The sequence below is a fragment of the Dicentrarchus labrax genome, unplaced genomic scaffold (genome assembly GCF_905237075.1).
Source record: "Dicentrarchus labrax unplaced genomic scaffold, dlabrax2021, whole genome shotgun sequence".
Lineage (NCBI taxonomy): Eukaryota > Metazoa > Chordata > Actinopteri > Moronidae > Dicentrarchus > Dicentrarchus labrax.
In genome coordinates this window covers 26219181-26507538 of record NW_026136702.1, presented here as the reverse complement: position 1 = coordinate 26507538, position 288358 = coordinate 26219181, and the positions used below count along the sequence as shown (strand labels likewise).

The 288358-nt window shown below is 39.2% G+C and overlaps 7 protein-coding genes and 1 long non-coding RNA gene across 21 annotated transcripts in view; 4 read left to right on the top strand and 4 right to left on the bottom strand.

Moving 5' to 3' along the window:
• slc18a2 (solute carrier family 18 member 2) overlaps positions 1 to 2671 on the bottom strand; it is a 31925-nt gene extending 29254 nt beyond the window's left edge. Inside the window, exons 1-2 of the mRNA XM_051423803.1 lie at positions 2567 to 2671; positions 2282 to 2459 (exon numbers count right to left, since the gene is read on the bottom strand). Of these exons, the coding sequence (XP_051279763.1) occupies positions 2282 to 2459; positions 2567 to 2656 (268 nt within the window). The 5' untranslated portion in view covers positions 2657 to 2671. The remainder of the gene's footprint in view (positions 1 to 2281; positions 2460 to 2566) is intronic.
• Positions 2672 to 11351: 8680 nt separating this feature from the next.
• Positions 11352 to 89577, bottom strand: pla2g4f.1 (phospholipase A2, group IVF, tandem duplicate 1). 11 transcript variants are annotated; one of them, XM_051422890.1, is made up of 25 exons: positions 89499 to 89577; positions 87079 to 87151; positions 84202 to 84338; positions 82774 to 82902; positions 81640 to 81674; positions 81504 to 81540; positions 80010 to 80082; positions 79677 to 79813; positions 79361 to 79492; positions 79126 to 79166; positions 78963 to 79005; positions 78591 to 78645; positions 77230 to 77354; positions 76905 to 77006; positions 75711 to 75745; positions 75218 to 75356; positions 74552 to 74688; positions 73690 to 73912; positions 73459 to 73576; positions 72887 to 73024; positions 72695 to 72802; positions 69471 to 69650; positions 68867 to 69039; positions 12704 to 12890; positions 11352 to 12120 (listed from the first exon to the last, which is right to left on the bottom strand). In XM_051422890.1, the coding sequence occupies exons 1-25, from the start codon at positions 89505 to 89507 to the stop codon at positions 11906 to 11908; spliced, it is 2781 nt and encodes a 926-aa protein (XP_051278850.1). In that variant the 5' UTR covers positions 89508 to 89577; the 3' UTR covers positions 11352 to 11905. The 11 variants fall into 11 exon arrangements, with proteins under 11 accessions (XP_051278850.1, XP_051278857.1, XP_051278865.1 ...); XM_051422897.1 differs by lacking the exons at positions 68867 to 69039; positions 69471 to 69650; positions 72695 to 72802; ... (1 more) ...; positions 73459 to 73576; positions 73690 to 73912 and adding exons at positions 12972 to 13144; positions 13308 to 13481; positions 14144 to 14251; ... (1 more) ...; positions 14751 to 14859; positions 14971 to 15190; XM_051422905.1 differs by lacking the exons at positions 68867 to 69039; positions 69471 to 69650; positions 72695 to 72802; ... (6 more) ...; positions 76905 to 77006; positions 77230 to 77354 and adding exons at positions 12972 to 13144; positions 13308 to 13481; positions 14144 to 14251; ... (6 more) ...; positions 18999 to 19100; positions 19823 to 19941.
• kcnk18 (potassium channel, subfamily K, member 18) lies at positions 40757 to 57640 on the bottom strand. Its single transcript, XM_051424090.1, has 3 exons — positions 57332 to 57640; positions 56995 to 57141; positions 40757 to 45367 (listed from the first exon to the last, which is right to left on the bottom strand). Exons 1-3 carry the CDS (start codon positions 57558 to 57560, stop codon positions 44544 to 44546), a joined length of 1200 nt encoding a protein of 399 aa, XP_051280050.1. The 5' UTR covers positions 57561 to 57640; the 3' UTR covers positions 40757 to 44543.
• A 15583-nt stretch (positions 89578 to 105160) lies between the features above and the next one.
• On the top strand, positions 105161 to 113020 carry vax1 (ventral anterior homeobox 1). Its single transcript, XM_051424333.1, has 4 exons — positions 105161 to 105734; positions 106275 to 106535; positions 108306 to 108493; positions 112478 to 113020. The coding sequence occupies exons 2-4, from the start codon at positions 106322 to 106324 to the stop codon at positions 113018 to 113020; spliced, it is 945 nt and encodes a 314-aa protein (XP_051280293.1). The 5' UTR covers positions 105161 to 105734; positions 106275 to 106321.
• Positions 113021 to 125969: 12949 nt separating this feature from the next.
• Positions 125970 to 170278, top strand: atp6v1ba (ATPase, H+ transporting, lysosomal, V1 subunit B, member a). The gene is made up of 14 exons (XM_051424005.1): positions 125970 to 126193; positions 149813 to 149868; positions 150150 to 150248; positions 150721 to 150814; positions 151467 to 151544; positions 151898 to 152037; positions 160248 to 160349; positions 161404 to 161501; positions 161720 to 161843; positions 164059 to 164209; positions 164709 to 164791; positions 166285 to 166389; positions 166918 to 167047; positions 169102 to 170278. Exons 1-14 carry the CDS (start codon positions 126085 to 126087, stop codon positions 169242 to 169244), a joined length of 1512 nt encoding a protein of 503 aa, XP_051279965.1. The 5' UTR covers positions 125970 to 126084; the 3' UTR covers positions 169245 to 170278.
• LOC127377110 (uncharacterized) lies at positions 126200 to 130530 on the top strand. Its single transcript, XR_007887621.1, has 2 exons — positions 126200 to 128653; positions 129430 to 130530. It is a non-coding gene; the product is annotated as an uncharacterized LOC127377110 (long non-coding RNA).
• A 1880-nt stretch (positions 170279 to 172158) lies between the features above and the next one.
• On the top strand, positions 172159 to 239729 carry shtn1 (shootin 1). 3 transcript variants are annotated; one of them, XM_051423955.1, is made up of 16 exons: positions 172159 to 172261; positions 174088 to 174140; positions 175601 to 175661; positions 196103 to 196197; positions 214319 to 214493; positions 221600 to 221697; positions 222788 to 222869; positions 223084 to 223178; positions 223296 to 223442; positions 225848 to 226001; positions 226292 to 226406; positions 227761 to 227843; positions 231248 to 231351; positions 233085 to 233135; positions 233548 to 233662; positions 235593 to 239729. In XM_051423955.1, the coding sequence occupies exons 1-16, from the start codon at positions 172207 to 172209 to the stop codon at positions 235622 to 235624; spliced, it is 1515 nt and encodes a 504-aa protein (XP_051279915.1). In that variant the 5' UTR covers positions 172159 to 172206; the 3' UTR covers positions 235625 to 239729. The 3 variants fall into 3 exon arrangements, with proteins under 3 accessions (XP_051279915.1, XP_051279925.1, XP_051279904.1); XM_051423944.1 differs by having other exon boundaries at positions 172160 to 172261; positions 233082 to 233135; XM_051423965.1 differs by lacking the exons at positions 231248 to 231351; positions 233085 to 233135; positions 233548 to 233662; positions 235593 to 239729 and adding an exon at positions 227961 to 231239.
• Positions 239730 to 240904: 1175 nt separating this feature from the next.
• Positions 240905 to 268513, bottom strand: eno4 (enolase 4). Of its 2 annotated transcripts, none has more exons than XM_051423771.1 (13): positions 268255 to 268513; positions 265145 to 265273; positions 257537 to 257691; positions 255298 to 255437; positions 252870 to 253039; positions 252653 to 252781; positions 252336 to 252404; positions 251608 to 251772; positions 251312 to 251437; positions 249234 to 249408; positions 248043 to 248098; positions 243032 to 243149; positions 240905 to 242472 (listed from the first exon to the last, which is right to left on the bottom strand). In XM_051423771.1, the coding sequence occupies exons 1-13, from the start codon at positions 268420 to 268422 to the stop codon at positions 242357 to 242359; spliced, it is 1716 nt and encodes a 571-aa protein (XP_051279731.1). In that variant the 5' UTR covers positions 268423 to 268513; the 3' UTR covers positions 240905 to 242356. The 2 variants fall into 2 exon arrangements, with proteins under 2 accessions (XP_051279731.1, XP_051279721.1); XM_051423761.1 differs by having other exon boundaries at positions 248043 to 248104; positions 268255 to 268512.
• Between the last annotated feature and the right edge of the window lie 19845 nt (positions 268514 to 288358).

Genomic DNA, 288358 nt, shown 5'->3' with positions numbered 1-288358 from the left:
TAATTATGGCCATATATTGCTCATGCCAAATAACTCATGTATACTGTAGGGCTCCATAATTAATCAAAATATTATAAAAATATGGTTAAGTGCAATATCCAAATTGCAGCAGCAATATGCAAATAACAAGAGCTGTACTGTTTTGATAAAGGTAAAATGTGCGAGAAACAGCATTATAATGGAGTACTGTAGTTCTGCAGAGATTCCCAGGTCAACATATCTTGTTCTCCAGATTGAAAAAAAAAAATCTAAATGAATCTCTTAAATCTGGAATTTCAAATCATCATGATTTGCACAGTTTTTTTGCGAAAATGAAATTTGGGAAGCAAAAATTATTCCCACTAATGATATCGCAATATCTGTAAATAATCACAATATTAGTTTTTACATATGCACAACGAGTATCCATAGATTGTCCAAATAATATAAATAATCACCAATTTTCACAAACCAATTTCATTTTCTGTCCACAGGCTATTTTCAGTGATTCAATTCAGTCATGTTTTAATAATTCTGCACTGAGGTCTGCTTCATATTAGTGGAGTGATCTGCTTTATTCTGCTTTCATTCAGGATCTTGTCTCAATAAAATTCTGGAAACAGATGAGACTGGTTCTGCCAGTCAGAAAGCAGTGCGGTGTGCGGAACGGAGACATGCGGTGAACGACGACATGTTATCTGGACTATGTGATCTAGCAAAGACCTGACAGCCAATATGACATTTTGTGACAGCCTGTAAGCAAACAACTGTAACCTGTTGATGCTGGTCTCAGTCATTAACTCTTCCTACACTGTAAAACTGAGCTAATTCTATTTTTTTACCTTAAAATTCCATTCATGTACCCATTACCAAAGTAATGACATTCTAAAATCTGATTTTATGTTTTAGGGTTTTTGAAAAATAATGTTTTCAAAAACAGAAATTATTGTAATGATCTGTTCTGGTCACCTTTTAGACTGTCGGAAGATTTGGAAATAAATGTATTGATTTATAATGCCACCTTTAAATATATTGTATATGTGCCATGGTAATGAGTTCATATATTCTTTTGAGGGGTTTTACAAGCAAATATTGATACATGTGATTGTTTGTGATATTTCTGCCGCCCTCTAGCCACCCCATAAATATTTCTCTAGATCTGCCCCTGAGGACATCCCTTTAGGAACCATTTACACCATGCAGACATGAATCTATTGAAATCTCCTAAATATATTGCAATCAGTTAATTTATCCACGACCTAATTACAAATTAAGGCAAACCTATAATTTATTTCCACCTGAAAATCTTTCAGAACCCAAATGAAAACCAAATTCCCAGCTCCAATAACATCTTCAATTGATATTTGATGGATTATCAAATTCCAGATTATATGTAAATTAGGAAGAAAGTCATGCATCCCTTAAAATCGACTTAATTTGTTAATTAATTCAATTCAATTTCAATTCAATTTGATTTGTATAGCGCCAATTCATAACAGAAGTTATCTCAGGACACATTTTCAAATAGAACAGGTCTAGACCGAACTCCTTATAACATTATTTACAGAGACCCAACAGATTTAATGTTTCAACCTTTTAGATGAAGGTGTTTGGTGTGTTTAACATGTATCACTTTGGAACTGATGATGATCAAAGATAGGCACCAAGTTTGCAGGGGTACAAGTTATTTTTAAAATGAAAATTAATCTAAATTAATGTGTTAAATCTGTCAGCATTAGACACCAAACTGGGGTGGCCAGGTGGCCGGGTGGCAGCCAACCCCTCTAGATCTACCCCTGCAAATTTGACTATTATATGTAATAATAGCCTGACGTTACCTTAAGTCTGCTGTTACTTTATAAACTGCATTGTAGTCACGTGGACACAATGTACTGAGGAGAGAGAGAGAGAGAGAGAGAGAGAGAGAGAGAGAGAGAGAGAGAGAGAGAGTACATTAGCATATTAAGGGATTTTTAATATGACCTCTCTGTGAGCGTCAGATGGAGGGATTAGCTGATCTCAAATCTGATTTTATAGTTTTCAGTCATTCTAACGGAGATCAGCGTTATTAGACCTGCGCTATATATTTTATAATATGGAGCACATCATTGTTCAATTGAATTGAATAATTGAATTGAATAAATAATTAGGCAATATATTACCCGTTTAAAGACGAGTTTTAGCTGCGCTCTAATCAAAGAACTGGGCATATTTGCGTATTTGGACTGACTTTGTGAACTGGACTACATGTTGCGAAGAAAAAAAACTTTGCAGAGATGTAAGAGGTGAGAAAAGCACCTACCGACTACAGTCAGCAACATGTTATCCAGGAGCAGAGCGACGAAAACAATGAAGAGAATCAGTTTCCTCGACTGTCTCTCCTCTCTGAGCCATTTCAACAAATTAAACTGCCGAAGCGCATCTAATCTCCCCATGTTGTTAGTCCCAAGAAGAGCAAGACAGCAGAAAACAGAGTCCTCCTGGAGAGAGACAAATGACAGTTGCGGTGTCAGTAACAAAAAAAATATACAAAGAGAGAGAAAAAGTGTTAAAAATAACTAACAAACTGAATGTGCACGAAGCTTACCTTGGGCGCACAGCAGCAGCAACAGCAGCAGTGCTGGGAGGAGGAGCAGGATGCTCTCCTTCTACTGACTGGATCCACTGCTGACGTCATTTAACCTTTATGTGTAGGTTCCTGTCAGACCTGCCTTCAAACACTCAAACCACAACTACTGGATGAGCGCACAATAATACAGCCTACACAATTGACCTGCAATAGTGCAAGTGGATAACAGACAGCTCACAAAACCACAAACTATATGGGCTTTAATGATGTAAAGTTTAATACTGACCGGATGCAACCCTGGGTGGAAAGTCAACTAATCTCTTTCCATAACCTGTGCTCAGTGGTATTGATTCATGATTTACCACCTGCCAAGCATTAACAAGATGGAGTGCTACAGGCAAATCTTCTTGTTTCTTAGCTGACTGACATAACCACAGATACCAACAAATCCTGCAGTAGGCTAATTATAAGAAACACCACAACAATAATGTGTTGATGAACTCAACTGAAAGCTTAAAACTGCGTCACTTTTATAAAAGTAACTTTTCCAAAAACTTCTATATCCTGACAGTAACACATGAGACAGATAATGTGAAAAACAGCAACATTTTTCTACTGCAGCTTTAATTTACTTCAGTGGCCTATAGGCTATAGGGTGACATGTTCATGGAATTACTAACATTAAGTGGTAAAAACTGCTGAATTAGATCCATACCAAATCAAAGTAAAGCCCTAAATGTTTAATTAAAGACTGCATTCATGTTTTTGGTTTTATTGCGGAAAAAAGTTAGTTACTTGACTTACCGCTGCCATTTAGTGACAACAATGAAAACGCAATTTTTGATGCATTGATACCTCGATACTTGATACTGAGGTTGATGAGAATGATGATTTAATCCATTGCTCTAATATTTCTAATCTTTTAAGCTATCTAAAGTTATATAAGTGGCCTCTGCATTTTAATTTTTTTTAAAAGTAATATTTTCAAACACTCATTTTATTTGCCTTTGGGTCTTTGATAGCTTGCATGGATAATTTCAAATTTAAATGAATTTGGTGTCAAAATTTGGCATTTTTGTCTAGTTATCTGTGCTTGCAAGCACAGGGTTTCTTGAATAACATATATATATTTTTTTTTTTATTTCACCCTGAATGCTTCCAAAATCCCAAAGGCAGATGTGAATTTGAGAGAGAGAGAGAGAGAGAGAGAGAGAGAGAGAGAGAGAGAGAGAGAGAGAGAGAGACCTATGGAATGCATTTTTCCTTCTCAACAGTGAAATACTGGCCTGTGTTGGAACCGCTTCAATCTGAAGGTACCTGTCATTGTTCACTCTCTCACTTCTTTGTGGTTTTACAACAGCACCATCTTGTGTTCTTGTAAGACTACTGCAACAGGGCTTGCATTGACCTGGTGCAAAACTCAACAGGCTCACATCATTATATAATCAGTCTCAATGATATTGGTGTTAGATGGCTAAAAAATGTTTGGCCCCCATTAATCCATCAAGGTGATTACCAACGGTCGTGTCAATCTCTCCACTGCTTTTAAGTTTGACAAGCAACTGTAGATAAAGCTATTTTTTTCTAACTTTGCACCATTGCCAGAATTAAGCCATTTCTCTCTTTCAAAGATCTTGAGAAAGTCATCTGCACCTTTAAATCCTCCCGCCTGGACTACTGCAACTCTCTGAACACTGGAATTAGTCAGTTATCATTGTCCTGCCAGCAGCTGGTCTAGAACGCTGCAGCAAGGCTCCTAACAGGTATTCGGAAGAAGGACCATATTACACCTGTTCTGGCCTCTGTCCACTGGCTGCCTGCACTGTTCAGAATTGATTTAAAGGTTCTCCTGTTTGTCTATAAATCCCTTCATGGGCTGGCCCCCAGCTATACTGTAGACCTTCTAACTCCTTATTCTATATCCATGTCCCTCCATTCAGCTGACTAAGGGACCGTGGCTCTCCTGCATTCCAAATACAAGCTCAGGGGTGACCACGCTTTTGCTGTTGCTGCCCCTAGACTGGCACATCAGATCTGCCACCTCCACTGACTTTTTTAAGTCTCAAAACATACTTTTATTCCCTAGTGTCTGAATCCTCATGTTGTGGATAAAAAATGGGTAGCGTGAGGATTCAAGCAACTTTGACCAGGGCCAAATTGTTAAGACTAGACTTAGTCAGAGCATCTCCAAAACTGCAGCTCTTGTGGGGTGTTCCCGGTCTGCAGTGGTCAGTACCTATCAAAAGTGTTCCAAGGAAGAAAAAGTGGTGAACTGGAGACAGGGTCATGGACGACCAGGGCTCATTGATGCATGTGGGGAGTGAAGGCTGACCCGTGTTGTTCCATCCAACAGATGAGCTACTGTAGCTTAAATTGCTGAAAAAGTGAATGCTGGTTCTGATAGAAAGGTGTCAGAACCCACAGTGCGTCTCAGTTTGTTGGTATGGGGCTGATCAGTGTATGTGCTGTGTTAATTTATTTTTGTATGTCTATAGTTCTTTTTAATTGTGTTTCTCTTAATTATGGTTTCGTCAACCTGTTCTGATAAAATTTGGACAGCTAAATAACAGAACTTGTTAAAATGTAGTAAAATGTTCCTATAAATGGGTAACATATTGAATAAAACATGGTAATGTAATCAGTTACATTGCATAACATTGTGTGAACTGAATTTATTTAAGAATATTTAACACCTTATTTTACAGTCCCTTGGAAACTAGATGGTAACAACATATAGTTATCCGGAAAGTACCAAAGGAACTGGCTAGTAAGTACAAAGTTATTGTTTAGTAAGTAGGCTACCATGAAATCTACCAGGAAACTATGGTATTGAAATCTAAGTAATATATCACAGAATGTTAGAGCTTTATGATCCAATAAAGTTTGTCTGAAATGTCAACACTTCTGCACATATTCACACACTCACTCTAAGTTTTTTTTCAATTTGTGAGATTTATTGGCATGGAAAGATATTAACCGTTATATTAAAAAAATAAATGTATGAATCTGAATTTGCTGCAACTTCCCTGTAACGCTCTAAAGTGGTTTCATCAGGTTGAAACTCTTTGGTCTGAACCGGGCTTTACTTGCTACACTTGCATTTTATTGAATGGGGGTAAGAATTTGAAGCCGGCCATGGGTGCATTGTTACATTATAAGGGTTGTGTAAAACAAATTGATTGCATCTACATGTTCTAAACTGGAGATCTGACAAGCTGATTTGCATGCTTCGCCATCAGCTTGCTTGAGTCGAGCTGAGAGAACCAGTTTACACTGCTGTAACTTTTCCCTGTAACGTTCTAATGTTTCATTGTGAATCGTTATTATGAGTCTGTAACACTCATAAGTGTCCCCAGTAAACAAGGCAAGTAGGAACTAAAATTACTCTTCACAAAAGGTAGTGTAGGTCTCTTAATTCAACAATCATCATATTATTTTGATTATGTTCCACCAGGAGAGTTTTCAAGGCCTCTTCTTTCCCTTTGACCTTTTTGACCCAGGAGGGGAGGTGAGACTGTGGCGCCGACAGTCTCCTGCACAGAGAGCCTGGTTCTTTTCAGATTCTCAGATGGTATCTCTAGGTGTCAATTTGTTTTATCCTCTTTAACAGAACACTGACTCCTCCACAGATCAGAACGACACCCTACACTCAGGTTTTGGGAAACGCTTGTTGTTCTACAAAAGATGGGTTAATAATTAAGTGCCTTTTTAGTTGTAAATCAGGATACATATCCCTGAAATGTGTTTACATCTATTTTGAACTGACATGTTCACGTCCAGAGAGAAACTTCTCTGAACTCCACATCTGGTCTCCTGTTACTCCTTTTCCCCTTTCCTTTAAGGTGATTTATGAGAGGTCCATGTACTAGCACTGACATTCCAATATAGATAGCAGGTCCAGCATTGGCAGTGATATAGATTTAGTTCTAATTTAATACTATTGTAAAATTTAATCTCCTCCTAATTAACAGATTGCCATCCAGCATGAGAAGGTCGCAAATGTAATGTTTGTCTGATGTTTCTGTCTTCAGATTGGACTAAGTTACAAAATCATGTGTAAATTGTCTGAATGTTTGATGGAGCCACAGTGCCACCTTTTGGTAAGATTCTGGCATAGCGTAAGGTATCTTCAAAACGGACTTTGTTTTATAATTGTGTAGTATTCCAAATAGTAAATGCCTGACACATATTTTATGGAGGACTAAAAGTGCCACAATTAAATAAATAAATACACCATTAAATAATAACTTAAATGTGTCATTCATTCATTAAAATTGGAATTAAATACATAAATGTGTTATTAAATATGTCATTAATTCAAATACCGATTAATTTTATGTAAAATACATATATGATTATTTCACTATTTACATTTACATTTCATGGTCCTTCCTTGCAGTGCTTCATGAATTACTTAAAACTGTCAAACTCACCCATCAAAAGTTGGTAGGCGGAACCTAACGCCTGATTGGTTACCCTGCACATCAAGCCAAGACAAATCAATTCCAGATAATGGATCGATGCAGAACTAGTGAACACATTCCAATACACTGGGTGGCGCTATTGGACTACTTCTTCTAAATCTGCAGTCACTCTGTGGTCAACATCTTGGTCAGAAAGTGCGAAAATAACTCCAAGAACTTCAATAAGTTCCTCTGGTTTACTCGCTACATGCTGTGGGTCAGCAGCTCCTGCTTCCACATCCTCTGCTAAGTCTAAAAAATAAAATAAAGTGTTTAACTTTGAAAAATAAAGTATAGCAGCAGATTGAGTTTCCCTTTTTCTTTGTTAACTGTTTCATATCTTGATTAACAGTCTCAACAAATTTTATAAATGACTATCAACACATCTTTACAATTGAACAGTTTCTCTTTCTTTCCCTTTTATATCTTTCTATACACTTTCTGTTGTTCAGTGAGAGAATTGAGCTCTAACCTCTCTCCCTCGTTGGGCAGTGAATGAATGGGTCAGGATCAGTGTTGGTCATCTTACTTTAAAAAAGTAATTAGTTATAGTTACAAATTACTTATCCCAAAAAGTAACTGAGTTAGTAACTCAGTTACTGAGTTAGTAACTCAGTTACCACATTGTAAAAGTAACTAGTTACTCAGCAAAGTAACTGTGATGTTATTTTTCATGGTCTATAATTACATTCTGTAACATCTTCTATAACGTTAAAGATGTTTATAATCACTGAATAAAGAATAAAAACACTATATACAGTATTTTAGAACATTTGGTTTTTATTTGAACTCAATAGATTGCAGCCGGCCATATGCATAGAAATAAAAATATATACAAAATAAATATTGAAAATTAAATTCACACGTTACATAAACATTCTTGCCTTTAACTTCAGCTACCTTTGAATTTCCCTAGCTTGTCGCCATTGTCTCTGTCTTGGCATCCACCCACCCAGCCAATCATCATCGCATTTGCAACGGTGTCATCATCACCACGCTGCCCTCTGCTGGCAGCTGATGTGTGGCTGTCAGAAAGCCTGACACCGCTGCACTTCATTCAACCACATTGTAGGAACGCAAGTAACACGCCACTTTACATTCTCAGTAACGGTAACGGCTTTGCAACGATGGGAAAAGTACTTCATTAGATTACTCCGTTAGTAACGCTGTTATACTTAAACACCGTTACTCCCAACACTGGTCAGGATACTGGTTGACTGATCATATTGGGATCTGAGACTGCTTATGTTCTGTGACCTTGTTCAGACTTGAGTGGGTATGTTTGATGAAAACTTTGTGTTTTGTCTCATAGTGGCGTTTCACACTGGCACTTTTAATCAGCGCCGCAGTCTCTGAACATGAGACACACTGGTTATGTGCTCCCAGTGGGAAGAATGAATGTGAATGAATCTGTCCATTAAAAGCTCAATTTTCTATCCACTTTTCTCTTCTTAGAGAGCGCCATAAATCTTCTGTTGTCTCTCACTCACTCATCTCTCCATTTCCTCTCCATGTATCTGTGACTTCTCTTTCTGTCTGTCTCTCCTCTCTCATCGCTCTCATCTCTGTATTCAGTCGCGCTGTTTAAACAGATTTTATTGGCTGAGCAGCATCACGTGGGATGGCTTAACTAGCATGCGATTGGTCTGTGAGCTTCCTGATCTGCTAAACAAATACCGTAAAGACTAAAAGAGCTGTGCTGGTTAAAATAGAAGCTCCCCATCAAAATGTAGAATCCTCAATAATGAATTGATTATAGGTCTGGGTCCGCATAGGACGGTGTCTGGGTCCAGACTCCCCTGTTAGCGACCTCTGCCCTAGAAAGTTCATGAAGATCTTCCTGGCACTCTACTTCAGACCAAAGCAATGGATCAGGCTAGATTTGCGTTAGCCCCACCCACTGAGTTTGATGGGTGAGTTTGACAGTTTTAAGTAATTCATGAAGCACTGCAACGCAGGAACATGAAATGTAAATGTAAATAGTGAAATAATGATATATGTATTTTACATAAAATGAATTGGTATTTGAATGAATTAATGACACATTTTTTTTAAACACATTTTATTGTTTTTAAGCAGAGATAATACATAACACAGAGACAAAACCCCCCACCCCGACCCATTAGACAGCACATGTTATACAAAAAAAAATATATATATATACATACACACACATACATGTACATACATCCATATACATGTATACGCATACAATACAAATACTAGTGATAATGACATATGATGAAAAAGTACAGTACTAGTTTGTCTCCAGTCCGCAGTATGTATTCATGAGTTGAGGGTAACCAGTCATCGGCAGCCTATCTGTGTCCCTCAATTTGAGGGAGGCGAGGGGAGGTCTTATTCCAATCAGAAAACTGTCTGCCCCTTAATATAAGATTTTTCAGATCTGCAGGTATATAATCTAGGAAGGGCGTCCATATTTTTAAAAATAACTCATCCTAACCCTTTACGACAGCTTGTAGCCTTTCATGAGGGAGGATATTAAAAACCTCCCTGTACCAAAGGGTGACACTAGGTGGAAAAACTTTGATCCAGTTTTTCAGTATACATTTTCAAGCAACTAGAAGGAGTTTTTCAAAGAGCTTACAATGTGATGCAGTGAGATGCAAGTCCCTAGATGGAAGGCCTAGGAGGAAGACCCCAGGGTCTTTCTCGATTTTTACTTTAAATATCCCACTGACTACTTTTGAAATAAGTGTCCAAAATCTGGAAATCAGTTTACATTCCCAAAAGTAATGGAAATATGTCCCCCTTCCTAAGTTGCATTTGTTACACAGAGGGGAAATGGAGTGGTCAATTTTGTTTAAAATAACAGGAGTAATATGCAGAATTAATGACACATTTAATATCACATTGATGTATTTAATTCCAATTTTAATTAATTAATGACACATTTAAGTAATTATTTAATGGTGTATTTATTTATTTAATTGTGGCACTTTCAGTCCTCCATAATATTTTTATAACAAGGATTAAGCTAGCACTATACGAAATATGTACAATCCATCAGTGTTGCTTTATATGCATGTTTAATTATTATGATTTAATGATTTTAATCAGTTCTACTTTTCCTTTGCATCATGTGATTTCGGTTATGTTATGTTAAAACATATGTATTATATGTTAAAAACTATGTATTAAGTCATGGTGGGTTCTGTGAATGGTGAATTATGATTTAGAAACTTTTAGAGACGATAGGAATAAATTAATAAAGTTACGAATATCAAAATATCGCTAAAGGAAGTGACGCGATTAGCCTTTCCGGATACGCCTTCAGACTCCGGTCACTCCTCCTCTTCTGATCTCTTCTAAACTTCGTTCTCTTCTTTTCTTCTTTCTAAGATCCACTCGTTATTTACTATTGTTCTTAATTTTAATTTCCGTACTTTACTTTACTTCGTTTTGCGACACGTGTTGAATTTTTCCTCAAGTATAACTTGCGGTGCAAAAGTACTTTTCTAACTACTTTTATTTTGAAAGCTCAAGACACAAACGAATTCTTCTCTTCTTTTATATTTTTGTAGTCTTATTGTCGCCTGATTCACAGAAAGTGAATTTAGTTAATTTAATTTAGTAATTCTTGGACTTAGTGACGACGGAGAATTCGCCAGGCCAGCGTTTCATCCTCCAGTTATTTTTAAACAAGAAGCTGAATGAGTTTACAGTCAAAGCTGAAGACCAACCACTCTAAGACATTCATCATCAGCCAGAAGGACGTCGCAGTAGTTGACTGCTCAAGAAAACATACAACGATTCCAGCCGAACAAAGACATTATTCTCCAGCGACTCTCTGCCTCCAACGCACTCAAGCGTAAAACTACGCGCTGGGCCTTTGAATTGAAGGGCCACTGGTACCAGGGACGAGACGCAACTTCCTTCGGCCTGTTGGATCAGTGATGCAAAGCCGCAGTTGAGCTAGGAGGAAAGCTAAAGGCCTGGAATCCTTCCAAGTTCCATCTACAAAGTAGGCTGACTCTCCGGCCGGATTCACACACATGAAAAAGAGCTGGTGTCTGTCTATAAGCTTTTTCGATTAGGGCCTCGTAGTCCTAAAACTTAATCTCGTAATATTCTAAACTTACTGCCGCATCGCAAAATCCACCATCGCTCCTGAATCACCTAATAGTAATAATTCATATATTGTCCACATATTCTGTTACTTGTTGTCATTTGTTTGCATTATCATTTCATACTATTTACTCTACATTAGTTTAGTTAATAAACATATATAACCGTATGTCCTTGTCAGTGCAGGTTTGATTTGATGCGGGGAAATCGATGAATCGTGTTAAAGAAATCACTACTCCAGAAATATGAGATTGAATATAGATTTTGAAATTTAATAAATTGATTTGAAATTGATTTGATTAGATCTGTGGAATAAATTCCTCCAGATTACTCCAGTAGCTAAACAACGGAGGTGGTGCCCCATTTATGAGTGTATTATTAATCTTCAGTGATTAATTACCTTTCTTATTGAATAGTAGTGTAACCCCTACAATAGCATGAATAACAACTTAAATGTTACACATATACATATATAATTAAATAATAAAGTGCTAGAAATTATACTAAAATAAGTATTATAACTAACTGTAAGTAACCCAAAAATGTTTGTGCATAGTAACTGCGGTTAGATAGTCTACTTCAAATCTAATTAAATCAGTGGCTAGAGTAAGTAGCCACCACTAACTCCTACACAAATGACTCACATTGAGCTGTACTCTCAGCATGATGCCTCAGTTTAATGGAGGTCTGGCAATCAACATTTTTATATGTTTTAAGGTAACTGAGGGCAACATGCTAAGGTACAAACTGAGCAGATATTTACTTATGCTGCTTATAAAAATGATAACTAGGAGAAATATTTCTTCTATTTATTTATCTTGGATGCCTTCCTCTGCAGGGACTTGTGGATGGCCTTGGTGATGCTCTCTTTGTTATTTAACACATTATAAGTGGTCAAGTCCACCAGAGCCTCATAATCCTCTTTTGTGTAGGTCATGTTCTTGGTGGTGTATGGAGAGCTGCTGGTGCTCACATCCACTTCCCCAGCTTTCATTTCTTCTGCAGTCTCACGCTTTACACCTGTATAGTCATAAGATAATGATACAGTTGGATTAACAATGCTGTACAAAACACAATACAATGGGTGGTTTACAATAGGTTCACACTTGCTTTCTACTAACCAAGCAAGTGACAGAAAACTAGTTAGTAGCATGAAGGCAATAGTCCAAATATAATATGAACAATGCAGATAGTAACGTTATTCTAAATCAAGGGTGAACCTATCGTGACATCACCCATTGGTTTGTGGGGACCCTTTTGAAGCCTTTACATAGAATGCAGGTTTAAGACACTTCCCTGTTGTCTTCACTTCACAGACCCAGAAGCTGTCTATTATATATACTGTCAATGGTCTAAATATGATATTTTCCAGCGTTCAGTCTAGTATATGTCACTTTTGGTCAATGCCATGGATTATATGCTCACTCACACCTTTGGACTATAGTGCACTGTGTAAGATATAGTGGGTGCAGTTACTGTTGAAATCTGAATAGAGAGGATAACCACTCATTCTAACTGGTTATTACACTATCCTTCATAGTGATAATTATTTACAACACTGCCAAAAAGAAACAAAGCCAGCATGCATTTCAAATGGCCTTACCAGGACTTTTGAAGTGTTTGTATGTGACATTGACGAGTGGGAAATGAACCACTATCGGGGCCTCGGGATTCTCCTCATCCTCGAAGATGTAGACCTCCTTCTGAGGCTCCTTTTCCAGACTGGCAAAATCTGCACTGGGAAAAGGGATGTCATGGTCTTTACAGTAGGCAGCTGTCTTCTTTATCACCTGTGATCATAGAGAGTAATATTAATAATGATGAAATACATTAATTTCTTTCCCAGATGAGCTCCTCCTCCTTCTGTTTACATTGAGGATGTGATCTGGGTCCCAAGAGTAACTCAGACATATGATGACATCTACATCTCTCTCTGGTCGCAGGACAGGCACACAGCCAATGTTGATGGCATGACCAGAATCAACCAGGCACAGAGTAGGGTCACTGGGTGTCAGCTGGTTTGGGAAGGCATCTGGATGTGCGGCTGGACAGAAAACAGAGAAGACAATTAATCATGAGCAGGGTGAGACACTTACAATGTGTTAGAATCCACAATCCCTGGTCTGCAGGAGCAGGAAAAGAAAATACTGCTGCCCAATTGCTTGTGCTTAAACAAAAGAGATGTGATAATAGATTTTAAGGCATACCTTTCCAAGCATTAAAATTGCTGTGTTTATTGTATTCCCTGTGCAGGAGGAGACCCCGCATAAAATTATACATTTCAGCAATGACTGGACGATCCTTGAAGAAATTAGTCAACATGCTTGCGATTGTTGGGTTTAAGATGCTTGTGTCCAGATTTGAAGGTTCAGAGTCAGCCTCTGCAAAACGAGCAAAACATCTTAGTGATAGCCTACACACACTGCATTAAGCATGTTCTGGTAAATATGGGAATGTTACTTCTTTAATGGACTGTAGTTGTAATTATTCAGTGTAAGAAAACAGATAAATAGAGATAGACAGGATAAACAGAACTAAGGTTCAGGATGCTGGGTGGGTGTTCCAATGGCAGAAGCGTGTCCAGGCATGGCCATGCCAGTTTTTCCATAGCCAAAATTTAGCCTAACTTTGGAGTGTTAGTAAGCCCCCTTTCCAACTTACTATCATGACACGGTTAGGTTAGGTATCACTGGATGCGTTAGGTCATCTACTTCGTATGATACCAGTATCTTCACTCTAGCTTTAAAACCAAGCCACCTGCAGCCTTTGAAAGACTGGGGTGGCCAATCAGATTTCAGGCCCCCTTTGTGGAAGCGCCCCTGCTTAGAAAGTGGAAGCTGAGTTGCTGAATTGGAAAATTATTTATACTGATTTCATAAATGAATATAATTTCAGTTTGACTTTAAAATACCGTTATACTGTGTACATACTGACACTTGCATTGAAGCCTGTCACACTAAAATTAAATGATTGTGCTGATTGTACTTCTATTTTATATTGTTTGAAGTCTGATTGTGCCGTAAGCAAATTAAAGTAACTCTACCTATGCTGTTGACATCTGGCTCCAGGACAGGGTTCCAAGGGGGTGGGTACCCCATAGCAATCTTCCACAGCTGGGACAGGTTAAAAGAAAAGACACTGCTCCATATTCCTGATAAAGTTGACAAATAGAACAAAACACTGGATTGGCTTAAAGTTTGTATATTAGTACTGTGCATTGCGTTGAAAAAAAATCAGCTGTCTTACCCATCAGATAAGGGATGCGGACTTCTGGGAGTTTCTTGACCATATGACCAAGGAAGAACTCACTCCCAAAGTCCTCAGTTCGGACAAAAGCCCCATACTTCTGGATGCCTACCTCATAGGGAGTAAACTCACACCACTCTGTCAACAAGAGTAATTATTAGTAAAACAAAATCAATCACTCCATGATCACAATTTCCATTTCTAGTATGCTGTTCTGGACTTTTTGGTTCTCTATGCCATATATCCACTAGTGCCCCTATCTCTCCATAGGCAAAGAATTTAATGATATTGTAGTTATAACTTAAGTGTATTCACTCAATTTCTGGTCGGTGTCATGTGCCCTAATGCCCTACTTCAGCAATAATAAGAAAGACATAACTCAAAACAAATGCCTCAATATTTACCAGCTTCAGATTCACAGCCATCCTTCATATTGACAGCAGTGTATATGGGTAATGGGTTTTGGCCTTCATTCACTGCTCCCTGCTGCCCAGACAGGGTACTGGTGACTTTCTGCAATTCCAACCACATATAATAAATGTTATTTGAACATTGATGTAGTCTTTTAAGCTTTTAAAGTAATATATCAATTAAAGTGATAACAGACAGTGTTCGGCTGCTTACTTTCCCAAAGACCAGATGCTCAAGGATTAGGCTTGCCATATCAAGAAGGGACACAATGTAACCCTTGTTTCCTCTCTCTGCCATTTCTTCACTGTAATACTGCAGTTTCTCAGGAGAGAAGACACTCAGGACGCTCTTCGTCATCTGGTCCTTTGCTGCTGAGATGATACTGTCTATGTCCTGTGACCATTTAGCTTCCTGATACAGAGTAGACATAGCCCTGTTCACATGGGAAATGAGAGTAGCATTTTAAAGGAGAAAAAATAATTTGATACAATATATATAATCAGGCAATAACAAGTTACATAGATGATATGCAAGATGCAAGCCAGTAAACTCTGATTTAAGGTTTCACAATTCTCATGATCTGTGAGTATTAATAAAAGGTAAAGTACACATTATAGCAAATGTATACATTACTACACTAACCAATACAAACATCATAAAGTTGGTAATCATGCTAAAGTCTGCTGGAATAGTACTGAATATGAAAGAAAAAGAAAAGAAAAGTTCAGTATTATATCGATTATTGATCAATAATTTGGAGGATTTGGGGGATTACTTTTATTTGACATCAATCCCACAGATGAGAAGGGTGATATTCTTGTTCTTGGCCCCAAAAACCTTAGAGACTCACTGTCTAAAGATATAGTTACTCTAGATGGCATTAACTTGGCCTCTAGCACCACTGTCAGGAATCTTGGAGTTATCTTTGATCAGGATTTGTCATTTAATTCCCACATAAAGCAGACCTCTAGGACTGCCTTCTTTCATTTACATAATATTACAAAAATTAGACACATTCTGTCACAGACAGATGCAGAAAAACTAATCCATGCATTTGTTACTTCAAGGCTGGATTACTGCAACTCTTTATTATCAGGTTGCCCCAATAAGTCCATTAAAACGCTCCAATTAATTTAGAACGCTGCAGCACGAGTACTGACAGGAACTAGAAAAAGAGATCACATCTCTCCTGTACTAGCTTCTCTGCATTGGCTCCCTGTAAAATTTAGAATAGAATTTAAAATCCTCCTCCTCACCTATAAAGCTCTTCATGGTCAGGCCCCTTCATATCTTAAAGAGCTCATAGTACCCTATTATCCCCTCTAGAACACTACGTTCTCTGAATGCAGGGCTACTTGTGGTTCCTATAGTCTCTAAAAGTAGAACAGGAGCCAGAGCCTTCAGTTACCAAGCTCCTCTCCTGTGGAACCAGCTTCCAGTTGTGGTTCGGGAGGCAGACACCCTCTCCGCATTCAAGAGTAGGCTTAAGACATTCCTCTTTGATAAAGCTTATAGTTAGGGCTGGATCAGGTGAGTCCTGAACCATCCCTTAGTTATGCTGCTATAGGCCTAGATTATTGGGGGATTTCCCATGGTGCACTGAGCTCCTCCCTTCCTCTCTCTTTCTGCACTCATTCATGTCCCATTAATGCATGTTACTAACTTCACTTCTTCCCCGGAGTTCTTGTGCTTTCTCGTCTCGCAGGTTCTTGTCGATCCTGGTGGAGCCTCCTGCCATGGTCCTGCTAGATTGCCATTGCCAATACTGTTGTTGCTGTGCACCTGTCTGTCTGTCTTTCTCTCGCTCTCTCTGTCTCTCTCTCTCTCTCTCTCTCTCTCTCACCCCAACTGATCGAGACAGACGACCACCCACCTAGAGCCGGAGGATCTGTCCTAGGTTTCTGCCTTTTAACGGGCAGTTTTTCCTTGCCCTTGTTGCCAAGTGCTTGCTCATGGTGGTACTGTTGGGTCTCTGTAATTAATGTTTTAAAGAGTTCGGTCTAGACCTGCTCTATTTGAAAAGTGTCCTGAGATAACTTTCAATTCAATTCAATTCAATTTTATTTGTATAGCGCCAATTCATAACAGAAGTTATCTCAGGACACTTTTCAAATAGAGCAGGTCTAGACCTGACATAACTTCTGTTATGAATTGGCGCTATACAAATAAAACTGAATTGAATTGAATTGAATTGATATCAGTGAAACTGTGAGCCCTTACTCTCAGCTTGTTCACTCACCATGTGGATCCAGAAACACCAGTGATGTAACTGGTAGCATCCAGGACCCCTATTTCCTGTAGGCCTCTCAGACTACCAAGCATGCCTGTCATTGCTCTGGCTCCTCCCCCTGAAGCCACTACTGCTATAGTTAGCACCTGGAAAGGGGATGCAGAGAATACGTATGGCAAGAATTTTTTTAAAAAGTACTTTATACTATACTCCTTGTGTTCTGGCTTGCAAAGTTCTCTTACAAAGGTTTTCCTTGCCACTGTCGCCATGTGCTTGCTCATGGTGGAAGAGACCGGCTCTATTTGAAAAGGGTCCTGAGATAACTTTTGCATGATTATGAGTTTGTATTATACAAATAAATTTGTATTGATTGGTCCGGTACCACTGTACCAGCAACAAGTGCATAGGTTGAAGCCCTGCAAGATGGATTCTTGCTTTATCTCGTGATTTTGTGATTTGAAATAGCAAGGATCCAGCATTTGCATCCCATGCCACAGAACAGTAACAACTACGGAATTTGTTGCGGGAAATGACAAAAATAGAATAATGAATTCATAATCTGAAAAGAGCCACACTGTACCTTGCTGGATTCAAGTAGAGGGCTGATGCCTAAAAGCTCCTGCAAAGCCTGTTCCACAACAATTTCCCTCTTTTTCAGATACTCTTTCTCTTGTGCTGGGAGGTCAAGGTTCAGGCGAACAGCGAAATGTTCCTCCTTGCTGTGGATTTGCAAGGTTGTTGGACATTCCATTGACTTATTCACTGTGGACAGACAAACCCAATCCCGGCCCTTACCCTAACCAGGACCTCAGAAATTATGTTTTGCCACATTTGGACTGGTCTTTGGTCCCATACACACTCACACATATATGTACACATAAATGGATACTCATATTGCCTTAATGCTAGTTATGTAGGAAGAATCTTACCATTCATGTGTTTCCAGGTCTAAATCCACTGTGTCCTGTAAAAAAAATGCAACATTACTATAAAACAGAACTCCTTTAAGTCACAGCCCTGCCATTGTTAATCCTTACTAAAAACCACCCATTTAACCTTGTTGAAATGCTGTGGATCACATGCCTATGGTCTCTACAGAGGCTGCCAGCCCTATTGTTCTACATTAAGTTTACCTCTGATAAATACAATAAAATTAAAGCCTTGTTAACATATGAATAAATTCTGTCCACAGAAAAGTGAGAGCTTTTGATCTGAAACAGATATAGGAGGTGTTCAAATAAATATATATATTTTTTCATGTCTGCAACAGACATCTACATCTACAGATGAAGACATTGAAACTGTACTGAAAGCTGGTTATTGGTATAATGTCGATATGACTATGAACAGATCATTTTCACTGTCTTATTTTGCTGGGAACCGCATGTGGCTCACGTAAAAAACCCTCTACTCTCTATTTAAGTGTCACCTGAGAAGCAGGGCTCACAAGGGCAGTGTGGCTAAATTCATTCTGCCCAAAGGCCAGTGACCTTTGACCAATCACAGCGCAGTAGCCACAGTACAGTGACTTTATTGTTGTTTTGAATGGCCAAGCTGGAAGGTGGTGTGAAAAGCTGACTGTCATAGAGGTCATAGAGAGGGGAAGATGTTACCTAAGTTGATGACAAGAAAAATGTACAGAGAGAAGTTCAAACTCTGGCTGCTTTCTCACCTCCACAATGTGACCAATGACGGCATTATGTTGGGTGTGAATGTCAGATTTCGTAAAGTTACAAATATGGTCAGTCCATGGCTGACCATATTAGGACCATGGAAAGGTGTGTGTTTATTCAAGTTCTGATGAAGTATACTGGCAGCTTAAGTGACCATGGAAGGTCAGTCAGTATGCTTCTTGGCTAAACATTTTCCTGTGACACGTGATCTACCTTCTCTTCTCTAGTGAAATTTTAACAGTCATTGAGAACTCGCTCAGGTGGTTCAAACAGAAATACCGCTGTAGTCGAGCTGTTTACGAGAATACCAGCAACGAGACTGCACATAGAGTTCTTACCTGATCAATAACAAGCGACACTTTGCCTGTGTATTTGGCTGGTAGTGGGTGGAGCTCAGTGGAAGCTTCCATTGGAGCAATGGAGGCAGCCGCATCAGAAGGCTGACAGACACAAGACATAAATTAATGTCATAATATGCATGCTATGGAGTGCTGCACAACTGACAAATAGCTGCATTCCATGTAGGGGAAGTCATGCTATTGTGCATGCTGATTCACCGTCATTGTTATGTTGTCACAGTCCACCTGTGTGTTTCTGGCCTTGACAAGTCAAAATGTCTTCCATACAATGATGAGGTCTATGAGTGTTTTTTGCTGGTTAAAATAAGGGTTTAGAGTAGAGCTGCAATGGATTCCTTAAAAATGCCAGTTATGGGCGCCCAGTTAACTCAGTTGGTAGAGCTGGCGTCCCATGTACCGAGGCTAAGTCCTTGCTGCAGCAGCCCAGGGTTTGAATCTGACCTGCGGCCCTTTGCTGCGTGTCATCCCCTCTCTCTCTTTGCCCCCCTTTCCTGTCTACCTTCAGCTGTCACTGGCAATACAAGCAAAATAAATACTTAAAAAAAGTTACTACAGTGACATTAAAGTATTTTGAACTTTACTACTTTTTCTCAACTTCAACTCCATCTCTTCTTTGATTGATTGTTCCTTCTCTCTTCCTTTCTTCTCTCAGTTCAAATAGGTTGCCTACTTTTTCCTGAGATTGACCCTTAATGGTATTTTTTTCAGTACAAAGATCTTAAGGTCAAAAGTATTCTTTCAAAGTGTTATATGTTACACAATGTACATTGTTAAACATGTAAAGGTAAGTAGTTAAAACTTACTGCCATTCCTAGTTCTGTTTCCAAGTCTCTGTTGATGTGAAAACGTAGTTTCTGGGTTGCATCAAATATTTGATTCTCCGGATAGGCACCCCTCAGTTTCAGCACCTTGTCCCTAATACCTGGAGAAAAACATGAAAATGCACAACAGAATAATGACATCTGTCATCTAATATCAGAAATGTAGCATCATAATTTGCCTCTGTTTTAAAAATGGTGAAATATTTCTGTCAGACAATAGTAATCTACATACAGTCACTGCTTAGTGGTCTGTCAACATTGATATCCAAAGTAGAGCATGGGGCAGCCTGGAAAAAATTGTTGAGAGGGGTTTGGGGGGGGGGGGGCGTAGTGGGAGGTTTTTTTTTTTGTTTTTTTTTCTTTTTTCCCCTTCTCCACTTTTTTTTTTTTTAAAAATTAAAAACAAAATTCTTAAAAAGTTTTTTTTTTGGGTGTTTTTGTTTGTTGGTTTGTGAATTTGGGTTAAAGGGGTTTTTGGGTGGGGGGGGGTGGGGAAGGGTATTTAAAGGTTTTTTTAATTTTTTTTAATTTTTTTTTTTTTTTTTTTTATTTTTTTTTTTTTTTTTTTTTTTTTTTTTTATAAAAAATAGTATAAAAAAAAAAAAAAAAAAAAAAAAAAAAAAAAAAAAAAAAAAAAAAAATAATTTTTTTTAAAAATTTTTCTAAAAAAAAAATTTTTAAAAAAATATTTTAAAAAGAAAAGAATTTTTTTGGTTGGGGGGGGGGGGGGGGAAAAAGGAAGGCCTCCCCCTTTTTATTAAAAGGGGGTGGGGAAAGAGGGGGGGGGTTTTTTTTATTGTTTTGGGGGGGGGTAAAAAAAAAAAATTGTTGTTGGTGGGGGGGGGGTTTTTTTTTTTTTTTTTTTTTTTTTTTTTTTTTTTTTTTTTGGGGGGTTGGTTGGGGGGGGGGGTTTTTTTTTTTTTTTTTTTTTCTTTAGCCGGGAAAGGGGTTTTTTTTTTTTGGGGGGGGGGGGGGGGGGTTTTGATTAATAGGTTTTTTTTTTTATTTAATTAAAAAAAAAAAAAATTTTTTTTTTTTTTTTGGGCCCAGGGGAGAAAAAATTTTTAAATTTTGCAATAGTCTTTAGCTGATAAAACAACAAGTGGAGGTTGGATGCGCGGGATGGGGTTTAGGGGCAGAAAGCAGTGAGCAATTTGGAAACGGCACGAGCGCAGTAAGGGGCAATAAAACCTTGAATGACACTAAGTTTTTTAAAAAAAGGGGGGTTTTTTTTTTTTATTTTTTATTTTTTTTTTCTTTTTTCTTACTTCCCCACCCTATGTAGTAGGTTGTTTTTTTTTTTTTCCTACCCCCAAAACACCTTACTCTAAAAGAGAGAAAGACATTTATTGGGCGGCTGGCAAAAAATAAAACAATGGTGCAGAGGCAGATGCTGGGGGCCTAAAACTAAGGGGGGGTACGAGTCCCCATTAGTCTTGGAAGGTTGTTTGCTTTAAAAAAAAAAATTTAAAAAAAAGAAACCTAAAGTTCTTTCTGGCTATTAATTCAGAAAAACTTATCCCTGCTCCTGATAAATTAACATTTATTTTAATTTTCTTTTTTTTGTTCCTTCCTGTCTTTAGCAGGTCATATTAAGCCAGGGCCTTACATTTGTTCCTAGTTAAAGTATTCTTTAGCAAGAAACTGAATTAGCAATATTTAAAGTGAATTAAAAACATCACAATATTTAGCCCCAAAATAATGCTCCAGATGCTGTGCATCGGTGTGTGAATGTGTATGAATACATTAGTTTCTGTTCGATGGACTTTGCCATCACTGAGTGAATGTGTGTGAAAGGGTGAATGTGGCACGTAGTGTAAAAGCGCTTTGAGTGGTCGGAAGAATAGAAAGGCGCTATACAAGTACAGGTCCATTTACCATTTACCATCATCATCATCATCATCATCATCATATAGTTGTTTCTACTATTGTTGTTCACCTTTGTCTCTGTCTCTGTCCTTCTCTCTTTACCCCCCTCCTCTCTCTCTCTAACCCCAACTGGTCGAGGCAGACGGCCACCCACCTAGAGGTGGGGTCTGTCCGAGGTTTCTGCCTCTTAAAAGGAAGTTTTTCCTTGCTGTAAATAATGTTATAAGGAGTACGATCTAGACTTGACAAACTTGTTTGGTGTGCTGCATCGTTTGTTCCCACATGGACAATTACTCGATTTATAGAGGACGGGAGTGACTGCAGCAGCCCTAGGAGCTTCTACAGGATACAGTGGCCAACATTGAAAAAGCAGATATTCCTGATTTTGGAATCCCCAAATATTACTGTGGTTGGGGGAAGAGGGGATGACCAGATGACGGCTGGCAGTCCGCGAGGCAGGAGAGTTCACAATCTGTTTACACTGTTGAGGTTGGTGAGGTTGTGAGGAGGCATGGTAAATGGCAATGGACCTGTCTGTCCAACCACTCAAAGCGCTTTTACACTACTGCTCTACACCCTTTCACACCCATTCATACAGTGATGGCAAAGTTAATCCAACAGAAACTAAGTCATTTATTCACATTCACACACCGATGCACAGCAATTTGGGAGTATCTTGCTCAAGTACACTTCGACATTGCAGTGCGAGGAGCCCGGGGATCGAACCAACAACCTTCTGATTATTGAACGACCTGCTCTACCTCTACCTCTGATCTACCTCCAGATCAGCATCTGGGAAACTCTGCCAGCTTGGGAAAACAAAGACATCCCGAGCATCTGAGCACTGCATCTTTTAGGATCTTGAAAAGGGAGGTGGAGGTTGCTGACCAGACCCTGAGATCCATTGTCAGCTTAGTAGTATTAGGCAGCTTTAATTGTAATGTAATTTATCATTATAATAGTACCCCACTGAACTCTCATCTAATCTGGTGCTTGGTTTAACACTGAATTTAATGTGATTATTGTGTGTCCTTGAGTTTTAGAGTTCTTGTTGATTCTCATCATATATTAACTCAAAAGGTAAATTAAGTAGATGTGATTCTAATCTGCCTGTAATTTCAGTCTTTCCAACTAATTTCATGACTACCTTGGTGGGGCACAGGCAGGTAGTCATGAATAGTAGTAACATTAGGTAACACTTTATAATGAGTACACACTATTAAGCATTTGTTAAGCATAAATAAATACTGAATTCATCATTTATAACGCATGAATACACATTAGTATGTAGTTTATAAACACAGTTAAAAATGTTTTATTCATCATTGATAAGCATTAGTATGTGTCTTTGTTTGGTAGCACACATTATGGTTGAAAGATAACGTTAGCTTGTCACTTGACACTAACGACTAACGTTACTAACGTTACCGACCCACCCGCGGTGGCTAAGCCGACCTGCCGCTGCTAGGCCCTCACCTTGCCCGGCTAGACGAGACTAGACTAGATCGGCTTAGCCACCGCGGGCGGGTCGGTAACGTTAGTAACGTTACTAACATTAGTAACGTTAGTAACGTGAGTCGGGGAGCAAGGGCAAACACCTGCAGCTGCTGACAAGCTAACGTTATCTTTCAACCATAATGTGTGCTACCAAACAAAGACACATACTCTCCACTAGAGCCGCTGACGGCCGCCGACTCCAATGTGCTTCTCCATGCTCCCCTTGGCTGCACTGTCAGAAACTTCTGAGAGTTAACGTAAATATGACGTAACATCCCGCTCTCAGCACGTCATCACGTTGATGACGTGCTGAGAGCGGGAGCTCAACGTACACGTCCCAAACAGATAAGATCACAACAATAGCATGTCTTCATAAACCACCCTTGTTCGTCTTCATACAATATGTTGGGAAGTTGCAGTAAATATCAATACAATATGTTCTATATCCCGTTGTGTTGTGTCTCTCCTTCGTCTGTTAAGATAACTGAACATTTTGTGAGTCTCGAGGCATTGTCAGCCTTTATATCTCATTTGTAAATGCTTAATAAGCCATAGATAGTGCTCACTTTAGATGAGCTCGTGCAAAATACTTAATTAACGAGTAGTAAGTGCTTTGTAACTGTGAATTCCTGCATAAATCACTGTTTATAGGCCATCATTAGAAAATGAATTTGTTGAGTTTTTATAGAACATCTGCTAACACAGTCACTAATCATTAATACATGTCTGAATAGTGGATGTGCAAGTGCATGCAGAAATGTACAGTACAATGAAGAGTAAAACATTTATAACTGTGATTATAAACCACATAGTAATGACTATTTACAGCAGAAACATGCTTTATAAATTATGAATTCAGTATTTACTAATCCATAACTAATGTGCTTATCAGTGATGAATAAAACATTTTTAACTGTGTTTATAAACTACATACTAATGTGTATTCATGCATTATAAATGATGAATTCAGTATTTATTCATGCTTAACTAATGCTTAATAGTGTGTACTCATTATAAAGTGTTACCGTAACGTTATAACATATTCAAACAAAAAACCATGCATGAAGAGAAGACGTTCACATGTTGCCCCTGATATTTACAAATAGTTACATTTAAGAGGTTGCTTGACAATCAACTTCAACCCAACTCTTAGTAGTCCACTAACCAGGAATCAGGACTTTTATTTTAGAGCACTGTACATGTTAAAGCTGAAACCTTACCACAAGGATGCCATTAGTGAAGTACTCATGAGTGGTTTCCTTACTGCAAAAACAAAGAAATCACCACTGAGACATTGTATTGGCAGAATAGAGGATCCAATTTCTGTAAATATGTTGAACAATGGCTAGTAAGTAACAGCAGGAATATACAAAACCCAGATCCTTATACCTCTGGAGTAGCTCCAACTCTACCACAAGTTCATCATGTGTCTATAATGAATTGAACAAGAGAAACAAAATGTCAGTTACTCGGTTAACAACAACAAGAAACATTCTTTTCAATTCTTTGATTATCAGTTATTTAAAAGCAAGATTAATTAGTGAGGTTTCACTGTTTGCTACTGCAATACTAAACTAAACTAAAACTTCATTACAAAAGCAGTTCTGATGAAGTATGGTTCTCTGTTGTATTGAGACAATCTCTCCCCTTATATTCCATAGAGTATGTATAGTGGTCTCCTGGTTACGGCAGCTGAGACTTCTTATACAGGCATATTGCTTGCAGGAATCATGAGCTAACATGTTTGGTAGGGCCTGTGCTGAGGGCAGACCTCGAAGGTCAGTGGTTGAGACAGTTGATATTGTTCAGTCGGAGCCTCTAGTGCCATCTAACCAAGGTGGTTAGACAGAGTGGATTAATTAACGATTGCCAACTAACGCACTTAAGTGTGCGATCACATTATAGCACAATAGTAACATTATAGTAATAGTAGTTATATAACATGGTATTGTGGTGTAAAATCCTGTGGCTCAAGAGGTAGCGCAGATTGTCCACTAATCAGATGATCCCCAGCTTCTCCCTTTGTATCGAAGTGTTCCTGGGTAAAATACTAAACCCCAATGCTGTGCCATGACTGTGTAAGTGATTAGTTAGTTTCTGATGACCAGTTTGCACCTTGCACCTACCATCAATAAATGATTGTGTATGAGTATGACATGTAGTGTAGTGTGATTGGTCAGAAGACTAGAAAGGCACTAATAAGTGCAGGCCATTTACCATTTACCATGTAACATTAGAACATGTGTGACCACGTTCCTGCTACGGATAAGGTGAAATAAGCACAGCCAATGAGCGCAGTTCAACTTGCAGTACCACAAGCCAACATGGCGAAAGCCATAATGCCGACCTCAAAGCTTCAAAACAGTACTCCACAAACCAATGGGTGATGTCATGATGGGTTCACACTTGATAACACACTAAGTTAGCTAATAGTGGAGCTCAGTTTAATGTTGCTTCGTTATACCTCTTCTCTGGCATTTCTGGAGGTTGTTAAGTGCCACCTCTGGCTGGGATTGGGACAATTTATTGAGGCAGTCATTTGAACACTGTTTGGACCAGATTTCAAGTAGCATTTTTAACCAATGGTTCCAGTGGCTCCTTGGGATTTTACCTCAGGATTTATGGGGAAGGACTTGGTCTCTTTCTTCCCTATATTGAGGCTACTGACGTCAAACAGAACAGTGCAAATCAGGTCATCATATGTCATGGAGTCCTCATCACACAGCTTGATCTCCAAAACATTCTGGGGAAACATGGGGAAGAACTCATTATTTTCTGGTTTAACTTGCACCATAATTGCCAACTCTCCTTAAAGGGAAGAAAATAATGGCTAAAATTATAAAGTAAGAAAACTAAGCTATACATATTAAAAGATGCTATACCAACTAAGCTATCCTGCTGATTTTCAATTTGCATTGTGTAACATCATGTTTTGTCTTTTTTTTCAGAACTGTGTCTAATAACACAAAAGCTTAATTATTCAAAATGTATAGGTTAATTGTCAGTCTCAGGCCATTTTTAAAACATTTTTTTTACAAGGTTTCAAATGTAAGATTTGCATTTTTCATAAGGACTTAAAGTAGTTTTTAGCACCCTTTATCAAATGTAGTCACATGGCATCAATGCTAATAGCATGAGGACACTTACCTAGTATCTTCAAGTGGTTTAACATAAAATAAATACTTACAATATGATCAAATGTATAGAACATAGAGTAGAACAGAGAATAGAATAAAGAGATTACTTCTTGTTGATCATGTGACTTGTGAAATTTCAATTATATATTTATATTCTAAGACCTTCCTCTTGCCACTGATTACCTGACAAGTATCTTTGTCCATTTGCCCCATTTGAAGCACAAAATCATTATGGCAAGAGAAGATAGATCCACATTTATGTGTGTTTGCATGCTAGAGTGAGAGCCAGGCATGGGGGCTCTAAAGGGACGAGTCTGATATGCTTTGGATCAAACAAACTGATTATAAATGGATTAAGACTTGTTGTTTTTGCTGTTATTTCCAAGCTAGCTTGCATTAGTTTCTTTGGATATGAATCATGAACAATGAATCCCCTGGATCTGATGGCTACATGATATAATTCTAAAAAACATTTTTGGCAACCATGTGTTTAATGAAAAAAAATCATCAGAATCTATACCTACCCACATGAATACAGTTTTTATTTCGGTTTTGTTAAAACCTGATAAAGACCCAACCCTTACCACCAGCTACAAACCTATAAGCCTGATTAATTGAGATAATTAGTAAAGCCCGACCCAACATTTCTTTGAATTTCCATGGGTGGCTGTGGCTTAGAGATAGAGTAGGTCATCCACTACTTTGAAGTGTGGAAGTATCCTTGGGCAAGATACTGAACTCCAAATTGTTCCGAAAGAGCATTAGTTTCTGTTCCTGGTAAGCAGTTGGCACAATGCATGTCACTGGCCCCTGCCATATGAATATATGTGAATGGGGAATATTGACCTGCAGTGGAAAGCACTTAAAAAAAGAAAAGCTAAGTGGTTGGAAAACTGTAAAATCACTATGTTGAATGCCATCCAATTACCATTGCCCTTACGAAATTTTGTTTGGATTTTTGGGGAGTCATTCATTTAGTGGACCATTACTCTACAACACCTCTCAACACTTCACACTGCAAAGACTTCCACTCGACAAAACATTTGTATTACAGATATACAGACAATACATTTTCACCACACAATTAGCTTATATGCAGATGACATATTGTTATACCTAACAAACCCCTCAATAGCTCTTCCAGAAGTATTTATGCATTCAGTTGAACCACAACTGAAATATGAACAATCCATACTGGTGACCTTAACAAATGCCTAAAACAATAAAAAAAAATCTGAGTTGGAAAGATAAAAATAACATATCAACATCCCAGTGGTATATTTAATCAGAGAGACAAATAGCATTAAAAAACAACCAAGAACATTAATTTCAGAGATGTTTTTTACCATTCATCAATACCACTTGCCTACCTACTTTTGTAACACAAACTAATAAACATGTATAAACACAGACATATTCCCACCCAGGTAACCAGTACCAATGAAATCAGTGCACCCACTCCTACATACTTCAACTGTGGAACTCAAGCCCTGCCAGGACCCCTGTAAACAGCTCTCATGCTTTTATCCTGGGGATGGCCCTCTCAGACACTCATGCGCACACTGGCTGACTTGCTTACACAAGCATTTTAACTTTAAACTATTTATTAAGTAATTTATTTATTTTTCTTTGTCCCCTTACCTGTACCTATTTAATATTAATTAATTAATTTATTTTTCTTTGTCCCCTTACCTGTACCTATTTATTATTAATTCCCGTCTTTCGTTTAAGTAATACATATATTGAATAGACTCACTTTCACTTGGGTGGGGACCCTGAAGGTAAAAGTTTCATTCCACTCTGGGTTTCTACTGTTGGACACAGTTTTTGTGCGGCAGATCCTTGCCGTCGCCGTGTGGAGAGTGAGAACAACATAGCAGTCAAATTCAGACCCTGTAATACAGAGATAGGACATGGATCACCTGCTCAGAATATATTATTTATTACAGACTTTCAGTATTTTATTAGCAGCAGATTGCAACCATTTGAATACACCTTGCTTTGGCCTCCCTTTCTAAGAGTGTAGGAGAAACTATGGTGACTGCAAACTTGTGTTGCTTACAGCATTGCAATATATCACATTATATTGACTCATAACCCCAGTATCACCCTACTATGTAGTGTCATTCACTTCTAAAAAGTTTTATAATATCAGGTGAACATTATTAAAACGTATAAATATAATTAATGCAAAGCACAAATGCTTTCTCAAAGATCATACAAAGGAAGAGTTATACATACAGTAATTCTCAGAGAAAGACATCGTTGCCCTCAGTATGGTGACATTCAAGGTCCAGTAGGAGACTGCTTCCATCTGTTAAATGAGCCAAAACAAGAAATTGGTAAATAGACCTATACTTATATAGTGCCTTTCTAGTCTCCCGACAACTCAAAGCACTTTTACACCTTTTACTTTTTCGCCCTCACATTCACTCAGTGATGGCAAAGCCCATCAAAGAGAAACTAACGCATTCATACACATTCACATACACATTCATTCAGTATCATCTTGTGTGAATCAGGTTCAGAATCTTGCTCGAGGATACTTTGACATGTGGCGAAGTATCCTTGATACTTTGCTGTGTGAATCAGGTTCAATATCCTGCTCAAGGATACTTCGACATGTGGCGGGAGGAGCCAGGGATCGAACCAACACACCTTCCGATTAATGGGCGACCCGCTCTGCCTCTGAGCCACAGCCTACTGCCTTGTTACATCATAATTTTTGATACTAATCCAGCTGCAGGTCCTTCAAGAGTTATTTTTTAATTTTCTAAAAACATCACTGTCCACACTGACGTGAATAGGAAAACAGTTTGATAATAGATTCATGAAAATACTCCACTACAACTGCATTCAAAATGTTACTTCAATAAAAGTGTGGAAGTACAATAAGTTAAGTGTACTAGAAAAGTACTCATTATACAGTAGGATGCTTCAGTGTTTCTTTAGACATTATAAGTTTTATGTTAATCTACCATGTAACTAGTAATTGCAGCTGTCAAATAAATGTGTATTTATATTTTTCTCAGAAATATTCAACCCCCCTCACCTCAAAAGACATTATAGTGATGTGGATGAAAGATGATGACAATAAATGAGAAAAAACCTCATTGAACAACTTTTTTGTGGAGCATCCTTTAGTTTTTATTTTATTTTCTAACAAACGTTTTCAGTAAGTGATGACAAGCTTCTTACAACTCTCGTTTGGAATCTTTACCCATTCTTCACATGCAAAAGCCTTTAGCTCAATGATGTTTGATGGCTTCCATGCTGCAACTGCCTTCTTTAAATCCCACCAAAAATTTTCAATCGGATTTAAATCTGGTGACTGAGAAGGCCACTTCAGGACGTTCCAGGAACTTTTTCTCAACTTGCTGGAAAGTCGAATGATCACCAAGGTTTAATTTGTCAACAGAATGCATTAGTGATGCTGGTAGTCATCTCTTTTTCCTCCACCACGGGTCCCGCAGAGTAGCTTTTCCATTGAATTCCGCACATTGGGGTGGAATGATGAGGCACTTCAGAGTGCTCAGTGATCAGGTTAGAGATGAGTTGGCTGCTAAAGATGAGACCACTAGCCTAGACTCACTCATTTCCCTAGCCATAAGACTGGATAATCGCTTCCGTGAGAGGCGCAGGGAGAGGGCAACCAGACCCTTATCTCAGTCATCGCCTAGATTCTCCCTGTTGGCTTCTCCCAAATCCTGAAAAGGTCCAGGCAGTTGCAGAGTGGCCTAGACCAACTAACCTGAAACAACTACAACGGTTTCTTGGTTTTGCTAACTTTTATTGCCGTTCATCAGAGACTCCAGTCGGGTAGCTGTACCACTCACCCAGCTCACCTCACCTTCCTCCCCTTTCTCTTGGACCCCTGAAACTGAGGCTGCATTCACGGAGCTAAAGCACAGATTTACCTCATCCCCTATTCTGGTTCAGCCTAACCCTAATCGTCAGTTAATTTTGGAGGTGCATGCTTCCGACACTGGAGTTGGGGCGGTGTCCCAACGCTCTATTCCAGACCAAAAGCTGCATCCCTGTGCCTTCTTCTCTCGTCGTCTGACTCCAGCAGAGGGAAACTATGATGTTGGTAACAGGGAATTGTTGCCAGTTAAACTGGCCTTGGAGGAGTGGAGACACTGGCTAGAGGGAGCAGAACACCCTTTCATCGTTTTGACCGACCATAAGAAATTGGCCTAGATACAAATTGCTAAGGGGCTGAACTCTCGCCAGGCCCACTGGGCCCTGGTTTTTGGTCGGTTCAACTTTACTCTAACCTATCGTCCTGGTTCTAAAAATTCTAAACCTGATGCTCTCTCCCGACAGTTTCCCACAGGAGAGGTTCCCTCTAGGCCAGACACCATTCTTCCATCCTCCTCTGTGATTGCTGCAGTGACTTGGAAGGTGGAGTCCTGGAGGCCTAGCGTATACAACTTGACCCAGGTAACAGTCCACCTAATAGATGTTTTGTTCTGTTCTCAGGTGCTTCAGTGGGGGCACACTTTCAGGTTTGCCTGGCATCCTGGCATAGTCCGTACTCTGTCCCTCCTTAAGCAACATTTCTGGTGACCTACCAAGGAAACAGACACCAGAGCATACATCTCTGCCTGCACTGTGTGTGCCCGCGGAAAAGCCTCCCATCAGGCACCAGCTGGTCTGCTCCGTCCATTGCCCATACCAGGACATCCCTGGACCAATATAGTTCTGGACTTTGTCACAGGCTTGCCTCTCTCACAAGGTAACACAATAATCTTAACTATTGTGGATTGATTCTCCAAATCAGGACCTGGAGGCTACCCTCAATTGCATCACTGCTAACAACCCATCTTCATGGAGCACACAATTCACCTGGGTGGAATATTCCCATAACTCCCTCATCAGCGCAGCCACTGGTATGTCCCCTTTCAGTGTTCATTGGGCTATCAGCCCCCTCTGCTCTCTGTTCAGATAGATAGATAGATAGATAGATAGATAGATAGATAGATAGATACTTTATTGTCCTTAACAGAAAATGTATCACTGCAGTCTGTACATAGCTTTCAGACATACATAGATACATATGGATACCACAACATAACAACAAGAATAAACCCTTAATGCAGCACATTTAGCACATTCACCCCTCCCTGTCCTGTGCGTAAAACCCACCCACGGCGGTTACCGGGATGCCTTGTTTAGAGATGCTATGGAAGAAGGTACAAAACTCCTGCCATAGCGAGCACGTTTACAGGCCAGACTCCTGTATCTGCCGTTCAGGAGGAGGAGATTGCAGTTCCTTCTGTCAAGGCTCATATTTGTCGCTGTCAGAAGATCTGTAGAGATACCCGCTCAGCCCTGCTTCGCTCCGCAGACCGCAACCATCAAATCGCTAATCGTCACAGGACTCCTGCACCTGCCTACAAACCAGGTCAGAAGGTTTGGCTTTTCTCTCTAGACATCTCCTTAAAAACAGACTCTAGAAAACTCTCCTCGTTACATTGGCCCCTTTCAGATTGAAAGAATTATTAACCCCTCAGCTGTCAAACTCAAGCTTCCCCAGTCAATGAGAATACATCCCATGATTCATGTATCACAACTAAAACCTGTATCAGTCAGTTCTCTGCCTCTCTCTGTGGACTCCTCCCACTCTCCCTGTTTACCTGCTCACATGTCCGACTGCTCAGACCTGCCAGCCATCAACTCATCAGTCCTGCAGTATATAAACCCCGGTTCTTCATCCACTCTCTGCCAGATTGTTGTCTCTACAACACAAGTTTTTTCCCCATTCGTGCTGTGAAACTTAACCTTGTTTTTTCCTGTGCCTCAGGATCATCACCTTCACTTCAGCTACCTGCCTGCTCCTTCTTATCAGCCACGCTGCCTCCATCTTCAGTTCCACTCTGCCTTGATCTCAGCCATAATCCTCTCACCACTGCCAGCAGGAGCTTTACATCACCATTTCTTCAGCTGGTTCTCAATAAAGCCTGTCTTTGGAAATCATATCCAACCGAGTTTGTGTTCTGCTTGTGGGTTCCTCTGTTTATCATAACAGAAGTAGAATCTTGTTCTTTGAAAACACTTGAATTGATAAATCCTTAAAATCTTTGGGGGGTTGAACTATATCTGCAGTAACAAATGAATTTCCCCATTGTGGGATCAATAAAAGTCTATCTTATATTAAATAGATGTAAGATGTAAAGTCAGAATTAAGTGACACTGGAAGTCTCACCCCTTGGGACCCCTCTGAGCTCATGTTCGTCATCCTCCCTAAAAGAAAATAAATGTTAACTTTTTTAAAGGACCAGTGTGTAAGATTTAGTGGCATCTAGCAGTGAAGAAAAGAAACTAAAATGAAACAAACAAATGAAAAAAATCCAAAAGCCCCTGTCTAGAGTGAGTGTTTGGTTTCAAACACTAGATAGTGGCTTTTGGTTTAACATGGCAGAAGAAAAAACGGCTCATTCTAAGGTCATGAAAACACAACAATTCCTATATTCAGGTGATTGTACACTAATGAAGACTTACCTAAGAATATTATATTCCATTTCATTTTCTTCCAATCGATTGCCCTGCATCCGTATTGCTGCCTGTTGCTCTGAAAGCCCCACCACCACCCCAGCATCCACCTGTAGGCTCCGGCTTGGGGTTTAAGGTATTTGCTCATTAATCCCCAATATCTCTATGTAAACATATCTGTGGGGAATGATGAGGTCGGAGCCTGGACACCAAAATCTAAATATGCTATACTGCTTGTAACAAACATTTCAAACGTGAGTTGTCTGACTGAACTGTTTTTATTAATAAATGACTAGATTACTGTATAGTATTAGTGCAGTATAATTACATTAGTGATTAAAGATTACCTGCTTTCAGCATACTTCAAGTCAAGCTGAAATGAATCCAGTCTGACATTAATCCTTGCTCTTCACAGCTGTGTATTATCCAGCATTCGGTCCAGTCCAGTTTTTCTGCTTGTGTCCTTCTTTGTAAAGGCCTATGTATCCCAGTGTGTCAGCATGTCCAGACAGGTAGTGGAAAAAAGGCAGGTAGACACTCCCCCAAACAAACCTGCTCTGACAGATACGTTCTAACTGAAACTACTTAGGCTGTATTTCTCCCAGAGAACAGAGATTCTAGAGAAGATATAAAGTAATTTTTACCAACATACCTTTGACAGGACTAATAATACTAACCAATATAGTTAGTAATGGTCCTGTTCCATTTAGGCAATTTTGGCTATGCCACAGGATTAGGGTTAGGGCACACTACCAGAGCTCTGGAAGTGGAACACAGCTGTTATGATAATACTTAAACTACTTATTCTAAAAGGAACACAAATCTTCACTAACATGTAACTCCTTTATCAGTTATTTATTAAGCTGGGTAATTCTAGACCCAAAGGCAGGACTCGGACAAAAGGCTTCTCAACTTCCATATTGAAGGGTAGGATCAGGGTTTGGAGCTGTGCAGGCAGGTTGAGCTGGACCAACAACCAGGGAACGGAGTGAAGTGGTGCTGGGTGAGTCAGGCAACCAGAGATCACAGGTGAGCTGTGGACCTGAGACACAGGTAAAACTGAGGCCAGGCTGGATCCCAGAAATCACAAAAAGATAATAAGTCTTAAGTTAGCCTCTGTAGAATGTAGGCAAACTGAACGGTCTGGCAAAGAAGAGGAGCAGGTGTTTTATACTGCAGGAGCTCAAATAGAGGAGGAGTCACAGGTGTGCAGGTGATTATGCAACAGGAGTCACATGGAGAGATACACACAAAGAAACCGAGAGATGACAGAAAAAGGACCGACAAGAAACACAAGGGAGGGGACAACAATTGGAAAGAGTAGGAAGGAGGGAGAGGCTGGTACAAGGCAGCAAAACAACATATTTACTTTCTCCCAAACAGGCTCATGAAGGACGTGTGGAGACTGAGAAAAAACACAAGGATTATGTCATCAAAAATCATTATTATTGTTAACCAGGGGTCTCGAACTCAAAATGTCTTGGGGCCACTGCTTGTATTGTCATCTGATAGGAGGGCCACTTCAATGTTCAGGTTCTACAAGAAAGCTCAATATTCTGAAAATTATTGAATTGATATACTACTAATACTACTAATACTACTATTACTACTACTACTACTACTACTACTACTACTCATTACTAACATCTACATCTAAAGCCCTGAAACCTGCTGAAGCCAAACAAGACACATTTAAAAAATAAATGTGTTTTATGAAGGTGTAGTTTAAATTCATATGAAACAACTACAAAAATAATTTAAAAAATCTTGCAGATCGGACTATATTATATTTTTGACATCAGGTCGCAGGCTGGTTGGAAGGGGATGGGAGGCCAGAAAGTGCTTGGCGCCACCAGTTTGAAATCCCATATATGGCCAATATAAGGATTAAAATTTGTGTTTTATTCTAGCATTTACTCATTCATTTAGGAACTATATTTCTTTGTGCACCAACACTTCAAGTAGGAGTGTTTCGGTTACAGGTGACTTTCAAAACTCTTCCATTTAAAAAGCTGTGATGTTATATTCAATTCAATTGTATTTGTATAGTGCCAATTCATAACAAAAGTTATCTCAGGACACTATATCTCTTCTCTTTCTTTCATAAGGAAGGGAGAAAGGAAAGAACAAAATCACTCTTTCACATCATGAGCTGCTTCCACCAGGAAATGTTTTTTCCCTTCCTCGCTTTTTCCTTTCTTTCTTTTCCTTGTTGTTCTTTTGGTCCCTGTTATTCTCCCCATATTTACTTATCTCTGTATTTTTTTTGCTCTCTCCTTTGTCAATTAGTAATTATTTCTCCTTTTCTTCTTTTCCTCTTCTCTTTTCTATTTCTCGACTAATACACCACTTCGGCAACTCCCCCTTTTTGCTGCTCAACACTTACATACACTCACACCAACACACACACACACACACACACACACACACACACACACACACACACACACACACACACACACACACACACACACACAAACTCTTCATAGCAACAAGGCTCATAGCTTCTGATGTTGTTAGCTAAATGGGCTTGATGTGGCCAAGGACACTAGATGGCGGTAGTAAGGATTAACCTAACCCATTTCAACAAATTGTTTAAGCTTCGCCATTGGCTCACAATCTGCAGCAACCGACATCTGTTCTATTTTTTTGTTTTTTGTGAATTTGGCATAAGAACACACTCTGGGCCAATGAAAAGTAGCAGGCACAGGTCTGGAGAGGTGATCGCACTGACCAGAACAGTGAGGCATTTGTGAGCAATTTGTGGACATAAGATTTGGAGAAACAGAAAACAATGGAGATAGATGAAGCCCTTGCGTGGCTGTTTGTTGGAAGAAACGATTCTAATAACCTGTGTTCTACACAGGTTCAAAAGACAAAATTCTTGCTTTATCAGTATATTTGTTTAGAATTTGGATTTTATTTTATTTGTAAAGGTATCCCAACTTCCCCCCTAAAATTCTATATTGTTAAACACTGATTTCAGCTGTAATAAGTTGTTTTTATTGTCTTCACTGTTTTTGAATTATTTAATTTTTCCTGAACAAACTGTGAAAAAGAGAAAACAATAAACTGATGAAAAATCTGTCGATGTGGCAGTAACTGAGTGTTTACTCTCTCACTTCCTGATTATTTGACAGCAGCACCATCTTGTGCTTAGGTAATGCTACTACCACAGGGAGTCCACAAGAGCTAGGGAACATAATAACTGTAGCTGTAAAATGTAGTATAAATGTGCCTTCAAATAAACTTCAAGGCAAGGCAGACGGGGGCCAGGGTCTGCTCGAGGTTTCTGTCTCTTAAAGGGAAGTTTTTCCTTGCCGCTGTGGCCAAATGCTTGAACTGTTGGGTCTCTGTAAATATTTTTTTTTAATAATGAATTTTATAAGGAGTACAGTCTAGACCTACTTTTTTGAAAAATGTCTTGAAATAATGTTTGTTATGAATTGGCACTATACAAATAAAACTGGATTGAATTGAAGAGGAATTACACAGTGCAGTGTACTGTAAACTTTTTCCCTTTAGAGCCAAAACTGAAACATGGTGGGCTGCAAGACAAAAGCAAACACCCATTGTACTGGATAGTTAAGATGCTAAATGGATGCCAAGATCCCAAGTTCATTTAATAGACTGACTTCTTTTGCAAAGTGTCACTCTTCCCTAGGCTTGCATTATGAATAATAATAAGAAAACCTACATATTTAAACAGTTGTTTTTTATTTTACCTCAAAATAAATAAAACTGATTTATTTGAAACTATTAGCAGCATTTCAGGAGCAGAACCACACCTCAATTATGGCTCTTCCAGCATTCAAAATACCCTCCTACCCCTTAGTACTACTATACTTAAAGGTGGTGTCAGTCATTCTAGAGAAAGACCGAGTGAAATTCAGACACTTTTGCAACCCAAGGCATATATTTGATGACCTGGGAGCATGAACAGCACCTGTGTGGCTCACTCTTTACTGTGACTATAAATGTAAGGCATCAATAAACTCCAGAATGACTGACACAAGTGGCATCTAGCATTGTAATTGCAGATTGCTACCCCCTCACCTCACCTCTGGGAGACCTGCAAAGAAGAGGTTGCAGAACATTTGGTGGAAAGATTGACCCAATATCCACTACAAAGGATATAATAATAAACTTTTAAAGAATAAAACAACTTGTACATACCGTTATATGTTTCTTGCATCATAATTAATTTATTTATGTAAAAAAAAAATCAAAAGATTAAAACCTTTTTTCTTCTGGGTCCAGGATAAGATGAAACTAAAGGTGAATGGGGTGTAGGAGATTTGCGACGATTCTCACTGAAAATGACATCTGACAGCAGCAGAGAGGAGAACAGATTTAAAGTTTGTCAGCAATGATATGATTGACTGATTGAGATTGTCGCAAAAATGGAACGAATAAATGACCAAAGTCAGTTGATTAAAAAGAAAAGGGAGAAGAGAGAAAGAAATGAGTAGCATATAGACTTCATTACAGAGTCAGACCGTACTGACTATCTGACATGACATGTTATTGCAGAGAGTAAAATGTCTCCAAATCCACACATGGAGCGAAGCTTGCGAGCTAGTTCAGGCAGTCAACTCGAGTTGTGCGGTCTATTTAAACTGCACAATTTCAATGCTCTCCCTCTGCTTTGTCAATGCCGCTGTTGCCCTGCATCCGTATTGCTGCCTGCTGCTCTGTTAGCTATTGCTGCCTGCTGGGCTGTAAGCCCCACCACCACCTCAGCATCCACCTGTAGGCTCCGGCTAGGGGTTTAAGGTATTTGAAGAGAGAAGAGAAGAGAAGAGAGTCCTATCATAACTTTAGTCCCTCCCAAATTGATAATCTCGTTAATAGTGCTGCAGGCTCACTGCGAACAACATTAGATACTATTGCCCTTGTATACAAGACAATATTGGGTACCTGGTTAGCTCAGTCGGTAGAGCTGGCGACCCATGTCCAGAGTCGCTGCAGCAGCTCGGGTTCAAATCTGACCTGCGGCCCTTTGCTGAATACATCCCCTCTCTCTGCCCCCCTTTCCTGTCTATCTCTGGCAATGTAAAAAAAAAAAAGGAAAATATTAAAACATAAGAGACTAGCACCGTGGTACAACCACCAAACCCGCCAATTAAAGCAAAAAGAAATCTGAAAGGAAATGAGGCTCTTCAAAATTATTAGAATATTGCTCAATTTGGCAAGATAGTCTTAAAACCTATAGAAAGGCCCTCCATAATGTCAGAGGAGCCTATTATTCAGCACTAACAGGAGAAAATAAGAACAACCCCAGGTTCCTCTTCAGCACTGCTGCCAGGCTGACAGAGAGTCACAGCTCTATTGAGCCACTTATCCCCATAACCCTCAGTAGCAACGACTTTATGAGCTTCTTTTATGATAAAATGACAAAATTAATAACCAAATGCCCTCAACAGGTATCGCTGTCTCTCCAAGTTCAACATGGTTCTGTACTTGGACCAATGTTATTCACTTTATATATGCTTCCCTTCGGCAATATTACCAGGAATCACTCCATTAACTTTCACTGTTATGCAGATGATACCCAGTTATACCTGTTGATCAAACCCGATGAAAATCTAAGTTACAAACATGTCTTAAGGACATAAAAACCTGGATGAGCTGCAATTTTCTGATGCCAAACTTGGCCCCAAACACCTCCGAGACTCACTGTCTAAAGATGGTATTACCTTGGCCTCTAGCACCTCTGTCAGGAATCTTGGAGTTATCTTTGATCAGGACATGTCCTTTAATTCCCACATAAAGCAGACCTCCAGGACTGCCTTTTTTCATTCACGCAATACAGAAACAGATGGATGCAGGAAAACTAATCCATGCATTTGTTACTTCTAGGCTGGATTACTGCAATTCTTATCATCAGGTTTCCCCAATAAGTCCATTAAGATGCTCCAATTAATTCAGAACGCTGCAGCACGAGTACTGACAGGAACTACGAAAAGAGATCATATCTCTCCTGTATTAGCTTCTCTGCATTGGCTCCCTGTAAAATTCAGAATATAATTTAAAATCCTCCTCCTCACCTACAAATCTCTTCATGATCAGGACCCCTCACATCTTAAAGAGCTCATAGTACCCTATTACCCCTCTAGAACACTACGTTCTCTGAATGCTGGGCTACTTGTGGTTCCTATAGTCTCTAAAAGTAGAACAGGAGCCAGAGCCTTCAGTTACCAAGCTCCTCTCCTGTGGAACCAGTTTCCAGTTTTGGTTTGGGAGGCAGACACCCTCACCACATTCAAGAGTAGGCTTAAGACGTTCCTCTTTGATAAAGCTTATAGTTAGGGCTGGCTCAGGTGAGTCCTGAACCATCCCCTAGTTATGCTTCTATAGGCCTAGATTATCGGGGGATTTCCCATGATGCACCGAGCTCCTCTCTTCCTCTCACTCTCTTTCTGCACACATTCATGTCCCATTAATGCATGTTACTAACTTCACTTGTGTTCTTCTGCTTTCTCATCTCGCAGGTTCTCCTGGATCCTGGTGGAGCCTCCTGCCATGGTCCTGCTTGACTCCCATTGCTAATATCACTGATATTATTGTTATTATTATTAGTAATATTATTAATACTACAATTATTATTATTACTATAATCACTGCTCATTGTGCCCCATCGTTGTCATTGTCATCATCTTGACGGCTGTGGCTCAGAGGCAGAGCGGGTCGTTCCTTAATTGGAAGGTTGTGGGTTCGATCCCTGGCTCCTAGTGCCACATGTCGAAGTATCCTTGAGCAAGATACTGAACCCCAAATTGTGTTTCTGTTCAATGGGCTTTGCCATCACTGAGTGAAAGGGTGAATGTGGCACGTAGTGTAAAAGTGCTTTGAGTGGTCGGAAGACTAGAAAGGTGCTGTACAGGTCCATTTACTATTTATCATCTTCTTCATGTCCATCATCATCATCCCCATCAGTCAGCATTAGTGTAGTTGTTGCTACTGTTGTTGCTCTGCACCTTTGTCTCTGTCTCTGTCCTTCTGTTGTTACCTCTGTTCTCTCTCTCTCTCTCTCTCTCTCTCTCTCTCTCTCTCACCCCAACTGGTCGAGGCCACCCACCTAGAGCTGGGGTCTATCCGAGGTTCCTGCCTCTTAAAAGGAAGTTTTTCCTTGCCGCCGTTGCCAAATGCTTGCTCATGGTGGTACTGTTGGGTCTCTGTAAATAATGTTATAAGGAGTTCGGTCTAGACCTGCTCTATTTTGAAAAAGTGTCCTGAGATAACTTCTGTTATGAATTTGCGCTATACAAATGAAATTGAATTGAAATTGAAATAGCAAAATCAAAATATGCTATCATGTTGTAATAAACATTTCAAACATGAGTTGCCTGACTGAACTGTTTATATAGATCATATATAACTCTTGTGATAATTAATTCCAAATTATTGTTCTGCATCAGTAATAGTGCCTCCTACTACTAGTGGTCCAGTGTCTGTTACACCGTAAAACCTGACAACCCATCTTGATAAAAGTATGCATCCAAATAATTCCAATAAAGTGTAAAGATTTGATGTTTGATGTCACATAAAAACCTTGCTACCATTTTGATAATCTTTTCATTGTAAATTAAGTATATTAAGTATATTAAGCTGTGTGTAGGATTAAGTGTCATCTAGCAGTGTAGCTGAAGACTGCAGCCATTTCAATACAGCTCCGCCTTCCAAGGGTGTACAGGACAAACTACGGTGGCTATCTAACTCGTGAATAACACAAAAGACCCTATCTACTGTAGAAACATGGTGGTCCAACATGGCGGACTCTGTAGAAGGAACCACTTAGAATGAGCTGTTTCTATCTACAAAGGGCTCCCTTTGTAGATAGAAACAGCTCATTCTAAGTTAACAAATCAAGCATAATTATCAGGTGATTATACACTAATGAAAACATAACATACCGTATCTTTATGTATTTATATTTGGACATTTGTGGTCAGATTAGTGTCAAAAATTTAACATTATACAGTATATTTATAGGGTAACAACATGCACAGATTTTGACAAATGATTTGCACCACATCACATGCAGTCTCTTTTGTAGTAATGTGAAACACTAGAAATGCAAAAACACACATTGTGGCTCAGAGGTAGAGCGGGTCGTCCACTAATCGGAAGGTTGGCTGTCCGATCCCCGGCTCCTCTTGCTGCATGTCGAAGTGTCTTTGAGCAAGACACTGAACCCCAAATTGCTCCTGATGAAGTGCATCGGTGTATGAGTGTGTATGAATGATTATTTTCCATTCTGGTAAGCAGTTGGCACCTTGCATGGCAGCCACTGCCATCAGTGTATGAATGTGTGTGAATTGGGTGAGTGTGGCATATAGTGTACAGTGCATTTAGTGAGACTAGAAAGGCAATATATAAGTACAGTCCATTTATCATTTACCATTTACTCTACAGACACTAAAGTATCATAACCCCATCATTGACTCTGATGTTTCACAAGTAATTCTACATCATTCTTAATGTGGTAGGGATAAGGGATGTAGGGGATGTTCCATTTAAGGAAGGGATGTGCCTACCATATATGGCATTCTGAGGCAGTTCTGTATGTAATTAAGCCTGTATGTGCACAAGTAGATGGATGTAGAATAGGTGAGTTTTATTATTGTTCACTGCATAAAGTGAGAACAATTCCAACTTTGCATCATTGTACTATTGTCTTATTGTTTATAAATTCCATTTTTGTTTTTTTATATATCTATATTTATATCTGTAGTCTACATAGTAGTTAAATGATTATATTTACCTTTATTGCTTTATTGTCTTTGAGCTGTATGTCTATTTCTCTGTAGTACACTGAATCTGACTCTGTACTAGCAGAGTCAAGTTTCTTGTATGTGTGAACATATTTGGCCAATTGAGATGAAGATAAAGATTGTTCTATGCATGCTTTGATTAAATGGTAATGGCCGAACCAACAACCTTCCGATTAGGGGACAACCCGCTCTACCTCTGCACCACAGCTGCACCACATTAATATATTTAACCTGATACTGGTTACTTGTAGGAATTAATGCAGTAACTGGGAGCCAATCCAATCAGCTCCAATTTATACCAAAAATGTAAACTCTGAATAGCTAAAACTTCCACTGGAACATGCAGGCCCCAATCTATGAACAGGCACCATCAAGCGTTAATTATTTTAAATCTTAGCTTTTGTCAGTTTCCCAAAAATGTAGATTTCAATATCTATTATATTGTTACAAAGCCACCTGGTTGCTGGTTTCTGTTGAATGTAATTTTTTTCTACAGGAAAACATAAAATTGAACAGGTCAATTATTTTCCACACAGTCTTTCATGGGTTAGAAAAGTAATTTGTGTCCTACACAATAGTACACATGTATTCATTGTTTTCATTCTGTATTTTGGCCAAAGTGCTAGTCTGACTAGCAGTGGCTGTGTTTTGTTATCAGTGCCTGTTGGAATACTTTGTTTGTACTGTTTGTACATCCAAACGCTGTACATGCCTGTAGCATTTTTTTAAGCAGTGCCTTTTTTTTGGCATAGAGCTCATTAGATCCACCCCAGTAATTGAATTAATTCCTACGTGACCAGTATTAGGTTCAAATTCTAACATTTACAACAAAAATTTGCTGGCTGCACAACAAAATCAACAGTAACTCGCCTAATTCTGATTAGTAGCAGATCTTGTCCACCTAAACTGACCGCAGAGATGCACTAGAGACTAATGTCTGTATGTACATTTCTATCTATGTGCTGTACACCCAAAATGAAGCTTCAAAACTAAATGATGGTGTCATATTCTCAAAGTAAAATAGAAAGCTTTGGCACAGTGCTTCAACAGAAAACTGTCCTTCCCATTTCGTACACTTTCTTGGCATGTTTTGCCTTTATTGGATAGTGACAGTAAAGAGGCAAACTGGAAATAGTGTGGTATGAAAAGCAAGCTGGAAGCGAACCGGCAATGGTTGTGACCATGCAGGCACTCCACATACTTTTAACTCTTTAAAGTGCCAGTATCAGATGTAACATGACAGGTGTCAGTTGCTCCTGTTACTTTGGCTACTGAGTGGAAAAACTAGCAATGATGATATTTACTTTTGGAGTGTATTGTAGACCTATTGTAGTGGACTGCATTATTATCTGCAGGTGTTGCCATTTTTGTTAATTTATACTCTGAGGCAGTGGCAGATACAGGGGTGGCACAAATTCTTCATTTGTGGGCTCTTTTTTTCAAGCAAATATTGATATATGTGATTGTTTGCAATTAAATCTACTTATTTATTTCTGCCACACCTTAAAGTCTCCATGCCACCCCATGAGTATTTCTCAAGTCCACTCATGCTCCAAGGTTAAATTAGACAACACATCATCAGGGACCTATGTGCATATGAGCTACCAAGGTAGAAAAGATGGACGATGGACAGTCAAGTGCTGGCTGATCATTAATATTACATACTGAAAAATTTTACTTTTCGTTATGCTGAGTGTGTGGGCAGTTATGTTTATTTGACATCATGGTATTAAAGGATGAAACCTGGGGTTAATAACACATGTGTATCGAGTTGGTCCGTTCTCTGGGATATGTTTTCATGCTAATTGACCGTGACCGGTTTTTGCACAAATTAGCTTAATTAGCTTTGTGGGACCTGTTGCGTCGCGACACCCAAGAGACGCAGTGTTTTGTACAGTCAGTACAGATTTCCCCTCTCTGATAAACAGAGTGTACTCGAAACTTTTTTCCATGTCCCGAAAATAAATTGGAGGCAGCGACTCATACTGGAGGGACCAGATGGACAGTTATCCACTGAGTAAGTACACTAGACAAGTTGTGTTTTACATCGGTGCAATTATTTTTGATATATTGAGCAAATTACGTTTGTTTTAGTTCACATTGCCAGCTGTAAATCTTGATCATTGAGCTGCATGAATGACCTAACCCCTGACCGTTTTCCCAAGATAGCGCCTGCCTGTATATGCGAACACTACTGTTGTTCTAAACTATCTTTTTAATAAACTGTCTGTACACTTACAAAATGCTGCGGTTTATACATAGGGGCCCTCACTATGCTACCGTGTAAGTGTGGTGCTATTTTGAGTCTTGTTAGTGGTATAAAAAGCTATTTCTTTTCACGTTACTCTGTGCCCCATTGACTAGCGTTATAAGCTAATTAGCGGTTTGTGCTAAAACCGGTCACGGTCGATTAGCATGAAAACATATCCCAGAGAACGGACCAACTCGGTACACGTGTGTTATTAACCCCAGGTTCATTTTGCGCCGGAATTGTCCTTTTAATGAAGTTGAAGCGAATAAACAAAACTGAATTCAAAAGGCATTTAAATTAAGATAGAGTAAAAAAATCAGAGTTGTGACCTATATTTAAATGTAACACAATTGTGTTGACCCTCTATAGTGCTGTAAGGCAGAACAACTGTAACAACTTCAACCTTAAACATTGGCAAGACACTGTAAGTAGATATACAAATTTTGAAGTTCTTCTTCACAGGAATCATTTTGAATATCACCGTCCTTCAATGGGCAAAAGCTTTTGGCACATGCACACTTTTATTTTGCTAATGCTCATAAGTGGACAGCCAGCACAAAGAACACAGTGGAGATGTTCCCACAGGCTCACATTTTTGGCCTGTGTCAAAACCAAGTCTGTGAACTTGTACAACTCTCAGACATGAGACAGAGACTCCTGATGACTTAGTCGTTCTCTTAATTTCTGGAAGTCTCCATATTTCCCCTGCTAATGTACTTGATGAATTGGCGGTAGAAGGTTACGATTCGTGCTTGGCCCAGCTTGAAGGCCATGGACATGATAGCCATGCCAACAATGATGAAAAGTGAGGTTAGCATGAAATACTTGGGATGATTAGGTACAATGTCACCAAAACCGATGGTTGTGAGCGTGATGAAGCAGAAGTAGTAGGGGTCAAAACCCTTAAATTCAGTTTCCCACAATGGTAAAATCAAACCACCAAACAAAATATAGGCAAACACGATGAAAAGAATCAGTACAAAAGGTACATCCAGCATTTCCATTCCATCCCCTAACCCTGTGAAATCCCATATGGCATATCCTTTTGGTGGTGGCGGCAGCTGGTCTAGCTCTGGGCAGGAGAGGCTCCTGAGTAGTGGGACCTTTCTAAGTAGGTTCTCCCTGGCTAGAATCTTCTCAAATATCTCTTTGTTGTTTTGGAGCTGGATAGACTTGTGCCGTACATCCACCTGGCTGTGCAGTACCTGCCGGATGTCGAGTGGTTCACGGACTACAATGTCGTGACTGAAAACAAAGGTACCGTCCTCCAGGGCCCGGTGACTTGAGTCCCCAGCCCTTTTCCGAGCCTTCCACGGTGACCAAGTGTGGGAGCGGAGGATTTTGCAGAATTTGTGAATCCGTACATAGGCTCTGGACATCAGCATAGCTAGGAAGTCTCCTACATCAAGGATGACCAGAAGCATGAGAGGGATGCCCACCATGGCATACAAGACACACACCACCTTACCAGGCAGAGTAACTGGATAGATCTCCCCATACCCTGTAACAGCAATGCAGAACATGGGTTTAAAGACTTAAAATCTGTGACTTAGCTCAAATCTTTGTAGGTGATAAGGCAACAGAGACACAAACACTCAAACTGTAACCACAGCAATCACAACATGGAAATATAAAACCATGGCTTTAAGGATGTTTCTATCAAAATGAAAGTTCAAATGTGGAGTGTTTCTAGGGTCCAGGCCTCACTGACAATAACACAATTTTATTTCATTTCGCAGGGGTTGTGAAGCTCAAAAAAATGTATTCACTGTTTTACAGATGCTTTTTTCACAGTGTAACCATATGGGAAAAAGTATTTTGGGGCCATGTGTGCATCACATGATGGATGCTACTACTGCAGTGTTTTTTGGGTGGTCTGCGTGTCAAGTTTGCCTTGACCCACCCTGGTTAATGGTCATCACCTACAGTATCTAACGTTGTGGGCTTACTGGCCATATTGCTGGCACATGGTGTACTTTCTGCCAGATACTTCATTCTGGTGGAAAAAGCTTTAATCAATTTAATTTTCAACTTATGGATAACACTTTACCATCAGGGACACAAAATTGTGAGTAGCTATAAGGGAACAAATGAGGAACGAATGAGGAACTAACTGCCAGTGAACCATTAGTTTTTGAGAAACTCCCAAGAAAATTTTATAGAGTAGGTGGACTGGAGAACATACCTATATTAATGTATCATTAGTTAATGATTAGTTCATGAATATGTGTGAAACGATCATACTGGCCACTTTCTTTATCTGAACCAGCCGGCAAATGGGATGACTCATTATACCTATTAATGATTCATCAACTATCAAGTTGTCCCTGATTTATTCTTCACTTCATTCTTAATTAACTAATCATTAACTTGTCCTTAGCTAAAAAATGTTATTAGGATTTATTCATTAAGTAATGGTTCACTAGCAGTTAGTTCCTCATTCATTCCTCATTTGTTCACCAGTAATTTCCTAATTATGTCTATGTGTTGGTAAAATATGATTACGGGGTTGAGATCCTCCCTGCCACAGCTTATAGACACATGCAAAAACTTTTTTCACTGATATTAGATGTATGACTGTGATCAAGTTCTGGATAAATTAATGTTAACTTGGCTGAAGAATGATAATATGAAATTTGATTGTAGTCAATTTGGAGAATCTGATTTCTCCATGTTGGTCCATGTACCTCTGATGATGAAGGATGATAGGCACTAAAACTTTCCAATCAGTGGGTTACCATAACTTAATCATTACAACTCATGTTTTTTTGTAAAAAGCGAACAGGAACTGGACCAGAACTAAAAGGCAACAATATAAAATTTTCCCCCTTGTAGTTCAGTTCAGTTCATTTGGGCCAAATTAACTGATCTACATTCGTGACCACACCCTGAGACCTTTTTGATTGGTCAGTACCTATCAAAAGTAGTCAAAGGGAGGAAAAGGGACAGGGTGAAGGCTCACAAATGCACTTGGGGAATAAAGGCTGGCCTGTGAGATCTGATCCTACAGACGAGCTACTGTAGCTCAAATTGCTGAAAACGTTAAAGGTTCTGATAAAAAGCTGTCACAACACACAGTGCCTCACATTTTGTTGCGTATGGGGCTGCGTAACTGCAGACCAGTCAGGGTGCCTAGTTGTTATGTAATGTTATGGCTGATCGGGGTATATTAATATTAAACAGTAAGAAATATGCTTTTTCGAACAATGTACAGTCACACAATGATACAATGGCAGACAATAGTATATCTATATGCCTTGAAGTCTTGCCTTAAACCCTCATTATAGTGGTTGTGGAGAGATAAATGAAGTTCCAAACCAACAACACAGAAGACAATGTGCTTTCAACCTCTAATAAGCTTTCTGTGGTGATGTAAAAAGCATTCTCCTCTGAGAGTGCCCTCTCTATAGTGAGTTGTGGGCTTCCTGTTGCAAGTAGCCATTAGCTGGCCTCCTTTAACCACTTATCTGTATGTATCTGAGAGTAACAGACTTACTAATGTATCTTCACAAGGTTTTTACACATCTAATCATGTCAAAGAAAAGAGCAAGCTCCAGATAGTAGAAGTAAATAGTTTCCAGTGTGTAATATTTAGGAGGATCTATTGTCAGAAATGAAATATAATATGCCTAAGTATGTTTTCATTACTGTATAATCACCTGAAAATAAGAATCTGTGTTGTTGTTACCTTAGAATGAGTTGTTTTTATCTACAGAAGCAGTGGGCCCTCTTCTATGGAGTCATTAATGTTGAACCACCATGTTTCTACAGTAGCCCAGAATGGACAAACCAAACACTGACTTTAGAAAGAGTCTTTTGTGTATTGCACACGTTTCACAGCCACCATAGTTTCTCCAACACACTTGGAATGGGAGAGTCAGGCCAAGGATTTCAATCTAGGGCGGCTGTGGCTCAGAGGTAGAATGGGTCATCCACTAATCGGAAGGTAGGATCCCCGGCTCCTCCAGCTGCATGTTTAAGTATCCTTGAGCAAGATACTGAACCTCAAATTGCTCCCGATGCTGTGTCATCGGTGTGTGAATGTGCATGAGTAGTAGAGAATGCTTTGCCATCACTGTGTGAATGTGTGTGAAACGGCGAGTGTGGCATGTAGTGTAAAAGAGCTTTGAGTAGTCGGAAGAGTAGAAAGGCGCTACACAAGTACAGGTCCATTTACCATTACCATCTGCAACTACACTGCTAGATGCAATTCATCGTGAGAAATGTATACAAACCGGCAGTGACAGCAACACAGGCAGAGGGAATGTAACACCATGGCGCCACTTTATCTTCATATAGCTAATAGCTGTTTGCTCATAATCTCATATATAAACTTTATCAAATGGAATACATTATGCACATTCAGTTTTTATTGACTGTGTAAATCTGAACATGATGTTGATGATAAAAGCAGGAGAAAACATCAGGGAAGATGAATATCCATACTAAATTTCCCGACTATCTGCCCTGTACTTGATGAGATGTCTTGCCCTGAAAGAAAGTGCTAGACAACAGACAGACTGACCAACATGATTGTAGGGGTCCATTAATGTTGTCCCCTGCCAATATGATGACAGTGAAGTTATGATCACTTCAGGGAGCAACCAATGAATACCCTGCAGTGAAATACCAATTTGAATTGCAAGATTTTGAAAGTTTTTTTCTAATAAAATGTGAATGGGGAACTGGCCCCATAGGGAGGAATATGCACGTCTGTCAGCCTTCAGATATTCCTACCATCCAAAAACAGCTGCTATCTGATAATAAGATACACCAGCCACACAAGACAGGTCGCCATAATCTTTTTTTAGGATACCAGCTTGTTGGTTTGCTATCCAGTAAGTATTGCAATAATTATGTGTCTGTACTGTAAGCTGTGAACAATATGTTCTGGGTACAGAACAAAGTGTCTCTTGGCTGCATTGTCAAATAATCTTGTATAGATTTTTATAGATGATTCCTAATGACTTTGGTGACCCCCCTGACCTGTTAGTTCCCCTTGACTAACACATTTCCACCAAAATGTCTGCCCCCCTCAGACCAAACTGTCAGAAGGCACACAAAATACCTCAAACTGTTTTTTAATAGTCAGTATTTTTGAAGAATTTACTTTTACAATTTTACATCAAACAACCTACAGTTTATATTTCCTGCTCCTTTAGAGCTTTGATTCGATCTGACCCAACCAAAGAGGTCCATACATTATTTATTTATTTTATTTTTTATTTATGCAGATTTTTATACATACAGGCGCACATAGTACAAACAAAAAAGACAGTAAACCAGACAATTAAAACAACACATACAGCCAGCACTTACTCATTATATAGAAAAGAAAATATATAATTATACATGTCGATTCACTGAACAGATGTCCCAGAAAGTCTACTGACACAGATTGAGTCAAGGAAGCCTGAGCTGGAGGGGGATGGCAAAGTCTCAGTATGGATAATTAACAAAAGTAAAAAAAAAAAGAAAAATAGACGGTCCCAAAAAAAGGTCCCAGTTTGTGGTCTATCCTTCCTGATGTATTCTATGAAAGGGCCCCAGATCATCTTAAACTTATCTTGTTAGTTAGACATAGAAAACCGAACTTCTTCAACGTATAAACAGGAAACTATATCATTTAGCCACTTCTTGAAGCAAGGAGGGGAAGCTGACTTCCACTCCTGTTACTGTTATAAACAGCACTGTACAAACTGAAAATGTCAACCCAGAACCTTGTGAGCTTAGAGCAGGACCAGAAAAGATGCCCAAGAGTTCCATCAGCTGATTTTTATTTATCACAAGTGGGGGAGACAGCAGGAAAAATTCTGTTCAGTCTAGTCTTGGAATAGTGCAACCTATGAACTACTTTAAACTGAATGAGCTGAAGTCGAGCATTAATAGAGCATGCTTTTATCACCCATAGCTCGTCAGAGATTACTTGATTACTTGATTCCTTGATCCACGCCTCTTTAATATGGAGAGAGGGGTTTGCCATAATGAAGAGGTTAACAAACCGAGCGATCAAATGTTTGGAGGTGGGAGGTCTGGTCATAATATCATAAAAGTCATGTTGTATGGGGGTCGCATCTAGGCAAGAAAAACATTGCTTGACAAAATTCCTAATTTGTAGATGACGAAAAAATTTATTAGTAGGGAGATGGAACTTAGCCTGGAGCTGGGCAAAAGATGCAAAATGATTATCAATGTAGAGATCCCTGATAGTAGTTAAATCTTTATCTGATCAGTGTTTAAAGACAGCATCCATCAAACCAGGCTTAAAACAGGGGTTCTGACATATGGGAGCATGAATTGACATTTCTGGGAGGTTCAGAATTCCCTTGCTTTTTAATTAAAATTTTAATAGAGTTGCAGAGAAAGAAATTATTGCGTAGCAATTTAATTTTATATTATATATATATATATCAGGTTTTGAGAATAGAATGACTAAGAAGAAGACACCAGTAAGTGATACAGCATTACTAAGCTCAATCTCAGGCCATCTAGGGCCGGGCCCGCCCTCCTCTGCACCCCCAGCCGTGGACTGATTCCAGAAAACCCATGCTCTGGCGTTACAGGCCCAGTAGTAATGCCGAAAGACAGGCAGGCCTAAACCACCCTCCTCAGTGGGCTTCTGTAAGTGGGCCTTTGAAATACAGGGGGGCTTGGAGGCCCAGACAAAGGGCATGATAATAGAGTCTAACGTCTTAAAAAAGGAAGAAGTGAGGAAGATGGGCACATTCTCAAATAGATAAGTAAATTTAGGGAGCACGACCATTTTAACAATGTTGACACGGCCAATCAGTGAAAGGGGGAGAAGTTTCCATTTATCTATCATACACTTGAGCCTGTCAATCAGATCCATATAATTAAGTTTAAAGAGAAGTCTTGGATTTCTGGGGATGTTAATCCCCAGATAAGAAAAGTGGTCATGGATAACTCTGAAGGGCAAATTGAGAAGAAAACTGGAGTCAAGACCGTTAGACAGAGGCATAAAAACAGATTTCTCCCAGTTTATAGTAAACCCAGAGAATCGCCCCCAAGGCCATCTATCAGGTTAAGAAGGGGTGAAAGGTATGTTTTTACATCTGAAAGAGTCAGAATTACATCATCTGCGTACAGACCGATGGTACACTCAGATGTGCCGCACCTTATACCAGAGATCTGGGGGTTGGCTGTAATGGCTATGGCCAGCGGCTCAAGAGCTAATGCAAAAAGCATTGGAGAGAGGCAGCAGCCCTGCCTGGTGCCGCGGTGCAACGGGAACGGGGGGGATCTTTCGTGGTTGGTTAGAACAGAAGATTGGGGACCAGCATAAAGCATTTTTAATATATTCATAAATTTCGACCCAAAATCAGATTTGTCAAGAGCAGCGAACATGTATCTCCACTCTACCTGGTCAAAAGCCTGCTGTGCATCTAGTGAGATCACAGCGGAGTGGGGCAATTTAGTTGAATAATTAGCAAATTAAGCAAACACCTTGTGTTTTTTGTTTTGTCGTCTCGGTCCTTTTTTAAGAGGACACAGATATGGGCGTCGCAGAGGGTATGAGGGAAGGTACCATTTTTCACTGAGCAATTGACCATCCGAAGCAAGAGGGGGGAAATAACGTCAATGTGCGTCTTGTAAAATTCTATCCCAAATCCATCTGGACCGCATGCTTTGCCACTGGGAAAAGAACGAATAGCATTTCTGATCTCCTCCGGTGTCCAATTCTAGTCTTGCGGACTCAGAAAGGACTGGAATGTCTAAAGTATGGAGAATGCCTGTATCCGTGGCAGTAGATCTGGAAGTATATAGCCGGCTGTAAAAACAAAAAAATCTGTCATTGATCTGCTTGTGATCAGTTAATAGCTGACCAGTGAATGAGGAAATTTTATGTATTGCCCTATCAGATATGATGCCCTTTAGTTGCCTAGTGAGCAATTTATTGGCCTTCTCACCCAGCTCAAAGTGCTTCTGCTGTAGTACCAACAAGAAAGTACTCAGTGTAAACGATATTCAGAACACTCGCTGGGTGAGATATAACGGGTGGGAAGGTATAAACGCTGCAGCATATAAAACATCAAACTTAAGAAAATAAAGAGAAAATACAATAGAAAAATATGTGTATATATGAAAAGGTAAACGCTTAAATAAATACACATAACCGGGAGTATCAGTCAATATTAATACAATCCGAAGGTAATAAATAAAATTGTCCCAGTGCTAGATTTATGCACCAGAGAAAGCACACTGTGTGAAATGCTATCTAAACACATACATTATGCTGCATCAATGATCAACTAAAAATAAAAGTGTTAGATCTGAACATTTATCAAAATGCTGGATAGGAAAATAACTAATCCGAAAATATACACCTCTGGAAATGCCATGGACCCGACCCAAGCCCAAACATTTTTTTCCCAACAGGCAGAAGAGGCCAAACCCAAATTTCAATTTCCTTTTTGATATTTCACAGACTTGTGCATTGTTAATAAAATATCCATTCCCGAAATGAGCCTGACCTACTGCAGCATTTGGGGGTTGGGTCGGGTCCAGTTGGGTTTGGGCAGAGAATCAAAGCTCTGAGCTGGGAATTAAACTAGTAACCTTTCAATTACTAGACAGCTGCTCCCTCTGCACATCCTCTGCAGCGCTGTACACTACCTACTGTAAAATACATACAAACATGGTTAGTTTTCTAATCTGAGTGACCTGTTAAGTCCATTAAAACGCTCCAATTAATTCAGAACGCTGCAGCACGAGTACTGACAGGAACTAGAAAAAGAGATCACATCTCTCCTGTACTAGCTTCTTTGCACTGGCTCCCTGTAAAATGTAGAATAGAATTTAAAATCCTCCTCCTCACCTTTAAAGCTCTTCATGGTCAGGCCCCTTCATATCTTAAAGAGCTCATAGCACCCTATTACCCCTCTAGAACACTACGTTCTCTGAATGCTGGGCTACTTGTGGTTCCTATAGTCTCTAAAAGTAGAACAGGAGCCAGAGCCTTCAGTTACCAAGCTCCTCTCCTGTGGAACCAGCTTCCAGTTGTGGTTCGGGAGGCAGACACCCTCACCACATTCAAGAGTAGGCTTAAGACATTCCTCTTTGATAAAGCTTATAGTTAGGGCTGGATCAGGTGAGTCCTGAACCATCCCTTAGTTATGGTGCTATAGGCCTAGACTATTGGGGGATTTCCCATGGTGCACTGAGCTCCTCTCTTCCTCTCTCTTTCTGCACTCATTCATGTTCCATTAATGCATGTTACTAACTTCACTTCTTCCCCGGAGTTCTTGTGCTTTCTCGTCTCGCAGGTTCTTGTCGATCCTGGTGGTGCCTCCTGCCCCGCTAGATTGCCATTGCCAATAATGTTGTTGCTGTGCACCTGTCTGTCTGTCTGTCTGTCTGTCTGTCTGTCTCTCTCTCTCTCTCTCTGTCTCTCTCTCTCCCTCTCTCTCTCTCTCTCTCTCTCTCTCTCTCTTTCACCCCAACTGGTAGAGACAGACGACCACCCACCTAGAGCCGAAGGATCTGTCCTAGGTTTCTGCCTTTTAACAGGCAGTTTTTCCTTCCCCTTGTCACCAAGTGCTTGCTCATGGTGGTACTGTTGGGTCTCGGTAAATAATGTTTTAAAGAGTTCAGTCTAGACCTGCTCTATTTGAAAAGTGTCCTGAGATAACTTCTGTTATGAATTGGCGCTATACAAATAAAATTGAATTGAATTGAATTGAATTGAATTGTTCAAATTCGAAAACTGAATTTACTTACAAAACAAGGAAGAACAATGCGCACCAACACACCGAGGCGGACATTTGTGGCTCCATCTTGCTTAACAATATGATATTACATGATAAATATGGGCTCATTTCAGGTAAAAAACATTTTATATAGGCTATACTTAAGTCTTGACTTGAAACTAGGTGGAAAAAGCAGTTCAGTTTTTTTAGTAAAAAAACTATAGAAACTATTACAGTAAATGTCTTTCGTTTTATTCTTTGTCCATTTGGTGAAATTTGTTAACACAACAAGCATGAGGAAGTATTGGTTCATGTTAATTGAGATGTCTACATGACTGTAGATGTGTTCATATTGTACTAACTATTTGAACTTCTTAAATCTTGCCCCTGACAAATACTCCCTGTAACATTTGAAACACTAAAAAATGAGCAAACCCACTGTGGAAACTAACTAAAATGAAACTGAAAGGAAAACAAAAATGAAAAACACAAAACTCCAACATGGTAAGTACACTTTTTTCTTCCAAACAGTCAGTGCTTTTACACTAAATGCCACATTCACACACATTCATACAGTGATGTACTGTATCTGGAGCAATTTAGGGGTTCAGTATCTTGCTCAAGGACACTTGAGTTTTACTTTATTATTTCTTGTGATGCTCAGTATGAAAGCTTGAACCCTCCTCCAATAAAATGCTTACTGCTCCAGTCCACATTTACAAGAAATAAACAAAAGTGTCAACAGTTGTCATGTGTAAAGTACAGTATTATTATGAGCAAAATCAGGCCCCCTGATATGTATACATATGGCTTACTGCTTGTCACACACACATTGACTAAGTCGCAGTTATGTAGCAAGCGCTTTTACTGCCTGGCAACGTCAATACAAGGAGCTGAGTGCACAGTCATTAGCATCAAAGTGCACCAAACCATAAGTAACACAAACCACAATAGAGAAAATAAACAGAGAATAATGAGATGTCAGGAATCACTCAATGTCACACAGGCTTGTTTCTAAAGGCCTAACAAGTGATGTTTCAGTGAAGTTTGGGCACCTGACATCAGGGTGTTTCACAAAGTGAGTCTAGCTAGTTTATCAAGGTTATGTGTAAACTTGGAAAGCAACGATCCATCAATCTGGATCTGTAGTAATGATTGATGATCTAATATCATTGGGAAGTGAAAACAAATATCCCTATCATCATCTTTAAGATATGCTTTTATTTTAAATTCCTATGGCACGCTTGTGTCACCCAAGCCCCAAGAAGTGTGCCAGGCTTTGAAACCAATTTGATGTAGTGGCCAAATGGTGTGATTACAGCAATGGTGTCCATGACGTGATGCACACTGCCCCAAAAATACTTTTTCCCATTAGCTTTCATTGTGAAAGAAGTGGCTGTAGAACGGTGGATACAGCGTCATAAACCCCTGCCTAATGACTTCACATCAGAATATGATCCATTTGGTCCAATAACATTTTTGGCAGTCTAAAAGAGCTCTCCTTCCTAAACCTTCAATATTACAGTAACATTTGTTATCTCTGTAGTAACAGGGGTCCTTTAGCAGGTTGTAGGGGGTCCCCAACAAAAGGAGGAATAGGGTATTATAACTTCTATCACCTCTTTCAGAGTTTGGTTGAAACAACAAGGGAAGACACAGAGATGGCAATTTTGATTAATTGTAACATACACTGGGCATAACATTCTGCAAGTGAAGTGGTTAAAACTGATTATCTAGTTATCATGGCACCTGTCAGTGTGTGGGATTTATTATGCAGCAAGTGAACATTTTGTCCTCAAAGTTGATGTGTTAAAAGCAGAGGCTAAATTTTGATGGCTTGACGACTGTGTCAGAACATCTCCAAAACTGCAGCTCTTGTGGGGTGTTCCTGATCCACAGTGGTCAGTACCCATCAAAAGTGGTCCAAGGAAGGAAAAGCAATGAACTGGAGACAGGGTCATGGTTCATTGATAGAGTGAAGGGTGGCCCATGTGGTCTGATTCAACAGACGAGCTACTGTAGCTCAAACTCATGAAAAAGTTCATGCTGGTTCTGATAGAAAGGTGTCAGAACACACAGTGGTACTGTTGGGTCTCTGTAAATGTTATAAGGAGTTCGGTCTAGACCTGCTCTATCTGAAAAGTGTCCTGAGATAACTTCTGTTATGAATTGACGCTATACAAATAAAATTGAATTGAATTGAATAACATTATGATCACCAGGGTGGTCACCTAGGTGGTCAGAATGTTATGGTTGATCGGTGAATAGTGATCCCAGGTTGAGGGGATTCCTTTAGACAAAATCCACTTAAATTGGAGGTCCATAGTCTAATGTGCATCTATTGAGGAGACATGAAAAAGTTTGGAAACACCTGCATTATCTGTCACCAAGACATAACAGCGTTTTGACAGTTTAGCTGAGTTGAAATCCTTTGCAGAAAAAACTTTGTGACTGTTTTTTCCCCCCTCATCCTCAGGATTCCAACATAAGATCAGGTGGTTAGTGTGTTCCTGCTAGCTGAAAACGTGTCTGCCTGCTGCCTCGGCTGCTGAACACAACGTTGATGGGAGTGCTGAACCAAAACTGTACAGTTGCAGGATGTAACATTAAAACAATTAGCTGAAAGAGACTGAAAAGCCCCACAAAGCCGAGGGAGATAGTTGTGTGATAATACCTCACCTACCCTATAACTCACCTGTTTAAAGCTTAAAGGCAGGTGCCATCACAGATGGATGTTTTCAGTAGACAGGTTTCATTCAGCCCACCTCATCTCCACCCACGCCTTACCTCTTTGCCCATTTTTGGAATAGTCAAGAACCAGTCAGGACTGCCAACATGCTGACGGCCACACAAAGCTCGGTATTGTTGGCTCTAATTAGGAAGTTATTGATAACTAAGCCTAAACTGTGATAAATTCAAAAATTGTAAAAGATTTCAAGTCAAGTTGAAAACAAGTTTGATCTATACTGAGCAAATTAGTTATGAGCGAGAGCTTGCTTTAAAATAAGAAACATGTGAGTTCTGAGTTAGAAACACTTAATTCAGAGTTATTTGGACACTCTTAACACTTAAGTTACATAAGAACATACCAAATAAGTGTTATTATTTATGTACAACAACTTCCTTTACTTTACTTACTATCAATAAGCTGTAATTAGGTTAGTTATTGAGGGAAAACTCTGTTAATGTCCGATAGTTGTAAGATATGGTCATGCAGAATACGGCATTAATAAGTGATTTATAATCATATATAATTATACTAAAGAGCCATTGTGCTGCTAATATGAATGCTAATAGGAAACTAGTTAATGGTGAATATGTGTGAGTGTGTATATAAATATATATACATTATATTTATATTATAGTTGTATGTGTATATGCACATCAATCTGCAGTTAGTATAATAATCGTGTTGTCTTACCGACTGTTGTGAATACAGTGCAGCAGAAGAACATGGAGCCAAAAAAAGTCCACCTTTCAGGTCTCTGGAACCATATGGACTTGAACCCTTTTTGCATCTCAAACTCCACTTTATGTACTATGTCCTGATGTGTGATGGAGGCGTTAGCTGAAAATAAGGAGAACATGTTTAGTGTAGAGCTGGGAGCAATGAATGTTTAAATATTGTTAGTATCAAGGAAATATTCACGTCCGGGTCCTGTTTCCTACCAGCATTAGAATGGGAAAAAAATAGATGTCGATAGAACTTCGGTTGCTGATATCAGAGCGAACCACGGCAGATACATGTGACCACTCACCGGTTAAGTTCTGGACGGTGCGGACAATCTGTCCCAGGAACTCGCGGTACTCCTGCTGGGTTGTGGACGCGCTCTCTCCCTCTATGTGCTGGAACAAAAGCGCACCCAGCGCTGCGTACGCCACCAGAGACAGACACAGCAAAAGGTGAGGAAAGAGCCTCCAGAAACGCGCGGCGCATTTTCTGGACTCTCCCTTAGCGCTTATCCCTCTCTTCACTGCCACTGACATCTTCCTCTTTCCCCAGCTCCGACTGTACAGTCCCTCTGGAGAGCGTCCGTCAACCTGGCTTTATGCTCCAGCAGTGTGTGCGGAAGCTGCTGAGCCAGTAAACACACCACACCATCCATACGCGCATTACAAACGCTGCTATGAGGTCCCCGGGGAGATCCATTATTGACTCTATAGACTCTTTCTCCCCTGACTGCCTGGGGTCCTGGGGGAGCCTGATGGAGACTCTGACAACCTTCACAAACATTTACACTACAGGAAGTCAGTCATCAGTTTAATCAGATCAATTGTATCCCAGCAATCTAAACAGAGGATGTTTTGTTATTTACTAAACTAAAATAAAAGTAACAATTATAAAAAGGCTATACATAATAAACCTAACTAATGCTTAAATAATGCATGAAGAAAAATGCAGGATGTACCATAAATTCATGTTGCTCACCACAAACAAATGATCAAGTCACTATACTCTATGTGATTAGTTCACACTTAATACATCATCAGTTAAATTGAATTAATCCAAGTTTAAAGTACCTTTGAATTACCTTAACACCAAATATGCAAATAAAGACAAGAGAAAAGAAATATCAATAAGATGACTTTTACTATAGGTCAGATATTGTTTTTCATTATTAAAAGTCAGTCAACTGTAAGGGATTACAGGTTTTTTGTGGCTTGATAACTAAATTACATCTAATTCCTTACTCCCCAAACCAGATTATTTGTTAATGTTTTTTTTTTTAATGTAAAATCAATGTAGTGGAGCTGAATACAATATTTCCTCCTGAGATGTCATAGAAATAGGAAGAAGTATTGTATAAATGTAAATACTCAAGACTTAAAGCTGCAGTAGGAATTTTTCAAATAACAAAAAGTTCTTTTTTGTCATCTTCTTTTTATTTATTTATTTTTTTGTCATCTCTAGTTATTTTAAAGTTATCTACTGCAGCTTTAAATCATCTTGCTCCACTCCACTCCCACTCACTGCAAATGCAATTATGGTCCTCTGATTTCTAAATGCAAATAGTCTTGCTCTCTATCATACACCAGGGGCAACAGGTGCTGCAGGATTTCTATATTTAGTGAGCCACGTGAAGGCCAATTGTGGGTCAGACAACAACTGGGAACTCTTTCTGCAAATACCTCAAGACTATTATAGCCAATATATTTGGGTTGCTACTACTTTTAACTAAAGTTACAGAGTTTAATATGAACTGAATAACGTTGAGTTTATCAAATATTTATTTATAGGAGGTGATCCACTGAATGTACAAACTAAAGACAGCACTCTGTCAACGAGACACTGTCCCAAAGCACTGCAGGGCGTGATCTCATACACCATAAACCACAGCCACAATAATGACCATAATTGAACCAACGCCTCTTTGATATATCTGTATAATTGCAGATCTACTGGTTTTGATTTAATTGTGTCTACACTTCAATCAATCAAAGATCAATTAAGACTCTGTAGGAAAGCAGGAAATTGGCCCTGAAAGAGACCAGCATGCTAAAAGTCTGTATTTATCTAAGAAAGTGATTTTGCAAATCTACAGAGCAATATTAAATGTCATATTTTATTTTATCAGTAATTCTGAGAAATACATTCCCTCCCATATCAGATATAAACTTTGTTTCATTAGTATCATTGGTAACGTGTTTGCCCTACTACTTCATGTCAAAATTGCTGCTGTGAAAAAGGTCTGTTGTTTTTTTGGTAATGCTTTGGATCAAGGCCTGAAACATACAGTGTAATTATTTAGTGTACCAGTACTGATACATACATGTAGGTAACCTAGCAAGGCAGCTGGACTTGCAAGGTCATGTGTGAATCCAGGGTTCAACATATGTGTTTGTGTCTGAACCACAGCGTCCTGTGAGGAACTACTGTCAGCTACAGCATGAGCTACAGACACGGTTTAATGCTAGGTGTGTGTGACGACGTGTGTGAGAAGAGACTGCTCAATAACAACAATGCTGGCTGCTAAAGAGGTTAGCGTAAGATGCTGCTAGCATCAGTTCTATCAGAACTGGAGAGTATTTCTTCATTGAAAGAAGAGCAAAGAACGGCACTGAAGGCTCCATGGAAAATATGTTTTCACTCTTCTCCTGACTGGCTTCAGTAAGAGTTTGACTATGTTATATGGTTCATTGACTTGGGTGGTTGAAGTTTGCCTGTGATGGACTGTGATATACAAATCAGACTTTGACTCCGGTTTTACTTTGCTCTCAATGTACAAACACAGGTTAACAGTATAAGTAAACAGAACAAGTTCAACCAAAAAAAGACATAGACTTATATGTACAGTTATACATATCTATAAACAAACATGTGTAGACAGTAGACAATAGAGTAGAAAGGAGTGCAAAAGATGCTGACATTTTTTTTTATGTGCATGGGGTAGGTGGATATAACAGTATATACAGTATGCAAAGAAACAGAATTTTCAGCAATGGAAAAAAAGGAATGAATGGTTTATTAAAGAGTCCTCGGGTTATTGTACAGGGTAGTGATGGCCTGTGGGTAGAAACTGTTCCTGTGTCCCCGTTTCCTGACTCTGGACAGGTAAAGGTCCTGAATGGACAGCAGGTTGGCACTAATGATTCTCTCTGCAGTCCTGACTGTCCGCTGTAGTCTGTTCTTATCCTGTTTGGTGGCAGACTGGTCTTTCGAGGTGCAGTCATTGGTGTAGAGGGAGAATAGCAGCGGGGAGAGCACACACCCCTGGGGGGCGCCAGTGCTAATTGTCTGGGTGCTGGATGTGATGTTCCCCAGCTGGTCAGCACAGATTTTCAGCAAGGATGGTTACACTCCATCGGGTCCTGATGCCTTCCTGATCTTCCGTTTCGGAAAGACCTGACACACATCATTTTTACAGATCCTAAGTACAGGTTGGAGGGTGTGAGGGGAGGGGTGGCAGGGTGGCAGGGGGTCAGCCAGTTGATGCTTCTCCATAGTGTGGGAGGATGGTCTCCTGTAGTTGGTGATAATCTGCAGACCTCCCCACACTGACCCAGGGTCGTCTGCTGAGAAGCTGTGTTCCAGTATCTCCTCTTTGCCACTTTGACTTCCTTTGTCAGCGTGTTTCTGGCCTGCTTGTACAGGATTCTGTCCCCACTTCTGTAGGCCTCCTCCTTAGTCTGATGAAGCTGCTTGAGCTTTGCTGTAAACCAGGGTTTGTGGTTGTTGTATGTGCAGAAGGTCTTAGTTGGCACACACAAAAACTAATGTAGGATGTCACAGTGTCAGTGAGTTTTTGTAGCTGCAGCCTCAAAAACACTGCAATCAGTGCAGTTAAAGCAGGCCTGTAGTTCCAGCTTTGACTCATTGGTCCATCTTGAACACAGGCTTAGCAGATTTAAGTTTCTGCCTGTATGTCAGGATAAGATGAATCAGGCAGTGATCAGAGAGTCCGAAACCCCTGCTGTCTCAGTTTAACGAGCCCTCCGGCACCCTTGCTCTGTGTCTCCAGCATCTCCAGCAAATCCCGTAGACAGCTGCTGCTCCTCCAACTAACAACTTCGGAAAAGATACTGGATCAATTAAAATTGGAGCTATAAATTGTGCAGTGGAGAGTCCAGTGTTTAAGAGCTCATCTCTGATATATGTGACCAGAGAAAGAGAGCAGAGGCTAGAACAAATAAACAAAAACACAAAAAGTACTAGAGAGCACAGTACCGAGGGGACATCTTGATCTTATGATCAGATGGTTTAACCAATCACTTGCCGAGTGTTTTTTGAAAGTGCCTGCCCTTTTCTAAACAGCTTCCAATAACGACTTTTCAGATGGTTCTGTGTAACAAACCATCTGGCAAAGTGAGGTTAACATGTAGGTACAAGGGAACAAAATCTTAAGTAAGGGATATTTGTACCACTACCGAAACTAGGGTACAGTATGAACATCTGACCATGAACAATTTGGCATTTGGTAGGAATTTAAAGCTGCAGTAGGTAAAAACAACCAATCAGAGCCGAGACAGATGGAAAGACACTATGGATTGGTGGCTTGAATACAGTTGATTGTTATCAGGTCGTCAAATATCGATGCTGGGAATGAGGCTCAACAATCAACTGTATTTCTTGGCTTTAATTGGTTGTTTTCATTCAGACCTGGTGGATTTTTGCAAATGCCATTAGGAGCACTAGGAGAAACCTGATTATCTTTCTTGTGTACTACTGTCATGATATAGTGAAAGCTTTTATATTTAAATTTTGATATTAGGCAATGACTTTTAGTAAAGTTGTTCAGTGATTGTAGTTTTCATCTTCTATGCTTGCTCATCACTGCTTGCAGCTTTAATTTGCATTACTTTTGCAAAGCTGGGTGAAATATGATCCATTTATGAACACTTAATCAATGTCTTTAACTTTTGAACCAATCTGGCACATCTTTTCACCGGTGACCAGTAGGTTTTTTCAGCAAGTATTTTCACATGTATTATATATATTATATGAATGGTTCAGTGGTCATCAAAGTTATTAAACTTATTTCTTATTTTTTCTAATTTCCATATTAAAATCCTCATTCAAAATGTTTTAATTTATGAATATGCAATGTGTCATGTATCATTTCTAAAGTTTTGACTGGAAAGTCCACTGTGGTTCAGAGGTAGAGTGGCTCATCCACTGATCGGACGGTTGTTGGTTCGATCCCTGGCTGCTCCTGCTGCATGCCGAAGTGTCCTTGAGAAATAACATACTTACTACAAAATGTGTGAATATTAATGAAGTTCAATTCAATTTTATTTGTATAGCGCAAATTCATAACAGAAGTTATCTCAGGACACTTTTCAAATAGAGCAGGTCGTCTGTCTCGACGTTATGTCGAAGTGTATAAAGCATTTTGAGTGGTCGGAAAAGAAAACTAGAAAGGCGCTATAAGTACAGTCCATTTACCATATTCAGTGTATGTGCACTAGTGGACCTTCGTGTTTGGACTAGGACTGACTTCCAAACTATTTGTGATGTCACACATCATGCTGGTGGGCCCCACCCCTTCAAATCAGATTTTCAATGAGCACAGAGAAACTTTCACGCATACGATAGACTAACAAACTATAGAAACAAGAAGATACACTGATTTATGACTGGAGGGGGACTTAAGAGTTCATCCTGTGGTGAGCATTAACATCTATACCAAACCTTATGGCAATCCATCAAATAGTCACTCAGAATAAACAATGTCGCTCTCATGATGACATGAAGAGTTAGGGGATCAGCAAAGTCATTATGGCTTTTAGTCATAAGTTATATTGAGCATACATACGTCAGCACACTGACAAAAACAGTGGTGTGATCTGGAATAATCTGCTCAATAATGTTGGGTGACATCCTATAACTTAATTCCGTTTTAGATCAGATAGAGCTGTGTGTTTATTATTATTTATTATCCATTATCATCCATTATTTCTTATGGAGCTGGAGGCTTGCTTAAATATTTAAAGCTGATGACAAAAGAAGTTGTGTACTTTGGCAGGGCAGTTCTCGGTTTAATGTAATAATGACCATAATTGGTATAAAACAAGCATTATACAAAAGAGGGGCGGGAATGTTGGCTTCTCTCTAAAATGCAGCACTTGAACAGTCCTATGTCTGCTCAGCATCAGTGGAATAAACATTTTGGCTGGCATTCTGGTTAAAATAAACACCCATCAGAAAGTCACAGTGCTCTGGCCTCTACTCATCACATCAACAGCGACAGCGTACCAAAGCAAACAGTCCCAGAAGAAACACAGCGATGTCATCCCTGGCCCTGGACACCATGTCAAAGCTTTTAAAGGCAAACTCAGTCTACGTTAATGTGACTTATTATGAGATGAACTTGGAGGGAACCTTTTGTAGGCCTGCTAAATCCCTGCAGACTGTGTTTATATTTGAGGTTAATTTTTTAAAGAGCACGTCACATGACAGATTCAGCATGACACATGTGGACCATACTAAGCCCCATGCAGGTGGTCTAACAGTAGTCATAATACAGTATGAGTGCACGGGTGGTGGCTTTTTCACAGTAAAACACAAAGATTGAGCTTTCTAATGAGAACTTAAGTAGACACATTTATGAAAGGGGCAATGTTTAAAAGACGTATGACTGCACCCCAATGAAGTTTTACTGGAAAACCCAAAGACTAAAGGCAGATTTATAGCTGTGTATGGGGTTAACACCCTAGCTACAGCAGGTGCAGGCAACTAAACTCAGTGTTGGGTCAGATAACTTTCAAATGTAGTCATTTAGGGAATACAAATTACATGGCAATTTATGTAATTAGTAATATAATCCATTGGATAACAAACAAATTTAATCTAATCTGAGTTTTTGTTCATTCAAAAATCAAACATTGCATTAAAAAAACAGGATGCAGCCACAAAAGTTTAAGTTAAATATAATTTTTTTCAATGCAATGGGAGCCGGCAATCAAACCGCCAACCTTCCAACTAATGGACGACCTGCGCTACCTCTGAGCCACAGCCGAACATGAAGTGATGACATGTCGAAGGTTAAAGGTCAAAGTCACTGTGACATCATCCTTTTGTCCCATGTTTGTGAACGTCAAAAGTCACTGTGACCTCAAAAAGACCTTGACAAACACATTTTTGGTCATAAGTCAAGTACTGATGTGGTAATTATCCCAAAATTACACACATATGTTTGATGGGATACAATGATGATGTGATGACTTTCTTTTATCCAAAAGGTCAAATCACTTAACACTGTGATATCTTAATGTCCTCAAAAACACCATCACACAGAACAGGAGGGGAAATTGTGACCATATTTCACAATTGGTCCGACACTGAATTGGTGACACGTTTGTTGTTGCTGTGTTTGTTAAAGTAAAACTTGCAGAGCAATATATTACGTAATAATGCTGACTTTTGTATAATGATAACACATTATAAAAATCAAACATCCATGTCATCATCACTTTTCACTTTCTGCCTCTTTCTGAATTTTAAGCATAATCAGCCTCATGTGACTGTCAAGCCCTCCACCTCTGTCTAACTGTGTGTTTGATTACGGGAGGGGAGTCAGGTTACCAGCCGCCAGCCATCAACATCATCCTGCTCTGCTTCATATACCTGGTCCCCGCCTCAACAGTGCCAGATTGTAAACTGTGTTCCACAGTCAGTTAGGCATTCAGCCTTAAAAAAGAAGCTAACTATTCTTTGAATTTGCCTCACCATTAATTTGTGTTCTCCTCTGCCTGCAGTCCCCCAGCCTGACTCCTGCCCTATCTGCCATCTCTTTTGGATTTTGTTGTGGACCACCATTCCTTGGACTGCTTCTCCTCTCACTTGACCCCCCGAAGCCCGAAAAATTGAATTATAAGATTCCCATCAATCCCATTTGGACACAGAGGTCATTGATAGCACATACAGCTTTATGTCACACCCTGAATCCATTAACACAATCTAATTCCAAGTCTTAAGGCGGGGCCTTCCGTTCACTCTCTTTTACCACTCTATACCACACAGTGTTTGGCCTCACACCAGTGCTAGATGTCTCTGTCATACACGTTGTTGTTAATACTTTTTTGTGTGTTTTAAAATTGTAATATATATAAACTAAATATAAATGATTTGTTTTGGAAATTACTGTTTTTTTTCTTTATTTCTGCACATCCATTATAGAGATAAGCCTTCCCTTAAATTTACAGTTGACACTGTAAATAACAGTAAACACTGCTGTGTCAGTTCAATTCCCACTGAGACTTCTGGTAGGCTTTCGTTGCACAGCTGGTTCTGAGCTGTAATGGAGGTCTTGAGGAGCCAGACTTGCATAGCACATTTACAAGACAAAAATAGTAAAACAAATTTATTTGATTTTTAAAGGCAAAATTATTCATATCAACTGGATCAGGAGAATTTGACTATGTGTAAATTTGCAGATGCTTTGACCAGTAGCCCAGCTCCTTCTAACTTCTCTGTTTTTGTTTAAATCAGTTTGCTGAAACATGCATTAGCTATAAAAGAAATAGCCTACAGTCATCAGAAGAGGAAGCATGGGGTTTGAATTAATGAACAGCAGACTTTGCGATGATCCACTCAGCCAGATCAGTTTGACCAGCCCACTATGTCGGGTCCTGTCCCACCCAGCAGGAGAGGAAGAGACCCGGATAGGAGTCATCCCTGTTCCATGACCGTGGTTAATTTTATTTGATTTGATGTTATTTTAATATGAATGTAAGTATCTGTTGTTCTATGTGTGTTACATAAAGGGATTGCAAACCTTCATTTCATTATACAACCTTGTGTTGTATAATACATATTTTAATCTATAAATGTGAGATTGATAGAGTCTGTCAGGCTGCCTTTTTTTATTCTGATACAGTTCATAGAAGGAACAAACAGCACATGGCTTTCAAACATTACTTAGATCTTTGATTCATTTAATTAATATTTACTTGAAGACAGAAATCAGACTATATAAAGAATTATTTAAATAATTAAATCAATACACATACCAATCAGTACTAATCATGACGTAGAAGCTGTATGCAGTACAAAAGACCAACTTTTAAATTAGGCACTAGATCCCTCATTCGTGATATTTAAGATTTGTAAATGGACTGTACTTACATAAAAGTAAGTACAGCAAGAGGCACCGGGGATAGAAGAACCTACCTTCCGAAATAATGGACAACCCACCCCACCCTCCTTCACAACCACAACTTCTACCTTTTACCAAGCTCAGCACAAAAGAGAGTGATGGAATGACGATAGCACTCCCGCTAATATCCAGACACCATCAGCCAGTGTGGCCATTTTCCTTACAGGTACCTCAGACCGCAAGAGGAATACATGATATAATATAGCAGCAGCAGGCCAAGACACATCAGCTACACATATAATCAAGTCATGCAAATTACTGTTCCCTCTTATAATTTTCATAATGTGGTTGTCTTCTCAGCAGAGACAAGTCTAGCACATAGCATATTTAAGTACAGGAAAGGAGGAAGTTGACTGACTGAGGCTTTCTCAACTGTTATTGGAGCACAGAGCAAAAAGGGAAGGGAATATTACCATAAGTGACTTTTCAAGACACTATAAAGGAAAAAAAGAGGCCTAATAAATCCTGTCTCCTATTGCTTTATCTTGGATGACTTCTTCTCCATGGCCTTGCACACAGCTACAAGGATGCTCTCCTTGTTGTTTAACACATTATAAGTGGTCAACCCCACCAGTGCCTCAAAATCCTCTTTTGAGTAGGTCATGTTCTTGGTGGTGTATGGAGAGCTGCTGCTGCTCACGTCCACTTCCCCAGCTCTCATTTCTTCCTCAGCCTCACGCTTTACACCTGTAAAATGATAATTATACAACTGGTTAAATCACTTTTCAATCACTATACAATACATCGTCATAGAAGGGAGAGATTCACACCCTAATATATATACATAGTATAGGGATCACGAAACAATCCCAAACACTGTTTATGACCATGTGGAATTTCAGTGTGCCAGTTGGTGAGACCTCCTGGACCTCATCTGGCCACTAACCTCTTAAGTAGTAAAGGTGCCGATATTGGAGACTTGCCATACAAAACAAGAATTTTCTTCCCCTGAAAAACGTCACCTGAATGGCTGCAGTTTTAAAGCTGCACTAATAGACATTTTAATAATAGAAATAGATCAAATGGCTGCATTTACACTGACACACAGCATAAATGAGGTGGAAAGTGAGGTGTTAGACCAAGAAGTATAAGCAAACCTGAGTGGTTGAATAGTAACCGGTCTGTGTTTGCTCTGACTCCGCATGCAGTGCTGGAGTGGTGACTGAAGAAGCGGGTATATCATTTTTTTTTTTTAAAGTGGCCATCCAGCAAAGGATAATCGCTCTGTGTAATAAACACTGACATTTAAGATTTATTTTGCATATTCAGTTCACCCAAAAATGCAATAATACATTAGACACAAAAACTTGCACAGAGGTGCATATTTTGCAATCAATATAGGCCCACAGACAGATGAGACAACTACATAATTATGTATTCTGAGTTAAGTATTATTTTAGTCCTTACTCCATCCAAATGAAAATTGGACTATGTCATGCCTTCACCATCCTAGGAAGAAAAATTCAGCAGAACACTACTAAATGATGTGCATCAGTGAGGTGGGTATACCCAATGCAAGATGTATACCTGCGGATACCCAGCACTACACCACTGTCCATATCCACAAACACCTCCATACAGAAGTGGCAGCGATTGCTCCATAATTAAAAATGTGGCAATCTTTCTCTTTGTCCTCATTCCCCTCTTTTCACAAATTAACTGGATTACACTGCACATCAACCTATAAATGGAACCAGAAATGCTGACTTCAGTGGCCTCCATGTTTTCTTCCCTACGACAGCTGCATGTGCTGCATGTGACGTCTTTGTCATTGTTCATGTGCGCATATGGCTCAGTTTGTTTGTTCAGGTGTCATTTAAGAAAATAATGTGAACAGACAAACAAAAAAATCCGATCTGAGCGATGAATCAAAACTGAGCGCGAAGGCTTCCAATGTGAGCATAGTCTATGTGTAATGTGCAAATCCACAGAGAATTAACACCCACTTTACCATTCCCTTAGCCCTACAGTGCATTTTAGCATCTTTCAGCTCATTGTTTTGGTTTTGTTGCCAACAACTTGACTGTTTTGGTTAAATCTAACAACTCTCATCAACATTGTTTCCAGCCATAGCATTTAGCGCTTTTCAGTAAGAAAATTCTGATAAACCCACTATACTGCTTGCCATATGCCAATAATTTCATTGCCACTGACAACAATGCTGCCCTAAACACAGGTGATTGATACCATGACCCACAACAAATGCAGTAGGAATCTCGCCAGAGACCATTGTTGAATGTCATCACTCTTCCCTCATTTCCTATAATCTAATAAAATGAATATACATAGGTAACGTACATCGCAGAATTAAAGTAACCCTGTCTTGCCATAAGAAAAGATCCTTACTATTCCATGACTTCAAGACTAGCTAGAAGATCAAATCTTTAATCAGATTGAATTGAAAATTCAGCCACTTAAGATGGGCATACCAGGACGTTTGAAGTGTTTGTATGTGACATTGACGAGTGGCAAATGAACCACTATCGGTGCCTTGGGATTCTCCTCATCCTCGAAGATGTAGACCTCCTTCTGAGGCTCCTTTTCCAGACTGGCAAAATCCGCACTGGGAAAGGGGATGTCATGGTCTTTACAGTAGGCAGCTGTCTTCTTTATCACCTGTGATCATAGAAAGTAATATTAATAATGATGAAATACATTAATTTCTTTCCCAGATGAGCTCCTCCTTCTTCTGTTTACATTGAGGATGTGATCTGGGTCCCAGGAGTAACTCAGACATATGATGACATCCACATCTCTCTCTGGTCGCAGGACAGGCACACAGCCAATGTTGATGGCATGACCAGAATCAACCAGGCACAGAGTAGGGTCACTGGGTGTTAGCTGGTTTGGGAAGGCATCTGGATGTGCACCTGGACAGAAAACAGAGAAGATAATAACAAATAAACCTTCTGCCGATTGCAAGAATTGGTGGTGGACTAAATAGAAGTAGAAAATTTGTAATTGTATCAAATGCAACAGACTTGTTCAGCATCCCAATCTGTACAACTTAAGTGAATTTTGTTACCATGGAACATTGCATTAAAGAGATACAACAGACAAGTAATATAGTGGTGCTTTACCAATGGCCAAAAGGCGGGGCTATTTATACCATGCCTGTACCAAACACTACACAGGTACCCTCAAACAGGGTATTCTTGAAATGAACATGCTACTTTAATTTCATTGACCCTTGATGTATTGCAGCTAGAGGCTTAGTTTTGTTCAAAAGCTTTTGGATTGTGGGTGAAAATTGACTGTAAATGCAAAGCAACACATAAAGAACAGGACTGGAAACAACTACCTTTCCAGGCAACAAAGTTACTGTGTTTGTTGTAGTTGCAGTGCAGGAAGAGACCACGCATGAAATTGTACATTTCAGCAATGACCGGACGATTTTTGAAGAAATCAGTCATTATGTGCATGACATCTGTGATTGGATTTATCAGGTATGTGTCCAGAGTTGATGGTTCTGTGTCACCTTCTGTCAAAAGAGTAATACATACATTTAATGTTAAGTATGTTCTGAGATAAACATGGAAGTGTCAGTACTTTGTTAGACCATGGTAGTAATTAAAACATTAAAAAGGTTTTTAAATACTGTGTACTGTAATAATGTACTGTGGTTTGTTGTGTAAACAATAAATTACTGTAAAAACACTTCAAATTATTAGTAATAATATTCTATGTTTTTCGTATCGTCAACAATCCCATGAAATGACCAAAACCAACAATAAATTGATCCTACTAAAGGGGTGTTCCAGACTTTTTTGACAGGGGAGGCATTGTGGGGCACAGTCTCGTGGAGGGGTGGCTTCCTTCAGTATGTGTCTATGTGTATGTGTCTCTCTATGTGTATTTGTGGCTTTCCAGTCATTTCCAATTTATGCAATTCCAATGCTCTTTATGGAAATATTCAAATACAATTCAATTCAATTCAATTTTATTTGTATAGTGCCAATTCGTAACAAAAGTTATCTCAGGACACTTTTCAAATAGAGCAGGTCTAGACCGAACTCTTTATAACATTATTTACAGAGACCCAACAGTACCACCATGAGCAAGCACTTGGCGACAAGGGCAAGGAAAAACTGCCTGTTAAAAGGCAGAAACCTAGGACAGATCCTCCGGCTCTAGGTGGGTGGTCGTCTGTCTCGACCAGTTGGGGTGAGAGAGAGAGAGAGAGAGAGACAGGGAGAGAGACAGACAGGTACACAGCAACAACAGTATTGGCAATGGTAGTCAAGCAAGACCATGGCAGGAGGCTCCACCAGAATCGATAAGAACCTGCGAGACGAGAAAGCACAAGAACTCCGGGGAAGAAGTGAAGTTAGTAACATGAATTAATGGGACATGAATGAATGCAGAAAGAGAGAGGAAGAGAGGAGCTCAGTGCACCATGGGAAATCCCCCGATAGTCTAGGCCTATAGCAGCATAACTAAGGGATGTTTCAGGACTCCCCTGATCCAGCCCTAACTATAAGCTTTATCAAAGAGGAATGTCTTAAGCCTACTCTTGAATGTGGTGAGGGTGTCTGCCTCCCGAACCACAAATGGAGCTGGTTCCACAGGAGAGGAGCTTGGTAACTGAAGGCTCTGGCTCCTGTTCTAGTGTTCTAGTGGGGTAACGCAGTGTTCTAGTGGGGTAATAGGGTACTATGAGCTCTTTAAGATATGAAGGGGCCTGACCATGAAGAGCTTTATAGGTGAGGAGGAGGATTTTAAATTCTATTCTACATTTTACAGGGAGCCAGTGCAGAGAAGCTAATACAGGAGAGAAGTGATCTCTTTTTCTAGTTCCTGTCAGTACTCGTGCTGCAGCGTTCTGAATTAATTGGAGCGTTTTAATGGACTTATTGGGGCAACCTGATAATAAAGAGTTGCAGTAATCCAGCCTTGAAGTAACAAATGCATGGATTAGTTTTTCTGCATCTGTCTGTGATAATTTTTTTGTCTAATTTTTGTAATATTACGTAAATGAAAGAAGGCAGTCCTAGAGGTTTGCTTTATGTGGGAGTTAAATGACAAATCCTGATCAAAGATAACTCCAAGATTCCTGAAAGTGGTGCTAGAGGCCAAGGTAATGCCATCTAGAATAACTATATATAAATACACTAGGCGAAAATAACATATTTATACCAAATGCAAATAATGCAAAAAGTATGCAAAGTGATTGCCAAAAACTGCATGGGATTAGCATAAAGTGGCCATATCTGCAAAGGAAAGACTCATGGATACCTATAGAAACCTCGGACAGACCCCGGCTCTAGGTGGGTGGCCGTCTGCCCCGACCAGTTGGGGTGAGAGAGAGAGAGAAAGAGAGACAGAAAGAATGGGGTAATGACAGAAGGACAGAGACAGAGGTAACGACAGAAGGACAGAAACAGAGACAAAGGTGCACAGCAACAACAGTAGCAACAACTACACTAATAGTAGTGCTACTTAGTAATCTTTGCCCAGTTAGCTATTTTAGGTATTAGTATATACTATAAAAGTATATATTTGGGAGCTATTTTTCAAGATTTACGTCTTTGTTAGGAACCAATGGCCTTGATGATGAATGCAGACAGGGTAGAGAAGTAATAAATTATTGAAAAACAGAATAATAAATAATCTGAAGTCATGTCATTGATAGCCAGCAATGTTATCGATCCACTCAGCTCTTTTGTCCTCTGAGGCTGGGGGCTGCTATAAAGATTGTTGTTGGTTATTTAAAATTGTGTCTGTTAGTTTGGAGCTGAGTAAATGTTCAATAAGTTAAGTCCTGCAATCTCCAATCTGCCAGGTGAAGTTGTGAAATGGGGTTGTTTTGACTTCCTGACTTAGGTCTTATCGTCTGTTAAACCAATACGATTATTCTCTCTCTCTCTCTCTCTCTCTCTCTCTCTCTCTCTCTCTCTCTCTCTCTCTCTCTCTCTCTCTCTCTCTCTCTCTCTCTCTCTCTCTCTCTCTCTCTCTCTCTCTCTCTCACCCCAACTGGTCGAGGCAGACAGCCACCCACCTAGAGCTGGGGTCTGTCCTAGGTTTCTGCCTCTTAAAAGAAAGTTTTTCCTTGCCCTTGTCGCCAAGGTCTTGCTCATGGTGGTACTGTTGGGTCTCTGTAAATAATGTTTTAAAGAGTTCGGTCTAGACCTGCTCTATTTGAAAAGTGTCCTGAGATAACTTCTGTTATGAATTGGCACTATACAAATACAATTGAATTGAATTGAATTGAATTGAATTGAATTGAATTAAATTATAACAGAACCACGTTGAGGAAAATATATTTGAATATTTTCTTTTACATAATCAGTGTTAGTTCTAACTCAAAAATACATGCATATGTCCCACCCAATGAGAATTTGGTCGGACAAAAAGTATATTGACAAACCAATCGACCAACCAACCTACCTGAAAGAGTGAACGTTGTTGGTTTTGGTCTTTTAATAGGGATTAAATAGATACACTAGTCTTATTCTTTATTTTCTTAATTCAAAAGTCTAAATACCATTATATTTCTTGAGTCACTGTAAAATAAAGTAGCTGTACCTATTTGGCTGACATCCGGTCCGAGCCAGGGACTCCAAGAGGGCTGGGACCCAGTCACGTGCATCCACAGCTGGGTCATGTTGATAGAAAAGGCACTGCTCCATATTCCTGATAAAGTTGAAAAATTAAAACACTGGATTATTTTACATTTTTATTGTAGCAAGCACATGCAAAAAAAATCTGTGGTCTTACCCATCAGATAAGGGATGCAGACTTCTGGGAGCTTCTTGACAATATGACCAAGGAAGAACTCACTCCCGAAGTCCTCAGTTCGGACAAAAGCCCCATACTTCTGGATGCCTACCTCATAGGGGGTAAACTCACACCACTCTGTCAACAAGATTTATTACAGTATAAGGAGAACAAGTTCAATCATCTTTACCCAATTTAAATTTTCAGTTCTTTAGTTTTGTTATCTAAGGAGTGTGTTAGCCTTCTGCTCCTTTCCCCTCTTCCTCTTAGCCAGGAGCTTCTACCTCTCTCACTGTTTGTCTGTCTGTTTGTGTTGTGCTCTGATTACAGGAGTGGGATCAGTTGTGTAGGTGTCAGGCAGCAAGTTGTTCATCTTCTCCAATCTTCTCTGCTTCAAATACTGAGCTTCAACTCCAAGGGGCATTCGCCAAACCTGAATTTGTTTTGTACATAGTCCCGCTATCAACATTCTCATTTGATATGCTGTATGTCGTTGGACATTAATCATCTTCCACCAAATATGTTTCAGCTATTATAGTGATTAAAATAAAAATATATTCCAGGATATTTACCAGCTTCAAATTCACAGCCCTTTAACGTATCCTTCACATTGACAGCAGTGTATATGGGTAAAGGGTTTTGCCCTTCATTCACTGCTCTCTGCTGCTCAGACAGGGTATTGGGGACTTTCTGTAATTCACATACAAAAAATATTATTTGAAAAAAATGCATGTCTAGGCACCTTCATTTTAAGCTTTGAAAGTAATAATTAATTTAAAGTTAGAACAGAAATTGCTGCTTACTTTCCCAAAGACCAGATGCTCAAGGATTAGGCCTGCCATATCAATAAGTGACACAATGTAACCCTTGTTTCCTCTCTCTGCCATTTCTTCACTGTAATACTGCAGTTTCTCAGGAGAGAAGACACTCAGGACGCTCTTCGTCATCTGGTCCTTTGCTGCTGAGATGATACTGTCTATGTCCTGCTGTGACCAGTTAACCTCCTGATACAGAGTAGACATAGCCCTGTTCACATGGGAAATAATAGTGTTCAAGGGCATACAGTGATCTAAAAGCACTTCATATAACCAGGTAAACGTATACATACTTAGGCAATACACATATACTAATACACTAGCCTTACAGTTAAAACCGTCACTGAAGTGGCTGGTGACATCATGTGTCATGAATTTAATGTGTCCTGATTAAATAAAAACATGTGGAAAATAACTATAATTTGGCTTTCTGTTTTTAATAACTGCATTTTTTAAAAATGTTTTTGTCATTCAAGAGGTACTTGCATTGTCCATTCCAAAATAATAACAAAAACAGTCCAGTTGCACATGGGGAGAGCTTATTATCACATTACATTACCTAACCCTAACCCTTTGGAATTTCCTCATTGTGGGACAAATAAAGGAGTATCTAATCTAATCTAATCTAATCTAATCTAAAACTATCAGTGAAACGATATATATTGCATTTAACTTAATCTCTTGTTTTTATTTAGGCATTTCAGGTCCCCCATGCTGTTGTAATTAAAATTAAACTGTACCAGCTAACCAAATAAAGTACTCTGTTCCAGCAGAAACACCTCATGCCTTTTATTCACAGGATGTTATTATATCTTAGTGTGGATACTGACTACTCAACTGGTTCACTCACCATGTGGATCCAGAAACACCAGTGATGTAACTCGCAGTATCCAGGACCTCTATATTCTTCAGGCCCCTCAAACTACCAAGCAGGCCTGTCATTGCTCTGGCCCCTCCCCCTGAAGCCACCACCGCTATAGTTGGCACCTGGACAGAGGGTACAGAGGTTTGGTTCTAGTAGCTGTGTGTCCTTTATATAAAAGCTAATGTCAGCATGCTAACATGCTCAAACAGGCGATATTAACATGCTGATTTAGTTGGTAATATTTAATGTTTACCATGACCACCATCCTGGTTTAGCATGTAAGCATGCAAACATTTATGAATTAAAGCTGCACTATGTAACTTTTTATGAAAATAACTTTTCACTATGTCCTGAAAATAACGTTTACTGCATGCTGACAGTAGTCCACATACTATTATGCTAAATACTGGAAGTAGGAAGCTTCTAATGGCATTTGAGTCCACTGGGCTTGAACAAAAAACAACTAATCAGAGCCAAGAAAGCTAGTTGATCGTTGACTGTCATTCCCAGCATTAGTATTTGACAACCTGGGAATTATTGCTTTTTTTTTAATCAGCAAAAATATTAGCAAATTGCCATTGGGTAGGAGGGTGGACAATGGTGCATGGCAGATAGATTATTTTAAGAAACAATATGAAAGAGTGTCACTACCTTTTCAGAATCAGGTTGAGACCCAAGGCCTAAAAGCTTCTGCAAAGCCTGTGCCACTACAACTTTCCTCTTCTTCAAATACTCTTTCTCTTGAGGTGGGATGTCAAAGTCCAGACGTACTGCAAGAGATTCCTCCTCGCTGTGGATTTTCCAAGGTAAAAGCAAGTGTAACAGAACACAAAGCTAGAAAAGCATTGTTTCACTGACCTCTTCTGGTTAAGAGTGGTTTGTTATACAGATTGTAAAACCCCTAGAGGCAAATTTGAGATTTATTATATTGGGCTATATGAATATAATTTGACTAATTAAGACTAAGACTTTTGTGTCTAAACGGGAAAAAATCCCTGCAACCTTCCCAGTTAAGTGCAGGTTGTTATAGCAGCAGATTAATGGCCATGGTTTTGGAATGAGGTGTTCAACAATCACAAATAGGTGTAATATTTGGGTGTCCACATACTATTATGCTGAATTCTGGAAGTAGGAAGCACCTTACCATTCATGCATTTCCATGTCTAAATCCACTGTGTCCTGCAATTGGGAAAATACCACATTACAATAAAATAAATGTAATTTAAATTACAGTCCTACCATTGTTCTCTTTAACCCCTTCAGATCCTGTGTCCATTACAATGGATGTCACTTGACAGGGGCTTCTTTTTTACTTTTTGCAACATTTAACAGACAAAAAATAGGTATGATGTTGTCATATGATGTTGGTATTTTAAGAATTGTTTGGACCCGATGTCCATTGAAATGGACAAGAAAAATAACAATTAAAGGGTTTTGATTAAAAAAATTTTTTTTATTGATTCTCATTTCTGGTTGCATTAAGGATGGGAAAAAGTCATTATTATATTTTTCACAACCTTGGAACATAAGGCGGGTCTGAAGGGGCTACACAAGAAATATTTTATTATATTCATGTCCTATCATTGTGATCAAGCTGACAGTTGTTACAATGTTGTTTTCAGTTATTGCTTTGGGAAGATTGTAACATTCACAGAACATCATAGGATTTAAATGTATTATTTTCTTGTTTCTAGGGTTGTTTTGCCTTCTGATTTGCATTTTCTAGCTATACCAACTTATGAAACTGATGTTAAGGGAGTGAATGACACAAAATACATGATAAGATTAGATATTAGATATGCTATGTGCTAGGCTCATCTAGGTTGAAAAGACAACATTTTGAAGATGGTTAAACAGCCACATCTTAAGTTCACTGATGCAAAACGCCAGCTAATTAGATAGCTAATCTACATCAATCATTAGCTAGCTAATTAGCTTCCATTTTGCATTACGTTAGAGGTAACTAGCTTGCTAATAATTGATGTAGATTAGCTAGCTAGTTAGCTAGCATTTTTCTGAAATTAGCGAATTTAAGATGCAAATGTCACTTTCATGTTTTAACCATCTTCAAAATGCGGTTTTGTCAGCATAGATGAGCCTATGGCACATAGCATATCGAAGTATAGGAAAGGAGGAAGTTGACTGAGGCTTGCGTAACTGTCATTGGACAAGGAGTGAAAATGGGCTGGGCTTAGGAAGGGTCAATAAACTACTTGATGAATAAAATTCAGCAAGTAGCCCTCTTGCTAAATTTTATACCCCTCTAATAAAGGTTTTTGCAGGCCCTACTTCTTATGTTCAGCTGATCGAAACAAAAAGACCAACAAAAACTTCTTACCTGATCAATAACAAGAGACAGTTTGCCAACATATTTGGCTGGAAGTGGCGGGAGATTTATAGAAGTTTCCATTGAAGCAACAGAGGCAAATGTATCAGAGGGCTGACAGACAAAAAGATAAATAATGTTATACACTCTTTGATATTTTGATTGTTGGTTTGTGGCATTTATTGTAGGTGCTTAGAGGAAAGCTGCTGTTGAGTAGAATAACATAAGGGTGATCGTTTCTTCTTTCCTTGTATGTTAAAGGAGAGTGCAAGTAAAGACATCTAATTAAATAATTGACATCTCTCTGTTAAACAGGTAAGAGACAGTGAAAACTCACTGCCACTCCTAGTTCTGTCTCCAAGTCTCTGTTGAGATAGAAACGCAGTTTGGGGGTTTCCTTTGCATTAGGCATTTTAATCTCCTGATAGGCACCCCTCAGTTTCAGCACCTTGTCCCTAATACCTGCAGAAAAACAATACATTTGCAAGAGAACTATGTCACATCTTCATCTGTTAAAACTGATAAATACAATTTTAATGCTTTGTAAGTCATTGCTAGTTCATGATCAATATACTAAAGTCATTCATTTGTTCTGAAGATGACTTCTCAAAGGATTCTTGGTTTTTGTTATTTGTTGTATCCCTTGGTCAGACTGTTCTCTTCCACAGCCTTCTGAGCTTGTAAAAACTGAGAAAATGTTAAAATTTAAGACTGCACAAACACGGCTCACTGTAAATAACATCAAATTTGAAGATTGACAAAGTAATTGTCTAATGTCTCATTTAAATCTACATTCATTATACTTTTAGCTCTTGTTTGGTCTCTACTAATTCCTGAGGGAAATATCTGGTTCTTGGTTGCTGAATGCATTACTGTATCACCAGCTATTTGTCAACTTTGTCTGTCTTCAGAGCTCCTTTGCTGAAAAAAGCTGCCTCCTTCTGCTGGGAATGATGTTTATGAGACTGGTGATATTTAAACAAAACAGTAAATGTACTACTACTTAGATGCTTTGTATAGCTTAGGGGAATTGCAAAGTGGGGTAATTAACTGTTGGTTCATTACTACAACGGAGGCCTTTACATTACACATTGAAGCATTAATATAAATATAGCCGTTGGTGGGAATGAAGGGGTTTGAGCAGACTGCAGACGTAAACACCATTCAAAGCATGTGATATCTACCATCCAAAGAATGTCTGTCAGTTTTGGTAACATTTCTACAAAGACTTCTGGAGATATAGATGTTAATTGACTTGGCATATTGTTTAAAATATAGAGTAAATGAATTTACCATAGTAATTTAGTTTTGTTCTACTAAGTCATGCCCACTTTAATCAATCATTATCAAATTCCATGCATTTTTGTCTTTGTAGTGGGTGAGACCTCCAAATTATGTGCAGAGATTGGCAACTATAACTGTTTCGGTTTCCGAGACCCACGTTATAGGGCAGAAGAAGAAGAACCCTAACAGATACAGGGTTCGAACTTAGACCCCCATATATAAATGTAATGTTGGCCACAAGTTAGATCATTTTCATTCCTTTAGGTAATATCACATAACAATACAGTCATTCATGTCTGTGAAGTTGGCCTAAAACCTTCCTTCCACCCAGTGAAATAACTATTTTGTGAACAGGACAGTGAATTCTTATTTCAACCTGACTTATTGAATTGAACAGAACTGTTGCCTACATACGCTCATTGCTTAGGAGCTTGTCAACGTCAATATCCAGTGCAGAGAATGGGGCAGCCTGGAAGACAGACATAGAGAGATCAGTTGCTTTGTGGTATTGGCTGGCAGTCAGTGGTCCAAATAAATCATAGGAACACTGCAGCTTGAATGTGCCAGGTAAATTAAAAGCTGGCACACCCAAAATAGTCATAAAACATCTTAAAAAAGTCTTAAAATAATAGTAAAAAACGTATATCGTTGATCTTCAGATCACTTGTAGCATGGATTTTTGCACACATTATATCCCACATGCCCACCTAAATGAATAATTTGGGGATGATGGATGATACTCGCTTGCATCTACAGACTGTGTAGGGCAGGGGTCTCAAGTCTTACCATGAGGATGCCATTAGTGAGATATTCACAAGAAGGGTCCTCACTACAAAAAGACACACATTATTTATTTTGTACCAGATCAGATGGTGTATTAGAAGAAAAGAAGAGCAAATGTCTGGAAATATTTTACATGCAGGTAAAGTAAAAAACGAAAGTCAGTCACCTCTGAAGTAGCTCAAACTCTATTAGAAGTTTGTCATCCATCTATACAAAAGTGGACAAGGGAATAGCCTTCAATCAATTATTTGCTTAATGCCCATATTGTAAGTACACACTACTAAAATAAGCAAGAACATGATATATTATGGAAAAAGTACAGCTGATCACAGATCAGTCCTCAGCCAAAAGGCTTTTAAGTACTGTAGATGTATTTTTCTGTATTTCCTTGATGCTTTTACCTCAGGGTTTATGGTGAAAACCTTGGACTCCTTCTGCCCTACTGTGAGGTTGCTGATGTCAAACAGATGTGTAGAAATCAGGTCATCACGCGCCATTGGGTCCTCATCATACATCTTGATCTCTAAAATGTTCTGGGGAAACAGCAGAGGAGCTTATTGCTGGTTTTGACTATTTTAAGGAAGACAAGATGAGGTTGTAATTTGAATATTAATGTACTTTCTGCATTGCTGGGGAAAGATTTGGAGGACAGCAGACTGAACAACAGCTGTACAACTGGCTTGTGTTTGATGCCATGTAAATATTGAGTAGACTCACTTTCACTTGGGTGGGGACCCTGAAGGTAAAAGTTTCATTCCACTCTGGGTTGTTGCAGTTCGGCACCGTTTTTGTGCGGAAGGTCCTTGCCGTTCCCGTGGGGAGAGAGAGAATGACATAGCAGTCAGATTCATTCCCTGTAATGGAAAATGGAAACAGACATCAGTTTCAGTTATGCAATGATAAACATTTCCCGCTGTGTCACTTTCCTGTGAAAAGGTTTTAAGATAAAGCAGATAAAAAGTTGTTTTAAAAAGTGATTAAATGTCATTCCAGACAATGCACAGCACAAATGTCTTAATTAAAATCATGCAAGGTGAAAGCAATACCTACAGTAATCTTCAGACTGATGCTGCTTTGCGCTCAGTATGGTGACATTCAAGGTCCAGAAGGAGACAGCTTCCTTCTGTTGAATGAGCCAAACAAAGCAGTTAGAACAAGGCTTACACCATGTGCACAACTTGCTCTTCTTTTTGGCTGTTTCTTGTTGACACCTGTGGAAATGTGCAAGTCTTTGCTTGTTGGTTTTGGTCCTTTTGTCCAAAAAAACAGCCATGGAAAATAGCCTGTTGTGAGTTTGTTCTTTTGATTAGTGAAATGGTCCATTAACTGCAAGGTTGGAAGTACTACAAGAATGTGCAATATTCTGAAAATATTTAACATATTAATATTTAAATCATTAACATCATCCTCAGCAAAAAAAAATGCCAACAGAAGTTTCTATGCATTTTATATAATTTAAAAAGCAGTACTTTAAAGACACTCATAGCTTGTCTCAACAATAAAGTCAAAAACATATTTAAACAAAAACTGTTTGAAGAAGTTTGAAGGAGCTGCATATACATGCTCAGCTGTTTGATCATTAGCAGCAAAGCCCCTCAATAATGATTAATTTTGGTGAGGATGGGTTGAAAAATAATGTTACATTATAATCATCATTATGGTAGTAGTAGAATAGAAGATAATTAAGTTACATTTTTTTCAGCATTCAATAAATAACTTCCATCCCTTAAAGCTGCAGTAGGTAAGTTTTATAAAATAACTTTTTGTCATATTTACTGAAACTTTCACTATATCCTGACAGTGGTACATGAGACAGATAATCTGTGAAAAAAACGGTTCCTCTGGCTCCACCTAGCACTCCTAATGGTATTTGCAAGAATCCACAAAAAACAACCACTCAGAGCCAAGAAAGCTAGTTGATTGTTGAGTTTCATTCCCATGTTGTCATATACCAATGCTGGAAATGCGACCGAACAATCAACTATCCTAAAGCCGCCAACCCAAAGTGTCTTTATATCGTTCTTGGTTGTGGTTGGTTATTTTCGTTCAAGCCTGGTGGATTCTTGCAAATGCCATTAGAAGCACTAGGAGGAGCCACATTTTTTATTTTTTATCTGTCTCATGTTCTACTGTCAGGACACAATGGAAATTTCAGCAAATATGACAAAAAGTTTTACTATTACAAAAGTTACCTACTGCAGCTTTAATCCAATAATAACTGGATTAACAATAAATTGTGCATGTGGAGTGAGAGTTTAATGCCACACTAGTGACTCTGTAAAGTCTCATGGTAATGTCAATAGTTTTGCAGATATATGATCATGATCCAAAAGATTGGACAAACTGAAATTCTGATCTGCTGACGGAGCTAGGATTCATTTGCTTGAAAATCCAACTGTTACATCTAGCACACAACTTTGCCTGAAGACAAGACAACTTAAAAAATGTGTTTGCAGTATTTTCTAAACACAGATATATGAACCTCATCTTCTTTTAGTGGTTAGTTATACAGACTTTCGTACTCTGTGTTTGTAGAGACCTTACCGGTAAGGCTGCATCTTTGCGGTGACTGAGACTTTTTCTGAAAAAACAAAAACGAATTATTACAAACTCATTAAAAGCTAAATATTTTAAACTTAAATGTAACATTTAAGAAAGAGGAATTGATAAAAATAGTTACCTTTCCCACAGCTCGAACGCCATCCAGAGTTTACCCTTTAACCACAGAGAAGATGGCAGGAATATATGTGAATGTTTGATCATGGAAACAAAAGCTACTACAAGTAATGATAATTTGATCATATCCAAATATGAATGAATCAATCTGCTGATTTTACAAGTAAGCAGTGTGATTTATGGACTATGAGGTACATTTTAAGGGTTAGGTTCCTGGGCCTCAATGATTACATTTACATACACGCTAATTTTCCACTGTTATTCCGAATATGGCAATATTCTTTAATTAATAAGGGTCACCAGTTTGGATATTCCTAATTAGGCCGAATGGAGCGGTTTGCGAGTAAGACGTGGTATATGCCGATATTACAGGATAGTCATGTCTGTTTTTGTTGTTGTCTCTGTGATGGATAGAATAATGTATAATACCAGTAAGTCAGAGCAAGTAATAGAGTAACATTTAATGGGCTCATCTTTAGTATTTTTTACATTTTCATGTTTCTTGTGGGCGGTCTAAACTAAGGGAAACAGGCTTCAGCTTGAGCTGCAGTTTTCCATTTGGTCCTAGTGCTTGACGTGTCTCTGTTTACTATAGCGTAACATTGTTTTTGGATGGTAAAAACTGCAGGGGACCAAAACAGCCTTTTGAAAAAGTGTAGGGGACAAGTTCTTATCGATCCCGGTGGAACCACATTAGCCTTTAGCAGTGCTAACCATAACGTTGTTTATGACAGTAGCCATTCTGTATTTCTGTTGCTGGAATGTCTGCATTACTGAATGAGTTTCGTTAAGGGGGAAATTATAAGTTTTAATATGTTATTGGCATATTATGTTTGGTTTATTCTTGTATTTGTTTATCTAATAATTCAGCATTGAAAACACTACTACAGACACTGGTACTGGTTAGATATTTTAGGTTTCTGGTTGATGTACGTTTCTTATGGCAATATTTCAGTAGCCTAAAGTTTGTTATATTTCAGACAATTATATACATTGTGACACTGTACTGCATCTTTCATTCAAATACTCCCTTTTTCAGGGCTTTTACATCTGCAAGATTTCCAATCCATTAACACTTTTAGCTGCATTATCATATGAATGCCTATAGGTGCTGTGGAGATATGTTTGATATTTTTACCTCAGGGTCTATGATGAACTCTTTGGTTTCCTTTTTCCCAACAGACAGGCTGCTGAGATTAAATTTTAGGGTGGAGATCAGGTTGTCATTCAGGAGGTCCACATCATACAGGTGCATCTCGAGAGTATTCTGGAAGTGTAACAGTCAGTCTAACCAGGGTTATCTGTGTCCTTGACATAACATTGTTTTACAAGGTTTGAGATTTCTCCCTTTTTTCATCTTATTTATTTTGAGTTTTTCATAAACTAAATTGAAAAATGTACAGACTACTGATATGGTGACAGATGTAGTGAGTTCGGTCTACACCTGCTCTATTTGAAAAGTGTCCTGAGATAACTTCTGTTATGAATTGGCGCTATACAAATAAAATTTAATTTAATTGAACTGAATATGTCTGTGACATCGCCTAACCGATATAACGGTCTAAGTGTAATGTGTTTTACATGTTGGAGAACCCCTTGAGGCAAATGTGTGCTTGATGAATTTGGCCAATAGAAGTAATACTGACTGAATTTTTTCAAGAGAGGCAATTATGGATTGGGCTGCTTCATAATTCACATAAAGAAACCCTACACACACTCACACAGTTCTACAGTAAACAATCAAGGTACACTTATTTACATTAGGGAAGTTGTAAAAGGAATTATTGTTGATATATGGATTCTATTTTTAACATTTGGGAAGTTAAAGGTCCAGTCTGTAACATTTAGGAGGATGTATTGGCAAAAATTAAATACAATATTCATAGCTATGTTTTAGTGTATTATCACCTTCATTCCCACTGTCCCTGAAGACAGGAGGGCTAGATTTTGATGTAAAAGCAATGTTAGATAGAGACCTTCAACACATTTTGTAAAGAATAGCAGCACACTCCTGTTTCCTTTGTGTAACAGTAAATGGTGTTTTAGAGAGAGGCACATCTATCTCTGGGCAGCTTTGGAGGCTTGACATTAGGTCTGAAGGACTTTAGTTGAACTGTGAATGTTCTTCAAGTTAACCAACAATATTACTGAACTTTAAAGGGAAATTCATTATTAGCTATTTGTGGTCCTGACTGAATCCTACATAATGTGTTTTAAGAATAATCCCTTGAATATGAAAAAAAATCTTTGGGCTGTTGTAAAAGATTCACAAAAAAACATTAAACTCTTTATAAAGTAAATAGTACAATACAGGCAGGGGCGTGTCCAGACTTTTTTAACTGGGATGTGGGGCGCTGATTTATGCAGAGGTGTGAACATACTTCACTCAGACTACAGCCTCTGAAAGAGGAAGAGTCAAGGATAATCGGGTGACACTTGGGATGGCTTGCCATCAAATTTCAAGGATGGCCAGCTCTGGAAATGCCCCTGAGGTGTTAGCACTGTTCATGTAATACCTTTGCCACTACATGTTAAACTCAGCAGTTTGATTACTCAGTGGTCTCACCTCGAGATTGTCATTGACCTCGAAAGTAAAAGTTTCATTCCACTCTGGGTTTTTGCTGTTTGCCATAGTTTTTGTCCTGTAGACTCTTGTAGATGTGGAGGGGAGACAAACAGTAACATAGCAGTCTGATTCAGACCCTGGTGTTAGAGAGAGGAAAATGATTAACAGTCAGTAAAATTACGGAAATAGCCTGTGAATTTACAAGTGAAAAACCTTAAACGTCTGTACTATAAAAAATACAGATATCTTATATGATTATGGAAGTTTTCACAACATCAATGTATAAGCATTGGTAAACTGTCAAAATACAATTTTTATCACTAAACAGCAATAATGCCTGTAATTTCACAGATGGAGACTTTTACTACAGTTCTATAACTTTTAAAATTAAAAGTAAAAAAAGTCAGATGACAACTGTGAATTTAAGTCTGATTATTTGTTTTCACCTGTATTCATAGATAATTTCATTGTTTTTACATGTGTAAATATCTTTAATTAAACATTAAAAAGACAAAACAAGATTTTATGTCAAATTAAAGCTAAAAACTGTATTTTTTTGGTGCCCCAGCTGCTTAAAGGGATAGTTCAGGCCAGGTGGGGTTTGTATGATGATGACTATGGACAAGTAGTCCATAGTCAGTGTATAATCTACAATAGATGGCGGTCAGCACGCCCCAAGTTTGGAGAGGCACAGAAGGGTCCCGGCACGGAAGCTAAGAAATGTACTGCAGTGGGTGGGGGCAGCAGAATAAGGTTTTTAAGCCACTCAATAAAGTACTCAATAAGTTAAGTGTACACTATATTTAGTACTTTCAACCCTCTAACCTTGCTGTCAGACAGCTATTTTATCCATAGGCTCTCTCAAAGCCACCAGACTTAACCAGATTTTTTATTTTTTATTTTTTTTTCCATCAGAAACGGCTTCAAAAAACCAGAACTATCCCTTTAAAGACCCCGAAAAAATCTATTTTCTGAGTGGGGCTTTTTGAGCATGTAGCCTCATATAAATACACAACATAGTAAATGGACCTGTACTTTACTGTACCTTTCTAGTCTTCCGACCATTAAAGCGCTTTTACACTACGTTCACCCTTTCACACACATTCACACAGTGATGGCAAAGCCCATGGAACAGAAGCTAATGCATTCATACACATTCACACAGATTATTGAGCAGATTATTTCCTGTGGATATTGCATCTGAGATAACTTTACTCATATATGGGAACTTTTTATGGAATTCTCTCTGTATTATGTATTTCTTTATGTTTTTAGCAATCATATACTTAATATCCTTTTTTTGACAAATTCTGAAAGAAAGCTGTATTGGATGTCCGTCTTGTGACTGGCTGTGGCGCAGAGGCAGAGCCGGTCGGGTCGTCCCCTAATCGGAAGGTTGTTGGTTCGATCCCCGGCTCCTGGTGCCACATGTCGAAGTATCCTTGAGCAAGATACTGAACCCCAAATTGCTCCTGATGCTGTGCATGCTGTGTATGAATGTTGGAAAGGAAACCTACAGCTGCAGCAGAAGGACAGGTTTTGCGCCAGTTAACAGAAACTTTTCCAATAACACCACTTGACAAGGACGCAATAACACAGTGAATGTAAAGTTTGAATGACGAGGCATCATATCAACCTGTGTGTGAAGATGAATTTAGTTAACTGGCACAGGACTTAATTGACACCGGTGTCCAGCTGGCCGTGTGGACGCAGCAGCACAACAGTTGGTGATTGATTCAGCCAAACGGTTAATTATTTTAATCAATGTTACTACATGTTACACTTACAATTGTACTAGTAAAGATATGCCTGTGTGTGTAGTCCTGCCACAGCGTGCCTGTTTCAAGGCCAGGGCTCTGTATCTGCAACTGGAGGGGAGCAATACTAAGACAGGGTTGAGAGGATTTCTATTTTTCTCCATCTGATGAAGCAAATTAGCATAGTTTTACTGTGGAAAATTCTCAACCAATAATGGATTTTTCCTTTTTCCTTCAACTTAATTTTGGCCTATTTACTCATGAATATCAGGGCTGCTGCTGGCCATTTGGGTGCCTTAAGTTTAAACGTTTACATTTACATTCATGTCGGCACAGAGAAGTATACCCTGTGCATGTATTGAAAATAAACAATACATAAATAGACAATGTGGGCTGCCCAAGGTTGACACCCAGAAACGTCCTTATTCAACTCAGAGCCAAAACTCAAAAAAACAAAGAAACTAGATTGGGACAGTCCTGAGAGTGCTAAAAATTACTTTAAACAAGCATTAGGGCTCTTTTTTTTTTACTAACTTCACTTCTTCCCCGGAGTTCTTGTGCTTTCTCGTCTCGCAGGTTCTTATCAATCCTGGTGGAGCCTCCCGCCATGGTCCTGCTAGATTGCCATTACCAATACTGTTGTTGCTGTGCACCTGTCTCTCTCTCTCCATCTCTCTCTCTCTCTCTCTCTCTCTCTCTGTCTCTCTGTCTGTCTCTCTCTCTCTCTCTCTCTCTCACCCCAACTGGTCGAGACAGACGACCACCCACCTAGAGCCGAAGGATCTGTCCTAGGTTTCTGCCTTTTAACAGGCAGTTTTTCCTTGCCCTTGTCACCAAGGTCTTGCTCATGGTGGTACTGTTGGGTCTCTGTAACTAATGTTTTAAAGAGTTCGGTCTAGACCTGCTCTATTTGAAAAGTGTCCTGAGATAACTTCTGTTATGAATTGGCGCTATACAAATAAAATTGAATTAAACTGAATTGAATTTTTTTTGGTATTAAGTAAAAATCAGTGCATACCAGCTGAGGGTAGAAATGAAGCAACCAGACTTTATCGTAACATACATCAAAGTATGCATGTCACCATGTGTTCATTAAGATCAAAATGATATATGTACGTACAATAATCTGTAGAAAGGATGTTTTCTGCTCTCAGTATGGTGACATCCAGTGTCCAGGAGGTGACAGCTTTCTTCTGTTGAATAAAGAAAGATGAAATCATGAGGCACACCGCACAGATACAAAAGTGTGTAGAATTAATGATTAAAAATGTATCTTCTAAAGGTGAGAATATTTTAAGGAGCTGATCACACAGTTGCGTTGCTAGAAAGGCATTGCCTGCAAAACCATTGTTTTGCTGTGGTGCAGCCACCTTCATAGGGGGAAAAAAGTGGCCCCTTGCTGAGGGATACAAATCAAGCAGGGGTTCTATGAGATTTTGAGTGTCTCTCTGTCTTCTGCTACTCTCAAAATGAATGTAAAGGAAATAAAAGCTTAAGGCGTACCTTAGGGCGGCTGTGGCTCAGAGGCAGAGCGGGTTGTTCCTTAATCGGAAGATTAAGATTGTGGGTTCAACCCCCGGCTCCTGTTGCCACATGTTGAAGTATCCTTGAGCAAGATACTGAATCCCAAATTGCTCCTGATGCCGTGCATCGGTGTGTGACTGAAAGTTAGTTTCTGTTCGATGGACTTTGCCATCACTGAGTGAATGTGTGTGAAAGGGTGAATGTGGCACGTAGTGTAAAAGCGCTTTGAGTGGTCGGAAGACTAGAAAGGCGCTATACAAGTACAGGTCCATTTACCATTACCTAAGGTTGTAAATGCGTCTCTGTGTGATCAGTCCCTGAGACAGCATCAGCTCTTAAATGTATTATATTCTGACTCTGAGCTGTATCACACCAACCCTGTCTCTTCAATGACACACACAGTTTCCTCTCTATCTGACAATGATAATTTTCTTTGGCTTCAAGCTTTTTCTTTGTTTAATGTAACTTCAGTATATATATATACTATAGATATATATGATATAGTGTCCTTTGGAAGATAGCACCTCTGCATATTAACCAATAAACAGCACAATAGCAGCATGATATCATCAATGTCAAATGTCAACTGTGTACATTTCTATTGGAAATAGATAGCTTGAATTCATTCAGAGCTGAAAGTCATGATCAAGTAGGTAAGTAGTGAGTGATGTTACAATGAGTTGATGAAGTGTGTTATAAGTTAAGTGTGCGTCAGAATACAACTTCATCAGAGCCCTATGCATTGTGATGTATCCGTGGCTCAGACCTCTTTAGCCCAGGGCTTACAGCTCTGATAAGTTCAGTCATTTTTCACTTGCAAATTCAGATGTGGGGTATGGCGCATAGCAGATAAAATCCTCACAAATAACTAAACACAGTGAATTAATATTCAATGGTTATTTCATTTTCATAGGAAAATGAGACTTAGAACTGACTGCCTGTGTCAATAGTGGGAGCAGCATTGAAGAGGGTGATGCCAGGAGGCTGAATAAGCTTATTAAGAAAGCTGGTTCTGTCACCCTGGAGACTGTGGAAGAGGTGGTCAATTGGAGGATGAGGTCCAAACTCCTGGCCATTATGAAAAACCCCTCCGATCACATGACACTGTGTCAGAGCAGAGAAGCTCCTTTAGCAAAAGACTATTACAACTGAGCACTAAGGAGCACTACAGGAGATCTTTTCTGCCTGCTGTAAGACTGTACAACTCCTCCTCCAGCTGGCTCCATCCTGGTGGTTAGACTCAAGCTGGGGGGTGTTAAAAATCACACTGGACTGCTTTGCATTGTACAATGTGTCAGATGTGAATTTTTTATTTATTTCTAATTTTCTTTTCTTACATATGTTTAGCTATTGTGTTTAATTTTTTGTTGTATATTCTATTCTTAAATCATAACTTTATTTTTTGTCTGTTGCCTTACTCTTCTGGTGTTGTCCAATGTGAACTGCTGTAACGGCTTAATTTTGCTGCTGCCGCTGCTGCTGCTGCTGCTGCTGCTGCTGCTATACATTTGAAACTTTTAATGTGGGATGTCCCCATCCTTGTTAACATCTTTCTAAATGTCACTTGAGCAAGGTGTAATAAGACGAGGTTAGAGAAAACCTAACAAGTCCAACCATTCGGAAGATTATAACCCTGAGCACAGGTTTTTTAACCTGTGAATTCTAAACAAGTGAGAAGCCTTTTGTTCAAAAACAGAAATCTAACCTTACAGCCCTCTCTTCATATTGTGGTCACATTGAATATAATAGAACCATTAGGGGCAGAGAAAGAAAACATGACATGCCAATCAAGTCAAATCTCTGCTTAATACGAAGTATTCTTCCAATGCAGGGAAATTGAATTAACATTTTAGGCGAAATTCCAAAGTTTCCAGTGATCTCAAATATGATATTTGTTGATATTTGTTGTTGTAAATATAAAAATAATTACAAAATATTCACAGTTATAATCGGTCAACTTATGTGAGCTGAATGAATGATACAGGAAGTGCAAGAAAAGCACTACATTGTACTCACCATTTCCATTAGGACTGTTATTTTTTACCAAGAGTGGCAAAGTAGCTGTACTGCAGTCTTGATGAGTATGCTGCTCTGTGGAGCAATGGCTGTTGATGTAAGCTATTTATATTAAATGATTTTCATATGTCAAGGAAATGATAAGCAAATGAGTAGAATTAGCATGAAACAGATCTTTCATTTCCATAACCAGTTGAAACAAATGAGACAGAGATTAAGTTCCAATGTCAGGAGCTGAATCCATCATGCTGTGTCATTGAAGTTGTCATTGCTTGAGCACTAAACCAGTTTATTCAGAGAACTGTGCTTTACCCAAGGGCAATGTGGAGCTGAAATTAGACAGTTAGGTCCTGTTCACAGAGAGCTGTTCAGCTCCATGTATTCCAATTGAAGGATGTGATTACTAGTGTTAGGGGGGGCAGGGGGCTGAATATTGGTCTTATTTTGGTTGTTTGAAAGTAGTGTTTCTCTCTCCTCTTGTGCTCAACTTCTTTGGAGTGCCTTTCTTACTCTATTTGGACAGGGATTATTTGAAATATTTCAAATCAACATTTATCTTTGCCAGTAATAATCAACTGTCAAACCACATGCTAGCATAAACTCATCAGGAGGATACATGAAGGCCTTGATATTTAGACCAGTGGTTCCCAACCTTTTTCCTTAGGGGACCCCTTTTCAATCATTGGCCAAACTAGCTAAATTAAATTTTTTATGGAAATGGGTAGTGAATGTTATAATTGCAGGAAGTTTGTGTAAAACCAGAGATTTGAATGAATTTTGAGCAGATTATTTCCCTAATCCTTTCCTACTTAATAGGCTTCTTTTTTTGTGGAATTCAGTGTATTCTTCTCCCTGACACTTGTTTATCAGCTCCTTGTTTGTTATAACTGTGCACTTTTTTACTGCAGGACGGTGACAGGGTGGTGTTCAGGAAGCATCGTAATCAGAAGCCTAAATTACCTCAACTGATTCCTTACAACTCAAAGCAGTTCTATCTCTTTGGTTCAATACCCAGTCCTCGACCATATATGAAGCTCCCTCTTCACCACAATAGTCCTGTACAATGTACACATAACTACCAACACTGCACCAATATGTCTCTCAATCTCACACCCTAAAGGTACTTGATTGTCTTTAATTGTATTTAATTTAGGCAGCAACTTGTTCGCACTTGAATCAGAATCAGAATCACTTTTATTGGCCAGGTATGTGCACAAATACAAGGAATTTGACTCCGGTTTTACATTGCTCTCAGTGTACAAACAGAGACTAAGCATAAATAACCAAAACAAGAAGTTCAACAAAATAGACATAAACTACTATGTACAGTTATACATATATTTGTTACCTTTACATATATTTTTTTGAAATAAACTGAAATTCAACAATGGAAAAATAAATATATAGTTTTCAGGTGCAGTGGATGTTAGGGTAAGAGGATTATTGTACAGGGATTGTTCCTGACACTGTGTGAGTGATTGTTTGTTGGTAGGAACTGTTCCTATGTCTGTTTGTTTTGGCGTACAGTGCTCTGGAGCGCCTACCAGAGGGGAGAAGTTGGAACTGGTTGTGTCCAGGGTGAGATCGATCTGCAGTGATATTTCTGGCCCGCTTCCTGACTCTGGACAAGTATAGATCCTGAATGGAGGGCACCAATGATCCTCTCTGCAGTCCTGACTGTCTGTTGTAGTCTGTTCCTGTCCTGTTTGGTGGCCAATCCAAACCAGACAGTTATGGATGAACAGAAAACAGACTGAATGATGATGGTGTAGGACTGGATCAGCAGTTCCTTAGGCAGGTCGAGCTTCCTGAGCTGGCGCAGGAATTCTGTACCAGCAGCCTCACCAGCCTCCTGTCAGTCAAGAAGTTTGTAATCCACTGACAGATGGAGGCTAGCACAGTGAGCTGGAGCTGAATGATGGAGTTGAACACTGAGCTGAAGTCCACAAACATGATCCTATGTCCCTGGAGAGTCGAGGTGTTGCAGGATGTAGTACAGTCCCATGTTGACTGCATCATCCAATGGTAGGCAAACTGCAGAGGGTCCAGCAAGAGCGTGTCCTTCGAGTGAGCCAACACTAGTCTTTCAAAGGACTTCATGACTACAGATGTAAATGGTAAATGGACCTGTACTTGTATAGCACCTTTCTAGTCTTCCGACCACTCAAAGCGCTTTTACTTTTTACTTTTACTAAGTGCCACATTCGCCCTTTCACACACATTCACTCAGTGATAACAAAGCAAACCTTCCAATAAGTGGACGACCACAGCCACATCCACCCCTGTATCAGGGCGACAGGCCTGTAGTAATTTAGTCCATAGCGTTTGAAACAGGGCAATCTCCTTTTCCAGCAAAGTACCACTGGACTCTGACTTCGAGGTGCTGACTTTTCTTCCCAGTCGCTTAACACTGTGAGTTATAAGTCACAGATTGATGATGCTAGCAGAACTACATAGGTAAAAAGCAGAAATGCACTACTAAGATCACTAAACTGGATTATGTCCATGACAAGCACAAACAGCACTGATGACAAAGGAAAGGTTTGACACAGTTGGACATGGAGAAGCCAGTGGCATATGTCAAAGACATGGGATGTGGCGTATTCCTCCTGCTGTCCAATTTAGTGCTGTTCTTCTCAAGGGTTGTTTGTTTTGTAGAATAAGCTGAGGGTATCACATAAACATTGTACACCCCTTGAAGTAACCTTGATGTCAAGGGTGGAATTTAATTATATCATTTTAGGTCTAGATTGTTTTGATGAATGAATGATCATTTAACAGAAATGTTTTACATTTTTAAGTTAGCTTTAAGAAAATAAATAGTAAAGAGGTAAATTGCTTTTTGAATTATGCTCAGATTTAAACCTGAATAGTCACATAATCAACTTACCCACTGACTTGGATCAACTTACCACTAACCTGGGGCAAGGACACTTTTTTCTGATGTCATATTTTCAGGGCCCTTTGTCATAGATGCATTCTCATAATTTCAATTGATAGGAGGCATCCTGAAATTAGGATACGTAGATGTTGTCATTTTACATCTGCCTCATTATTCCTTGCCTGGAGGACAACATATTTAAAAATTGGCTAATATTACCCCACTCCCCCCTACTGTATCAGTGATATTGGTGGGGTGAGGTGCTTGTGCAGAGCCAAAAGGATACTTAGCATGCCGATGTTAGCATTAAGCTCAAAGCACGGCTGCGCCTGTGTATAGCCTCACAGAGCTGCTAGCATGGCTGTACTGTATTAGCCCTGTTATCTATAAAACTCAATGTTAAGGTTGGGGGAAGGTGGTCTGGCTTTAACAAAACCATTTAGCAGTACTTGAATGTAATTTTTAGGAAATAGGGTTGCAATAGTCCAGTGCATGGACAACCCACATCGCTCAGTCTTTTATATTAGCCATATCATCTCAGTCCCTTACCACTGGCAACACTGCTGACTCCTGTCTGTCCTCACATAACATGACTGTCCTATAGTTACTAAAACAATCACTGATTAGACCTAGTTCAGAATTGGTGACAATTTAAAGGGAAAACAACATAGAGTGTCTTCGTAAGGGGAGCCACCACAAGATGCTGGAACTTCAAAGCATAGATCATCTCTGGACACTTTTCTCCCAAAAAATATTCCTAGAGTGTTGTCTAACACATTCATTCCCAGAGACTGGGACCCACAGAGATTTATTTTTGGTTGCAAATAAAACTCCTGCTAAATGCACTTATTTTTTCTCATTAATAAAGAATTTGAAATCTGTACATTGATGATAAAAAAACTAGATCCTTAACTCCTGCTAAATGCACTTAAATTGTCTCGTTTATGAAGTGAGCGTACATTCTATCACAACCTTTTTCCTCAAGGGATACCTTTTCTGTCATTTAGTAAATTGAGAACCACTAACTAAGTGACATATATTTTATGGATATTTCATATTATATTCAATAAACCCAAATAGTGAACTCAGTAACTGCAATTAGTTTGTGTAAAATTTGTGATTTGAATGAATGAAACTGTGTATGTTATGTAAGTTTTCATACACACCTTAAAATCAAGAAGGCCCCATGAAACTTTGGCGTCCCCTAGTGGGGGTCCAAATCCCCAGGTTGGGAACTACTCCTGTAAGGATGAAATGGGATGTCCAAATTAGTGCTTCTGTGATGTGGTCTATTAAATGCATTTATTATGTCTCATTTATAAAGTATTTAAAATGCGTACATTCTTTAACTGATGAGGTCAAAAACAAGAGCCTCGACATTTCTTAAATGCACATTTTCTGTCTCATAAAGTGAGAACCCATTCTGTTTGTTTTACTGAGAGAGAGAAAATTGCACTTGTTATCCTCAATGCCTTTATTTTATTTCATTTATAAAGTATTTCAAATGTGTATTGTTTTACTGATGATTAAGTTGCGATTTATCAAATATATATTTGTTCAAAATGGCTGCTTTACCTGTTCAAGAAAATGCGATGCAGAAATAGCAGTAAAAATGGTCAGGAATGTTCATTTATGCACAAATCTGCTCTCATTGTGAATTGAGTCACATTTTTAAAAAGTGGGTCCCTGTTTGGTTCATATCCGGATCAGTGACTGTCAAAGCCACAGTATATGAATCACATAATTATCATACTGAACAATAAAATGTTCAGTGACCCCTGGTACCCTTAATGGAAGCATCTTCAGATGTTATTTAATCAAGTATTCAGATTTTTTCTTAAATTTATCACCCATCTGTATCAAACCACTGACTGATATTTGTGTTCTTGAGGTCTTGAGCCTTTGACAAACCTGGGGGAGCATTACCTTCAAAGGCCACATGAGGGCCCCAGAGGCCTAATAGTCACACAACTGATCCTAGAACATTACAGAACCATCCAGTGATCTGATTGTCTCCACAACCTTCCACCGAGTTGCCCTTGGCACAGGAACCCTGCCTCCATATGCAAATCTGTGACTGACATGTCGTCCAGCGTCATAATTTAGAGTGGTGAATGTGCCTTTTGATTGTGGGCTGGAAGAATAGCAAATCAGAATATAATTACATGTAAATGAAGCAAGCTGTTTGGTCATCCATTGTAGATATGGCAGATTAGATGAAGCAGGGGGCAAAGGTTCAGTCCTGTGAGAAAGGTCTGGGTTTTTTCTCCAGGAGAGTAAATATTATAACTTGTGATATGTTGTGATGAGGGAGAGAAGACAGTGTAAAGGTGTTCAGAGGCTGCTCAGCAATTTTAAATACCTTGTTGACACATTTGAGGTCAGGGCTGTACCTACAATCGAGAAAACACACTTCATGTCCTCACTATTGTGTGTGGGAATTTGGGGGTTTTAATGATCTGATTCTGATATTTTCTTCAGACAAATAAGAAAATATCTTGTTTTTAGATACAGAAAAATGCAATCAACATGTAATTTAGTATTTATCCCCCTATATTTATATTATAGAAAACATAATTGAACAGTTACATGAATTAAAAAAATGGGGGAAAATAATGTGTGTGTTTTTTTATGGGTATTGAAGCAGTGCTTGTGTGTTTTGGATTCATAAGTGTTTTTATAATACTGGCTGTGGCCCTGGTTAGGGGATTGATTGTTATTGGAAAAGCTAGGAGGATGAAATGCTAAAAATAAGCTGAAGTGCAGTGAAAGGACACAGTATTGGTGTCACCATCTAAACATTATGTTTGACATGCCATAAACCAACTAAATGTTAGTGAACTGCATTTGCAGTGTTAAAGAAACACAGGGATTATATGATGTTGATGTGTCCGAAACATAAGATATATATCATACGTCACATAATTTCCTGTCTACTGCCATATTGTCATATAATTTTCTGCCGATAAACTGCTCATTAACAATTCGTTCCGGCTATACTTGTAATGTTGTGCTTTTCTACAAATGCTCAGTCATCTGCAGGGGTGGACCTATAGGGGTGGCCTAAAAATGCCAGCTGCTGTGCTTTACTAATGTGCCATAGTAATGTTTTTTAGTTCAAATATCTTTTTGGGGCCTTTTCTAAGCAAATATTGATATATGTGATTGTGATTAAACCAGCATATATTTCTGCCACCATGTCTCCATGCCATCCTCTAGACACCCCATGAATATTTTTCTAGATCTGCTCCTGGTCATCTGGATGTTATCATCATCTTATGGACATACATATGCTAAATGTTGGCAGGCCTGATTTAAACATGTGTTTACAACAGTTTAGTCTAATGGAGGTACATGGACCATAGTCAAATACTGGTTTATCACATCAGTGAAAAAATCAGATTTTTTTTTAAATACTGAAAGTTAATGAAGCACCAAGGACATCTTTTATAAGGCAGAAGTGAAATGAAAAGGAGGTTTTGATTAGATGAAACATCACCAGGCTGAATCACTTTCCTTTGTTTAGTATGTATGAGAATGTGTGAACACTTTCACTTTTAGGTAAATGATGCACTGGTATAAAGTATTATAAAAGTGATATATCTTTTCGTCCCTCAGTCATAGTCAGTTACAACCATTTGACTGCGACTGCTTTCACCTATTCTTCAAGTATGATTCCTTTCATTCTCAGTAAGACTGTTATTTCGCTTTGATCCGAGCAACCTGACATAAAGATAGTTCTTAAAAGTCCCGCTGATTGATGAAAACCATCTTGTAAAACACTTGTCAAACATGTTGCTGCAATTGAGAGATACAAAAACAGGACAGATGATGGGCTAACATTTTTTTTGTCAAGCCTCATTTATTCATCTAGGTATTCATTGTTGCTTATGTGCGACTGCTTTGTTTTGTTTGGGGAGAACGTGCTGTTGTATGCCATTATAGATTTTCCTGCTTTGATGTTGAATGTCTGCAAGAAAATGATTCACCACTAATTGCACAACAGTGAAAATGGGATCATGTTTTCATGCACTTGTGCGTCTTCTAAACTCTTTTAATTGCTGTGCCTGTGCAGCCTTTAGATGTAGAGATATCTACAGAATATGGTTAGGGTCACATGTGGAAAAGACATTTTAAGTTTAAAGTAAAAAGATCTATTCTTAGTTTAACCTCAGAGTTCTGACTTTTTTTTTTAACTCAACATTTTTTTTTTATCTTAGAATTTTGAGGGTTTTTTTCTTTCCTGTAAACACACATAACACATAAGAGTAAAATGCATCCTTCCAGTCATGTGTGCACCAGTATGGGTTTTAATCACTAGAGTGCTGCCATTCATTGTATTTGTCTCTTCCTTTATGTGTGCTGTACAGCTGTGTTTGCTGAAGTCATAAAACACCTCCTCATTAACTGACTTTCAGTGTGCAGTAGATGTTGTGGTGGCATACTGTAGGCCTTCAGCATAAAAAAGATCAGTCCTTCAACAAATGCAGACAGACACCTTGGTTTTATAGAACACTAGAGGGCTCTCAAAAAGAAAGAAAGTTGTCCAGATTTCTCTGATCCAGTTTCTCATCCTCCAGGAGACTTTGCCAGTGTTTTTGCCATCTTTGCTTACACCATCTCATTATGGATGAGCATATTGTCTCTTCTGAATGATGTCCTTTAGGCTTTGTCTCTTTTGTCTCACCTCTTTCCAGGTCTCATTTATACAACAATCAGGTTTGATCTTAAAGGTCCAGTGGGTAACATTTAGGAGGATCTATTGGCAGAAATGTATGAAAAATAATATCCATAGGTATGTTTTTCTTAGTGTATAATCACCTGAAAATAAGAATCATTGTGTTCCATTTCCTTTGAATTAACCTTTTTTTTATCTACAGAGGGAGTGGGTCCTCTTCTTGAGTCCACCATGTTGAACCACCATGTTTCTACAGTAGCCCAGAATGGACACACCAAACACTGGCTCTAGATAGGGCCTTTCATATTTTTTGCAAGTTCCGTGGCTACTGTAGTTTATACACATTCGGAAGGCTGAGCTGTATTCAAATGGTTGCAATCTGCAATTTCACCTCTAGATGCCGCTAAATCCTATACACTGGTCCTTTAAGTATGAGTTACACAGAAAACCACAATTAAGTAGTTATTTATAAAAACCTTAATTTGTCGTGGAAATGATCTTTTCTCTAAGAAATGTCCTGACTTGATGTAAATTATTTCCCTGCTGCTTATGTCAAGGTATTGCAGTTTAGGATGCATATGCACCCAAGGCTGTGGTGAGCTTTGCATTAGCTTTAATAACAATGTGATAGGCATTATCAATTAGAGGTTAGGGTTAGGAATTGATTTACAGATGCAAGTTATTTTGAATAAAACAGGATGCAATGTTCTGTACGTAGATAGATAGATAGATAGATAACTCCTTTATTTATCCCCTAAGGAGATAAATATGTAGTATTATATATACACGTAGTATTAGTAATAGTAATATAGAGTGAAATCGCTAAGGCAGATGGTGTCATCAATTCTAAGTTAATTTGAGATTCATAGATCACAAGTGCGTAAATTGTAAATGGGCTTCCTTTTCTTATTTTTTTTTGCTCAGTATCTTTTATGAATCGGATGGCAGACTTGATTCTTGTATACATACACTGTAATAATCCTAACCCTAACCCTAACCCAATTGGACAAAAAAAAGTTAGTTCAGTATAACCCTAAGCCTAAACGGAACAAAACCCTAACGCTAACACAACATAACTCTAATTCTTTTGCTGTTCCTAATCCATCCAGTTTATTTTTACTCAATCCCACATACACTGATGCCCCAAATCCTGACTAGAACACCAAATGTGGATTCATCTGCCACTGAAAAAAACTCCCTAACAAAAGCACCATTTCCTCCTGATTGATTAACATTCGCTAAAAACTACAGCCTGTTTTTGGAAATAAAAAAAATGAAAATATACATTTATGAGTTTTATTGATATTTATTTATTTATTTATGGGAATCAATAGACTAACAAGAATAACAAGTTGGTTTCTCTTTTCATGAGAGTTGTTCACAACAGACCTTTTTCACAGCTGCCATTTTGACATGAAATAGTAGGATAAACACAGGTGTTATCAGTGATACTAATTAAGAGTCAGGGTCCTGCTATTGTGCATGTTGGCTTACTGGAAAGGCCCTGCTGCACTAAATGGAACTGAACCTTAATTATTATCATTGGTAACACCTGTCTTTACCCTACTATTTCAAGACAAAATGGCAGCTGTGAAAAAGGTCTACACAAAAGAAATAACACCTATCTCTTAAGTGTCAAACGCATGTTTCTTTTCTCAGGGCCTTCCGTAAGTTATTAAAAAGAAATAAGTACAAATAATTATACCCAAATTATACTGTATCCTTTAAGAACTACCATTTTGTGCTCTCATCATGTGAGCTTGTTGCAGAGAAAGAGAGAGAAATCATATGAAAGAGTGAGGGGCCCAGTGCCAAAATGTAGTTCCTCACTCCCAACATGCTGGCTTCTTAGAGGTTACTGTTCAACAGCTGTATGCTACTTAATCGCTACAGCTCCCAGCAGGAATAATCTGCTGTAATTCTTTATCGCCCAATACAGTTAAGATGAGGTTAAACAGAGAGCAGCGCAGCCTCACAGTCAAACCTGCCGTGTTTCCAAACACTCCCAAAAGATTTGCCCTGACAAAAAAAATCCATCTGTGTTCTGACAAATAGTGGGCTGAGTGGCGAGAGAGAGGAAGAAAAACACATTATTTATTTTCAAAGCTTTCATGATGCTTTCCATTGTTCCCCTCATGCTTTAGTCTCGATGCACACTACGACTGCCAATGGGGACGTAACTGTTGCAGAGGCACAAAGGAGCTGCTCAAATTACACCTGTGACAATTACTACAGCCAGGCGCTGTCTGCAGGACAAAAGAGTGTTATCTAAAACTACTCACAGAGAATGTACAGAAAAAAATCAAATACGGCTAAGGCTTTGTTGCAGGTTTCAGGCTGTCTGGTATGTCAAACTTAAAATACTGTATTGTCAACAGCAGATTAGTACAACCATACTGAGATATTTTCTGTCTTTAAAATTACAAAATGACATGTACTGAGTTAAATATTAGTCACTTATCTATCAACATTCATAAAATATGTTTATTTCACATCATAATGCAATAAGACCCTAATGAATTTGGGAGGGGGGGCATGGCACTATTGAAAGTAAAGGTTGATGACCCCTGACCTGGGGGTCATATTAAACAGTGAGCAAAGGCAAAAAACGCTGATTTTGGTGGGTCATGTCCAGGAAATGAACATTTCTGCTAAGGCTTAAGGCTTAAGCCACCGTAGTTATATATTTTCCAGACAGTCCATGAACAAAGGGTTATGTACGTATTTGCTTTGCTTTTTGTAAAACACACTGTACTGTTGTCTCACGCAAGAACATTCAACATAAAAGAGTCTACTCCTGGCAGTGTCACACCATTACACAAAATTAAGATTTATGGTGAAAATATATATTTTAATTTTTAGGCTCAGTAGTTTCCTCAAACAGCAGGTAATTGCTGTTTTTAGCACACGTTACTCAAACGGGTTATATATTGTGGGGACTGTTGTCAGTAGTGGATTAATTCACATTTGGTGCTCTAATGTATTTCTGCCAGAAGGGCGGTGTACAGTATGCAGGACTGGAAGCCCTCAGTGCCCATTAACGACAGAGTTAGGGTTCCTACACCAGAAACCAACACACACACAATTAATCCTAATGATTAGCTCTTGTCAAAATTGCTCAGAGTTAAAACCTAATGTGTAAACTTCAACAGCTCCGATGAAGGTTAATTGGTAGGAAGGTTTGTTTTCACAACACCACCGGTAACTACAAGCACTCGATACTTGTAAGGCACCAAGGATTTTGACCTGAAGGGGAAAAAAACAGGATAAATATTCCACGGTTGTAGTGATCACCATCAGTGCTCAACTATTTTTGCTCTCAGCTGCCAGTGTAGCCCGCTGCCATAGATGGAGCTCTTTATTTAGAGGGTTCAAGAACAGCTTGCTCTCTTACTGTGGAACATAATCACCACATTTGTAAATGTAAAGCAGTTCTTTAAATGTTACCATTCATCTTGAGTTATCATGTTGTCGTTCGGACATCAAGACTCCAAGGCCTGCGCTCTCCACAGCAACCTACCTTCCATTACAGAACCTAAAAGGCTTTGCCACAAAGTAGCAAGTAGCTCTGGGTCCTAATGATGGGATCACAGTGAGCAAACTTACAACAAATGCAGCAGGCATTAATAGCGTGTTAAGTACACAGTCATTTCTCTACTTTGCTCTGACTGTGTTTACTGACTTTTTATGTGTGCCACAGTCATACCAGAAGAGGAGGCCTAAATACACATGCTAGCATCTGAGCAGGTCCTGTAACAACAGTAACCATTTCGTTCTTTTAAATAACTTGTTAACCCCTTACTTACCTTAACCAACCTGCAACCATTACACAACGTTACCACATGTTAAAAAGGTATCTCATACAGATGCTAAATGGTATCTGGGGTGTATGAGACATGCTGAAATTTGTATTTGATTTTTCTGCAGTGCAGATGTTGTAGAATAATATTAAATAATACTTGGCACATAATGATATGTAGTTATTTATTTTGAGTGGATGGAACAAAATCTGAAGTGGCAATACTTTAGAGTAGAGTAGAGGGGGAAAGCAAAGGTTGTTTGGTTACGGAAGAAATTCACACACACTGTTGGCACTGTTGTCTGTTTATCATGTTTTACATGAGTAATTGGTTGTGAACATCAGTATAGTTTCAGAATGTATGTAATTACTTTGCTTTCATTAATGGAATTGGTGGAGGAAATATCAACTGCAACAGAAAGTAGTGAATAAACAGTGGAGGTGATATGTCTTATATTAATAATATTTCATATTTTCTGACCACAACTTACTACTGGAGAATTCTTCATTCATCATTCCCTTCTGCCCCCTTTTCCTGTCTATCTTTGGCTGTCACTGTGACTTAAAGGCATAAAATGGCAGAAAATAATAATAATGTTAAAAAATAAGGGTTAAACACTGGTTGAGTACACTAACTCACTTGAGAATGTCTACAGGTATGTTCAAATAAATAACTTGAATTACCTTTGGGGTTCCCCAAGGCTGTGTCATTTGTGTTTATTTTGTTCAAAGTGGATATTTGCAAGCTTTACGAAACATTAAACTTAGCTTTTTATGCAGATGACACAAATGTATTTTGCTGTGGTAAGAACCGTAAACATTTGAATACGAGAGAAAAGGAATTAAAACTGTATACTGTATAAAATTAAGGATTTCAAAACTCAGGCTTCATTATGCACGGTTTTAGATTTCCATACAGTACCAACACATTCTCACTCCACCTTGGTCAGTGGCCCTCTGCTTTAAAATATAAGACAATGAGCTTTAACGTCTAAAGTCATTTCTGGACGCACAGGGCTCTGAAGTCAAGTTAGCAGTAATAAATATGCAACATCTGACTTTCAAAATAAAGTTTAACATTGTTAAACGGTCGCAGTTTGGTTACACAAAAACGACTTGTTTAGGATTCGGAAAATATTGTAATTTACGTTACGTACCAGATGTAACTTAAGTTTGTTAAGTAGGTTAACTTATGTTTACATACATGAACAACAACAGGTGTTTGTCCCCATATGTGTACTTCCTCACTCTTTATACTATGTCAACTGACTTTGATGGCAGGCACACACAGAAATGACACCTGAGTGATAACTACATAGGCCACTGGGGCCACTGACAGACCGGCAGTATTTGATGACTTGGGAGTAGGGATGCACCGATCCACATTTTTTCACTTCTGATCCAATCCCAATACCTGAATTTGGATATCAGCCGATACCGATACTATTCCGATACCAGAGCTGTGTTTGCTTTAATATTATTATTATCATTAGTGTTGATTTTATATGAGGCTGAAATAAACTCTCAACAGGCAAGTATGATATGTACGTATGTATGCATGTATATGGATTTCTAGCAGTTTAGACGCTTCTAGATGATTACTGCCCTCCTCAGGAAGTCACTCTAAGGATAATGTCTTCAAATGTTCATATATAGCCCTGTATCGTGTAAGAACTGTAATACTACTTTAACAATCAAGTGGTGGTTCTCATTTTGACCCAATAATCCTCGTGCTCTTTCGTGTGGTGCTTTTTTAAACGTTTGATTGCGTTCGTAGTGTTGTACGACGCGAGGGAGCTTCCACCTCTCTGAATCACGGCTTTGCTAGCTGGCTGCAAACTGCGGAATGGATTTCCTGAGCGGGGGTGTGTCTCATAACTCTGTGTCTCATTGAGCCGCGCCTTCGTTCAGGAAAACCATCCCACAGTTTGCAGCCAGCTAGCAGACAGGCCAGCAGGAATCACTTGTGGAGTCATTTCAGCAGACAACGTTAAAGTGCAGACATGGCTCATTGATATCGGATTTCTCCGCAGGTTGGATCGGGAAAATCCGATATGTGAATTACGCTGGTATCGGTCCCGATACCAATACTAGATCGGATTGGCCCCATCCCTACTTGGGAGTGAGACCAGGTTGCCCATACATTACTTATTATGTGGAAGAATGGAGGAAATACATATAAAACAACAAAAAATCCAATTAAAATGTTTCAAAAGGGAGCTAGAACTAAATGTATCATCATATAGTGAGTTTCTGATATGCCAAAACCAGAAGTAGTCTCCAGTAATAAATAACATACAAACAATACCAAACAATAAACATCCCCATAGAAGTTCTTACTGGCTACTGTTAGCTTAGTTATGCTAGCCACAATTTATAACAGCAAATGGTGAAACTCACTGGAGCGTAGTACCTCGGTACTGTTTAGAGCCCAACTGATATGTTAGTCAGCCATAATATTGAGATATTGGCCTATCACAGACATATCAGCATTGCATCGGTTTTGGTGTATATGTTATTCTATGTGAATAGTTTTTTTCTTCAGTATATAATGCAGAAAAAATGCTTGTGGTAATATATTGGTGTCATCACTAAGTTATCCAGCAGAGTGCACTGTGCTTTACAATACTGTGACAAGCAGCACAAAGAGAGAAGAAGCAGCTCTCAGCAGTGTTATATCAGTGCATAATCCTGCAGAAATGTTCTATTTTCTATTCAACTCAAAACAAATGATTGACTTTCCCCTCTAAAGTCATTATTGTCTTAAAAATCCTGTATCGGTCAGGCTCTAGTACTGTTACTGTAGCTACCATCAGCTGGGTCAGCCTGGCCTACTGTAACTAGATGACTGTGTGTCAGTGTTTCAGATACTATCCAGCTCCTCCTGCAATTTCTCAGTCTGTCTCATCTAACCACCAGCATCTGACTAAAATAAAATCCATCATATAATCAGGCACTGCATCCACCTGATTGATCTTTTCTGAAGTCACTGTCTCTACAGTTTCTCCAAAGACAGCTATTTTAAGTAAACACAATTAACAAGGTTGCACAAACCAAGTGTGACAGACTGATACCAGCTAAAGGCTTTAAGTTTCATTTCATGTCTGTCTAGCAAACACTTCAGTACACCTTCCCCAAGACTGTTCAGGATAATGGCTGCTGATGGTGTTAGCCAACAATATACTGTTAAGATTTTTCAATTATGTATTAAAATTGGTAGATGGTCTTTGCATCACCAAATTTTTTTCTGCTGTGACATGAGTCTAAAGGATCATGTTCTGGTACTATAAAGAACCCTTTTGTTATGAGTGTATGAATCAGAGTGGATCCAGGGTGCCTCCTGCTGGAAACCTTTATCTACAAATGAAAACTCTCTATTCCTTACATGTACAGTATCATATTAGTGAAGCCTGGAAGAGAAATTTGGTGGTTGTTTCTGGTGTTGAATACTATCCACTTTTGTTGAAGACTTGTTGGTGTGCATCATTTACAAGGCCAATATAATTAGGAATTTGCTCTATAATTTAACTGATCTACCAATTGAAATTCCATAAATAGTTTGATTCAAATCACTTAAAACAGTGTCAGTAATTCACCATTGGAAATTGTGTGTTGTAAAAGGGATACAGTATAAATGCAGTATTCTTTGCACATTGAGTGTGTGATATTTTTGGGGTTGTAGAAACTGAATACATCAGTCTTTTCTCTTCCTCAGCCATTGTGTGCAGCCGAGAGGCCAAGACGCTTCGTCCTCAATCTATTTCCCAGGCTGGGGCTCCGGGTTCCAGGTCCCCTTTAGTCGCTCCCTTTTTAGCCTCCTTTTTACCTTTCTCAAACAATGGATCCTGCCCCACTCTAAGCAGTAGCCCCCCAAACACTCAGTGAATAAAGTTAGTCCAACATGCGGCCCTTAAACCCACCCCGAGACTGCTGCCAGGCAGCCACACTCGCAGAATTGTTTGTTAATAGTCCAATTAGATAATTGCCATCTTTCACTCCTTTTTCTCTCTGCTTCCCATAAAGACATGAATGGCACTCAGGGAGGGGGGCAGCTTGAAGAGGGCTTCTGGCCAGCTAAGGTGACAAGAAGGGCCAGAGAATGCTCCTTGCAATAGGCCACTAGTTTGAATTGAATCATTGTGGCCTAATCAATGGTCTTATTGGATTACTGGCCACTGCTGTGTTCAGAGATATTGTTGCACTGACAATGAAAATAGCTAAGAGTTGGTGGTTGGGTGGGTGGCTAGTGGGCTGGAAGGCGAGTGGTGGAGAGAGGTAGGGGCCATTCCAGAGGTATGCGCGAGTAAGAGAGAGAGTGTAGGCAGCCTAAGCACTAATGACAAGTTTTGTTTCCCTTTTTTGTCTTTTTCAAATGTGCAGGTTAAGATTATGAGAGCAGAAGATGGCTTCTGGGGTGCAATCATTTAAATACTGAAGGATGTGGCATTACCGGCCAGGACTTTGCTGGGTTGCTCTGCGTAGCTCTCTGAATGAAAGCAGGATGACACAGGAAACTTTAACACAATTCCCGTTAAAGCAACTGGCTGGGTCATTGCCTTCATAAATTTTGATCGACGTGGATTTGTTAGTTATTCTTTTCACCTCTCTCTCTCTCTCTCTCTCTCTCTCTCTCTCTCTCTCTCTCTCTCTATAACCCCCCCCATGTTCTCTCCCAATGTGTCTTTGCCTACAATAGCATAGTGGCGAGATCCACACATTGCAGAATTCCGTCGATTGGTGTGAGAGCCAAGGGAAAAAACAGGATCAAAGTTCGCTGACATGCTATGGCAATCAGGTGCGCTGTGAAAAGTTGGGGGGAAAAAAAGTCTAGCCGTGTTCTGCGGACGGAGGAATGAAGCACCCGGGAACTTTTTTCAGGTCTGGAAGAGACGTACCTCTGTGATTGTGTGCGTTCATGTGGGGTACAGGGAGGCTTGGTTGCGAGACAAGACCAATCATTTGTCTTGATTCTCTGGGCTGAGAGCAGGCAAACTGAGGGGGACGGGACGAGCAAATCCCCTATATCAAGACCTGATCTATTTCCCCAAACAATTTAGTGTATTCATGAGGTTACGCAAATGTGGAGGCAGCAAAATTACCGTAATCAATTGAAACAGCGAGTGCGCATCCATGGCTCTGATTATTTGGAGATCATCTATCAGCCTGATGTCTATGTAATGAGGAAAGGGGGGCATTGAATTACTGTTGAGTTTCACTGAGAAGTCCATGATCATTGGGCAAGGGAGTTTGGTCAGTGATAATAGGGCTCTTTGGTCGGGCGACGGAAGTATTTCACCAAACATTAGATAGCTGACTCTGCCCTGCTGAAAGGTGCTGTTTTGAAACTAAAACCCACACTGTCCAGACGATCTGGTGCACTGTGTTCTCCGTAATCTCCTTTTTTTTCACCTGACAAAGGAAAAAAAGAGGCGGACAAGCTGCAGGTCCAAGAGGATAAACTGAGCATGGAGGTCAGGTACAACCAAGAGACGGAAGGGATGGGGCTGAAGAACGGACTAAAGAAGGGGAAAGATGAGAAGGACTCCCAGGGCAGCTTGTCCAAAAGCTTCCTCAAGGAGCAGCAGGACTCCTTTTCCCCCTCTGGGACTGTGGACAACTGCGAGAAGAACAGGGGGAGCACGGGAGACCCGGACTACTGTCGGAGAATACTAGTCCGAGGTAAGGCTTGTGGTCTTTCTGTTGTTTTCTTTGTTTTTTCAGAACTTATAGTGTCATACTTCAGAGATTATACAGATAAATCTGAGGAAACAAACATTTTGATTTTAGAATCAGAAATATTTAAAAAAAAAAGTTGAAAGATGAAGCCTTTGTAACATCAGATGGTGGCTGTTGATACACAGAGAGAAAGCTGATTATTCATTTTTTTAATTAGGAGGCTTACATTTAACTTATAAACTTAAAGTTAATATCAAAATATGCCTTTAAATGAACAGCAAAAAATCAATTATAATGACGATTTGTTAAATTTATATATGGATATATGGAGCCTATTTAAAATAAAGAGGATCACCTCTGGGAATTAGTTTTTTAGAGTACAATTATAGGAACATAAAAATGTAAGAGAATTAAATTATTTATCATGAAAAAGAGCAAAATATTATTAAATGTATCTTTATTTTGCTGCATTACCACAGAGGTTTTTTGTGTTCATTTTGGTAATTATTTGTAAACACTATCATAACCTAAATCTTTCTTCAGATTTCACACTAAAGTAAATGTTAAATGTGCTAATGTTAAATTATTAAAAGTGCTTCATGTCCCTTTGTAAATTTAAATGTGTGCAAGGTGATACATTTAAGCAGAAAAGCCTACAGGGTTTATGCTCTATGCACTACAGTACAGTTCAAGGGTGATTTATTAAAATATAAATAATTAAAGACGTGAAAAAAATTAGATAGAAGTTTGTAATTATGTATATTTAATGTCAACAAATCATACATGGAATTGTGTGTGTGTGTGTGTGTGTGTGTGTGTGTGTGTGTGTGTGTGTGTTGTGAGTGTCAGTTGCCCAGGGAGTCATTTACGTAATTTCCTTCATGCAGTGTTGGCCCAACACTAAGAGTGTGGGAAAAACAAACTATAGTAAATATAACTTCACCAGAAACAGGATTAGTTATGCCACATGTAATGAGACTAAATATATATAAAGGTTTGCTGTTGAAATATTTGATTGGACAGTCAGTTAATATGTTTGTTAATAATAAAATAATGATGAATGGCTTAATCACAGCACTGCAACCACTTGTTTTCAGCATGATTTAAATTATAGTCAATTTAATATTGTATTAATTAAAAAGAAAATTAAGCAGAGTTTGAGTCTATCTTAATATGATTTTGATGGTACAAAAGCCCCCATTGTTGTAATATTCCTCTTCTGTAGTAATGTGTGGATTAAATGAATGAACTGAAATGGAACCACAACTTTTTAAATATTTATTTCATATTTTTTTATGTCACTTATTAGGACGACACATTTTTAAACATTTGACTTGAACTTGAATTGATGACATATAATACGAGTTTTCTGTTCATGGGATTTAATATGTCAGATTAAATATATGATATTTAGCCACTTAATTAAAAATCTAGGGTGTAAACTCATAGATGCAATACATAATTTAAACAAACAGTATTTGTCTAGGTACATTATGTTGGATTTAGTCCACATACAATTACGTTCAATATAGTGAATAAAATCAGAATTTGGCTTATTATTATGATTATATTTGTATCTCTACTACTGTGTTGCCTATAATAATAATAATAATAATAGTAATAATAATAATAGTAGTAGTAGTAATAGTAATGTGTGTCATTATGAATATAAAGCCAGTCTACACCTATAAAACATTGCAATTATGTGTTCTATTGTTATTGAGTTGCACTCTTTGCCTCAGCATTGTTAATTTAAAGTGCTCATTATTGCAGACGCTAAAGGCTCTATCCGGGAGATTATCCTGCCTAAGGGTTTGGATTTGGACCGGCCTAAGCGAACCCGCACCTCCTTCACTGCGGAGCAACTCTACCGGTTAGAGATGGAGTTTCAGAGGTGCCAGTATGTGGTTGGGAGAGAACGGACTGAACTGGCCCGTCAGCTCAATCTGTCTGAAACTCAGGTGTGTATGCATTGTACTGCGAGATTGGATTTATTCTGTGCAAACTGGAGAATCATGATGGATGCTTTTATTTGGAACTGAAATAGCTGTAATGTGTAAATTTAAGTCATTCCCTTTATCTTTTTACACCAAATACTGCCATCTTTTTTTCTCTTCATGTTACAATCTATTAGGATCACTTGCTTTGTCTTGTAAGAAGCTGAATTTACCCACATAATCAAATTCACTCCACTTCATTTGTGAGCCCTGACACAAAAAATCATTAAGTCAGACAAAGCAGTTTGTGTATTTTAAAAGATGCAATCTTTTATTTTTTTTTTACATAAAATTAAAGGATTTAATACTTGCATACATAAATACAGAGACGAGATGGAAATAAGGATTTTTTGTTTTGCTGATCATTATTTAAAATAAACAAGCACTACAGATATAAACCTTTAATGGCAGCAATAATCATTAAAAACCTGCAGCTGTTGTTGAGTGCTAGTATAAATAAGAGCACTGGGGTTTACATTTAGATCATTGATTGTACTTTTAATTGTATGTATCCCTTTAAATTAATTAATTGGCTTTCTTAACAAATAGCTTATGTAGTGTTTATTGTCTGAAGCTGCTAAAACGAAAACTTCCACCTGAAAAGCCTTCCTCCTCCTGTCATGCATGTGGGGTCAGTGGTGGGTCACGCAGTGTCCGCTTTGGATGAACTGCATTTGCACTGTGTTGAACACCAGATTCCAAAGCAAGTCACCGGGTCACCCTGTGCAATTCAGACTTAAGGGAACCCCTGGCCGTCTGCCTCAAACTGTCACTGCATTTTCAGCTCGCGTTTCACTCATCTATTTATTTATTTCTGAAAACGTGCTAAACGGCTAACAGCGCCATCGGCTTGGTCTTTGGTGCTAATGTGTTGTAGCTTTCAGCACGGCTCTTACAGACCTCTGCTCAAGGTCAGCCTTCCCTCACAAAACAGCACCACAACTGACAACTTGAATCTGTTTGTTGATGTGCAACAAGGTCACTGTTTCTTTGATTAACAGCTCTGTAAATTTAACTTTTTTAAGTTTTGAAATCTTTTAATATTTTTCTTTTGACACAATTGCTGCTTTTCTTTTTTTCACATAAATTCAAAACAAGTTAATTAAGTGTCTGAAAATGTGATTCTGCTCACATAAAGGTAATATAGAAAACCTTTGCTCCCTATTTAGGCAGGACAAAGGCATCAGGATTTTCTTCCACTGTCTGCTTCTTATCTTGATGAAATGCTTTTTAATGGCAACCTGGTGAAATTAACATTCTGTTCCCCGGCACTCAGGGGTTGTTACATTAAGGCCATTTGCTGTGTGTGCACACCTAATCATCTTTGTTTGAGCTACCGGCTTCACCTTGTGGTTTTCATTGTGTTGAAAATGTAACCTCCAAAATGAACAAGATGTTCCTTCTGAGCAGTCGCAAATATTGGACTGAGCGGCAGGGTTTCTTCTCTGGGCATGAAATGGTTGTTAGCAGCTGGTGAAGAGTAAAACTACCGACTGAAGAGACAGGAAAAAGATATTTAAATGTGATTGGACTAGCAGTGGGGTTGTGCTGGAGTCTTGCTGCTGATTGGTATGTGTACATTTTGTTCCATATGAAAACAGTCAGGTGTGATTACAGGAGACTTCAAGGTACAGTTTATAAAGAACACTGTGTTTGTTTTAGTTTTGACTTTTTTGATTAATAAGATTATGTTAAAGTGAACAACGGATATGTCAGAATAATTGAATGGCTCAGTTGAGCCAAATTAATGACTTGATTGAAGGTGTTAAATTACAAGGTTGGTGCTCTAGCTACAGTTTAATAATTTGTGTCACTAACAGTGCATTTTTTTCTCCATCCTTAATGTTTGATTTATAGAAATGTCTGTGATGTCACTATATATTGCTGAATGAGGAAACACAATGGCCTATGGCCCACTGATGAAAGCCCTTGGATTTGCAGTAACTAGTAAAAGTAGAATTTCTTTGTTTTATTTTTACACCTTTATTTGACAGGGATAGCTGAATATTACCAGAGAGGTGGGATGATTTGCAGCAAAGAGTCACAGGCTGGACTCAAACCCAGGCTATACTGCAGTAAGGACTCAGCATTAGTACCACAGTCGCACACTCTACCGGGTGAGCTGCTTGGGGACCCCAACAACGGCCGTTTTTTTTTTTTTTTTTTGCAGCAGGTCAGTTTGGAATATTGCAGAAACTGTGGAGCAACCACAGTGAGCCGTGAGAGGAAGAGCTGCAGGCGACAGACTGCACACCTTCAACTTCTCAGTGACTTAGTAACCAACTCCTGTCACTGGTCACAGACTCAGGCCTCGTGCAGCTTCAGGCATTAAAGGCATACAGCATGTGCAGCATTGCTCAATGAATGGTGGTATTATTGCCTGATTTCTTTATTAAAATTACAATAGTTTGTATTGCTGCCCCCACAATCCTATGACCTGTAGTATTAAACCGCATTTGCTGTTACAATTAGTAACAACAGGTGTCGCAAAATCATCCAGGACTGAAATCTTAAGGATTTTAAGCTCAAGAATATAAGGAATGGGTTTTTTTTCCTCTTCATCTTGATACTCCATTTACTGCTGGATATATACTATAAATGTCTATATAATATCTTTAATTCAAATGAAGTGGAAATCTTTACATTTTTAGAAACTATATTAATAATCAGTCAGATGTTTTCATATTCCTGACAGGCTTTGTTGACTTTTAAAGAGGCTAAAATGTGTAAAATTTAGGATTTCTTTATTTCCATCGGCTATTCTATGTAAGTCTAAATGTACATTTTCAGGGCCAGGAAATCCCAGGGTGCTAATTAAAAGAATGTCACTGATGGTGGCCATTTTGAATTTGGAGGCAGAGAAAAGGACCATTTGCGGGACAAACTTTGGGCTGCCAATTGCAACTATTTTCACAATCAAGAAATGTCATTTATGAATGTCATTTCTTTTCCAATTAGTCCGCAAAATGAAAAAAGCAACTTTATATTGGTTGTATATATAGGCTAGATAATGTAGTGATGTAAAACAGAGAAAAACTGCAAATCCTCAAAAAAATTATTGATAATCATAAATATAAATATATAAAATCAAACAATGAGGAAATTTACTGATGATGAATTTTCTGTCAATTTCTAATAATATTTTCAGCTCTAAATAAATAGCATCATACAACAATTTTGCTACACAATCAATAACAAGCGATACTAAATAAAACCAATAAACAATCAGATTATTATTAGAATTATTGTGCCAGTTCTATGTGGGTTTCAAGTGACAGTTAACAGTGGGAGCTGACTATTTGGATCTCAGCTCATTTTTTTTGTTGAAAGTTAAGCAGTGGTTTACATATGAAAGGCTATCTGTGAGCAAGTTCTGATTGAATTAACCTCCCGCCTGTTAGTGTGAGCCCTCTCCTCCATGACTGAATGAAATCACTGCAGCTTTTGATCTGTCAGTCTACAATCATCACCTGGTGGACCACTTTTATATGTGTGTGTGTGTGTGTGTGTGTGTGTGTGTGTGTGTGTGAGCATCCCTGCATATATAGCTATACATTATCTGAAATGCATGCAGCGATTGGGTGGGGGATGGACTGATGCTGTGCTCCTTTTGATTTGTGAACAATAGTGTTGGGTAAAAGTAATCAACTTAATCTGTAAAGAGACACTGTTGTATAGCTCATGGTGCAATTATCTCCAAGTATCGAGATTATCAGATCATTGCTACACTACGATCACAAACCCTTTTACAGCAAGTAGCAGTTCCTGAATTATTGCAGGGGACTTTTCTTATTGCCATACCACCAACATTAGAAGTTTTTTTCAAACTAATGCTGTTTTGAGAATTTTTAAATTCACATTTTCCATCCCGTACAGGCAATACTTATACTTAACTTAACTTAATATATTTATTTATTTCTAAAGGTTCTCATCTGTGTCCCTCTCCAGGTGAAGGTCTGGTTCCAGAACCGACGCACTAAGCAGAAGAAGGACCAGGGGAAGGACTCTGAGCTGCGTTCGGTGGTTTCAGAAACAGCGGCGACCTGCAGTGTTCTCAGACTGCTGGAGCAGGGTCGGCTGCTGACCCCTCCAGGCCTGCCGGGCCTCCTGCCCCACTGCGGCAGCGGCACGCTGGGCTCTGCCCTGCGCGCTCCCTCTATGGCCATGGCCAGCAACGGCAGCAGTAGCAGCAGCAGCAGTGGTGGCGGCACCAGCACGGCAGGCGGCAGCCCTCCTCTACCCGCCGTCACCAGCTCAGGAACAGTGGCGGGCCTGCAGAGCTCACCGGCAGCTCATGGCCTGTTCAGCTTTCCCATGCCCTCCTTACTCAGCGGCGTCGCCACCCGCATTTCCTCTAACCCCTTGTCCATGGCCGGCTCACTGGCTGGCAACCTGCAGGAACTTTCTGCCCGCTACCTGAGCTCCTCTGCTTTTGAGCCTTACTCGCGGACCAATGGCAAAGAATCCATGGACAAGAAAATTCTGGAATGATGCTTTGTTTTTACATAGATGGATTCTTGTTTCCTCTGGACACGTTTTGGTTGTTTTCTTGGCTTTTACTGTCTTTGTTTGGTTTTGCTCATTCTCTTTCATCTGTCTGTGTCATGTTCTGTAGCAGTTCATGTATTCCAGTTGCACATCTGGCACCTTGTGCAAGGAAGAAAACAAAGACCTACACAAGCTCATCTAACAAAGACAGGGAAGCAGTAGAAAGATTTTGCACAAAATGTTCACGTAGGACTTTGTTACAGAGATTTAGACAGACTAAGGAGATTACTGAGGGACCTTTCAGATTTCTGTGAAACAAATGTCCAACCAATTATTTCAAAATAACAACATACACAACCCAGAGAATATGGCTGCTTCATACCACAAAAGCTCTATTACTGCAAGAGAAGTGGTAAATAGTGTATAGCAAGAAGTATAGGATTGGTGACATAAAGTGTAAAGTGAAGGTACCTTTCTGAATTGTGTTTAATTATTTAATCGTGTTGGGTAGATGCATGTCACTGCAGTGAATAGATGTAGAGAAGGAGAGCAAGTTGTCAAAAACCTGAGCAGCAGTTTGTGAGATCCAATCAGCAAATAAAAAAATCATATAAAAACTTTTAAATGCAGCATTATGAATGAACAAGCAAGGCCGATTTCTGCGTAGAATTGGGGAAGGAAAAAAGTGCCTCCAATTGAAGGTCAATGCAAGGCCAGTGTCAGCACCGAACCCAGTGCATTTGATGCGTGAATGCCATTTGCTTATGCAGATGCCTCACAAAAAATTTGGCTTACAAAAAAGGTCTTTTGTATATCCATTTGTATTAAGTTTGGACTGAACCAAAACATAATCCAGAGAAGGTGTTGTCATACAGTATGATGGTTCAATTGTTCAGTGTTGTTTTCTCTATGGTTTGGTGAGGATTTTAACATTCTACAACGAAAGTCTTCACTTTGTGGCATTTTCGTCTTCAAGATGCAGTACCTGACTTTTCTGTCTGTGATTTAATACCACTGTGAGTTCTCAGAGTTTTGCTGTACAGTTTCTATTCCATGCAGGAGCTAAGCGCAGGAATAAGTTGCCAAAAGGGTGGAGTCCCGAAGAAAAGCTTTTCAGCCTTAGTAAGCTGCTTGCTTTGTTGAACGCTACAAGGTAACAGGTTTTTTGATTCATTAAGACAATATAATAACCGTTTCTTCCTGTGCGAAATTTTCAAAAATCTACAGCCTCCATAAAAGACTTAGGCAGACTGATGCATGTGGAGACTGAATGGAATTATTGTAGTATAAAAGTACTGGAAATGAGAAATGTACCTTAAAATTGTTATTTTATTGTAAATTATTCACTTCTGTAATTAATAGATTATTAGTATAATAAGTAAAATAATTAATGAATGAATGTATTAGTGGGGTTGAGGAATCAATCAAAAGCTCTTTGGTGCTGTTGTTGTGAAATATCTTGAAAATTGTGAAATGTGTGGTACAAATGTTCATATATATTATGTATATGGCTACAGACAAAGACAAGTGTGTTTTTCATTTTTCTTTCTAAATGTTGCTATGAATCAAGTTGTGATAAATTTCATGACTGTTATACCTCATACACCACAGCCTGATGTGTATATGCTCCTGACGATCCCCCCCCCCACTAGTTTAGGTCATGCGACTATTACCACTAATCAGGGCCCATAAGGGGGTAAAAAGGGGAAAGCTTTCTCTGGCCTAGCCGCTTGGGGGGCCCATGGAGGGCAGTAATACAATAGAATACAACAGAATATTCAATTTCAATTCAATTTTTATATATATTAATTATAATTATATATAATATATATTTATTGTCTTGGAAATTTGTCTTCAGCTCACCAAAACAAGATACATCATAAAAATACTGACACGCTGTTAGAAAAACAAGCACATAGAGAAGGTCACATAACACATTTAAGGACAGTTCATGTCAATGTCTATGCCTTAAATCTCAACATCACTTTGTAGAGTTAAGAATATTAGTGCCACTTGGGATGAAGGATTTTAATCGTTTTCATACTAAATATAAGAAACCAAATTTTATTTTGAACCAAAATAAACATTTCATTTATTGTTGCTTTAGTAAGTAGCTACTATAATGAAAAGCCCCTCTCCTAGAAATAGAATTAGTTATTGTCAAAAACAAGAAAAAAGCACACGACCTGAGAAATGTACTGATTTAAACTGGCAAGTTTTGGATTGAATATCCTTACTTTTGCTGGACCTGTACATAAATCAGGATACCAGAAAAAAAAGGAGGAAGCTGGCAAGGGCTTTAGACCCATATAATAATATAATATAACTTATAACCAACTTTTTTCAGTCAGCTCAGAAAGCTACTCCAAGCCAGGCTGAATGATTGCCAACATTACAGCTAACGTTACTAGCCATGAAGTAGCTAGCATCATTGAAAGAGGCGTAATTTTGAATCCCATTGTTTTTAATGCCAAGACACGCCCTGCATAGCATTTAAGCGCTAGGAGTAGCCAGGTGCCCATGCTCAGATTAAAAAAAACACTTTGGTTAGGTTTCTGCAACAAACCTACTTGGCTAGGTTTAGGAAAATATCATGGTTTGGGATTATATAGATGCTTTCACAACGTTAACCACTTGTCATGTGAGCATGGGCACCTAGCCAATCAGTGCTTTAATGCTACACGTGTCTCTTACCATGAAAAGCAGTGGGATCCATAATAATGCCTGAAAGAGCCACTACCACATCTATGTGCCTATGTAGCCCCCGTCATTGAGTAGGTGTATGTCTCTCTGTTTACATGTGTTGTATACAGGAGAGAGAGAGAGAGAGAGAGAGAGAGAGAGAGAGAGAGAGAGAGAGAGCCCCATTCATTCAGGGGCCTAGTCATTTCTGTAGGAGGGCCTGCGACAAATCTTTGACTAGAACAATATGTAAAACTTGTGGTTAAAAGTCAAACTAATAAAATAGCAGCATTACAAATTAGCGCTTTGAGTGGTTGGAAGACTAGAAAGGCACAAGTACAGTCCATTTACCATTTACAAATTGGAATGAGAAGTTTAAGAAATCAGTTATACAGGAGTATAGCAGTCATGACATTGCGATCAGTGGGAAGTTCTGAATGGAATACTTTGATCAGGACTGCAACAAATTACTTTATCACTTAATCTGAAAATTATTTTCTTGGTCAGGAAGCAATGAAAAACGTTCCAATGACTGAGGTGACATCTTCAGACGTCTTGCTTTTTCTGGTAACAGCCCAAAGATATTACATTTACAAAGATCTAAAAGAGAGAAAGGCAGCGAATCCTTACAGTGGAGAAGCTGGAATCACAGTAGGGATGGGATAATATACAATATTATTGCATATCGCGATAAAAACATCCTGTGAATATCCTCACATGGCTTGACTTGAAAAGCTGTCTAGCTCCCTAGCATACAGTCCTATATTGATTTCCTGATTTATTCTGAACAAGGAGAGTCGACATCTTTGCAGTCATTCCAAAATCCTAATTTTGTCTCCAGGCCCAGCTTGTCTGTAGTATCCCACACAAAAAACGGTTAAACCGGATTCATGTAAATAGTATAAATTCCACAATACAGAACAGGGAGATAAGGCAATCTGTGAGGCAATAAATATATGTGTTTCTTAACTGAATGTAAGGTAAAGTGATTGCATTATGTTTTAGTGCCATTTTAATAATATGAAGTACATTTTCATGATTATTGTGATATTATTGTGTATTGATTTATTATTTTGGCCTTACTTATTATCTATTTACTTATTATAAATACTTATTTTTAGATAATCTTGAAATTACTTTTTCATATATCGTCCCATGCGTTACTCAGTAAAAACATATTAATAAACTATCAAAATAATTCCCTATCAATTTTCTGTCAATTAACTAATCAATTGATTATTTGTATCAACTCTAGATTTTATATTTGCCTTAAATGGTATAGCTACTAGTTTGTGACAAGTGGAACAAAGATACGGGCAAAGGTAAAATCCCAGTGGTAATGGGGGCACTCCCTTTCACCGTTTAAAAATACCATCTTTGTCCTGCTGATACTTACCCACTAAAATCTCTTTGTCCAATTGTATTTACCCAGAAGACAGATGAGGAGGTGATCAAAATGTTGATATGCTCATCTTCACAGTGACTTCACAACAATAAGCTGTATGAGCAGCAGCAAACGCTCAGCAAACTTTTTCTGCCCTCAGTTATTCTTCTCAGGCAGGGTGCACAAATCCTGTGATTGGTAGAGGATGTTCTAACAACCTGACGAGGATCCTGAATACAACGTTCAGGGCTGAAAATTACCTTGATGTTGTATCCATCAAAGCTAAGGAAGTGAAGGACAGTGTTGTTTTTAGTATAGGGTCTCTTTAAATAAGTGCATTAGTAATACAGCATTTTGACATTGTTTCTGTTTTCGTGTTGGACAATTATTAATATTATAGAAAGAACAAATATCATCATACAGAGTAGACTTAATTTACATGCAAGAAATATCATTCATACAGTTTGACCAAAAAAAAGCTTCCAACCTCATGTTTAAATCATTATAGTCTCCAAACGATCCATAAAAAGTTAGTAACTACTGGTCACTGGTTACTAAGGTCAATAATGAAATTTCATGCTCAATGCATGCTTATCTGTACACCTACTTGGACTGAGGTAAGAGTCCGTAACAGGACAATCCCTACTGAACTGTCAGGAAAGGAACTGGATGAGCCCAGTGCACAGCTCGACAGCTTTGCTGGTTACACAACAACTCCCTTGGACCATGACAAGACCTTTTTCAAACACACATAACAGACACGGTATCTGACAACAACGTCATCATCAGTGGTTGAGTATAAGATAATGTTTGGTCCACAAGATCAGGTCAGAAAATGGTGAGAAATGTTTCCCCAAGCCCAAGGTGATGTTCTTAAATGATCCTGTTTTGTACACAACCTGAAAATATTCCGTTTACTGTCATAGAGAAACCAGAAAATATTGACATATGAGAAGCTGAAATCAGAAAATTTGGACATTATTTACTAAAAAAACAATCAATTATCAAAATAGTTGGCGATTCATTAGTTGACAACTGATTGACTAATCACTGCTGCTAGAGTTGAGGATGTGAACCACGACCCTGCTGTAAAGGGAATTATAAAGTTCCAATTTGGACATTAATGGGTTAGAATAAAGAAGTAAAAGAGTAAAAACAGTCCCACCAGAAAAGTTGCAATTGCAACAATTAACGCAAATTCAACCTATCCCCGTGGTTATTCTGCTACCTTGCAATTTTGTCCAATTACCGCAACTTTTACACAAATTTGACCAATCACTGTAGTTTCCTGTGAGTTTCATCTGTCATAGCAGTCCCCTGAGCAACAGGTTGAGCCATACATCACCAACCTAATGGAGACTTTATTTTCACTGGTACAAGTTGCCTTAAATTTTTAGTGAGTTATACAAAAAAAGTTATTATCTTTTTCACTTTTTCCTGTAAAAAATTGCCTGAAATTTGGTTTTAGAAAAGCTGCAATGAAATCCCTCCAAAAAAGCCAAGCCAAGTTTAATCCTGAAGGACCTGGTAAAAGGTGTTTTACGTGTACACTGTGGCACTGCAACTTTTAAAGTAAAGGATCTCAGTAATTCGTCTACCACTGGCTGTTGCTATGGATAGAGAAAATGGACTTCAGAGTATTACATGAGGGAAAGAGAACATTTACTGTAACACTGCAGCAATTACTACCACGAGTTTAAGCTCGTTTGTAATATTCAGACAATCTTGTCTTGAGTGTAGTTCTGCTTCCTCTGGCAGCAGAAATGCAGAAACTGTCCAGTAAGAGAGAAAACTGAGGCTCTTTTGTGAGCAGACCAAAGGAAACCAATCCTCCCCACTGTGTCTTGGGAATCTCCCCGAGGGAAAAAAAAGGTCACATTTACGCCTCCTGCCCCCTCTCCACCCCCCACAGCCACCCCCACCCATTCTCTCCCTTCACCCTAAGTCCAATTAGAAGGAAGGTCGGCGAGGTTTTTGTAAGTGAGGGGTTTCGGTGGGGGAGTGTGTGTATGTCTGTGTGTGTATGGACGCGCAGGGCGATCATAGCTGCAGACCACCAACACATTTTCTACCATCACATGGGCCAGGCTTTAAGCTCAGGTCTTAGGAGGTGAAAGAAAGGCTACAATTTACCTTGTTTTTAGTATCTGTTTTTTGGCCTTGTCCTTTTTGCGCCATACAGTGTATCTGGGGATTAATGTGCTAACAAGTCTGACTGGCGCATTGATCCAGCAACCTTAAGCTCCGCACAGCTATGAATCTCCAGGATCCCCCTCTAGGCATCCCAGGCTTGTGAAAAATCTGCACAGTTTAGTCACTCTGCTTCCTCACAGAATAATTAATCCCATTAAGTAATCAAAGGAGTGAGGGGAGCGGAAGCCCCTCAAAAGCAAGGGTTCCACTTGTGTATTCTGTAAAACACTTAGCATAAAGCCATGAAATAACTGTAATTTTCAAATGTGTTGAAATACTGTGTTTAATTATTACTGCAGCACCCTTGCTACTGTATCGTTTTGGCACGTGATTATTTATTATTGAACTCATCCTTTTTAAAGCTAGCAATATATTTATATTAAAGCTATAATATAAGTACTTGACATATACTCAGTACGTAGTTGAGTTATGTACTTGCATTATCCCAGATGTTTCCAACAATGTTCAAACTCAGAGAAATCTGTCATTTTATTCAGGTAAGGCTGCGTTTCACCGGTCTCCTGTCAATGGCGTCATATCCCCTTTGTGGCTTAAAACTGGACAGTCCATTCATGACAATTTCTGGCAAACAACCAAATTTTTGTGCCATACATTGACTTTTTATCCAGTTTGAGCTAAGGAGCCAGATATTTTTTGTTAGAGGAACAAAAACAGAGCTAGAAGGAGAGTGCTGTGCACCTGTCTGTCTGTCTGTCTGTCTGTCTGTATCTCTCTCTCTCTCACCCCAACTGGTCGAGAGAGACAACCACCCACCTAGAGCCGGAGGATCTGTCCTAGGTTTCTGCCTTTTAACAGGCAGTTTTTCCTTGCCCTTGTTGCCAAGGTCTTGCTCATGGTGGTACTGTTGGGTCTCTGTAATTAATGTTAAAGAGTTCGGTCTAGACCTGCTCTATTTGAAAAGTGTCCTGAGATAACTTCTGTTATGAATTGGTGCTATACAAATAAAATTGAATTGAATTGAATTGAATACTAAAGTTACAATCAGGTTGTCAAAAACTGCTTCTTGGTCAGTGGCCCTCTGCTTAAAAATATGATGCGGTAAGTATCCCTCTAGACACACTCCACCACTTTACTTGAACTTGCAATCTAAGTCAGGGTGACGTGGTATAAAGAGAGAGAAAGTCCACATATGGAGGTGGTGGGTTGGATGTCTCAAACAAAACGCTTGACTTTAACCTGTGTCCCGTGTGAAACCAGAAGTAGTTTAAGTAGTATGTTTTTGTAAGTAACATACATAAGTTAACTTACGTAATGTACTTAATTGGTTATGTTAAGTGAGTTACATTTTATTCAAGTACTAACATAACTAACATAACTTATCATCTTTTCTTAACCCTAACCAAGTCGTTTTTGTGCCTAAACCTGATCAAACTGGTCACTGTTTGGCACTTAAAAGGATAGGTTCACAAATTTTTAAGTCAGTGGTCAGGTGCTCACGTGAACACTGAAAGAGTTCTTGCTCTTCATTCGTCCTGTTCAGACTGGCAATTAAAAGATCCCAGCCTAATGCTCTTTCAATGTAAATGCAAAAATACATTCCAAAGTTTATTTTAAGCAAATAGGAGACTTCAGCATCCAGTAATAGATACATTCCCCCCAGGTTATTTCACATGCCCAACTCTAATTCATTTTTATCTGTACCCATTCCTGTAATTTAAAATAAAATAAATTTACTCGATACACATATCCCCACAGGAACTTGAGCTGGAGCAGGTCCTGGCTGATCCCCATTTACAGTAAGTGTGCCAGTTCCAGGGCTCCAGGGTTCCAGGGTATTGTGCATTACAGATATGGCTTATTGGCCCAACTATATGAAAGGAAACCATCATTATGTATTCTAGAAGCGCCGCAGAGAGTGGCAGCTTGACGCAACAGCTCCAGCTCCGCCTCTTATTTTTCACCTTAAATTTATACTACTACTTTATTCCTTCTTAAACAGCACTGTGTTTATTGTTGTAAACAGACCTCCAGTGTTGGTAGTTAATTTTTTACTTTTTTTAAATATAAACAATGTGTAGGAATGTGGAAACAACTACCACACAACAAAACACCAGAGGTTATTCACGTGAGGACTTCCTATGGTATCGGGATTTATGTGTCGCATGCCCGAGGGAGATCCCGGTGGAGTTAAGGAGACGAAGAAGAGGAACCAGAGCAGGCACGTCGGTGAGGACCAAGAAGACAGAGACGCGGTGGCGATACAAGCCATGTCTTCCCTCGGTTGTCATGGGAAACGTACGCTCGCTGAACAACAAAATGGACGAGCTCTCGGCCCTGGTAAACGGACAGTGAGAGTATCGGGAGTGCAGCGTATTATGTCTGACGGAGACATGGCTGAATGACATTACACCAGACTGTTCAGTGGAACTAGCTGGCTTTTCACTAGTTGGGGCAGACAGGAAGAAACAGAGCGGTAGAAAGTCTGGAGGAGGGCTCGCTGTCTTTGTGAACTCTAAATGGTGTAACCCTGGACATGCTGTCAAGAAAGCAGAAATATGCACACCTGACATTGAACTGCTGGCCATAGGGTTAAGGCCATACTATCTGCACTGTGAGTTTTCGGCCACTATTGTCGTCACTGTTTACATTCCTCCATCGGCATTAGTGGCGCACACCTGTGACGTCATCCACTCCACCGTTGCAGACCTGCAGACACGTCATCCCAGGGAAGCTGAAAGCCATCATGGACAACCCCTCTCATCCTCTCCACGCTGAGCTGAGGCAGCTCAGGAGCATCTTCAGCTACAGTCTGACCCAGCAACTGTTTTTAGCCTTGCTTACTTGCTTACTACTGCATCTTATCATCATTCTTTATAAAGCAGTTTAACATTGGCCACTTAACATCTTCCTCCTCTTTCTTTCTTTTTGATCTCTCACCCCATTGTCACCCACGCAAGGTTCTAGGACACACTACCTGGATGTACATTTAGTCCCTTCAGGATTTAGCAGGTTATTGTTGATGAGATGCATGTTGAGATGTTTTTAGCATTTTTTTTAAGTTGTGAAAAAGTGAAAATTGCAAAAATAGTTGTTATTCTTTCTGTATAATTCATCATAAATTGAAGACAACTTGTTCCAGTGATAATGAATTTGCAAGGCTGTACAGAATTCAAAGGGATTGGTTGAATTTGTGTTAATCAGAGCTTCCTGGAAAGACTTTTTGTGCTCTGTGGAACAACGCAACATGGTTGTGGTTTCCTAGGCTGAATTTGATCCATTAAGACACTGTGTAAGCCGACGTAAGCAACAGCAGACGTACACCATGAATGCATGAATATTATGATACCCATTTGCCTATGGGTGGATCTGAGGAGTTTGAAGGAAATCATCTCCCTTTGAACTTATCATAAAGGACTGAAAAAAAATGGTATTTCTAAAATGAGGCCACTGCTCCTGTAGGCAGAAGCCCTTCACTTGCATTAATTTGCTATTTTTTGCATGCGGCCTGAAACGTTTGGATGAGCTCTCTAGGGGCTGCTGTCAGCCTCACCATGGCAGTGCTTACCACTTCAATCTGTAGTGCTTTTCCACCATCAGAGGGCTGTGCGTGTCTGTATGTGGCATGCGACTGCCGGTTTGTTGGTTGTGCAGGGGGCATGGTTCAAAATAATTTTCAAACAGTCGCTTACAAGCTATTGTGCAGAACATGCTGCGTCAAACGAGAATGGATCAGAGCTTCAAAAATGAGAAAACAGGAAACTAAGAGTTTTTAAGGGGAAAATGTGTGCAATCATGTCATTTTACCTGTCACTCAACAGTTCACTCACCAGGACATGTACTGTTGTGTGTGTGTGAGAGAGAGGCAGACATACTGAGAAAGCACATATACATTGGATACAGCAGAGCTATCCAAGCTACAAATCACTAAGCATTTCTGTCAGATTTTAAATATCTTATGAACAGTTTAATTCCTGTAAAGATTGTGGAAGGGACCTTAGTTTACCTAAGCTGCAAAGAGAACCAGGACATTATTTCTTATTTCCCATTTCATATTTTGTCATATTTTAGTAAGAAGCCTGTTTTGGGATCTGCTCCCATGATAACATGCTGTTGGTGCTGCTTGCAGCTAATGCACATTTGATCCCTGTTCACCTGCTGTCGCAATAAATTCATCATCATACACTTTTGTGCAGTTATTTCCCTAAGAACAGTAACAAAGTAATGACATGGCAACAGCTGTGCATGCAGATGCTGCTGCATCTCCCTCAAACTTGACTTTCCTTTTTTTTCTCAATCTGTTTTTTCCCCCCAGCTTTATTGCATAACACCTCTGATGGGAATAGCCTACAGTCATCAGAGAAGGATTAAAGCTGCAGTTGGTAACTTTTATACTATATCCTGACAGTCGTACATGAGACAGATAATTTGTGAAAAAATTAGGTTCCTCTGGCTCCTCCTAGTGCTCCTAATGGTATTTGCAAGAATCCACCGGGCCTGAACGGAAACAACCAATCAAAGCCAAGAAAGATAGCTAGTCTCATTCCAAGGTCGTTGACGACAACAATTCAATTCAATTCAATTCAATTTTATTTGTATAGCGCCAATTCATAACAGAAGTTATCTCAGGACACTTTTCAAATAGAGCAGGTCTAGACCGAACTCTTTATAACATTATTTACAGAGACCCAACAGTACCACCATGAGCAAGACCTTGGCGACAAGGGCAAGGAAAAACTGCCTGTTAAAAGGCAGAAACCTAGGACAGATCCTTCGGCTCTAGGTGGGTGGTCGTCTGTCTCGACCAGTTGGGGTCAACAATCAACTATCAACTATGTTTAAGTCGCCAACCCAAAGCGTCGGTATTTGGTGACCTGGGAACACAACAATCAACAAACAGATTATCTGTCTCATGTTCTACTGTCAGGATATAGTGAAAAGTTTCAGCAAATATGGCAAAAAGTTATACCTATTGCAGCTTTAATTTTTTATTTCATTTTATGTTATACTTACTTAATTATCAGTTCTGTGTGTGTATGTGTGTAACATGAAGGGACTACAACTTTCTTTTTTTCGTGCACCCTTGTGTTGTTTAAAGACAAAATAAATGACCTTGTATTAGTACATACGGACCGGTCTTATTTCAAATAAGCTCCACTTCTTCTGTCACTCTGTGCTTTGCCACTGTCAGTAAAACCCCTTTTAGAGTGACAGTGTGGAGAGTATGACATGAGTGTGTGGCTTTTTATGTGAGAATATAGATATTATATGACCTGTCAAAATTATGTTTAGGATATTTTAAGGCCTAAAGTTCAGATTATTGGATTGTAGACTTTCTAAGACCCTGCAGACACAGTGGTTTATTCAGCACCAACTGGCAACTGATGTCATTAATCATGTCAAAAGCATTCAAGCTGTGATGCTGACAAAACAGTTCAATTGAATTGTGATTTCTTTCTATGAAGGTGAGTGCAAACTGTTGTCCCCTTTGACTTTGCTCAGATAAGTGCCTTTAGATCATTGTATGGACAAACAAATGTGATTATCTAAATGTTTAACTTAAAATAAAGAACTAAACTTTCTGCCGCCTGCTGCACAAACTGAATGCAAGTTTGAGTGTAAACTCAACAATAATTGCAACACTGTAACTGTTTCACACTAAAAACCCATCACTTTTTTTCAGCTGTACCACCTCTACCTGGCCCGGATCTACCCTATGAGCATTCTGGGCACATGCTCATGGGCTCCTGAGTGCAAAAAGGCCCTCCGCATCAGGGGGAAAAAAAGTATTCTTTGCTATGTGCCAAGCTTAAGCAGTTGCGTGTGCATTGTGGTGGCAGAAAGAGTGGAGAGTAACCTAGACAAAACTAGGAGATCCCATGAATAGGAAAATTCTGTTGAAATGGAGTTTGCTAATGTCTACAAATGACCAGCAGCCACCACGACACCTGTTGCCTGTGGACTGAGTTCTATGGGATTCATGTAGGGATGAGGGTTGGATTTTCTGCGAACATCCAAACGATGGGACGTTTATGCACGTTTCCTGTGTTCCTTCTCTCTCCGCTTCCCTACAGTGTCAACAGTGTGCAACACTAGCTAACGTTAGCTTTTAAATGGAGTCCACTTATGTCTACAAAAGACACCCACCACAACACAGAGCCCAACACAGAGTTCAGTCAGAGCGAACATTTCAGCAGAGCTTCTGAGGTATATGGTGATATCGTGGTTTTAGATGGCTAATGTTATTGCTAATGTAGCAAAATCATTAGCTATGCATCTTTGCTATGTACCATTCTAATTTGTTGTTGGCTAAAATCAACACCATTTGCCATAATACATCATTTTATATCACGGGTCATCACTTTAGCTGGTGAAGTCATTTGGATATGTTGGTTGGCTAACATTAGCTTGCCAAATGACTTCACCAGCTAACGAAAGCCATGATACAAACTTTTATGACAATGTTGATTTTAGCTAACAATGCTTTTGCTTTCTACTGGAGGCAGGAGCATCCTGTACTGAACGATGCCTTCACTGTCACATGTTGCCTGTAATTGCCTGTTCATTCTTCTCATTTTAAGAAAAGCATATTTCCCCCAAATACACTTAATAATTGTATGTGTATACTCATTTTTTTTCAAACCACGCTATGGCAACGTGTTATAATTAAAAAAGAAAACCCTACTTACCCCAATAGGTTCATGCGCGCGCACACATCCCTTCTCCATCACATCCGGTTCCTCAGTGTCATATGACCAGCGCTCTGCTGTCATTTATGCTATTCAGCACCAGTTAGCAAAGCACATCGATCAACTTCAGCTTTCTCAGGTTTTCTTCTCTTTGTCCAACGATGGCAACCTTGGTGGCAAACAGGGCAATGGACGTCAACGGCTTGCAGGCAGCTGCGAGGACACACACCCAGGCAGTGACCAGAAATTACATCTCTCAGCCCAGGCTAAGTAAGTACCGTTACCGTTAGCAGGCTGCTGGAGAGGCCAGCAAGGTTGTTGTGCTGCTTTCAATGACAAGCAATAAAGTTAATCTAAGCCTTTAGTTGGAAAATATAGCGACAAAATATCACTCCTGTTACATGTCAACTGGAAACAGCAATGCTTTATATGAATGTTTAGTATTACAGAGTGACAGTTTCAGGCAGAAATCTTCCACGACAGAATCGTTTGTATTCCAGCACGGGGGCAGTTATGATGGCTAACATAACGAGCTATTAAGCTACACATTGGGAATCACAGCTGTCTATACACATGACATTAAATGTGGACTAAGGTTACAATGTAGTAGTTAGTAACTGTCGTTACCCTTCGCTATACATGCTGTATACAACTAACGTTAAATACATTCCTGAGTCAAATGGTAAACCAGCGACGCTAGCATGCTAGCTGTAGCTAACAGTGGCTAGTCGAGACAGAGTCGTTGTTAACCGTTTTAGCTAACGTTACAGATAACTTGAACTGATTTTATTGGGTTTTTTTTACCAAGCATAGTATAAATGTGAGTCATACGTTAATTCAATAAAGGGACAAGTACATCGTTATCACTGTTGTGATGAGTGCGTACAGCTGAAGTGGATTAGCTAACACTGCAGACAGTCAGCTGACACGGATGGTAGCCACACCGAGGATTGAGACATCGTGAAATGTCTTTATTTAAATGTTGGTTTGAGATTGGAACATCCATTGTAAACTTTACTGCCTTTTGAGCGCTCTTGCTGCCGTAAAGTTACTGTGTGCTGCAATTACACAGAATAAACGATCTGTATGATTGTATATTGGCATTTTCAACATGTTGAAGCAGAGACTGGTGACTAATGGGATGATCTCTCATGTGACACGGTCACATGACACGGTCACATGAGTGCAACCGGCAGTGGTGTTGATGAGACCAGATAACCTGCAGTTTCTGGCCTGATGGAATTAAAGATTTTTTTAGTAATAGTAATGCTTACTAATAGAACACCACCCAAAATATAAAATCATTTTGGTTTACAGACAGTTGTTTGTCAGATGGAATGTTTGTTGTTTTGCATTAAAGGGGACATATTATGCAAAACCAACTTTAAATCATTTGATTATGTACATTTGGGACTCTGGAGGCCTATCAGCAGGCAAAGTGTGGAAAAAAAGGACTCAGTCATGTTTTTGTGGGCTGCCTCAGATTTTTCCCCATTGATGACGTTTTCCCCGTTATTGACGTCAGTTATGTTGCCACCCACCACAGTTTACTGACTTGTTGACTAGCCTGCAGCCTGCAGCCTAATGTCTGGGCAAAGGCTTCAGCAGACTAACTGTTCAGTCATTGGCAACACAGCCCAACACTAATTTACATATGTATGAACACAGTGGATTTATTTTTAATTTTGACGGCAATGTCCGTCGGAAAAGCCGGAACGTGTGTGAACCACTTTGTGTCGGACTGTTTTCACAACCTCGGTCAGTACAACACTGGACTGACTGAAAGACTGTTCCTGAAAGAGGGATTGTACCAACTGTCTGTGGAGAGACGGCAGAGGAAGTCACTGTAAGTATTTTTAAGAGTTTATGCTGTTTTTCATTGTTCGTGTAATGCTAGAACATGCTAACCGTTGTTAGCTACAGGAGCCTCAGTGATGCTAACGTAGTTATTGTTTGTTATGTTTGCAAGATGAAAATGAAACTTATAAGGTGAGGTCAATTTATTAAGCCAGCTGGTGCAGATGTCTCCATATTCTCCCCTGCTGATATTTGTTATAGAGATTCACACAAAGTTTATGCCGTGAATCACCAAGCTTCGTGCTGGGGGGGGTGTCTGTATTTTGTAGAACAGGGAAGATAACGTCTGTTAGATTTAATTGTCTTTAACCTGGTAACTTACACATCTGCTGGGTAGCTAAGTAGCTGTTCACCGTGTGGATTAGGGCTGTGCTAAAAAATCGATGTATCGCAATATTTATTTACGTGATATACTACATCGATTACCAGCTCCAAAAATCGATATTTTGAAGGGGGAAAAAAACCATGTTTTAAACAGGTTGTTGTGATGTGAACTACAACCTCCGCTCCTGTAGGTGTCGCAGTACCACTCTAGTTGCCCCGAATTGGCGGGCGCAGTTTTTGGCAGAGTGAGAAATGGAAGCAGCATGTCTACTGACGGTATTAGAGCAGCGCCTTCAAAATACAAAGCTGATGTGTGGGTGCACTTCGGTTTCAAAAACAAACCAGGGAGCATGGACTTGGATAAAGCAAATGCAATTTGCAAGCTCTGTCACACTGCAGTGAAATATTCAGGTAACACAACCAACTTGCGAACTCACCTTGTCAGACGCCATGCAGATGCAGAAAAGCGTTACAGCAGCAACCAAAACCTGTCGACGCTAGGCAAACTACAATAAGGTGACAATAAGGAGTACTTGTGCATATGCAATTGTGAGTTCACCGTGCACTTTATTTTCTTGTTTTCAATATCAGTGCGTCCAGTTAAAGTGCAAGAGTGCACATCATTTTCATTTTGATGTAATGGCAGCTAGATCTGTGTGTTTGGTAATTTGCCAAATATAAATAAATTGAAAAAGGACATTTTGAATTACATTTTTTTTTACTCAATTTGTCTGCTGAATTATCAATATAATATAGTTCTGTTTTTACATTCTCAGTTAACTATGTGGAATATCGCAATATACATCGTATTGCAATGTATCGTGATATAATCGTATTGTGACCCATGTATCGTGATGCGTATTATATCGTGAAGTCCTTGACAATACCCACCCCTCGTGTGGATCAATACAGGAGTGAGTTATGGTGATTCTTTTCTGTTTGTGTAACTTGCTAATGTGCTAACCAGCTGGGGCTAGCTTCGTTGTTTTCGTGTGTGTGTTACGGTGTGTGTGTGTGTGTGTGTGTGTGTGTGTGTGTGTGTGTGTGTGTTACAGTGTGTAAATTAACTTGATCTACGTGCACCGGAGTTAACGATAGAGCTAGGGTGAGAGAGAAATGGTCAAACTGCAGGGATTCATTAGTTTAGTAATATTTTGTAACTACGACGCTCACTAGGCTGTTTGTGGAGTCAAATACTGTTTTATTATTTTAGTTTATAACTTAGGACTACTTTGAGCCACAATGAGCTGTTGTACTTGTACTGCACATATGTGTGTATATATATGCTGCCTTACAAGTAACACTGAATCAGCCTTGTTTTACAGGTGAACTGATGAAGCTCAGGTGTTCCTGGACCCATCAGAGGACAGAGACAGCTGCAGCATCAGGACAGTCTGACGGACACGATCTGCACAGTTTATATAAGTTATAGCTTTGTTACTTGCAACATGTGTAACTGGAATATGAATTAAACATAAAGTGGTTTACTTTTACGAATAGTTTTGGTCATTTTTAAATTCAGTAATAAGTGTGGTTTTATATAAATAACATGTTATTTCACAGAGGTTTTAGGAAGATTTCCTGCATGTACAAGAGTTGAAAACCTGGTTCGTGTAACATCTGTCAATATGAAAATGTGAAATTTAAACCTGTAGTAAATGACTGTAAGCAGCACAATACATTACTGTCTCACATTCAAACTTTATCATGTTGGAAGATAAATGGCATCACTATATATAATATAAATGATAGAATATTCAATGTGTATATATACAGTATTTTTAATAATGTCTCCTTTTAAAAGTTGTCATATTTTATAATGAATAGTGGCACAGTATCTTTATATCAATCAATCAACTATTTGTATAGCACATTTCATACAGGTTGGTGCAGTTTAAAGTACTTCACGATTCATCACTTCATGATTGGAAAGATGATGATAAGACAGAATGCAGTACAAATTAAATAAGGTATACCGGTATTTAAAAATTGAGTGCAATGATAAAAATGACAATAAAATACAGATATAATGATAGCATTATATTAATTCATATTATAGTAAGTTATACTAAAAACTACATGAAATAAAGAAGGAAAGCAGGCAGAAATAACAAATAAAACAATTGGAAGGATATTTAAAATAAATGGACATTGAAAAAGCTGATAACATCAATGAGAAATTGAATGCAATTTCCCCTTGAGGGACGAATAACGTATTTTGAATGTCATTTCTGGTATTATATTAGCTCATGGGAGATAAAGGTTTAGAAGTTGATAAGTCCAGCTGCTGTTATTGTCTTTATTGTATCGTAGGGATTCAACTGATGATTTTCGTCATCAGTCAATCTTTCGTTCATTATCTTGGTTACTTGATCTGTCATTTGGTCCATAAATAAAACTGTAAAAATTAAACTTCTTTCTTCAAATGTCTTGTTTTGCGAGACTAATTGACAAGTTTTCAACACATTTTTCTAGTGAGTGTATAAAGAAAATTAGGTGCGTTTTCCCCTCTGGAAATGTAATTGATTTAAAATAAACTTAATAAATGTTAGTCATATGTTAGTGGTGTTTAATGTTGGTTGTGTTTACTACATTGCCTCAGAAATCTACAACCACATGATTGATTTTTACTACTATAAGTCTGAATGCAACCCAAAACAGACTGAATTGACGTGGAAAACAAGTCCATTGTATCTGATGTTTCTATTTTCTGTATGCCTTCTATTTATCTTAAGGTGAAACACGAAAGGCAGAAACATGATTTTTTACATACATTGGTGAATTTTGAGACTTGTCTATTTTGCTTCCATAACACATCTTCTTTTAGACTAGTGGAAAGAAAACGCCCAGAATACAAATTTAGGTGTTTATTTTACTACACGCTGTCTGTTTACATCTGTACCATTATCATTAAATAATTCCTCATTCACATATTTAAAATACAATTTCAGTGTATTCAGTGTTGACCTAAAATTGAAAGCAGTGGCTTAACCTGTCTGTAGCCTTAAACAAAATAAAAAAAAAGACAAAGTCTTCAGACAGAGTTTTTAGGGGAGAAATAGTACATTGACACTGAGTATATAACTAAACTGATATTCACTGTCATCACAGCCTAGGAGAAATATATTTTCTTAAAACAGGAATTAAAAGAAAGTTCTAGTCTGTTTGACCAGTTAAGTTAATCACATCTCTTTGATGATGTTAGACTTTTAGATGAATGTCCTACTTTGGGAGTGATGAACGGTATTGTGACAAATACAAAGGTGCAAATAATTGTTCCATTATTTCCTTACTTAGATCCAATTGAGGCATCCTTTAACTAGTGTTATGTACCATGTGGTGGCCTTATTATTCTTTCTATGCTGATTACATTATTTGAATCAACAGTTTCACAGATGTTGTGGTCTTTGGACACTTTGCTCTGATGTTGAGAAGTTGAGTCTGACTTTGGATATGTTATTGAACACAGCCCTGAGCCACGAAGCCAGCAAGGTGATGATTTTCTTTCTTTGTGCAAGTGTCAGAGAAGCAAGCATGGACTAAAAGCCTCTTAGCAAACTAGAAGGAAATGACTTAATGGAGCTCGGGCCATCTGAGAGCTAAGCATAGAGGATGCAGTGTATGATAAAACCTGTGTCCTAAAAACACTGAACCATCCTGCTTCTGAAATTCTCTAAATTTGTTGAAGTAGAATGGCCTTTTCTCTCTCATCAAACGCATTACTAAACAGCAGAGGTCCATTCTGATGATTACGCAGCGGTACAGAGCCAAATGATTACCTCAAGTAACTTTTTCTGAGTCCCTCAGATACTCCAGGTACTTCATTTAAAATACTTGTTGCATGTTTTAAGACCCTGCTGGAGGTGCTGGTTGCTTTAATGTGCCTAATTACCGCTTTTATTTGGGAGGGGCTGCGTATATGTATCATAATCCAGGGGTTGGGATTCATGTTCACTTTATCAGTTGATCACTAGTGTTGTTAGGTGCTGAATATAAAATAAAATACATCACTTAGGCAGGGGTCTTCAGTTTACTCAAGGATAGAAAAGGGGTCCCTTTTAAAGAAAAGAGGTTAAGAACCACTGTGTTAGATTAATAATCCCCTCCAGACACTCATTAACACGTGCAGTCAGTCTGAAATTAACTTTTTGACTCACCAGCCAAGGGGACTGGTAGAAAAAAAGCATATTTTTTAGGGCCAAAAAAAGATATCGTCTTTGTGTCACGCAGTCATAGTGTACTATAATAAATATATTATAATTATAGGCCTAAACTATATAATACTACTTTGTAGTCTGGCTCAATGTCTACAACACATCTGATTGGTTACACATCACAAGTGTGAGTCAATCAACACTGACAATGCTGTTCCACAGACAGGCAGAGACTGGAGCTAATCTGGATAGCGGAGCTAGGCGTCCAGGGGAAGGCAGTATGATATTGCCGAAGTTGCAACATACATCACAATCCTATGATCGATTTGTATAATGACAAGCATGCCCAGTTTCCCAGTTACAATTGCTGGAAAGCCACAGCCTACGGAATTACGTTCAATGGAGGCAAAGGGGACTGCGTTTAATTCAATCGCTCTTCCCTAATCCAGACTCTCAGCATAGTTTTTTTTATTTCATGACTATTTTAGTACAAACATTTACCCACCAGTGTGGCCGATAGCTTTTAGTATTTGACGCCTGGCTGGTGTTGATTTCGGACCCTGCATACAGTATGGTCTGCTTAGAAAATAATGTTTTTATCCACTAAAACTGTAATTTCCGCAGCAAAATTCTGAAGACATCAACTCTTTCTACCTTGTTAAAAAATCCAGAATCTATGAATATGCACATTTCAGTCCATTCTCATTGTATGTGAACTAGTGTATGACACTTTGAGTTGCATACTGGACCAGGGTTGACTTTCAAACTAACTAAACTAAACTAAACTTCCAAATATGTCACAAATCATGCTAGTAGGCCCCGCCTCTTAAAATCTGATTTTCAAAGAGCACAGAGAAACTTTCCACTTTCAGCAGATGAATGTGAAAACATCCTTCTAGTGTCAGACTCTGCACAGACACCATTCAAACAGCACACTGTAGGAACAAGTGGAAACACTGATTTCTGACTGGAGGGGGACTTAAAAGCAAACTATAGGAAACCACAGACACTTGTGCAATATAGCCAGCTGCTAAGCATGAAACAGTCTATAAGATCACAATGTTGAGATGGTTTTTCACTACCTTATTGACTTGACAGAGCTCTAAGAGAGGCAGCTATTGAAAAGCCACTCCGAGACAGAGCAGGAAAATAAACAAATAAAGACATTTCTCATCAGACCAAGTCTTTTCTTTTAAGAGGCCTTTGTCTCTCTCATGTCAAATGCGACAAAAGCTATTAGCCCACGAAATGGCTTGTCTTTGTTTTAGTAGTGCATTCTGTCATTTAGTGCTATGAAAAGACATGGAGCAAGGCACTATACTTCTTTGTGAAGATTTAATTAATGGTAATAATGTAGTCACGATAAACAAATGTCTCATCTGTCACTATGAAAGTAATTTCTATAAAATCAATGTTATTTTTGTAACAGTTCTATAATCCACATTCTAATTAGGCTTAAGCAGCTAGCTTGTCAGTAGAAAAAAAGAAACTCCCGTGGGCGTTTGCCATTCTTTTCATGAAAGAACATTAAAATGTAGGCTAAGGATTTGACACCATTTCTGTTTGTTGCATGAACAGAAACCAATCCACATGAACGGCACATTTGTTTTGCTGACCACTCATTCATTTCCTGACATTCTTCGTTTTAAGAATTGGTGGGTCATTTAGAGAAGTGTGTATTGTCTAATACAAGAAATTCCCCATGTCATTGTCTCACTCAAGTCATTTCCATGGCGGTAGTGATGATTAAGTCTGTACTGTGTTGGGAAGAGTCTCCAAGTGGTTCAGCCTTTTTGTGTACTAACGTATAGAATGGCACCAGAACACACAGAAGATCAGTGTCTCTTTTATTCTTCTACATAGGTTTTTTAAACTTTTCTAATGAAATACAATTCCAATGCCTCCTTACACTAAACTGTTTATAAAAAACCTACACTAATGCTTTCTTGGCTTTAGTTTGTGACTGTCCCCTGAGTGGCTCTAATGGTTCCTCTTCCTTTTAAAGGCCAGGACACACCAACCCGACAGCCGACCGTCGGCAGAAAAGCAGTCGGACTGATCAGTCGGCTCCCGTCCCCCCGAGTCGGTCAAAAAAGTGCCTCCGAACACACCAAACCGACGCCGACTGGGGCATACGTTCTGCGCGTGCGCGAGGCGTAATACGTCCCTATAACAGCAGGCGGCGCTAATCTGTGTTGTCGCCCAAAAAAAATGAAAACCGGAAATGACGGATCTCTCTAGACCTAGTAAACACAGAGCACGCTGTCGTCTGTCATTGTTTTCATCAGAGAGTGTTGATAGTAGTCAAGAAGGATCGTTATTGTCATTACTCGCTGAACGGAAAATATGATGGCTAATAATAACAGGATACTGGCGTTGGCGTAGTATGTTTACCATCATCACTTCCGGTTTTCTTGTGCACTCACTGATTCGCTAGTCAAGGGCTAGCACTCCACCAATCAGATTGGTCATTGAGGCCGACGGCCACTGGCCGATTCTACATGTTGAATCGGCCAAAATAAACGCCGACTGACGACGGCACGGGACACACCGAACCGACTCGAGTCACCGACCTCGCATGACTGTCCGACGACGTCCGAGGGCGATAATTGGGTTGGTGTGTCCGGGCCTAAAGGCAGCAGGTACTTGTGGGTTGGACCAATTGGCATAGCCGGAAGCACCTGTGCCCGGTGTTTCCCAGCTATAAAAGCCCCGCCTCTCTGGCTGACGGGGGCTCTCTATCTTATTATCATTCCTGGTATTCGGAGTAGTTGTGTTTTAACATCCGACATTTACATTTCATTATACATCACACTCATGCATACACACACTTTCACTACTGGCGCCCAGTTAGCTCAGTTGGTAGAGCTGGCGACCCATGTACCGAGGCTGAGTCCTTGCTGCAGTGGCCCAGGGTTTGTATCTGACCTGCAGCCCTTTGCTGCGTGTCATCCCCTCTCTCTCAGCCCCCCTTTCCTTTCTGTCTTCAGCTGTCCTATCAAGTAAGGGCAATAAAAGCCCAAAACAAATACTTAAAAAAAAAAAAAAAAAAGTGTGAGAGTGTAACATTTAGGAGGATCTTTTTAAGTATGTAATCACCTTAAAATAAGCGTCATCTTTTGTTACCTTAGAATATATCTAAGATATATTTATCTTATTTTATTTTAGGAAAACCATCATAGTAGTAAATAACTAACCAATCTATCTTTCTGGGAATTAGCATTATTCTAAACATGTATGTTTTTGAAAAATCTTAAAGCTGTGATGGCATCTTACCAAAGTAAGAAAACAAAAGCGGTGTTGAAATGGTTGCACATTACATTATTATCTAATATACATGGTTATCATAGCCAGTAACATGTTGTTTTCGATGGAATTATACACACGTGGACGAAATTGTTGGTACCCTTCTGTTAAAGAAAGGAAAACCCACAATGGTCACTGAAATAACTTGAAACTGACAAAAGTAATAATAAATAAAAATGTACTGAAAATTAACTAATGAAAATCAAACATTGCTTTTGAATTGTGGTTCAACAGTAGGGGTGAGTATCGGTAAGAACCTCACGATACGATACGTATCAAGATACTTTGGTCACAATACAATAGTATCACCATCTATCACGATATCACGATATTAATAGAGATGAAAACACAAGTACCTGTATATGTACATCAGATGATATTGATCAGAGGACAAATTGAGTCAAAACTATTTAATTCAAAACAGCTTCTCCATTTTATTAATTTCCATGACATTCACTGAAAAAAATATTGAATATTGGGCACAGCTGTGTTCACCATGTAGCCGTGTTGCGGTATTTTGTAACGCGACTCCAAACAATGTAGCATCCACCTGAAGCCAGTGTTGTCTACCACACTATAAGGGCGCCAATCTTTACATATGAAATGCACCATCGACTCTGTGATACGCTGAGCACGAGGTGAGGTAGATGGTAGGAAGTTGTCCAGCGTAGTCTGGTTTGGCTCAATCCGTTTTGGCGGCTGCTTCTGTGCTAATATCTCGGCGTGGTGTCTTGCTAGGTGAACGGTATTATCTTTATCCAACTCGTTGTTCTTACTATATTTTTTAACTTGGAAGCCAAAGTGCTTCCAAACGTCGGCTTTAAACTGCGGAGGCGTTGTTATGCCATTTTGGAAAGACCTCAGCCACTCTCTCTAATACAGAAATACATGCGCCGCACAGCAGAGTCGCTCTTCGGCACCATCTACCGGAGTGGAGGTACGGAAGTTGTACTGTATTCACAATGCGTCTAAACATGAATCATTATTCTTTAAAAAATTGATCTTTGGAATTGAAAAATGTATATGATATTGGGCGGCAAAGTATCGCGATATATTGCCGTATCGATATTTTTACCCACCCCTATTCAACAGAATAATTTAAAAAAACAAACTAATGAAACTGGCCTGTACAAAAATTATGGTACCCTGAACTTAATATTTTGTTGCACAACCTTTTGAGGCAATCAGTGCAATCAAGCAATTTCTGTAACTCTCAATGAGACTTCTGCACCTGTCAGCAGGTATTTTGGCCCACTCCTTGTGAGCAAACTGCTCCAACTGTCTCAGGTTTGAAGTGTGCCTTCTCCAGACTGCATGTTTCAGACTGCATGTTTCTGGCCCCTTCCACAGATGTTCAATAGGATTTAGATCAGGGCTCATAGGAGGCCACTTCAGAATAGTCCAATGTTTTGCTCTTAGCCATTCTTTGGTGTTTTTAGCTGTGTGTTTTGGGTCATTATCCTGTTGGAGGACCCATGACCTGCGACTGAGACCAAGCTTTCTGACACTGGGCAGCACATTTCGCTTCAAAATGCCTTGATAGTCTTTAGATTTCATTGTACCCTGCACAGATTCAAAACACCCTGTGCCAGCAGCCCCAAAACATAACCGAGCCTCCTCCATGTTTCACAGTAGGTACAGTGTTCTTTTCTATGTATGCTTCATTTTTGCGTCTGTGAACATAGAGATCATGTGACTTGCCAAAAAGCTCCAGTTTTGTCCATCTGTCCAAAGTTCCAGTCTCGCTTTTTTATGATTTGCTTTCAACAGTAGGGTCCTCCTCGTCATCTTCCATTCAGTCAACTTTGGCTCAAACAGCGATGGATAGTGCGATCTGACATTGATGTACCTTGACCTTGGAGTTCACCTCTAATCTCTTTGGAAGTTGTTCTGTGCTCTTTGGTTAATAATTATATTATCTGTCTCTCCAATTTGTCATCAATTTTCCTCTTGCGGCCACGACCAGGGAGGTTGGCTACAGTCCAGTGGACCTTAAACTTCTGAATAATATGTGCAACTGTAGTCACAGGAACATCAAGCTGCTTGGAGATGGTCTTATAGCCTTTACCTTTAACATGCTTGCCTATCATTTTCTTTCTAATCTCCCGAGACAACTCTCTCCTTAGCTTTCTGTGGTCCATGTTCAGTGTGATACACAATGACACCAGTCAGCACAGTGACTACGTTTCACCCTTTAAATAGGCAGACTGACTGATTACAAGTTTGAAGACACCTGTGATGCTTATTACAGGACAAAACTTAGTTTAAAATGTCCCTATGGTCAAATTATTTTTCTATCATTTTTGTCCAGGCCAGTTTCATTAGTTTGTTTTTTAAAATGATTCTGTTGAACCACAATTCAAAAGCAATGTCTGATTTTCATTAGTTAAATTTCAGTACCTTTTTATGTATGAGAGTTATTATACAGTGCTAGAAACTAACTTTTTCATCAGCTAACCAAAACTCATAAAGGGGAGCGCTAACATCATTCCACAGCAGCCACACTGACCGCCTGCCTGCTGATATGTCTGCAGACATAATATCATTTGTTTATCGGCTTCGTGAGTGCAGGCATCAGCAGACTGATCTCAAAGTGCCAGATAATCGGCCCGATTATTCAGTCAGACTATTAATCTATGATTGCTCTTCAATGGTCAGTTAATTTTCATATTACGTCTCTATAAGATCCATATTTTAGTGCAATACATTTTTTACCACCTTGACATACATTGACATGTTGATGTCTGGTCAACACTGAAGCTGTTCCCTATGAGCAGTTAAATGTTCATTACAATTGTTTTTTTATTTCTTTAAGCCAAATTATAGCAATGGGTGTAGCTGCGTCCATCTTATCTATGCTTTTCACCTTTTTTGTGGAAACTTTACAGTTTCTATTTTTCTGGCTCTGGAACAAAAGACAAGATGACATCTCCATTCTTAATCTCACCTACAAACTAATTGTTGCATGTGCCGACCTTGAAGGCCTACCACTTCTTTCAAGGAAGTGTTGAGCTGTGACAGTGTTGTAGGGGTGACAGAATGCTATCATATTGTGATACATAAGGCAGTATTATGCAGAGGGGATTGCCATGCTACTGAACTTTCTGGCATGCTAGGCTGCCATGAATGAATGAATTCAGGGGAAACACTAAAATGTCATAAATTGGGTTTAGGGATGTATGATGATTATTGGAGCAGATAAAATATCGGTTAATAATAATTTATTTAAAATGTTTATGCAAAACTATTGACAGGTTTTATGTTCTATGAAAGCCAAGTTTGTGAAGATTCAGAATTGTTTCTTGTCTTGTGTTGACAACAGTGATGTCAGTTAGATTTGGTTAGATTAGATCTATGGAATATTTAATTGCTGATCTTTGATCATTACAGCTCAGTCTTTTTTACCATCATGTGTGTAAAAACAACAGGTTACAAACTTCATTTTAAAACCAAAATGCAAAATTATCTTATCTTATCTGTATCCGCCATGAGAAGCAGCTAAGATATAGGATATAATATGGGCTCGGGAAAAAAAATCCACATCGTGCGACACTGGGTTTAAATCGATAAATGTCCTAGTGTGCGTAAATTGTGATAAAGCATATAACTTTGTCCCCGGTCATACTGAGGAAACACAGCATTGTGAAGTGAGCATCAGTGCTACAAAATGTGCCTCAACCAAAGCAAATGGCTATAAACTGTTGCTCTGTCAAAGCCCATGCCTCTAGCTATTGTAAACAAGCGCTCCGCCACCTTTTTATAATGAAGTTGTTGTGTTAACGAGCTGCCTTTCTGTATAGACGGTGTTGTTCCTCTGCTACTACCCGCCAGCAAAAAGGCCCTACAGACACTCTGCTCGCAAATTTGCTCCAGGTTCCAGCCTGATTTCATTTCCTCACAATCGCCACAGTGAGGTAGGGAGTCCTCTTTTTTTATATGGAGTACCTGCTTACCTGCAGGGTTAAAAGCCTGTCTCATTTTGTAGGGGGTGTCAAAGCCAGGAGCATAACTGCAGATGCGTCGAAACGCAGATTGGTTGGCAGTTGGTTGGAAAGAGGTGTGTCTATCTTGGCTGCTCTTTATGACCCCTTGTGATTTTAAAAAGCTTTTATTTGTTATAAAAGTTGTCTGCCATTTGTTAACAAAACATCCGACTTGGCCTTCATCCATTTTTATTTTTTTGCTTCATTTTAGTTGCCCAGAGATTTTTTTCCCCCATAATGTTAAAAGCACAAAGCACTTTATTCAGGTTGAAAACTTAATCTTAGATGTGTTTTTGTGCTTTTATATCCAAAAACAGAGCTATTGTTTTTTTCACTACACAAATAAAGTAGGTGGAAAATAGAGCAGATTGTCCTGTCTCAAACTCTCAAGTAAATAAGGGTTAGTATTACTGTATCACTGTTTATTTATTCATTTATTTATTTTCATTTCATCAAATCTTGGGAATATGTTCTTCCTTGTATTATTGTTATGCCCTTGGTGTTACTTGTTCTGCTGAAGGTCACATCAGTTTCATTTAACCCAGAATTGTTGATAATACAGATATATAGAAATGTATTATATGTAAGATGTAGAGAATAGATAGTACTAGACCTAGGTTTTCAGCTGGTCAGACCCACCATAAGACGGGCCTCTCCACTAGACTATAATTCAGGAGTTGGACACACCCTTTCTGATTGGCGTTGATGGCCCTGGGGTTTTGATAATGCAGCCTTGTTGAGCAGTGTTTGTACCTATCTGCAATGCCTTAACTCTCTGGAAGATATACACTGATCAGCCATAACACACCTGGGCAGCCTGGTGGTCATAATGTTCTGCAGCCCCATACCAACAAATTGTGATGCAGTGTGTGTTCTGACACCTTTCCATCAGAACAAGCATTGAATGTTTCAGCAGTTTGAGCTACAGGAGCTTGTCTGTTGGATCGGACCACACGGGCCAGCCTTCGCTCCCCACGTGCATCAATGACCCTGTCTACAGTTCTTTTCCTTGGAGCACTTCTGATAGGTACTGACCACTGCAGACCAGGAACACCCCACAAGAGCTGCAGTTTTGGTGATGCTCTGACCCAGTCGTCTAGCCATCACAATTCGGCCCTTGTCAGAGTCACTCTGATACTCACACTGCCCATGTTTCCTGCTTCTAATACAGAAGAACTACTCACAATGTTTGTTTACAATATCTTTTGGGTAGAAAGCCCCACATACAATACAACAAGTATTTTTTGCTTGCCGTAAGTACATACTGTATGTGCTTGTAGATTGTTTTCAATATGAGTCCCAAATTACAAAAATGAAGCCAAAATATCTCGGATACGGGCGCTGACATCTTTTCCCACTTTCCACACAGTCGTGATCGAGATTGGCACTATGATATCGAAGTCCCGCCTATACGCCCAGCCGACTCAATCGCAAGCAGGGCTTCCCCAATTCCCCTTTTTTATAGCTTCAACTAACTAATTAAAACCAAACTCATCAGAACACTTGAACAATCTTCAATGTGATAAGAGTTCCCTAAAATACCAGAAAGCATATTTAGGGGAAAATTTATTTGACATGTACTTTGATTTTTTTAGTTGGCCCATGTTCCATCTGCTTACATGGAGGCAGTTTCTGGCCTATAATTTAGATAGCCACCAGGGGGCGATCTAGATGTTTTGGCTTCACTTTTGGAAAATTGTCATGTCGTCCATCTTTATATATGATGCTGCTTTGACCTCTTCATAGTAGTTTCACTAAACTTTAGAATGCATTCTTGTACAAAACAAGGACTAGAACCTGTCATGATAACATACTTTTGCTGGATGACCTATTGTACCGGAAATAATTGCGATAAACAAAATTGTAATTTTAGTCAATTTTATGTCACTGATACGATTAGCATAATAATTCAAGTACTAGTAACTACTGTTCTGATTACTTTTGTTACTAGTTAGTTTGTGAACAGTAGTATACAATGAAAAGTACCTTCAAATTTTACTCCTCTACAGTACTTGAATAAATGTACTTAGTTGCCCTACACCACTCAAAATTATGACACTCCTGCTCCAAATACCTGTTATTTGTTTGGGTGATTACTAATAATCAGTATCTGTGCTTATCTGATTAAAGCATATCAGTCGATCCATAGTTTTAACCAGATACGAGTGTGGAGAGGAGGGTAAAGAAATTATCCTGACCCTGCATAGTTAAACAGATTAGTTTGAGGCCTTGTGGTTGACTTTTTTTATGCCATTTTGGGCAAGTACAGCTTTGATAGTGATGTCCTGCTACCTTCAACCAGCTGTCAATGGAAAAGTGACAGCGCCTACAGAAACCAAGGCAGTAGAAGCGTCTGAGGATTATAAGTCATTTTATCATGTTGGTTCATTGACTGTGTGTGTGTGTGTGTGTGTGTGTGTCCGGGTGTCCGGGTGTCCGGGGGGCTGGGGCGAGGGGTTTAAGGCAATTAGTATTCCCATGTCCAGTGGGGCTGTGGGAATCCCTTGAAGTAGAGGCTAAGATGTGATTGGGAGGCTGCACATCACAGCAGCCACTGCTTTGTAGCGCTCATTTATTGTCAGAATGATGATGCACCCCCATCTCCATCCCAGTGCCGACTCCCCCCCCCCCTTCCCCTCGAGTTCCCCCCCTCTTTCAGCTGGGAAATTGAATTGTGTTGGAATGCTCTGTGCCTCTTTTCTCTGGCACTTGAATGGGCTCTTTAGTATTTCACACCAAGGTGTCCTTCAGGGTGCGAGGTCAGGCTACCAAAACAGCTTCTAGTGGCGGATTAGGACCAATTAACATCTTTGTACACAAAGGGCTCTGGCAGCTGAACAGGCTGCAGGGTGACCCACACTGCCGTTGCATGCCAAGCCAGGGGACTGCTGCACTTGAGCTGAAGTAGCAAAAGAGGGGTGGAGAAAGTTTTCTAAACCTAATGGGAAATGTTGCTACTTCACACCTCATGAACGTATAGCCCATTGAGCAATCGTTATCTTGTGAAATGAGAGAGCAAACCACTTTTTCTTTTTTTTAATTATCACAGTTCTACGTAAGAGGGTACCATGAACTTTAGTGTTTTTTTTCTTTTATATAATGATGGACTAGTATATAGGGCCAGGGTTCGGCTTTTATTCCCTCTGAAACTACCCATTTAAACATTATACACACTTCAGACTTGGTGCCACCAAATGGCCGATAAGTTTTCAATAAGGAATCAACCTTAAAAACACTTACCAGCTGATGATGTACGATATGCTTCATTCCATGTTTTTTAATTTCTTCAAGTAGTTGGTCAAATTTCAATTATATATTGGCCAAGCCTGAGCAGGCACTACCCATCATGTTTCCGTATTTCAGTTTTAACTGGCGCGCGTGCTTTTGGGCGGGGCTACCTTATGATTGACAGGTCACGCTCAGTGAGTCTGTCTAACTGTCATGGCGGCGGCCAAAACGCCAAATTCATTAAACTTGCCATGTTTTTTTTATCGTTTCCAGACTCGGAGTCTTGGTTGGAGCCACTGTAAATTATGTGGCGTCTGTCTGTCTAGCAGCCTGTGAGTCTGGTTCTGTTACCCACTTAGCAGAGGAGTCCAAAGCTCCTATGCTAGTAGTGTAAACAAACCTCCCCCATCCTTTGAGCTCCCAGTTCAGGTAGAGTCAGCTAATAGGGCTAAGTAGCTAAGGGAAGCTAGTATTTGTCTATTTGAATAATGAAAAGTGGGTCATCTAAGACCCTTCTCGTCAACTAACGGTATAGTCTACTATTAGGGAGCAGACCTAGTACTGAGGGGAACATTTTACAGTAGACAAATAAATTGGTCCGCCAGGGAACTTTGTCAAAACATAGTTTTTTGCCATTTCTAAATTGCCACAAGATATATTGGTCTAGTTTTACTTTCAACATGACAAAGCTAACGTCGTCGTCGTCGTCGTAGTAGTAGTGATAATTTCTGTATAGCTTTATGTTTGTCTCTGATGTGACTGAAGTGGTTGATGGTGACAGAGGGAAGGTGAAGTTACTCTTTAAATTTCTCAAAATTACATTTACCTCCTCATTTCTGTTATCAACCATTAAGCTGCAGTAGACTTATGGATTCCTGAGAGGTTCTGTATAATTATGTAGCCCAATCTTCCTTGCATCATTATTATTATTATAGTTAATAGCCATACATATCTCTTTCCAGACTTGTGGGCAATTTGTAGGCTAAGTGTAGCTGTTAAGTCCTAAACATGGCCAACATGGAAAATCTGCCATTTACGGGGAAAATAGGGCTGGCCATCAAAAACGGAATATCAAAACTGCAGATTTGCGAAGGGCATGTTTGTGTATGGGAAGCTGTCTGAGGTTTAAGCATAAATATGTAAATCACTGTAATAATAGTAATCCTTCATAATTCTTGGAGAAGTTTTGAAGCCATGGTCTACACTGGGGAAAGACATTCAGTGGTTGATTTGTATTTTGTGAAGGACAAGTATACTTTGCACATTGTAAGGCGCTTCCCACATGTATGAATTTATTTAAGTTCTGCTGTCTGGCTACAAGATTGTGATCTGCATTTGTATCTGCATCAGTGACATTGTCCCATCATCTGTTGCTGTAGAGAGCTACCACAGTATAAACAAAATCCCAGCAAAAACCCTACAACGTATATGTACAGTTGAAACAAAACCAATTCATCCAGTTACCTGAACAGTTAAATCAAAGTATTTTCTCATCAGCTGCTTCAGTGGAGCTTGACTGATTTGCATGGCTGATATCGTTAGGCAATTTCACCAGAATATCAGTATTTTGCGTATATTCTTATTGAGAAGTAACAAGAGAGGCAGTACTGAAATGTCAAAGCTATGCGTGCAAATAACTGAAAAGTTTGTCCTTCAACTGTAAAATGTGTAGGTTGACCGATTAGGCATGGGATGATATAGAAATTTAATGTTGCAACTATCCTGGCCAAAATAATTCCGATTTACAATATTATCGCAATAATAATCAAAATATACTGTACTCATAATATACTATACTATTCTCTTTTAAAACATGCTGGAATCACTTTACCTTACATTTTTACACAAGAGACAAATGATAATAGAAATTCACCACAATATACTCGTGTTCTTCTTTTAATTACGATATGCAATATGGTATATGTCCCATCCCAACAACTGATATTTTTTAAAAATAGGTGAAAAAGCTGATTGAAGTGATTAGCTAATTTGGCTCATGCTGGTAGGTTTTACTAGAGCCCAACCAATAATTTGGTCCATATGTAGTAAAATGTTCTGCTGGGCACATATTTTGGTTGCAATCCTTTTATAGCAGAAATGTCTGTTAAGAATGTTATGCGTTACATTGTTACCAGATTTATTAAGTGGCCTGAAAAATCCAGTCTGTCATAAACTTGGAAGCGCTGGGACAGTCAGTGGTAGTGTTAGTTAGTTAGTTAGTTAGTTAGTGGATTAGCCAATGTTTCTCAAATGGTGTTATTTAAAAAATATTAGTCATGCATAATTCTTAAAATAACTATACTATAGGTTCAATAAAATGTTTTAATTTAAGTTCGATAAACCATTATAAATTCAATATTTTCACTGCCCACCTTCCAACAAGACAAAGATCCTCAGTGAAGCACAAACTCATGTTTCTCAATCAATTTTAAGTTTGTGCAACTTCAATGCCTTCTTAGTTATTATTGCGTGATAACGGAACATTGGTTTGTCATGAATTTAGTTTTTGTGCTTGTCAGGGGAACTTGGCTGAAAAACTATTTCAAAGGAGGTACATAAGATTAGATTTTATTAGAATCCATATTAGCTAATGCAGAACATCAGCTACTCTTCCTTGGGTCCGCGTAAAATATTAAAAAACAAAAATGTTACAACAGACAGACGCTTGCATATAAAACACCCAAAAATGATAATGAACACTATTCTCTTTGAAAACGTTGTCGTTGTTGTTGTTGTTGTTGAACACATTTTTTTCATATATACATTATTGAGTTTGAAAAGCAGGGAATATATAATGGTATCTGGTTGCATAAAAAGAAAATGAACTGCATATAGTGGTGTGTTAACAGTTTTCCTAAAATTAGATTTAAAAAAAATCACCACGCTTAAACACAGCCCTAATAACTAGATTGTCACATGTAGCTTCATTAAGATGGCATAGAAGCTTTTTGGTTTGTAGTAGTAGTAACAGTAACAGTAACTTCTGTTAGGAATTGGCGCTATATAAATAAAATTGAATTGAATTTTTATCCTGAGTTTTCACCTGCATTGAGCTCAGTGCAGTCACAGAGCTGCATTTGGAGAGAAGTATCTTTTTTTTAAACTTTTTTTATATATGTATATATATTTTTAAAAGCAGATTTAGATGATTTTAACAGCTTGTTTAAGTAAAGCGCCGTGTCAGCTTTTGGAATATTGGAATACACGGAATTATTAAACCATGTTCTGATTTCATAACTTGTTTCTTGCATCTCATTGGCAAATGAGGAAAGCAGAGGTTATCCATGAACAGCATTTGCCACCCACCCCCCGGTGCACAGCAAGGTCTTGTAGAACACAGATTTGCATGTGAGAACTTGATTCATTCACCAGGAACTGAGATAAAGGCTGTTTAGAGTCAAACTCATTTTATTTTCGAGAGGAAGATTTTATTTATTTTTTTGTAATTGTGGATCCCTTGGTTTTTATCATCACACTTGAGCCATCTTTTCTCTTGCTCTCTCAATAGTCTCTGCCCCATCCTCCCACCACCATCTCCCACTCCACCCTCAGCAGACACACTACACTGCCTGTCTGGCTAATAGAGGGTGAAATGCAGGTGTGTATGGGAAATGCCTGCAATACTGTAGCGCATTGACAGGTTATTTTGTTGGCCTCTGCCTAATTAGTGGCATAGTGGATGCACCCCGCTAAGCTTTAGTGCTTTATGTTCGTACCAGTCTGCTCTAATTTCCTCGCGCCTTTGATATCAGCCCTGAGATTGACGGTTCGCACATAAAGAGGAACACCAGACAACGATAGAAAACTCAGTGGAAACAAGTCCCCAACCCCCCAACCCCTTTAGCCCCATGTCTTTGCATTTTACCCCCCAGGTCTGCAGATGTACAGAGGGACGTGATGGATGGTTTTATTTTGCTAACTCAACATAAATTGGCTTCCATGTCAGCAAAGTGAATGTTATTGCTTCATTGAGAGAAAGGAGCATATAAGGTCCAGACCCTTTGCTCATTTGTCTCTGAGGATCCTCTGATGGTTCAGTCAGTTATCACTCCAGTAATCAATTACAGCTGTCTTTTGTTTTGTATTGGACCTGAAAGTAGCTCTGCTGTTCAAAGGAGAGATTAGACCTGTTGAAACCCTGTCTGTATTTTAATTATTGCTCTTGAAGCATGCTTTACATGAGATATACAGCTTACTGTGATTCCATTGGTTGATTGGTTTCATTGACATTTTGCAGGGGTAGGGAAAAAAATCAATTCACATTAATATCTAGATTATTAGGGACCGAGCCAGTATCAACTGGAAGGTCCCTATTGTTTTGGCTATGTTTATTATTATTATTATTATTAAGAACGTTGACTGCGTTTTTGACCCCCTGAACATATACTTCGCGTGAATTTTATTTGGCAAATTTGTCAGGCCTGGTGAAAGCATTGAAATTCTATGGTCGCTTTGGGGTCGGCCAGTAGGAAGGCCACTAGGTGGCACTACTTTTAAGCAAAGTTCAATAGGCTAATAACTCCCACATCGTTTGTCTCACATTCAAAAACCTTATATCCATGCGTTCGGTGAATGGAGCTGCATCTCCCTATATAGGCCACGCCCACTTCCACCTGGATTTTTTTCCCATTAGAGCGCGAAATGTCCAAAAACTACGTTTTCGTGTTCCATCCAAGCACTTTTGTCCGAATCTCAAAAAACTTTTCGCGTAGCATCTGGAGACTGTCCTGGCAAAAAGAGTAATTTAAATTATTTTGATATTTCTAAAAATAAGCACTTTTTGGATTTTTCGTCAAAAAAGGAAGTGGACCATTTCTCCACATTGGTATGTCCGATTGACACCAACTTTGGGTCAATAGTTCCTTATGTTGTCATTAGGCATCGTGCACAATTTCAGGCCATTGCCACAAGGTGGCACTCTTTTAAAATTAAGAGGTTTATATCTCCACATCGTGTGATTAAAACGAAACTTGGTACAATGATTGCCCATGGCTCTTTGAGGCTCTCTTAAAAAGGAGAAAAAAAACATGCCACTGGGTGGCGCTCTGGTGGCAGGGTAAATCATTCTGCGGAGACCGTAATAGTTATGAATATGAAATTCACAGGACACGTGTAGACTTGTGCCTGTAGCTCACATACCAAAAATCGTGTTTGTAGGTGACCTACAGTATTTCAACAATGCAGCCCCGGCGCCAGGGTTGGTTTCACCAATATGTATGAAACTTTGTTAGCACGCATAACGTGCTGAGATCTACAGAAAAGCCTCTTGGACCCAAGTTGACCATTTTGAATTCCGTGGTCGCTTGGTGAATTTTCGCCTTGTATTTGAACAAACTCCTCTTAGGGAATTTATTGGATCTGCTTCAAAATTGGTCAGTACAGTCAAAAAATGTAGCTGACTGAACGCCTTGCTATTTGCGACTGTACGTTGAAGGGCGTGTCCGTGGCGTGCCGTCAAAGTCGGCCATTTTGAATTCCGTGGTCTTGTATTTGAACAAACAAACTCCTAGGCAATTTATCAGATCTGCTTCAGTATTGGACAGTACACTTGAAAAATGTTGCTGAATAAAAGATGTGCTATTTGTGACTGTATGTTGAAGGGCGTGTCTGTGGCGTGCCATCAAAGTTGGCCATTTTGAATCGAATGTCAAATTGTGATGTCATTTCTGGCGTTTCAGGGCTTCAATTTGAACTAACTCCTCCTGCAGATTTCATCGGACTGACTTCAAATTTGATCACTGCAATTTAGACACATTGGTGATCAAAAGTTAATCAAATATTTATTGTGCGTCCAACGTTTTGTCCGTGGCGTGGCGCTGAATTTCCAAGCTTTGCAATGAAGAATCTCGCTATGAAAGTGTAAGACTTTTGCACAGTGTCTGAAACGTGTGACAATGTAGAGCGGTCTCCCTCAGCTTCCGGCAATGAAGGCTTAGGCATGGGCTGACGTGGTGTGGCGCCTGAGTTGCGTGGAGTGCGAGGTCCCGCCCAATGCTGCTTGCAGCTTTAGTTTTGATTTATTTTTTGCAAATTTTCATGTTTTTTTAATTGATGATTTTTATTCCTGAAACAGTTACCGATAACTAGCTACCACTTATGCCGTTAGCTTGATGCTAACACATCATGGGAATTAGCATTGCGATTGTGGTAATGTTATGTTAATAATCCGCCTACATGCTTACCATAATACATGTGCTCATACTTAAAGGCATATTTTCTACTCTGTCCTTGTCTGTGAAAACAAACTAATAGCTGGTCACTTTAAATTTGCTTACTCAATTTGAGTTCGACATCAAAACTGAAGCCAAGACATCTCGATCGCCCTATGGTGGTTGACTTTCGCAGTAGCTATATGAATCATTGTCACATCAAATTTGTTCCACATTAAGCTTGTACAACCTATTTAAGCTTATTTTCATTTGAGTTTCAGTCATTTCAGTGACTGGTTGTTCTGTGCTTCTGTTATTATTAAGAAGTTTGGCAGAATTTCTATCAGTATTTTTATGGCGCATTTAGCAAGAAATTAACTCTACTTTGTGGATGGATATGAGGGAGCTTTAAGTGAATGGCTGTTTCATCTCATTGATAATAAGACATACAAAGCTGCTGAAGTTCAGGTTAATGTGTAGTTTTCATTATGTTCCAGTATGTTCTTTCACTTCATCTTGCTGCAGTTATTACAGTTTAATGTTGAGGAAGGCCACAGGCTATTTCCATTAACCTTCATCAGAACTAACCACGTGCCTGTGTAATTGTACTCCCATCAAGTGAATTTCATGCATTTTTCCTGACATTTGCCTGCCTTTGACATTTGGGCCTGGAAGTGCATGAAAGCTGTTTAAATCTCACGTGAAAGGTCAGCTTGTGATTATTAACAGTGTTGGCTGTAAGGAAGGCTTCTTATTCCTGTAGTGATTGCTGGCTTTCAGCTGCACAAAGAAGTGGCAATATTGTTAGTATTTCCTGTGTTATTTCATTGTCCTGTGCCCTGTTGAAATAAAGGAATTAATGCACTAAGTAACTCTCCTCTCTTCCAGCCTACTCTACTGTGTCAGGTGTAAATGGACCCTTGGTGATCCTGGATAATGTAAAGGTGAGGCTAAGTTCTATTTTTATAAAACAATATTCATGAATGAGTTCAGTTCTCGTATTACTACAAATATTACTGTGCTTTGATTATATCCACTTATTATGGAAATCCATTTTGAGAATATATTAATGAGTTTGAGATTGGCGACAGTACCACTCAACAAACTATAACAGAAGTGTTTTCAGATGACAATGATCATATTTGCAGATGTACCCTTGTATTAATGGTATAAATGTAGATTTGGAGCAGCTGTAGTGAAACTGTGTTAATTCTCTTTGCTCTAGTTCCCCAGATATGCTGAGATTGTTCACCTGACCCTTCCTGATGGCACCAAGAGGAGTGGGCAGGTCCTGGAGGTGATTGGAAGTAAAGCAGTTGTCCAGGTGAGAAACAGAATCTACAATAGCTCAGGGTGCCCCGGTGGCTAACCGGGTAGAGCAAGTACCACGTGTATAGTTTTTGCCCCAGCAAGCGGGGTCATTTTCTGCATGTGTTTGAGAGTTATGCTGTTGTAAATACTCAGTAAAGCACTAGTTCCCAACCTTTTTTTATTTGGTAAACGGATGAACCCTGACTGATGGACTTATTTTAAAGATACTTCATATTATTTTCAAAACTGTACAATGAACCTAAATAGTGAACTAGTGAAGTACTGCAATTAGTTTATGTGAAAGGAGTGATTTGGATGAATTTAGAGTAGCTAGAGGCCTAAAAAAAAGAGGCTGGAGCTTAAGAGGTTTGGAAAAGGGTTGTGAACCAGTGCCCTAGAGGAAGAATTGTATCATCTGATCCAATACTTCGGTTTCTGACCAAATGCCTCTAACACAAATGACATTTCCGTCCGTGTTTGTTCAGGTGTTTGAGGGAACATCAGGCATTGATGCCAAGAAGACAGCTTGCGAGTTCACTGGTGACATCCTGCGTACTCCTGTGTCAGAGGACATGCTGGGTATGATCAACCTGATTTCACACTGCATGTTTAATTCAGATTCAGAAATTTATATCACTCATTATAATGCTGATTAGTCCACAGTTGTGGTTTTGTTCACATCTGTGCGTTCCCTCATTCATGCTTATACCCTTCTAACACAAAAATGAAAAATTTACAGCATGTTGAATGCTGTTAAGTGCTATACTGCACTCTCTTTCAATATGCATATTTTACTTAGGTTTTCAGTCTACTCACTGAATAGTAAAAGCAAAACAGCACTGAATCAAACCTTTTTTCTTAATGTTCTTGAATGTCTCAATCAGTGTGATTATCTCAGTACAGCACAAGGTTACATATACTTGAATAGCAGTGGAAAGTAAACCTGCTTTTGTTTTTGAAGTATCATTAATCACGTCCATGAATTTATAATTACTTGTACTACTTGTAGCCTCGACAAGCGCCATCAGAGCCACTCTTATGTGTTTAGAGTCTGACACAAAACAGAATAGATCAGATGTGGTTGGAAGTGTCATCTAATGAATTTCATTTTATTTGTGTTTCTTAGTAATTATCTTTGAATTAAACTTCAAGATAAACCAAATAGTTATTTTTTATCAAATGAAAGACTTGATTTCTACTCGGCTCAAAGGAGAAAGTCTTCCTCTTACAGGGCGTGTGTTCAATGGCTCCGGCAAACCCATCGACCGTGGGCCCAATGTTCTGGCTGAGGACTACCTGGACATCATGGGTATGACCTCAATAACCTGCTGTCTTCCTGTTGTTTTCGAAGATATTTTTTAAGCCAAATTAATGCTATATTACAGGGTGTCTGTGGGTGGCTTAAAAAGTCCAATAATAATCTCAATTTCTTGACTTTGCCTTGATAACTGGTATATTTAATGCGTCCTTGTTATTCTCATTGAGATCAGATCTCTGTCCTCCAGAGCCAAACCTGCGCATGAGTAATTTGACTGGTGGCAAATAAGCCCCAGATGATTAATTTATTGCATCATTAAGTTGTAAGACGTTTCCATCTACTACCTGTATGATGAACAGGTAAGCAGGGAAGTGTATCATTGTTTGTATTCCATGTTTTTCAAGGTCAGCCCATCAATCCTCAGTGCCGTATCTACCCTGAGGAGATGATCCAGACTGGCATCTCAGCCATTGATGGCATGAACAGCATTGCCAGAGGGCAGAAGATCCCAATTTTTTCTGCTGCTGGGCTGCCCCACAATGAGGTGAGACCACTCACCTTGTTGATTTCACCAGGGACAGAAAAAAATCAAGGAAGCAAGGAAATTAGTATCAGAAGTTCCTTAATACAAAACCTAAAACAGATAGAAATGAACACAACAAAAATTTAATAAAATTTGTCAGTTGCTTTTGTCCAATGATCCAATTATTGGTTGATATTGCAAATCCCATAATGCCAAATAAAAGAGGCTCTCATCTGAATACAAGAGTGGTGTTACTGGGCAATAAATCAATTGGAAGTCATTAAAGTGTAAAGTTTTACAGAGCCTTTTGTGTCTCCAGAGGGAGCATTGTGAAGTCTTATAAATGTCCTCAAGTGAGCGTGAGAGTCAGCGTTGGTTTAGGCTTAACACACTGAGGGTATGCAGTTAGACAGAAGTGAGTTTACAAGACCTCTGCAGCCCATCTTTGGCTATGCTAGCTGCTACTAGCATAATGTACCTTTATCTCCTGAGCCATCTCGCTTCCCTTGTCTCTGTTAAGAGTTGCACATGCTAAGTGCAGATCCGATACTTGTGAGAAAAGGGTAAAGACTACGGAAGCGTATTGCATTCACTTGAACATTTATTTTTTGGTTTGTTTTTCTGAGTAATCTTTTTCTGATTTTCTGAATAATTTTTTTTTTCCTGTTTTTTGGACTAATTTTTTTTCTGAGTTTAGAGAGCATTTGAAAAAATAGACACATTCATTCCTTTATTGAGAGCTCGATTTAAAGGGACATTGTGTAGTGTTTTAAGTATTTTATTAGCTAAAATCAATGTCTTCATTCATAAATGTGTCCTCATTGGTGTAAAATGACCTCTGCCAATGATCTGACTTATCCTCGTAAGCGAAGAATTTCTTATCTGTATATACATGGGACGGGCAAGTCCATGGAGGCTTCCATGTCGTTCCGCCATTTTGAAAAACTAAAATCGCTGAGAAGGGACATAAAGCACTAGCCTACCTGTCTAGCTAATCCACAAAGCGTTTTCGTTCAGAGCCAGCGCCACGTGACTGAAACCAGCTATAACGGAGAAAGAGATCAGTGAGAGGCGCTTGTCACTGCCCCGGCACATTTGAAAGTCTGCGCTGCACTTTGGTTAATAATGGAGGATCATACTTATGCCGAGCCACAGGAGAAGGAATCCTCGTCGCCAAAAAAGCGAAAAAGGGAATTAAAAAGAAAACTTCACCGGCGAATTAAAAAAAACGAGGGTAATCATCGGCGTAGCTTTTCCCAGGTGGAAAGAGCTAATGAAGGAGAAAGACTTTCAAAGGGACGCTGAAGCTGCCTGCTTTCTCCTCGACAGGTAGGCTTCTTGGTACATAACGCCTACCGTAGTTGCAATACGCATTTGAAAACGCGAGGCACTAGAGAGCACTATTCGTTTGAATGCAAAATACAATTTCACCGCTAGATGGGAGAAATTCCTACACAATGTCCCTTTAATGGAAACAAACATGACCGGCTTGTTTAGTTCAATCAAGTTTTACTTTGATCTGGGTTTAAGACACTGGGAGATAGTCCTGTCTTTAAGTCATATAGATGGTATTATCATTAGTTTGTCGACTCTACGCTGAGGACTTTGTGGTTGTTCAGAAGGAAAGCCCATTCAGATCTGCTAGACATATATACATAGCAAAATTGACCCGGTACGGTAGATAGTTGAAGATGGGGCATGTATGTGCGGGCAGGAGTCACCATAGGTCCTTGGGAGGTTCTCGTGGGAGTTCTCGTGGGAGTTCCAAGTATCTCGATAATTCAGAAAAAAAAACAACCTTGAAAATTACCCCAAAAAACAGGAAAAGAATTACTCAGAAAAAATTTATTATTATTATTATTTTTATTTTTTTTTTTCAAGTGAATGCAATACGCTTCCGTAAAAGACTTAAGTTAATGAGTTGAAATGTAAGTGAGTATTTTCTGGAAACAGGAGTTTAGTCGTGTGGCGTTTTGGGTGAAACTCCATTATGTGCAGTTTGCTGCTAGTTTCAAGTTTTCTGGAAAACGTTGCTGAAGTGCCACAACAAGAGCCGATAGCTAAGAGGGTCTTTGACGTTATTTAGACACTGCTAATATAAATAATTTGTATATAGGCAATTAACGACTTTGTGCAAGTAGAGTTCTGAAAAAACATTAACATTGGACCCTGAATCGTCAGTGGTCACTTTGCATTTGACAGGTTTTGACAAGGAGGAAGATTGCATGGAACAAAAAAGAGGAAATCTCTGCATGGTAATTGGACCTGTACTTGTATAGCGCCTTTCTAGTCTTCCGAACACTCAAAGCCACATTTGCTATTTCACACACAGCAATGGCAAACTCCATTGAACAGAAACTAAGTAATTCAGCCACATTCACACACCAATGACACAGCGATTTGGGGTTCAGTATCTTGCTCGAGGATACTTTGACGCACAGCTGGAGCCGAGGATCGAACCACCAACCTTCCGAATAGCTCTGCCTCTGAGCCACAGACGCACCTGAATTTCAGGCCTTAAAATGTTTTAAGTAAGAGTCTGATAGGAAGTTAACTTTTATAAAGTTGTTTTTGTCAGTCTTTCGTTTAAATGTGTTTTTCGGGAGAATAATATATTGATCATGCTGTAACAACTTCATGGAACCAAACTGATTTTCCTTCACATCTTTTTTGCCAGTATGGGCGTAAAATAGGTTTTACATTGCATTCATAATAGTCTTAAAAAGTCTTAAATGTAACCTTCTGTAACCTGCAGAAACCGTGGAGCGTACAATACAGTTACAAAACATGTTTGCAGCAAAAATTGTAGTAATAGCTCAGGGCGTTTGTTTGCTTTATTGTTAAAAGTATAATCCATCTTATATTTCTCTAAAAAATCTTTTTCTAAGCAAACATCAACTCAGATATTGCTAAAACATAAGTGAGTATATGTGTTCCCAAAGTCAAGAATCAAATATGTTTTCCCAAAAAATGTTTGTCAAAATCTAAAGGTAAATGTTTCTGGTTAATAGTGTTTATTTCTGTGGTAGTCTCACAGTGGAAATGTTTTATTTTATTCGATGAGTCAGGTCATTCATGTGTGTCAGCTGTTTCCCTCAGTGTTACATGACACTGAATTGTGCTTTTTTCCAACGTTTTTCATGCCTTACAATGGAAATTCATGACTCAGTTGTCCTACATAAACAAGACTAGTGTCTTACAAGCCTGAATATCTTGTGTCTAAAAGCAGTTCAAGTGAAGTAAAACATTTGACAGAAGAAGTTCATTGGTAAGTGCCATGGTTGCAGGCACTACTACCACATTTGCACCAACATTTAAGAACACGTAAAGAAAATTAATATTCCATGTGTGTTTGTGGGATTGGTATTTCACCCTTAAAGAAAGCAAAACTTCAACCAAACTCAATGTGCTTGTTTCTGCATTCAGTGAGGCCTGGCTTTTGCTCCAGTGTCTGTTTTAATCATTGTGACAGACAGTTGTGCAGAACACACAGCTTTATTGTGAGTGGAAATGAAACCAACATGATCAGGTCATACTTAAAGAAGGCGAGTGATCTATTATTTCCAGCTAGATGGAGGTTTTTGTCACAGTATGCTAGTTTAAGTAGGACAGCGTTGGAAATAATTATTTCATTCATTCATGAAAATGAAATAAACAATGGCCACAAAGACAACTCTATTGTATTTGGCCAAACAGTATTGATTGAGTCAGTCTGTTGAAGCACTCCAGCACTATTGAGTTTTCTTGAGTGACAGGCCATTGGTGGTTCTTGATGCTCTTCAGCTTAAAAAAAAAAAAAAAGGATTTGGAAACCAATGTTGTGACCCCTGTATTCTTCTTTTCACTCCTACAGTCCTTTACACGTCAATGCTCAGGGACAAAATTTAATGCTATTACTGTTTGACAATGGCAGACAATAATAGCATTATATTTCTTTGTGTGTTTTGGGAGATGTTTAAATATCCACTAAAGAACAGGAACATTTTTTATATATATATATATATATATATACACATATATACACATAATTATAATCATATTGCGATTATTGTAACAGATATTGCGATTACAGATCACCATGATGTGGAATGATAATTTTTGCATCACAAATTAAATTTTCACTAAAAAAACAAATATTAAATGAAAGTGAAATTTTTCAGGGGTCTGTAACAAACAAACATATTTTCTTAAATCTGGAGAACAAGATTTGTAGTCCAGGGCCTCTGTGCAGCACTACAATATTTTATTATAATGCTTCAATGTTAGTCACACATTGTACCTTCATCAAAACATTACAGCTCTTGTGATTTGCATTACAACCAAAAATATAGCAGCTTGACACAGGGAAAAAGATGTAATGTTTAAACTTTGGTGAGATTTGGTGAGAACATAACTTAATATTTCAATTCAATTTTATTTGTATAGCGCCAATTCATAACAGAAGTTATCTCAGGACACTTTTCAAATAGAGCAGGTCTAGACCGAACTCTTTAAAACATTAATTACAGAGACCCAACAGTACCACCATGATCAAGCACTTGGTGACAAGGGCAAGGAAAAACTGCCTGTTAAAAGGCAGAAACCTAGGACAGATCCTTCGGCTCTACGTGGGTGATCGTCTGCCTCGACCAGTTGGGGTGAGAGAGACAGAGAGAGACAGACAGAGACAGGGAGAGAGACAGACAGGTGCACAGCAACAACAGTATTGGCAATGGTAGTCAAGCAAGACCATGGCAGGAGGCTCCACCAGAATCGATAAGAACCTGCGAGACGAGAAAGCACAAGAACTCCGGGGAAGAAGTGAAGTTAGTAACATGCATTAATGGAACATGAATGAGTGCAGAAAGAGAGAGGAAGGGAGGAGCTCAGTGCACCATGGGAAATCCCCCGATAGTCTAGGCCTATAGCAGCATAACTAAGGGATGGTTCAGGACTCACCTGATCCAGCCCTAACTATAAGCTTTATCAAAGAGGAATGTCTTAAGCCTACTCTTGAATGTGGAGAGGGTGTCTGCCTCCCGAACCACAACTGGAAGCTGGTTCCACAGGAGAGGAGCTTGGTAACTGAAGGCTCTGGCTCCTGTTCTACTTTTAGAGACTATAGGAACCACAAGTAGCCCAGCATTCAGAGAACATCGTGTTCTAGAGGGGTAATAGGGTACTATGAGCTCTTTAAGATATGAAGGGGCCTGACCATGAAGAGCTTTATAGGTGAGGAGGAGGATTTTAAATTCTATTCTACATTTTACAGGGAGCCAATGCAGAGAAGCTAGTACAGGAGAGATGTGATCCTTTTTTCTAGTTCCTGTCAGTACTCGTGCTGCAGCGTTCTGAATTAATTGGAGCGTTTTAATGGACTTATTGGGGCAACCTGATAATAAAGAGTTGCAGTAATCCAGCCTTGAAGTAACAAATGCATGGATTAGTTTTTCTGCATCTGTCTGTGATAGTATGTGTCTAATTTTTGTAATATTACTTAAATGAAAGAAGGCAGTCCTAGAGGTCTGCTTTATGTGGGAGTTAAATGACAAATCCTGAAAAAGATAACTCCAAGATTCCTGACAGTGGTGCTAGAGGCCAAGTTAATGCCATCTAGAGTAACTATATCTTTAGACAGTGAGTCTCTAAGGTTTTTGGGGCCAAGAAAAAGAATTTCATTTTTTTCTGAGTTGATTAAGTGGCCAACAAAACAGTTATTGCAGCTTAAATTGGTTTAGATTTAAATTGGTAGCCCAAACTTTGAGGCTCGTAACGTTTTATTACAGTGAAAAATGACTGGGCAAATCTGACAAAGAATCAGTTTCTTTAATCAGTTATTGTACTATGAGTATAATGCAGCCGTCAACCAGAATCCCTTCCCTATTTTGAAAATGCATGATCAAAAGGGTCCCACTGTAGAACCGGCCAAACAAACATGGCGAGTGTTGTTCACCTAATGATGACCTGCTTGTCATGCCATCTGGGTGGTGTGAAAAACTTGGCCTGTTGTTTCATTAAGCACATGTGACAGAGGTCAATCATGGTGGTTTCCTCTATGGGCCAGGTGCATGAACTCAGGGTGCACGGAGAGGTCAGGTCAGATGAACACAGCAGCCATGACATTATGTTACGTGATGAGCGTGAAATTCCTCTTTCATTCCACAGACTCATGAAGTATCACACAGACTCTTCACTCTGCTTCAGTTATTTCAGTAAAGAGATTGCTTGTGGTTTGGTGGATAGCAACCATCTTTATTCCTTAATGTGACCATTACCATCTTTATATTATTTAATATATAGAGCGCTTTTTAGCATCTCACTGCCTTAATTTTTCCACCTTGCCAAGAATATGTGAATTTCTGTCATTTTGAGGTAATTTTTTTCAGTAAAAACTTCAAGACTCAAGACTTCAAGATTTCATGTCATGATTATCTTCGCTAAAATAATTGTGATACACGATGTTATCACAATAATCATAAAAATATATGAAATATTATATACAATACAAAAAAATATACGCTAACAAATCTCTATTGTTCATCTCTCTTTTTTACCATCAAACAGCAATGTCCTTTTTATTTTATTCCATTGCATTTGCTATTAAACCATGACAAAGCACCTATTATGTCTGCCATAGCATATTAATGTTAATTTTGTAATGGCTAAAATGAAAGTTTTAATTTGTGATTCAAGTGCATTACTCTGTAACACCATTGCACAACTGGGAGTGGACTGTTTTTGAGGATCAGCTAGATCTGATTGTGTTACGCTAATTGTATACTTTTATGCATGTTATATCAATACTTTAAGCTTATCGATGTAATATTTCTAAACCTGGACTGAGTAGTAAAACAAGTAGCTTGTGTAGAGTAAGAGGCTTCATCTGTTATCTCAGTGAGTCGGATACATTTTATTAGTATTTATGTAATGGTGCATTCAACTCCTGATACAGTACAATTCATGATACTGTGTTCACAATATGATTTTCTTATGAACAAAATGAGATTAGATACAGGTTATGATGGAAAATGGTTATTTTTCTCAAACAAAAATCTACAAAATATGTTTTCTTTATCAAATTAAAGAATATTTTTTTATTATAGCTGAGGTAGGAAAAAAACAATGTATATTTTCTTTTCTTTGTAAAAGGGACACTGAAAAAAACTCAGACAGAAAAGGTCCTTGTATCTCTTGCCATGTCTTGTCTTTTATTTTCTTAGCTTTTTTAGTTTCTGACCGGGAGAAGCTAAAAGCTGCCACACCTGTCGCCATTGGATTGTTGTCATTTTATTTTGTGGTTTAATGGTCTGCCGCCGAAGAACGAGAGATGTTCAGTGACAGACGTTCAGCAGTGTAGTACAACAGCCTGTGCCAGGAGAGGAGAGGCATGAAGTGGGCTGAGCCAGAATATTTTTATTTTTAGCTCTGTTGGTTGGTGGTTAGACAGCAGAGGTGGTGATTGTTGAACAGTGGAAAGACTAGTAAAGAGGGTAGGATGAGATACATTTTCTGTCTGTCGGGTTTGAATGAAGTGTGTTTTAAGATCCTTTCTTCTTCCTCATCAGAGATTGTTGCACTGAACATTTTTTTATACTTTATTGCAATATTTCATTCATCCTTTTTCCTACCATTGTTTACCTCAATGTCCACTGCATATCTATATATAAATATATATACGTATACATACATCCATACTCATATATACAGGTACGTACAAACAAAAGGAAAAAATACAAACTAAACTAATTAACTACAAAAGAAAAGCTTTACACAAAAGATTTACATATCGCCCTAAGTTTTCACCTGTGGCTGCTATGTCTTCAAATGTTGATATAGCTACTGATGCTAGTGACGTAGGATGTCGAACAAGCAAAAAATAGATAGCGCCCTCTGATGAGAGTATCACAATTCATTTTTCATCTCATCCTGATTTGAATCTTCACATATTTATTCACAAATGTTAAAGAGTTGGGTCTAGACCTGCTCTATTTGAAAAGTGTCCTGAGATAACTTCTGTTATGAATTGGCGCTATACAAATAGCCCATAAAAGTTGATTACAGGTCTAAGTTGAATCTTGCGATTCAATAAAATGCTGTCAAACTCCAACCCCACTTGACACACACCCTCAGACTGGAATAGAAACCTTCACAAATACATGTTGCTTCTTTAAGGTAGCATTTGTAATATTTGTTAAGTCTCTATGTAAACTTCAAGACCTCTCCACTGTCTAAATCCTACTTCTTGCTCCCAGATTGCTGCCCAGATTTGTCGCCAGGCCGGACTGGTGCAGAAGTCCAAGGATGTGATGGACTACAGCGCTGAGAACTTTGCCATAGTCTTCGCAGCCATGGGGGTAAGCAGAAAAACTGCAACGTGAAGCGGACACTCGTTCAACACCCCCATCTCCCATTTGTGACTCTTAATCCCCTCTTAACCCTGATGCCCTGATGTGACACACACCCCATCCCCTCTCTCCCGCCCTGCTTTTCTGTCTTTTATTCACCAGGTGATTTAAGTCCCTCTTGTTACTTCTGCACCTCTGAGCATATCCCCCAGCCACATAGACAGGTTACTAATTCAACGGGCCCTTTAATGCTGTCAGCCCACAGTATCAAGTTCTCTTCCCCTCAGCTGCTCCTCCTGTCCACTGTAATGCCTTGATTGTGACGGGTTGACCTCTACCAAACACACACACTTGCTTCATTTGCTAAACGCTAATCCTTCCCTTCCACCTCTCCACCAATTCACATCCCATTGTGGTCAGTCTAGCAAGAGAGTTGAAAAGCAGGGTTAATAGGGATTTATACAAGTAAACACATGGATATGCATTTTTTAAGACAATATAGAGTACATTGTAACAGCAATGCATCTGTTTAATGGAAAAAGTCAGAACTCAAAGGTTTTGTTTACTCACAGTATAAGACTTCTGTTGAGCCAAGATCTCTTATTGAATCCATTTAAAAAAAGTTAATCTTATCTTTATCTTAATCTTGAGAGCAAAAAAATAGATTCAGGCGGTAGATGCCAAACCAATGTCTTGTTAGTGGGTGAGAGCGGGACAGTAAACTTAGTTGAGGCCGGCAGAGAAAACCATTAATATACAATATAATTTTATTTAATATATTCAGTTTTTTGTAAACTATACATCACCATAGCAACATATTGTGATGCTGTTATTTGTTTTTCCCGTGCTGTGAAGAAGGTGCTGTCCTACTGCCTGAATCCATGTGAATGCAGTCTTAGTCAGTTTTCAACAAAAACAAACAAGTTTGGCTAGTCTTAGTTTTAGTCGAGTCTGTAAATGATTTTGTCTCTCAACAAAGACCGTTATTGTGAGGATTTGCTGCTTTACGTTGATGTCTGAAAAAGGTCTCCGTATCAGTAACTTTGTATCATTTGTCAATCAGGTCAACATGGAAACTGCCCGCTTCTTCAAGTCTGATTTTGAGGAGAATGGCTCTATGGACAACGTCTGCCTTTTCTTGAACCTGGCCAATGACCCCACGTAAGATTCAGAGTCAGAAATGATCTCAGCTGGTAAAAGCAGTAATTGTAGCAGCCAGTCCCATTTTTTTAATGTTTTGTTTATTCTGAATGGGGTTCTGTTCAGAGCGTTTACTGGCTTCATATTTTATTCTCAAATGTAAAATGTATGACATTCTCTAGAATAACCTCAAGTTATGTGTACAGTAAAATAAATAATACATTTCTGTGACCAATCAGCATCGAGCGTATCATCACCCCTCGCCTGGCACTCACTTCAGCAGAGTACCTGGCCTACCAGTGCGAGAAGCACGTCCTGGTCATCCTGACTGACATGAGCTCCTACGCTGAGGCTCTGAGAGAGGTATGACTACATCTCATCTCATCATCCGTCCTAGACGTATTGGTTACTCAGACAAATGTGACAGATGCTACATGTGAATATTTGAAAAAAAAAGTTCTGCGGAACACAAGTGGAATGAATGTGAATAATAATAATAATGATAATAATAATATAAAACTGGAGTTCAAATGAATGCTAGGACTACTGCTAAATTATATGAGACTGAGAGCTGTCCTGAATTGTCAAGAAAAACTGGAAATGTCCTGTCATGAAAAAATGTCTAACGCAAGACTACAGATAAACATCAGCCAGTGATATCAGTGAATGCCATCTTGTTTGCTGAAAGGCCAATGTCTGTGTTCTTCCTCCACACTTAATCATACAAGTTAGTATTTTTTAAATTTTTATGACGTATTAATCAATTTTTATTATGAGTAGTATAAAGGGAGCTATATCTACATTTAATTCTACAACCCTGCTTTGTAAACAACAATGATATGGCCTTGAATCCTGGAATACCGATGTTCAGCTGATATATCGGTGCATCTCTAGTAGTATTTTAATCGGTGTCTATTGATTTAATATTAAATAAATGTATATTTAGTTAATATATATTGATGGAATTTTCTATTTGTTTAACAAAAAACAAACAAACACAAAAGAGCGAATGTTTAGTCAGCTAGCCGCTTTTGACTCCCGTCACACTTCGACCCGTTAAGTGGCACAGAAATCATACACTGAAAACTGCATTGGGATTTGGTCTGTTAGATGCCGGTCATAGGTGCCATATCGCCACCAGGTTTTGGTACCCTACGCTAATGTGGCAGCACGTCAACATGACACACCAATGTACATTTTCTGCTGCATTAGCACAAAGGTGTTAGACTCACTAAAGTGTTGTGCTCCTTGCTGAAAGGGAGCATAATGCGTCCTTTCTTGCAGGGAATACCTTAACTTCATTATTGTCCACTCGCCTTTAAAAGGAAATGGGGCCCTCTCCCTGCCCTCCCTCCCTCTGCCCTCCTTCCTCGTGGCGAGGAGTCAGGCCCTCTCGACTCACTCTCTTGTTTTTCTGTAATAATCCTTTTATGTTGTACAGTTTGCTGTCTCAATATGCTGGCAGCACAATGCAGGTTTTTAAATGGTGTATGTGTGTTTTCCCTTCTTGCATTTGCTGTCCATAACCTTGGCACATGTATGCTGTGCACCAAGCTAAGACTCATACAGCTTGATGGGTATTTCAGCATGTACAAAGAGCCAGGAGGACATTAACATTTAACTTTGGTTCCCATTCACGTGTGTGAAGGTTGAGTTTTGCATTGAATCTACAGTTCACAAGTGTTTAGCGTCCCATCAACCTTTGAATCCAAGGATGAATGAGATACATTTCTTTTCCTCTTGCTCTGAATTCACTTGACTTCGGGAACAAGGATTTGCTTTTGGTCATTTTTGTGAAGGGCCTGAAAACAGAATGACATTTCCAACCAGCTGTTTGCCTCTTCCGAAAGATAGTGAAGTAGTAAGCATCACTGACTTACTAACAGTAAATGGAGTTTATTATTTACGAGGAAGGGTATAAGAAAAAAAGCACAATAAGATTTAGTCTTACTTGAGCTAAAAAATTTAAAGTTATTTTTTTCAGTTTGAAATGAATCATCCTGCCCTTTACAACTGCTGTACCCCCAGAGATCTGTTGGAAAATAAAGTCGTAAAGGCGGCATTAATCTTTTATTTTTATAAACAAAAGATAACTCTGTTACTAACAGAGAACTGACCCCTCATTAAGCCCTGCCACCCATACATACTGTGGTTATAAAAATAGCCATTTTAGCATGGCACATATGCAGTTTACAATGATGGCACTGGCCGAAATAATGGAGCAGTATTGTTATTATATTGCAGGGTAGAGTAAGTTAGCCCACGTATGCACGATAATGAAAACTTGAATTGGGAGTTCCTCCAAATAAATGCTAATGTTGCTCTGCATTGGCTTGATTTGTAGTTGGGTAATAGTTTGCTAACCACAATAACTGTATAAGATAATAATCTCCTCCCTTTATATTCTCACTCGCTCTGCTGCTCCCAAGTAACCAAAAAGATCAAAAATCTGAAAGATGATGAAAATACAGAGAACTAAAATGTAAATGCATGTTACCAACCTTGTGTCCTGTAGCTAATTCTTTTTGTTGCTCTAATGTCGCCCTCCCATTCACTGCCCACTCCTCCTCACCCGTAGGTCTCTGCTGCCCGAGAGGAAGTGCCCGGCCGTCGAGGCTTCCCCGGCTACATGTACACAGATCTGGCCACCATCTACGAACGTGCTGGCCGAGTGGAGGGCAGGAACGGCTCCATCACCCAGATTCCCATTCTCACTATGCCCAATGACGGTGAGAGCAGCAGCAACAGAACAAAAGCTTTAAGCTGGACCAGTATGACATCTGCACAACTGTCTGCTTTGTAGGGGACAGTGATATGAATTATCAACATATGTATTTTATGCATTCAAAGCAATTTTTGCCCATTTTTGATGCCTGCAGTTACCATAGCAACACGTATGAAGAGCCTACTCCTATCTAGTCGAACAGGAGTCCCGCATTACAGCATCACAGGGAGGTGATTGTGTCAGCTTTTACTAAACACTGCTGGTGTTCCCGAGGGCACTTGATTTAGAGTAAAGGTCTTTAAAATGAAAGCAGACAGGAACTATTTCTGTCCCATTATTTTAATGCCTGCAAATCAGTGAGTGATTTGAATAATGTCTCAGTGGTAGATGATCTGCACTGTGAATGTAAAGTCAACTGAGCCATTCTATAAACTATTCATTAACAAATACAAGATCGTTTGTTAGTTGTGTTGCAATTGAATTCATTTTTGTGCCTCTAACAGACATCACCCATCCAATTCCTGATCTGACTGGATACATCACAGAGGGTCAGGTCTACGTTGACAGACAGCTGCACAACAGACAGGTATTCATCAGCCTTTTCTTAAAACAACATTCGTCCAACTTAAAGAGCTGGTACTCATTCCTGGGCTAGATGGTCCCAGCTTTGACTCAAAATACCACGTTGTACTGGTCATTTCACAATATACATGGAGCGATTACTGTCACATACGGACACCTATGGTTTTGGTATTTTAACCAGGTGAGAACGGTGTATTCAAACTCAGCTTCACCAAATAACCCAATCAAATTCAGTCTTTCTCATCTTCAAAATGAAGCAAGAATTAACTACTGGCCAGCTTGATGCTCATGTTTCGGGGGAAAAAAAGTATTAAATCCCATATGAGGATCAGTTCTACTCAAACGACTGGAGTTGAACAGTGTGAGATTTTCAAGCACCAGATATAAACAAGTCGCCATTACTTTTTCTCTTTTTACTTTCTGTATAACGCTACTTTTACAAAGATGTCTAGGAAATGGGGAAGAAACTGCAGTTAGCAGCTGCTCCAACAGTAGTGGCAAACTTCAACTTTGGAAAAAACCCTTTACATTTTTCATGAAGAGTGGCCCTACACTGTACATATATTCCCTGTGTGTGCAGAGAACCAAGACGTTCACATGTCAGGCAATAATTTAATCTTGTATAGAAAAACAAGAATTGGTATATTTATTAATATAACTTGTCTGTTATTATGATTAAAAACAACTCTTGACTGATTATGCTAGCTAGCTAGTGGCAGTAGCAGTGGTATTATACAGTACATCACTTGAAATGTGGTGATAGTCAAGTCAATTCAATTCAATTCAATTTTATTTGTATAGCGCCAATTCATAACAGAAGTTATCTCAGGACACTTTTCAAATAGAGCAGGTCTAGACCGAACTCTTTATAACATTATTAACAGAGACCCAACAGTACCACCATGAGCAAGCACTCCATTTTTTCTGTTTTTGTGGCTATTGTTGTAATAAATATCTCACTAATGTGTCAAATTTGAATATTGCTAAGATCGGCAGCCATATAAGGTACCTTCATCAGTAACTGGGGACCACAACCTAACATCAGTCCAACTACCCATGCTGCTGTCACCAGATGGTTTGTCATCATTGGAAAATGCTAATCTCCAAACAGTCACTTCTCAAACACGTCGTCACACACCTGACATTAAACCACACCCCTCACTCATGCTGTAGTTGCCAGTAGTTCTTCAGGATGCTGGTTGGTCCAAACCACTGTGGGTCAACACAAGTGCATAGCTTGAAGCTGAAGCCTAAGCTATAGCTGACATAAAGCTTGTTACAATTGTCACAACTGTCACAATTGTTCTTCATTGAAAATACCAAAAGAGAAGTAAATGCAATACACTGGCAGGGCTTATCTCATCAACGCTAAATTGACCTCTTCACTAAGATTTGGATTGTTGCTGTCATTACATTGTTTGTTTTAGTGACCTCTATAGTTACAATAAAATAGCTTTGCAATAACAATACCTGTAATCAGACAATCTCCTCTTTCAGATCTACCCACCCATCAATGTGTTGCCCTCACTGTCCCGTCTGATGAAGTCAGCCATTGGTGAGGGGATGACCAGGAAAGACCATGCAGATGTTTCTAACCAGCTGGTAAGAAATCTCCACTCAAAATCCTTATTACTGTTACAAGCAGACTATTTATTTGTAGAGACTATGTTGTAGTACTCAAGCATGCTAAAATCATGACATAATGTTTTTCCTTCTGAAACAAAGTCAGATGAATAACTGAAAGCATTGATGGATAATATTTGGAGAGGGTATACAGATGATGACAGTTCTTTTGTAGCTGTTTCATGAACTAGCGGGGTAAACAGGGTGCACACTAATCAGAAGGTTGGCAGTTCGATCCCCAGCTCCTCCCGCTGCCGAGGTGTCCTTTAACAAGATACTGAAGCCCAAATTGCTTCCGGTGTATGAATGTGAATGAATGTTAGTTGCTGTTTGTGATGGCCTTTGCCATTCACTGTATGAATGTGTGTGAATGGGTGAATATGGCATGTCATGTAAAAGCACTTTGATAGTTGGAAGACTACAGAAAGATACAAGTACATTCCATTCCAGTCCATTTACTATTTGACTATCATCATTGTTAATATGAATGTCCCTCCTCTTCTCCAGTATGCCTGCTATGCCATTGGTAAGGATGTTCAGGCCATGAAGGCTGTGGTGGGAGAAGAGGCCCTCACCTCTGATGATCTGCTCTACCTTGAGTTCCTGCAGAAGTTTGAGAAAAACTTCATTGCTCAGGGTAAGAAGACACTAAAGGAACAATAATGTATTATTTACAGAGGCATTATGACCATATAAATGATAATAGTGAGGGTGTAACTGGCTGGCTACCATGGCTTATATGGGATGTTCATTATTTTATCTGCCTTTTCTTTAAGGCAGCCAATCCTCGCTCCCCGTGTATTAGTTGATAAAATGGATTGACAGAAATGTAATCACCAACAATTTTTAGAACTGATTAATCATTTAAGGAATGCATCAAACAAAGATATCTAACTTTTTCTGGTTCCTGAGTTTGTTGCTTTTTTCATGTGGAATTTGGTCAGTTGGTCTGACAAAGCATGCGATCAGAAATAAAGATATCACCTTCCAGTTGAAGTGATGTAAATTTAGCCTGGACATGCCCTTTAATACAGAATTTTAACACTAGGTGTTGCACGTGACTGCCGCTCCCAAGTGCAACAAAATGAGAGTAGAGTGGCAAGTCCGTACGTTTCCACAATTTATCACAATAAAAGCCCTGTTAAGAAATCAGGTTCCTGTCCACTAGAACACTGGAGGGCTTTTTATTTAAACAACACTACACTACAGGGCTGACATGGCTGAGAGCTGCTTCTTGTCTCTTTTTAATTAGCCAGAATGTTTTGTAGTGACGACAATTCCATAGACTAAATGATATAAATAAATAGCTGAAAATTTCACCACAGAGAACCTTATGCTCAAGTTCTGCTGTTTTATTTAGGCAGTATGGTACAGTGACTAACCACTAAATTAGATTTCCCCTGATCCAACAGATTGGACTCTTCAATGAATTCATTTAAATACCCAGGATAAACAGTTCAGCATGGGAGGAAATGAATGAATGAATGAATGAATAAATAAAACCACATCCTTTAATCCATAGTGATTACAAAGGAAAGTCAGAATTGGGAATGGGGTCGATTAATTATATGCCTGGGAGGATGCAAAATTAAGTAAGTAAATGAATGTGGGCCTGAAGAGGTGTGTGGCAGTAGCTGTCTCCTGTCTATGTTTCTAACAGTGACACTTAGTGGCTTTGAAGTGTGTGTGATTCAGTTTTCTGTCATAGTCTATCAACCTAACTGAAAATGTATTTGCACTACAGCGTTATTACTATTACCGCCCAGGGTCATTGATTTTGATGCAGATAGCATATATAGTGCTCTTGTTACTGTTTAAAGTAGTACTAGTAAAGTGAAATAAGAAGGAAACTGACCAACAAAAGGAACAGTGCTTTTGGTTATTGTGTGTTTTTGCTCATCTATTATGGTGTATTGCTTTAAAAAACGGTAGTTGAAGTGGCGTTTACACATTGTATTTCTGAGTTTACGTTTTTCCCTGGAAAATATCGATCTGTGTAGGTTCCCTCTTTGTTGCTGAAGCATACCTGACCCTTTTCTTCTATCTTTTTTTTCTTAAAAATGACTCAATTCTCAGTGCTGAGATGTTTTAGACTCCTTGGTAGATGCTGTACACACAGCTGTTTTTTTCCTCTTTTGAACACTGATGGATTCCACAGAAGAATAGCCATCATGGCAAGAAGAGATGGGAAATGGAGAAATATTTTCCTTATATATTTTCTTATACAGAGCTAGGCTAACTGCTTCCCTCTGCTTCCATAGTATAGCCCCTTTCCAACACAGGTAATTCAAAGTGCCTTTTATGAAGCAAACAAATGCATTAGAAGATTACATTGCAGAGCTCCCTGGGCTCAAGCAGCTGTCTGTGGACCAGCAGCAGCTCTTTCTCACACAACACTGCAAAGTAAAGTCATAGAAAAATGTTTTGCTATGCATATTTGATATTGGATGTATCAAATATGCGAATGGGGCGAATTTTGTCTTTCATCTTTGCATCGACTTTGTATGTAATCTCATCACATGAAAAATGTTCTTCCTGTGTGAACATGACATTAGACTCCAATGAGATGACAATCTCGCTCTTTGGACAAAAGCATAAATTAACACATTTTCTAACTATTTCATGTGATAATACAGTTATGTCAATACAGCCCCAGTTCATATTGACTCACATATATACTGTCTCCCTCAGGCCCGTACGACAACAGGACAGTGTATGAAACACTGGACATTGGCTGGCAGCTGCTGCGAATCTTCCCCAAGGAAATGCTCAAGAGGATTCCTCAGAGCACCCTGGCAGAGTTCTACCCTAGAGAGTCTGCCGCCCGTCACTGAGGGGTGCTCCATTCTAGCCCCATTCACCTTTCTACCCACCCTCTTTCCCTTCATTCAGTTTCTTTCATCTCACCCCACAGCCTTGCACTTCAGGGTGCTCGGATACCATCGTCATCAAACCTTCACCCATCTCAAACTTGGCTTCCTTTCTCCACTGTTCTTATTACCTCCAGTTCATTTTCTTGTCATGAATCATCCCAACACCAACCCCCATTTCCCCACCCTGAATGAGAACAGGGCAATAATGTCCCCCTTCTGTAGATGTACTGTAGCGTATCAGTTGTGTATGGAAATTGTCTGTGCTTGTAATGTCTTTCCTTGAGTGCAAAAACGTGAACATATCCTTGAAATGATAGATCAGTCCTTTATTTATTGGGGTGTGTTACTGCTGGATCCACCTCCTTGTTTTTTTATTTTGATTATTTTTTTTTTTAATAAATGATATGTAAAATCCATCTCCTGCTGAAAACAAGAGGTTTCCAACTGTGTGTGTGTCTGTGTGTCTATACATACACAGTACCACTGCAGCCAGTAGCAGTAGGTTAGGCTCATAAAGTTGGGTTTTTATTAATTCAACTTGATTGTCATTTTCTAAACTGAGAACTCTTTGAGTATTTGCTGAACAACACAAAGTCACAGCTTCACAAACTGAACATCATAAACATCACCACAGGGGTGATTTTATAGTCAAGTGTTTCTCTTATCCACTGCCTATGTATTGTTTAATAATTGACAACTGCTGTAGTTTTTTTCATCCAAACTCGGGTCACAAGCGAAGTTGAGATGTTGACTGTATGTTGCCCCCAGTACTTTGACTCACCTCTTTTGGACCATCTTGCTTCCTCTACCTACTATGGAAAGAATACAGTGGATGTTTACATTATTTGTGTTTTGCTGTTTGATTTGTGTTGTGAAAAAAAGGAGTATATAAGAGTATATTAAACATTCCCATGTGTCTGCAGAAACTAATTATTTGTTGTGCTACAATAATGGTTTTGTGAGTTTATGTCCATGAATAAATTAAATTAAGTATGCTGTTGTCTCATCTCTGTACTCTTATCATTCTTCACAGATGTTCCTCATAAGGTTGTCAGACCCCCTGAGGCTGTATGATGTATGACAGTCCCAGCTAACCATATGTGAAATGTCTACAGTAATGATAAAGGAATCAAATACAGGTTTAGATATGCAATCAAGTTTTTAATTGACAGATTTGGACAGTGGGTGTTTTTCTATGTTACCAACTACATGGTAAATGGAGTGCACTTACATAACGCCTTTCTAGTCTTCCGACCACTCAAAGCGCTTTATATTACATGTCACATTCACCCATTCACACACATTCATACACATTCATACAATGATGCAAGGTGCTAACTGCTCATCAGAAACTAATCCCATTCACACATAGATGGCACAGCATCGGGAGCAATTTGGAAATTAGTATCTTGCTCAAGGACACTGAAGCCAGGGATCGACCCACTCTACCTCCTGATCCACAGCCACCCCCATCTATAGCTCATTCAAAGGTAACAAAAACACAACAGTTCTTATTTTAAGGTGTTTATACACTATATACCTATGAATATTCTATTCAATTTCTGACAGTAGATCCTCCTTAATTTAAAAAATGTCAATTGTCAATCTCAGGCCTTTTCATTTATTGATTTACATCTGAATCAATCTAATTTTCGTAGCAGGATGGAGTTTTTAGCATCTAAAAACTAATTTCGGTAACAGCACTGACCGTTGAGGTTGACATTCTGCATCACTTACAATATGATAAAAAATACAGAAAATAGAGTGAGAGAAGTTATTTTTGGTCTTCATGACCTTCAGAAGACTAATAATACTGCTACTTGTTGGTCATGTGACTTGTGAAATGTCCCAAATTTTCAAAAGGAGGAAGTGTTGTGGGTGGTTTTTATGAAGTTTTTACATGATTTATCTTCAAACTGGAAATAAGAGCAAAGTTTACTTCCTTAATAATCAGGTCAGAATCTGGTTTTCACATACAAGGAATTTGCCTTGGTAAGTTAGTGCATAACAATTAAACATAGAAAAATATAAATGAAGATATAACAAGAGACAATATATACAGATATGAAAAGAGAGACAATATGTACTAATCTGCAAGTTAGCAGTGTGACGCATAATGATATTTGCAGTGTACAAAGATAAAATCAGAGGAAAGTGCATTAATGTAACAGGGAAAACTGAATTAACAAGCAAAACAAGACAGAACAATGCACAGCAACACAGCGAGGCATCCATCTTAAACAATTACTGTAGTTTCAACTCTGTTACACACAGTGTTAGGGTAGTTACTCAAAAAATTTAATTTAGTACTCATTTCAGAAATAATATTATTACTTTACTCATTACTTCCTGACAACCATAATAAGTAACACTACTAGTTATATTTTCTGCTGCTCCCCACAATATTAGTAATTGCGTTTTTTCTCCCCAAAATTCAGACTGAAGACTTCACTGAATGTGTTTCCATCTTCCATACTAGTTTCCTCCATGATCACAAAAATGAATCCAAGGATGTGATTGGGTTATTGGATTTCAAATAAATAGGAGGAGACAACTAAAGAAATGTTAACTTATTATTTAGCAACTTAAACATTATTACTGAAATTCATCAGTAATTAGTTACACTACTAGTTACTGGGGAAAGTAATAGCTATTATTACTATTACTGCCTTACTGCCCAACACTGGTTATGATCACAGTTAATGTTAAAAATGTCATTCATTGTTAGTTTTATTCAGTATCATGACAAAAATACTTTCATTAAGGGACTTTGGAGCCAATCTCAATCGAACTGTGTGCTTCGATGAGCAGACAGCGTTTCCTGACAGAGACACTGCTTGAGGCTCGCGCCCAGGGACTCGAGCTCATAGGTGTGTCGCGGGGGAGCACTTCCTGTTGAACTTTGGCTCCAGGTGTTCTCGCTATGGCTGCAGAGGAGCTGGATAAAGTCAGTGTCATTGCAGAGCTGTCTAACCGAGGTAAGTTGGATTTGAGCTGTCGAATGTTTTATTGGTGAGGACATGAACGTGTCCCTCATACAGCTCCATATCGCTCTGGGATGGACAGAACGTCGCTATAATAAACACATAGAACAGTATCGGGCTGCTAGGCGGTAAAACTACACAGCTGGTGGAGTATTTCTTTAATGAGTGGGGTGAATGCTGGGTAGTTATTATGCAAAATCCCATGTCTTACTCTATTGGACTATGTTGGGGAGAATTCTCACTCTGACTGAGGCTCAGGCTACTGTAATGTCTTGTTCACTAACTTTTTATCATGGTCTTTGTTCATGGCCAAAGTCCGTGCGCAGTAGCAAGACTCAGCTTTTACTCCTTCAAACCAGGGCCTGGTTTACCTACAATAGGGTTATTTTAATTCTATACTGGATGCATATGCTGTATATCCCAAAATGTCAAGTCTTCCTTTGCAACGCCCAACATCCTGCTATGTGCCTCTGGTGAAGAGGAAGCCTGCAACCACTTTACACATGCCATTTTTGCACATTTGAAAGTGTGACTTTAAATTATACTAGGCCTATATATATATTCTTAATAAAAGTATGTTTATTTCATATGGAGTATGTAACAAAAGTAATTTCCCCCTGGGATTATTAAAGTATGTCTGATTCTGATTCTGATTCAGAACTTACCTCACTGAAAGAAAAGGGCATCCTTAGTCAGTTTCCTGTTTCATAATTTCTGAATGTCACGAGGACCAAGCAGAGGCGGAATTTGGCTGTTGATTAACACGTGTTGTTCCATAGGAAAACACATGTTCTAACTGCATTTTACATTATGTCCATTAAACATGACCCCTTCTGAAATTTCTGAGCAATGCGCATTTGTCGGCGTCTCCTTCTAGGAATGCATTAAGGACCTAAAGGGGTTGTTTTTGCTACAGCAAGGCATGAATAACTTCCTAATGGGACAATTTCATGTCCATGTCACGATTATCTTGGCCAAAATAATTGTGATACACGATATTATCAGGATAATAATATAAATAAACTTCATACTTTTAAAATGGCACTAAAACATACTGCAATCAGTTTACCTTACATTTTTTCAAGAAATACATATTTGTGTCATCACAGATGGAACCTCATCTCCCTGTTCTATATACTATTTTCACACATCCAGTTCAACTTTTTATATGGTATACAACCGACAAGCTGAGCCTTCAGCCATGGTGAAAGGCTTTGGATTTTGGAATGATCAACATAAATTAGGAAATCAATATAGGAATGTATGCTGGAGAGCTAGACAGCTTTTTCAAGTCATGTGAGGATATTCACGATTATCACGATAATGGAAATTCACTACGATGTATGAAATTATGTTTTTTTATTGCAATAATATTGTATATCTTCCCATCCTTGTTCTTACTATTATAATAGAAAACAGGTGTACTGTTGAATAATTATAGTCAATATTTTACTTCTATGACATATTTATTATACAAACAAGTATTTTTGATGTTATTGGTTGCTAGCTGTACCTACATCTTATCGTTGCAGTGGCCGGCCAAATCAGCTGTAATACTACATTATATTACTGAAGGCAGCTCCCCTTGCTATCACAGTTACACCCAAGGCAAATATTGTTGATATACTGAACATTCCCTGCTATAACAGTCAGGTGACACAAGACACAAGCTGCACTAGTCACTGAATGAGAAGTTATCACATGCTGGAAAATTTCCCACTTTTCAAGTGGATGATGTGAGCTCTGCGTTCCTCACTGAGATTTGCTTTATTGTGATTTACTGGTAAAGATGGCTAACTGGCACCCTCTGCTTCCTACAGCCCTAGAGGAGTATGAGGGCCTGCAGAGGAAACATGACACAGCAACCATGGAGGTAAGTTTTAATATGTATTGTATGTCTGACAGTGTAAGGAGTTGACACCAGGGGCAGATGTATAAATTATGTGTATGCACAAAAACTATCCGTTATTGACAGGTGTAATGAGTGGTGGAGTGGGCATAAGGACTGATATGCAAATGGTTGTTTAAGGGTGTTTCTATGTCCATTAATTGATAATTGTTGATTTGCTGTTTCCGTCAAAAAAAAATGTGTGTTTTTCTAAGCTTTTTTGAAGAGGGTTGGTTGGTTGTATGAGGTACTTATCCACAGTCAGTGTATTACCTACAGTATGCAGTGGTCAGCACGCCCGCACTTTGAAGAGGCAGACATGAGTATTAGCATAGAAGCTAACCATTGAACTGATGTGGACAGGGCCACAGAAACATTTATTTTAGTTACTTAAAAAAAATCAACATCAGTTAATATTTTGACCACTTTACCTTACTGTCAGTCAGCCCTTTTTGATGGGAAAGTGAAGCAGTTATGTTGCTCTCTCCAAAGCCACCAGACTCCTTTGACAAAAACAGAACATTGGAATTGCTGGTCCATTATTGCCTCAATCCGCATTAACTAATGTTAGTTATGTACTGATGTGGTAAAACACTATATCAACAAGAAAATTAATTGCCAAATATTTTGATAATCGTTTAAAGATGCTGTTTTTCTTTGTAATTTCTCATCATTTATGAAAGGAATGAAGAGTCTTTGGGGTTTTGATTGTTGGTTCAACATAGCAAGCAATCTGAAGACATTACTTTGGGCTCAGGGAAATTGTGATGAGCATTTTTCACAATTCCTTGACATTTTATAGACTAAACGATTGAAAATTCTGAAAAATTTAGAAATTGAAAAATTAGTTGCAGCCCTAAAAGTCACGCAATAATGTAAACAAACCCTGAACTGATCATGGAAGCGGTGGACCAACAAGTCCTGTGTTCTGCGAGATAAAATTAATTTTTGAATGAATGGTGGGAGTGTGGCATGTAGTGTACAGTGCATTGAGACTAGAAAGGCGCTATATATAAGTATAGTCCATTTACCATTTACCATCTGCTGTAGGTAATATAGTATAGAGTGTGCATAAGTACCTAATACAACCATACTCCGAAACCAGAATTATCCCTTTAAAGGGTATTTTTAAAAGCTACACTTATTACACAAACAAATAATTTGACATTCTGTAACATGGAAGTGTTTTTTATGTATTTTGAATGTGACCAAATAAAGCAACACAGTCCCAGGTGTGTGCAGATTGTTCTCATACAGTGTTCTTTATGTGGGCTTTTTAAAAAAGTATTTAAAATAGTAGCTTTCCAAATCTTTTAATACATTTTCATTATATTAAATTGACTGTTTTTCTCTGACTTGTGCTATTGCACTGGCAAACGGGTTGAAGGTTGATTAGAAAAGCAGTGGTCCTGTGTTAAAGCAGCTCTGTCTGTCTCTTACATAAGTGCAAGAGGCTGGAGGAGGAGAGAGACGAGGCCATCAAGAAGCTCAATGAGTTCCAGCAAGGTAAGTTTCTCTCTCCTGGATCAATACATGCCCTGATACGTGTGAGATTAAGTCAGAAATGTTTTCATTGTACAAACAAGCTTTAACTTATGGATATAGTAGTATAATATATATAATAATAATGCTAGGGGTGTGCATCTCTCCCATCTAAGATGATCCGATATTTACATGGGCTACGATACGATTCAGGGACGGTACATTTTAACATGGAACAGTTTGGTGCAATTCAATGCGTTACAATTGGATGCAATATGATCTGATACAGTTCTTCCAAGCCAATTCTTTAAAAGTGCATTGCTTACCTTCAAATACATATATTTTATAAGATACCAGGGAATCCCCCAAATTTTTTTCTTTATGACATGAGAAAAGTCACCCAGTTGGCACTAAGTTGTGACTGGAAAGTGTTTAATATCTTGCATTTTCTTGCTTGTGCTAGCTGTATTAGCATCCACAGACTCCTCATTGCCTGCATAGGTGTCAAAATGCCTTCTCACCATATAAGTGTTGAGATTGCTGTCCGACAGATCTTACAAATGGCTAGACTTTTGTCCAGCTTTCCTTCCTTATTATAGAATCCAAAAGTCTTCCAGACCTTAAATTTTAGATGTGATGGTGCACTGTAAATGGTGTTTTGTTTGTTTGTGTAAGTAAGTAAGTAAAGCTTTATTTATATAGCACCTTTTTGACACAGAGATCCAAAGTGCTTTACAAACAACAAATAAGCATAAGGGTATAACCTAGAGTTGGGCGGTATCCAAATTTTGATACTTAAACCTCCTCCCTATTTTACCGTGGTATATGGCATTACCGTGACTAATTAAAAATTATGACGTAAGGCTCAGACAGTGTCACCAAACTGTTGGCTTGTGCCTACACCGTTCAGAAACTGAATACCAAACACTAATACTGAAACAATAACAACATAACATGCACAATATTAACAACTTTTATTAGCAACACATAGCAGCTTATAAAAAAGTGCAAATAGACCCACAACAGTCAACCAGAGTTGAATTAACATAAACATCCATATTATAACAATTATTGCAAATCAATAGGCCTAAATTAAAACACAGTCCAGTCTTCTTTCCAATATTGTTTTTAACGAAAACCAAATAAAAATACCTGAATCAATTAAATAAAAAAAATACACACACATACACACACACACACAGTGCGAATAGGAACTGTGTGGCTTTTTTTGTGTGGCTTTTTGCCAGAAAAACCAGCATGTTTATTTTGTCCGGCTCGGCTTTAACAGGGCACGTTGTGGACTGACAACTTGACCTGCGGTGCTGAAAACCCGCTCCGATGGTGAGCTTGTGGCACAGACGCACAGGTACTTTCGGGGGACTCGCGATCTCTGGGGAAAACGCCCGGCAGCACATTTCCACCAGAGAAGTGGGTCCTCGTCTCCTTGAAAAACGGGCTCCAAACAGTAGGCTGTTATTTCAGCTCCGGCTCTGTCCTCTACAGTGCCGACGGGACCTGCCACTGCATCGGCTTGTTTTTGCAGTAGACTTCCCAGAGTCATCTTTTTTCGTGGGGGTTCGGGTTGCGCCTCTCCCTCTTCCACTCTGATGGCCAGTGGACCTGCTGGTGCTTGCCCCTCTAAGCTCACGATCTCAGCCTGTAATTCAGCCTTGGTCTCAGCCAACGCGTTGTCATCAGTCTCATATCCTCCACGGTAACAAGGGTCGAGGAAAGTGCATTTTCGCATTAATTTGCGCACTGAATCGGATTCATACTTGGCCTCCAGCTTTGTTAAAATTTCAGTTTTTATTGACTTTGTTAGCTGGAGGTCGGTTTCTGACACAGCCAACACATTGTCCCTGCAGAGCTGGAGTATGGGGAGGATAGAGGAACTGGTCACATAATTTTCTCCTGACAAAATATCAGTGAAGTGTGAACAGGACGTGTCTGATCGCTTGGGCCTGCTCGAGGATGCGCTCCACCATTGCCAGTTTGGAGCCCAAGTGAGTTGCGCAGTCCTGCCGATGGATGGGTGAATGAATGAATGAATAAACGAATGAATGAATGAATAGGCCTAAATAAATGAATGAATAAATAAATAAATAAATAAGCCCATTAATGTTTATTATTCCATTCTATTCTTAATTACGTCATCTAACCTTAACAGATTCAGATATTCAGATACAAATTTATGCTTACCGTTATGAGACTATGTTCTTGGAGTCCCAACTCCACTTGCTTCTTGTGCAGTTCATGCTTACGTTGCCAGCTGTGTGAAAAGGCCCCGACAATATTATGGCATAGTCCGAGGGCGCGCTCGTTTTTTTGCCTCTGGTCATGCAATGCATTTGTGACAGCCAAGTTTAGATTGTGACCGAAGCAGTTAAGCCACGGCCAATGCAAGGACCTGATTGCGGCAGAAATGTTGGCAGCGTTGTCAGTGGTTATGGCTGAAAGTTTTTCTCGTCAAGTTGCCAGTCCTGAAGTGCAGCTCTGAGCACAGCACCAAGATTGTCTGCCGTATGACTCTCAGGAAAATACGTTGTTTGGAGGCATTTGGATTCAAGTTTCCACTCAGGTGTAATGGTGTGGACAGTCAGGGACATATATGGTGTCATGTTAACTGACGACTGCATGTCATTTGTCAAGAAATAACTGTCTGCCTCTGACAGCAGCACTTGAACCTTGTCTCTAACTTTACTATATAAATGTGAGACGGCTGTTGTGAGAAATGTTTCCATCCAGGCAGCTCGTACTGGGTATCTAGGACCTTTACCATGTCCTTCCAGGACTTTTTTTCCACTGTGTGGAAAATGACCATTTCCTTCGCCATGTATTTTGTCACTGCATCAGTACAGGTTTTCCAACAGACACTGTCCCTTTTGTACTTTGTTGTTTTTCCGAATGTTTCCCATTATCGTCGGCTGCGTATAACTGGCGGTGGACCTAGTTGTTGTTGGTCCTGCATCGGTATCAGCGGGAGGCGTCGAAACTGTTGCACTGAGTGAACTCGGGGCCAAATGCATCCTCACAGCAGTGAGTGGGTGGTTGTTTCGGAGATGCGTCCTTAGGTTAGAGGTGTTTCCATCTCTCGCGGTCACCTTTTTATTGCACAATTTACAAATTGCCTCATCAGTATTTACCTCCTCTCCCTTCTCATTAGGTCGGAACCCGAAATACTGCCAAACTGCAGAAGTCGTGTTCTTCTTTGAGACCAGGTCATTCGGTGCGAGACTTGCCATCTTTCCCATATATTAAATAAATTATATTTAATATATAATCCTTGTCTCCTATATAAGTGCATTGCATTTTTTTTAATGACGGTATTGAAACTGATACCGTTGCTATTTTTAAGACCCCGCGGTATACCATATTACCGTATTACCGCCCAACCCTAGTATAACCATACCCTATAAAACAAACATAGGGAGCATGTAAATACAAACAAAGAAAGATAAAACAAGAGGGAAAGAATAAATTAAAAGAGAGACGACAGACGAGGAAACAAACAAGGACATCTATAAAAAGGCTAGCCTGTAGAGGTGGGTTTTGAGGAGCTGCTTAAAACAGTCCACAGATTCAGTGAATCTGATTGAATGGGGAAGACCGTTCCACAATGTTGGGGCTAAAACAGCGAAGGCATGGTCACCTTTAGATTTACAGGTAGAGCGTGGAAGATTTGAGGAGCAAAGTGGCCGAGGAGTGGAATGAGGAACAAGGAGATCTGAAGTGTAACTGGGGGCAAGGTCATGAAGTGCCTTATATGTAATCAGTAAGATCTTATAATTGATTGTGAATTTTACAGGAAGCCAGTGAAGGGATGCGAGAACAGTAGTAATGTGGGACTGACGGCTGATACTTGTTCAAAGTCTGGCAGCTGCATTTTGTACTAACTGTAAACGATTTAACAAAGCTTGACTGAGGCATGTGTAGAGGGAATTACAGTAATCTAGACGGGAGAAAATGAAGGTGTGAATTAATTGTTGATCAGGAAACTTTTGATTTTTGCTATATTTTGTAGCTGCAGGAAACAGGACTGGACAAGTTTTGTCACATGAAGGTCAAATGTATATATGCTGGTCGATGATGATACCCAGCAGTGGGTTTGATAATAGTGCGTAATCGTCCAATAAACTGATCAACTGCAGTGACAAAGTTTTCAGGGCCAAATAAAATTATTTCAGTTTTGTCAGGATTAAAGTGGAGAAAAATAAGAGACATCCAGTCTTTGGTGGCAGCTAAGCACTCATGGAGAGAGGACAGTTGATTCACGTTATTCGGTTTCGCAGAAAAGTAGATCTGTGTATCATCGACATAACAGTGGTATGACATGTCATGGAAGCAGCTGAACAAATGACCCAGTGGAAGCATATACAGGGAGAACAGAACTGGACCAAGAACCGACCCCTGAGGAACACCACACAGCAGGGGAGCAGAGGAGGACACATGATTATTAATGCAGACATTAAAGACTCTATTAGAGAAATAAGAATGAAACCAGTTTAAGGCTGTACCAGAAATGCCAACCCAGTTCTGTAATCTATCCAGTAAAATGGCGTGATCGATGGTATCAAAGGCTACAGTCAGATCGAGAAGAATAAGGATGGAGCTTTTACCTTTGTCAGCATGCATAAGGATGTCATTAGACACTCCTCAGTAATGCTGTCTCGTTGCTATGCTTTTAGCGAAAACCAGATTGGAATTTGTCAAAGATTCTATGACCATCTCCAAGCTTCAGGAGCTGGTCCGCAACAATCCTTTCAAGTATTTTAGATAAAAAGGGAAGTTTGGAGATAGGTCTATAGTTTTCTAACTGGTCTGGATTGAGAGAGGGTATTTCAAGAAGTGGCTGAACACTGGCAATTTTAAAGAGGTCAGGTGCGGACCCTGATGTGAGAGAGGAATTGATGATAGAAAGCAGGCTAGGACCTAAGACATGGAGTATGGTTTTTAAAAACGTTGTAGGAACTGTGTCACAGGGACTGGAGGAGGGATACATATTATCGACAGTTAGAGAGATAGGAGCAAAATCAGACAGTAAAATAGAACCCCTGAACCCTCGAGGGGGCAGAACAGTGAGGGGGAAATGAGACCTTAGACCATCGATCTTGCCAATGAAAAAAGTCAGCAGGAGAGGAGGCATGAATAGCAGGAGGAGATGGAGTTACAAGCTGGTTGATAGTAGTAAACAAAAATTCACTTTTGCTGTTGTATGCGCATTGTGCAGGGTGAGGAATTTCAATCGAACATCATCTTGGAAAGCAGTATGCAGTTTACACAATGCATCCACTCAACCAAGAAGAACGGAACTAGAGTTTTTTGCAAATTAGCTGCCACACTTGAATGGAAAAGAGTGAGTTTAAGATAGAGGTAATAAAATGTCTCTAGCTGGATTTCATACATGGAGGACCCTTGCATGTACTACTGTACCTATTCAATTCAATTCAATTCAATTTTATTTGTATAGCGCCAATTCATAACAGAAGTTATCTCAGGACACTTTTCAAATAGAGTAGGTCTAGACCGAACTCTTTAAAAATGTACAGAGACCCAACAGTACCACCATGAGCAAGTACTTGGCGACAAGGGCAAGGAAAAACTGCCTGTTAAAAGGCAGAAACCTAGGACAGATCCTTCGGCTCTAGGTGGGTGGTCGTCTGCCTCAACCAGTTGGAGTGAAAGAGAGAGAGCGAGAGAGGGAGAGAGACAGACAGACAGACAAACAGGTGCACAGCAACAACAGTATTGGCAATGGCAATCTAGCTGGACCATGGCAGGAGGCTCCACCAGGATTGATAAGAACCTGTGAGACGAGAAAGCACAAGAACTCCGGGGAAGAAGTGAAGGTAGTAACATGCATTAATGGGACATGAATGAGTGCAGAAAGAGAAAGGAAGAGAGGAACTCAGTGCACCATGGGAAATCCCACGATAGTCTAGGCCTATAGCAGCATAACTAAGGGATGGTTCAGGACTCACCTGATCCAGCCTTAACTATAAGCTTTATCAAAGAGGAACATCTTAAGCCTACTCTTGAATGTGGAGAGGGTGTCTGCCTCCCGAACCACAACTGGAAGCTGGTTCCACAGGAGAGGAGCTTGGTAACTGAAGGCTCTGGCTCCTGTTCTACTTTTAGAGACTATAGGAACCACAAGTAGCCCAGCATTCAGAGAGCTCTAGAGAACTAGAGGGGTAATAGGGTACTATGAGCTCTTTAAGATATGAAGGGGCCTGACCATGAAGAGCTTTATAGGTGAGGAAGAGGATTTTAAATTCTATTCTATACTTTTACAGGGAGCCAGTGCAGAGAAGCTAGTACTCGAGAGATGTGATCTCTTTTTCTAGTTCCTGTCAGTACTCGTGCTGCAGCGTTTTGAATTAATTGGAGCGTTTTAATGGACTTATTGGGGCAACCTGATAATAAAGAGTTGCAGTAATCCAGCCTTGAAGTAACTATCTACCTCTAGACACAAGTTAGCTCATCCATATTTGTGCATCAGATGTCTTTGTATCCAAATTGTGACATTAAAAACATTTTATATGTGACAAACATGGAGTTTGAGGGCATATACTGTAGCTGGCAGTTACAAGATTAGTTGGAAACCTAGTATATATGGCTGGGCTGTGTATGATATTGTGCAACTAAGGCTTGAGGACTGTCCACAAATTTGTAGAAAAATAAATTTGTAAACGAAAAATAATTGATAGATATTAACTAGGGATGCTCGATATTGGCTTTTCTGCCGATATCCCATATTCCGATATTGTCCAACTATCAATTTCCGATACCGATATCACCCGATACCGATATATGCAGGCTTTTTACACCAAAACTGTTAGGTAACAACATGACATGTCTCCTATTGTGGAATTAACACATTATGCCTAATTTTATTGTGATGCACCACTGGATGCATACATAAATGCAACATGGCTTTCCAAATGTAAACACTGTCAGTGCAAAATAAGAGAACAACTTCAACTTTCATTGTATTCGCTAGCTACGCGCTAATCGCTAGCTAAGTGCTAAGCGCAGAGGTGTAGAGTAGCCAAAAATTGTACTCAAGTAAAAGTACTGTTACTTCAGAATAATATGACTCAAGTAAAAGTAAAAATTAGTCATCCAAATAATTACTTGAGTAAGAGTTAAAAAGTACTTGGTGAAAAAACTACTCAAGTACTGAGTAACTGTTGAGTAACGTCCGATTTTTTTTTTAACACAAGTATTCAATCAGACAGACAAAAATACAAAATAATCATCTTTAGGCAAATTATATTTCATCCAATCAATAAAATCAATTAAAATTAAGTAATTAATTAATTACAAAATGGCTTAACTTAAAATAATCCAGGTAAATTCAAGTACTTAAAAAATAAAATCAATAAAATAATAATAAATAGAAAATAATAAGCACAGGTAACACAAATTTCCAAACCTTTATACTTTTTTACCAGGCCGTGCAGGCAACTGTGTGTGTGTGTGTGTGTGTGTGTGTGTGTGTGTGTGTGTGTGTGTGACAAGACACCGCATAATGTAGCTGCTGTTTTGCACTTTTACTAAGGTAAACATGCTTTCAATATGAGGCCAGGGGTGTTCCTCCTCGTCTGTGTCTGCATTGCCAACGGTTGATCCTGACATTTTTGTTTGCTACGACTGAGACTGCACAACTACGTTTGATTGGTGAAACACAGTCACGTGGTAGAGCGGAAGTCTCTCTCTCTGTCAAAATAAAACATTAAAATGAGACGTACGCGGGGGGGGTAAAAACAATGACGCGTAGAATACCAAAGTAACGAGCTCATTGTAGCCTAATGTAGCGGAGTAAGAGTACAGTTTCTTCTTCACAAATCTACTCAAGTAAAAGTAAAAAGTATAGTGATTTAAGACTACCCCTAGAAGTATATTCTTTTCAAAAACTTACTCAAGTAAATGTAACGGAGTAAATGTAACTCGTTACTACCCATCTCTGGCTAAGCGCTAGCTAAGCGCTAGCTTTGGTTAATGTGTTTAATTGTATTATGCACCTGAAGGAGTGCTAATGTAAATTCTAAGCCAATTGTTAGTTTAGAACAGCTCATAGCAGGGTAAAATATTTAAGGTGCATTGCACTTATTTTGTGTTTATATTAAAATCAATCAGCTTTAAATTGTTTGCTTGTTAGCCACGGTTAGCAACCAACCAGTCTAGCGTAGTTGTTGTTGTTATACGTCATCAAGCACGCGCCGGTAAACGTCCTGCTGCGTTCATGCAGGCTCGGAAATGCTGAAACCTACAGAACAAACATCGGTTATAAAAATCCGAAACCGATAATTCCCGATATTAAATTTTTTAGTGAATATCAGCTGATAATATCGAGGGCCGATATTATCGGACATCCCTAATATAAACATAGGAAAATCCAATGGGGTCCCAGTGATAACACTGCTGTAGCTGTCAGACACCCCCTCACGACCCCATCTAATCCCATGTTAATTGGACAGGAGAAATTTTGAAAGGAGCTCGTTGCACCTGTTCTTCCTCAATCTCCCGAGGTCACATTTTTTAACTTTAGCCACTGAAACTCGGCATTCCTATTGTCAACAAGATTCAATTCAATTTCAATTTTATTTGTATAGCGCCAATTCATAACAGACGTTATCTCAGGACACTTTTCAAATGGAGCAGGTCTAGACCGAACTCTTTATAACATTTACAGAGACCCAACAGTACCAGTAACCGATGAGGATGCTCACGGTCATTTCGGTCGTTCCTGGCCAATGGTTCGAGGGGGTTCATTTGGAGATTTTCTGTCTCTCTCTGGAGTCAGAGACAGAAAGAAAGCACGCAGCTGCGCTTAACTACTCTGGCCTGGCCCTGGTTGCATGGCAACCAAAGCCTTTCCCTCACAAGCCTGACTTACTGAATACACTGAAAAAATAAAAACCTTGGATCAACTTCAAAAAATTGAGGTAATCAATTACATGAAATATTTGATATTGACTCAAAGCAAATAATTTAATTTAGTTTAACCTGAAAAGTATAACTCCATGCAACCACTTTTTAAAGGTTGGAGCAATCTAATTATTTTTAGGTTGGAGCAAACTAATTATTTTAGGTTGTCTCAAATAAAAAAGTAACAGTTGTCATTATTTGAAATTGCTTTTAAGACATTTTGATCAATGACTACTCAGAACACTTTCCTTTAGAACACATTCATATTTATTGTTCCATAAATTGATAACATTGAACATCTGTTTCAAATGTATGATGATAAACAGTCTGCTGCAGCTGAACACCAGAAACGAGACTATTGATGTCATCAGAAGACAAATCATGGAGCTGCGAATAGTAGCACAACTCCTAAGACATCATGCAGTACCCATGTCAAATTTACCGGGACATACATTTTCTAATTCAGGTGTAAGCCTTACTATCAGCTAAACACATGATCAATTGCTGCCCTAGTTGATATTTTCACCCTGCTGCACACACTGCCTCACCCTAATCTGTGAGGTCTTTGTAGGTACTAACAACATCTGTCTATGGCAAAAAAGGTACTCTGACATCACAGATTGTGGTGGGGCAGTGTGTGCAGCGTAAAAATATCACTCACTAGCTTATGCAGCATATGGACCATGTGTTTAGTTAATCTTTAAATACAACTAATTTGACGTAATGGCTTACACAAAAATACTTTGAGCCCACAAATTTGTTACATAATTCAAATCGTCACTTGATGTGGCTCAGAGGCAGAGCGGGTCGTTCCTTAATCGGAAGGTTGTGGGCTCGATCCCCGGCTCCTGGTGCCACATGTCGAAGTATCCTTGAGCAAGATACTGAACCCCAAATTGCTCCCGATGCTGTGCATCGGTGTGTAAATGTGTATGAATGTTAGTTTATGTTCGATGGCCTTTGCCATCACTGTGTGAATGTGTGTGAAAGGGTGAATGTCTCACGTAGTGTAAAAGCGCTTTGTGTGGTCGGAAGACTAGAAAGGCGCTATACAAGTACAGGTCCATTTACCATTTACCATTCACATTTGTAGTAATATTGAATTGGGACAGTTTTTCCTGACAGAACACATTTCACCCTAAAACATCCTAAAATAGAATTAAATGTTATTATGACAGCATTGTACACCTGTTTCAAATGTATATGATGATGAACAGACTCTTTCAGCTGAACACCAGAGACAAATCCTGTAACTGCTCCTCAGACAGTGAATAGTGGAACTCCTAAGACACTGAGAGTTTCTGATTCAATGCTGTAAGCTCTACATTTGAATACAACTAATTTAGGCGTAATAGATCAAACAAAAACTCTGAGCCCACAAAGTTGGTGACTTTAAGTATCACTCACTTGATGGAATCACCAGTTAGGAACATTGAAAAAGAACATTCTTCTGACAGGAAACGTTATCCAAATGATTTTCTTCAAGGGTTTTAAGATGACTTGTGTGACTCTCTCCAGTTCTCAAGATAGAAAGCTCCTGGCCCTCTCCATTGGTCTGAAAATCTAACCTATCTGCCGTACAAATCTGTGCATACGCTGCAATCAGTCTCTCCAGTGGTCTAGAATGCTCGGCCTACTTCGGCCTTTGAGGCTGGTAGTCTCTGAACATGGGCAGCCCCATTTGTAAATGCTGCAGTGAAAATGCAGCCATGTAAGCCTCTTACAAAAGGATCCAAAGTCTTGAAAGTCATTTCTACACATTTTTTGAGAAATCTCGGCCTACTTTGGCCTTTGAGGCTGGTAGCCATCAAACTTGGGCAGCCACATTTGTAAATGCTGCAGTGAAAATGCAGCCTTGTAAGTGCAACTTCTTATAGAAAGGATCCAAAGTCTTGGCTGTAGAAACACCATAAAATTGAACCACAAATGGGTAAATAAAATCAAGCAAGTCTGCGCAATTCAGCTCTGCCTAATCTGTGCTGTACAGTTGGGTGCTCGGTCTATTGACTTTTTGGGGTCATCCTTTTTCCATCAAGCTCCATCAGGACCTTTTGCACAAATTCAAAGGTAAACTGCAACCTTTTCGGATAGTTTAGATCATAATGTGCCAAGCTCTTATACAATCTAAACTTTCAAAACTTGAATAGGCACAAATCAAACAAATGTTTATTACAAGGGGTGTGACAAGATTAAAAGTGACAAGATTTCTCATGAGGTTAAAAAGCTGTCTCATGAGACTCACGCAATTCACATTCACATGCTGTCACGCCACACATCAATTTTCTCACACAGTGAAAGACAAATGTAAAGATAACGTGCACTCGCGAAGTGAATCAACTCTGCCCAGCTTATGCAACACCAGCATACGACGTGATCTAAAAATATATATTATATTATTATTAGATATTGGAAAAAACTGACCTTGCAATATTTTTCTATTCTGCGAGTTCAATTGCTCTATTTGAAAAGAATTTAGCATCCTAAAATTATTGGGCTGATTTTGTAGGGAAAAATGCATAGAAAATAAAAATAAATAAGCTGAGGATTTATTTTTAGTCTGAAGATTTTTTTGAGTGCAAACCATCCTTTCTTGAGCCCGATTGTCTCATTAGCAACAAACTGTGTGTATCCAAGAACCCTTAAATTGGAGTAAAAGTAAAGTAAATCGGTTGTGAAAGTAATATAGTAATGTAACAAGTAACGTAACTAGTTACTTTTATCACCCAGTAATAAGTAATGTAATATTATTACTTTTTAAAGGAGTAATAAGTAACTTGTAACTTTCTGAGTAACTTGCCCAACACTGATGATGACGTTATTCTCGTTATATTCAGTTTTTTTTCTGGACATGTCAGAGAACACAGATCTGTGGGAGAGATTCTGAATGTGCAGAGGGTTTTGAGCAGAAAACCTGCTGAAACACAGGAGCTATTAAAGTCCAGGAGTTTATAACTGAATTAAAATTTATTAATTTATCACTGAGGTAAAAAAGGTCTAAAATCACATTTAAAGAAGTCACTTCCCCAAATTTGATTGATCTACAGGAGAAATATATCTGAAAGCAACACAGAATGCCTGAGAGCCTTACTGCATTATATTCTGTTATAGTGTTAGGTTTTGAATTGCCACCTGAATGGTGTGTTTCCCCCTTACATAAATAAATTGGTGCAGAAACATTCACCAGAATGCAGGAGAATTCAGTCATATAATACAGCATCAAAGATTTCTTATAAATAGTTTTAAAATCTAATCTCATGAGCTGAGTTTCTCGTCACACCCCTATTTATTACATATGGCTGTTAGTCTGTGGCTGTTAACTGTGTGAGCGAGTGCGAGAGTGAGAGCCCTTACCTGGTATTCTTTGATAAGGTACTCAACAGGTTCGCCCAGGTAGATCATCAGAGATTTGAGGATGCATTCTCTTCTGATGGTGATGTCCACAGTCTGAGTAAGAACAGTTACAATTAATTAAAATTAAACAATCAATTCAGCCATGGATCTCACTGATACACAACTTGGTCATAGATACCTCATCTAAAACCTGCAAGGTCCTGGTGGTCTTCTCTTTCACAACTCCTCCCTTGCTCCTGATGACCTCCAGCAGTTTGGTGGAGTGCTTGTCCAACTGCGCCAAGAACTTTGTCTCCAAGGGAACTGTTGTGATTCGGATGAACTCGGCATTGATCTAAAAAGTAGAGCATACAGAAAGAAGTGTAAAAGTTTTTAGATGGTGAAATACTTAAACCTAGAAAAACAAAACAGAATCAATATTTTTGTATGAGCAACCAGCAAACATACCACTGACAGATTCATGATTTTTCAAATGTTTCCCAATGTGTTGAAAATAGTCTGTCTAGAAAGTAGATTGTTGTCGCAAATGTGGCACTTGAAGAATTGTGAAAAGCTATCTTTCTGTGAGGATTGTTGAGCAGGATGGGATTTGCTTAGATGGGTCAGTAGAGCTTTCCATGTCTTGCATGTGCATGGGCAATTCTCATAAGTACAGGGGTAAGCACGGCCCCTTCCATAATGCCGATGATCAAGTTTATAGTGTTTCAGAAGTTCAGATCTTCTTGAAAATGAATTGTCACAGTCTTTACATTTCCACATGCACGGATAACTGAGGAAACATGATACAAAAGATACCTTTAGTTAACTGAGTAGACTACACCTAATTGTTAATGTACATTTAGTTTTACTTAGTAGATCTGGTAGACAATTTCCCAGATAAGAGAAGATTCTGTACTTTCCCCAGCCCACTGGCCTAATTATCAAAAATGCCCCTATGACATTGTAAATAGAACTTACCACAAGCAATGATCACTGGCAGGAGCTTCCAAATAAGTTAGTCGACTAAATATCATAAGAGTTTTAGTCTTAGTCTAGTCTTAATTCTTTTAGTCTTAGTCTAGTTTTAGTAGACCAAATATTAGCAGATTTTAGTCGACTAAATCACGGTGGTTTATCTGATAAAATAACCTTATGCTAACCTTTGCATGTATTTCTGGATGAGTCGTCTGTAAATGTCACTTCAAGTTGGTGGTGTTTTTCCCAGCGATTTTTGCTCCACACGGTTTACAGACGGTCTTGTTGTCCTTGTTGTCATATGTGAAGTGTGACCAGATGTCAATTCTTTGTTTTCGTCCTAGACCTAGCTCTGACATTTCTGTTCATGAGACATGCCATTGCCCTCAGACCGGGTGCACTGCAAAACGTTAGCTTGTTGCTAACGAGCGAAGTCAACTGAAATCAGCCAAAACTGTGTAACTAAGACTGTGCAACTAAACACAACTAAATATAATGTAAACAACCTAACTGTTGTGAAAACGTCCTTGAAACTGTGCGAAGTTCTGCAAACTCGTCTTTGTTCTCCTCCTGTGTAACTGCTGCTGCGTTTGTTTAGCTGTTGCGCCTGCATTTGCCGTGGCTCTTTAAAATGCCTCTGCTGCTTCTGCATAGATCAACCTACCCTCAAAGATTGGCTCTGATTGGATCTCTTCACCATTCATCCCTCCCTAACATTTTCGTCTTATTTTTTTTTTTTTGTACTTTTCTAAAAACATGTAAATGCTGTTAACAGTGTAGCAAAGTAACATTATCAGCAAGAATTAGCTGGACCTTGTAATATTATAGCTGATAAATACTGAACACAAGATAATTAGGAGGGTGAATAAAAGATCACAGATGCCCTTATGCTATTGAAAGCAGAAATAACCATCAGTCAAGTTTGCAGCTTGAACCTGAGCATTAACTAACGTTACCACGTCAAGTGTCAAAAACGCAACAACAACAACAACAAAAAAACAAACTTTGGAGCGTTATTAACCCCCTTCCTGACAAGCCAGCATGTCATGGTTGGTACTAATTGATGCCTAATGTGGTGTAGTTTCATATGATACTACTACTATCTTCACTAGCTTTAAAACAGAGCCCGCAGAGCACTTTAAGACAGTAATGTCGGCAACATTTGCTAGGCTCTTCGCGCTACTGTTAACTATTAAAAACACTAAGCAGAGCAAACGCATTTTAAGTCACGAACATAACATTAGCTGTAACGTTAACTAACTTACACGTGGTAACTTTAGCTACCGTCAGTGCCGCCACAAAATAACATTACATTTAGAAATGATAGCTTGCATTTCTTAGTTAGCTAGCGAACTGTGATAACATATCCCACCCACGACCAGAGGACGGCTAAAGTAAGTTAACGTTACAGTTTGAATGAAGAATGCTAACATTAGTGCTAGCTTAACCTTATAACTTATAAGATATCAAGCGGGAGTGCTGACATTACGGCCAGAGTCAAGGCCAGTCAGGTATACTTGGAAAAAAACGTTAACGGTAGACAAAGTTAAATTTTTTACCCTACCAGTATCAGTGTTGCTCGTTGTCGTTCTTCTGTGTCGCAGCCTGGCTCGAGGGGTCTGTTGGAGTGTACCGTCGCGGCCGCCGCCCCCTGATTACTCTGTGACAGACGTTTTTTTTTATTCCTTTATTTGGATGTAAACAGGTCAGAGAGCGGGATCTCGAACTCAACAATGCGCATGTGCAAATCATGCTTAATCTAATAAAAATGCTTTGATCAAATTAATAAATTCAGTTCAATGTCCTGCTGCCAATTTATATTGTATCCAAATAAGAAAATAGTTTCAACCATAAACATAAATTAGAATGTTTAGTTTAAATGAAAAAAAAATAATTTTCAGCTATTAGAGCGCAAAAATACACATTAAACAAACAACAGCAATAGTGTCAATGTGTTGTGGTTCACATACACCAAGCATTAGGCTAGCAGTAAAGTAAAGCTGGTTGCTAGGCAGAATTTTCACAATATTTCTTAAATTGCAAACTGTCTATGCTACATTGTGAACTGTCTATTTGTTCTCTCAAATGAACACACACACACACGTTGAAAGCTTGATCTGTCAAATATCTAAGGTAGAGGTCATATACTGTAAACTACTCAGCAGCGTCAATGTATGGGCCAGAGTCACGGGCCAGAGTCAGGCACACTCAAGAAATGTTCTACTTTTCATTCAAATGCTACCAATACACGCAGACAACAGTGATGTATGATTTTCTTAAGAACAATAGCGCCACCATGTGGTCATCATTAAGCATATTTACATTTTGGCTAATAACTCATGAACAAGACATCAATGGGGCATCAAATATTGTTTGTCTGTAATTAGTTGCCAAACTCTTGAAGGCTTGGTCTGATTAACGGGCTTCAATGCTGATTTTTGGAATGTTGTACATGAAGCCACATTGCATGTGTGTGTAACATTTCATACAGTTCTACCGACAATAGCTCCAAAATAATACTAACTTACAGAGGACAGGACCCTAACCCTATACAGCACAGAGGTCAGTGCTGTATACAGGTCCTATGCTGTTTATTTGATTCTAATAATAGTAACAACAATGATATTGTTATATGGAATGCTGTAGATAAAGGTCAGAGGTCTATGCTGTCTATTTGATTTATATATTAATCACAATAATGATTATTGATATATACGTTTTAGTGAAGTCCAATAATTTGACATTGTCTTTTAGGGACAAATCGAGTTAAAATGATTGAATTTAAATCAGTAGGAGGTGACAACAAAAGTAAGGTTGTGACTAATTATTGTTTTGTGGGGTAACTGTAATATTGTTAGTGTAATATTACTAGTAATACCTCACTGCCCAACAGTGATGGGAAAACTCTAACACTCAACCTACCAATGGTGTAACATGGTGTTGATACAGACTGTATCATCAAAAACTGACCACTTAGCTGAATTTGTAGTTTTTGATATAGAATGTTCTTCTGAATTAAACAAAATTATACACAATGTCTGTTATTAATACCTTATTATTGGTTTTATTTTCCTCTGCCATTAAGTATGACACTAAAAGCATTTTTATCTCAACATTTTAAATTTTCATTTAAAAACTGATCAAATGCCAAGATAATAGACAAGCCTAAAAAGTGATATAAATCCAGCTTGAGTTTTTAATTTATACTAGCCTGCTGTAACATAATCAGAATTAAAGCAATCAGACACTTCCATGTGAAGTGAATTAACCTTGAATGTTAGTTTATGAAAGGGCACTAGGAAATTCAGGAGCATACAGTACATTGTCAAGAAGATGTATCAGATGCAACACATCTGCCTACCAATACCAATATGATCTAAATTGTGACAACATATGAATTGATAAGAGAACATGTGTTTTGTTGTTTTGAGAATGATCACAACTGTATAAATCTATGAACCAGGCCACAGATAATGGAACTGGAATAGCACTGTCGCTGCTCAAGCTTTTATCACAAATCTGTTTCCAAACACTACAAATATGTTTCAAATGGTTTGGCCTACCATTCAATTTTCCGAAATGATTTTTCTTACAGGTTGAATGCTTTGCTATGACCACTTTAGTGAAGACAGATTTTGAAATAGGGCACCACATGTCAAAAGATAGAGCAAATAGTTTGTCTTTGTAACGGTGACAGTTGTGTGGATTTTCATCTGAATAAATCTGGCCTGTATTCAACCATTCTCCAGCCAAAACACATATTGTGTTTGACTTCCGTGTTAATAGACGCTGCCTCACTGTGCCAAGCAGCTGCATATTAGGACCTATTACGTGATTTCATAGCTCTTAGAAAATTGCTCCTATTCACAACGAAACGGCTGGGGATGGGGCGGCAGGGTATGGTGGGTGTTGGGGTGGAGGGGGTAGTGGGAGGATGGGAGAAAAAGCCCCCAACACACAATCATGCCTTTTCAATTGCCGATGGCAAGGTTGATGACAACATGACCATTGTGTTATAATGATAACACCACAAAGGCATCTGCCCCCCTCATCAAGGCTTCACAGCGGCTGCAGATACAATTTAATTCACTGCTCCGTTGGCGGCGCTGATACCATTATGCAGCACGTCGGCACAGGGGTAATCACTGTCTTTCCTGAGAGGAGGATGAAAAAAGACAGGCACAAAAAAGAGGGGAGAAAAAAGATGGAGTGATGATGGGGAGGCCGAAACTTACAATTAAGACTGCCAATTCTGACGTGTCAGAGCCCCCCGTCGACTCGTGCTCATACACTTTCAACACTTCCACTGCTGTTTATTTACCATGGCTACCAGTAATTATAATTAACATGTCATTTAGTTCAAGGCGTCCTTTCGTAGGTTGCTGAGTGTGGCCACGGCATTATGGAGACAGGCGTAGAGAAACGGAGAAGAGGCCGAGGATGAAAACTGGCAGCTAAGTGCTATTGAATGACTGATGTGGAGGGCGCCAGAGGAACGCGGATATCGCCCGGCGCTGGCGTTCATCAAGTTCTTAATTAGGTGTCACTGGGGGAAGGAATTGCCCACAGCAATGGCACTAATGCTTAATTTGTTCCTCGCTCAACCACAATGTTTAATTAGATAAGTGGTGGGGAATTCTTTAGGGGCGTTCTTTTTGTACTGAGGTGTGATTGCAGCCTAAACAACATTACGGTTTGTGATTAGGAATTTTACCTGATTTCTTTCAACTACCTAGGTTATTTAAAGCTATAATAATCAATATTTCTCATATCAACAATTGGGCAAATGTGTGTAATATAAAAGGTGTTGCTCATAATGACTTCACAGAGAATTATCACCTCAGCTCTATGAAGCTTTTTAGCCTCTTTTAGTTCATTGTTTTGGTTTTCGAGTCAGACAAAGTCAGCAACTAGGTGGTGAACAACAACAACACGTGGAGTGTTTTACAGCTGAACATCCAGATATTGTTCTCAGGAGTTGGTGGAGACCAGAAAAGAGCTAAAAGGAGAGTGAATATTGGACTTAGATTCATCAAGTCAATGAACGTCTGCTGGATGTATCAATAATCATTTGTTTGCAAAAGGCCCTGACATACTTGAAATGAACATGGAGGTGGTTGTTTGGTGTCTGCATAGGATCATAAATTCTGGACCGCTCTCATAGCGCATGGCACATTTTTTGTCACCTTAGAGTCTGTGAAGCATCGAGCTTAACATGTCAACCATAACAGGATTTTAAAGTGATCTCAGTTTGAACTTAAGCAAGCAGTAGATTTAAGCTTGACAGTTCATACTTGTCCTTGGAAACAGCAGTTTCCACAGTTCAAGCTTTTGACTGTATCACATGGTCTTCTGTTGCTTTCTCAGTTGTCATGAAACTGTAGATGTTCACACATTCCACTATTTGGAACACTTTTATAACTCCAACAGCTAATAAAATGTGATTCGGTCGAAAGCTCCAAAAGAAACAGACCTTGAAAGACCTGTGTGTAAGATTGATATCTACTGGCGAAGTTACAGATTGCAACCATTTCAATATAGCTCAGTTTTGTTCAAACTTAGAGAAATCTGTTAATTTATTCAGGTAATGCTGCGTTTCACCGGTCACCTGTCAATGGCGTCATATCATCTTTGTGCATGCATCAGCGTTGTGGTTGTCTGCCAGAAGGATTTTAGTCATCGGACGTCTGGATCTTAAGTTATCAGAGAAACAAGCTGAGCTAAAGTTAGCAGCAGCTCGGCTTGCAACCCCTCCGGGACGTCCTTTGTCTGTCCAACAGCATGGGAGAAGCAGTGATTTTTAAGGTGGAACTGCTTTATTCTGTGTTTTTATCATTTTTTTCAGCGGGTGCATTTGTTTTGGAGAGGAGGAGACCTGTGGATAATTCGGCTCCTGGTAGAAACCTCCTGAACCATGAACACTGAAGAAATCTGATTGTGCTACTAGCAATTTCTCCCCTAGCAGCAGAAATTACATATTGTACTTTCAGTGCACTTCACTAATCTGATGACACAGAAGACTAGGATTAATTACATCCAATGCCTCAATTCACTTGATTTAACAGACTTCAGTGTTAAATCAATTAAAATACAGTGTATCTCTCTTCTTATGATAAGAATTAAGTCTTAAAGGCAGATTTTTATATTCGCCCTGGGTTAAGTGCAACATTACATGTATGATTCCTAATAAAAAGCCCACATACACTCTAAACTATTATTTATAGTCTGAAGTTGTTTCCTGCATGTATTCAGTCTATACTCAGTACACATTGGTTCGGGCTGATGAAAATAAAAAGGTAGGGAAAATTATCTGAATAAAAGGTATATTGGTAACAACCTTAAGTTCACTTCCTTTTGAATTCATACCATAATGATGCACACAGGTCACTCGCCATTGAGGCTACTCACATGGCAGACACAATAGCAAGGAGAAATATACTTCAGTGTCAAGTGTTACAGCACTCTTATGTCAATTAACTGCGCAATGAAATGAGAAGTTACACTCATTTAGAAAATCCTAATAATGTTCTTTGTTTCCTTGATGGCATTTTGATCAGGTTGAATAGCGATGAGTTGACTTTTTTACGTTTGTATTGACATGAATGCAGTCATTCAGTAGAATTTTGAATGCTGCCTTTCATATTTCGTTAACATTGTCACATCAGCGAAGGCTACTGACTAGTGGGCTTCTTTGCTAGGGGCACAAATTGTAAGATGAACATGCTTAATTTTCTTTTCTTCGTCAGTCTATTAGTTTGTGCTTTGCCAGTTGTCAACAGTAACAAAAGGGGTGTAAGAAAATAATGATATACTTGAGTATTGAGTTATGTTTTGTGATATTGTATCAATTCTCAAAAACAAAGTATCCTAAGATCTTAAGGCTAAAACACACTGACGTGTGTATGATGTCTGTCAAGCAACGCCCCTTGCACAGACAGGAAGCGTCATGCTAAGGCGTGTCTGTCTCCTGGATCCGGTCAGCAGGCTTGTGGTAATAGCACATATGCAAGGTTTTCCTTGCCACTGTCGCCAAGTATTTGCTCATGGTGGGAATTGTTGTATCTGTATATAACTTTACAAGGAGGAAGCTGTACAAATAAAACCGAATTGAATTGAACTACATTATTCTCACAATTGTCAACCATCCTCTGTAACAGCCCAAAATTACACACAAGTCATAAAATAGATCTAATATGTTGTATCATTTTGTGTCTTTGTCTTTTTCTTAGTTTCTCAGATGGTCTTTGAAGAGGTCAGTGCCATTCAGGAGAACCTGGAGATCGAGAGGACATGCAGAGAAAGTGCTGAAGCACTGGCCTCCAAGGTATATCAAGGCTTCATCTATCTAGATAAACAGATACTGTCAACAATGCTGCTTAAAGGCAATGAACCAGTCTTATACCAGCTGTGTTATTTCTATGATGACATTGCCTAAGTAATCCTGGATTCAATACAACATTCTCACAACCAAGAAAATTCTCATTTAATTAAAACAAGAGAGGAATAATGTAATCAGAATTGTAGTTCTGTTGATTTAGAACAAGTTTAGCTAAACAAATACTACAGTATCAAATGCGCTATCTAAGATTACTCTCTGGTCAGTGTATTCCAGTAACCATCACTTTGACACATTCAGTGTGCATGTTGCAATCAAAGGCACTCTGTGGTCCTCCAGTTCTGCTGCTGTCCCCATATCTTAGTGCCTGAAATTGCATTGAATTCTTTTGATTCAGAGCACACGTTTTTGGAGTCCTTGCTAAAATGTGAGTTGTGATTGAGAGTGGGGGAGCCTGGCACATAGTGATTTTGCAGCCCACTGGTGTTGAGCTTATCACTGTAATCATTTCTCATTCAATTTCTGGACAAAAGCCCTCACAGTCCACCTGGTTGGCCCAGATCTTAGGCAGTGAGAGGCTGAGGGAGAATTACGGTGAAGGTCGACTTTTCGACTCGGCCTTCAGTCCTCCTTTGGGTTGTTTTTTATCCTTCCATCTTACAGAGGTGACAATTAGGATTTTTACTGCCCCAGATGACCATAAGGTATCTGGGTATGTTGACTGGGTTGCTGATCAATACTTACCAGCTTTTTAATTATTTGGCTGACTGCTGAGATTTCTGGCTTTGAAAAATGTCATCTTTTGACTCTCAAGACACTCCCAATATCTAATACTCATCTATTGACACTACCATGCATTACTACAATTCATTTTACATTTTGTGAAGGTTAAAAAGGTTAACCTTTAAACAAACAAAAAAAGGCATGACAGTACTGTTATTGGGTGTTTCAACCTCTATGAATTTTAATTTTGACCATCACCACTATACCACTATAATATATATAAACTACGCAAAATTGCATATTGTCGGATCATGTTTATTTTTTATTTTTTACATATAACTCGCCTTGAATTTGTCTCTATTGTGACACAAGGTCTATATACCTACACTGTAAAACCTGACAACACATCCTAATAAAAGAAGTAACATATCATAAATAAATTAATCCTTAAAAAAAAAAAAAAGGGGAGTCACTCATTCACATAAATAAACCCAACTCAAAAATTAATTGTTGAAGCAATTCAATGTTTTGAGTGCACTAACACCGATCAGCCATAACATTATGACTACTGACAGGTGAAGTGAATAACACTTGATTGATGAACATGAACATGAACAGTTAGTTGATAAACACAAGGGTGGTTGTGGCTCAGAGGTAGGACATGTTGACCACTAATCGGAGGTTGTGGTTGGATCCCCGTTCCTCTGGCTGCATGTCGAAGTATCCTTGAGCAAGATACTGAAAAAGCCCAAAACTCCAAATCGCTGTGTCATTGGTGTGTATGTGATGAATGAATGAGCATGAATAAGTTAGTTTCCGTGCGATGGGCTTTGCTATCACTGTGTGAATGTGTATGAAAGGGTAATGTTGCATGTAGTGCAACCAATTTGATAATCAGTGAAGTTGTTTTTAGCGCATGTCAGCTATTGTGACAATGATGTAATAATTTGCTTTAGAAAAGCTGAGTAAATCACCATGTTTTTATGCATTTAAGTGAATTTATTCAGATAAATTCTCCTCACACATTTTGAATAAGTTCGGAGAAATGCTGCATATGCATGTCACATCAATTAACTGAATTGTTACAATTAACAGTTAACTTCAATTAACTCCAAGCTACCTCAACAATAGATACTTAAGTTGCTTCTACTCAAATCAAATATCTTTCATATCTTCAAAAAACTTCCTCAGTTTGATTTGAACCATCTCATTAGGTTTTTTGCTACTGCCATAAAGAAATGTTGTAGAAATGACATATCCCAGATAAATAGCCGCTAGCAAGGTCTGCTACATAAGCTTTGACTCTTAGCACCTAATATATGTAATTTTCAATAGTCATATTAATTTATTTTTAAAATGTAGTTCAAAATACACTATTACTAAGTGCTGCGGTAAGGACACACAATAAGTACTTCAGAAGAACAGATTTTGACCTTGTTTTTATTGATCTTGAGGGTCACATTGTGTGGGTGGCCCAACCTGTCATCCATGTGCTCACTTGCGAACTTCTGTTTCCATAGAAACTAGGTTTGTTTGGTTTTGAAAAATACTATGGCATTATGTTCAGTGTTATAGAAAGGACTACAATAAAAGGAAGTTAGGGACAGGTGCATTTAGATGAAAACATCATATAAATTATAAAAAATGTGTGAAATAATATTTACATAACACAATTTTGTCCGAAATAATGGTGTTTGGACCCATAAAAGTTGTCATACATTTTATGAAATCCTTAACTAACTAAATATCTTAATGTCAAGATGTATAATATATAATAATATATATATATATATATTTCTATATAATAATGTTATAATATAATGCTATAATGTTTATCAAGCATCACATGAACGCACAAAACTTTACTACAGGGACTACAATTCCAGTAAAATCATTACAGTATTCAGCAAGATAATGTTCTGCATTTATTCAAGATGTTTCTGCTGAATCCCTCTTACCCTTCTGGGTAACACTTTATAATGAGTACACACTATTAAGCATTAGTTAAGCATGAATAAATAATAAAATCATCATTTATAACGTATGAATACACATTAGTATGTAGTTTATAAACACAGTTAAAAAAATTTTATTCATCATTGATAAGCACATCAGTTATGGATTAGTAAATACTGAATTCATCATTTATAAAGCCTGATTCTGCTGTAAATAGTCATTACTATGTGGTTTATAATCACAGTTATAAATGTTTTACTCTTCATTGTACTGTACATTTCTGCATGCACTTGCACATCCACTATTCAGACATGTATTAATGATTAGTGACTGTGTTAGCAGATGTTCTATAAAACTCACAACAAATTCATTTTCTAATGATGGCCTATAAACAGTTATTAATGCAGGAATTCATGAATTGAGGCAGTTACAAAGCACTTACTACTCGTTAATTAAGTATTTTGCACGAGCTCATCTAAAGTGAGCACTATCTATGGCTTATTAAGCATTTACAAATGAGATATAAAGGCTGACAATGCCTCAAGACTCACAAAATGTTCAGTTATCTTAACAGACGAAGGAGAGACACAACACAAAGGGATATAGAACATATTGTATTGATATTTACTGCAACTTCCCAACATATTGTATGAAGACGAACAAGGGTGGTTTATGAAGACATGCTATTGTTGTGATCTTATCTGTTTGGGACGTGTACGTTGAGCTTGCAGTCCCGCTCTCAGCACGTCATCAACGTGATGACGGTGGGAGGCGGGATGTTACGTCATATTTACGTACGTAACTCTCAGAAGTTTCTGACAGTGGAGCCAAGGGGAGCATGGAGAAGCACATTGGAGTCGGCGGCCGTCAGCGGCACTAGTGGTGAGTATGTGTCTTTGTTTGGTAGCACACATTATGTTGGGAAGTTGCAATAAATATCAATACAATGTGTTCTATATCCCTTTGTGTTGTGTCTCTCCTTCGTCTGTTAAGATAACTGAACATTTTGTGAGTCTCGAGGCATTGTCAGCCTTTATATCTCATTTGTAAATGCTTAATAAGCCATAGATAGTGCTCACTTTAGATAAGCTCGTGCAAAATACTTAATTAACGAGTAGTAAGTGCTTTGTAACTGCCTCAATTCATGAATTCCTGCATTAATAACTGTTTATGGGACATCATTAGAAAATGAACTTGTTGTGAGTTTTTATAGAACATCTGCTAACACAGTCACTAATCATTAATACATGTCTGAATAGTGGATGTGCAAGTGTATGCAGAAATGTACAGTACAATGAAGTGTAAAACATTTATAACTGTGATTATAAACTACATAGTAATGACTATTTACAGCAGAAACATGCTTTATAAATGATGAATTCAGTATTTACTAATCCATAACTAATGCGCTTATCAATGATGAATAAAACATTTTTAACTGTGTTTATAAACTACATACTAATGTGTATTCATACGTTATAAATGATGAATTCAGTATTTATTCATGCTTAACTAATGCTTAATAGTGTGTACTCATTATAAAGTGTTACCTAATTCGGTGCTTTATTATCTGCACTAAAGAAGTCGGTCAGTATATTCGCACGTGTGTGTTGCTTGTGTGATATGCTAAAAAAAAAAGACTAAAGATAACATACTGACTTGTTTTAAGTTGACTTCCTTCTTCCTACCTTCCTTTTCTTTCTTCTTGCTTAATTTCTCTTGACCCCTTAAATCCAGTCCAGTTTGGACTATATCAGGGGTGTCTTTTGCAAAGAGGGCCAGATTTGATAAAGCGAAGATGCCCGGGGGTCAATAGTTTCTTCTGACATTTTTTTAACCACAAAAGTTACATGAAAATACACACTGTTATAAAACAGTTTTCATTGTCACAATTACCTTTATTTTTCAAATGGCAATGTAACCAAATATAAGGCACTCAGGCAGACGTGAACAACTCTAAAAACACAATTCTGCCTTTCATTCATATCTTGAGAGTCAGATAACATTGTACAAACTCTATAGAATACCTTAAATTTCCATGAGTTTGATAAATATCTTTGCCACATGAACATTTTAAACAGGAGTTATAAGTAATGCAAAGTGGTCTGTTATCATTAAAGTTTAAAACGTGAATTTTGTCCTGGTCTTTTACAAGATTTTTCTGGAAAGCAATAGTTTGTGTCACATCTACAGGCACATAACATCAACAGTTATAACCAAATCTTATTCAAGAGTTTAATAAAATAAGTCCAAGTGCATAAGTGTGCTTTTAGCTTTTCACTGTTAATAGTGACAGATGTTACCGTTCAAAACACTCAATTTCAGATTGATTAAGGAGAAGATAACTTGCTGACACTTATGAGAAGGGTGATACTGAGATCTAGATTTCAGTAAAGAGGCCAGGTCTGGTTTGAGGGCAGTAGTTGAGATGCGTAAAATGTCACGTAAGTGGGAGTCACTTAGTCTTGACCTTAATCGGTTCTTGTTTAAGTTCATGACTGTGAATGTTTGCTCACACAAATATGTGGAGCCGAATAAGCTCAGCATTTTCTTAGCAAATGATCACATTTCTGGAAAACTGCCTTTGTCCAGCTGCCGGTAAAAGTCAACAAGAGAAAATTCAATTCAATTCAATTCAATTCAATTCAATTCAATTCAATTTTTTTTGTATAGCGCCAATTCATAACAGAAGTTATCTCAGGACATTTTTCAAATAGAGCAGGTCTAGACCGAACTCTTTAAAACATTAATTACAGAGACCCAACAGTACCACCATGAGCAAGCACTTGGCGACAAGGGCAAGGAAAAACTGCCTGTTAAAAGGCAGAAACCTAGGACAGACCCTCCGGCTCTAGGTGGGTGGTCGTCTGTCTCGACCAGTTGGGGTGAGAGAGAGAGAGAGAGAGAGAGAGAGGCAGAGAGAGAGAGAGCGAGAGACAGACAGACAGGTGCACAGCAACAACAGTATTGGCAATGGCAATCTAGCAGGACCATGGCAGGAGGCTCCACCAGGATCGTCAAGAACCTGCGAGACGAGAAAGCACAAGAACTCCGGGGAAGAAGTGAAGTTAGTAACATGCATTAATGGGACATGAATGAGTGCAGAAAGAGAGAGGAAGGGAGGAGCTCAGTGCACCATGGGAAATCCCCCGATAGTCTAGGCCTATAGCAGCATAACTAAGGGATGGTTCAGGACTCACCTGCTCCAGCCCTAACTATAAGCTTTATCAAAGAGGAATGTCTTAAGCCTACTCTTGAATGTGGTGAGGGTGTCTGCCTCCCAAACCACAAATGGAAGCTGGTTCCACAGGAGAGGAGCTTGGTAACTGAAGGCTCTGGCTCCTGTTCTACTTTTAGAGACTATAGGAACCACAAGTAGCCCAGCATTCAGAGAACGTAGTGTTCTAGAGGGGTAATAGGGTACTATGAGCTCTTTAAGATATGAAGGGGCCTGACCATGAAGAGCTTTATAGGTGAGGAGGAGGATTTTAAATTCTATTCTACATTTAACAGGGAGCCATTGCAGAGAAGCTAGTACAGGAGAGATGTGATCTCTTTTTCTAGTTCCTGTCAGTACTCGTGCTGCAGCATTCTGAATTAATTGGAGCATTTTAATGGACTTATTGGGGCAACCTGATAATAAAGAGTTGCAGTAATCCAGCCTTGGAGTAACACATGCATGGATTAGTTTTTCTGCATCTGTCTGTGACAGAATGTGTCTAATTTTTCTAATATTATGTAAATGAAAGAAGGCAGTCCTAGAGGTCTGCTTTATGTGGGAGTTAAATGACAAATCCTGATCAAACATAACTCCAAGATTCCTGACAGTGGTGCTAGAGGCCAAGTTAATGCCATCTAGAGTAACTATATCTTTAGACAGTGAGTCTCTAAGGTTTTTGGGGCCAATGAGTTTAACATCAGAAAATTGCAGGTCTTCTAGGATTTTATGTCCTTAAGACATGTTTGTACTTTAGATAATTGATTAATTTCATTGGGCTTGATTGATAGATATAACTGCGTATCATCTGCATAACAGTGAAAGTTAATGGAGTGATTCCTAATAATGTTGCCTAAAGGGAGCATATATAAAGTAAATAGTATTGGTCCAAGTACAGAACCTTGTGGAACTCCATGACTAACTGCAGTATTTATTGAAGATTCATCGCTAACATGTACAAACTGCCAGCGATCTGATAAATATGACTTAAACCAGCTTAGTGCGGTTCCTTTAATGCCAATTTGATGCTCAAGTCTCTGTAAAAGAATATTATGGTCAATGATGTCAAATGCAGCACTAAGATCTAATAATACAAGTACAGAGACAAGTCCATTGTCAGAAGCAGTCAGAAGGTCATTATTAACTTTAACCAGAGCTGTCTCTGTGCTATGATGAACTCTAAATCCTGACTGAAAATCCTCAAATAAACTATTGTTATGTAGAAAGTCACACAGCTCTTTGGCGACTACTTTCTCCAGAATCTTAGAGAGGGAGGGGAGGTTAGAGAAAACTGCTGGTGTTTTCTGCGGCATCATCGTTACACTGCAGCTCAATGAGCTCAAGCTGCAGCTGTCCAGGAGCATCATCAGGGTCCATGGAGAAGGAAGAAGAGAAAAGCAACATGTCCTTTTCAATAACTGCAAAATCCCGAAAGCGTTTGTTAAATTCCACAGAAAGAGATGCGATAGCTGTTGCATAACTCTTCATTTGCGCACCGATGTTGTCCTGTGGGAAACTGTCAATGACCTCTTACAAAGCCTGGAAATGCACGGTGCAGGGCTCTGTTTCGGACAAGTGTCAGGCAGGCGCACCATGGGTAATGATCCCAGAAACTTTACTCCATGGTAGTTTCATATCAACAGCTGGCCGTATGAAATTTTACGGCGGGCCGTGATTGGGGGACATGCCTGGACTATATTATAGTCAATGATAATAATGTCAGTCTGAATGTGTTTTGCAGTATTGATTTGTGATTAATCTTCTGTATGTGAGTTTTAAAAACTCAAAAACACTATGTTAATATTAGTTTTATGGTAGTGCTTGTGTGGACAAAGACAAACCAAACAGCAATAATACCGTGGATTAAATGCAGAAAGTGTGTCACAGTCTGCATTCCTCCTCACCTGTTCAACTCAGCCATCTTAGTACTTTTCCACTAACCTGCCCCTGCTCAACTCTGCCAGTCAGCCACGCCTCCTTATTAGCCACTCTGCTCACCTGCGCACACAAGCTGCTCCTGATCACCAATTAAGCCAGTTTATATACTGCTCCTCACCAGTCACTCATTGCCAGATTGTTCATTGTATTCATGCAAGACCTTCCAGCATTGTTCGGACGGATCTCCCAGTTTCGACCCTGCCTGCTTCTGACCATCCCGACTCGTCTCTTCCCCGGATATCACCTCAGCCTTCTGTTCCCGACTACAAGCTTGGTTTCTCCGTTCCTGGTTTCTGTCTGCCTCTCTCCTGGGCTGTTTGGTTTTTCCCCACAACGATTACACAGCGTGAGTTTGACCATCTCCTCTCCTGTGAGTTTCCGTGGTTCAGAGACTTTAATCGTATTCCCACACATACCATTGTGTGCGCACACTTACCTGCCGGCTCTTCAACTCCTGCAAAAGTCTCTGAGGATTCACAACCTAAAGCCAGAATTTAACATTATCGTTTGCAGCTTGCTTGCTTTGTTTGTTCCACAAGCTGAAAATAAAGGTCATTATCGACTGTACATTCTCCAGCAAAACGAAGCAATGCTCTCCGCCTCTAATACAGAGATTCACCAGGCCATCTCCAACCAGGAACAGGCCTTGGTTGCACTGGTCCTCGCCCAAGCTACACGCCTGGCTTCCCCTCTTGTTCTGGCTCTGACTCCTCCAGCCCTAGCTCCCGTTCCGCCAATGTCGTCAACCGAGCCTCGGGTAGGAACCCCGGAGCGCTACGCTGAAGACCCGGAGGGCTGCAATCCTTTTCTCACAAGTTGTTCCATTCTCTTCGCCCTGCAGCCCTACATCTTCGCCCATGAGGAAGCTAAGGTAGCCTTCACCATCAACCACCTGACTGGCAGAGCTCGCCTTTGGGGAACGGCTGAATGGGAGCGACAAACTGCAGCTTGCTCCTCCTTCCATGCCTTTGCCACAGAGCTTTGCAAAGTGTTCGGGTTTCGATGGGTCCGGACCCTGCCGGAGGGAACCGGAGTGTCGCTGACTTTGTTATAGACTTTCGAACCAGGCCTTGTAAGGCCAAGGCCACCTCTCTACCTCTGCACCGCCCCTACGACTTCGCCATAGACATGCAACCCGGCTCGACTCGTCCCTGTACTCCCTTTCTGGCCCGAAGCCATGGACACTTCCATCAATGACTCCCTGGCAGCAGGTATCATCGGTCCCTCCTCCTCTTCTGCTGGTGCAGGATTCTTCTTCGTTGCCAAGAAGGAAAACTCCCTGCGACCCTGCATGCCTTTACATTTCTGTCAAGAACCGTTACCCTCTCCCTCTCATCTCCTCGGCCTTCGAGCTCCTGGAAGGTGCCACCGTCTTCACTAAGCTGGACCTGCGCAACTCTTACCACCTGGTCTGCATCTGAGAGGGTGATGAGTGGAAGACGGCCTTCAAAACACCCTTGGGGCATGACAAATACCTTGTGATGCCCTTTTGTCTCACCAATGCCCCGGCACTCTTCCAGGCTCTGGCCAACGACGTGCTCAAGGAAATGTTAAATAAGCACGTCTTTGTCTACCTTGATGACATCCTGATCTTCTCCAGGACAGAGAAGGAACATGTTCACTACATCCAGGTGGTTCTTCAGAGACTCCTGGAGAACTACATTTTTGTCAAAGCTGAGAAGTGTGAGTTCCACTCTCCGTCTGTCTCCTTCCTGGGGTACGTCGTAGGGAAGGGGAACATCAAGATGGATCCTGCCAAAGTATCCGCTGTTACCACCTTGCCTGCTCCTGATTCCTGCAAACAGCTCCAACGATTTCTCGGGTTTGCCAACTTCTATTGGAGGTTTATCCGGGGCTACAGCACTGTTGCCGCAGCTCTCAGAGCTCTAACCTCCTCCAAGGTTCCCTTCTGTTGGTCCTCTGTTGCAGAAGTGGCCTTCCAGTCCCTCAAGACCCGGTTTACGTCGTCCCCCATACTCCAAATGCCCGACCCTGAGAGAAAATTTGTGGTGGAGGTGGACGCCTCCGATGTAGGGGTAGGAGCTGTTCTCTCCCAAAGAGCCATGTGTCCCCGGCCAAGAGAAATTATGACATTGGCACCGAGAACTCTTGGCCATCAAGCTGGCCCTGGAGGAATGGCGCCACTGGATAGAGGGTACCAACCAACCGTTCCTGGTATAGACAGACCACAAGAACCTTGAGTACATCCAATCAGCAAAAAGGTTGAACTCCCGACAAGGTTGCTGGTCCCTGTTCCTACCTCTCACTCTCACTCTCACTCACCCCTACTGGCCCGTTTCTTGCAATGTCAAACCCGATGCCCTGTCCCGTCAGTTCATGGAGAGGGAGGCTTCTGTCCCCAATTCCAATACCATCCTTCATTCAATGTGTTTTAGATGCCTGAAATAAGGTCTCTGGTTAACGCTAACTTTGTTCTACAACATGAAATATGTTTTTATCTCTCTTAAAAATGTTGGTTGTTAACAAGTGTCTAAATGAGATTAGAGAGGTTGTCAGTGACATGAAAACACAGAGACTGATCTACTCATTAGTCCGCCTTTACAGGCTCACTACCGCTCTTGCCATCTATTCAAACTCAAACTTTACAACTTGTAGATTTTTTTTGTGGTGGTAACGTTGAAATCATTTGACCATGGTGCGGGGTGGCTGTGACTCAGAGGCAAGTGGGTCGTCCACTAATCGGAAGGTTGTTGGTTCGATCCCTGGCTCCTCCCCCCCCACGTGTTGGGGTATCCTTGAGCAAGATACTGAACCCCAAATAGCTCCCGATGCTGTGCATTGGTGTATGAATGTGTATGAATGCGCTAGTTTCTCTTCGCCATCACTGAGTGACTGTGTGTGTGAAAGGGCGAATGTGGCATGAAGTGTATAAGCACTTTGAGTGGTCGGAAGACTCAAAAGGCGCTATACAAGTACAGGTCCATTTACCTTTTTACCAAGGCCTAAGATTGGCTTTTTACTTCTGGCGATCGCATTTACTCTTCAGAAGTCATGAAAGTGGTGTTCATTAGTGAAGATTATCATGCTGAACAAATGTGTAAGTGTCACAAAGCTTTGTTAACTGCTTATTTTCTGCAACAATCCAAAATCCAATGGAGTAATCCTATTGGCTTTTTGTCGAAGAAACCAGGAGGTTAACTTCCTGTTTGGACTATAAAAATACATCATATCTGCAGCTCTCTATAACTTAAGACTCAAAGGTAGAGTGGAGATTCTTTTTACATATCCATTCGAGAAATGTGGATAAAGTTTCTGCCACAGTATTTAGTTTCCACAACCAACCCATGCATAAAATTATGTTTACATGTGTTACACATACACATTTGCATAAAACATTTTTTAAATATAAATAAACCAGAAATCAAATTGGTAGAATGGTCCGCACATCTATGTGATCAGTCTGGTACAATAGCATTCATTGCAGGTTTTTTTTGTTGTTTTTTAATTGCAATAAATCAGTGATTTAATACATCCACAAAATGTACAAAATTATTATTTTTATATTCTCTACACTAAGTGATAAAAGAAAGAAAACCAAGCAAATACAAATTCATCCATTTATGTATGCATAAATATGCACATATATTGGCACAAATATTTATATGTACATGCACACATTCATGAAAACATACGGATACGCCATGAGAAAAAAAAAGAATGATAAAGAAGGGGAGGCGTAAGGTATATGAGTAAGTCTATATTTATTTGTTATCAGCCTCTTTAGTCCTCCTATGCTGTGTCCCTTTATTTCTAACTCTGTAAGTTATTCTCTCCATCTCTGAGATTTCCTGAATTGTTTCTTTTCATCAACATGGTTTTTGATATGAATATAACCAGAAAAACTGAGATTTCCTGTATTGTTTCTTTCCATCAACAAGGTTTTTGATAAAAGTCCAGACATGAAGCAGATCTATCTATCTGACCAGTCTTGTGTATGCTGCATTCTTGGCCAAATGGGCTTTTGTAGCCATTGTTCCAAACTAAATAGTTTAAGAATGAACATAAACAGAGACCTTCCTTTTAAATAATAAAATAAAACAGCAGACATACAGAGCCCACCAAATATGCAGCAATTTTTTGTTGTAGTACTTCTTTTGTCATCGTACTCTATGGATGCAAATGTGCAGGTTTGGACATTTCAGGGTTTGCAAAGTGAATATTTAACAACTGATGACACAGAATCAAATGTGATGAATTGTCATTGCCTTGAAATATGGGAGAGAGATTATTTTGTGTCACATTTCTTTTCCTACTGACTCAGTGCCAGAATTGGCTTCAGAAAAGATAATGTATCAGGCTATGTCCACTGAACGGGGCCGCTAAGAGGCAGCAATAAACTAGCCCACTCCTGGTCTGACAGCAGGAATTAATCTATTTGTTCTTAAGAATACACTGGCTAAAAGCTTGCTTCATGGCAGTCTAAGTGAATACTCTCTTTCAAGCTTTATTTTATGTTTTTTGGCCCCTTCTGCTTCTTTCTCCTCTTCTTCCTTGACATAAAACAGTGTCCATAACTAAACACTCCCTGTGCCTGGCTGGCTAATATCACAGGGTGTATAAGCACTCACTGCGGGGGGCTGACAGACTGGCAATCCTTTATTAGCCATTTCCAAGAATATACTGTATCCATACATCAACTATTCACTTACTTCAGTTAAAAGCAACACATTTATTCACCATTAATCCAAAGTATTTTAAATAGAATGATGTTGGAATAAGTGGCATTGCCTTTATGAACAGTGACCTTTCAATAGCATTCCAGCAATATTGTAAAGTCACTATTCCTACACTCTGAGGGTGTTAACACCAGTTTATTACTCATTTACATTTAAATCAAACCCAAAATACATGAAGAGGTGTTCCCAGAGGACGACAGACAAATTGAACTCTATATTCATTTATTTTTACCCAGTGGTAGTAATTTTGCATACCAAATATTTCCAAGGCTGCTCTTAAAGAAGTTAACGGTTGGAGCAATTCCTTAACTCCTCAACATTTTGAATGATAAGGGACCGGAGGGTGTTAGCAATTTACCACCATTCAAATCAGACTGTGTTTTTGATGCTTAATGTTGTTGTGTTGATTTGTGATCAAAGGTAAGATGAAGCGGCCGTGACTCTGTAATGGTGACCTCTGGAGAGTGCTATAGCCCGGTGCTATGTCAGCCTTGATTTATCTCAGTATGTAATTTTATACGTACATCTCTCTCGAATTGTAGATTATTATCAAAAGAATGTGATCCATGCTATGTATTGTTGATTGCATTTTCAGAAAAATAAGATGCAGTCTGAAGGGCATCATCAAAAGATGGAATTGCTGCAATCTGCTCCCACCAGGATGCCATTAATAAATGTTTCTTTTGTGGCGCGCCTTTTCTGTTTCTCTTCTTTTTTCTCCTCTCCAGGCACTTTTCTTCCTTCAGATGACATCAAAAACATGCATAATTGGGATCCATCTCCTTCCTATAGGCTTCATTCATGGTTTACTTAGTAATGGTCTACTTAATTGATGCATATGGCTGTTTCTGATGATTGAACTTTCAGAAATGGATTGGCCATTGCGCCAGTTTAGTATGTATGCTTCATGTGGAATTTGCAAAGAATTTCAAAGAAAAACGCCACATAAGAATACGTGTTAGAAGTGATAATCACACAGACCTTGATGCACAGAAATGCAAGATGCAAATACATGTCACATCAAAAACCTGTCATTACATATAAAAGGAGAGATATTCCTGACGTTTCCTTCATCTGCTTGCGTTCCTCTAATGATGTCTGTTTTTTCACACCTTATCATTGCTTTTGCATGCGTCCTGCCATTATGGCTGATTGCAGGGCCAAAGAAAAGAGGAAATCAACAACATCTCATCTGCCCTGTCTGCCGCTCTGCTACCTTATTTCTCTGCCTGTTTTTTCGCTAGCTTAATACAAAGCATGCTTGACACTCTATGCAGATTTTGAAAAATGAAGGTGCCGTAAGATGTCAGTTTTTTGTTGGATTCATGTCATCTTTTAGGGAATAGGTGCTGAATATGCCATAAGTTGTGCATTCAGAGGGTGTTTCTGTGACTGAACCATGTAATCTCATTTTGAGATATGGTGAGTGTATTCGTCCTCTATTTACACTCATTGTCATGGCTGTGCTGTTGAACGATTGTAGCCGTTGTTGAGCAAATTATCTGCCAAATGATTTTCCCTTTTAAAGGGGTTTTTGAAAAGTTTAGTGTTACTGTTAGTTTGTATAACCTTTGCTGCAGTTTTTAAGTGAGTAATAAGTAAGGTAAATTAGTACGTTTTCTTTTTTCACATAGCCTCCATGTCATTTAAAGATTCAAAAATTACAAATAAAATACAATTATTTTAATCTATTATTTTGAGTCATTTTCGAAGAAAAATGTCCAAATTCTCTGATTTCAGCTTCTCAAATATTTTCTGGTTTCTGGTAGTCAAGAATCAAACTTTGGGTTGTGGACAAAGCAAGACATTTGAGGACGTCACCTTGGGCTTTAGGAAATATTGATAAACATTTTTAACCATTTTCTGACATTTTATGGATCATTGATCTGGAAATGATCGACAGATTGTTCAATCATGAAAATAATCATAGTTGCAGCCCTATATACTAAATATATACAGTAAATATTATATATTGCTATTTGTTCAATCACTACTATTCCCTGTTTCTTAAAAAACAGTACATTCCGTGTAAATTTGCATACATTGAAATACTGTGACTTCTATGTACCTTTCAGCAGGACATATTCTTAACACAGGAACATAGATCAGAGGCTACAATGCTTTTTCGCTTATAATGTTGTCAAAGATGGATATGGGCTTTGGGTCAGTGTTTGAATTAGAAAAAAATATGCCAGGTGCCAGACCGTGGGGTCAGGAGGACAGAGGATTTTGGAGGCAGAAGCAGAAATCTAAGATTGTGTGTAGCAGCACATTATTGCCTCCCCTCATTGCTTGTTTGGACAGTGAATGAGTTAGTGAACCAACACCACCCTGTGTACCTGCATATATTAGAAAGTGGCAGTATAATTAATAAGTTACGGTTAAACAGAAGTCTATTGTGCACATACACACTTGAAGCTGCTGCTCTTAGGATAAAAAGTTAGTTTAGGATGTTTGGAGATTAGATTTATAACAATAGATAGAGTTAATGCTTTCTAAAGTTCTTCATGCAGCAACATATACTCTTTTATTTGATTGTTTTTGTATAATTAGTTAGGGCTGTGTATTGGCAAGAATCTGCAGATACGATACATATCACATACAGGGGTTACGATTCAGTATATTTCCATATATTACAATACTGTAAGCAAAGTGATATATTGCAATTTTTAGGGACCGAGCCAGCGACCGCTGGAGGTCCCTATTGTTTTTGCTCGATTTCTTACCTATTATTATTATTTTTAGGCCACTTCGACTGCGTTTTTGCCCCCCTGAACATATACGAAAACTAAATTTTATTTGGCAAAGTGGTCAGGCCTGGTAAAAATTGTTATATTCTATGCGTCACTTTCAGGTCGGCCACTAGGTGGCGCTATTATCATAAAAAGTGCGTTTAGGCTAATAACTTCTGCATAGTTTGTTGCACATTCAAAAACCTTGTATCAACGCGTTCAGTGAATTTTTTTTCGTTAGAGCGCGAAAAGTCCTTAAACTACTTTTTTGTGTTCCTACACGCTTTGTCCGATTCGCACAAAATTTTACACTTAGCACCTGGGGACCGCCCTGGCTAAAAAAGTAATTCGAATTTATCGGATCTGCTTCAAAATTTGTCAGTACAGTCAAAAAATGTTGCTGATTAAAGGTTGTGCTATTTACGACATTCCGTCAAACCGAAGGGCGTGTCCGTGGCGTGCCGTCAAAGTTGGCCATTTTGAATTTTGCAGCCATTTTTTGCCCTGTATTTGAACAAACTCCTCCCAGGCAATTTATTGGACCAACATCAAAATTGGTCAGTACAGTTAAAAAACAGCAGCTGTCTACGCGCCAGTAGCTAGCCAACGTTAACGTTAGCCACCAACCCAGCACGAACAAACCGCACGGAGAGCCAAGACAGCCAGTCAGCACCACCGAAGTGCGCAGAGCCCAAGCCACACAACACACCACACAAACATGAAACCAACCTAGCCAACACCAGCACCCACCTGCCACTGTCTCCTCCATGAGCGACAACGGGGCGCCTCCGCCCCAGATGCTCCCACATTGCCAAATGGAGTTGGCATACCACACCAGCACAACAGCAAAGAGCGCAAATAACAACACCTTCACGTTTGGGACTAAATTTGAAGTATTCCCATACCTTCGATGATTTAGGGCAAGCTGTTTTTTTAGGACTTTTTTATTGGCGATATCAAGTTTTATAATTTTAAGTTCTACTCCTATCATTTGATCAGATCCAGCTCAAATGTGGTCAGAAAATGCAAAACATATGGTTGATATATTTATTTATGATAAGAGTCACATCTATGTGATCATATCCGGTAATAGTGGTAGCGCCACCTAGTGGCAACAGGAAGTTATCATAACTTCAGTGTACATGGTCCAATCTCAACAAAACTTCACATTTGACAAGAGTCCCGCCCTGAACACGTCTAAATGACAATATTCAGATATAGTGAGAGCGCCACCTACTGCCAAGAGGAAGTAAGCGCTGTGTGGCAATTTTGATCTGATTTACGTGAAATGTTCATGTTGTGGTCCGCACGTGTTACGATGGCACGTGATGCGGCCGCAGCATGCCCCGAGTTACGTGGAGTGCGAGGTCCCGCCCAACGCTGCTTGCAGCTTTAATTGAAAAATATAATTTTAGGAAAACTGTAATAGTATAACGAACACACTACCTTATGCATAATATCTGAGTTAAAATGCAAGTTAATGTGCACCTGGATAGCTCAGTGGGTAGAGCTGGCGACCCATGTACCGAAGCTGAGTCCTTGCTGCAGCGGCCCAGGGCTCAAATCCAACCTGCGGCCCTTTGCTGCGTGTCATTCCCTCTCTCTGCCCCCCTTTCCTATCTGTCTTCAGTTGTCACTGTAATAAAGACAATAAAAGCCCCCCCCCCCAAAAAAAGCAAGTTAATGCAATATGACTCCTTATTTGTCACTGTAGGTATACAGTGACATTTTGTTTGGTAACTCTCAGTGACTAGCAGCATCAATAAAATCAAGATAAAAAACAAGATAAACAAGGTGCTACGTCTACATTTGTATTTATTACAGTCCCTGTAACATCCAACTTCGTAGGCCTCAGTTATCTAGCAGTTGGGGTTTAAACACAAAAATTAATACAGTATTTTTAAGAATTGATATATCACAATATCACAAAACAAAATGTGATATTTTTCAATATTTTCATAAAACCCTATAATTAAAGAGGTACTTCACCCTAAAACGCGTTTTTTTTAAGCAGCTGGAGTTAAAAATAGCTCAACAAGCCCTCTACTGTTTTAAATCACTCTAAACTTTGTCCAATGCTGACATAGAGTCAACCGTTTGGTTAACGTCATGACATTTATATAAAAAAAACTGGTGAGGTGGGCTACCCTCTAATCAGAAGAGGGTAGCCCACCTCACCAGCATCCGCTTTGAGTGGGAGACTGTGAAACAAATGTATACTTATCAGGACGCATCATTTACTGGAGTTTATGCTAATTTTTGCTAACCCTCTACTGAAGGACTTATACTTTAGATGCTGTAGAAGACTGCAACCTTTCCCTTAATTCCACACTAAGAGTCCCCCAACAGACACAAACACATACCGAAGAGTTAGCCTCTCTGAGCTACAACACAACCGCTAGCTCAGCCACAAAACAGCCGTTAGCTCACACAGGTAGCACACAGAAGGGGACTCTCTGTGTTTCCACCACGGATCCGGAGAGTTGGACAGCAGCTACCCATGGCTGGTTAGTTCTGAATACCACCTTGCTCTTTCTGCTACATTGCTGTGGTCAGTCTGTCAATCACTGCGGCCACTGTTGGGGCCACGCCCCTAAAGTCAGTGATCTTTCCAGGTCTCTGATACATTTAAAAAATTTGCTGAGAGGGAGAGAGCCAGCAGAGTGTGTAGTTATACTTTAATTGTAAAATGTTGCTACGTTTTTGTAGGTAATGTAAACAGTGAATAACAGCACTTATAAAGGACTTGATTTTTTAAAATATAAAACACGTAGTACCCTGAAATAATTTGCAATAGAGTGACACTGATATTCGTGTTTGTTTCTCTCTGTGCGTCATCTCTGTAGTTAAACCGTCAGAACCGCTCTCTGAAGAGGAAGAGCATGATGCTGCTGTCCCACATCAGCCCAGAGACCATCACAGAGATCAACCTTGAGGATGAAGAAGACGAGGAGGAGAGTGAGGAGCTACAGGTAGCCAGCAATGTCTGCCTCTCCTCCCAGTGCCAGACCATCATCTCAGGTACGAATGTCTCTAACTCCACTGTTTCAGTTGTGATGTATGTCACATATTTACCAGTAAGTTATTGTAGCTCTAGCCTTGTAGGAACAGCCAAACTATTTTGAACATTGAGTTTGACAGCACAATGCCTACCTGTTATCAGCCATTGATAATGGTAGAGGGAATAGTATCTCCTTTACATGTCAGTGGAGTGCTACTCAAAGTATGAAAACAGTTGCATGATGTAAATGGACTGTACTTAGATAGTGCCTTTCTAGTTTTTTCGATCACTCAATGTGCTGTATACTACATGTCCGATTTGCACACATTCATACACTGATGGCAGTTGGCTGCCATGCAAAATGCCAACTTCTCACCAGAACGGTAACTATGCATTAACACACAGTCACACACTGATGCACAGCAAGGAGTTCAGTGTCTTGCTCAAGGACATGCAGTGAAAGGAGCCAGGGATCGAACCGCCAACATTCCAATTAGTGAACGACCCGCAGCCGCAGCCGCCCTGATGTCTGCTGCTATGTATATTTTTCAGTTTTCTACATTGAATTGAACTTATTATGAAAACTGCACATTTATAACAGAAACCCTGTGTTGAACCATATTAGGAATTCTGAAAACTGCGGAATATGTTCATCGACTGCATTTTTAAAATAATTTCTTTCTATAATATCTGCACATGGCAAATCTTGGTTATGGCAAATAAAGTGAAAAAGCAAATAAAACACATGGTTAAAGCCTGTCCAACACCTACACTATATTAAATTTTATTTGTATAGTGCCAATTCATAACAGAAGTTATCTCAGGACACTTTTCAAATAGAGCAGGTCTAGACCGAACTCTTTATAACATTATTTACAGAGACCCAACAGTACCACCATGAGCAAGCACTTGGCGACAAGGGCAAGGAAAAACTGCCTGTTAAAAGGCAGAAACCTAGGACAGATCCTTCGGCTCTAGGTGGGTGGTCGTCTGTCTCGACCAGTTGGGGTGAGAGAGAGAGAGACAGACAGACAGACAGACAGACAGACAGGTGCACAGCAACAACAGTATTGGCAATGGCAATATACTTGCTCTCAATTATTAATCCAGATTTAGGGCCTTAGGTCTTCATCAGATAAAATTCCTTTATAAATGAAGTCTGAATACATTTAACATAATGTAAAAAAAAAAAATCCAATAATTCGAATTTTAGGCCTTAAAATATCTTAAATATACTGGCGGAACACATTAGGAATAGTAAGGAAATACACAGCGTTACTTTAGGCAAGACCACTCACAAGATAGCATTATATGCTGATGATATTTTACTTTTTCTTTCCATCCTGAGGTATCAGTTCCTGCTACTATGTCAATAATCAACTAATTTGGTTCCAATCTGAGGCCATGCCCCTGGGGAATTACGGTAGCACAAGCTCAGATACGAATTTCCCGTTCAGGTGGGCTACTTCAGGCTTTGTTTATCTTGGTATTAAAGTGTCACCTAATGTTGAGGACCTGAGGAGACTTAATTTTGTGCCTACAATCAGAACAGTCAAGAATGACCTTGAGAGATGGCATGACCTTCCCATCTCCTGGATGGGAATCAGTCCTTTAAAGATGAACATAATCCCCAGGTTGCTTTACCCTATGCAGATGTTACCATTATGGTTACCAAAGACGGTTATCTTAGATCTAGGAAGGGCCTTTTCGCGATTTATTTGGCACAATAAAAGACCCAGAATCAGAATTAAGACTTTACAACTGCCAGTGGAACGAGGGGGCGTAGCCCTACCCAATCTGAGATATTATAACTGGGCCTGCCACACCCAAATAGTCTGGGACTGGCTCCAGTCTCATTTAAAATCTGAAGCGGGTATTGATGAATGGTTCTCCTCTCCCCACTCCCTACTGAGCAAACTCACAAATTATGGAAAAAAGAGGTCGCCAGACATTAAGCGTAACCCTATTATTTACAACACTATCAGAGTCTGGCAAGACATTACAAAGCATTTTTGGGCAAACGCTTCATCTTTTGCATTAACGCCTGTGACAAGGAATGATGAGTTCGCCCCAGGAATTAATAATAGTGTGTTTGATAGTTGGCATAAGAAAGGCATCAGGCTTATTTGGGATGTATACCAGGGTAATACACTGATGTCCTTTCAACAGCTTCAACGAAAATACAACATTGCATCTGAACACTTTTATGGGTATCTTCAACTCCGTAGTTTTATTCTGTCAAAGGTGAAAAATCTCCACACAGGCACTCCCTCTCTCAGTGATATAGATTTATTTATACTGAATTGAAAAGACACAAGACATTTTCTCTCTCATTCCTATTTGCTGCTCTACTCCTTAGATCCATCGGATATAAGGAAGGTGATACAGAAGTGGGAATGCGATCTTGGTGGGCAATTTATCGAAGATGACTGGCATGAAGCAATAGTCTCTACCAAAACCACATTTATTTGCAACCGAATGAGAGAAACCCAATATAAGATACTCCATAGATCCCACATAACACCATTCATTCTTAACAAGATGGATAACCGGACCTCTCCCCTTTGCATCAAATGTAAATTGTCTGTTGGGACATACATTCACTGCTTCTGGGAGTGTCGTTTGATTGTAAGGTTTTGGAGCAATGTAGACTAGGAATTGAGTAAAATTTTCTCACTTAAAGTTACAAAGGATTCTGGCCTATTCATATTACGTTTGCCTTCAAAACCATTATCTCTGAGCAGAACAGATTTTAAACTCTGTGACAAACTTTTGTTTCTGGCTAGGAGATGTATTATACAGCAGTGGATAAGTGACAAACCTCCAACTGTCACACAATGGTACCAAGAAACGTATGAAGTTTTACCCTTAGAAAGACTTACTGTGTGTGAAAGGGGATGATAATTTATTTCAGGGAACATGGTCGGCCTTTCTGAGGTACTTGCGCCCGCCCCTCCGGGACACTGTAAATAAGGGGAGATATGCTTTAGACTGGAATACTTCCACTGGAAGATTTATGTTATTATATCTGTTATTGCCAGTCTCTAGATCTCCCCTTCTCTGCTTTTGCTTTGATCCTATTTGTCTATCTACTTGTATATATAGTTTTGTTGTACTGATGGTTTTATTTGATTTATTTAGGTATTTTAAATTTAATTTTATTGTTTATCTGTTTTTATTTCATTTACTTATTTATTTTTATTAATGTCATCCACCCTGTTATTGTTATTGTACTTGTATAATTTATATTTTTACTTCCACTATACATGGGTGAGAGAAGGCCCAGTATGTGTATAGGGTGACTGATGCGACAGTTGGTGGTGGCGGTGGGACTTTTTATTTATTTATTTTTTTTATTTATGTATGTGTGTATGTGTATGTATGTTTATATGTGTTTATGTGTGTGTGTATGTATGCATGTATGTACATATATATATAAATATTTTTTTATTTTGTTTTATTTATTTATTTTTAATTTTTTTTTCTCTTTTGTTTTCTTCTTTTCTGCTACCTTTTCTTTATTTACTTATTGATTTATCTTTTAACGTTTTGCGGTAAGGACAGTTGTGAGCTACCTGAAGTCATTTTGGTTTGGATGGTGGTTTATTTTCCTTCCTTTTTTGATATTTTTGTGAATACAGAAAGCACTTGTATGTTGGTTATGTTCTATTTTGATAAAAATCAATAAAATCTATTGAAAAAAAAAATATATATATATATATATATTTTTTTTTTCAAAAATTATTTATTATATATATATATATATATATATATATATATATATATATATACATCTTAAATCTGATTTTGACAGGTCTTCTTACAAAATACAACAAACATGGAATAGATAGTTTTCCCTTTATATCCTTTGCATTTTTGTTGCCCGTATGGATGCAAAATAGGCATTAAGTTGCATTCATAATGTTCTTAAAAAGGTCTCAAAAGTCTTAAATTGAATATGTTGAACCCTGTCCATCAGTGACCATCAGTGTTCCAGATTCTTTGTTTTTTAATCATTTGATAATTTTGCTGTGCAAATTTTTAAAAAGTGCAGTCATCTGTATTACAGTAGCCTCAGTTGACATTTTTTTCAAAGTATATGCTGTATTTGCTAAATATATATATAAAGAAAATCTAAAATATAGTGAGCCAAAAAATTACTCACCTGTAATCTGATAAACTAGTAAGTGACTAGCAGTGTCACTTTGAAATGTAGTCAGTTACTGAATTCAAATTACTTACTAATTATTTTTGTTATTAGTAACATAATCGGTTGGATTACAAGAAAAAATTCTCATGGGGTGCAGCAATACAGCAGTGTATCTGGGAGCTAAACGGTGAAGTGCTTTATAGGTGATCATTAAAATCTTTAAATCAGTTCTAAAACTGACTGGAGGTGAAGTGAAAAGAGGCTAAAACAGAGCTGATATGATCTTGTCTTCTTGTGTTAGTTAAAAGAAAGCAGCTGTGCTCTGTACCAGCTGGAGAAGCGAGATGGCTTTTTGGCTTAACCCTGAATACAAAGAATTGCAATTGTCTGGCAGGGATGAATTTTTCAAGATTAGGCAGAGAGAGAAAGGACCTGATCTTCAAGATGCTCCTGAGTTGATAAAACATGTTTTAACAACATTTGCAATTTGGACACAGCCACAAAAATTCAAATATTTTCATGTCAAATAAAATTAATTTAGCTAATTCAGCATTTTCAGTTGATCAAATCAAATAACACCAACTGTCCTCTGTGATAATTGATGAATTTTTCCGTGTTGAAAATCATGGCAATCCCATGGTGTGTGTTGGAGCTCATTGGACAATGGAGTAACATGAGATTGCCCCCGTTCCCCATATCGTGATCTGTAGAGCCCAGAGGGTTCATAGAGAATTATCATGAAAAAAGTTTCATCCTTGACAATGTAACTATAAAGTAATTACACTTTTTTTTTAAAATGTCATCTGGGCTGAATATAGTTACTTATTTTTTGTAATCTGATTACTTAAAGGACCAGTGTCCTACAGTGGCTGCGAAACTCACAAAAACACAACAGGCCCTATCAAGAGCCAGTGTTTGGTTTGTGTGTTCTGTGTATTTTTAGCAAAATAGCAGTTCAACATGGTGGCCTCCTTGGAAGGCGACCTGTAGCATCTGTAGATAGAAACGTCTCATTCTAAGGTAATGAAAACATAATCATTCTTATTTTCAGGTGATTATACAGAAAAAAACACACCTATAAATATTATATTCCATTTCTGACAATAGATCCTCCTAAATGTTACACACTGGAGCTTAATCCTGATTACATGTAATCAGTTACTACCCAACACTGTTAACTAGTAACTACATCCAGTATATTCTGTGAGTCTTAAACTATGTTAAGTACAATACTAGCGAACTACTTCCAGTTTCATCCAGCTGTCCCTGGGAAATGTCACGGTCAGTTCCTTTAGTCAACCAGTAATTATACCCCGGGTGATAATGGATTCATACTCCATAATGCTTTTCTCATCATGATGTTCGAGGCTGCTGGCATTAAAAGCGAGAGATAATCATGTCATTTGCAAATGATATACTCGGATGTAGAAGATGATTGAATACAGAAATAAGTTGACTTGCTCAAAGATTGTGGGCTTTTTATGTTGAAAATTCATAATTGCATGTTAATGGACAGCTAGTCAAAGCACGTCCTGTCAGGGAACACATGGGATACTTGCATTCTACATGTTTTCACTTTTACCATATAAGGTTTAGACTGGATATGATCAAACGACATCTGTTTAAATTCTGAGCTGAGCCCAATCACAGTTTTGTCCATTAGAATACTTGTCCTACTTAACAAAGGGCATTCCATCTCTCCCCAAAAACAATTTCAGGTGTCAGCAACCTTTTTTTGCTTAAGTACCCCTCTAAATGTCTCAGCTGGGTCCTGCTGTGAGCTGCTTTGTGTTAGAAGATTTAATCTGTGTGTAATTTCAACGATTTAAGAACAAAAGTGTTTCTCAGATTTCCTGGACACAGAAATTCCTACATTTTAGTGTGAGGCAGATGAGTGACTTTAGTTCAGTACAGTCTGTTGATGCTGCTATTGCTTTTTTTATTCATACCCATTAAATTTTGTTTTGCAAACACATATCACAAAGAAAAACATGCATGGCTAATGCAGTATATTCTACTGTTGTTCTAAGATTTTTACTGCTGTTCTGCTGTAAACACATATATGAAATATTCACAATGTAAAGGCAACTCAAATCTTGTACTTCATCACATGCTGGCCTCTCATATTCAGTTACTGTGGTATAACCAAGTGTGAACATAGTGTGACATCACTCATTGTTTTGTGGAATACCGTTCTGAAGCCTCAAGTTTGGCCTTTTGGCCGTTGTCATTGCGGTTTTTCGGAGCCAGCAGTGGTGACATACTGCAAGTTCAGCAGCACTCATTGTCTGTCCATAGCAGGAAACAATGGCGGCTCACCTAGTCACATATGTTCTTGTATTACAGCTGAACACTACACTAAAATATGTTTTTGAAACTATTACAGCGCAGTAATAGAATCTTGCTTCATATTTGATCAGCACTGCCTAGTTTGACAGTTTGATCTGAGTTTGGTGCGTTGAGCTGGACGGACTCACTGAGCAAGGTGGCTGCACCTTAACCCATACCCTGCTGTCTGTTTTACTCTAAATGGAACCATAATTTACCAAATTAACATCATGTTGTATGGATGAAGACTGAAACTAGAGATTGAGACCATAAACTCATTAGGAAACTTTTTCTCATAAATCAAGTGAGAAGAAGGGTAATTTCTCCAGAAGACTCAATACTATTAGACTTCTTCTTTGCAGCCCATGGAGCTGCACCATGCCGGCCATTAGAAATTGGCTTTACTTCACAGACAGCTCTGTCCACTAATTATATACTGTCAATGGATATAACTGGTATTTCCTGAACATTGTATCTAGGCCAATCACACTAACCTTGGTTGTACCACAGGTTATATTATTACAGCCGATGAATATGATGCATAATATTTAGTCTTTGAGTCTTTACATACTCAAAATAAAAATGTAATCCAATCTAATATGTAATAAGGAACACTGTTGAACACTGCTTTGATTTTCTATGTTTCAGAGCTACAAAATAAGTTAGAGGTGACACTAAAGGAGAAAAGTCAAGCAGTCACTGATCTTGAGGCAGTAAGAGAACAACTGAGAGAAACCAGAGAAAAAGTAAGTTTACTTTTTTGTTTTGTTTTTTTTCCATTCACAATATGTTTTTGTTCTATGTCAGGGGCAAGGCTATCAAATTGTTGAAAGCTAAGTGATACTAAGAGTTTCAACCTGCAAGGTATTCGGCAAGTGAACTTACAAGTTGCAACTGGCAGATAGCCTCTTCTCTTCCTTTGTAGCTGTTTTAGTCCTGCATCTGTGCCCAACTGGGGTCGGATGTGCACATTATCCACCTTTTTTACTAAGAGAAGGTGGGCTTTTAACCCCAGTCAGCAGCCAAATTTAAATGAATGAGATAAATTAGCATTGATGACAGTAAGGGCACCACAATATCTTTTTACTAGCAAGGTGATGTTTTTCTGAGGTGCAGTGAGTTTTTTTTTGCGTCAACAGTGAGAACACATTTTTGTGCTGTTTTCTCACTTTAGGTAGCGTGACTTGGCTCTTTGTATGTTAGATTTGTCACAGCAAAGGTAATCTCTGTAAAGTATGTTTGAGTGGACTCATGTCGAGAGCAAAACAGGCGGAACGCATTGGCCGAAAAGCAATATTTCAAAATATTGGTTATTGTCTGACAGTTTAGCTTTTTATTAGCTTTTTTAAATGATTTATCTACATTTATATGCAGGCATCTGTTTATAGAGCTTAACCAAAATGTGTTCTCGTCATTTTTGTGTATGAAGTTGCTAATTGGACTGCAGAGGAAGTCTCGGCCCCTTGACACTGGAAGCCTCAAAACATTAGCATACATAGCTGTTGCATCCAGTGGCTAAATCATTAGCTCACTCAGGCTTCACTCCTCAGCTGCAGTGTCAACTTATTCAAGCTACAAGGTTACTTGCTGGTCGCCAGCGGTTCACTGATGGCTCACAGCTTGGTGTTTCAGTTCATGTAGATTAACAGATGAATAAATTAAAAACCTGTTGCGGTCTGGAAGGTTTGAAAGAAAATCACTGTTACAGTGAAAATAGTGACTGTAAATAATCACCCTCAATGTCATGTCCATTTTGACAGTAACAGTGAAACATAAAACAAACTGTATTTCTATCTCTGTATCTATTCTCTACTCTGTCCCTTCTTATATTCGCAGCTGCTGAAAGAGAAACATGATAACACTGTCTTAATTGCTGAGACAGTGCAGCAAAAGAAGCTCCTAGGGAAATATAACAGAGGTATGAGGGGTTCATAATGTGGACTACATTTTTTAAAACATTGTCACTATTAATCTAACATGAAAAATGGTAAAATGGGCACTAATCAAGAGCATTTGATTACAGTAATTACACCACGGTATCACAAGTAATCGATTGTTGATATAGTGTAAATTGCATGCTGCACTTTACTGGTAAAAAGCATAAATGACCCAATGTTAAAATCCTTGTCCAGTGTCTCAGTTCGCTGTGGAGGAATTTGAGGCCTTACAGGACACCTTGAACCTGGAGAGGGACTTGAGGACAGAGGCAGAGAACTTTGCCAGAGCGGTGTGTTTTTTACAATGTTTGATGATTTTCATCCTGCTGTTTTGTCCCTTGCAACAATGTATCCTCACTCTCTTTCATACGGGGGAATATCCATTTTCCTTTTGATCCTTTCTTCAGATGGTGGTTGAACAAAAGCAGCTGAAGAGACAGAGTCAGATCCTGATGCAGAGCTCCTCACCCAGTCAAGCTCTGCAGGAAGCCCTTAGCCGGGTCACCAGACTGACTCAGGATCTGGAGACACAGAGGCTGGAGCATCAGCACCAGGTCTGTGTACACAACTCATGCACACACTCAAGAATCATTTGTAGATGTAACATCACATATAGAGCTAGGCTTTTTTGATTCTTGATTGGGTATGATGGACATGGAAGAGGAAATGGTGAATGCAAGCATCTTTACAGAATGTAAGCTCCACAAGGATGTGGAAGTTAAGGTTCACTATGAGACATTTGGCCCGCACATGAATAACTAATAACCATTGTAATTTGGGTACATTTCGTCTTTTTGGTTTGAAATTCTCAATGTCCAGTTCTCTTAAAGGTGTGTAACATTTAGGAAGATCTATTGTCAGAAATAAAATATATTATTCATAGGTATGTATGTTGGAAGAGTCGTTTTTATCACGAGCGCCACAGGTTGCCACCGTATTAAACCACCATGTTTCTACAGTAGCCCAGAAGGGACAAACCAAATACTGGCTGTACTGTTCTGTTTTTTGTGGCTACCATAGTTTCTTCTACACACTTCACAGCCCGTTCTTTCATGTAATACAAGGAGAATAATTTACAGTGGGCTTTTTCTGGATGTGTGAAAATAGGGGAAAAACAGGGAAATTATGTGCCTATCTGTGAGGAAACAAATGTGTGTTTTTTGCACAAAATGTAAAGTCTTTGCTGTATGTTTTAGAGCCATTTTAAAAGTATGAAGTATATATTCATGATTATCGTGATAATATCGTTTATCGCAATTATTTTGGCCGAGATAATTGTGCTGTGAAATTTCATATAAGTAACCCATCCCTTTACACATGTAATGCATCAAAACAAGAATTATTTATCTGCTTAATTACATAGAGGGGAAATGGCTGCTGAATTATTACAGGTCATGATAGTTAAACCTAGGGGCCATGACCTGCCAGATTAATAATTAAAAGCAGCAGTGAATCCTCCAGCTCCCTCCCACCTCATCTGGCACTGATGGAAAACAATTAGAGTTGAGTGGGATCACTGATCTCTCCCAGTGCTGGGGTGGAGGTGAGCCATACCCTTCATTTGAGGAACAATTAAAACACTGGTTAAGGAACTGAGGATGGGGAGTGGATGACTGAACGTCAACTGGAAGCTACCCAATGCTACTTATCAGAAATCATCATTGCAGGAGCTGCAGCCACCACAGCCAGCACAGTGCTGCAGAGCTGCTCTTTTTCAGCAGAAACCTTTAGTTAATCACTGAACATTTTTCACATTTTGTCTCTTTAAGTATATAAGAAGGCACTCTCCTTTTAAATGTACAATGTGTTATTTCTGCCAAAAGGGGGTCTCTCAAAATAATAACAAAAGGCTATGTTTGATGACAATGTGAAGCAGTGTGGGATCATGAGTTGTTGTCTTTACCACCATTGCTGTCATTGCAGTCAGCTTCTCCCGGTTAGGATTCCTTCAGTGTTCATGGTTCAGGAGGTTTCTACCGGGAGCCCAGTTATCCACTGAGGTCTCCTCCTCTCCAAAACAAACTGCGAGGGGCTGCGAGCCGAGCTAATGCTAACGTTAGCTCAGCTTGTTTCTCTGATAATTCAAGATCCAGACGTCCGATGACTAAAACCCTTCATCCGGTTCAAATCTAAAGTTAAAAAGCACCAAGATCTAAACAGTGGATGGTAACAATGTGGCTTCAAACTGGATCAACAGTCAATGTATGACAGCTTCTGGCAGACAACCACAACGCTGACGCAGGCACAAAGGGGATATGACGCCATCGACAGGCGACCGGTGAAACGCAGCGTTTATCAGAATAAAATAACAGATTTCTCGGAGTTTGAACATTGTTAGGAACATTTGGGATAATGGAAGTACACAACTACAACTACATATAGAACCTGGCTCTAGTGTTTATAGACATTTTAATGCGGAAATCTTATATATTATGGCTTTAAGGTCACCCACAGAACATTCTTTAAATCAAATTATCTTGTTTCTGAAGCTCTTGCCAGTTCTCTCTTGTTCTTCTTCTTTATTTTCTGGCATCATGATTTATGTGCAGTACCTGGCAAAACAAGGACATTCTCTGAAACATTAGCAGTTAGCTTGGATCAATACATTTCTCAACTAATGTGGCTAATCCACCCACAGTGCACTTTTTGACATTTTGAATTTGCTACAAAAAAAACGTGGGATGATGCAAGGACATAAGGTAATTTAAGGTCATTTTACAAGGCAGAGTTGTATAATGAAATTCAGGTTGTAGTTCACTTTACACGTACAGCAAGTTTAATAAATAAGTAATTAAAAACTATTGCATGATGGAGTTCTGTGGATGAATTTAGCAGTCCCAAAGCCTGAGGAAAGAAGCTGTTCTGATGTCTGGAGGTATGGCAGCAGATACTTCTGTTGTGATAAAAACATGCAGCAGGCTGTACAAATGTCTGTGTGCTGTGGTTGGTACGTCCTCAGATAGAGCAGATCGAAGACAGGCTGAGGAGCTGTGAGACTCAGAGGGAACTGTCTGCATTGAAGCGTAAACTGGAGCTCATGGAGGAGGAGAAGAGTGATTACAGTGACAAATGCTCCAAGGCTGAAGTGGAGGTCAAGGATCTGCGGTTTACAGGTGAAGACATATTTGGAACACTAAGGACAGGATGCACTGTGGGACATTAAACTGTATGACAGGACGATATGCAGAATCAACACTGTAGAGGGAGCAATGTGTATGTGTGTGTGTGGGCTCCAGCAACAGGCCCCATTTGATTTATGTATGACCATGAGATTCTTTTCATAGTTTTTGTCAACATGGAAGACCATTTAGTTGTCAAGTCTTCTTGACTATAATAGTTTATTTTTCTGTTGGCGGTGCTGTTGCTGTGTGTGTACTGTAACGGGATGTGTTTCATTGGACAGTTGAGGAGCTCCAGAAGAAGCTGCAGGCAGCTACCAATCCTCCCCCAGCTCCAGCACCTCCGCCTCCCCCACCACCTCCACCTCCTCCGGCCCCTCCAGCTTCCAACCCGCTCAGGTTTGATCACACAGCGTGCTCTATGTATCATCAGTTAGGGCTTTGTTTTTGATACACCTTTCATACAATGAAATGACTTTGCACCATTGACTGTATATATAGCTTTGCACACTGAAACATTCTGGCTCCGAGGTTCTATAGACATATGTATAATAATATGTATATTTTTTTACGTTTTTTAATCGCAATCACAATCAAACTGTAGGTCACTACTAAAGTATGACTGCTGATAGATTACGAAATATCTTGTAGTGTGTGACCACCCTATTTCTGGTCAGTTACATAGTGTGCCAGTGTGTCTTTTTCCTTTTATTTGTTAATGATATACGTGGTACATTGATGACATTTTGTGACAGTTATTAGGGTCAGTGTGGGTAATGTGAGTGTGTGTCTATTGTGGGGTAAGGAAGAAAAATAAAAATAAATTGTATTTATAAAGTTCAAAGATTATAGTGATAATAATTATATCATGTAAAAACAATAGTGTTATTATAGTAAAATAATATGAATTAATACTATAATAATCCTTTCAAAACAAAGTATAATATTGATATTATGACAGTATTTCTGTGTGACCAAAGCTTTATATATATGTCTCAGGTTTACCATTTTTAATATTATTGAATGTGCTTTTGCAGCAGGAAGCAATATTTGGATGCACACCCATAAAATATTGATGAAAATCTCTTAGAATTAATCTTCTCCTTTTAAAAAAATCAGATTTTTTCTGTAAGCACCAAAACAGCCATCTAATGCCATTAGACAACTATGAACATGAATGTAAATGGTAAATGGTAAATGGACCTGTACTTGTATAGCGCCTTTCTAGTCTTCCGACCACTCAAAGCGCTTTTACACTACATACCACATTCACCCTTTCACACACATTCACTAAGTGATGGCAAAGTTGAACAGAAACTAACTCATTCATACACTGATGCACAGCATCAGGAGCAATTTGGGGTTCAGTATCTTGCTCAAGGATACTTCGACATGTGGCGGGAGGAGCCGGGTTTTGAACCCACAACCTTCCAATTAGTGGATGACCCACTCTTCCTCTGAGCCACAGCCACCTGTGTCTGGCACTGTGGGCCTTTAGTTGGCCTTTATCAGCTGATATCACCAGTCCAGCATGTTGAATTGGCACTGACTGTCTGCTTAACTATCTGGTTATAACTGTATCGTTGTTTTTGTTTTTTGTTTTTTTTTGCTGTTATAATAGGTAAGTGAGAGAAAAGTTTAAAATTGTGACATTCTGGTTTGCATGCAACAATGAAAAGCTATTGTATAATTATGATTAAAACCTTGCTAAACAAGCTGCCTAAACAATCTCCATTTGTGCCTTCCCCTTAAGTTCGCTGTTGTCATTGATCCGAAAGAGAAGAGATGTTAATACTGACATCCCACTGGTGGACCAGGACTCTGCCAAGACACCAGGTACACATCTAACATTCACAAAATGTTATGCAGGGCTTTCCACTTGGATTGTCTGGCAGTGTCCATTATTTTTCTAGCATACAGTGTTACCCGATGCAGGCCTTTCTTGTTTTACAGTAATGCACCAGCTGAGCCAGTAATGCACCAGCATTGTAAGAGTTTAATTGTATTTGGTTCTTTCTACAACAACACAACCAGCTGTCAAAAACACAAGTTTTGAAGGTGATAGTGAGCGCAGAATGGAAGAGAACATTAAGAAGAACAAGTAAGATGAAGACTAAAATAGAGAACAACAATTACCCTGCATGCTCAGCTGAAGGACTTTTCCAAAAAGTGTGAATGCTCTGCTGTGTTTGGCTGTGAGAGCTAGAAAGGGAAACGGACCTGTCACATTCTTCTGTGTCAGGTAAGCTAAACAAAAAGTGGCTTAAATATGGCATCAAGTTGAAGTCACAGTGTCACATGATCCAGACACCAATAGATCAAAAAACTCAGTCAGACAGTCTAACTATGTCCAAATATCTGTTGAAATGTTATGTTATTTTTTTGTAATTATTTTGTATAATATTAAATCCCCTCCAGTCAGAAATATGTTGTTCCTATAGTGTAATGTCTGATCTTCACTGTGCAGAATGATGTATGTGCAGAGTCTGACAGTAGGATTTTCACAGTCATCTGATGAAAGTGGAACGTTTCTCTGTGCTCACTGAAAATCTGATTTTAAAGATCCAGTGTGCAACATTGAAGCATCTATTGGCAGATATGTAACATAATATTCATAGTTATGTTTCATACGTGTATAATCACCTGAATATAAAACATTTTGTGTTTTTGTTACCTTCGAGTGAGATGTTTTTATCTACAGACCATCACGTTTCTACAGTAGCCCAGAATGGACAAACCAAAAACTAGATAGAGGCATTTGCGAGTTTTGGGGCCATCTACAGGCTTAGAAAGTAAAGGTGAAGCAAGTGAGTTATGATCTGTAACTACTCTGCTAGATACTACTAAATCCTACAAACTGGATCTTTACAAGCATGATTTGTGACAAATAGTTTGGAAGTCAGTCCTGGTCCAGTATTTGTACAGTGTGATGTAGAAACTTGAAGCCACCAGTGCACATCCACTGAGAATGGACTTTACAGTGAAGTAGGAGACATCTTGTGTCCAGCAGGAAAACTTTAGAAATGAACAACATTTGCATATTCAGAGATTTTGGAATGAGGCAGAAGACTTTTTAAGGATTTGAATGTGGAAATTCTACTTTTTTTGTGGAAAAACACAAAAAAAACACACATTGTTGTTCCAAGCAGACTTTTTGTATGTGTCATTATGCATGTCTTGTGGGGATCTTTACATATATATTAAATATACCATAACCATTGACAGTATGTAATTAGTGACCAGGGCTTCTGGATATGTGAAGTGAAGTCAAAGTGTCTTAAACCTGCATTCTTTCTAATGGCCAGCAGGGGGAAGCTCCATGGGCTGCAGAAAAAAAGTGCACAAATTAGCCATCTTCTCATTTGATTTATGAGCTCAGTAAACAGAATGAGTTTATGGTCTCAGTCTCTAGTTTCAGTCTTCTTCCATACAGCATGATGTTCATTTAGACACTGATGGTCCCATTTAGAGTCAAATAGACCATAAAGCAGGGTATGCTTTAGGGCGGTACTACCTTGCTCATTCTCAGTGAGTCCGTCCAGCTCAACGCACCAAACTCAGATCAAACTGTCAAACTAGGCAGTGCTGATCAGATACTCACAGTACGTCTCCACCACTGGCTCTAAAAAACACCATGGTGAAGACTATAAAGCCAAACTGGACACTTCAAAATGGGACTCCATAAAGCAATGGGTGATGTCAACTGGACAGGCACAGCTTTATAAAAATTATGAGCTATTTTCAAAATATGATAATTGTGCAGTTTTAAGTATTCCACCAACGTACAGATGGATGTAATGATGATTAAACAGTATAAAAAGAGAGTTGGGGACTGAGGAGTTGTTCTTATCTTATAACTGCAAATATTACATTTCATTGTGTTTCAGTAATTATGTAAGTAAGTATGATCTGTTGTATTCCAAGTGACACAGTGGAAGAAGTGTTGCCTGAATGTCCATATTCTGGAACTCATACTCTCTCAAAATCCAGACATTCAGTATATCCTTTCTGTCTCTGTGCGACGTATGTTCATTTTGTATTTTATTCTCTCCAGGGCTGCTATTTCTCATGCATGTCAGCGAAGGAGAACTGGTCTTCTTCATCCTATTTTTGCCTTTCTGATTTTATTCTTTTTGCCTCTTCCTTTGCAAATCTAAGCCACTTTTGTGTAGAAGGACAAATGTTGTAGCAAGTGGTGCATGAGAAATTCAAACTCAAATCTCCATCATTGGCCTATTAGGTCAACATGTTAAATTCTTCAATTTGTGCAAACAAAAAGGCAAGCCTTGACTCGTTGGAGCAGGTAGGACGTCCATGTTCACTGAACAGGCTATACTGTGTCTTCATTTCGTTAAATAGTTTTTGAATATATGAGGCCTGAATTGGGCACTACGCACAGGGTATTTGTTGGAATTACATACAGGGCTGAATAGGCGGCACCCAAGGATCTTCGACTCTGACACCTGAATAATAGTCTCTTTCTGAGCACCGGAGGAAAATATTTTACTATCACTTTAACACAAAATAGTTTTTGTGTGACATTTTAAAGACATTTTACTGACAATAGTTCCATTGTGTATGCCATTGAATGTTTTATGTTGGAAAATTAAATATTCACATTTCTTTGCCAATGGGCTGCATTATTACAGAATTCAAATTTTTGTTCCCATCTTTTGTGAACTTGAGAAACTCTCTTATCCTCGCAGAACTTTTGGATGAAAAATTGCTGAATAGTGTTTGTGTTTTTACACAGAGTCCAAATTCATTCCAGAATAATTTTGGCAACCTCACACACTACAAAGGCTTTGAACTCTACAGGTGTACTTTGAATACTACAAAAAAAAAGTGGCCACAGCAATGATTATTAACTGTAGCTAAATCCACCCTAAAACAGGATTCACCCTGGTACAGTTCAGTCGATATCTGTGGCATAATTAAGAGTAAAAACCTGGAGTTTCTCCAACAAAAACTTTATTGATTGGTCCTGGGGGCTCGTGTCATTTTTAAGCTTTTACATCCAAATGAGCTTTATTTCAAGTGCAGGGCTAATGATGGCTGTGAATTACACAGTGCCTCATACCTCTCAAAATCATTTAAACTCACTTTGGTTCTTGGCACTGTTTCCCAGCCACACTCCAATTTGGTATCAGCAAAGCTGCTAAATACTGTGTTGAAAAAGGAGCTTGAAGCTTGGTGATAAAATCTTTGTCCCTGTTGCTTGTTGTGTGTATCACTCCCAGAGGTGGACATCAAGCAGCAGGCAGTGGAGGAAATGATGCAAAGGATCAAGAAAGGCGTTCAACTACGGCCTGTCAGCCAGTCACCTAATAGGACCAGGAGACAGGTAACTTAAATGGTGTATTATCCTGACAATATCTGCCATCTGCTGTGTTTTTGACTTTTAAAAGTCCAGTGTGTAGGATTTAGTGGCATCAGATTGCAAACATTTGAATACAGCTCGCCTTGCAAGTGTTTAGGAGAAACTACCAAACTCTTGAAAAACGTGAAAGGCCATATCTATAGACAGTGTCCATTCTGGGCTACTGTAGAAGCATGGCGATTCAACATGACGGACTCCAGTTTGCGCTGGCATACCCCTCTGTGTGCTGAGTTTGGTTACCTTGATGTGGCTGTGTTATGAATTTTATCTCCACTACGGTTGTCACATTTTCAAAAAATCAACTAATATGTAATTTGCAACCTGTGTAGCATAGTCCTACACTTTATTTGTTCATTTCACTAGCAAGGACAACCCCACTCATTTAATATTGCTAATAAGTATTGTAATGTGATTATAATAGTAATAGTTTTCCTCCTGCTTTAACTTTTCATGCTGTTATGCTAAATGATATAATCCAAAAACCTGTTGATATCCCTGTCTTTCTAAATGTTTAATAGTAGGTGTGTTTCTCCTTCCGACCAAAAATGTGAACTTTTCTTCTGTGTGTGTGTCTCTACTCAAGCCTGTTGGCTAGTTAGTTTGTTTACAACACAGAGCTGACCGTAAACAGGCAAACCGCACTAAAAACCCAAATGAGACGCATATTCTGAATGCACTGTATACTATATAATATTAGCATATCCCACATGTCTGAATTAGGAATATCGAAAGAGAACATGTTGTTTACATGACCATTATCATATGTGGAATATTGTCATATTGGGAAAGATGGAAAATTAGATTGCATGTAAACATAGTGGAGTGAGATGTCTGCCAGTAGCTGGAGATAAATATTAGTCTGTAAGGTTGATGGATCTTAGTGGTGAACTAAAACTTGAGAGATAAATATGCTGCCACTGGTTTCCCACCAGCACACACACACACACACACCACTGTGAAACTCCAGGTGTACCCAGTGTCTGCAGGAACACAGGAAGTGATGTGTATTACATTCACTATTTGTTTGGACTAAACAGAAGAATCGGTTCGTCAAAAAGACAAAGAAAACAGCGGCAAGTTGGTAGAAAAGTCCCGTAGAAAATGCAGAGATGTCTCACGCTGAATACTAAACACCGTAGACAGAGGACATAAAAAAAGTCATCAAAGGAATTGTGTGTGTGTGATTTGTGCTGTGATTGTGACAGAAAATGTGCTGTTATCTTTGTTGAAATCACCAAACTAAAGCCCCGGCTGCAGACATCCAGTGTTCTCGGGCCTGAATGAGTTTTTAATACATTGTAGAGTGTGCATTGTTCAGTGCTCTTAAATCCATCAGTGTGTGGGATTATCTAGGAGCTGCTTGTTTTGATAAAACATGACATATGGCCAAGACATCTCTTAGTCTGTGTGTTCCTCCACCACAACATCTCAGCCAAATTAGATAGCATTAAGACCTGCTCCACAAGGTAATTATAAATAATGAGGATGGGAAAATTGACGTGACTCAAAATGATTGTGTTTACACATTTGCTTCTTGTAGAAAGCATACGTCCTCGTGCTTCCTTACAGTGTCTCATCTCTGTGGTAAGAGGTGCAGTTTAGCCTCTAAGTGCTGAATGAGGAAAAATAAGTATAATGTGTCAGACTGCTGTTTATTTACCAAACCCATCTTTTTCCTCCTATTTTCCTTTTAGCAGATGGAGAGGCTGCCCTCTAATTCTGCCTATCAGCAACTTAAAGGAATCATGGTAATGGGACTTTAAAACAATCAAATGTCCTCACAAGCCGTATTTTACTGGCTGAACTTTCAGCGTGTTTACGCAGGAGGGGACACTTTATTGTCTCCACTGTACATGCATGTGCTTACATCAGAATGTAATGTTAAAATATGATCAAATTCAACAAAGGTTGGCAAGTTCTTCATGTTTTACCGAAGACAAAGTACTACTGTAACATTTAAAGCACTAAAGTACATTTACATGCTAGTTAGAAGAAAAGCAGATTAAATGAGCACATATTCTTGTCCTTCTAAATATTCATTCACTCCAGTTAAAGTCAGACAGTAAAAATAACTGCTTATTTTGAGCTGTATTTTGCAGCTCTCTTGTTCCTGAACCAGCTGTCTATATGTATGCATGTGTTTTTGTTGAAACCGTGCAGGAGAATTTCAATAGATCCTCCCCCCAACCGAAGGCAGAGTCTCCATCAAACAGCCAAGATAAGGAGCTGCAGAGGATCCTGCTGAGACGGCGGGACGCACTGGAGTCCCAGCACAGTAAGTTTTATCTCCTTCAATCCTCACTTGTATATATAATAAAGATCTTTCCAAAGACAGGCATGACATAATCTTTTTTGTTGCTAATGCATGAATCCTGATGAGATGTCTGTTTTAGTTTATCCAGTGGTGACCAGTTTTACTAAGTAAAAGTACAATTACTCCTATAGAAAATAACTCAAGTAAAATGTTTAATTCAATACTTGAAGTAAAAGTTCCTTTACATTTTAATAATTTTTATGATTTTCTACTACTGCAACTATGGAAGTAACTTTAATACCGAAGTTGGCATTACATTATCTTAAATGCCTTCTAAAGGACACCAATTTAAAGCTGCAGCAGGGGTGTGTCCAGAGGGGGTTACTAAAATCTGATTGGCCACCCCATTATCCTCTTTCAGAGGTTGTAGCGGTGTTTTAAACCTAGAATGAAGATACTGACCATTGGTTCTAAATTTTGGCATTGCAAAAACTTGCATGGTCATTTTCAAAGGTTTCCCTTTTCAACATATAGTGTATTTGAATATTTCTGCATACTGGGGTCCATAAACACTATTAAAATTGCATAAGTTAACATTAACATTAATGTTACACAGGGAAATGTTTGCTAGCTAACTACATTTTCACCTACAGTGTGCACCACTTACTTCACTGTGCCTGTAGTGATGGGAATTTCCACTCTTTTCAGTGATCCAAATCATTTGACTCAGCTCAGGTTGGGCTGGACAGAATTAGATTTTAAAAATGTATATATTTTATTAATAATACATGCAACTGTAACTAATGAGTGAATTTGTTATTTATTAGTTTTGATAATAATTTACAGTTAATTATTTAAAAGAAGTTTACTTTAGCTTGTACTTAACTTAAATTTAAGTTATTTATTTATTGATTTTAAACTTCCAATTTTAAAACTGCTTCCGTGGTTTGGCCGCAGTTTGGGCTCGCACAGAATTCTCAAAACTCTTATCACGAACAAATCTTTGTTTAGTATCATTTATGGCTTTTATAATTCAGCCAAATCTAGCAAGATTTTGACCTGTGATTGGTATATATGCACATATATCACTTAGATTATTCAATGTATTTATGCTAAACCTTATCATTTTCAGAATACCATAATGTTGCATTATTATGGTATTAAAACCTTAAATAATAAAATAAAAAAACAGCAAACACTATTACACATGTGTATCGAATGTTTTACTTACATTGAATGTTTTGGACCAGTGCACCGTTTCTGGATTGTATTAAACAAATAAGATATAGGTCATTGTTTTGTATTAGTTCATTAAAAAAAGAAATCAGTCGGGATCAGTCCCATCATTTCACTTCAAGAAGCCAGCTTGTTCACTAACGAGGATCACCAGGTTGTGGAGTTTTTAAGAGCACAGAACTTCAACCACTTCATGTAACTGTTATCTCTTAAGAATTAGTTTTTTATCAGTCATCAAAACTAATAAATAACAAATTCACTCTTTATTATTATTATTATTTACAAACTGCCTTTGTTCTGGGTTTCATCACTTCTTGGTCAAAAGACAGGTGGAGATTATTTTTCTTCAGGACAGCTGCAGTAGAGGAGCTCCTCCCGCTCTCCCCTCCTACCCTTAATCCTGCTTTTACAGCAGACTAGTAGTGATAGTGAAGCAAATATAGCAGAGTTATCGATAAAGTAAATTGATTACTGGCTCAAAAAAATACTTGAGTAAAGAGTAGAAGTAGAGTTTAAACATGAGAAAAACTCATTCCTTAAAAAATGAGTTTTACTCATTTGTTACTTGTAATCGTTTACCTACTGAAGCAACATAATGTAACACCATCCTGTCACTCATTATGCTCCAGTGACAGTCATCATTGTCCCTCTGACCTGCTGCAGTGTGAGTAAAAAGTGAGCGATTGTTTGAGAGAGTGTGTGTCTTTTTGTGCAGGTCCCCATCCCGTCCTGTCCCCTGCAGTGTGAGGACTGTCACCAGGCTGAGGTTCTACCTGAGACTGGATGTGACCAACGGAAGATCGCATTATGCAAAAATAATGTCCATCTTGACATTTTACTGTGTGTACACTATGCATTTATAATAATCATATTACTGTATAATGATGAATCAGTGATACACTCAGGACATGGGTCCTGAGCTGATTTCAAAATCAGAAACAGAAAAACCAGAGCAGACATCCAGGCTGTGAATCAAGTCAGAGCTTGCATAGCACATCCACTAAAGCAGTGGTTCCCATCTGGGGGTCGGGAGTCACTACTCAATGATAGAAAAGGCTCCCTTGAGGAAAAAGGTTGGGAACCAATGTACTACAGGGCCACCCACACCAAGCTTTATAATAACAATATATAAGAACAATAACTCTAAATATATCTTTATATATATCATTCCACACCACAACTATAACAACAACGACAGTGGCCAACAATATCTTCCAGAGCGATTTGATCAATGATATTGTGGTATACAACCTTATAAACTCTCATAACAGAGTGTGGATTGTCCTCTCATCTTTGAAGAACTTTGTGAACCCAGATGTTTCTCTGTGCAACGTACAACACTAACAGCTCATCGGTATCGGTCCCTCCAGGATGTTACTGGCTTTGTTGGGGATTCCTGCAACCTAGAATGCATTATGTCGCAGCAGCTTTTCAAAAACGTTGTGATGCACATTGCAGTGTTTTCAGTTATTTTTTGCAATGAAATTGTGGGAGAAAGTGACATTTGCAAAAATGGTTACTAGTTAATAATTAAGTTAGAATAAAATATTTTTTAGGGGGGGATTGCTATGATTGGGGAAATGATGAGCGTGTTGGGGCCACTTTTTACACGTTATTGTTCATCAGTGTGAATGCTCACATCGTTAAAGTTACTGTTCTTGGTGTGAATGGCCCTTTAGAGTGTGTCAGTCATTTACATAGGCCATTTCATATCAGTGGCATGAAAGACGTATATCCCACACCACTTTTCCAGTCTTCATTCAGCTCTGATAGCGAAGGTAAAGCCCAGCTTATTGTCTGCACTGCCAGGCACATTGGAGCAGGTTGTGCAGCCTTGAGCGTTTTTCAAAGCAAAGTATGTCTCTGATTTGTTCTGTCTAGACCAGTGTTAACCTTGTAGCCTCCCAGTGAGCAATTACAGGCCACTACACCCCCCAACTTTCTTAGGCCACCATTTTATGTAGGGCACTGCCTCCCCTCGGCTGCATCCATGCTGCAGTTTGTACTACCTGTGCTGCTGGATAACACTGTTAGACCCAAAACAGACCATCTTCTGTCTTTCTTTTAGAGACCGTTGCTCTAAAAGAAAGCTAGAAATATAAAAGTTTGGTTAAAAGTTGACATGGTAAAACTTCCTTACCTCATATTGTTGTTGGCTCTGTTCCCGCTGTTGTTGGGGGGTGGTTCAGACATTTTCTGTCAGAATTGGTTTTCCTACAAAATCCACTTTTTGCTACTGAAACATGATTCATGTTTTCATTGTTCTGTTTAGCTAAAGATTCTAGAAAGATCTGGTCTCGGTTAAATATTAAAAACTTAATTCGGATTCGTAACGAACCTGAGATGCTTCGTCAGGAACCCTGCATTACTGCAGAAACAATCATCGTTGAAACAAAACCCAGGCATTTCCCCATCAAAATGCATGTGGCAAAATTACAATACAGATAAATACAAAGGTTGGACTCAGTATGTCCAGCTTAGTCTGAGCTCTCCTCCAGCTGTAACTTCTCTGTAAATACAATGAAAACTCCAGAACTTTGTGTAAGAAACTGCTGTTTTTGTGTTTAAATCTGGGTAAATAAAACTAAAAGTCTTAAGTGACAAGACTGAAAACCACCAAGTATTTCAGCGAGTCCAGAAATGCATAACACTTCACCACTGGCTCTTTTGTAACAGTGTTCAAGTGTCTTTGGTGGATTTAGTGGATTTTTCCTTTAAGCCTCTGTCAGAGGTGGGTGTTAGTCAGGTATGGAGCAGAGGATCAGCCTGTGCCCTTTGAAAACCACAATGACTGTGCCGGTGATTTAACCACAATGGTGGGCCACTCGCATGTTGTTTTGTTTTCCCTCGACACCTGCCCAAATTTCCCAGACACTTCCTTGAGTGAGGGATTGAAACACGAGAGCTGTGAACTGTGGGTGATGTCCGTCACCTATTGTGCGCTGCCTTTAATTAAAGCTTTAGGCTTCATTTAGCACTGAGGTGCAATTTCCAGCTCCCAATCCCCCTGAACAGAGAGTGGAGGAAATGTCATTGTGGCTCCAAGTCTCTCTTCTAACCAGATTCATCAGCAGCAGGCTTCAAAGACAACAGAGGACCTTGTGGAAACAGGAAATGGTCTGTGAGGAGATTCGATAAACTAATCAGTTGTGCATTTTTCCTCCATTTTCTCATGACCAAAGTAGCACGAGGATGTGTGAATTATCTTGGCACGACATCTTGGAGGGTAAAGTGTCAGGCGTAAAATGGAAAAAGAAGCGAAGGCCTTCGTATTGATTTCTTCTCACATCCTCCATATTTGTATCTAATGAGGCTCTTCTAGTTTAGGCTGTCCTGTGTACAAGTCAGTCGCTGATTCAGAGGAGGAGTTCAGTGTCCTTCTGTTGTCTTGCTCTTCCTTCCCTCAGCAGAAACAAAGTCAATGACCAGCTCAATTCCTTCCTCTGCCATCTGCTCCATCCGCCGGGCTCGCTGATGTTGATTGACAGACGGTACACACACCGCCGATCGAGTCAAAACATGTAATTACACAAGCCATGCTGTGTCCTTTTCTATCCTCAGCTCGTCGTCCGCTACCAGCCCATTCGTAGCTCTCCATCCATCTCCTCCATTTTCCCTCGCCATCGGCCGATACAATATAATGTTTTGTTGTTTTTGTATTTTTGTCCCTTCAGGGACCAGCAATTAGGGAGGTCCTTTTAGTGTGTCTGGGAAACACTTAATTTGACCTATTTTGTTAGTCATTTCATTTATTTTCCCAAACACAGTAATTGCCTGCCAGGGAGCCTCAGTGGAGACGCCGCTGTGTGTCCGGCCTCGGCTTGCACGTTTCATTGATTAGAGGTTGTCTTCACATCCCGACATTTACAGCAAGACGTAGTGTAAGCTGCCAGCAAACTGAGAAACCAAACAGAATGAGAATAATGAAGAGCTAGCAGAATATTGGTTATTTAATTAATTTGCCATTAAAGTATGCATGAAATTTATAGAAAATAAAGCACCTGTATTACCTAGGAATATAAAAATAGAAATTAATGTAAACTGGGGTAAGTTAGGTGAAACTTAAGAAAAAATAAATAGTTGTTTAGATGTAATAGATGGTTACCAGCTGGTTTCTATCAGCGTCTTCGTTCTAAATTGTCATTTCTAGCATCGAAAAGTTCAGCAGCACTATTGTGGTGTCAGCCAGATTGGTCTGTTTAATAGAAAAGAGACGTGAATGAGGGATAACTCACTTGACAGGCCCATTGATGCAGCTGTATGTGGCTGGTACACAAAGCACTTGTGAAGCTCCTCCATTTCCCACTGTATACAAGCAGCCTTTTTTCTGTGCTGTGGGCCGGGCGGATGCTCCTCCAGGCCTCTCCTCTCCTGTTTTTACACACTGACAAAATCATTTCCTCCAGGAACTGAGGAGCCATGAGAGGGGTCAGCGAGGGTGCTGACCAGTTATGAAGGGCCTTTACCTCACACGTCCCGAACACACAGGAGACAGGCTTTGTCGGACAACACTGACATGGCTGTGTGTGTGTGTGTGTGTGTGTGTGTGTGTGTGTGTGTGTGTGTGTGTGTGTGTGTGTTTTCTGGCATTTATCCTCCCACGGCTTCTTGTAGCCTTTTATTATCCAGTTCTCTTAAAGCACAGAGCTTCCGCCGGCCAAATGAGCACAATGAATCCAGAAGTATTTGAATTTTTCTTAAATCAATTTGTTAATATACTGTTTGAGTGTTGTCCTTTATAGGTGTATGATATGAAGCCACAGTCCAACTGTAATGTAAGATTTGAGAATTTGATTTATTAATTTACTATCACAAAGGTCTTATGTTCTACATTAAAGTCTGTATGACTGAGTGTGATGGGTGAATCTTTATTCTTAAATTGGATCCCATTAGCTTCCAGAAAGTGGTTGCTGGTCTTCCTGGGGTCCACACAAAAACAATGACAAAAGCAAACAACAATTTTAAATCACAAAGTATCAATAAAACAGGAAGACAGAAAGCAAGCTAAGTATAAAACTCAGAAACTAAGGGAAATTATTCCACATATGAAAACTATTAGCAAAGTAGCCTACAATGGAAAGACACACCACACCAAAACAATAAGTATACTATAAACAACCAAAAAGGTTCCAAAACAGCAATAGCTTTTTTAATCTGTCGTGTCAGATGAGTGCGTACTTGATGTTTTATATATATAATGACAACAGCAAGTGTATATTAATTTCTCACAAAAGTTTGGTGTATTATTCCACTTGACACTGTGCATGGACAACCTGTCTTTTAGAGCAGTGAATATTTAAATGGAATTTATAATTTTGCATTTTTTTAATGCAATTTGAAATGGAAAGATTTGCTGCTATTATTCAAATAAAACCATGTCAAAAGGAAGAATCAGCCTTCAATCAGATAAACTGGTCACAAGCAGTTGAGATATGCAAACAGTGAGAGGGGTTCCCAAGTAGGGGTGTTGGAAGTATTATTACTGTGATATCTAAAAAGTAAAATGTTGACATTGTGTTAATAACACAGATATGATAATATCATGTAAATAATCAAGCTCCTCTTAAAACATTTGTGTTTCTTTCTGTTCTTGCTTTGTGGTTCACACTCCACCAGAATAGGTGGGGGTAATTCATTTGCCAAAAAAAACACACAAAAAAACACACAATAAATGTTAAACATGGCTGATGGAATTATTATTTGTATTTCTGTCAAATAGTCTATAATGTCACGGCATTCACATAGTGAAAATCTGATATGGTGACAGTCCCAAGTAGACAAAGCTTAGTTTTAAAGGTTGGGAATGTTGAAATCACTGATCTAGGGCGTTTTCACACATACCACATTTGGTCCGAACCAAAATTGTAGGTGAGAAAGGTGCCACGGACCACGGTCCGGATCAAAAAAACAAAATTTGGTCCGAACTAAAGAGGTGGTCTCGTTCCGGAATTTAGGCATACGTACCATAGAAGAAGAAAAAAACGGAAGAAAACCCCAGCCAGAACAAGCAAAAATGAGTCGTGGAAGTACGTGGGGAGAGGAAGAGATTATATGTTTAATTTCAATTTGGTCAGATGAAAACATTAAAAGTCAGTTAGAAAACACTCATTTTACATTTACAAAACATTTTCTGAGCAGATGAAAGAGAGAGGGTACGTATTTTGCACTACGAGAACGTACATTTCTCCCGAGTATTGTGCTTGCAGTTGTTGCTGCTGGTAATAATACCATAATAACGCAATCGGGATTTGCTCATTCATTTGTTCATTCATTTTCATTCATACGGAAAAGACTACCCGCCAAAATGACAACACGCCAATGTCAGACACACGCAATGCTGGTCCGGACCTTGGTCCGGAGTTTAAGGTGTGAAAACGCCCCTAGATGCTGTTTCAGAGGACTTTTCTAACCTTTTGACACCAAAGGAGGTCCTGGGCCTACACATTGGTTAATGTTAAAAATATACAAGTAGGCTAGGCTGTAACCACAAATTCTTTCAGGCTGACATGTCCCCGTCAGTACTGAACTATGTTAAATATGTCCTGCTTTGAGTGATTTCCTATTTATTTTTTATTTATTTTAAGAAAAACATTAAGTGTGTGACTCCTTTGACTTGGTTGCAGCCAATACCTTCGTTGAGTGTTGGCAGCTTTATGACTCTCTTAGTTACTTAATTTTCAAAAAGCCAGTAGTGACATGTCATTTTTCCCCAATGGAAAATGTATAATTCTAATCGATAGGTGTGTTCGTCAGTAGTTTAAAGTGGAGGGGCAGCTATTACCTCGGGGAATCACAGACAATTCCTTTAAATGTGAATTGAATCTCAATATAATCCTCCAAACTATGTTCTAAATGTGCACATACATAATATCATACAATTGTGGGAAATGCACAAAAAGTAGTGTCTACACCGTGGTTACACTCTTGCAAGTGGGATAATGTATTTGGTGTTTTTCTACCTTGACAAGAACACAGATATTCAGTTTCTAACAGCTACAATGTTAGAAACTGAATATTTATCTTAAAAAACACTTGACTAAAACATGCAAACATTACTCCATTACTCATAAAAAACACTATGTTCACATGAAATAATGACCTCCACCAGTGGATCTGGCCTGTTTCCATTGTAGTGAACTCTGAAGGCTTGTGTGTTGCTGTGTACGCATGACTCATGAGGGCTGCTATGTTTAGAGATGATTGAGTCTGACCTGAAAGGAGGCACAGCGTACAGGGCCTGATAATATGGCTTGTATATACCTGAAGTGGCAACAAGATGTTTGAGGGCTTTAGAAACTGTTTTATTGAGGGTCATGTTTACCCACTTAGCCTCTCTCTTAATAGACTCATACTGATTTTGTACCACACTGTTTGACTAAGATAGGATGGTAACATTAGATTAATGCACTTTGTGTAGAATTAACTCAGCAGGTAATATCCCAACCTGACACAGATGAAATGAAATATGACACAGATTTGTCATATTTTCTTGCTAGAACCAGAAGCTGTGAGCTCAGGCCGAGTACTCTCTGCAGTAGTGGACTGCTCCTGTGGTTTTTCACTGAACAGTGGAGGGGGGTGCTTCTCCTTGGAGACTGTGGATGAGACAAAATAATGAAATAAAGTGAACGGACAAAAGCTGGTCCACAGATGCCTCGGATAACTGGACTGAAATGATGTTTCTGCTGCTGCAGCTAAAGCACACTGAGCCTTTCACTCCACATCAGTGCACTCTGTGTGCAGGATCAACACAAACATTAAATACCAATAAACATATTAAATAAACTTTTTATGATGGGAATTGATTACGCACAGACATGTACTCATCTGTCATTAACCCTCCAGTGTCCCTGCCTGCTTTTTTTAGAAATGATGGATGGGAAAGTATTTGTCCCTGTGTGTAATTAGGCAGCCAATTAACAGATCCAAGGGAGGGGTTTTCATTCTTCCACTCACACACACACAAATACACATTTGTATGATTCCTCACACACGGTTTCCTTTCACATCCAACACAGGGGGAGAGAGATCTGTTCTCAAGCCTAGGCATTGCTACCTCTCTCTCTCTCTCTCTCTCTCTCTCTGGCTTTGTCTGCCCTCCTTTTTCTCCATCCTAAAAAAAAAAAGACAAGCAAGGAGTATAAAAAAACCTACCCAGGATTCCCTGTTGGGCCAGTTCTTCCTCTATAGAAATCAGCCGGTTGTATTTAGTCATCCTCTCAGCACCGTTCAGACCTCCCAGTTTGACATAGTCCAGGCCCAGACCCACAGCCTGAGGGAGGAGAAGAGCATAAAAGGTGTGTGATGCCACCAAGGGGAGGGAGACAGAAACCAGGACAGTGTCTCTGGGGGTTTCACTGATGAGTTTGTTGTATTGTATTGTAACTGAAGGCAGGTAGGAGGAATAACACAGTTGAGAATTCTGACCTACAGGTGGAGGGGACAGTGGTGTGATGGGGATGTGTGGAAATGACGGTAGCTAAATGTTAAAGCTGGGGCTCCATGGTGTTATATGTATGTAGGAATTTATAGTAAGACTTTATAAGAAGGGTACAAATCATGTGCTAAACTAATGCATGACTCATGATGATTTAAAGGACCAGTGTATAGGATTTAGTGGCATCTAGCAGTGAAGTTTCAGATTACAACTAACTGAACAATGCTTGCGTCTGTATTTGATAACCTCTGAATGAGAACGGCTGTGAAATGTGTAGGAGAAACTACGGTGGCCACGAAACTCATGAAAAGCGCAAAAGGCCCAATCTACAGCCAGTGTTTGGTTTGTCTGTTCTCAGCTATGGTAGAAACATGCCAGTTCTCCACAGAAGACAACCTGCTGTGTCTGTAGATAAAATGTCTGAATGATTCCTATAATCAGGTAATTATACACTAATAAAAACATACCATAAAACTTAAATGAATAGCCCAGGCTACCTTTTAGTCACTGTCGCTTTATCTTTTTTATTGTTTTACAGTGTTTATTGCTTATTCTATAAAATGTTTGATTACTGTTGTTTTTGTTGTTTTACCCTGTAAAGCACTTTGTAAACCCAATTTTGAAAGGTGCTATATAAATAAAGTTTATTATTGTTAAGAATTCCTGTTGCTCGCCACTAACAAATGATCAAGTCACTATGACTTTTTATGAATAGTAACCTTAATTGTTTCATACATGAATTGATATGTGGCCAATTAGATATTAAAAAAAGAACCTTGCATTCATGCCCTCTCTTATTGGAATAAATATTTCTTTGACCATAGACCTAATGGTATTTACAACATAGTGGGTGGAACAAAAGTCTTATTACAAAAATACCATTGGGTTTATTCTCATAGAAATAAAAAATATGTAACTGGAATCCTGCTAATTTGGTCTCATACCAATTAATGTATGAATGAACATTCTTTAACTGCTGATCTATTCAGTGTGAACTAATCACATATGATAGTATGATAGATAGTCACAGTGACTTAATAATTTGTTAGTGGTGAGCAATTCATGGTATATCCTGCATTAAGAATGCATTAAATCATCATGAGTCATGCATTAATTAAATACTACTTAAGTATATGATTTGTTCCCTCATTATTGAGTGTTACAAAATATACATTGCTGGTAACTATGGTTGCATCTGTATATTATTTTCTCGATATCTAATCGATAATCTAAAGAAAGTCAAATAACACATACACATCAAAAGTTGACATAGTCCTATTGCTTGATAATGGGTATAGAGAAGGTCAGGGACGGGCACTCACTCACTGCGGCCCTTGAGCCAAATATCAATCAATTGTTGGTTTTACAGGTGTTGGAAGCAAGTTAACCATTTGACCACATTTGAACCATATCCCAATTGTAATTATACATATAAACTAAGCCTGTACCCAAGTAACTGCTTGCACATTCGCCCCCTGGTGGCTGACTGCAGTATAGGTCATTAAGTCTGCTGCCTCTATGTTAGCAGATGGGACAAGCTAATAAATCAAAGTAAACGTCAAATACATTTTCCCCAAAGATGGTTTCTGTCATTTAGTTTTTATCATGCAGATATATGTTCAAGTGTTAATTTTTCTAATAAATCTGGATATAATTGGTAATTTGAAGATTGAAAAATGGGGTCTCGCATCATGATTGACAGCTGAGTCCTGCTCACAGTTGAGTTGGCCAGGTGTATGGGCAGGGCCTCAATACAACAACACCAACACTACGGCACAGACTCTGGCTCCAAATGATGTCACCAGTGCAAGATGGCAGCGGCTGTGTATGGGATATTAATACGCAATGTCCATCTTTTATATGTTGATGGATTCACCAGGCATCTTCTGCAAATGTGACATGAGTGGACCATGGGTATGACTTCCAGGCAAGATGGATGATACAACACCACGCACAAAGACAAATACGTACATCGGAGCTGCAAGGCACTGACCTCGAAGGAAAAATACACCAATAGCAGAGCCTTTTTACGAAAGCCATGACTACACAGGCGTCCTCTCTCGAGACATCGTGCTGTTTCTCTTGAGCTTACTTAAGCAAAGAAGCCCTTGGCAGATGGTGAAACATTGAAGCAATGTGCAGTGGAAATGGCTAAAGCTTTCGGAGATGATAACACGGCTAAGGACTTTGAAACTGTCTCACTATCCTGCTGCACAGTGACGCAAAGAATTTTTGACATTTAAAGATCATGACGAGGGAAGTACTTGCAGTCATGCTTATTAACCAGTTTTCATTCACACAGGAGCCATTGGCAGTTTATTTCAAGTGCATAAGGAGTTATTGAAATTGGTGTCTTTGCTACACAGGGCAAGGATGTTTTCAACAGTTAGAAGTGCTGTAAGTGAGCATGATCTTTGACAAGCTGTAAGCTGTTGTTATCCATGGTGCATCATCAATGCAAGGAAGACACACTGGGCCACTCCACCAGGGCGGCACTGAATGTCCAATACTGCATTGCATCACATATCAGGTGAGTAATGTTATCACTAGCTAACTATTTAAAACTCCAGTGTGTAACATTTAGGAGGATCTGTTGTCAGATATGGAATACAATATTCATAACTATGTTTTCATTAGTGTATAATCACCCGAATATAAGAATCGTTATGTTTTTGTTACCTTAGAATCAGCAGTTTTTATCCACAAAGGGACTGGGTCCACTTCTACGGAACTGTTGAACCATGTTGAACTGCCATGTTTCTACAGTAGCCCTGAACGACCAAACACTGCCTTTTGCCTTTTGTGAGTTTGGCTGACATGGTTGGAAGGGGAGGGTAAGGCAAGGGGGTATTTAGTCAGTTGCAATCAAGATGCACTAGATGCCATTAAATCATACAAATTGGTCCTTTAATATATGGACTGTAAATGGACAATGAACTTCAGTCATGTCATGGATTTAGTGACCAAGGTTACCAATCACGTTTTTCAATCATAGGACGTTTGAGGCCTTTTTAGATGAAGTGAACGCTGCTTATGGGGATTTACTAATGCACACTGAGATCAGAAGGATGAGATGTGGGAAGGGCTTGGAGAGTTTTTTTTTTTGCTGTGCACTGAAATCCCAGTGTTCTTAGCGTGTTACTGCAGTTAAGTTGGATACAGATTTTCTCTTGACATGCCCTCAGATATTAACTTGCATTTTAATCACCTGAACATGCAGATACAGGGAAGAGGCCAAACTGTTGGATCTCTTTGCACACATGAACGCATTTCAGCTTAAGCTAACCCTGTCCAAAGAAGACCTTTTATCCGACCATCCAAATCTGGAACACTTTCGTGCCTCTGAAGAAATGTGTTAAGATGTCCCCCAATGCGAGAAAAACATTTCTCAACAATGAAACACAGCAGCAGCAGTTCAAGGACTACTTTCAAGATTTTTTATTCCATGCAGCCACAAATTGTGTTATTGACTAACCCCCTCCCTGCTGCTGTCAGTGAACAACCCCCAGAGTTGCAGCTTGAACTGAGCGAAATACAGTCAGACCCCTTCTTTCAAGCATAGTGGTGAAAGGGGAATTTAATTTTAGAGACTACTACCCAAGTCCTGCTTTCCCATCCTTAGGAAATTTGCACTCTTATGGCCAGCATGTTTGGGACCACATACATCTGTGAGAGCAGTTTCATCAAGTAAAAGGGAGAGTAACAAGCTGAAATTTAGTTCCATCTCATGGATTGGACACACATACATTGGCCGGCTGTGGCTCAGAGGCAGAGCGGTCGTCCACTAATCGGAAGCTTGTTGGTTCGATCCTCCTGCCACATGTCGTAATATCCTTGAGCAAGATACTGAACCCCAAATTGCTCCTGATGCTGTGAATCAGTGTGTGAATGTGTATGAATGAGTTAGTTTCTGTTTGATGGACTTTGCCATCACTGAGTGAATGTGTGTGAAAGGGTGAATGTGGCACGTAGTGTAAAAGCGCTGAGTGGTCGGAAGACTAGAAAGGCGCTATACAAGTAAAGGTTCATTAACCACTTACATTCAGTCCACTGTATGGCAGCAGGAGAGGCCACAAGTATCTAATTAAGACAAAACTTTAAATCCACCTGTGGGTGAGTTTGTTTTGGCTTTTGAGATAAATGCAAGCTTATTTGAAACATGTCATGGAATGGGAGGGAACAGTACTTAGTGTTGATGTTAACATTAGTGTTTTTTCAGAACCCATTGCAGTAAAATAATGGTATATCACTCAGAAATGTGGAGGTTTCTGTGTTAAGCTCATCCAATGAATAGAAGCATTGCTAAAATTGTTTGAATATGAAATGATGATATAATGAACTCTGATTACTGGTATTTCCTTGCATCATTCAAAAGCATCAGCTGCTCACATTGAGGAGCTAGAACTAGTTAATTTTTGGCATCTTGGTTAAAATAATGTCATATTAAATTAATTAGTGGAGTGCATTGGAGATCAATGTGTTGATGCCATTTTGTTGTGGGGAAAGCACACAATAATGGTTAAACTTTTTCTGATATCACTACAACACTTGCTCTTGGACCTGCAGGAAAAACTGTGGGTGGAAGGTTTGTGACTCTCAGAGCACACAACACATCATTACTGCAGATGGCTGCTGCTGGCTGTTGAACAAACCCACTGTGGTGAAGAGATGCAGAACTATTCCCTGATCACACAAATGACATAAAGCTGGAAAAAAGAGGGAACTTACTATATCTGACAAAGAGTCATTACTGCAGGGCTCGCTGCATGTTGTTCCCATTAACACTGTCCCTGGCAGGTCAACAGGTGAAGAGACACACAAAGACACATAATTAGCATTGATAGCAATCCATCATAGAAGCAATTTTTCACAGAAGGAAGTAGGATATAGTTCAGGCAATGAAGTTACAGTTCAGTATGTTAACAGCTGCTTCATTCATGTGTCACCATCAGGGGTTTGGTTCCCAGGTGACTAGTAATGTCCAATCAGAACATGACACTTGTCAATGTTACCCCCCACCTCCTGATTACCTACATTTTCATTGTTCACATTTCAACAAAATCCTTGTTGCCAGGATTCTTTGAGAACTCCCTCAAACAGCAGTGCCTCTTCCACCAAATCTAACAGTACAGCTATTTGCTGTAAATGGTCAATTCATTCGAACATATGAGTGTTTGGAATATACAGCAACATTATACAGTGCTGAACTCAGTAACAGCCGTTTGTTTAAAACAAGAGATCTGGGTACATTTTGATCAGATTATTTTGTGTTTAGGGAACTTTTTATACAATTCTTTTTTTTTTTAAATCATTTTTAATAATCATACATACTTATTAGGCTTATTTTTGACAAATAAATGTTTTTCTTCTCTTTGTTCTATTAGCTCTTAGTTCTTTTTTATAACTTTTTTTGCAGAATGAGGCTGTTTATCAGAGAGTGAAGGCTCTGTGAATATAGCTTGTGTTCAGGTCTTCAGTATATACCAGTTTATATAAGTTTATACCTTAAATTATAATCTAAACTGAAAATAATTTACCTTACATTTACTTTTCTTCACAGAACTGTACCAAATGCAGAGATACAGGCCTACTGTGTATATTTTTTAAGTTTTCTTACTCCCCTTGAAGCTTTGGCCACCCGTAGTGAGGAACCACTGCTTTAATTAATCCATTAATTTTATGGCTAATTTAATGTAGTTATGAATATATTACAAATGAGGCAAGGCATTTACTAGGTTAGATTATGGTGTGTTTATTTTATCATCCAAGCATGCTCATGTTCCACTGTCAGAATATAGTGAAAGTTTCAGCAAATATGACAAAAAATAATTTTATAAAAATTACCTACTGCAGCTTTAACTGACAGCAGAGGGGTGTTGACGTGTTACAGTTTAGGCCTATGTTGTCATCATCCTTTACCTTGGTGCTCTGATGTGATTCGGATCAAATCACTGACTGTTGTTTCACAGATGTGTTTTAAGATGTGGCCTCTGACTCCTGGTAAGGGTGGGGCCTTTGACTTGTAGGTGATATCAGAGAGCAGCGAACATGAGTCTCCAATCACACTGCTCAGCTTCTCCCATTGGTCTACATCCTTACAGAGTGCACACATACACAAAAATAAGGATACACATTTGAGCAGTCATACATAAACACATACATCTAAGACAACTTTATAAACAAACACATCAACAAGAGTACACCCAGAAGAATTACCACCCAGGCCAAATAACTATTGGTGATTCAGTAGTTCTACACAGAGCCTTACTTGTAATGAGCGGAATTCATAAAAGTTTGAAAGTTTATTTTTTTTATTTTTTACAATAAACCAGGGGTGTACTCCATGAAGAAGGATTAGTCCACATCTGTAACTATGGCCACAAATGCCCTGAAACAAACCTGTCACATTTCAGCCTGTCAACAGGTTAGCACAATGTTAGTGGGAAAAGCAATTTCTGGAGAAAATCCAATACCATGACAAATACCATGATATAGTGCCAACAACAACACAGTGACTGATGTAACTGCTGTTAGCTATATTGTGGGTTTGCAAAATGGATGTATTAATAAAGACCTGGATACAGCATTGGAGGCAGGTTTCCATTCATTCCTATGGAAGATGTTCATGGCACATGAAGCCAAAAAGGTTTGATTTAAACCGAACTTTCTGCTTATTATTGTAAGGCCCAAGCAACTTCCGCCGGCTGACCCGCTAGCTTCCAGTTAAGCCCTCCGCTAACTTGAATTGGGATAAAATGATTTAATAGTGTAGCTCTTCTAGACTTTCCAAATGTTTTCAGACCGAAAGATACAAAATCTGAATGCAGGAGTTGTGAAAATTCAACCAACTTACAGCCACTTCTGTCACAATGCAAGCTTATGGGTACAAATATTTTTGGGCCTGTATGTATTAAGTAATGGACACCATTGCCGTACTTACAGGGTGTGGCCACTATGTCAATTTGGCTTCAAATCCTGGAGCTTGGTTAGCAAACTGTGACTAAAGCTAACATGCAGAGAGGACTCACAACACTCCTGCTAGTGTACGTAGCTAACATCACTACAACAGCATATCTTGGCAAACTATTAAGTAAGCTGGATGTCCTTGGGCATGTTATTTAACGTTTCCTGATACACAAATCCTGTACGATTTGTAGACCTTGAGAAGATCTTCTCTGAATTAGAAAAAAGTGTATTGGATTAGAATGACCTAGAATCGCTTACCCCACGTTTAACTCCTGGTTACAAGCTAGTTTTTAGGTTTCAGCTGTCTATAATGGGGTTCAACTGGTATTACAACATTGTGAGCAGAAACATTCTCTTCAATGTTCGGTCCCTACAGACCATTATCAAATTATTCCAAAGAAGACAGCATATTTGTCATAATTTTGTGATAATTGTATACATTTATACAGCTATAATCAAATATTCTAGAGTTACCACTCTTATGATTAATAACTTAAATGTCGAGAGAAGCGCATTGACGTAGTTTTGGTTTTGCTCTTTTCATGGGATTTGTAAAAAGAAAAATATTAAATAACACCATGATGGCTGTGGCTCAGAGGAAGAGCGGGTCGTCCACTAATTGGAAGGTTGTTGGTTCGATCCTCGGCTTCTCCTGCCACATGTCGAAGTATCCTTGAGCGAGATACTGAACCCCAAATTGCTCCCGATGCTGTGCATCAGTGTGTGAATGTGTATGAATGAGTTAGTTTCTGTTTGATGGACTTTGCCAATGTGTGTGAATGTGGCATGTAGTGTAAAAGCGCTTTGAGTGGTCGGAAGACTAGAAAGGTGCTATACAAGTACAGGTCCATTTACTATCCTTATTCTCTAACATTAAAAAGTTATCTTGGTATTTAAATATACCTTTTAGGAATTTACCAGAATTATACATTTTTTTATTTATTTTTATTTTTTTATATAATATTATATTGTCTATATACATGACAATTACACAACATGTCAAGAAAAGAATGATAATGTTTTGAACTTACCTCTCTTCTAAATGGATCAATTAAGGCCACCACTGCTGGGTATTTACTGATGAGGCTCTGGTACATATCTACTAATTCATCCGGAGACTTCAGAACTCCTGTTGCAACTTCATACTTTCCTTTAGACTGAGACGAAGAGAAGAAGGAAAATGTTTGTTGTCTCTATCAACTGTGCCAACACTATACATGTGAATTAACCTATTCAGCTGTATGCATATATAATTGATTTACATAAGCACTCCTACACAAGGACTCCCAACACCTTGGCTCACATAACACCAGCGACTAATACTTACATAGTCCATTAGCTCAGGGGCGGCACAGTTTAGTGCTAAATGTATCTCTGTTCCCAGTGCCAGTCCAAAGTTAGTGCAGGCTTCTGATATAAGATCCAGAGGCTGCTCGGGTCGCTCATAGGTCAAAGCCGGCGCTCCATTGTCACTCAGAATTATATGGGTGGCCTTGGAGCAAAGACACAGTTCACATTGTCAACAACATATATGTATTGTGCGTTTACACATATTACAACGGTAATAAATACATTAACCTACAATGTTCTTCACATAACTCCTCTTTGCATACATCTGTTGAAAAGTAGCAACGCTGATGTGAATGACAACAGCTGAGTATTTATTCATATAGGTTTGAATGAGATGGTTGTCATCGCAAGATTATTAGAGGAAGAGTGTGTCCCACTCACCCTTTCCACTGTTTACGTTATGAATGTAAGTGCTAGGGGTCATTGAACAAAGCAGGAGATAACTCTGTATATACAGTACAAATGCTGCTTGAAGGGAAAGGTAAATAGGAGAAGGATTGAATGAAGGATAAGCATTTGGACATACCTCCAGGCCTACATACCTGAGTTAATTTGAACATTAGCCATGAAAAATCCAATAGAATCACCTTTATTATGTGTATCTTTTAGGAAACAGAAAAAGCCTCCAATCCTGCCTCCAATCCTGCCTCCACCTTTTACATACTGTTCCAATTCTAACAGTGAATAAATAGCAATGTCCCTCACCCCGGCTTTTGTGGAAGTGTTTATTATTCTCATCATCTCCTTCTGTAACTCAAGGGTCATTGTGATGATCTGTTGAAGAAGTTCATAGTTCAGAGCATTTAATAACTGCTATGGTGAAAAATTTATAAGGAAGAACTAAGGTGCCATACCAATAATATACCACATCATAGCAACAATAAATGAAGCAAAGGAACTTGATCACTAACTTTATATAGTGAATAGGTCTATACCAACAGCCAACTCTGAGAAGAGGTGGACCAAAGACAGACAGAATATGTAACAACTACACAGAGATGTGACTGAAGATTGCTGAGTACTTGTCTGACTGGTTGTTCTGCTTTGGGGATCAGGATGACCTCCTCCAGTAAACTCAGTTTTCCAGGAGAATTCTTCCCACAGCTCAGCAAAGTTACCAAGGAGACGGGGATGTGAAACTGTGTTGGAGCCTGAATTAAATTGTTTAAGACATCATTACATGCTGCTCCCGGTGTAGTTTTTGTTTGGATCTAGGTGTTTGTGCTTGTGTGGTCTAACCTCTCTTGTCTTCAGAGCTGCTATGTATTTGTAGAGAGGGATATCCTGTATTTGTGCCCCACTTTTGGCCACAGCCAGAGACACTGAACCAATGGCCAAGCTCCCAGGAAGAACTGGTTCTGGTGGCTCTGCTGGAGGAAATGGCTTGTCTGCAGTGTTGGTCTTTTTGCCTGTGATGTAAGCAAAAAAGACACAGACATTCATGTGACTGAAGGAGTTAGATAGATGCACATTTTGGGCATTTTTGGCTAGGACAAATGGCCCCAGATCAGAGGCACAGACACAGAGGCACATAGCCATTCACACTCAGAAGCAATTTATAATCGCCAATTTACCTAACCTGCATGTCTTTGGATTGTGGTTAGGATTAGGGTTAAGTGCCTACCCTACCCAACCACACAGCCCCTGGAGGAGACTGCAGACTCAACACAAGATGAACCCAGCCAGCCGACAGATTAGAAGCAAGATCCTATTTGCTTTGAGTTGACCACTGCACCTGTATACTGTAGATTAAGTAACCTTAAAAAACTACTAGAGACAAAACTAGCAACCTGTTTCAGCGGTCTCTTTGTAAACAAGGGCTTTGATTTTCTAAAAGCAGTGCATGAAACTGAACATAAGACCCCGAATCACAAAAGCCCTACTTTTACTTTTACTCTTACTGTGCACAATGAGTGGAATGATGTGAAATGATGAGTGGAAAGTTGTCTAATAATGAAGGGATAGCTGCCTAATAACATTGGTCAAAAATGAAAGACTCTTTGCGCCTGTTGTGGTCGTGCATATGTATGTAAATTATATCTTAGTCTCAGCGTTTTAATGACATAAATAATTCATTTGTTGGCAGGGTCATGGAAATCAAAATGTCCTCACCACTCACACTAACACTTTGTAACACTGCCATGTTTAGTAAGCAGTTTAGTTTGTTTTACATCTTTAGGGACCAATGTGTAGGATTTAGTGACACCTAGTGGTGAACTTGCAGATTGCAACCAACTGAATACTCGCCTTCCAAGCATGTAGGAGAAAGAAGGGCCTATTTACTGCTGTTTACTGTTATGGGTTACTATAAAAACAGGGCTGTTCAACATGGCAGACTCTGGAGAAGAGGAGATCAGTAGATAAAAAGAGCTCATTCTAAGGTAACGAAACGCAACAATTCTTATTTTCAGGTGATTATACACTAATGAAAACATACCTATGAATAATATATTTAATGTCTGACAATAGATCCTCCTAAATGTTACACACTGGACCTTAAAAGGATATGCATTTTTATATGTTATACTATATATCAGGAAATCCCAATCAAAACCAAATGTAAGTAGTTTTTTCTGTGTAGCCTAATACAGCCAAATAGAGTTTATTCCTCTGTGCCATAGAACTCCACAGTTGTCCAAATGTGAGTAAAAACACATAACAGACACATACTGTGATTGGGTGACATGTAGCAAGACACATTTACTGTTGGTTTTTGACCCTTTGGATCTTAGATCAGATGACAAAAACACCAATTAGAAAGTGCTTTTACAGTGGAAGCCAGATTCAGTGGATTAATGTTACAGCAATTCAGGCATCTGAGGCACAAAATGCATTTTTCTCTTGCAACCTGGCATTAGTGATAATATCAATGAAAGTGAGGGTAGAAGACAATGGTTTTAGGTCTTAAAGGCAATCTATTCATCATTTCAGCTCAAGCCATCAACATATAATACTACAGAAAAATACTTTTGAACAGTGAAAATACTGTATATATTTAAACCGTGTTTGAGTTACTATTCATGCTCAAACTTTACTTCATTAATTCTAGAGTTTAAAGCAACGCAGGTGATGTATTTGGTATGGTAGAAAGTAGCCTACCAGTGCCTACTGATTTTCTGGGGATTTCTAAATGCAAAGTGGTTGCTTGAACAGCCGTGACAAAAGTCGCAAACAAACATATGCCTCTTACTTCAAGGACATGCCTTACCTGAAACAATGCTCTCCCCCTATTCTCCTTCCACAGTGAAACAAACTACAGATATAGCAAATGACTCTGTAACATAGAGAGAGCTTTTTACAACATTGAAAATGGTTTGTCCTGAGCAACGTTATATGGTATGACAGTGTTTAAAGGGCAGGACTTCCACATGTCATGGCCCTAAAGATTTTGGATTGTTTCCAACCAGGTCTAGCAACAGAAGTTGAGAGAAAGTCCTCAGTCTTTATTGAGTGAGTGAATAATTGGCTTGTGAGTCTAGGTAGAAAGCTCACGTCTGACCTCTGATGTGATAAATCATAATTGAAAAACTATGTATGTTCTAAGAGCTCTTTCTGGGTAAAACATACAAACTTGTTCAGAATTTCACTGCTGCTGCAGATTTTAGAATTGAGAAGCTGTGATACCAAACTTTAAGTAGTACTGTTGCATGACTATTCATTATTCTACCTTTATCGACAGTCTTCTTGTCTTTAGTCTGTGCAGAGGGCGGAGAAGGAAGCACTGCCTCAGGCTCGCTGGTTGAACGACTCTCCTCATCCTTGTTCCGGGCGTCTTTCTCCTCCAGGTACCGGGCCATGAAGAAATTGCTGTGAACACAACAACCTCAACAAAGGTTCTTCATTGGCCAAAATAAATAATACACCAAATGAATGTGTGTAAGTGTATTGGTACTGAGCTCCATGGCACCTCATGTATGTCAGCTACAACAATAGTTTCCAACCTTTTTATTTAATGGAATCCTTTTCTATCATTGGGTGAACTGACTCAGTGACATATTCATATTACATTACAATAACAATAACAATAACAATAACAATAACAGTAGAGAACAACTGATAAACTGTACAATGAACCCAAACAGTGAACACAATAACTATAGGAAGTTAGTTTTTTTAGGAACTTTTTCTACTATTCAATGTCTGTATTGTAGGCTTATTTTTTTACAAATTCACTGTTTTCTTCTCAACAATACTTGGCCATTGTTCTAGCACCTTGGTTGTTTATACTGCATACTTTTCTAATGCAGGACCAGACTGTTTATCAGAGAATGAAGGCTCTGTGAATATAGTTTGTGCTCAGGTCTTTTAGTTTTAAGTTTAGATCTTAAATAATAATCAAAACTTTAAAAATAAATAAATATTTCATTTATTTTTCTAGGCAGAAAAGAAGACCTTGCGACCCCCTATGAAACTTTGGCGCCCCCTAGTGGGGGCCCCGACCCAAGGTTGGGATCCAATGAGCTAAAACACAGACAATATTTACTGATGGTCTCAGGTCCACCCCTCCTAAAGGTTGTATATATGAGATTTAGAACAATCAGTTTCTTTTACTAACACAGCTACACATTACACAATGTGTGCGCAGACAAGGATTTTCTGTCTCAGTCTCTGACCTGTGTATGTATGTGACATAGTCTAGCAGGTATGTTGTGGGTCTCACTTCTCAGAGAAGTACCAGCACGTTGCTGCAGGCTTAGAAAATGCTTTATGCTATTAGGGGTAGTCACTTTAGTAAGCTGTAAAGTGTTTTGATAAGCTCATGTAGCGGCATGATAGTCATTGAAAGGCCACGTATTGTGTTTGCGGAACAGAAATAAAAAGTCCCTGTTCATTCAACGTTATTTTGGCATCTTCCTGCATTCTTTGGTCTAAACTGTGAAAAGCCAGTTATCACCAATGAGCCAGGTTAAAGTAAATTACAATAGCCAAAATCAGAGGTCTCCCAACTACGGTTTGGAGCCGCAGATGTGGAAAGGAAACATATGCAATCATATTAATCGTGGGTAGAGGAACAAATGTGTAGTAACAACTACCGTGTGTATTGAGGACACGGTTCCTACACATTTTACATTTCAAAATGGCAGACTTCTCTAGGCTCATATTTCTAGACTTCTCTGCAGATTTTTCAGATCATATGACATATGTCTGATGAACTGTTAACATCTATGTTACTTCTGCTATTACGGCATCTGTTTACCTTGTTTATTCACTTGTCCATCAAAAGGATGAATGCACGCAGAGAAGATAGACCATTTACATTTCTGATGACTACATCATTGCATAACTCATCAAATGTTCTACATTTTCTGCTCCCAAATGTTTGACCCAAGTCAGCGCCAATGTACTGCCCTACAACTAATGTAAATGTGATATACTAATCCCTCAGATATTTCCACTGCTTGTAGTTCCAACTTTGAATGTACTGCAAAACAAGCAGTGTGATATAAATATAGCATTGTTTAGTCTACCCAAACCCCAACCCCTAAGCCATATTGATGCATAGTTACTCATTACGCCTTTCTAGTGGGTCATGAGACATAATGCAAAAGAACCAATAAGAGGAGCTCAGTGCATCGTGATGATATGATAGGCTGTGACAATAGTGCAAAGCATTAACCTCTGAATGACCCCATCCCAGGAGGTCAACACACATCAAACTACATGTGACCCCACTGTATCCTAATGCACAAAAATGGGACTACTTATTTATTTGTTTGTTTGTTCGCCTTATAGTATTACGAATATGAGTTACAGATTATTGATTAAAGATTAATTTAAAAAGTCTATCAGTTCTAGTGGCTAAGTATTTGAATTTAGGGGAATGAATGAATGAATGAATTTCTGATTTCCACTTTAGAGATGGATAAGTAGATGGTACAGTAAATGGAAACACATTTGAACACTACCTGAGTATATGGTCGACTTCTGATTGGTCACAGGGGTTTTGGATCTTCAGCATGTTGTTCAGAGGTTCATTGATCCACTGAACACCAGTCATCACATGGTCAGCCCTCTCCTGACTCATAGCACTCTGGCTGGAGACGGCAGCTGAGGACATGCTCTGAACACCCAGAGGGGAAAAGTTATTCAGAGGATATCAACAAGCTATTTGCCATAAAATTGTTACAGTATGAATGACACAGCTGACACGCAGCAGGTCCTCCTCAACCTCCACACACACACTCATTGTCCAGTTTTTAACTTTGTGCTGAAGTGTTTCAGAATTAGCAATATTTTCACATACGCTGCCAATATAAGCCTGGACCTCAGACTGTAATAAGCTGAATCACTTCTGCTGGTGCACTACTGACACAGTCACCTCCAGCTGACCCGCAGCAGCGTGGTTGGAGGGGGAGGACATGAGTTAATAGGTCGGCCTCATCTCCTCTCATCCACAGCATCCATCTCTCTTCACCCCCTTCTTCTCACAGACCACTTGCACTGCTTTTTCCTGTCATTACACATTACTGTTCATTCTGAAGACTAACAATGGCTGGCGCAGCTGTGTCCAGTTTACTTGATAAAAACCTTGATTCTTTGTTGAAAAGAAATGATAAAGACAGCACATCTGATTGCTCTGGGTTGTACCAGATTGACTGCCATTGGATTCTGCATGTAACTTCTCTTTTAGACAGGATAATTGGTAGATAAATGTTTGTCTTTGACAGTTTACAATGAAAGGAAAGGTGGGATTTAGTTGATTACTTTTTTATTTAATTATTTTATTTAATTTTTAAATATGTAAATTAGGCATTATTTAATGCTATGTTTCGGTGAAATCTACAGATGCAGACATACTAAATGCAGTAAAATAAACACCTAATGTGTATTTTGGGTGTTTTCGTTCCATTACTCTGAAAAAAGACGCTATGGAAAGAAAATAGGCCAAAATCACAAAATTTAACAGTTCCTTAACTCTTATTTATTCACATTTGAATACACTATACAATGCATATGCTATTTAGAAAAAAATCTATCTTTGACACTAGGGAACTGGCATTAGTTGTAGCATTAACAAATACTACTGAGCAAAAGCACTGATGCACGCCTATTGGTTATAGGCCTATAGGTGCCCTCAGTGACCTCACCAAGACCGTAGTTCATGGTGTCACATCTCATCTTTCTGGCTGTTGTGATACTGTAAAAGCTGAAATGTCAAGGGTCAAGGGTCATGGTCTGTTTTCTGATTGCTATCTTCTTGCCTCCAGCTGCCTCTTCACATTACAGCCTGCTGCACGTTTGAAGAGGCCCCTCACTGTCATTTCCAACCATCAGCACATCAATAATGAATTACATCTCCTTTGTTAGACCTTTGTTTGTTCAACCTTACGCTTAATGCATACGCTGAAGTAAACAGCCAAAGTCTGACACATTAGCAACTGTTAGCCACAGTCAGAGTTTAGAAAGACACATCATTACAACAGTTAATGCAGAATTTTACGAGAAAAGGTTGTGTCTTGTAATGGCAATTTTTAAGAACCTATACAACCTTTGACCTGGTCATTGTAAAACCATACGCAACTGTTAAAGAATCACTAAACATCTCTACATCTCAGTGCCTCAAACTAGATCCTGATCTGGACTCACACTCCACCCGGAACACAGCAGCCGGCACTATGAGAAGACCAGCCGGCACCACGAGCAGCCACAGCAGCCTCAACAACAACGGACGCCACCAACAGAATCCATCCAGGATTCAGGCGCAAAGACACTCAACACAGACTGTGGCAGAATATCTAGCCACACTCACACAGGTCCACAAAACACACACTGGACTTCGGGATCAGAGGCTATAGGGGGGAACAATCCCATATCCCCCTGTGAAGCCCACTGGAGAGACAGTTTCATCCAAGGCATTTAGCCAGAAATCAGTGACATGGTGAAACGTAACTGTGTGACTTGGGACTATGGAAACCTTCAAATTACAACTGGACAATCTACGGGATACGGACAAGGCTGAGGACGTGGCAGAAGAGGTTGGGGCCAGGAGACACCAGCCGATTTACTAGCGGTCGGGCCGGGGACAGTGAAGGACCCATCTGGTTCGGACGCAAGGACTGAGACGAGAGATCCACCAACATATCAGACACGCGAGAGCACTGACACAGATACATTCATATGCAAGACAAAAGCTAGGCTTACAGAAACTGATTTCCCATGGCATTATACGTTATGAGTCAAAACAGAAAATTGATTACTTAGAGATTTATGCTAAATACATGCACAAAGCATATGAAATAATGCCAGAACATACGATCAATGCAGCAAAAAATAAATAACTAAGCATAAATAACTGTCATGTAGTGATGAAATTGAGAAAAACTTAAAGCATTAATTTCTACTGTATAAACACTGTTTTAATCAGCTAGGGAGACACTAGATGTTTCTATTAGGCATTATTCTGATTTCCATTCCACAGGGAATAGTTTTCAAATAGTTTTCTGAGAGTTTTCAAAACAACCATGTTAGTATTAGCGTATGCTTATCAGGTCAGAACTCCCTTCACAGACACACACACACACACACACACACACACACACACACACACACCCAGACACAGACACACTCATATCATGATGTCACAAAACCTACACTGCAGGTCACATATCTCTCTCAGAGCACAAAGAGAGTGTGAGGACCAATGGCTAAGAAAGAGCCAAGATATAACACACTCAAAGTTAATAATGAATAATCGATGTGCTGTCTCAGTGATTGTGGAAAATCCACGTTGTCAAACTCTGTTTCAGGAACCAAACTCAGATCATGACCATGGCCAAATCTAAGCATCACAGGTGGAAGAACTTCAGGTATTGGACCAGAAAATGCAATGAAGCTACTGGGTGTGGAAAGACATCAGATCCCAATGTTGATTTTTTACAAACAAACTGAAGGTATACCATAAAAGATTTTTGCCGTTGTGAACACGAAAGAAAACAGAAACAGTTGAGCTCATTCCAGACATAGAACTTCAAATAACAAATCTGGTAACAATTGATTATAAACTATGTCATGACGTCAAAGACGTCTCTGAAATTCCTGAACTAAGTCAGGTACCATCATGCTTGTGGGCACAAAAACAATTATGATGTAGGTCTAATTAAAGGCACAGTGGCTGTTGTAATAACACCAAATAATCCTTATACAGGACTTGTCCAAATCAATATCCTTAAAAAAAAAAAGGAAACAGTTGAAGGCTTTAAACCTTAAAGTATTTTTGAATCTCTCCTAAAAGCTGGAGTGATTGTTCCATGTATTTAAAAAATCTCCTGTTTGATCTCAAATGTTTCCTGTCATAAAGATCAAAGATGCTGGCCAGCCAAAGGAGTGGATATTTGTTTAGGATTTGGAAGCAGTAAATACTGCAATCCACACATGTGCACCAAATGTTCTAAAACCACACACATTCTTCTCTAAAATTAAATATGAGAGTAAATGTTTTTTTGTTGTTGCTGATTTGGCTAATGCATTTATTCAGCATCCCAGTCGACCCTGCCGTCAGTAGTGGTTAGCATTCTCCTTCAAAGGCAAGATGTTTACAGTTTAACCATTTATGCAATCTTTAACGCAGCATTAAAGAAATATTTTGAATCACTCAATCTAATATGCCATACAGCTAGCTAATCTAAACTGGAGCTTGTCTCTGAAAAGGTCATCTTTCTGGGTCATGTGATCACAGCAGAGGGCAAAACCCTCTCAACCAAACAAATTGAATTAATTCAGACCATTCCACGGCCTGAGACAAAGAAACAGGTAAAGAGTTTTTGACATCCTACTGCAGACAGTGGATCCCACATTGCGCTGAAACTGAGGCACCATTGGCATCAGTGCATGATGGGAAAGGCCTCGCTGCAAAAGGCAAAATTCAATGGACACCGAAAGCTGGGAAAGCTTTTGTTGACTTAAAGCTCCTCTGACATAGGTCTACCAGACTGTAACAAGACATTCACACAGACTGTAGACAAACAGGGGTTAGTTGACTTCAGGACTAATCCAGGACCATGGAGGACGACAAAGACAAAGATAAAAGGCTGTGATAGCATTACGTGACATTTTTGGTTACACTGACCTGACTTTACTGGTTACACATGAATTTTTTCAATTCAATTCAATTCAATTTTATTTGTATAGCGCCAATTCATAACAGAAGTTATCTCAGGACACTTTTCAAATAGAGTAGGTCTAGACCGAACTCTTTATAACATTATTTACAGAGACCCAACAGTACCACCATGAGCAAGCACTTGGCGACAAGGGCAAGGAAAAACTGCCTGTTAAAAGGCAGAAACCGAGGACAGATCCTCCGGCTCTAGGTGGGTGGTCGTCTGTCTCGACCAGTTGGGGTGAGAGAGAGAGAGAGAGAGAGAGAGAGAGAGAGAGAGAGAGCGAGAGAGAGACAGAGAGAGAGAGAGAGCAAGAGACAGACAGACAGACAGGTGCACAGCAACAACAGTATTGGCAATGGCAATCTAGCAGGACCATGGCAGGAGGCTCCACCAGGATCCATGTGAACCTGCGAGACGAGAAAGCACAAGAACTCCGGGGAAGAAGTGAAGTTAGTAACATGCATTAATGGAACATGAATGAGTGCAGAAAGAGAGAGGAAGAGAGGAGCTCAGTGCACCATGGGAAATCCCCCGATAGTCTAGGCCTATAGCAGCATAACTAAGGGATGGTTCAGGACTCACCTGATCCAGCCCTAACTATAAGCTTTATCAAAGAGGAATGTCTTAAGCCTTGAAGTGTCATGAAGTGTCAATGATTCTACTTGAAGAAAAATTATCATTTTCCAACAGCAATGTAATAAGATACTATCACCAAAGTTAAAATATGAAATTGTTATTAACTCTAACGAGGTACTTTTCTCCAAGCTCCAGGTGACAGCTGCATGAACGAGTTGTAACCCAAACAAATTGCTATCTGAACATGCCAATGTATTGCTTTGACTAACTCACCATAAACACCTATAGTTAATTTGCAGGAATTGCAGGCAACAGAGGAACTCCAGAGAAGAAAGCTTTCATTCACTTACAAAGTGTGGCAAGTGCCATTTACCAAAATATCTATTTCCCTACTATCATAGGTTGACACATGGGAAGGACCAAGTGTCAAAAGGGGGTATGGTGAGGGAAATACAGAAATATAGTTTTACACAGGTTCTCCAATTTCTCCCATTTTGCCAAAGTTGTGTTATTTGTGTATGTCTAACAAACTGATTTCATTGAACTAACACCTAGTGGGGGAAAGAAATATTGTCTCATCATTGTTGATATGTTTTTAAGATGCAACAGCGGTTGCAAAGACGCTAAATCAAGGAAAAAATGTTTTAAATCAAGGGATAATCTTTCATAAGTCTCATAAGTTCAGCACTGAAAAGTGTAGGCATGAGACATGCATCATGCCTAACAACAAAAAAAGAGAAAATGGCACATTAAATAATTTATATTAAAGTATTTCTGATTCTGATCCTGATTCTGATTAGAAAACAAATTTGTAAAATGTTGCATAGGAACAGGTTTGACGCGGACAAAAAGCACTACTAATTGTTTTAATGCACACAAGGGCCAGAGTAAGGAACAGAAGTGGTCTCCGCCCATTTGAAATCCTATTTAGGAGACCACTAAACACTGGGATTGGTCCTGTTTAAAAGTAAACTCCCTGACACCGGCCAATGGTAAAATGAAATGCTGTGTTATTGTGCAAACATGTCCCCTGTGCTTATATCCACAAGCAGCTGAAAGAAGCCATACCAAAAGCTGCTGAGAAAAACTAAACGACCAACACCAGGCGATGGGATCGTGATGAAGTTACTCCTCACAATGGAAACAGCAGTAATAATAATAAGAATAATAATAAGAAGAAGAAGAAGAAGAAGAAGAAGAAGGAGAACTTTATTTGTATAGCACTTTTAAAAACATGGTTTACAAAGTGCTTTGGCAGAACACAGCAAGAATACAATTTACAATTACAAAGGACAATAAAATAAATTGTATGAAATAGTTGAAATAACAGAGGTAATGATACAGATTAATAAAGTAGGTGAAATAATAGAGATGGAATAAAATAAAGTAGGCGAAATAAGAGAAATGGAATAAATAAAATAAGTAGAACAGAACTCAACGACGGTTGGAGTAAAAATAAACATAAAAGGACCACATCACATAAAGGTAAGTCTATAAAAATGGGTTTTAAGAAGTGATTTAAAAGGTCCCTGAGAGAGCAACTTGGATCCATAGCAGCCACTGCAGACTCCCAGAAACGAGATCAACATCAAACATGCATCAAAATCAGGAAAGCCAAAGAATAGGGCAAAAAGGGAGGTGCTACGAGCATCTCTGGTAGTCCAACCAAACCTGACACAGTGTATCTGAGAAGACAGCTGCATCAAGCAAAGAAACCAGTCCAACGAACGAGGGGTGAAAGAGCGCCCTCCTCCACCAGTAGCATGCCAAGCTCCAACAAAGTGACGTGCAGAGTGAAGCTCTGTGTCACCTACGAGGGATCAGCGATGGAACCCAGATCCTCAAGAACATTTCAGATAACATGACTAATGATGTTTCTCACCATAATGACTTCCTGCATGAAGAAGAAAGTAAGGAATGTCGGGCTCCAGAAGGATGGAGCATATGTGCCTGACTGACCACAGGCGAATTTTAAAATACACTGGTAAAAGTGTTAAGACCTTTGATTACTATCTTGGTAATGTTTAATATTTTGAGATGTTGTATAATCCCTTACACTAAAGCTCTAATTATCACTGTGGTTAAATCTTTGCTAGTATGTGCAAATTCCCGCAAGAATCTCCACATCTTTAGAATAGATTACATTGGTTAAGATTTGAATGAAGTGAATAATCTGATTTTTTCTTATTTATATTCCCTATTTTTCCTATCTTTGTAAAATCACTCATGATTATATCACATAAATGTATCATACATAACCAAAATCACTGCTATTTGATGATGATAAAAAACTCTTGATTGATTTTTTCCTATCATCCATGGATGTTTTGACTGTTTGTTTAGTTCTTAAAAAATACTTAGTGAGCATAAAAATGCTCAAAGGGAGGAATGTAATGGCAATTTTTAAGAACCTATACAACCTTTGACCTGGTCATTGTAAAACCATACACAACTGTTAAAGAGGCTATTATATGCATACAACCTTTAGCCCTGTTTCTAACTACACTCTATGTCCAAGTAAACAGTGGGATGTTGAGACTTCACTAAGAGGCCAAGGACATGATCATCTCACCACACTATCTGTCTGTTTACTGTCCCAGAACTCAGGAATGTGTAACTGTGTGCTCCAACAGGGATAAAACCATACTGCTTCTGCCAATCGAGGCTCTTTCGGACTTTCACATACGAGAGTGTGTGACGGTTGCGTTGAGACCATTCATGGATGACTTGAATAAAACCTTACAGAAAGACAAGATCATACTTTGCATACTTTTTTAAACAAATTGCCACCACAGTCTATAGCCAAAAAGGTCAAATGGGACTCATGAATTTTACCTTTTCCTTGTTGCAGACGATGCAGAAGACCTCTGTCTGGATGGATGGTTGTCCTCTTGCATCATAAACCTCCCTTCCCTTCAGTCTGCTGATCCTTGGTGGTGCAGAGAGGTTTGTAAAGTAATTTGCCTAAAGTGAATGTTTAAAGTTTATGGTTAAAAAAAAATGTTCTCCTGCATTCTTTTTACATTTCAATGTATGTGATTCTTTCAGCCATTGAGCCAGTGTCAGAACTCATGCCCTTGATTAGCAAGCAATTAACAACTACAATTTAAAGAGTAATTTAGATCTATCAAACAGAGATTTGTTTTATACTGCTGGACATTTTCCATAGCAAAAATACTTGTTACTGTTACATTCAGGGACAATGTACTTCTACCACCAAGGATGTTAATACACACAGTATAAACTCTGGACCAAACAACAAAAAATGTCTAAAACCTAGAATCTTTTTATTGAATTCTCTTGTAATGCAATTAAATTACAATGACAATATTTTTCAGACATTTTGAACCTCGTTGAGAGACCACACACAAATTCTGCCAGTGTTCTGCCTTAAAGTATCTCTTGTTCTTGGTCATTAAAACCAACTTGTACACAAAAATGAACCTTCTCACTAGGGCAAAATGTATCGAAATATTATCAAAATTGCAATATCGCCATGTCTAATATGCAAATTGCAGAAGCAAGATACAAATTGCAAGAGCTGCAACATTTGATGAAGATAAAATGTGGTACTGTACTACAAGCACAAGTGCTGCAGAGATGCCCTGGTCTACAAATCTCGTTCTCTGGGTCTTAGGAAAACATGTTTGTTTGGTACAAACCGCCAGACACCAAAAATTCACATTAACACATGATTTTAATCAGGTTTTTGTGAAAATTGAATTTGTAATGCAAAAATAAAAAATCATATCGCAATCACATATCTGTCAAAATAACCACAATAGATTTTACCATATCGTGCAGCCCTACTTCTCACAAAATCTGCATTTATATTGCACTTTACAATCCGGCTCTCATTCCCACACACACACACACACACACACACACACACACACACACACACACACATTTAGTGTGGTGGCTGCAATTTAATTACAAAAGAAGCAACACAGAAATGTTATATGTTGGATTATGTAGACTGACCAAAACATGTTCAATATTTCTTGTTTTCAATAAATAAATTCAATAAATTCTAACCTCTAGTCCCCACAAAGCCAATTAATTCACTAAAATGTTACAAGGTGAAAATAGAAGCCTACAAAATAGTTTTCCACTTTCCATAGTTTTTAATTTAACAATTTTCCCTGAGAAATATTTAATACACAACCAATGTCACGTGGACACATAGTTCCTGAAGAATTTTGCTAGGAAAAAAAGCTTTTCACTATTAATTACTGTTTCCATGACAACCACCCCAAAGCACTATGAGCTTCCATTGGGGTGATCTGTGTTGCATTTGAAGCTAACAGCCACCGAAAAAAGTTTGACAAACTGAATGCCCTTTCCTCAAAAATGAAGAAAAAAAGGTAATACTAAGGATAAATATAATGTTATTATCTTGATCCAAAATTCCAAACTATTAAAATATTTCATACTGGAAATGTTTATTACAAAGCTAAAAACTCCAGATACGTGTGTGAAATCATTTATAAAATCTTCTAAAGCCCAAAAGCCCAAAGCTGGCCCTCCATAAGGTTTGATGTGGCCCGCCAGATGTTTAATAAATCGCTATTTAGGCTGTTTTATTTTTTGTGAAGTAAAATGCTCTTTAAATATGTATATATCTCTAATGGACCTTTTCCACAGCAGCCATTTTGTCACATGAAATAGTAGGCTAAACACAGGTGACACTCATTAAAGTTCCATTCCTTTCAGGTCAAACAGAGTCCATGGTACTGCTATTGGCTCCCTGGAAAGGCTCTGCTGAACTAAATGGACCTTAAAGGTCCACTGTGTAACATTTAGGAGGCTCTATTGTCAGAAATGGAATATAATATTCATAGGTCATATTTTTTTTCTTGGAAGGTTGCAATGGTTGCAATCTGGTCCTTCAATCGACCCTTTCTAAGTCCCGCCTCTTTTTACTCTCTGCTCCAATAACAGTTGAGCATGCCTCGGTCAGAACCTTGTCAACTTCCTCCTTTCCGGTACGGCTAATCTATGTTGAAAAGACAACCACATTTTGAAGATGGGTCAATTAGTATCAATAGTAACACGTGCTTACCCTACTGTTTCATGTCAAAATGACTGCTGTGAACAAGGTCCATTAGACTTTAGACTTTTATGTTTCAATTCTGTTTACTTCTGTCTTCTCTGCTTAGCTTTCCCCCTTTTTCTGCTCACCTCTTTCCAAGCTATCTTCTTTGTGTCAGACAAGTGTGATAAGATATAAGAAGAGGAGACGACACCCCTCGTCAGTGGAAGGTGGAAGCCACTGGTTCCCAACATGGGGTCCCTAGGTCCACTAGGACATGGGGTGTCGTAATGCCTTCTTGATTCTAAAGGGTGTATGAGAAAAATATACAGCTATCCTATATTTCAGCATTTTGTTCATTTCTGGGACGAAAACTAAATGAAACAGTTCTTTTAAAGGTTGAAAAACTCTTCCTGCAGTTATTGTGCTTGGATTCATTGTACAGTTTAACAGTTGTTCTCTACTGTTATTGTTCTGCATTGAATATGATATGAAATATACAGAAAATATGTCACTTAGTTTACTCAAAAGGGAGAAAAGGTTGGCAACCAGTGGTGTGAGCTAGCAGTTAGCTAATTAAGCTAGTTTTGCAGGTTGAGGTAGGCTGGAAAATGTCTGTCAGTAACGTTAACTAAGAAGGAAAATAGAGATAATAATTTCTCACTCACTCACTCTCTCACTCAGTAACGTTCACTCACTCACGCTGATTTCTTTTATTTGGGGGTTCATACACATTTAACGTTAGGTAACGTTAGTTGGGAGTATTGTTGAAGCACTTGAAGGTAGCCCCAGACAGCAGGGAAACACCACGTGAGCTTTAAGTCTCCAAACTGTTAACTGTGTTTAGCTAGCTGTGCACTCATCTGTTAGCTAGCTAACGTTAGCTTACAGCAGGGAAACGAACTCCTACCAGGTAACCGTGAATGTCCTCGGGCCGGTGGAAGAAGAGCTCGTTCAGAGCTCTCTCCACTTCCTCGGGGATTCTGTTGACCCGGTAAAATTCTGCAGCTGCATTTTGAATGTCGCAGAAGTCCTGCTCCTCCTTAGAGAGACGGCTGATAAACCCTCGGTGAGACATTGTCTAACGTTAGGTATCTTCACTCTGCTTGTAGTCTTTGTGGTGTCCGTTACCATAGAAACCACCCGTTCAAGTGACAGCGACAGCCCAGGAAATCAGAGTGACGTCGCGCGCGGCCTCCTTCATTCATTTACCGGTTGGTCTGCTGTTCAGGAATACAAACGGAATCTCTACAGTTGTGTTACCTCGCAGGACTGAAAGTGAGGCTGTGATAGACTTTTGAATGAAGTTATTTTCTTCCCCTTTTCCCTGTATCGCTGGGTCTTTTTTTATGTTGTCTTTTGCGTGTCTTTGTGTGGCTTGTAATTATTGTATATGATATTATTTTTAAAAAACAAAGAAAAACTAAAAATCTAAAATGGATGCCTGTATTCTTTCCATTCATTTACTTACCTGACAGGTGAGTTGTGGAATGTTCACTGTCATGACCGCTTTGTAAAGCACCACAAAGTAAAAGGTCATTATTATAATTGAAGAATTATAATTGGTAACTATTCCTCATTAACAGTAAATTATCATTAATAACAAACATGGATGAATAAAACCAGTGGTGCCTGGAAGGGAGAAACATATACAAAAAAGTGTACAGTGGAAATTAAAGAATCAGACACACACACACACACACACACACACACACACACACACACATTCCACTGAGGTCAAAACATTGATAAAAACAGTGCTGAAGTGATAAAGTAAAGTAAATGTGATTTGAAGTGAGTAGCTTAACTATGCAAAAACTGTGGTATGGTCCTTTAACACAGGCAATTATTTGTCCATCAGAGGACATTTGTAATACAAAGCTAACAGTATGACGATTTAAAGGGCTCCCAACATCAGATTTTTTTTTTATTAACTAAAAGCAACGTATCAATTCAAATGTATATGTTTTATATTTCTCCCCATGAAGATTTGCCAGATGAATGCTCTTGCAAACAATGAAACGTGAGATTAGGCGTGTGAAGACAATATTGTATGGCAGTAATTTGTTTTGTGAAATTGTATCGATTCTCAAAAACACTGTATCAATGTTTGTGTTTAAACCCCCAAACACTAGATAGCAGTGTTTTATCAGTTTTCATTCATATGGTGGTGGTGTTCTTTATACTGTAAAAGTTTTCAAAAATTGCAATATATCACTTTGCTTACAGTATCACAATATATTGAACTGTGATACCTGTATTGTGATACATATTGTATTGCCAGATTCTTGTCAATACACAGCCCTGTATCTGTGATACAAGTAGTATTTAAGAAGTAAGTAGGATAAAACTTTAACTAAATTTAATAAGAGATTCAGTGAAGATGGGTATGAGATAACATAATGTGCAGGGGTGTGTTTTGTCTCCCTGCTTTCTTTTGCTTTCTTTTTGGGGGATGCTATTGTATGTGTATGTCTGAATCTGTCTTCTTTTTTGTCTGTTGTTGTTGTATTTGTGTTTGTTCAGATGTAAAATAAAGAATCCATTATACATTCATTGGACAAAAAACCCCAACAAATAATAATTTATTTACGACTAACACAGTGAATTGTGTAGGTTAACTCCTGTAGGTTTGGAGCATTATCATTATCAGACATGATGGGTCATGATTGCCAAGCTAAAAATCATCCATTCAGGGGCGGATCTAGAGGGGTGGCAACCCTAAAAAATGTCTGGCCACCCCACTACCTGAGGCTACTATAGGATGTCATTTAAGTAGTGAGTAGGATATGACTATAACTAACTTTAATAAGAGATTCAGTGCAGATGGGTGGGGAGGACTTGGGAGGAGTTTTGTTTTGTTTCCCTGCTTTTTTTTTTTTTGCTTTCTTTTTAGGGGATGCTGTTGTATCTGTCGTCTTTTTGTCTGTTTTTGTTTTGTTATTTGTTTGTTAAGATATACAATAAAGAATTTATTATACATTTATTAGCTAACAAAGAACTAGAACAAAAAACAAATGTTTGAATGTTGTTATTAATTCATTTAGCTAATATTTAGGACTAACTCTTGTAGGTTTAGAGCATTATCATTATTATAGCCTATTTGGCCTTTTATCAGACATGGTGGTAAATGGTAAATGGACCTGTACTTGTATAGCGCCTTTCTTGTCTTCCGACCACTCAAAGCGCTTTTACACTACGTGAGACATTCACCCTTTCACAGACATTCACACAGTGATGGCAAAGTCCATCGAACAGAAACTAACATTCAAACACACTCACACACTGATGCACGGCATCGGGAGCAATTTGGGGTTCAGTATCTTGCTCAAGGATACTTCGACATGTGGCACCAACCACATCGAACCAACAACCTTCCGATTAGTGGACGACCGCCCCTCTGGTCACTCCTGTCATGATTGCCAAACTTAAAATCATCCATTCAGGGGTCGCTCTAGAGGCCGCAGCCCTAAAACATGCCTGGCCACCCCAGTGTGGTGTTAAATGTAACACATTTTAAATTAATTTTAAAAATAGTATTAAAAATAGGAATTATCATATATACTTTAATAATCTGTTATGGCCACGTTTTAAACTCAGTGATAGGCTTAAGTTAATTGAAAAATACTTCTGAAAATGTCTGAAAATGTCTATTCAGTGCTTTACTGATGTGCCACAATAATGTTATTGAGTTCAGATATCTTAATTTGGGGGCTTAGCAAATATTGATACATGTGATTATTTGCAATCAAATTAGCATATATTTTTGCCACCCTTTGGCTGCCCCTTGAATATTTATCCAGGTCCGCCCCTGCATCCATTTCTCTTCCTCACTGTCCTGTGATGGTGTATTCAACAGCAGCCTATTCACCCTAACACTATCTATATTCTGTTTAATGGAAATGGTCAAAATAACAGATGGCCGTCAGCTGCAAGCAACTTCTTCACCAGTACAAGTACTGGAAATAAGACCGTACAGGAACAAGCCTCCGCTGCACGCACGCACGCACGCACACACACACACACACACACACACACACACACAACACACACACTCTCCGCCCTCAGAGGTTGCATTATTTGGAAGGCCTTAACCCCGGCGCGCTTCATTACTCGCAGTGTCAAGTTATTGCCAGGCTGTGAATTGGACTCACAAACATTCAATCTCACCACTAATACACACAAGGCCATATAGGGGCAGCTGAATTCCTAACTTTATAACTATTTGGCAACAAAAACACACAAGAGCATGTACACAATAGCACGAGAAAGTTATGTGCTGAAAATCTTTCTTCCCATTGTGATCCAAGGCGTTGTTGCTGCGGGAGCTCCCGTTTTATTTTGAAAGGGCAGTCAGCAGGATAATAATAATTATCCCCAGCAGAAGGTTTTGAAGCTATAGAAAAAACAACCAAAAACATGAAATCATCATTTAAATTTCTAACAAATATTCCCTCCACTTGCTGCGAAAATACAGGAGTTGAACCCTTGAACTGTTTGTAACCTTAATTACCCGAGGGAGGCCGTCACACACCCACAGTGAACTCTTGACTTTCAAGTCCTGTTCTCTCTCACACACACTAACACCTATTTAAGCCACAAACAGCAGCAGTGGCAGCAGGAGGAAGAGTATGGCTCTTATTGTTTCAGGCCGGATCCTGTGGGCCCCTGCACGTTTTATATAGAATACATCAAATTCACTTGGGCCTTTTTTTTCCCTTTTGTTTTAGTTTGCAGTGTTTTTTTTTTTATTTATTAGGGAAAAGGTGAACATGCATGCACAGAGCTTTCCTTTTCAAACGCACCACGTTTGATTTGTTAAGAAATGTCTGAGATGAGTCTTCACAGTGATTGGAAAACTGGACTCACGTGTGTTTCTGTTTTTTAAGATTTTATTTAATTTCTGGTGATTTATGATATTTATTCACCTTTTCAGTGTCTCGGTGAAGACTGGACACGCACTTCTGTGTAGATTTTACATTTAGATGCGTTTGAGGTGACACAAAGAGCAGCTTGGACGCGGAGCGCGGATCCGCTGTGCAGACACAGCGCAGGATGAGCGAGTCAAGGGCTCCTTCATACACTTAAAGAGGTTTAAGGTTGAACTCTGGGAACAGAAAAACACGCCTGTCCTCCTGGAATTCTGCCCGGCCACAGTGTCAGTTTCTGACTTGAACATCTTTCATTTTATCCTCCACATTTAAGGCCAACCTATGTCTTTAAATAGCCAGTCTGGCCTTTTTCTGCGAGTCCACATTTATTTCTTCCAGTTTGAAATTGAAGACCGCAGACATAAAATGTAAGTGTAAACATAAAGTAAAATAAATACATAATAATAACTCAGTAATACAAATAAAATACACATAGGCTTTTTTAATACGATTTTAAACATTGCTGTTCTACCATTTGCAGACCATACATTGTCACTAATTGGAATTTCTGACGTTTAAGGCCTACGTGCTTTTGCCTGAAGTGTCTCTAATTATTATCCATTAATTAAGGATTAATCCTTATGTTTCTATACTCCACCACACATCACATCTCTCACAGTCAATCACGTAAAAACATTTTGAGATTCTAGAAATGAATACAAACAATTCAAATGGAGCGTGCCCGCTAAGCGAAGCATCACTGAGGGCGTATTACATTCTATTAGGCTATAATACAGTAAGATAATAATAATATAAAAATACATTCTTATTATTGTTATGATATACAAATGTATTATTATTGTTGTTATTGTAGTTATTATTATTACTATTATTTTTTATGTTATTATTATTACTATTATTATATATTCGAGAGGTCGAGACTACTTTTCATGGCCATGTAATAATAACAAACGTAAATAAATTAATAAATATATGTTACGTCTTCCTAATGCATAAAATGATTTTTTTTAAATTGTTTTTTGGTTCCTTCCACATGGCGTAATTGAAGATTATAAAGATGGGGTGTCTCAGGAGGCTACAGCAGGACAGGAAGTCAAGCAGACAGAGGGGACACCGGCGACCAGCGAGCGGCGGCTCAAACCCAGCCCGTATTTCTGCACTGACAGACACACATGGTGTCTGCCTCACAGGGAAATGAGCATTAAGGACGGAACGTCTTTATCCTCATGGCTCTGGCACCGTGCGGGGGTTCACAGCCATGTTTGATGCCAGCACACATCACTCCCATCTTCAGCTCACAAACATTATCACACATTTCTGTCGACAAAGTTGCGCAAACTTGAGGACGCACAGGGAATTATTTCGGCTGCTCAGACTGATAACTGTATCACCAAAACACCAGTTCAAATGCAAATAAACCCCACTGACAGATGAGCTCAGTCTTTGCTCTTAAAACTCCATTATAAAATGCCTACATTAAATTAGAGTCATACAATAATCAACTAGAATAAGCAAACTTCTTTTTGCTTGATAAAAGAAATAAATATTTAGGCTTGTATGGATAAGTTAGGCAAAAATACAAAAAGGCATTCATAACATTAATGATGACAGAAAAAATAAATAAACTCTTAATCTATCATCATATCCTTTAAATATCTATGCTTGAGCATGTAAACATGTTACATCCACATTACCATCACTGTAGGTTATGTAAAGTCAAACTCTGAAAGTTACTGCTGCCACCGCCTGGATACAGAGGAGAAGAACTGTTCCTTTGTTATCTAGATCTCCTGTCTGTTGGCGAATCCCACCTTCAGAAACTCTTTTCACACAGAAAATACCTCTAACAACTATATTCCCGTCAATCCTAGACGGTTCCAGCCTTACCAGAGCAGGATAGAGCGAGGCCTGGAGCAACAGTTTGAGCCGAAGCCTTGAGTAACACATTCAAAGAAAGTCAAACCCATTCAGGCCTGTCAAAAAGGGACACATTTTAAGAAGCTAAATCTTAAAAAATGTGCAGCTTTTAGCCAACGAAGTCGAGCCCCAGCCTCGTCCTGGACACTCTCCCCTCACATCTGAGGCTATAATAGAGCCATCATTCCTTTCTTTTTATTTTTTTTCTCTAGAGGATGGTAGGTTACAACAGCAGGGTGCCTACAGGCTTTTAAAAAAACTGCAGCAGCTGCCAAGAAAATGATTCATGTGTGATGGCCGGTTCTGTCTAAGTGACACAAATGGCATATGAAATTGGGCTATATGAGAAGTGTTTATAGCTAATTTGTCACAGGAAGAAGAACTCTGAATGTCTTTTTCAAAGTCCTGATGCCCATTGTTGGGGTCCACAAGCAGTCCTTGAAGGGATTCTGGGGGTCCTCTAAGGGGCTTCGTTGGGTCCCCCTGCAAAATAAGAAAAAGTTGAATTTCACTTTTGTTTTCCCAATAAGTCTGGACAGAGAATGGAAGTTTGGCCCAGAGGATTCCAATAAAGTAAAAAAAAATGTTTTAAAGATAAAAAGGCCCATCTGCTGCAAACTTGTGTTAAGAAACAGAAAAATGATCTCACACAAAACCCTATCAACATGGCTCACTATATACAGTAATACAGAAGAGTATTAGGGCCATATGTGAACAATTTATTTGAGTTCTGAGTAAAGTAAAAAATAAAATCATATTTCTGAGAATAAAGTCAAATTTTTTCATATGTGGCCCTAATCCTCCTCTGTGATATAAGGACTAAATGGAATGGACTAGCGTTTAAAGCAGTGGTTCCCCACCTGGGGGTCGGGACCCCCACTAGGGGTCACCAAAGCTTCATGGGGGGGGTCACAAGGCCTTCTTAAGTTTAAGGGGTGTACGGAAACTTATACACAGTTGGCCTATATATCAGCATCTGGTTCACTTCTGTGAAGAAATGTAAATGTTAAGTAAATATAATATTATGTCTAATATAACAATGGCACAGTGTCAGGGAGGAAAAATAAAGCAATTTGTCAAAAAAGAAGCCTATTACGTATGTATGATTGTAAAAAACATTTGTTTACACAAACATTTTGCAGTTAGCAAGTTCACTATTTACATTCATTGTGCAGTTTTTAATATAATATGGAATATCTATGAAATATGTCACTAAATCAGGGGCCATCAGTTTATTAAATGATAGAAAAGGCCTCCCTTAAGGAAAAAGGTTGGGAACTAGTGGTTTAAAGGAACATGTCTGCACTGTGGTCCTGATGGTCACCTGTTGCTGTTCGTCCATTCACATGGGCCATTCAGGGCTCACAGACAGCTCGTCCCACTGCAGTGAATGTAATAGTGTCTGTTTATGTCAACATGCACAGCTCATTCAAATGAATTCCCGTTTTAATTGTCAGACTGGCAGCGTTAAACAGCTTGCACGGGGTCTCCACAGGTCAAATGAATAAAAGTAGACTCCTGGCTAATTAGAGCATCTTTTTTCTCCAGCCTAAAAAGCAGGGGGCGCATCCATCTCTCTGCATGGTTGCCATCTCTAATTGCGTCTAATTAAAATCCGCTAGTCATGTTTTCAAACTTGACCAGGTGTGGTGTGAATGGGAGCATTGGTTGGCTTTAAAAGTCTGGTTTCAGTCTGATATCCACAGAAGAATCGCTGGTGATGGCAATACACAGATCACTGAAAATATGTTCTCCTTGTCATCCTCGCTTACTGGTGTGTATACTTTAATTTTACATCTCATTTCTGTCCTGGGAAAAACATAAAAAAATTAAAAAATTAAAAACCAGCCTTATTGTTAGTTTTGACAATGCATTTTAAATGGTTGTACAAGAAGTACAATCTTTCATCTTTCCAAAAATGTTTAAAACCACATAAATTGCAGATACGTGGATTGGTGTCATCTAATACAGCAAGGATCACATATTTCTTATTCTGTAGCCACTGAATCTCTTGATAAATAATATTTGTTTTTGTATTAGGGCAATGCCTTTATCAATCCAGTGCTGATATAATAAAGATACTAAATATTAGCAAATTAAGAATGAGTGAGCAATAGTGAGAGTCCAGAGGGATATTGAAAGAATATTCTTCTTATTACGACATGAAATAATATCCTATAATAATTCAACAAACAACACACCACAGGGCTAGTTTAAAATTAATATTGAATACAGACTGCAGGCTGTACTGCTGCAGTACTGGTCAATGATGAAGTGAATGATGAATCAATACCACCTAAATTAATTATTATCTGTCAAAAGTCCATGTCTTATTATGTATGTAACTATTTAACGTGGGCCAGACTGTATGTTTGTTAGCAGATAAGTGGGCTTTAGCTTTATTTTCATGCTGCAACAAAATCACCCTAACCAAGAAAAAACATCCAATATTACACACATCTGGGTGACACCGCTTAGTAAGATGAGGATGATAAAGTGGAGTCATAAGGACTTATATCAAGCTCAAAACCATTGGTCTTTAGTGATCAGCTCTCCTTGTTTTGACATCTGCCTGTAGGAAAGGGCTTGTGCTGTTGTTCTCTGGAAGCTGCAGAACGAGCTAAGGGCACATAATCAGCACAGATGTTCAGGTAGCTCAGCAGTGTTTTGAGTCATGCACAGCTCTTTGTTTAAGCCTAAGAAGTGGCCGACCTGTCAGTGAACCCTTTCCCAGCATGCTTAGGGGGGTGACTTAATCAAGAAGGTCAGAACTTGTTAAGTCTAGGGAGTGTGGTTTACAAAAACACAAATCTTCTCATCTTTTATTTCACGTGCCAAATGCAAATGTGTACAGACTTCGGTAGGCTGAGTAACACTTACTGTTATCTTCTTTTTACATACTGTGCCACATTTGAATTCCTATTTTTGTGCAAAGTGTAAATTAAATATGGAAACATTTCTTGTTTTGTTTTTGCTTCTAGTTGAAACTTAACCAGACATAAAAATTACATGACATTACATATAAAACATTACATTACATAATTTACATATAAAATGTTAATATGTTTGTAATTTACTGCAACCAATGTTGCTGAAGAAATGTGATTTATAACATTGAGCAAAAATATACTGTATATGTATTTTAGTTATATTTGCTGAAACTTGAAACATGACTTACAACAGCAAATGGCTAATGAGTTTGAGTTTGTTATCAATATTAAATGTCAGACTAAAAACTGACAAAAAAAGAATAAACACAATTAATCTTTACAAAATGCCACTGTTTTTGTGGTATTTAATATCATCAAATTTAATTAGGTGTTGAATTCGTAATATTATGCAGTTCCTACATTTAAAACATTTAACATATTTTATTGTAGAAAGCTAATTCTAAAGGTCTTTAAAGCTTAAAACCTCTCGACTGTACACTTAAAAGTACATAAGCAATGCAAATATTATAGACTGATTGCATTAGTTCTGTGTATATTACTCATTTCATTATTTCTGTTTGATTTGTAACTCAAACAGCCTACTAGGTTGCTTATTCAGCTTTCAGAGTGTCTTTGTCCAAACTGCCTTTTAATACATCCATGGTGGAAGCCTGCAGGCCTCCAGTTTATATACTTATACTGCCCTCTAGTGATGTACACTGATTACTGCAGCATAATACCTGCTTAGAATGAAGATTTGAGCTCTCTTAATGTTTAATAAAAAATTTAACATATTGCAAGTGTATATAAACTAACTAATTGAGGCACATTTTTTGAATGACTATCCTTATTGATTTTGAACATGATCACAATTTTATTTATTTTTTTCACTTTTTAAGCTTGTTACAGATTTGCAAGTTGGAGATGAGGTTAGAAAAGTACTTTCCAGTGTACACTTAACTTTTCTTTTGATGACCCCAAACAATACCTTACAAATAAAGCCTCTTGAGCAATTTGGGGTTCCATATCATGCAGACGGAGGAGCCGGGGAATGACCAAACAACCTTCCGATTAGTGGACAATCCGCTCTACCTCTGAGCCACAGCCGCCATAAAAGAGAAAAGAACACAGATACATCACCAGACACCTGGAGGCAAGTTTGCAGGGATGCACATCTGATGACCAATTCTAATAGTTCAAATGGAAAGTCGTAAAAAGTTACGTTCAATTTCTTCAAATAACAGCAAAGTGGGCTCCGAGCAGTTCAGACAAATGCTGGAGGAAATTATATATTGGATCAATTTAAATCTACTATTAAGATAATGTTATGCTACGCATATCCAAACATTTGAAAAGATGTGCTTGAGGGATCCAAAATTTCTCCTTAAGATTTTTAAAGGACATGAGTGTTAAAGTTTGAGAGCTTTTATAATGGTAAAAAGTAAGTGGACTGCACTTATGGCGCCTTTCTAGTCTTCGAAGCACTCAAAGCACTGTACACTAAATGCCACATTCACCCATTCAGTGATATGGCAAAGTTATCAAACAGAAATTAATTCAGTCATACACATTCATGTATGTATAGCATTGCAAGCAATTTGTTGTTCAGTATCTGGTGAAGGACACTTTGACATGCAGCCGTAAGAGCCAGAGATCGAACCGCCAACCTTCTGATTAGTGATGACCCGCTCTACCTTGAGCCACAACCGGCCAGCTCAGTCCTGTCACAGGAAAATAAAATGGTTGAAATAAGACTGTATCAGCAACAGAACATCAGACTGCTGTGCCCTCATCTTCACTGAGACCTGGCTGCACTATGACATCCCGAATCAAGCTATTGCTCTCGACGGGTTGATGGAGCAAGTCTCTGTAAAGATGAGGGCACAACAGTCATGATACCAGTGTTTTCCTGTTGTTTAGCCAGCCTGAGAGCCATTTTGTCCAGTCAAAGTCAAATTAGACAGGCCGCATTAAAGGGGGTGGGGGCTTGACGTAAGGCTAGTATCCGGATGGGCTGCACTCACTACATGCCACACTCATTCCATTCGCGCACATTCATACACTGATGGCAGTGGCTGCTATGCAAGGTGCCAACTGCTCACCAGAACAGAAACTCACACACAATCATACACAAAGCATCGGGAGCAATTTGGGATTCAGTGTCTTGCTCAAGGACACTTCAGGCTCTGGAGCTGTGACAAATTATAAGTAGTTTATTTAAACATAACATCAAAAAGGCAAACCACAAAGTATAATAAGTATATAAGTATAAGATTAGGTGTGTTTGTCAGTAAGTCAGAAGTGAAAGTGTGTGTATGCATGAGTGTGATGTATAGGGAAAGGTAAATGTTGGATGTTGTCCCTTGCAACACAATCTCGCCACAGCAACCGGTGCACCCAAGAAGCAGTTTAGAGGCTAGGGAGAGGCAAGAGGAGAACAAAGCACAGGAAAACAGTATAGGTATCACACCTGGGGAGCTCGGGACAATGCGTCCACCACCACGTTGTCGGTCCCCTTTACATAACAGTTATCTATGCAGTAGGACTGCAAAAAAAGCGACCATCTGATTAACCTCTGGTTAGGACACAACAAGTTAATAAAGGTCAGTGGATTGTGGTCAGTGTAAACGACCACAGGTGTACTACTACCTGTGGAACCAGCTTCCAGTTGTGGTTCGGGAGGCAGACACCCTCTCCACATTCAAGAGTAGGCTTAAGACATTCCTCTTTGATAAACCTTATAGTTAGGGCTGGATCAGGTGAGTCCTGAACCATCCCTTAGTTATGCTGCTATAGGCCTAGACTATCGGGGGATTTCCCATGGTGCACTGAGCTCCTCTCTTCCTCTCTCTTTCTGCACTCATTCATGTTCCATTAATGCATGTTACTAACTTCACTTCTGCCATGGTCCTGCTAGATTGCCATTACCAAAACTGTTGTTGCTGTGCACCTGTCTGTCTGTCTGTCTCTCTCTCTCTCTGTCTGTCTCTGTCTGTCTCTCTCACCCCAACTGGTCGAGACAGACGACCACCCACCTAGAGCCGGAGGATCTGTCCTAGGTTTCTGCCTTTTAACAGGCAGTTTTTCCTTGCCCTTGTCGCCAAGTGCTTGCTCATGGTGGTACTGTTGGGTCTCTGCAAATAATGTTATAAAGAGTTCGGTCTAGACCTGCTCTATTTGAAAAGTGTCCTGAGATAACTTCTGTTATGAATTGGCGCTATACAAATAAAATTTAATTGAAATTGAATTGTCACAACGCGGGGCAGCCAAAACCGGAGCGGAACACAGCAGTGTCTTTACCTGCTCAAATGCTTCCTGACAAACTGGAGACCAGATAAATTTAGCTTTTCCCTTCAATAAATCAGTGAGAGGTGCCATGACTGTTGAAAAGTTTCTGCAAAAACTTGGGTAATAGCCAACGAGGCCAAGAAAACGCATCAGCTCTTTTTTTGTTGTTGGGGCTGGATACTGCTCTACAGCCTGGACTGGCATTTACAGGACGCACCTGACCTTGTCCAACCACTCGGCCGAGGTAGGTCACAGTCTCCCTCGCAAACTCACTTTGCCAGGTTGACCGTGAGTGTTGTGTCCACCAAACGAGTGAACAGGTCTCGGATGCATTCCAGGTGAGTTTCCCAAGTGTCTGAATAAACAACTACATCATCCAAGTAAACTGCACACCCTTGCAAGTCACCAATGACACAGTTCATAAGACGCTGGAATGTAGCTGGCGCATTCCAAAGCCCAAAAGGCATCAGAGTATAGGAATACAAACCAGTTGGTGTTATAAACGCAGCTATCTCATGCGCTCGCTGGGACAAGGGGACCTGCCAATATCCTTTTAGCAGATCGAACTTGTTGACGAACTTTGCTGAGCCCACCTGATCTATGCAATCTTCTATTTTGTGAGAAAAGTGTTTTCGTTTAGTGACATTATTCACTTTACTAAAATTAGAGCAGAAACGTGACCTATTATCAGATTTTGGAACCAGTAAGCATGGTGAGGACCAGCTGGAAGAGCATGGCTATGCAATACCGTTTTCCAGCATATAACTCACCGCTGCATCCAAGTACTTACGTTTATCCGCATTTACACCATAACATCTTTGCTAAATTGGTTTAGCGTCTCCAACGTCAACACCATGCTCAATTAGGTTCATGTCGCTAGGCGTGTCACTAAACAAACATGAAAAACTCTTTATCAACATAACCAGCTTGGTGCGGCTTGACTTAGGCAAGTGCATGACCAGTTTATCAATGTTACAGAGAGTTTCAAACATCCACACAACAAGGCTTGGTCAGGTGCACTTACTCTATCTTCCTCAAATACCAGACCGTCAGGAGTCAGACTCACCCTGCCCTGGACCAGCTACACAAGCCACATGCCCCTGACCAACATCTGGCTGCGCAGAGGAAGATGGCCAAGAGGTGTGTGCATAATATGGCTTAAGGAGATTTACATGGCAAATTGACTTTTCTTTCTACGACTAGGCGTTGAAATTATTATTATTTATTCAAAAAGTGTATGGATCTGAAAATTTTGCCTGGAACGGTGAAGCAACAATAGGAAGAAACGCAAGCACCTGGTCTCCTGGGCTGAAAATGCGATGTTTAGCATGGCGACCATACAGATTTTTTTATTTTGTGTTGAGCTGACGCCAATTTCTCCTTAGCCAGTTCCCCAGCCGTGTACAACCGGTGTTGAAACCCATTAATGTAGTCAATCAAGTTTTTAGGAGGGTTTGACTCTTTCCAGTCACCAAATAATACTCCCAAGGGACCTTACACAGTGTGCGCAAAGACAAGTTTATTTGGGCTAAACCCTGTGCTCTCTTGGGTTACCACTCTGGCCGCAAGCATTAACCAGGGCAAACCCTCTTCCCAGTCCCTACCCAGCTCCGTGCAATATGCATGCAAGAGTGACTTTAAGGTTTGGTGAAAGCGCTCTAATGCCCCCTGACTCTGAGCATGGTAGGCGGAGGCCTGGTTGTGTTGGACACGTAGCTGCTTCAACACCTGTTAAAACATATGGGAAGAGAAATTGGATCCCTGGTCAGACTGAATAATTTTTGGAATGCCCATTATTGAAATAAACTGAGATAGTGCTTGTATGACAGACCTAGAGTGAGGATACGCAGCAGGATAGCAAGTACTCTGGCACATGACAGTCAACAGATAATTTGCACCCAACTTAGAGGGAGACACAATCAATTATTAGGTGTTCAAATGGCTAGCTGATTGCAGGAATGGGGCAAAGCGGCACAGGTTTTAGTGTCTGGTTGGGTTTATCCGTCAACTGGCATGTATGACAAGTTTTAATAAACGCAGACACATCTCTCCTCAGGCAAGGCCAAAAGAAATGTCTCAAGATCCGATCATGTGTTTTTTTCATGCAGACTCATCATGAGCTAATTGGCAACACTATTTGAAACACTAGATCCCCCACAAAACTCTCGCTGTGCTGATCCCATTTCCTCACCAAAAGCGTGGAGACCAAAATGGAACTTTTTGGCCAAAACCATAAACGTTACATTTGGAGATGAGTCAACAAAGCCTATGATGAAAGGTACACCATTCCTACTGTGAAACACGGAGGTGGATCGCTGATGTTTTGGGGATGTGTGAGCTACAAAGGCACAGGAAACTTGCATGTTATCAGAAAATACTGGAGGAAAATTTGCACTCATCAGCCCGGAAGCTTGCGCATGGGACGTACTTGGATGTTCCAACATGACAATCCAAAACACAAGGCCAAGTCAATTCAATTCAATTCAATTCAATTTTATTTGTATAGCGCCAATTCATAACAGAGTTATCTCAGGACACTTTTCAAATAGAGCAGGTCTAGACCGAACTCTTTAACATTAATTACAGAGACCCAACAGTACCACCATGAGCAAGCACTTGGCGACAAGGGCAAGGAAAAACTGCCTGTTAAAAGGCAGAAACCTAGGACAGATCCTCCGGCTCTAGGTGGGTGGTCGTCTGTCTCGACCAGTTGGGGTGAGAGAGAGAGAGAGAGAGAGAGAGAGAGAGAGAGAGAGAGAGAGAGAGAGAGAGAGGGAGAGAGAGAGAGAGAGCGACAGACAGACAGACAGGTGCACAGCAACAACAGTATTGGCAATGGCAGTCAAGCAGGACCATGGCAGGAGGCTCCACCAGGATCCATGAGAACCTGCGAGACGAGAAAGCACAAGAACTCCGGGGAAGAAGTGGAGTTAGTAACATGCATTAAAGGGAACATGAATGAGTGCAGAAAGAGAGAGGAAGGGAGGAGCTCAGTGCACCATGGGAAATCCCCCCGATAGTCTAGGCCTATAGCAGCATAACTAAGGGATGGTTCAGGACTCACCTGATCCAGCCCTAACTATAAGCTTTATCAAAGAGGAATGTCTTAAGCCTACTCTTGAATGTGGTGAGGGTGTCTGCCTCCCGAACCACAACTGGAAGCTGGTTCCACAAGAGAGGAGCTTGGTAACTGAAGGCTCTGGCTCCTGTTCTACTTTTTAGAGACTATAGGAACCACAAGTAGCCCAGCATTCAGAGAACGTAGTGTTCTAGAGGGGTAATAGGGTACTATGAGCTCTTTAAGATATGAAGGGGCCTGACCATGAAGAGCTTTATAGGTGAGGTGAAGGATTTTATATTCTATTCTACATTTTACAGGGAGCCAATGCAGAGAAGCTAGTACAGGAGAGATGTGATCTCTTTTTCTAGTTCCTGTCAGTACTCGTGCTGCAGCGTTCTGAATTAATTGGAGCATTTTAATGGACTTATTGGGGCAACCTGATAATAAAGAGTTGCAGTAATCCAGCCTTGAAGTAACAAATGCATGGATTAGTTTTTCTGCATCTCTCTGTGATAGGATGTGTCTAATTTTTGTAATATTACGTAAATGAAAGAAGGCGGTCCTAGAGGTCTGCTTTATGTGGGAGTTAAATGACAAATCCTGATCAAAGATAACTCCAAGATTCCTGACAGTGGTGCTAGAGGCCAAGTTAATGCCATCTAGAGTAACTATATCTTTAGACAGTGAGTCTCTAAGGTTTTTGGGGCCAAGAACAAGAATTTCGTTTTTTTCTGAGTTTAACATCAGAAAATTGCAGGTCATCCAGGATTTTATGTCCGTAAGACATGTTTGTAATTTAGATAATTGATTAATTTCATTGGGTTTGATTGATAGATATAACTGCGTATCACCTGCATAACAGTGAAAGTTAATGGAGTGATTCCTAATAATGTTGCCTAAAGGGAGCATATATAAAGTAAATAGTATTGGTCCAAGTACAGAACCTTGTGGAACTCCATGACTAACTGTAGTATTTATTGAAGATTCATCGTTAACATGTACAAACTGCGAGCGATCTGATAAATATGACTTAAACCAGCTTAGTGCGGTTCCTTTAATGCCAATTTGATGCTCAAGTCTCTCTAAAAGAATATTATGGCCAATGGTGTCAAATGCAGCACTAAGATCTAATAATACAAGTACAGAGACAAGTCCATTGTCAGAAGCAGTCAGAAGGTCATTATTAACTTTAATCAGAGCTGTCTCTGTGCTATGATGAACTCTAAATCCTGACTGAAAATCCTCAAATAAAGTATTGTTATGTAGAAATTCACACAACTCTTTGGCGACTACTTTCTCCAGAATCTTAGAGAGGAAGGGGAGGTTAGAAATCGGTCTATAGTTGGCTAAAACCCCTGGGTCAAGAGTGGACTTTTTAAGAAGGGGTTTAATTACAGCTACTTTAATGGACTGTGGTACATATCCTGATAATAATACAGACAGCTATGATTAGACTATAGGTAGATATGAAAAACACAGAAAGAAAAACAGTTCAGTCCATGGAGGGTGGGGTGGAGTGGGAGTTCAGGGGTCTCCCTGATGCAGAGTTTAGCAGGCTGACAGCTGATGGGGAAAAAACTGTTCCAGAGCCTGCTAGTACGGGAACGGAGAGACCTTTAACACCTCCTAGAGGGGAGGAGGGCAAACAGTTTGTGTCCTGGGTGGAAGGTGTCTCTAGCAATGCTGCATGCCTTCTGCAGACATTGCTTGCTCTGGACAGCCTCGATGGTGGGAAGAGGTGAACCGGTGATTTGCTGGGCAGTTTTTACCACCCTCTGCAGTTTTCCGGTCTGAGGCAGAGCAGTTTCCATACCAGACTTTGATGCAGTTGGTAAGAATGCTCTCAATAGTGCAGCGGTAGAAGTTTACCAGAATCTGAGGAGACGGATGGGCCTTCTTGAGTCTCCTCAAAAAGAAGAGACGCTGGTGAGCCTCCTTGACCAGGGTTGAGGTGATAAATAAAAAATAGTGAAAAAAATTATTTCCCCAATAGGTGATTAATAAAGTATATATCTATCATCTATCTATCTATGTATCCCTCAAAATCTTCAACATCTGAAGCAAAATACCACAGAGTGAAAAATGTGGTCAGCGCAAATTAAAAATGACTGTGAAAGAATGCGCATTGCCCGCCAATAAATACTGCAGCATCAGTGTGCGCGCTGAGTCTGGCCAATTACGGGCAACAGCCACAAGTTCAAACTGTGACAAAAAAGATCTCTGGATCTCTCTCTGAAAACTTTGGTAACAGGTGCAAGTTACCCAAAATATCCAAATCCTCATAGCACAACATGGAGTATGACTTCCTACCTGCCTCACTGACCGCTGTTATCGGAAGTTTAGCCTGCTCAACTTCCAACTTAAGCTCTCCACAGTCACCTCTTTCTCTAATTACGCTTTTAATTTGAATCTGTCATTTTTAAGTTGTAACATGAGCAACTCTTTTTGTTGGTCAAACATTAAACCGATTTCTTTTATGAGCGGAGACAATGCAACACCAGGAGAAACAGGTGCTCAGTTAAAACTTTCTTCTAAAATAAATGTAATTTCAACATGGCCTTTACTCTCTCTTTTTGTCATTTATCGCCAATGTCCACCCCGTAATGTTTTTTTCAGTAGTTGGTCTTTTATACAGTGGTCTAAAAACTCCTCTGAGGAGAGGCAAAAAATTCTTCGGCACTTATTCTTACTCATGTGTGCATGAAATCAATGCAACACACAGCGCAGGATTCATCGGTGCACAAATCAAAACTGGGCTAGACATTAGACAGCAACGAGCACGCCCCTCTAGTTGACTGCCTCAACCATCATCTACCTACCTAAGCTCAACCCTGGTCTTCATGCAGTTAATGGTGGCAGGTAATTATGTACTGAAGTGGTGAAGGAAAGCAGAAACTGGCGACTTACCCTAAAACATGAATGTGCTCCCAAGACAAACTGCTCTGACCACGGTCACTGCAACACTAATAAAACAACAAACAAGACCAAACCCAAAGGGGTAACGCCACTGAACCGAACAGGGGAACACCAGTTTGCGTCAAATTAAGTTTCAGTACACCAGTAAACCACAATTACCATGCATTGACTTACCATTTCCTACACACACACAAAAAAAATGTCTTAGTCCGCTGAAAAATACTTAGTTAAAAAAAACCTCAAAAACAACAACAAAAAACGCAGATTTCCCACTTTTGGACACAGAGAAATTACGCCTGCGGGGCTGTGCTATAGGGAATCCCCAGGGAAATCCTAACACAAGGACTAGTGACGTCAGCTATGACGACCACGCCATTCACAAATCAAAAACAACGATTAAACTGTAGTAAAACTACCTACCCTTCAGCGCAAAACGAACTATCAAACAGATGACGAGCCCCCAATTTTGTCATGACCCGGCTCTGGAGCCGTGACAAAAACGAGGAGACGCAGTTGAACGAAAAAGTTATTTATTTAAACATAACAACAAAAACATATAGTATATACGTAGTATAAGATGAGGTGTGTTGTCAGTAAGTCAGTAGTGGCTCTGGAGCTGTGACAAAAACGAGGAGACACAGTTGAATGACAAATTATAAGTAATTTATTTAAACATAAAATCAAAAATGCAACCACAAAAAGTACTAGTATAATAAGTATAAGTATAAGATTAGGTGTGTTTGTCAGTCAGTCAGTAGTGAAAGTGTGTGTATGCATGAGTGTGATGTATAGGGAAAGGTAAATGTTGGAACGCAACGAAACCAAACACCAGAGATGAAAACAAGATAGCAAGAGTCTCAGCCAGAGAGGCGGGGCTTTTATAGCCGGGAAACACAGCGCCAAGGTGCTTCCAGCTACGCCAATTGGTCCACCCTTCAGGTACCTGCTTCCTTAAAAAGGAAGAGGAAACATTAGAACCACACAGACGGACATCGGAAGGTTTGCAGTTCGATCCCTGGCTCCTCTCGCTGCAACTAGACACAATTAAGTATTGCAAGAGGGGACATGAGGTGTGATGTGGAGAATATGTGACCAAATACACATTACTGATACATCGTTAACAAGTAGTTCCTTAATAATTCCTAATGGAGGACTATATAGTAGATCATTATGAGTTAATGGAGAACAGACCTATATTAATGTATCATTAGTTCATGATTAGTTCATGAATATCTGTGAAATGATCATACTGACTTCTTTCTTTATCTGAGCCAGCTGGTAAACAGCACAAAACTAGTAACAATTAATTTATTACGAATAACTGTAACTTTAAATTAGTTACTTTTGAATATGTTATTGAATAACATCAATTATCAATCTTTAATTTGGTCATTTGATACTTTGGTGCTCATGATTGTAATTGTATGGGACAATGTGTCATTTCACCATTTCTTTCTGTCACAGAGCCCATATCAGATGGTGTCATGCCCCCTTGGACACAATTAATGATGGATGTCTTCACATATGTGCTATAGATAACTGGGGATGAATCAGGCATGCAAAAATATTTTTTTTCCCAGGAGTATTGCAAGAGGGGACATGAGGTGTGATGTGGAGAATATGTGGCCAAATGCACAAGACTGGGTTGACTAGCAATGCTGTATTTCTCTATCGTTAGTATCTCATGAGTATGTATAGTTTTGTGAACATTTTGAAAAATGCGGTCACTGGATGCATTTTGTGTCAAAGCAATGAAAAGTGAAGTGTGTGTGTGTGTGTGTGTGTGTGTGTGTGTGTGTGTGTGTGTGTGTGTGTGTGTTTGTGTGTGTGTGTGTGTATTTGAATGATGTGTGTACAAGGGTGCCGTGGTGTGTGTGTGTGTGTGTGTGTGTGTGTGTGTGTGTGTGTGTGTGTGTGTGTGTGTGTGTGTGTGTGTGTGTGTGTGTGTGTGTGTGTGTGTCTGTGTGTGTGTGTGGGCAGTTGGAGTCTTATGCTGGAGAAACGAGGTCT

Coding starts and splice junctions, on each gene's coding strand:
- vax1 (XM_051424333.1), top strand. CDS start 106,322: ATGGAGGTCAGGTACAACCAAGAGACGGAAGGGATGGGGCTGAAGAAC. Junction 106,536..108,305: donor TCGGAGAATACTAGTCCGAG/GTAAGGCTTGTG, acceptor TCATTATTGCAG/ACGCTAAAGGCTCTATCCGG. Junction 108,494..112,477: donor TCAATCTGTCTGAAACTCAG/GTGTGTATGCAT, acceptor GTCCCTCTCCAG/GTGAAGGTCTGGTTCCAGAA.
- atp6v1ba (XM_051424005.1), top strand. CDS start 126,085: ATGGCAACCTTGGTGGCAAACAGGGCAATGGACGTCAACGGCTTGCAG. Junction 161,844..164,058: donor ACGCTGAGGCTCTGAGAGAG/GTATGACTACAT, acceptor CCTCACCCGTAG/GTCTCTGCTGCCCGAGAGGA. Junction 164,210..164,708: donor TCTCACTATGCCCAATGACG/GTGAGAGCAGCA, acceptor TGCCTCTAACAG/ACATCACCCATCCAATTCCT.
- pla2g4f.1 (XM_051422890.1), bottom strand. Junction 78,646..78,962: donor TCACTAATGGCATCCTCATG/GTAAGACTTGAG, acceptor TCTGTCTTCCAG/GCTGCCCCATTCTCTGCACT. Junction 77,007..77,229: donor AGACAGAACTAGGAGTGGCA/GTGAGTTTTCAC, acceptor TTTGTCTGTCAG/CCCTCTGATACATTTGCCTC.
- shtn1 (XM_051423944.1), top strand. CDS start 172,207: ATGGCTGCAGAGGAGCTGGATAAAGTCAGTGTCATTGCAGAGCTGTCT. Junction 222,870..223,083: donor CCTAGGGAAATATAACAGAG/GTATGAGGGGTT, acceptor ATCCTTGTCCAG/TGTCTCAGTTCGCTGTGGAG. Junction 233,663..235,592: donor CGCACTGGAGTCCCAGCACA/GTAAGTTTTATC, acceptor CTTTTTGTGCAG/GTCCCCATCCCGTCCTGTCC.
- eno4 (XM_051423761.1), bottom strand. CDS start 268,422: ATGTCTCACCGAGGGTTTATCAGCCGTCTCTCTAAGGAGGAGCAGGAC. Junction 257,692..265,144: donor TCGTCTGCAACAAGGAAAAG/GTAAAATTCATG, acceptor CTGGGTGTTCAG/AGCATGTCCTCAGCTGCCGT. Junction 248,105..249,233: donor AATCACATCAGAGCACCAAG/GTAAAGGATGAT, acceptor TTGACCTGCCAG/GGACAGTGTTAATGGGAACA.
- kcnk18 (XM_051424090.1), bottom strand. CDS start 57,560: ATGTCAGTGGCAGTGAAGAGAGGGATAAGCGCTAAGGGAGAGTCCAGA. Junction 57,142..57,331: donor CACCGTCCAGAACTTAACCG/GTGAGTGGTCAC, acceptor CCTTATTTTCAG/CTAACGCCTCCATCACACAT. Junction 45,368..56,994: donor CACTGTATTCACAACAGTCG/GTAAGACAACAC, acceptor TTGCTGTTACAG/GGTATGGGGAGATCTATCCA.